General features: G+C 33.2%; 19 protein-coding genes across 33 annotated transcripts in view; 8 read left to right on the top strand and 11 right to left on the bottom strand.

Annotated features, from left to right (window-relative positions):
- Positions 1-479: 479 nt before the first annotated feature.
- Positions 480-7970, bottom strand: LOC133178344 (homeobox protein unc-4 homolog). The gene is made up of 3 exons (XM_061313077.1): positions 7490-7970; positions 6919-7094; positions 480-1544 (listed from the first exon to the last, which is right to left on the bottom strand). Exons 1-3 carry the CDS (start codon positions 7800-7802, stop codon positions 798-800), a joined length of 1236 nt encoding a protein of 411 aa, XP_061169061.1. The 5' UTR covers positions 7803-7970; the 3' UTR covers positions 480-797.
- A 32763-nt stretch (positions 7971-40733) lies between these two features.
- Positions 40734-54650, top strand: LOC133203526 (uncharacterized). The gene is made up of 11 exons (XM_061339302.1): positions 40734-40794; positions 40990-41096; positions 44083-44400; positions 44792-44884; positions 45982-46107; positions 46287-46324; positions 48901-48999; positions 49514-49973; positions 50707-50884; positions 53001-53198; positions 54255-54650. Exons 1-11 carry the CDS (start codon positions 40734-40736, stop codon positions 54545-54547), a joined length of 1971 nt encoding a protein of 656 aa, XP_061195286.1. The 3' UTR covers positions 54548-54650.
- A 1187-nt stretch (positions 54651-55837) lies between these two features.
- LOC133203515 (uncharacterized) lies at positions 55838-59397 on the bottom strand. The gene is made up of 4 exons (XM_061339291.1): positions 58688-59397; positions 57380-57622; positions 56183-56456; positions 55838-56038 (listed from the first exon to the last, which is right to left on the bottom strand). The coding sequence occupies exons 1-4, from the start codon at positions 59395-59397 to the stop codon at positions 55838-55840; spliced, it is 1428 nt and encodes a 475-aa protein (XP_061195275.1).
- A 4050-nt stretch (positions 59398-63447) lies between these two features.
- LOC133178343 (Golgi to ER traffic protein 4 homolog) lies at positions 63448-74853 on the bottom strand. Its single transcript, XM_061313076.1, has 9 exons — positions 74715-74853; positions 70734-70812; positions 69209-69290; positions 68969-69124; positions 68512-68650; positions 68089-68229; positions 66993-67068; positions 65206-65275; positions 63448-64450 (listed from the first exon to the last, which is right to left on the bottom strand). Exons 1-9 carry the CDS (start codon positions 74828-74830, stop codon positions 64323-64325), a joined length of 987 nt encoding a protein of 328 aa, XP_061169060.1. The 5' UTR covers positions 74831-74853; the 3' UTR covers positions 63448-64322.
- Positions 74854-77867: 3014 nt separating this feature from the next.
- LOC133178342 (cyclin-dependent kinase 2-associated protein 1-like) lies at positions 77868-78771 on the top strand. The gene has a single exon (XM_061313075.1). It carries the CDS (start codon positions 77877-77879, stop codon positions 78282-78284), a length of 408 nt encoding a protein of 135 aa, XP_061169059.1. The 5' UTR covers positions 77868-77876; the 3' UTR covers positions 78285-78771.
- Positions 78772-80029: 1258 nt separating this feature from the next.
- LOC133178341 (diphthine methyltransferase-like) lies at positions 80030-86272 on the top strand. Its single transcript, XM_061313074.1, has 8 exons — positions 80030-80184; positions 80355-80475; positions 81774-81999; positions 82395-82552; positions 82722-82794; positions 83046-83111; positions 85698-85870; positions 86084-86272. Exons 1-8 carry the CDS (start codon positions 80059-80061, stop codon positions 86248-86250), a joined length of 1110 nt encoding a protein of 369 aa, XP_061169058.1. The 5' UTR covers positions 80030-80058; the 3' UTR covers positions 86251-86272.
- Positions 86273-92143: 5871 nt separating this feature from the next.
- On the top strand, positions 92144-112570 carry LOC133205051 (SH2 domain-containing protein 4B-like). Of its 2 annotated transcripts, XM_061340796.1 has the most exons (12): positions 92144-92310; positions 95204-95319; positions 95491-95563; positions 100529-100685; positions 101068-101157; positions 101985-102108; positions 102521-102562; positions 104207-104369; positions 105235-105391; positions 108776-108933; positions 109150-109370; positions 109634-112570. In XM_061340796.1, exons 2-12 carry the CDS (start codon positions 95221-95223, stop codon positions 109751-109753), a joined length of 1404 nt encoding a protein of 467 aa, XP_061196780.1. In that variant the 5' UTR covers positions 92144-92310; positions 95204-95220; the 3' UTR covers positions 109754-112570. The 2 variants fall into 2 exon arrangements, with proteins under 2 accessions (XP_061196780.1, XP_061196788.1); XM_061340804.1 differs by lacking the exon at positions 102521-102562.
- Positions 112571-113716: 1146 nt separating this feature from the next.
- Positions 113717-158429, bottom strand: LOC133205070 (cyclin-dependent kinase-like 2). 8 transcript variants are annotated; one of them, XM_061340812.1, is made up of 15 exons: positions 158190-158429; positions 157995-158078; positions 157370-157419; positions 154606-154809; positions 150148-150342; positions 149516-149694; positions 146275-146387; positions 145913-146052; positions 145415-145633; positions 123134-123627; positions 122495-122536; positions 120564-120647; positions 118910-119118; positions 118643-118752; positions 113717-115747 (listed from the first exon to the last, which is right to left on the bottom strand). In XM_061340812.1, exons 3-15 carry the CDS (start codon positions 157376-157378, stop codon positions 115697-115699), a joined length of 2049 nt encoding a protein of 682 aa, XP_061196796.1. In that variant the 5' UTR covers positions 157379-157419; positions 157995-158078; positions 158190-158429; the 3' UTR covers positions 113717-115696. The 8 variants fall into 8 exon arrangements, with proteins under 8 accessions (XP_061196796.1, XP_061196807.1, XP_061196836.1 ...); XM_061340823.1 differs by having other exon boundaries at positions 157995-158075; XM_061340852.1 differs by lacking the exon at positions 120564-120647 and having other exon boundaries at positions 158190-158428.
- Positions 158430-160439: 2010 nt separating this feature from the next.
- On the bottom strand, positions 160440-173967 carry LOC133205024 (kelch-like protein 2). Of its 2 annotated transcripts, XM_061340768.1 has the most exons (12): positions 173889-173967; positions 169798-169971; positions 169108-169336; positions 168596-168771; positions 168298-168394; positions 167132-167398; positions 166524-166641; positions 166136-166333; positions 165729-165830; positions 165362-165490; positions 163206-163346; positions 160440-162723 (listed from the first exon to the last, which is right to left on the bottom strand). In XM_061340768.1, exons 2-12 carry the CDS (start codon positions 169914-169916, stop codon positions 162542-162544), a joined length of 1758 nt encoding a protein of 585 aa, XP_061196752.1. In that variant the 5' UTR covers positions 169917-169971; positions 173889-173967; the 3' UTR covers positions 160440-162541. The 2 variants fall into 2 exon arrangements, with proteins under 2 accessions (XP_061196752.1, XP_061196759.1); XM_061340775.1 differs by lacking the exon at positions 173889-173967 and having other exon boundaries at positions 169798-169986.
- Positions 173968-174032: 65 nt separating this feature from the next.
- On the top strand, positions 174033-193916 carry LOC133204988 (uncharacterized). 5 transcript variants are annotated; one of them, XM_061340730.1, is made up of 14 exons: positions 174033-174150; positions 174734-174763; positions 176076-176216; positions 176382-176472; positions 179521-179598; positions 181188-181296; positions 183835-183904; positions 184824-184903; positions 186154-186226; positions 186845-186895; positions 186997-189741; positions 189870-191344; positions 193158-193257; positions 193496-193916. In XM_061340730.1, the coding sequence occupies exons 2-14, from the start codon at positions 174749-174751 to the stop codon at positions 193550-193552; spliced, it is 5085 nt and encodes a 1694-aa protein (XP_061196714.1). In that variant the 5' UTR covers positions 174033-174150; positions 174734-174748; the 3' UTR covers positions 193553-193916. The 5 variants fall into 5 exon arrangements, with proteins under 5 accessions (XP_061196714.1, XP_061196722.1, XP_061196735.1 ...); XM_061340738.1 differs by having other exon boundaries at positions 174040-174150; positions 183835-183909; positions 184829-184903; XM_061340751.1 differs by lacking the exon at positions 193158-193257 and adding an exon at positions 192448-192579 and having other exon boundaries at positions 174040-174150; positions 193496-193591.
- A 1802-nt stretch (positions 193917-195718) lies between these two features.
- Positions 195719-196937, bottom strand: LOC133205040 (uncharacterized). Its single transcript, XM_061340786.1, has 4 exons — positions 196429-196937; positions 196208-196314; positions 195913-196007; positions 195719-195803 (listed from the first exon to the last, which is right to left on the bottom strand). The coding sequence occupies exons 1-4, from the start codon at positions 196860-196862 to the stop codon at positions 195777-195779; spliced, it is 663 nt and encodes a 220-aa protein (XP_061196770.1). The 5' UTR covers positions 196863-196937; the 3' UTR covers positions 195719-195776.
- Positions 196938-197866: 929 nt separating this feature from the next.
- On the bottom strand, positions 197867-198831 carry LOC133178340 (uncharacterized). The gene is made up of 4 exons (XM_061313073.1): positions 198482-198831; positions 198258-198379; positions 198029-198123; positions 197867-197935 (listed from the first exon to the last, which is right to left on the bottom strand). The coding sequence occupies exons 1-4, from the start codon at positions 198826-198828 to the stop codon at positions 197909-197911; spliced, it is 591 nt and encodes a 196-aa protein (XP_061169057.1). The 5' UTR covers positions 198829-198831; the 3' UTR covers positions 197867-197908.
- Positions 198832-201722: 2891 nt separating this feature from the next.
- LOC133178339 (uncharacterized) lies at positions 201723-203185 on the bottom strand. The gene is made up of 3 exons (XM_061313071.1): positions 202440-203185; positions 202105-202288; positions 201723-201983 (listed from the first exon to the last, which is right to left on the bottom strand). Exons 1-3 carry the CDS (start codon positions 203183-203185, stop codon positions 201741-201743), a joined length of 1173 nt encoding a protein of 390 aa, XP_061169055.1. The 3' UTR covers positions 201723-201740.
- Positions 203186-208939: 5754 nt separating this feature from the next.
- LOC133178338 (mucin-2-like) lies at positions 208940-213582 on the bottom strand. The gene is made up of 5 exons (XM_061313070.1): positions 211895-213582; positions 211378-211858; positions 210341-211323; positions 210049-210232; positions 208940-209898 (listed from the first exon to the last, which is right to left on the bottom strand). The coding sequence occupies exons 1-5, from the start codon at positions 213580-213582 to the stop codon at positions 209002-209004; spliced, it is 4233 nt and encodes a 1410-aa protein (XP_061169054.1). The 3' UTR covers positions 208940-209001.
- A 3051-nt stretch (positions 213583-216633) lies between these two features.
- On the top strand, positions 216634-218779 carry LOC133178337 (collagen alpha-1(VIII) chain-like). The gene is made up of 4 exons (XM_061313069.1): positions 216634-217814; positions 217923-218029; positions 218162-218259; positions 218672-218779. Exons 1-4 carry the CDS (start codon positions 216850-216852, stop codon positions 218717-218719), a joined length of 1218 nt encoding a protein of 405 aa, XP_061169053.1. The 5' UTR covers positions 216634-216849; the 3' UTR covers positions 218720-218779.
- Positions 218780-220550: 1771 nt separating this feature from the next.
- On the top strand, positions 220551-249015 carry LOC133203504 (mucin-17-like). Its single transcript, XM_061339282.1, has 13 exons — positions 220551-224350; positions 224450-224541; positions 226390-226484; positions 237340-237448; positions 237643-238373; positions 239619-239739; positions 239950-240058; positions 240517-240595; positions 240807-240854; positions 242995-243056; positions 244191-244323; positions 244496-244541; positions 248838-249015. The coding sequence occupies exons 1-12, from the start codon at positions 220551-220553 to the stop codon at positions 244514-244516; spliced, it is 5400 nt and encodes a 1799-aa protein (XP_061195266.1). The 3' UTR covers positions 244517-244541; positions 248838-249015.
- Positions 246379-248622, top strand: LOC133204896 (blastula protease 10-like). Its single transcript, XM_061340642.1, has one exon. The coding sequence runs from the start codon at positions 246379-246381 to the stop codon at positions 248602-248604; it is 2226 nt and encodes a 741-aa protein (XP_061196626.1). The 3' UTR covers positions 248605-248622.
- Positions 249016-250059: 1044 nt separating the features above from the next.
- LOC133203494 (uncharacterized) lies at positions 250060-251134 on the bottom strand. The gene is made up of 2 exons (XM_061339272.1): positions 251042-251134; positions 250060-250957 (listed from the first exon to the last, which is right to left on the bottom strand). The coding sequence occupies exons 1-2, from the start codon at positions 251119-251121 to the stop codon at positions 250195-250197; spliced, it is 843 nt and encodes a 280-aa protein (XP_061195256.1). The 5' UTR covers positions 251122-251134; the 3' UTR covers positions 250060-250194.
- Positions 251135-265138: 14004 nt separating this feature from the next.
- The window catches only part of LOC133204869 (E3 ubiquitin-protein ligase MARCHF1-like), a 30258-nt gene continuing 7038 nt past the window's right edge, over positions 265139-288358 (bottom strand). Inside the window, exons 1-4 of one of the 2 annotated variants that reach the window (XM_061340621.1) lie at positions 286085-286151; positions 283736-283877; positions 271625-271906; positions 265139-268310 (exon numbers count right to left, since the gene is read on the bottom strand). In XM_061340621.1, coding sequence (XP_061196605.1) covers positions 267897-268310; positions 271625-271906; positions 283736-283864 — 825 coding nt within the window. In that variant the 5' untranslated portion in view covers positions 283865-283877; positions 286085-286151 and the 3' untranslated portion in view covers positions 265139-267896. Of the gene's footprint in view, positions 268311-271624; positions 271907-283735; positions 283878-286084; positions 286152-288358 lie in introns of those variants that run through there. The other variant, XM_061340614.1, reaches the window with a different exon arrangement.

The following is a 288358-nucleotide window of genomic DNA, read 5'->3' as shown; positions in this document are numbered from 1 at the left end:
TCTACTATCTTCTTTCAACTGCCTACTCTCATTTTTAACAAATATCTCATTCCTTTACCCTAAAACTTTTATTTTGCATACATATTGCACTTCATCACTATAAACCCTAAGTCTATCAATACTTTATTTAAAAGGGAATTTTGTTTTGTTGAAAAAATGGCTATATGATGACGTATTTCGACTATAACGCATTTCAACTGCTTTCATTTTCAACTAATTATCTTTACAAATTGTCATTTTGCTTACATATTGCACTCCTTCATTATGAATCCAAAGTCTACTAGTAGCGTTTGTAGCACTATAAATGCAGTGGCAGGCTATCCATGATCATTTCGACATCATGGAATATGCTACATATGTAGCAGATCTATAGTAATTGCTATTTATAACGCTATTTTTAAAACTATTAACAAGAATTATTCTTGCTTTCTCTAAACTGTTTAAGGAATGGGATACTACAACATGAAAGAAACAAATGATAAATGCACTTAATTGTTTTAATGTTAACATTCATATGAACATAAATAATGTTTCCTCATCTATTTCAAGGAAATTAAATAAGTTCTGGGTTACACGATGCGTAACATTATCGCAATATTCTATACAAAAGCCACTTACAATCAAAGCATTGCACTAGCCCTCCAGAAGCAAGAGGCTGGAAATGTAGTCAAATGTTATGATAATTGATACAATTGATATTTTATCATGAGAGTGAATCGGTAACTCGTTTCCTCTATTGTAGTCAGATAAATGGAAAGAAATTACAAGTTAATACACATTGTATTGAGTAGCTGATGCTATGAGCAGGGGTCAGAATTGCTACAATGTCGTGGTGATTTTTCCACTTCTTCCTCAGCATCACTAAATTGTTCCACGTTGATATGACTGTCTTCATTTGAGGAGTTATTTTCATGTACTGATTCGTCGTCAGAATTAATTGACATTTCATCATCAGATAAAGAGCCATGCGATCTTTGTTCCACGATAAATCCAACCGGCTGTGTAATTGGAAACAAAGGCATCATGCCCAAACCAAGAGCATTAACTGATTTGCTTGCCTGAACACGGGGATATTTTGAGTTGGGTCTTCTGCCACGAGGAACTTTTGAAGCTTCTAAAAGACTGTCTATGCTAAATGAACATTTTCTGTTTTCCTGGTCTGAAATTTGGTCTTCCTCATCGTCGTCGTCGTCGTCATGTACGATGTTTTCGCGGTTAGAAACTTCTGAATTGTCATTGCAACTTGAAATGGACGTATTAGACACTTCGGTTTTTGACTGAGGAGTTTCCGATTCTGAGAGTCTGTTGAAAGGACCTTGTTTTTGATCTTGCATTTGTTTTCTTCTTTCTTCAAGCTTTCGGAGTCTCTCTTCTTGTTTCCTTTTCTTGCGCTCTAATTTTTCTTGCTCTCTGCGGTTTATTTCATCGGGGTCCATTGGTTCGCCGCTGCAGGTTTGGGGATGAGCATTGTGTGCAGGGCGTCCGGGTCCTTTCTTTGTGTTCTCCTTCTTTCTCCATTTGGCTCTTCTGTTTTGAAACCAAACCTACCGAAAAAAGAAAGAAAACTAAATTACACTCACTCTGTATATATATTAAATTAATCAAACTTAGACTTAAATGACACAAATGTCAAAAAAGAATGAACTATATAATACATAATTCCTTTTCTTTGTGCGAAATTAGCTTCTTGTACACAAAGGTGTCAAAAAATTGATAATTCAATTTTCATATTTTTTTAGAGAATACACAAAACATTTAATTAAATTGTCAAGCAGGCATTTTATCAAAATGTAAAGTTCGTAGACAAGTATTTTCAAGTTGATCCCTTTTTATCTTTATGGCATAGGATAATCATGGTCGATTGAATGGGTAGTGGTTTAGATGTTTTATCAGTCCTAGTAAATTCTTTCTCTCGCAATTCAACAACAGAGTATGCTTTGAAACACTTAAATTTCCTATGTAGCTTTGGGTCGGCACTTTGTGTTAAAAGTAATTAGCAGTAATTTCACTGAAATATTCTTTCAATTTGCCTCATTTTTTCAGTGTAAATGTCTCTCCGAGGAAATAAAATTTAAATGAAGCATAATGATAGCACTAATGATACTGTAGATCATATATTGATAGAAAGTTCGCAGCCAACACGTATTGAGTGGATATGCGCGCAGCCTTCCATGTCACCGTGCTGGTGAGTGCTTGCGTGTGTGGGGGAGCTTAACCATGCTCATGACAAAGTGACTACAATCATTCGTTTCCAATCGTCGACAAATTTGATTTTCCTAAAGGTGACAGGAATTTCACTTTTCAATTTAACAATTTTCAACTATTATTTTTTTCCTCTGTCATTTTTAATAATTTATAAGGTTTGTAATCGAATTTCATCAAAATGGAGACCTAAATTTTTAAAAGGAAAAGCCAACCATATTTATCCACTATAAAGTGATATTTAAAAACATTCCATCATTACTTTCATATAAGTATAAATGCAAATAATACTAAGAGATCATGTTTTATGAACCTTTAAACTGTGAATTATGTTTGGGGTAATATTAGAGATTTTTAAAAGAAAAAAGCTATATACTGTGTTGCGATTGTGATAGTGTTGTTGTCATAAACGCTGTTTAATTTAGTAAGAATATACAGCTTTAAATGCAGCCCTTAATCGTTTTCATCAACATAAGACGCAGTGCTGCGATGTGTAACCTAAAATCTTTTAGAGGTATATTCATTCTGTTCATGCCGAAATTTAATTGAATTAAGTCCACATCTGGGCAGATGTTGTGTCGGGAAATTATGGGTTTAAACCAAAAACTTAAACAGCATGCAGCCTATGCCTTGTCAAGCTTATCCGGAAAACTACAGACTACCCGTCCTAGTACCACATGGTCTGGGGAGATGGCCAATTATTGTGTGATTTATGGGACGTCCAAGACGTATTATTTACTTTATCAAGTAATTTGTATGTTGTTAACGAGGTAAAGGTATTTATTTGTCAGATTATATGGTAATTCATGAAGTTTAAGACGCTTTTATTACATATTTGGTTATCTTATTAAGACGTTAACGTTTATTCCATCTGAAATTCATACGCACCCGATTGACTGTGGACAAATTTTAAAGTTTTATTTATTTTGAATAGGCGTGTCGTCCTAAGTATTATTTTTAGATTCTTTATTTTGATTTAGTCATCAAGTTCCGCTTTCTTTCAAATTTTTGACTTCATGTCAAACAGTGTATTCTTTTAATAAAAAAAGAGGTTATGCATATCAATAGCCCAAAAATTCTTTGTTGTTAAAAAAAATGTCGGAAGTTTTAAATTTTGCTATTCATTAACATACGACTTATCACCCACTATATGTTGCATTTTAATTTAAAATTGTATCTTATCAATATTCTAAAAACGTTCTCTATGTTTGTGCATTGCTGCTTATTTTTATTAGGTGATTTAATATTAATTGGGAAAGTTTCAGAAATAAACCGGAAATTTATACAATTTCTCCCAAAGACCTCTGTAATAGAGAGGATGTGGCAATTTTATCAATAAAGAATGGATAGAATTACATTTTCACAAGTTTTTGTAGATTCTTATTAAGAAAAAACATTTGCTCATCTATCTCTTGCTCATTAGAGACTGGATTTGGTTAAATATTAAACGTCTAGTCTTCGTATTTCCTTTTCCATTGAATAGACAGAAATTTTCCAAAATTTGATTATCGAATTAAACTTTTAATGATAAAATTACAAATGAATCTCAAAAATAAATTTATATACATTTAAAATGCGAAGAAAATCTCACAAGCAAATAGTTCAATTTTTTTAATAAATAAACATTCAATTTTTCCCAATTAAAACGATTTGTATCAATTATTTTAGCTTATTTTTGTCGCGTGGTGTTTTATTGTTCAAAGAAAAGAAAATCAAACAGAGGCAGGCGTCAGTAAAAGGTAAATAGAATAAATTCAAACATAATTTATAAATCTTCATTATCCCATAAAAGCCATTACGATGCTAAGCTCTTTGACCATCGTTGATACGGCAGAACAAATAGCAGGTAATGTGACAAGACCGCACCGGTGCGGGCACTGTTCAAAGAACCACCGAGGCTTCTGGTGTGAACGCGAACAAACAGATTAACCCCAACATTGCTCCTTAAAATCATGTGCGCAAATACTATAGAGGAAAGGAGGAAAGAATGCTTTATTTTCAAGGAGGTTTAGCTTATTGTGTGCTTAATGAAAAAGAAACGCCGAAAATTACAATTGGACTAAAAATATGAATTGAAAAACAAATAAATAAAATTGGGTTTGGATAGTTATATTACGATTTTCGGGTGACAGTGGTCGGTTGTTAAATCTCAATAGAAAAAAAGGATAAAAAGTCTTCATTTTATAAAACATAATGTCGAAATAATAGAGATATGTTCATTGCATAAAAAAATATTTCAAAATTAATTTAGAGCTTTCAGGGGCAATGACCGAATCGAACTGACGAACTTAAAAAAACAAAGACCCACTGACAAGTTATTTTCCATTTGGGTGAGAAAAGTAGAAAAAATTTGGCGAATAGTACCAAGTTCTTCAATATTTGACATAATCTTAATGAGCGTTAATTGTCAAACACCCGTTTTAACACTTTTAGTTAACGCAGCGATTAGTCACCCATATCTAAACCAAGACTATGGAAACAAAAGAAAGAGATTGGAGATAAAGGAGTGCTATGTAGCGATTGGTCTTCGCCAACAATCTCGACAGCTTCATTTGTGGTTCAATTATTTTACAAGAATTTGATGCCCTTTTTCGGCGTCGCCTCGTTTTCGATACTCTTCCTGTCGAGAATTGTTTCAATCAACCTCCAAAATTTGTTTCCGGAGAGAAGCAAAGTACCGAGGAAATTCGAGGGGGATTTTTCGGAAAATTGCATCTCTACAGACATAACAATTTCCTTTCCACAAAAAGATGATAAAATAGAGGAAACGATCAGAAAACAAATAGATTATTATCGTCGGAATTAGACGTAGCGAAGAAAAAAGGGAAAAGACAACCTTATATAAATGAATTGTTTGTAATATTTATTGACACAAATAGATCGGTATGAGATCCGATACATTTCTTTTTATTGTGGTTTTGGTCCTGTCAATAAGACTTAATTAAGCGTATCAATTAAATAATTTACATAAATTAGAATATATTTAGAAACAACGAAACATGTCAATGGCAAATTATGTTTTGTTTTTGTTTTTTTGGCCACATTAATTTTAACTGTTTTTCTATCTCTTTGTTTCATTTTTTCATTCCTTCATAGATTTCTTATTCCATTCTACTTAAATTCTGAAAATAAATTTTTATTAATCATAACAATGTACATCCTTTTCTCTAAATCACTCAATCAAAATATATTGTATCAATTATTGGAACAATACTTGTACATTGCTTTCTTTGAGATATATTATGTAACATTACAAAAAAATATTTATCATTTTTAAGCCGGAGGTGCATGTAGAGAAACCTGTATGGATACCGTCTTAATTTCACACCAGTCTGTGTCAATAAATCGCACAGAGTGTGAATTTTTACATGTACCGTGTCGCGTTCGCCGCGCACCGCTCAACACTTCAAGAAGAACCGCGAAGACATACATGATTTTCTATCATTGAACACATTATCTATGACTATCCCCTGGTCATAATATGATCAATAAAAAATATGTATCAATTATTGGTTAGGACATTGATGAAATGGATAGATCAATTGAAAACCTTTCTTTATTGCAGTAATCTGTCATAGCGGCGATAAAAAGGATATATTTTTGCATTCCAAGCGCCCTTATGTATGTGTTATTCCATGAAGATGATATTGTTCCCTGATTGATCCTTTACTATCCTAATTAATTTGCCTGTGACTGATTAAATACTTTCCTCGTTTTATTGGTCATTGTTTTACGAGTCTGGACCGTCCCGTGTCACTTACAAAAAGTACATGGTGACATTGATACCAAAAAACGAATTATTATTTTTTCTATGATACTTTGAATAATTTTCGTAAGTCCACATAAATGCAGTTTTTGGAACGCTGATTATTAGCTGTTTAGCGACAAAAGCATGTTTTAAAAAAAGAAAAAAAAACTATATCGACATCTTGATAAATTCACCGATTTTTTTATACCTCAGATAGAAAAAAATAAATCTAAATGAAAATTAAAGCTGAAAAATATACATTTTGATATATCTGCTGATTTTGTTTTGAAAACTGAAATTTAATATTAAAAGAAACTGAAGAAATAACCTTTTAGAGTAAAATTCCAAATTATAGCTTTTAGTTGATTTTTGAAGAAAATTGGTTGCTATAACCAGCTTTGATCTACGAGGCCAGGCCCTATTATCCACGCCAGTTTTCCAAACCTTACGCCTCCATCAGAGGTATAGCTATCAGGGTGTAAATATTTTAAAATTCTCAAGAAGATTTGAAAATGAGTATAAATAATGATAACTGATTGGGTAAAACTTTTCCTTTGTGTTGCACATTCGTGTTTATCAAAATATTTATTATTTTTAGAACAATTAATTTTTTTTAAAGATAATTTTATTTTAATACGAGACTTATAAACTTATTAAATTTCTTAATTAAAACTAACCAACTGAAAGAAACATGCTTGAAAGCAGATTCCACGAGGCAAACGAAATATTCCAATATATTTTTATTTTGCAGATAAGAGAATTGTTTCGTCTTAAGTATATGGCTCCATTTCAAGTAATTTTCAAATCAAAATCTAGTACTTCGAATATCTTCAAAACATTATGTTATTATGTAACTATTATTATTTATTTATTTTATAAATCAGCAGGATACATACTAATTTTAAAAATTTGAACAGATGCTTTTATGTTACTCTATTTTTACAGTGAGTGCAAATCAAAACACGCACCTGCACTCGGGACTCGACCAGGTCCAGTCTCAGAGCCAGTGCCTCCCTCATGAACACGTCGGGGTAGTGGCTGTCCTGGAAGGCTCGTTCTAGCTCCTCCAGTTGCCAGCCTGTGAAATTTGTCCTTGTTCGACGACGTTTTGCTGCAGCACTTTCTCGGTCATCATCACTTGAGTCTAAAGTAATAAAAAATAATTTACTTTATAAAAATTATTCTCCTTTCATTAGTTTTGACATGAAAAATTATGAAAACATTTAAGAAATAATGTGTTGTATTTTTTAGTTCTGCAGCACTTTAATTTTGCTTGTATCATGCTTGAAAATTTATTTCAATTTGAAAGGTTAAAAATTAACGTGATGATTTACAAGTGACATGCTGAAGATAGAATGTTTCAGAACATAAATGTCAATCATTGTTTCTGCATAATTATAATGTAATTTTTTAATACCACCGTTATTTTGAGATTTGGGGAAATGCCACATTTTATCTGTAGGAAATACAAACACGTAAAAGTAATTTTTTTTTTTTGGATATTATTTTATAATTTTATCATGCTTTTGATAAACTTACCTGGGGATTTCACTGAACTTTTTGTGGAGGGACTTCCTAATGGAAGAGAGGAATTAGAATTTCTAGAGGTGGGGGAGGATGCTGACATCAGCCCCTCTATGTAGGCTCCGTGTCCCCCAGAATGAGAACCAAAGTCAATTCCATACGGATTTCCGAATCCCAGGGATGCAAACGGACCCCCAAAATGCGCTGCATACCCGGAGAGAGTAGATAGTAGCCCGTACCCGTGGGCATATCGAGCATCCAGCATACCCAGAGGTCCAGCACTCATGTTTCTTTGACCGTTTCCACTTCGTTCACAACAATATAACATATCCTAACACCTCAACACTATATTGATAGTTAACTGGTGTTGGTGACATTATACAGTCGGCCCGTAATGAATAATGAGATTTGCCGACAGCCAATCAGATTGCAGCTCCTTGATTTCTAAGTGAAGTGGGAGGGAAAGTTGATCAGTATATTACATATGCACATCGTCTCGGCATGTCCTCTAGCCGTCCTTTTACATTGTAGTAAAATCAAAGTCGATCGAGTGGATTGATTGATTGACAGCGAATTAAACATAAAGCTAATAGTATAGCACACGATATATATAAAGGTTTCATTAAATGACCGTATAAATAGATTAAAAATATTGTTTTTCATAGTTTTAAAATATTTATACATTTTTCAACCTGTGCAACTATGACCGCAAAATGATATATTTTTCATAGTGCAGTTTAAATAAAAAATTATTTTTAATATTGTTTTCTTTTTTATTTCAAGTTTTTTTAAAAGTATTTTATCTCTGAAAACATCCAAAATATTTAGTAAATTCGATTAGTGTGTATTCCTGCTGAAAGCAAAGTAAGACTATCTAAATAGAAATCAGTTATAATTTTCTAAGGGCGATATAATTAAATATTTGTAGAAGGCAATGGAAACCTACGTCGGTTTTATGGTAAAATCTCACAGATAAGGGGAAAAGGCCAACGCTTGTTAAACACCGTGGTGTGTTTTTTCCCAGTGGGCAAAAGTTGATAGAAAGCACATCCCAGGTGATAGGATTAATTCTACATCTCATCTGATCTTTACATTGTCTGGAATTTATTTTCCCTTATAACGGTTCATAGGTGTACTGCTTTGACGCGTGTAGATAAAATTATATTAAAAAAAATGCCCAAAGTGAATTTGATACACCTTTGAAATTAGAAAAAATTCAGAAACAATAGAAAAGTTTCTTTTTAAAAGCATTGGGCGAGAGGCTTGTCAGTCTCAAGCATTGTAAGTGGGTAGCTAGTGGTTCAATTAGAGGACATTGAAGTGTAGCTCAATTATTGGGTCCTTTTGATCACACAAATTTAAGTAAACATGGTCATACGTCGGTCCTGGTCCTCGTGGTGATGTCTTTCCGGCGCTGAATTTGCTCACATACTGGTTGTAAGAAACGATTATTCGGAATCTTGCTCTTTAGATAATGGCATGAAGTAATATATATTTACCATGATATTAGAATTATTTGATGACGGATGAAAATAAATGAGTGTGAAATGCATAGCTATTGCCACATTAAATGATTGGTATTGACACGGTTCCTACCTTTCACTGTGAAAAGATTTCTCTAATTGTTGTCAGTGTTTTAAAGATTCCTAATCAAATAAAAATCCATTAAAATTTCATCTTCATTTGAAAACATTCATAGGAAAATGATTTGATATAGATAGCATATAAATATTTAATCAAATTACTTTTGTTTTTAAGTAGATCGATTGATATTTGGCGTTTATTGCTATAGAAATCATAATTAATAAAATTGATTAAGTATTGTGTAAATTTCTCTCTCTGTATATTGCAAAATTATAGAACATTCGTTTAGTCAAATAAAACACAAGTTAAAAGGATTGTAAAATGGCTAAAAATGCGGACCAAAATATGAGTCCACGTTTCAACACATTCTATCGGGTGATTTGCGCAATATTTCATCAATAATGTAATCTTTTAGATAAATTAAGAAAGTGGACAATCAAATCAAATGAAGTGTGAAACAATATGACACTTGAACAGGTCGTTGTTGGCTTTAGGGTATTGAATGGCTAATCGCATACGGGCCTGTGAAATTACATGTTTCATTAACTTTCTCTACATACGTTAATATTCTGCAGACCCTTTTGATCTGCTACAAAACAAATTAGGAACCATGTCGAAAAGATCCCTGTTCATCCTTTTCTTTTGATATACAATTTATGCTTTCCATTTCATAACCCATATTATCTGAAATTAATTGCGATATCAATAAAAATACTATCATAACGCAAACGATAATGTCTCAATCCTACTTGAATTTAAAACAAATAATTAGCTCTCGAAATCAAAGTCAGAAAAACCGAAATATTGCTTCCCTACAAACTTTTGAAATTTGCTGGAGAAATAATTGTTAACCAGGATATTAGATTTTTTTGGACTAGGGCTTTTTTAAATAGTCAAGCAAATGCGAGAGATAATGCTAAATTCAAACAATAGAAGTTCTATTTCCTGGGGAAGCTATAGACATTAAATTTCGATATCTATTTTCAAGAAATCATTGCATCTTTTATTGTTAACACTACAAATTATCTTCTTTTTTTTTTTTTTTAATGTTTTTCTTATTATATCCTTTCCGCGATTTTATTATGGAAGTTGCTCTGAATGTATAATTATTATCTACATTTCATTGTTTTAGTGTTAGATAATAATTAAGAAAAAAAAAAAGATTTACGAAAGGTTGATATTTACAAAGTTATTGTAAATAACTATTTTCTCTAGGGACATTTTTTTTCTGTTTGATCATATTTACGGGGAACTCCTCAATAATCCTTCAGCTAACAACTGCTCTTAGAATACATAACTGATGAATAAAATTGTAATTAAAATTTTTGAAATGATAGTTAGATTCATTATCAATATCCTACTTCGTTTGGAATAGGGAAGGGTAAGCTATGGTATTTTTGGTACATGTAATATGAGTCAACAATTCTAAGAATATCTTGAGAATTCTCATACTTCACATTTAACCCAATCAATTTTTAGGAATAAATGGTATTAAAAACCATTTTTTTTTCTATTTTTATCAGCAAATTTACTTACCTCCACAAATCTGAATGATTAAAAAAAAAAATTAAAAATGTAAGTACATATTTCTTATTTAAGCTTACATAGTACATACCCTATCAAACAACAAACCACAATAAGTCGTAAATCTAGATTTGCCTCTTTTAGTCAAATCTATTTTTGTGTGAGTGTGTGTATGTGGTAACCCTATGCCAAAAATTGTTTTTACAATCTTACTTAACCCTTCCAAAATATACATTAAGAGATGATAGCTGTTTACCATATATAATGAATTTCACCTGTCTTTTTTTTTTAACTTTAAGACAGTTGTACAATTTATGGCAATTGTAACGGAGAAATGAAACTAAAAAGTTGTGAGAACTTTTAAAATACTAATCATTTTCAATTGTAGCCATAATAAAGTGCAAGAAACAAAATTTCATAGATTCGAAGTGATAAAATATCCAAGAAATTGTTTATCAAAGTTTTTGAAAACATAATACGTAATACGCTTGACTCAGAGAAATACATCATCGCATCATTAAAGCAAATGATCTTATTTGTAATTATTGATGGGCAAAATAACGGATAGCAAAAATTACAATTGAATTGCTAAAGTATCAAATCACCTTTATTTTCTCACATATCAAATCCAACATTGTTTAACACTCTCTTATGCAGATTGTAATTTTCTCAAGAATATTTAACAGAATAAATCTTTCTAATCAGCATTATTATTATTATTATTATTATTATTATTATTATTTACCTTTTTGGACAGATGCATGCATATATTTTTTAACTTATTTTTATTGTAAATGATGCATATATCAAATCTCTAAAATATTAAGGAATTGTAAACTTTCTACAAAGTTCAAATTTATCCTCTTTTGTCATAATCCATATCATTCTATATAATAATAATAATATTTTTTTTTTTTTTTGGGGGGGGGGTGTCTTTTTATGTCATTGTTGAGAATTTTGAATGAAAAATGAAACTATATACTGCTAAACTTATTGAATTTATTTAAATAAACATAGATTTAGTTGTTAGTTTCATGACTTTTAAAAAAGTTTGTATCATCTGTCCTTTATTAAAAGCTATGTAAAGTAACACAATCGTACTTATATTATAAGTTCATGTCACTTGGAATACAAGTTGATACTGCAACAAAAAAAAAAGAAAGTATTAGAATTTTTTATCCCAAAAAACCATTTTAATAAAGGATCGATTGATTTGTATTTTCAAGATCTTTGTTTTAAGAAGACTTTATAATTGTAGAAGAATAAATTTATTGTCTCTTTGGACAACTTTTCGTCAGAAAAACAGTCCATAACTAGCGACGAAATACATTTCAGCAGGCTTTCCGTGTGCTTTAGTCCCAACAGAAATGCGGCTTCAATGGTGTTGACCATATATCTGTCAATGGCACAATTTATGACTGATATAACTGCGACCAGACGATCGTTTGATATTAATTGTGCACAATCTGCACCGCTAGGTGTTGGCATGGAGACGGGACAGATCATCACTGACCCAATTTTACCGCTCTTACATGCTATTCTGAACATTAGGCATATTTTATTAACCATTTACCACAATTTTCTCAATCATTTATGATAACTGAATAGATTATGACCAGGATACATTCAATTATATTTTTGATGACACAATTATTGTTGGAGGAATGTCTAAGATATGCAATGACTATGACTCTTGACCACCAAGAGAGAGAGAGAGAGAGAGAGAGAGAGAGATCTTGCAAAGCATTAAGGCAGATAACAAAAACTTCTGGATAAAATATATAATTACCAGAAAACCTTGCAAATAAAAGTCAAATGTAATAGTAAAAGTATGTCAAAGTAATACAATATTGAAGTTGGATTTCAATATCTCGAACACGGATATCTCGAATACTAGGTTGAAGTCCCAACCACTTATTATTTAAATATTTTACCTTTGATATGTCGGATCCTTGGATATTTCAAAGTTTTTTCTTGGTCTCGTCGAGTTCGAAATAACGAGGTTTGACTGTATGTTTTCATTGTATTACAGTACTACAATTGATACATTCTGTAAATAGCACCAATATTCCCAAACGCCAAAATCTCTCTAATAAAATTTATTATATAGTTAATCCGTCCCCAGTGTAGAATTTATAATATTTTTGAACGGTGGAGAAATGTGATTCTGTTTGCATTGTACGCTTTAGCGCATAAATCAAACTTCAAACATTTTTTTAATATCTACCTAATTTCAGGCGTGAAAAATCACTTTATCTATCATTTTATATGATTGATTTTATGGCTTAAAAAGAAAATTTTAACACGAAAATACCTTTTTCCCAAATAATTATATAACCACAATATCAGTAAATCGTTTCACTTTCTTTCCTAGAAACAAATTTAGGTTATGTTCTTATTTAAAAGTACAAGTGGGAAAAAAATGAACAATTAATATCTAAAATTTTCAAGAATTTATAGAGAGTAAAAAGTTCTTTCTTTTTTTTTTATTTTGATCATTGATGATGAAATGATTGACATAATAATTTTAAATCCCCATTCTTTTTTTAAATACTTACTTTGTAAAAGCTGAGGACTTTTTTACTGTACTAATCAACACCAAGTGATTTTTCAACCAAATGGATCTAACAATACATTATAATGTACATGTATTGCCAAAAAAAATTAAAACTAATTCTCAATGGAATAGATATGACAATAAATTGACTTAACCTCGTGTTTGCATTCTTAAAATCTTTCGAAATAAATAATTCGAAAAGAACTGTGATTTCATCAAAATACTTAAGTAAAAAATACCAAAGACTTGAATAATAAATGAATTAATCCAAAGATCAAAATAAAAGCTTTTAATCATACATGAAAAAATTGTTTCATATCATTTTGATACCTTCTAAAAATAGCTTTTAATCGATAGCTGAAACGTCATGAAACGCAATTAATTCACAGGTACAATTTCTACAAGCACCGAGTAATCTTTAAGTATTATTCCTTCATAAATTTCCACCCATACCCATCTAGCTATTATTATAGGATATGAATGAACTACTACAGAAGACTGTCCTACCTGGGTCAAAAATCAAATATACATAGTCCAGACTCCTTGAAGTAAATTCCAGAACTTTCTACTGCATGCATGCATTTATAATAGGTAAATTTTATATTGAGACGCAGGAAAAATAATAATGAGATGAAATATTTGAAAGGGAATTCTTAAGATAAATGCAGAACGAGACATTAATTTCCATAATCAAGGTCATGCAAGGAATATTTTTATGCTTGTAGACTTGTCATTGTTTGTTCCATATTGAGAGATTGTACGCTTACAGCGTCAAAGGCTTTCATTGATTTAAATAATATTTATTATAGTCTTGGTCAACCTTAATTCTGATCATTTAAAATAAGTATAAACTGAATCGATCGCCATTACTTAAGCATATGGAAATAGTATTTCGGATCTAAATTTTAGAATAATGATTTCTTGCCGACACTCTTTGGTTTTGCGATTTTTTTATAGATATACCCCGGTATAACAACTTCGTATAAAATCAGCATTTGAAAATTCTACGCTTGGTGGTTACAATGACCATATTTGCAAATATCACATGTCATTTTGACGCGCATGTTTCATACCCATTGAGGCCATTGTAATTTTTATACTGAATTTGATTACGGAATACCGGTATTCCGTTTACCTGATCAATACATAGAGCTCACTACGGGTGTGACCGGTTAACAGGTTATGCTTACTCCTATTAGGCACCTGATCCAATCTCTGAAGTTTTAAAAGATTCTTGAGACCGATCACAGTTTGTTATCTTCACTTTTTTCGTTAGATAATGATTGTGTCTATGGACTTCAATCTTATGTTCCATAGTTTTGAAAATGTGTTAAAGTACACTGAAACAATTCATGTATAATAGTAATTTAATTATTTATGTCTGTTCCGACCGGTCACACCTGCCGTGTGCTCCTTGTCATGATCGGGAAATAGCGGGAAAATCCGTCGACAATTCAGTGTGTAAATAATGGCCTAACAATTAGTATGAAAAATGTCTGTCAGTATTTGACTTAATGATAAAATTAATTTAGTGTACTTGTTTACCAAGTTTTATAGAATTCCGACCAAAAAAAAAAAACAGTCACGGTAATTTGAAAGGAAATCCATTGTCATTCTATTTTTATTAATAATTGCAACACTGTTCATCAAAAACAAACCCAGTAAAAAGAATTATGTATCTTGGTTATTGAAGTCTAATTGTGCAAAATTTTATTGAAATCAAATCGAAGTGGTTGGAGAATAGGCCTAGCATTTTGAAAGAATTTTACTGAATTTTAAAGAAATTTCTATTTTTGGTAACAATCGCAACACCTTTCGTTGAAATAAAAAAAAGTGATAAACAATATTATATGTTTTAATGTTGTTTATTTATGCAGCAGGTTTAATTGAAAACGGACAAAGCCCATAAAGAAGTATCATTTTGAAAGTACAGAGTATGTTATAGAAATTTTTATTTTAATAGTAAACTTGGCGACATTGTTTGTTGAAATCGAAAACCAAAACTCAAAATTATGTATTTGTGCACCTAGTCCTACTGAAATTTGACAAAAAATAGTGGAAGAATAGTATTTTGTAGGATTTTCACAGAATTTTCTATTTTTAGAACCAGTACCATGGCAACACTTTCATCAAAATCTATAAAACCAATATACAGAATTTTGTATCTTAGTCTATATTTTCGGTTTTCTTGTGTACCAATTTTTATTGATATAAGACCAAAACTGTAGGAGAATTAGTGTTTTGAAAAATTGTTTAATAACAGACAGACACCTTTCCAACAATCTAGTCAACGAAAGTAAATTCGATTAACTATACCTAAACTGGAATGATTACCGTAAACTTCACCCACCATTAGAAGTGAGAGTCGCAAGTCTTTCGGATGAGACCTTAAAATCCGACGTCCCGTTTTACGGTAGGCGTTCGTACGATAAAGAACCCTCACTGCTTAATGGCCCTGAGTGCCAAATATAGGATAAAATTTGAAGTCCTTCACCGGTATATGGTGACGTCACCATATGAGTGAAAAATTCTGGACGTCACCATATGAGTGAAAAATTCATAAATCGATCGATCATTCAATCATCAATAACAATGGAACTCGGAAATTTTCATATTTTTTTATTGGTCATCTACAAAAGTAGACTTTTAAAGATCACTGATTCTACGCACAAGTACTCTAAGGTTGATATTTAAAAGATGCGGGGGTTCCTGATTGACAATATACATGTATTCTTGGGAACCAGGTTTTTTAACAATCTGTTTGAATTTCGATGGGCAGTAGTAGTGTTCTTTTTATTAACCGACCCGATTTTATATATTGAAGCAGAATTTAATCAAAAACTTCTTTATGAGAAGAAAACTTGCTTTGGCATTCAATTCGACATTTAGATATATCGACGACGTTTTATCAATTAACAATAGTTATGTAGTGAACATAGAGTGAAATATGGAGATAACGAACAGTATTCAAGCTCAAAGTGCATTAAATCAATACAAATCGGGAGCAGAGCAAACACGAACCTCCAAAAACATGAGAGGTGGGATCAGGTGCCATGGAGGAGTGGGCATCCCCTGCCGACAGGTCACACCCGCCGTGTGCTCCTTGTCATAATCGGTAAATAACGGAAAAATCCGTCGACAATTCAGAATGTAAATGATGACCTAACAATTAGTATGAAAAACGTCAGTCAGCATTTGATTTAATGATAGATTGTATTTGCTGACAAGGTCATTGTATTGACCATAGAACTTACGAAATGATGACTTTAAACGAGACTGTTGATATTCTTGTTTCATCAACTTGTTTGTCAATAACTTACCTCCTTTTTTTGAAATTGTTTATACGTAGAGCATGCTCTTGCGTATCGAATCAACTGAGAGATATACACCACATATGCAGGTGATAAGGGTATATTGCTGCATAAGTAAGGGAAGATGACGATTGAAAAGTTAATGTCATCACGTTTATCATAAAGCTTTGTTGTTAGATTACCATTAACGTCTTTTTCAAGTAAAATATCCAAATATGAAAGAGGTTTGTCAAACTCTGTATCTTTTATTTCAAGTTCACTGGGATATATCGTGTCGACATATGAATGGAAATAACTATTGTTAATTGATAATACGTCGTCGATATATCTAAATGTCGAGTTGAAGGCCACAGCAAGGGATTTAATTTTCTCATGTATAAGATTTTGAATAAATTCTGCTTCATATGAATACAAAAATAGGATATATCCCAGTGAATTTGAAATAAAAAAATACCTTAGAGTCTTCCATATCTGTTTCATATAATGGATGTTTTACTGACTATAGACTATAATGGCCAACCAACAACTAAAATGTATGACAAACGAGGTACATGTAATTGGAACTGTCCCATTGTTTATGTAGAATTATTCTAGAATCACTTGCACATGATGTTTATGTCTCCCAACTTATTTGATACACCAGAGCATGCTCTGAGAACGATAAATATTTAAACCGAGGCAGGGTACTGACAAATAAATTGATGTTACAGGGATTTCAACAACCTCGTTTAAAGTCAGCATTTCAAAAAAAATCATGGTCTTTAAAATGCCCCTGTTTGCAAATACATCCTATCATTGGGTCGTTTTATGACTGATATGTTCATACCTATTGTAAGGTCATTATTTTTCGTACTAAATTTGATTTCAGATTACTCCATCTATCTGATACATAGGGATCTCGGCGGTTTTGACAGGGGATGCTTGCTCTTCCAAGGTACCTGATCCCACCTCTATAGTTTCCAGGGGTCGGTGTTCACAAATTTTTGTTTTTTAAGGAGATCAATCACTGCCCGTTATCTTCTTTTTCATTATAAGCTAAAATAAATTACTGTAATTATATTAAAAGCTTTGATTTGAGGGAAAGGGGCAAATATTAACTCTAGACTTTGACATTCTATAAAGCTGCTTTCCATAATGGTTTAAATTATATCTGGTGAGTCCATGTGAAACACAATCCCTGGCAAAGTAAAACTTTGAAACTAGCCATTGACAATTCATTAATTAATCCAAGAAATCCGACAAAGACTTTTAGATTGTTTATTTAAACAATGATGGTCGAACTATTGGACACCACACACGATAAGGTCCAGGCCTGTGGAGGGAATAAAAAAAAATAAACAAGAAAAGAGAACCATATTCAATTTAAAGAAAAGAGAACCAACACAAAAACAATTGTTATTTTACAGGTCAGACACGATATTAACAATGAAATTGTAACTGAGTTTTTGTGAGATACAAACATGTTCTTCAATGTGCACGTGATATTATGTCTCTTTAAATTCCTATTATATTCACTGAAAAGGTGTATTGTGCAGCGATATAAACTGGGTATTGAACAAACACCAGCCCGATGCTTTCACAATTCCTATTGCATAAGAAGGCAAAATCACAAACACCAGATAAAATTTATACGACTAACACAAAACACTGGCAAAAACTTAAATAGGACAATAACATTTACAGAAATTGTACAAGGTACTCCTGAATCCCATACAAACCCAATGTTGCCGTTAAAGGTTATTATGTGATGATACGAGTATCTTATAGTTTATCATGACTGGGTGCGATTTCGCACACTAATGTACATGTGACTCCTAAACATTTGATTATTAAGATCGCTCGTCGCCGCGTGGCACAGTGGTGAGAGAATTTCTCAGGAGACCGTATAAACTGACGTTCCGTGTACCAGTACCTGCATGAAAAGGATCCGTCACTAGTGCCGAGTACTGGGCTAAATTTGCCGCCTCCCATCGGCAATGAGTGGCGTCCCAATATGTGTTTAACAATTTTGAAGGGGCGTAAAGCCAACAAATGTAAATGTAAATTTAAAGACATTTCTTGATGTATCAAAATGTAATGAGAGAAGACCGATAATTTGGATGAACATCCTCTGAAAAATAAACACACATTATATATTATATAAACGGGTTTCTTACGGTCGACTTGCTGCCTGCTCACTTACGGACATTCCATTGTGATTTAATGAAATAAATATGTTATGCGTTGTCTTAAATTTTATTTTCCCCATTCATTAAAGAAAATAAAATTATTTTTCAACGCAATCGTTCCGGCAAATTAAGATAGATTGTATTGTTAGCAAGTAAAAATACTACATCACAATAAAGCAGCGGTGTCGGGAGGCATCGGGCGGAACAGGGATGGATCATTGCAAGTGACTGATAATTAATTCAGAATTTGAGGAAATAAATTGGGAGTCCACATTTAAACAAAGAATTCAAAGTTGTTATAAATGTTGATGGATCGCGTTTATACACGTCTTGTTGTCTTTTATGGCGATGAGAACAGTTTTATTCACACAAGAAATGCCTTTGAATAATAAAAATCAAAAATAGCAATAATATTTAAAATGTGGGGAAACTATCAATGGATCTTGTTAAATAATTGATTGAAAATTGTGATAAATTGAACGTTATTTATCAGTATTTGCTAGTTTTATGTTTTGTTTTTCTCTATGTTGTAGAGAACTACATCCCCATACTCTTTATTTTGTTAACCGTTCGTTAACAGAGGGTTATCCTGGCAGAGTACTTACGACTCAATCCTGTAATGAATAAAACATTCATCTTATATAATCAAATATTGCATAAACCAAACTCAATAAATTAATCAATCGATAAATCAATCAAAAAGAATAAATGAAATATTTTCTTTTCAATTTGTAATCATGGTCAAATATACTATAAAAATACTCACTAATAGTTTTAAATTCAAAATGTGCAGATATCTGTCATGCACGAAAAAATAAATAAAAAGATATTTACCAGTGGTAGATTTTCCTACTTATAGATTCATGTATGTTACGTTTCTGCAATATTGCATGATTTCGTATACGAAGGATGTGCTTAAAGAAGCTGAATTTTATGTGACGTGTACATGATTAGTACGCTGTATAATTTAACCCAAAACTCAGAAGAAAACGTCCAGGCTTACCTCTCTTATAAGACAAGCAAATGGAACGCAACATTCAGAAAATAATGGTTTCAGCTGTAGCAGCCTACATCTTTCTTAAAGTGAGATGTGATTGGTTGCTATATATTTAAATGTGACTAACTAGGATAAATGCTTGTTCTATAGAAAATTGCAAGTTGTGCATGTACTGTGTACCTGAAACCTTACAAATCGATCCAGTAAACCTGTAAAATTATATTTGTAGAATATGAAAAATAATGAAATCTCGGCCCCGAAAGCCGTGAGGGTAATCAACTGACGACGGATGTCGCGGTAATAAAATTTACCTTTTTTTCATTGATCTTGTTTACTTTAAGCATTCTTCACAAGTAAGCTTAACAATTTATCTAAATCTTTGATCTGACGAGGGTATCAATTAATTATGTCAATAACAGTTTCTACAAATTGAATATCTGGGAGCAGTTTATGCAAATTAGCTGTGACAAAGATGGAGGACGGAAGACTAGAATCCCCTCTATCATCTCTAGCTATCGGTTGTCCTCGGCGTCATTCTGTGAACCCCGGGGCATCACGAAGCATTAACTTTAACAGATTAGGCAATATACTATGTGACCTTTTATTTCATTAGCGCAAAAAACGATTTTTCTCTGAGCAACGATTCATTCGGTCAGTTTTTATAATACTTTGAATAAATGATTGAAACCTTTGCGAAATTCAGTATGTGTTTAAAGTGATTTCTACAACAAAGACATGTATTCAGACTTTCAATCAATCTAAGATAAATTTTTGCCCTTTTGATGCTTTTAAATGGCATTGTAAATAAAATGATTTTCATACCAACTCTTTTAAATTTCTCTTCACACTAAATAAATTATCTATGGAGAAATACTATATGTTCATAGTTTATTCCATTTGATAAAGTGATTTAATTAACTGACGATTTAAGAAAATTACCCGAAATTAGATCAAGCGCAGATGTATGCAGAGCTATAAAAATTAAATATTCAATTTAGTTCACGTATTTTTTCTACAATTATTGCTAATAATTTTATTACAGGGATGTAAGTAAATAGCATTAAAGCAACATAAATCTTAATGGAAAACAAATTAAATTCTAACTTTCATTAAATCATTAGAACTTTTATCATTTCACGTTGAATTTTACTGTTTTACATTTAGTAAATATTATATACATACTGACATTTTTATTAGCATCAAATTAAACTTTGCGGGAGATGATTGCTGTCAAAGATTATTATAAAAGACCCCTGTACTTGTGTTGCCATGTCTACGTTCCTATCATTGCCACAGCAACCAATGCAATTAAACTCATCTAAATTAATTCCTTTGTGCAACCGCATTTATTTATAAGACGTCCTAAATTTTGGATGTAAAAACCGGAATCTAATTATTTTTTTCTAATATCTTTGATATCTTTTAAGGGTTCGGACGGTTGCCTTTCCCAATTAATGATGATACTGAGAAAATTCAGTCGACGATTTGATCTACTACAGGATGTTCTTTTATTAAGTCATGAATAATAATTGAACAAATTTTTATTGATATTGACGAGTTGTTGATAAAACGAGAAGTCTATGTTCATATGATTGATATTGACTGTATCTGATGAGGTCACGTGATTCGACACGTGATCTTTCGGCTTCAGATGTTAAATCGTCTGATAATGAACGATGTGACAGGTTTTGAGATCTTAATTAGACCAGAAGGAGAAAGCACATGCCTGCCATGAAAGAACTTCTCAGTTCTCTAGAATTAGAATGATACTAATAATAATGCTGTGACCTTTAATATTTGATAGTCGTACTTTTTTTCTTGTTTACTTTGAAAACCTTACCAAAATTACTCAATTAAGTAAGTATAAACAATTTCATTAATGAAAATTTTGATTAAGATAATTGCTGATTGGTTATATAATTTTTCTGATTAATATCTAAACAGAGTTGGTTTGTACATATTTTATTGTATAATACGTATATACAATGTATATCATTGAATATCATTATATTGTAGAATGTAATGCTTTAAACCAACCGAGGAAAAATTTTTTGAACCAAAAATTTTGTTCTAAGCCAAACACTATGAAGTTTTGTGAAGTTATGTGCCAAAATGATGTTGATTCTTTGAAAAAATTACGTACATTTATTACTAAGATTAATAGTATGGTCTGTTCTCCCTAGCTAGCTGAATTAATCTCACCTTTTGCTTGACCCACTGTATTATATGTATATATGTTTTATATGTTTATGTACCTCATGTACCATTTACATGGTTTTTGAGTGAATAAAATTGAATTGTTTAAATTGAATTGAATGTACAAAAGGATTGGATACAATTTCTTTCAACTTAATAGATCACTTCCTTGTTATACAAACACAATGAATATGATACTATATGATTGTCATAACAAATAAATTGAAATAATTTACAATTATGTTATAAATAAATATATATCATGTGCATGACATTAAAGTAAGGGGAAAAAACTTCAAAAGAAAAAGATATTACGGGAACGAATGATTCGTTTGTCTGAAAAAATACAAATATTGGCTTTGTGCTGACTGATTATATAATATGCTTTCTAATTAAATTTCTTGTATTGATTCATTGTAAAAGCATTCTTGAAAGAATCTACAATGCACCAAGCACCAACACATAATGATAAATATAAACGAAGCACTATTTTTTTTAAACTATGTTTTATATGTAATGAAATTTATTGAATTTGAAATTTACATGTACATGTATTTTCATATGCAGTGAAATAGAAACGGAAATCAAACCTACATTTTACTAGTACTCTTTTTAATAATATTTATTTGAAAAAAAAAAAATAGTGAAGTAATAAAGAAAATATTGTGTATGCTGATTTCTCACTTCCTCATTCGTGAATTAAAAATGAAGCACGAGACCTTTTTAAGGTTTCTCAGTCAATCCTAGTGTGACGTCACTACAACTGAAAAACCTTAAATGGATTTACTAGTGATTCCATTACACTGTGAGATGGAAAACTATTTTATGTTCAATACATGTGTCATGTTGTAAATTTTGAATTTACCGGGTGGCAATAAATACAAAATTTACTGTAAATTTTGTATTTACTACCACCCTGTAAATTCAAAATTTACAACATGACACATATATACCATGTGATTAGCTAGTTAAAATGTAAACCCCGCTCAATAACTAGTTCACTTTTTGTTCTTACCATTTTCAACCCTAATCCTAAGCAACTTTAAGAAGGCTTACCACATAAAAGGCAAGAGATGAGTTATCTTAAATACATAAACCGTTCTTCCATGGATAATTTGTATTTACGGGGATCAAGTCGTTATGAGTAAAAAGTACCCCAAAGAAAGACAAGATTAACAAAGGGAAAATGTTTACACGTATTAAAAAATGTATATGTAAAATTGAGTGATTTTATTCCTAAAAAAGATCGGTAATGAATCATTCATACATTCATTAGTTCAATTATGTCGATATAAATATTAATGTATCCATATTCTGCTATTTATAGGCACCAGGAGGAACAGCTGACGAATTAAAAAAAAAATACAAAAAAAAAAAAAATACTGAAACTATATGGATTTTTACGTCTAGAAAACAAGGGGAAATTTAATATTCGAAAAGATAATTATTCAGACAACATGAATACTATGTACTGTTCAAACATACATGTAAATTATTAATATTAATAACCAAAAAAAAGAAACAAAAGGTCGTCTTATCTATAAATTTTCGTTTATTTCAGCAATTTTTGAAAACTCTTCGTGCTGCAAAGCAGTTCAAGGACTAAGACAACAATGAAGCATTCTTACTGTCCATCCCCAGATGGCGAGAACAAGTTAAATGTCCTCCTCACGTAAAACCCAAGTCAGGTGTTTGAAGTGCTGCACAAAATTTCTAACTTGGAGAACTCTGAATTAAGAGGTGTAACACATTAACCTCTGTCGACCGTCACTGAACAGAGAAATTGCTGCTATTACATGACTAGTAACATCAAAGGTAATAAGTGCTAGGATCTCTTCAGTACATGGATATAGTCTATTTTATCGCAGGACAAATTGATTTCAGGATACCAATAACGCTATACAAATCATCGAAAACGAACATCCAATTATTCTCATACAGGATGTCGCTTCTTCTGTTTTATTAATGATCAGAGAAACTTTTAGAATTTATTAAATATATTGCTAAGATTTAAGAATGGATTTTACTAAGTACTTTATACTATATTGGCTTTGAGGACGTGGAACTTAACAGTGATTCTTCATATTTATTTTGTATTCATGTCCAAAAGAAATTTGTTGAAGAGCTCCTATATACAACAGCAAATGAACAACACGCACTAAGCTAGTTGGAAAGAAATATTTTCGTGACATAGTTAATTATTTATAAAAATTATGAATTATGAATGTAAATAATTCTTTTGAAGGCCTTTTCATATTGATATATTTAAACTGGGTATATATACTAGGAGTTATAATTTGGAAAAAAAATCCCATTTGTTCATCGATGCATTCGAAGGAATCTCAACTGCATGTGAATTTATTACTTCAAAATACTGAGAAAAAAAATGTTCTGCAATACACACTCATTTTCATTACAGCTTGTTGGTGACAGAGTTTGACATTCACATCTACGTAATTAATCAAGATCTGTTGACTAATCCCTTTTCTACCAGGCTTCTTGACCACAGGACAGTAACGGTCTGATTTCCTTCTTTGGGCAATAATTTTGTAACACAAATCATTCATTTGTCAAAAAATCATAAGGTCCTCTGTACGACCCTGGTGCTGAACAGGCAGTATATGGTATGCTAATATAATCCCCCGTCACTTCGGCGTGGCACTGCAATGATGGAAACATCAACTTCATAATCGTTGCGTGCAATAATATAGTTTGTTTGCATGTCAAAATTAAGTGCAGCAAATTAATAATAAGCCGGCTGTCCACACGAACTAATTACCGTCCGTCGGTTTTTACATATTTATGATGGTTAATGAGGGGCTAGGACAGCAGGCTGACATCTTTGGAGAGGTTGCAGCGTGAATCTTAGACACTGTGGTTGATTCTAAGAAGTGTGTCATTACTGCGAACAGAATATCGTAATTGTTACATTGTTATCCGAATTTGTTTGTCAATATAATTAATCTAATTTGACAAATGATGCACTTAATATCATTAAGACCCTCTTTCGTTTACACGAATGGGATAACCTTTACACCCTTTTTAATTCAAACATAATGTTGTCATATTGTTTGTTTGTTTATTTTCACAGATCATACAATGGTATAAGGTACATGAACACATTCACAAATATACAAAATGCAAAGTCAAGCAAGGAAGAGCAGTATAAAATAATAGGATAACACTGAAAAAAAGGCAAATATTTTCTTAACATGTACAGGTCAAAATTTGTGGTAGACATAAGAATCTGAAATTTATAAGACAATTTACATGAGTACAATATTTCTTATATGTTTCCTACGTAATGAAGATTACGATGAACATTCCATTACAAAATGAAATTCATCACCCAAAGAGTTTTTATTACATAAAGGATATATTCTTAAATGTCTATCTATATTAATCCATCTACCAGTTTCGATTGGGAGTCTGTGGTTACAAGTTCGTCTTTCATTAACATAACTCTTAAATCTTTTGGGAGTTTATTGAGGTACATTTCTTGCCTGAAACTGTTCTTAAAAATCATGTAATTTAAGCATTAAGGAGAGTTTTCTACGCTTCTAACACAGTCTTGTATGAATTGATTTAACAAAGCTTCAATAGATTTTGACCATGTGCATGTAGTACTACAAAAGCTTTGATTCATCCACACATATGACAAACCACATGGGTCCAAAACATCTCTTACATTTCAGTCATGGGTACATAGATGAACCTTTAGTAGAGCATTAACATGTATAGAAAAAGCGATGCATTATGTGTGTTAGCTTACGTTCATGGACTATCAAAAGTTTAGCCTAATATGTAACCATTCGTACCCTAACATCCTTTGACATATTGCTTGAAAGATACCTAGGGTTAAACCCTATCTATTGTGAATATTATGATTTTTCATAGAGAAATATATTTCTTAATCTAAAGACCAATTCTCATCCGGGCGGTTATTTTTTATTTTATTTTTTATTTTTGTTTTGAACATTCATGTATTTTATTGACAATCAAAAGGATCAGAAACAAGTTCTATCAACTTACTAGTTCATCTCCTTAATATAACACGTAATAATTGCCATGCAAAAAATATCAAAAACTTAAACCAAATAAAAAAAAAGTTACATATATTAATATGTAATAATAATGTTAATTTTTTAATCTATAAGCAAACAAATCTTAAAACAAACTTTTCAAAATCAAAATTCTTGTGTATTCATGGATTGATTGGTATATTTTAGGTTTTTCAAGTTTACATAAAAAATTAAATATGGCGAACAAAAAAGGCAGCAAAAAGACGCTTTAGTATATTCCTGTTTTGCAACGCTTTTCGAAAGTAAAAGGGATGCACTTAGGTAAATAATAATTTTGTTGTCTAGACAGATATAAATTATATTAACGTATTTAAAATTAAATTGAGACAGAATATCATGCAACAAAAAAGAACAAAATTCCGATAAAAGATCGTTCTGAAGCAGAACATTGAGACAGTCTACAGTTACAATAGGATGTATCATTGACTACGACGGAACCTCTACTCTAACTGACGACACGAGGCTATCAGAATGTAGGTTAACAATTAATCTCAAATCAAAATTTTATATTAGAGGTGTCTTTCTAAAGTCATAAAATCTTTAATATGCGTAAACTAATCCCTCGCGTTTTAAGAAACAGGTTGTAAAATGTTGATTTTTGTTCCCAAATTACTCGGGGGGATTTGCGATCTTGTTATCATGTTCATGAAGACATTAACATTAAATATGCACATTAGGTAACCTTAAATGTCAAAAATATCGGTACCATGGGTAATTGAATTCTGTAATAGTGGATATATAAACATCATATAAAATTATATTAAAGCTGAGTTTTGATATCAAATAAAAATAAAAAATTACGCCAGATTGTTCGTTGTTTTTTTATATGGGTGTGGATTTTGGACTTGGCGCCAGATAAGAAAAAGAGATCCAACTTTAGTGGTTTTATAATAATCAGTCTTTGTGATAGTTATGTCAAGTTTTAAGTGGTACATAATTGATTAATAATCAATTTAAGATATTCTAGAATAAAGAGCAAACTGGAAAGTTAAAAGGAAGTTCTCTGGTTTTATTTCAATGACGAATGATGAAGTGGTTACTGATTCATCTTCATCGAGCCACAATGGATTTACTCTCGAAAGTCTGTGTGCATTTTTACTAAAGACATTGTATAAATATGCAGCATACAGGTATATAACTGGAAAGCGACACCTCGCATCATAATTCATACAATAGGCATCGTGACAAAGCAGAGGAATCAATCACCGTGATCGATCTCGTATAAGCATTCCTTGATGGATTCGTCTGAGTGGTACAAAATCCACATTATATACCTTAAATTAATCAACTACGTTCTAATTTCAAATCAGTGTCGTTTAAACAGTTTATTATCAGTTAAAATAGTTTAACATGGATACACCCTATTGATCGTTATCGATTGCCAATCAATAATCTTCTCCTTAACAAGAGATAAATTGATTTATTCAATCAAATATGAAAATTGATGGTAGTGTGGTGTGTATTTATTTCCTTTGATGTCTTTTCCGGGACTTACCGACCGAATTCTTGCCAATTTAAACAGTTCGACTTTTTAGAAATCGCCAGAATCCTCGCCCATTCTGGTTAAACAAGATTAATTATTTACCTGTAATATAAAAGTAGTTTGTTATAAATCAATTGATGTATACATATTTTTTATATTCTACATGGATAAAAACATTTATTTCATGAAGTTGTTTATGATCTTGTATACAGAAATGAAAAATACAGAGACATGAACCAGGAGAGACAGCTTTTATAAGCATTGTCAAAATTCAGAGAAGCATTACCATTCTTTATATTGCGTGCGCATCCGATGTTGAACAGTAGGAGTTCACAACAACTGTAAACTCTGACAATTTTATTATGATTATCCCCCCCTTTTTTTTCTTTTTGCAAATTAAGTTCACTGTTATATTGTGTTTCTTTGAAATTGTATTGGAAGATAGAGTACTTTCAATCGGTTAAATATGATTTATACGACAAATGTAAATACATGAAAATACAGAAATTTAGTGGGGGACATTTTTACCCACTGTATATAACGAGGTCTTTCATTTTCAATGATTCCCCGCTGCTCTTTACTTTTACTAAGAAAAGATCCTCCTTCCCCTTTCTATCTTCAATGGTAAATTAGTAAATCTTCATATCAGTTGTAAATTTTAAATATACTGGGTGGGGGTTAAATAGGGATTGCAAAATATTATTCATTGATTACTCGGCATGTAATCTATACCATATATGGAAATAATCCATTGATACGTATGTACCAATATTTTCACTATGCAATATAAAATTATCGGTTAATTTACAAAATGTCTTTTACATTGAATGTGGAATTTTCAATTTTATTCATATACATGTATAGATGCATATATTTCGGCAAAAACAAGTTCAACATCACCAAACAACTCAATATTACTGGGGAATAATATAATGGAACAATCGAATTTTTTTAAAAAAAATTTATGCATGCGTGTAAAGAAGTATTTGATAGAAGACTTTATTAACATTGGTATTTTTAATATATCAAATAACCTTTACTAGTTATTTTTAATTGAACTTAGTGTACTATATCTGTGGTCATAGAACAAGAAATAATGTTAGTAATACTAAAACGAAAACGTTAAAAATTGCTAACTCCTACATTTCCTTGATTTAATATGTTTCTGAAATTTGTAGAACATATTATTTGTTGGGGTTCAGTAAATAACCCTTGATATACTTTGGTAAGTACCATTAAGTAGGCTGTTTAAAGATATATCAATGTTCCCAGAATATTAAATCCATATTGTATGTAATAATTATATCAATAAAGGAAGTTCCTATGGCAACATACCAATTAATGACTGGGGGAACAAATAAGACTTATTGCATATCCGGTGTAGCAACAAACACTAATTCTGGAGCACTATTAAAAAATAATTTCTATTTAGGTACCTTTTTCAGATAAATTGATAGATAGAATTGTTATCAAATTTTAGTTTCAGTACACGGAAAAAGATTGTTTATTTTCATATAGAATTCTAAATTGTATTGATACAGGTAACCTAAATTAAGAAAACATCAAAATAGATCAGAATTGTTCAGATTAAAGATAATTGAAATTTTGCCAGAATGTACATTACATTTTTGAATCCAAAGCTATTTATGAGTGGAATTCAGGCACGCATTTCAAGATTTTTTTCTTTTGATTTTCTACTTGTACAGTGGTCTATTTTACAAAAGAATAAGTAGCAGAACGATAATCTGTTTACAATTTATTTTTCTCTGAAAATTAATTTTGAATTGATTTTAGTGCGATTTTAGAACCAGCTAATAAATTTTACAACGTTCTTCAACGGGCAAGTAAGAGGGCTGACTAGGAATTTTGGTCTTATGTCTGCAAGTTCTAGTGTAAAGCATGTCTCTGGTCAGGAACTTAGATTTTTAGTATATCTTTGTAAAAAATATATATATATATATATATCAGCTTTATGGGTTTTCCCTTTTTTAAAAACATTATTGGTATTGCTGATTTGGACGAGTTTTTAATTATCATTATATTTTTATAGTATTATTATTTTTTATTATTATTATTATTATTATTTTTATCGAAAATTCCAAATTGCAATGAATAAACCCCAACAAGCTTTATCAATGAAGTTGAAAATTCCAAAATAAAAAAATATATATGTTTTTTTTAGTTTTTCTGCAATATCAATAAAAAATAAAATAAATCACAGAGGAATTTTAAGGGGGAAACTGAAATCTAAATTTACATTAAATAATGTTTCCATTCTTTCATGTTAATCTTGGGTTTACGAGTTACTTAAATTCACACTTTTGCTATGATTTAGTGCTCCTAAATTATAAAAGGATTAACGAGTCAAAAGACAATTGGGTTCTATTTTCTGGGCTAAGGGATAGAAAATACTCAGAGAAAAGCAGTAAAGGGTCCACATAGAGTAAAAATTTACCGACACATAATCAGAGCTGAACATTTATATTTTATCTTAGATCCATCTCTATCACTGACACAATTTTAACACTCTTTTGCAACATTTTGTTGCTCAGAATTACAAAGAGATTACAAGATCAAATGGCTATCTTAAAATGTCTAGATGTTTATCCGGGTATATGTATCTCCACTTTAAATTGAAGTGCATTATCCCAAAAATTGTATCTGAAATTATATCTTAACTTAAATAAGATGTGAGAAACATCTTAATATTAAGTATTATTGCTAACATTATTGCTTTTATTTCAATCAGATAAAATTTATAAATTGTGTAAAATTACCTTTAAATATTCATTTCCATATCCGACTTGTTTTGATGACTTATTATGTGTGTATGGCGACTGTTCCATCTAAGATAAGATTAACTGATAGCTATCTTTAATGATGCCCACAAAATAAAGAAATGACACTGTATTTTGTAGATTTCTCTATTGCTCTGCCCCCATCAATTAAAGAAACATCTGAAAGTGAAAAAAAAATCGTTGCATTTTATAATTTTTGGAGGTGTAAAAGTGTTCTTGCTAATAGATGCAAATATTCATAATTATTGCCGAAATGCATTTACAGATTCTGCTAAAAGTCAATTATAATGCATTTAATGTTATAATTCAAAATTGCGATGCAGAAGGGAGAATGGTTTCTTTTACAACCTTCGTTCATCAACTGTATCTACTTACATGGTCCAATGCTTCGTAACTTTACAAAATGTCGGATTCTTTAGATCAATTGAAAAACACTTTCCCTCTACATCTGATAAATGGAACAATAAATTTCTCTTTGCTTAATTGACAAATTATAAACTGATAAAAAATGAAACGAATAAATTTTATGCAACCGTCCTCTTACTGATAAGATCAATGTTGCAAGTGTTCGAAACCAAAATTAATCAAATGCAAATTTAAGAAATTGATGTCATAATTAAGGAGATGATAGCTGAGTTTGGTTTATTTCACGTGCCAGCCGCGCAGGTGGGGATGTGAATTGGCGCAATCAAAAGAAAAAATCAACCCGGCATTGAAATAAATATTCAAATACTTAAGTGAAATGTGAAAAGTAAATTATCAATGTTTTCAAAAAGGTTTAAATTTATTATCACTAAATGAGGCAATAAACAGTAATCAATCCGGGTAATTTTTGGTAAATATAGAGGCAGTAAAAAAAGAAGAATGAAAGTATATAAACGGAACTCCTCGCCATTTTTGTAAATTGTTCGGTAAACTGTGAATTTATTAACGTCTCAATTTAACCCGACTAACTAAAGGTGTGAAGATGTCTAAATATACTAAATAAATCATTTGTATGTGGTTTTATTGAAAACAAAAATGAATAACTTTCACACATATTGTTATTTACCAGTCTGTTTACATCATAATAAAGGTTGTATACACTTGTATTTGTTTTGAGAATTAGTTTTGTTATTGTTCATTTCATTTCAAGAAAATAAAAAAAAAACACACACACAAACAAACAAAATGAAAAATAAATAAATAAAACAAAACATCAAACTTGAAAAAAAGTTTGTAAGGCAAAGAAAATATACTTTTTATTGAAGTTCTCAACTGAGCAAAATTTAACTCCGTAAGACTAATTCTAAAACTTCTGTCAATTGATATGTTATTTCCTAAATTCAACATGTATGTTGATTTTAAACTCCATTTTTGTTTCAACCGTATTATTCTGTACTACCCAATAAGGATCTGTTACTTCAGCAAATTATAAGGGCGAGGAGACAGATAAACATAAGTTTTAAACTTGTTTCCGAATCCTGTTTGATCTTTACTTAATGTCTGTACTGTATGTTTGTAATTTTCAAATAAAACATGGTTTAAACTAATTTTTGACAACGTCATCAGTGCGCACTTGCAGATAGAACAAACTGAATTAAGGTCCCATGTAATCTCTGCTCTGTTAGGATTTTATATAAAGATGCATGAAGATAATGAACCGTTTCGGTGTACGTTCTATTGCTTTATTTGTTCAAGTTTTGTTATGAAGTTTTCAAACAGAGTTTTACCCTGTATCATGTTTGGAACACCTAGATCTACCTAGGAATCACCTGGATGCTTCCTCAAGTCAGACAAACGTTTGTCGCAACAGCCGTTTAGTATGAAGGGCAAAACTTCTTTATACAGAATACCAGTATAAGAGGATTGGGCCACAATATAGAAAAGTGTTTTAATTTCTTTTTTTTTCTTTTTTCTTTTTTTTTTTTTTTTGCGTTAATCTCCAACTAGAAATTATTTATTAATTTAATTGAAACAATATTTATTTTACCAAAAGGAAAAGAATTTGACAGCAGGCATGAATGCCTATTTATGTAAGGTCTTTCCCTTGGGATGCATTATAATATTTTTTTTTTTTTATCAATCAATATAAGTAAAATACTAAGGTGGAAAAATATTAAAATTAACCCCCCCCCCCCCCAAAAAAAAAAAAACAATAAAAAGGTTATTACCTCCTACAGTGGTATATGTTCTGTGCTTGACAGTCAAAAAGTAAAATTAAACATATACGAATATATTTCTCTCTCTCCCCAAGTCTTTTGTGTTCTTAACGCACAGTAGATCATTTTATATCATGCAAAAAATAATTACAGTGGATTCCTGTGCAATAAGCTGACACAGATGTTAAAATAATAAATCTGCTTAAGAACATCGTATGACTGAAAATTTTGAGGGTGTTCGATTCTTAGGGGAAAAAATGATCTTGAAAAGAAAGTAAATTTTTTGTTGAAATTGGGACGCTTATGGTCATAAAACTGTTACTACAACATTAAAGTTTTAACATATCTACAATAAACGGCTCTGCAATAAAAATGGAATCAGAAAATCATATCTTCAGTTAATTGAATCATCATTTAAGCCGTTTTCTCATAATATACAAAAAGGTTACCGACCCTTCCAAAAACCAATATCGAACAGAGATATCATTTAGTTTTCCTTCAAGTTTAAGTAATTAACCAAATGTCATTGTTCTCGTTTAGACACGAGGGAATTGTGGTACAGAAAACGGGGGAGAAAAAAAACTTCAAAAATCATTTTCAAAGGAGCAATACATTACAATCGGCTTGAGATCAAACAGCATTGGTCGTATAAATGTCTGCGAATGGACCTGTAGATATTTATGTATTTTATTTGATAATATGTTTATTAATAGAAAATGAAGCTAGTCATCGTTGTCTGCTATCTTAAAATTATTTTGATGAGAAAAAATTTTTTAAAAAGCTTTTAACGTAATTTGCGCCTTTGACAATTCTATCATTAGGAAAGTAAGAAATTATCGTTATCTTCAAAAATCAACAGTAGATTTTATCGACGTCTGGAAATGCATTCAAATATTTGGGATGGGTGTAAATAATTTTGTGCATTTTTTGTAAGTGTTCAGGCGTCTGCATGAAGACGGAGAGATACAGTAACATTTTAAAGTGGATGTTTTATTACAACTTACTTACTGATAGGCTTGAAGTTTATAGTGAACTTAGACATAGATTTTTAGCAGATTTTGAGGTCAAAACTCCATATGAAATCTTTTGTTTACTTACTGGCTTGTTTTTATTAAAAAATCCATAGATCCCTTAAATATGTAAATCACACACGGAGAATAAATTACAAATCAGTTGCTTTTATTCTAACTTTGTTTCATTTGTTAAATTTTAAACTTGAAAAAAAACACATCAAAATGTCCACATTTCTTTAATATTTTGCGACAAAGGAACAATCCATCTTTTAGGATGATTTATCTTATTTGAAATATGAATCAGCGAATTTGCTTTGAATAAACACTCCTACTGCATAACAAAGAATTCTGGCGCAAAACAGAATTAGGAAACAAATTGCTGAAAATCCTTTATGATCGGGTATGAAATTGTTCTAGTTAGAAGTACGCCAAGTGAACTTGCGTACACTAATGTACTTATAACTATGTCGTAGCAATGTACACTACTGTATCTATAACTATGTCATGACAATGTTTACTACTGTATATAAAAATATGTCGTAGCAATGTACACTACTGTATCTATAACTATGTTGTGACAATGTACACTACTGTATTTATAACTATGTCGTGACAAACTTCTTAATTCCGAAGAAATAAACTTTTCCATCTTTCAAAAGAAATTTTTAGCTTTCTTTAACTTCAGAGTGAGATTACTACAGTACTTGTAAGTCTGTTTGTAAAACGCTGTACAAGAAATACATGTGTATACCTTTATTAATTTGATTTTGTTTGTTTATTGTTTAACGTCCCTCTCGAGAATTTTTCACTCATATGGAGACGCCACCACTTGCCGGTGAAGAGCTGCAGATTTTGACCTATGCTCGGCACTGAGGGCCATTGAACAGTGAGGGATCTTAATTTTCGTAACAGCACTTACACAGGACCTCGGTTTATACGGTCTCATCCGAAGGACCGGTTTATTAATTTGATATTAGAGTATCTAACTCAGCACTCTTCGTAAGCCAAGTTTCGGTGTTTACACTATCCTCAGTGAAATTCATGAAATGCACTCCACAACCCTATAGTTGGTACTGGGTAAAATATGCTACCCGCACGTTATTTGAACATTTCCAGGACAAAACTATATTAAAAAAAATTAAACATCTTTTCCTAATTAATTGGGATGCCGAGAACATTTGGCTATATTTTTGGATGGAAAGGTGGGAAATTTCCATCTATTGCATACAAATCAACACAGACAGACCCATATTAACCGTGGGGAGCACTGTGGGGTGCTCCCCAATAATTTCGCCAGTATACCTTACTATAAAAAAAAAACAAGGCTAACTTACATTTGTGTCCCTCAGTAAATTTTGGCAGAATATACGTTAGAAAACAAAGCTTATATAATCAGCTTACGATTGTGATCCTCAAATACGTCTGTTGCGTCTGTTGTAGTTTTTCTAAGTTGCCCCCCCCCCACACACACACACTGAAATTGCTTCCAAAGGGCCTGACAGATAATGTAGGGTAACAATAACTGACCCGAGCAAAATACAAACATATGTGTTGGAGATGCGTCCAGTTTTGCGTTCATCACTAAATACGTTAAGTATACCATAAGAGAACTGTTTTAGGATAAACTACTACGGGAAAAATGTATTCCTTTCCACGATCAAACTCATGGCATTTACAATGTATACTGTGGGATTGAACATAGAAAGTATTATTTAAACAGTTTCAAAGATATCACTTTTATCAAAATGTGTAACACGTTTTAATTATCTCATTAATCTTTGACCTGAACCTTTACGATTTGAGCTTGGTGAATAATTGTGACATCCTGGATATTAAAAAAATATAATACAGCGAAGCTGCATTGACAGACATCAATAACCTGAACGTTTCACCTTTCAGACAAAATTTGTGGGGAACAGAACTTACATCCCGAGTATAGAGGGTGCTCGGGAACACACACGTCCGGATAAACTAGGTTTGACTGTAAATATGATAATAACATTGATGCATGGTTTTCAAAAGTTTGTTCATTTTAAGACTTTAAATCTAGAAAACATACATGTTCAGGTCTCAGAATAGAAAAGATTGAAAAACAGAATTTATATTCAACCTTATATCTCTACTGGGCTCACCTTTAAAAAACAATTATAAGAAATCACCTTGATAAAAAAAATCACCAGTATTCAATTATAACTTCGTAATTATCAACATTTGACAGAGACTATAAATTGTTTTATTAGAATGTTAAGGATTGTCATATTAATAAGCAAAAAACTTCAAAGCTTGACAAGTGATTTCTGTGTGTCTATAACATATCAAAGAACCTTTCAGAAGAAAAACCGCGGTAGTTTATTAATTAAATCAGGTCCTGCCCTATAAAAACAGCAATAATGATGATCTTACACCTCTGTCATGTTTTGCGGGGTTTTGTGGTATATTGAAATGTGAGATTTCAATCATTATGAATTACAATCAGAGACGCAAAAGCTGTCGCCTTTATCACACAGCTTGCGTTATACCGAGTGTTTACAAGATCTGCGTATCAGACTGTTTAATAGGCAAAAAACTTCTTGGATTACTCACTATGCAGCATGTTAGTATCAATAAAAGTATGTATAACCAAATTAATCTACTGAATTATTATGTATGACTGGTTAAATAAATTTACCGTCATTTCATTCAAAGAATGTGACACTAGTCTGAGACTCGTTTTAATTTACCGAGTTATTGTTTCTCTAAAAGAAGAGTCCCTCTATTTAGTTTTTGCAAATATTGATATATGGTAATTGGAAAAATTGATTACTTTGATTTTTTTTGATTATTTTTTTTTATTGTTAAAGAAAGAAGAATCTTTCTAGTTTGTTCTCACACTCTAAGAAAAACCATAAGTCTCTGATGAGACTTCAGCTCTACTCGTTTGTACTTGAAACAAAGGAAGAGAAAGGTAGCACTAAGTGGACTTGAAACTACGCAACAACAATAAATAGAATAATGCTTCTTGGATTAGTTTCTTTTTGTGGTAAGATGCATTGCGATCAGACTAAAACTGTAAGAGGTGTAGCATTTTGCAAGTATTTCACAGAAGTTTTTATATCTAGTAACCAAGGCAACACCGTGCATCTAAATCAAAAACCGATAAACAGAATTATGTATCTTAGTGTAGTCTACTTGTGTGCCAAAAGTAATATTGAAATCAGACCATAAGTGTAGGAGAAGCAGCGTTTTGAAAGTATTTCACAGAAATTCATATTTTTAGTAACCAAGGCAACGCCGTTCATCGAAATCAAAATCGATACACAGAGTTATGTATCTTAGCATAGTCTACTTGTTTGCAAAGTTACACTGAAATCAGACCAAAACTGTAGGAGGAGTAGCGTTTCGAAAAATTGTTTATAAACGAACAGACGGAGGACGGGCACCTTACTTTCGCATAAGCTCCAAGTAGAGCTGAAAAGGTCTCAGGCAGAACTCACTTTTGTCAGTGTCAGTACAGCAGTATAACAATTTCATTAAGTTTATCATGGAGTTAGGAACCTAATTTTGTTTCCAGTAATTTATTTGCATTCTCATTCTGCATCTTTATTCCAGTTACGCATTCATCACCTTGAACCAGAAAACCTCCTAGACAATAGATTTTGAGCACTAAAAAATTGCACTTTATGAATAATTTACTACACAATGTTTTTCAAATTTCAATTTTCATTGCTGAGAGTGCACGCTAAATTTTCATTTGTTATTAGAAATAGGTTTGCACGCCATATTTTCTATAATGCAATAGAAGATAAAAGTTACAGTCCCCTATCTCAAACAATAAACTAACAAAATGTGTGAATAATTGAAAATAATGCGTTGAAGCAATTTGTTTATTAGTTTTTATGCCACATAAGGTAATCTTGGTCAGAGTGAACGTAAGAATGTAAAGAAGGGGGTGTCGTTATGCAGAATCAGTCTGTTTTCGTGCTGTAAATTGGGTGGAGTAACTACAAATTTACAATATTGTAAGTGCGTCAAACAAAAAGATATATCCGTATCTTATGAGAATCATGACACAATATTTACATTTGCTGTGATTTTCTACTAAGCCAACTGTTAAATTGATTTGAAAGTCATTTTTGTGTATACTCACGTGTAGAAATATACTCGGTGAAACTCGCGCTAGTGACGTCACAATGAGACTATAGAGACGCAAATAAAAATGTAACGATATAGGGCAGCAAGAAATTCAAATATTGAGTACATTATTGGTGCTTTTAAACTTGTAAAATGTAAATAAACATTCCTTAAATATATAACATACATAAGTTTGATGTTACTCGATTTGATTTTAATTTGTTTACACTATCTCATTAAGCAATATATTTCGACTGACAATTCTAGGTAAGCCTTTCTACTTTCTACAGTCAAATGTTAATCCTATTTATTTGGATACTGAACACTGATTTCATGTTTAATTTGAATTTTGAGATGGTATCGTAAGGGGAAAAAAGTATCATGATGCTTCACGATATTTCAGAAAAAGAACGCAATCTATCATGATACATGTACATCAAGTTTTCAAATTTACAGGTTTCTCCATAATTATTTCTTGGTTTTAAGAAAGGAAAATGTAGATCTCAGCATTCCTTTTGAAAAAAAAAAAAAAAAAAAAAATTATTCTAAGTCTTTAGCATTTTCTGTAACCAATGTTAATGTAAGTTAGTTTTTAAAACTTTTTTCCCTTTTAATTTCTAAACATAGACATTTAACTTTTCTTCTGGTTGTTTTAAGTTCTACCACATTCGGCAAACCTCGGCTGATTCCTTCATCTTCATCAAACATGAGGTACGAATCGGCCGAGGTGTGCCGAGTGAGTTCTACCATTGCTATTTACGCAAATATCACATACTTTCTGAAAGTGTCGAAAAAAAAAATCGATTCTTCATTTTATGTATCGATGCATAGTATTGACACCCTCTGTACCACCATGCATAGATAGACAGATGCATTGTTACAGATTAAAACTGTAGAAGAGATAGCCTTTTGAAAGAATTTCACAGATTTTTTTATATTTGAAATCATCATTCATCAAAATTAGAAACTGATATAAAGAATTATGTATCTTAATGTAGTTACTTGTGTATAAAGTTCTGTGGAAATCAGACAAAAACTGAAGGAATATCTATGGAAAGCCAAAGGGTTCAATATTCTATCTATGTAATTATGTATTTGTTGTTACTAAATGCGCTATTCGTTTTACGTAAATGTAAAAATGTAAATCATTATTTTGACATTTGTGGTACAATACCGTATACTCGTTATTTGAAAGGCGTAACGTGTTAACGGGATATAATGTCTGTGTAGATGCGTAAAAAGTAAATGCATTATTTTATGCAATGTAAATATGAGACTTAATATTCGTTATCCGTATTTAATCATTTGTACATTGTTGTTTGTTTATAAAGCCCCATTTGAGTTAAGGAAATTATTGTTTGGTAATCCGTTCGATGTTAGTTCGACATTCGTATTTTATCATTCGTTCAATGTAATATTCAGCAATACCATTATGACGACAGAGGGCGCGCGTCCCATACAACCTTTTGGGAAGCAGACTATAGAATCAAAAGGGGGACCAGATAACGCACCCAACCTTCGGAACTGATTATTTTCCCGCTCTCAGAAAGTCCTGGGACGGTAAAATTGCAGGTAAGTGTTAACCTTTTTTAAGATGTAGTAATAGTACAGACGGGAAAGAATGTCAATCAGACTGTAAACCAGGACCTATCTGCATCGCTTAGGAGTATATAAATCTAATGACCATATCATATGTCATCACTAGCTGCATAACTCGTCGTGACTCAGGCACTTGTTTCGTATACGGGACACCCCATAGTTATTTTTACCAAAGCAAAAATAAGTAGGGTGCCCCGAAACAAGTGCCTGTGCGCATAGGCACTCACCAGCTTATTTTATCTACTGTACTATAAACATAACACCCCAGCTTATTAATTTGTTAAAAAATCTATATCGCTGTTATTTATAGATCCAGGATATAGTAGATACATGTATATATTTTATAACAAATTAAGCTGGGGAGTGATGGCCTATGCCTGTGCGTCGTGAAATAACATTTCACCTGTCTCGACTACTGTTAATTAATAACTTGTTTATATTCAATTGAAATTTTATTCAGAAATTGATTTTCTGTCAGTGTGTTGGTTGTATACCCTGTCGTATAAAGACTCAGGGGTTTGATATATCAGCTGGGAGGGGGGGGTGTAAAAGCTTCTATTCATCTCAAACCCTTGGAGTCCGCCACATAAAAAAACCTCTACTAATATTACTTTATTTGAAATAGTTTTCATAAAACTTCTTCCCTGAGAAGACACTACTTCCTCCGTCTGAGTACTACTCTTTGTAAAATCGGAGCTACTGCCTGAGACTACTCCCTCATTACATGTAACAGGTTGGAGAGAATACTCAAAATCTTGTATATTTCCCGATATTGGGTATCACTGTATCTGCGAAATCGAGTATCAGGTGCAACTTTCTGTAAAAACAGCAACAAAAAAATTAACGGCACATGATGTCAGTTATAGTGTTACCTCAGTGTCTTGGGAGGTTATTTTTATTGAACCCCATTTACAGGTTTGTCTAAAGAATTAAAAATGACACGAGTAACACAGTTGGGGTAGCAAGGAAGACATCTTTTTTTTTTCAATGCCATTACCAAAAACAATTCACTACATGTTATTTGAATTGATTTTCCACTAGTATATACCCCAAGCTTAATTTCTTAGACTAATCTTGTGAATTATTCACAAAGAGTAGCACTTTTAAGAAAATTAACAACTAACTGTAAGTTATTTATTGAATACCTTAAAATGTAAGGCGTCTCTTTCATTTTTCATTAATGCACAACAAAATTTCTATTTTTCTTAAGTATTAAGGATAAAGTTTGCTTTATGAAAGTGCTAGGATGTATCAATCAAAAGCGTCCCGAAATTTGTAGTTTCAATAATTTCCAGATAAAATAAGTTTTCTTTAATTTTATTTCCATTTGAAATGCTATAGCAACATATAAGTCATGATATTATACCGAAAACTTGAGAAAATATTAACTTCAAATCTGTGTCCAAGCACCTTTAAAAAATCTTAGATTGTTTTGGTACAATAAAACAGTACTCGGGAAATTGCTTCACCGCCTAGGGAAATAAATTCCTCCCTCGGGGAACTATAAATTTGTATTTCCCTCATACCCATTCCATAACTGTATACTGTAACAATTAATTTTTGAATTACAATAGACAGAAAGTAAAACCTACCCATATATATATATATTAATTCAGGAACATTTATGAGTGAAGTGACTTATATTATAAAGCTTGTATATTATGCTGTAGATTTAAACATTGTTTCTTCAGCTGTTATGGAAGACAAAAAAGAAGAAATTATCAAATGTTTGGAAAAAGCGGCAGAGCTATTGAAAGGTAAATACGGGAACTTCATAATGATTCATTATTGAATAGTATTCCTGTTTAAAATTAAAAAATGTGATAGGAATTGATATTAAAATCATTAAATGATTTTTTTCTGTTTCTAAGAACGTAGTAAATCTATTGCCTAACACAAGAGGTATTTATGGGAATTTAAAAAATAAAATTGTATGATGAATTAAATTACAGGCCCAGGAAGGATGGGAAGTTCTCAACCTGAAGCTGCTGTGGCACCAATGCCTCCAAGTTTCCGTTATTCACAACTACCAGTTAACAATCACAGAAATCAGCAGAGCGTTAGGAACCTGTTCAGGCCTTATAATGGCAGAAATTTTACAAGCTATTGGACACATAAATTTCTGTGTTTTTGGAGCAAAGATAGTGTATGTATATTATGAACAGTTATTACTTGGTTGCTATAAAGCATTCATTCATACTCAAAAGAGTTCATGACTATTATCCAGTACATTTTGTTAATATAACTTTAAAAAAAATGATACTTAAGCAGTTTAAAATTTGTACATGTTAGGCCTAGAAAAAAGTTTGTTGAGGCTGGAAAAAAATTAGAACAGGGTAGGTATCATAAATTGGATTAGTTGGGAAAGCGGAACCTTTTTTTTTTTTTAGCTCACCTGAGATGGAAGCTCAAGTGAGCTTTTCTGATCACCTGTTGTCCATCGTCCATCTATCTTTTCACATTTTTAACTTCTTCTCAAGAACAACTATGCCAATTTTAACCAAAATTGGTACAAAGCATCCTTGGGTAAAAGGAAGTTTAAATTGTTAAAATGAAGGGCCAAGCTTCTTCACAAGGGGAGATAAAAGAAAAAAACAGAGTGGGGTCATTAACAAATCTTCTCAAGAACCACTTGGTCAGAAAAGCTGAGAATTATATGGAGAATTATATGGAAACATCCTTGGGTAGTGTAGATTCTAAAATTGTTCAAATCATGACCCCCCGGGGGTAGGATGGGGCCACAGTAGAAAATTTAAGTTTTACATTGAAATATAATGAAAAAATCTTTAAAAATCTTCTTCTCAAGAACCACTTAGCCAGAAAAGCTGAAACTTATGTGGAACTAACCTGGGCTAGTGTAGATTCGAAATTGTCCAAATCAAGCCCCCCGGCATAGGGTGGGGCCACAATAGGGAATCAAAGTTTTACATTGATATATAAGGCCTAAAAAATTTTGTTTGTTTCCCGTAAAATTCCCAAAAAATCAAGAGTCAGTAGGTCAGGATTTCTTTATTTTTGCTAATGCATAAGGGGGTCAAACATCCCCGGACTGAATTAACCAGGTGTGATATTTACAGTGGACACCCAATATGGCTGTCTAGCGGCAGAACTTCAAAAAGTTGTGGGGGAATGCTAGATGTTACAATGATTACTCTTTATATATAAGGTAAATGTTGACTAGGATGACATAATTTATGTCTCATATAAAGCTTCAATTAACATTTTTTGTATAATAAATTGAATCAGCTGATTGTATGATCAAACAAAGATTTGGCCCAAAAAAATTCACCTAGGGGTAAATTGAATGGGTCGGTCGGGTGATAGGAAATAAACATAATTTTTTTTTAGGCCGAAATGTAGAAATCTTTAAAAATCTTCTTCTCAAGAACCCCTGAGCGAGAAAAAACTGAAATTTATGTGGAAGCTTCCTGAGGTAGTGTAGATTTAAGTTGTTCAAATCATGACCCCCGGGGGTTTGGGGTGGGAAGATACACAGATCTTGGGATGCGATACGTATCTCAATATTATAACACGATACGATACATATCTCGATATTATGATAAATTATAAAACTATTTAAAAAAAAATTAGTATTTCATTTCATTTTTATCAAGACAATAAATCAACAAATTAATCTATACCAAATTATGTGTACTTTTAAATTAATACTAGTCTTGAAGTTCATCAGTTTCATTGACTAAAATTTACAAAACCAATATTATGTGTATGTATTGCCAAATGTCTATAAAAAAAATTGTTTATAAATAGTTGTGTAGTTCATCAAGAACACTGACTAAAAATTCATTTAAAAAAAAAAATATCACAAGTACATTATTATTAATGCTAAAAGCCTGTAACCAAGTTGATCGAGTTTACAAAAAAATTAATCCACAATTTGTTTCAAATTTCAAATTCTTGAAATTGGAGAACCCATGCTTTATGAGCTGTTGGTGCCAGACGGACTAATAATTAATAATATCAACTGTTGTGGAAACGATACTTTCTGTGTAGAACACACTTTACATACTGAACTTTTCTTGTCCCATCTTCTGAGGATGCTTAAAAGTGAAAATGTTTTACCCCTTATCTACGACTTATTAGTTCTAAAGCATGTTTTCAATATCATTATCATCTCTTCGCTTCATACAAGCCACCATTTTCCAAAGACAACTACTTTCATTTTCAATTTTTTGATAGATCGTTCGTGTATCGTTTCATACCAATATTTTAATGCTTGTATCGTAAACCATATCTTAGCAGAAAATGTCTGTATGTACCGGTGTATCGGTATATCGTCCCAGTCCGGGCAATAAGTATGACAAGGGGAAAATCTGGTGAAGAACAGCAGGGCTTAAGTTACTCAGGTGAGGCCAAATAAAAAAATATGCGTGGTTCCGGTTACCCGACCTTCCCTATTTTATACCCCCGACCCTAAACTTTTTTTTGGCAATTTTCATATTTTTTCCGGAATTTCCCCCGATTTCCATCAATGGCTCCAGTTTAGGTTTTAGTTTCAGCAATGACGGCCTCCTTGCAAAACATAGTGCAAGTGGTCAATAGTGTTAAATCCAAAGCAAGCTAGCATGTAAGTGTCCCCTACCAAAATTGACTAGTATATTATCACACCACATCTAAATGCCATTTGCAAAGCAGTGATAGGTATTATTTAGAAAAAATTGAGAAAATCAAAAAAAAAAAAATAAAAAAAAAAATCCCTAACTACCTACCCTAATTTTTTTGGAAGTGTAAAAGGAACCACACATATTTTTTTGTTTGGCCTGAGCATTGTGGCCCATGGGCCTCTTGTTTCTAGGCCATATAATTCTCTATAGTACAGTAAACACGCTTAATATAGTGAACACGCCTATAATGAAATGATGCTTACAGCGAATTGTTTTTCATCCCCTGTGATTTTAAAAGCACATTGTAAACTGAAGGGATATAATGAATTACGCTTGTAATGAAGCAAAATCATGTGTGACACTGTCCCTTGCACTTCGCTATAACTGTATAACTGTTTACTGTATCAATCCATTTTGTTCTAGGATTCTGTTCCTAACAAAGAAGAAAAAAAACTCTTGTTTGAGGCTGGATTAGGAGAGAAAAAGATTACATTTGTCAAGAACAACAACCCAGAAGAATTCACAAATAAATTAGAGCAGAGTTATCCTAAGTTGAAAGGATGTGGAGGATATGAGCTTCTTAGAACTGTGACAAATTCAAGAACTGAACTTGAACTTATTAAGCCAGGGTCAAATGGTTACACTTCAGAGTATTTGTCCAACAGTTATCTTGGTCAAGCAACATGTTTTATAAGACCCATACAGGTTGACCTTGACATTTCTCCTGTTGGAGAGGAGCATGTAAGTAAATGATATTCAAAACACATATATAACTGTTAGAAGAGTTAATATTATTAACATTACATGTAGTATATACTATTTCATTTATTTCATAACTTTCAGAATGCAAATTTTATAAAAAGTTGATAGTTTTGTTTCATCATCAGATAGACTGTCAAATCTGATGTTTTTCGAAAGTTTGAATTTGTTATAGTAAAGGAAAATTGTTTTGATAAAGAACAAGGGTGGTAAAGGACAAAGTGTGGATTTTGTAGTTTCAGAAGAATATGCATTTAAAATATATAATAAAAAGCCACAACAGTTACATGTACCTAAGATGGTCATTATATTGAGTTACCAAAATCTGTGTAATGAAAACAGAATATTCAGTGTATATCTATGACAATTCCAGGTTGGTAAAAAAGAAAGGTGTCTAGAATGTGGAGAGGCTGTTCCACTCATTCATCTCCGAAATCATATCCTTAAATGTAAAAGTACAGAAGAGGTAGGTTTTAAATTCACTTCAGTAAATTCGTAGACAATTCCATACTCTAAGTTATCACATAAAAGATATGGGTGTAGTTAGTCAGGATTTTTTTTAGGATACATGTATATGCAAAGTTTTTTTATGCCCCAGATCGAAAGATCCCGTGGGTATATTGTTTTTGTCCCGTCTGTCTGTTTGTCTGTTTATCTGTTTGTCTGTTGTCAACATTAACCTTGCCCATAACTTTTGATTGGTTGGAGCTATGACTTTCATATTTCACATGTGTATTCCTTGTGACAAGACCTTTCTTTGGGTACCATCATATTTGACCTTTTGACCTTGACCTTGGAGTTTGACCCACTTTAACAAAATTTTATTAGACTTTAACCTTGGCCATAACTTCTAAACAGTTGGTGCTAGGGCTTTCATACTTCACATATGGAATCCTTGTGGCAAGACCTTCCTTTGGATACCAACAACTTTGACCTTGACCTTGACGTTTTACTTACTTTTAAAATCTTTAACCTTCGCCATAACTTTTGAACAGTTGAGCTTGGGCTTTCAAATTTCACAGGTATATTCCTTGAGACAAGACCTTTCTTTGGGTGCCAACATTTTTCATCTTTTGGCCTGGATTTTGACTTGCATTTGAAAAACTTTACTTTAACCTTCGCCATAAGCTGCCATACCGGGGCATCAGTGTTTCACAAACACATCTTGTTTATATTATTATTATTTTTAATTTTATTTTATATTTATTTATTTAATTTATTAATGAATTAACCTGGGTGTATTTAGTATGCATTTGGCAGTAATCCGAGTGCTGTGAAATACATGTACATGCATGGCTAAATATGTCATTTGACACAAAAAGTTGCAATTGAAACAAAATCATTTTGGTCAACACATATATAGCAAATTTGGAAATTTAAATGTCAGTCAAAGAGATAGTGAAGAGTTGAAAGATAAATTGGGTGACCAAAATATACTTTTGTTTGCCTTTATTAACAAATGATGTAAATAAAAGTAATATATTTAATACATTTACTATTCAGATATGTTAATTATTTTCAAATGTCAGTTAATACAATCTTATGCATAATCATGTGCTTCAGAATGATGCTTATCATAATGATGATGATGATGATGACAGTCTGCCAACTATGCAGAAAAGAAAACGTCCAAAGAAATCACATGTACCAAGTACAAATAGACCGATTTGTGAATATGCATGTGCTTCAGTAAGTATACCTAATCTTATTAACTTTTTTGATCACCATAAACAATGTACATGTGATACTGCTTGCACAGAAATACAAGTGATAAACACAAATACAGTGTACCATGTATCGTATTAAGAAAAAAGTTGGAATCTGTGATGTCTTATACAGTATCTATAAACCATGCTTATTCATTGCAGACCAGTAATAACTCACATAGCAGCAGAAAAGATTCTGAGTAATATATATATATTATGCTCCTTATTTTCTTGTTCTTTTGTTTAGTTACAGTAAAACATCCTTATAATAAAGTGCCAGGGACTTCATTATTAATGTAATTTGTCCAATTCACAATATATTTTTAAGCCATGGAGAATGAAAATCACTTCTCTGTAAGAGTCAATTTATTTTAAGCACATTTGCTTTAAGCATGTTTTACTGTATCTATTTAACCTCTTTAAGAATAAGACGCATGTAGTGTAGATGTCCGGAACAAAGGACAAGATAGGCTAAAACCCATTTTTGGCCCTTTGTTTGGGGTGCCTTTTAGAATGATGCAACAGTTTATCAATAAAAACCTGTTGTCACCCCTGCCACAAAATGAGTATTGGTTCTAAGTGATGGGATACACAAATGTCAGAGGAAGGTCAAAAAATATATCTGATTCATCTCATTTTTATGCAAATTTCCATTGATTTAACAGCATATTTTGTTTCATAAAACATGGAGCACAAGCTTGCCTATCTACCAAATTTATATATTTCATAAACTAGTATCAGATGCATCTGGTGTATAAAAATCTCAGATAGACGAGCTTGTGCTCCATGTTTCTCGAAGTGAAAAGTATCTCAAATTTGACGAAATCCCACCACAATTGAGGAAATTCTGGAAGGTGTCCTACTTCTGCACCCTCTTGTGGCCTCCCTGTAAGCTTTGAATCAAAATTAATGCTGGTTGTCAAACAAGCATCATTTTAAGTTCTTAACTACAAAGTATCCCAATTTTATCTGTTCTGATTTTTACATCAAATAAGGGGCCAGATTCGGCCGTTATCATACCTTTTCCTTTCATTTTGCTTGCATATGTACCCATGTGTGTTGAGTATAGTGACTAATTAAACTGAAATAGCTTAAATTGTTATTTTTTATAATAAAACCCAAGTTGAGAGATCTAGAAAACATTCATGCATTGCACTGAAATCTGTCTGGCCAAAGCACTCTTCGAAATTACTTGTCAGTCCAATGCCAGGCCTGGTAAAGTTGTTTGCGGTTTTGTAATAAATGACAAATCACATGCTCACTCGGCATTGTAGACTGGCTGTTACGTAAAACTCAATTTTACTTTAACTGAAACAGGACAGAATTTACAGTGTAGGTAAATATTATGAGTCCTTGCATTATGGAATTCACATTATCGTACATATGCAGAATTCTGATTAGTTAACATTTCAACTGCTATAACATAACTTCTAAGTTTTCAATGAAATTCTTAGAAAAGTAAAATGCAGCACTAATTAAAGAGGTACTATCAGATAATATACATGTATATGCCAGGTCTTATATCAAGTATATTGGTCATTTCACCTATTGCACATATCATCTTGTCAACATTACTAATATATCTTTATATTTTGAGTATCAAAGCCTTTCATAAAAAAATTTAAAAGTTACAGCTATATCAAGTAAATTATTCAATTTAAGCCTTGCATGTGCACACTCATGCATGCATGTGCATGATGACCATGTGATCTTGTCTACACTTGATATATCTTTATATCCTGAGTATCAAAGTATTTAATAAAAAAATCAAAAGTTGCGTTATATCAAGCATGTTTTATACATTTCACAAGCGCTTGCATGCATGTGCATGCATGATGACCATGTCATCTTGGCTACACTAATAAATAATAATATATCTTTATGTTCTGAGTATCAAAAACATTTCATCAAAAACTATAGACGTTATGGCTATATCAACTATATAGTTCATTTTACCCATCGCAATCGCATGCACGTGCATGATGGTCATGTCATCTTGTCTAAAACTGTTAATTTATCTTAATATTCTGCGTATCAATAAAAGCATTTCATCAAAAAATTTTAAAGTTATGGCTATATCAATTATATTGGTCATTTTACATATTGCATCCGCATGCACATGCGCATAAAATGACCTTCGTTCCATAGATCTACATAACATGCCTATTAACCCTAAAAGGTTTCACCTCAAGAGGATTTATAAGTAGTTAACAAGATCAGTCACAGACAAAAAAGTACCCAGAAAGAAGAAGAAAATAATAATAAGAAGAAACAGAGTAAATACAATATGTTCCCCAACTTTGTTTGGGGAACATAATCATGCATCCCTATTATATAGCATCATCATGGACAACACAATACTTAAAAAAAGTCCTGCATGGGTTTTTGTCCCTCTAAGACAGTTCCTACATAATCTTTAGGGGGGAAAAATGCAATCTTAACAATTAGCATTTAATTTTCTAGGTGATGATCAGTTTAAGTTCATATTTGAAATTCATTCAGTATATTCTGTTGCAGTTATTCTAAGATTATTTAAATTCATTTAATGTTACAGAACTAGTACTGTTAAGATTATGAGCTGTTCTTTTCTACAGCAATAAATTCTTTACTAAAAAAAATAGTGCAAACAGAACACAGTGACAATTTTTAATAAAATTGAATGTATAAAACTATTTAGCTGAAAATACAAATATATCTGTCATTCTGTATGTAATATTTGTATGTAAGTATTAATATTCCTTGAACATGAATACATCATCTCATTTTTTTTTTAAAGAAACCAAGACAAAGGAACATGTCCAATCTGCAAAGAATTGTTTCCAGTAGACAGTCTACAACAGCATGCTGCTACATGTGGTGATGAAGAGATGCCAGGGTAAGTGGAAGTACATGTATAAAAGCAGTTGAATAATTGAATACCGTAATTTACGAAATCAATAATTGTATACCGTAATTTACAACTATAAGTCGAGGTTTAAATTTATCAAAAGGCCCATTTTTAGCCTAATTTTTTAAATAAAAAATCCTTAAATGGGGCAATTTTTGAAGATAGTATGAAGCCTTGTTACCAATTTTCTAGAAATTCCTAAGTAAGATGCTATGTATTGGAACATGCAAACATTATGGTATTCTCTATGGTACTCCCCATGAAAATGGCACATCCTGCTTTAAAATTGACATAATTATTTATAACTTGGGGTGCACTTTAAGTTAACTTTAGTCTTTGTCAATTCCTTTAAATTGGGGACTCTAATGGTTCCGAGGAAAAAGTATCAACCTGTAGTCCGTAAATTATGGTAATTACAAGATCATACTATAAATATCTTGATATAATTTGTTTTATTTTACTGATACATTGTGAATATAATACTGAATTATGCTTAACTCAGGAGTCTCAAGGTTGCTCTGACCCAGAAAAGATCTGTGTTTGAAAACGAGGATAAAGAAGTGTGGAATATCAAAGTCCTGAGACGAAATTTCATGAAAACAGCAATTGAGCAATTGGAGGATGCTGATCCAGATGACTGGATAAAGAAACCAAAGGTTGAGTTCATTGGAGAGGAAGGAATTGACTGTGGTGGACTTTTCCGGGAATTCTTTTCGTTACTGTTCAAGGATGGGGAAGAATTCGAAGGAAATAATTTCAGTGTCAACTCAAAACTTCTTGACCAAAAGAGATACATGCTGGCTGGAAAGGCTGTAGCCACATCAATTTTACATGGTCATCCAGGTCCAAGGAGATTAAATAAGTATGTGGTGGATTACATTTTGACAGGAAAAATACCAAATATGGACAATGTTTCTACTGAGGAGTTAAACAGGGAGGATTTCAAACATGCTATAAAACAGGTAGCTTTTATTGTTCTCAGAGGGCCCTTAGTCTCAGTCTAATGGAAACACTGTACATGTATTTATATATATAGTGTACATAGCAGAATGTTAGTTAAATGTCATTTTTTGATTCCCTGCTGTAAGTGGGATGTTCAAAAAACTTTTGTTTACATTTAAATATTAACCAAAATGTTTGTGTACGTCATTAATTCAAATATCCCAGTAACTATAGATATTTCAACATGTTATTTGAGTCAATGATGAATTTTTATACATTTAGATGCATGTATCTAAAACAGAAATATGTCCATAGGACATGATCATGAATGCCCCGCCAAGGGTATATTAGTGATGCAACATGAAAATTTGTATCAGTGTATGGGTGGGATTATTTCAACAAATTGAATATGTCAGTGTTCTAAGAAATGCATTATAAGTTTATCAGTGTGAAGGTAAAGCAGGCATATTTCCACATTTACAGTAATTCATAATTTTAAAATGAAAATTGGCCTCATAAAAACATGAAGAAAATTATTGGTGTTTGAGAAAAAAAATGTTTCAACAATGAGAAGTGCTGCCTCATTCTTCAAATCAAATCTAATAATATGATGTAGAATCAGTGTGTCAGTGTCCTAGTACCTCAGTTGCCTGGGACGAGTTGCATGAATTAATGAACAAGTTGCTTAAGTAGTTTTTTTTTTTAATTGTGCCTTGAACATATGACTATTTTAGACTTTATTTTACATTTAAGATGGAGGAGGCTTTGCCAGACAAAATAGAAAGGGTTTACGAGGACTGCATAACATTACTGGAAAATGCAGGGTACCAGCAACGACTTGTGTATCAAAACAAACATGATGCTGTTAGGGCACTGAAAGCACATTGTCTTCTGTATGGCAAGATGGCTGCCATTCAGCAGTTCATAGAAGGTAATTTTTTGAGGCACATAGCCCTTCATTTTTGTCAAAGTGAGGACAAAGGACTGTATTTTTATGTAAGCTTAGGCCAAGAAAAATAAATACCATGTTTCCTATTCCAACCCGAGAAAAAATAGGGTAGGTAGGTAGGGAAAATATTTTATTTTATTTTAAAATTTTATTAGTTAAAATTCAACTTTGACAATAAACAAAATGAGATTGATTGATTGATTGTATGTTGTTTTACATCCCATTCGAGAATTTTTCACTCATATATAGACGTCACCATATACCGGTGAAGGGCTTCAAATTTTGACCTTTACTCGGCATTCAGGGCCATTGAGCAGTAAGGGATCTTTATCGTGCCAACGCCTGCCGTGACACGGGGCCTCGGTTTTTAAGGTCTCATCCGAAGGACCCGCAACTTTCACTTCAAAGTGCCGAGCGCATGGCTAAGGAACAGTTCCTACCCATTTTTTAGCTCACCTCAACGAAGTTGGAGGAGCTTATGTAATACCCTCGGCGTCGGCGTCCCAGGTTAAGGTTTTTGGAGCAGTTTTCTTTTCAAGTACAGGTGACTCTTGATCTCTCGAAGTTCAAGGGACCACAAGATTATAAGCCCTATATTGACCAAACTTGCATGGATGATACATCTAAGGATGCACACTACTGAACTTGCTTTGGATGCTGGATCTGACCTACATTTTCCAGATGAGTGACTAGGTTAAGGTTTTTGGAGTAGATCTCATTTCCAAGTAACTATAGGCCCTATATTGACCAAACTTGCATGGATGATACATCAAAGGGTGCACACTACTAGACTTGCTTCGGATGCTGGATCTGACCTATATTTTCCGGATGAGTGACCAGGTTAAAGTTTTTGAAGCAGATTTCATATCCAAGTAACTATAAACCCTATATTGACCAAACTTGCATGGATGATACATCCAAGGATTCACACTACTGGACTTGCTTCGGATGCTGGATCTGACCTACATTTTCCGGATGAGTGACCAGATTAAAGTTTTTGGAGCAGATCTCATTTCCAAGTAACTATAAGGCCTATCTGAATCAAACTTGCATGGATGATGCATCAAGGCACGAACAATCTCAAAACTTGCTTCGGATGCTGGATTTGACTTACATTTTCTGAATGAGTGACTAGTTTTAAGTTTTCAGATAAGTCCATTCCCAAGTAACTGCAAGCCCTATCAGACCAAAATTGCATAAATGTTGCATCTAGGGATGCACACTCCTAGATTATTAGTTTAGTGTGGGACTTTGCCTTACTTAAAGACAACATGCGTTGAGGTGAGCTCTGTAATCTCTGATTACCTATGTTTATCGACTTAGGTCAGTCATGGCTGAGATTCGAACTCACGACCTCCCGATCACGGAGCGAGCGCTTTACCGACTGAGCTACCGTGAACGGTAACAAAATGAGAAAAACAAAGAGTTCATTTCTTTTTCCCGAAAGGGTGGCATTTTAATGGCATTTCTGTTTAATGTGTATAGGATATGCATTTTCTCAAACGCGGAAGTGATCGAGATTAGGATTTCTAATAGTGAAAATGGATTTGTTTACTTCCGGAAAGATATCGGCAGATAAATTTTTCAGGGTTGACTCGTATATTTTAGGGTTGGTTGGGGAACCGGAAACACAATTTATTTATCTAGGCCTTATTCACATACATAATTTGGTGAGAATTTATCATCTATATCCACACATACATATTTTCTTGTTGCATTACTAATATACCCTTGGCAGGGCATTCATGTTCTATGGATAGTGTATAAAGTACATGTTTAAAAATCCATTATTTGTACCTCTCCAGCTTTCTGGCCTTTGAGTTTTGGAATATGTACCTTCATGTGTCAGTTTTATCTTCTAGCAAGTAATTGCATATATTGTATTTAAACATATGATATGCAGGGTTGTCCCTAAGAATTAAAATAGCAGGGGACATTAAAAGGGTAGAAGGGGATCTGGGGTTCCTCTGCTAATAGGGGGTTGAGGAGGAATACCAAAGTAACCGGGGGATTATGTCATTATTGGCAGGGAAATTCCCTGGTCCCTGGGTCTTAGGGACAACTCTTATATGTATCTACTTTTTTATGAATTTTACAGGATTGAAGCTACATGGAATTTTAGAAATTCTCAAGAAGTTTCCAGAAGATGGAGCCAAAGTACTCTCTGTGGACAACTTTCCTACTGCAGAAGAAATACATTCATTTCTGAAACCTACTTTCTCAGACAAGGACGAGGAAAAAAAGAAAGAGGAGGCCATAATATATAACTTCAGCAGGTTTCTTCAGAGAGTAGAACGTAAGTAGAATAGTAATGCCTTGTTTACTGACAATTTGATCTTGAGATTAACTAAATGATTGTCTCTTATTTCTGGCTGTTTGGGGGTATGTTTTAGCTCAGACACTAAAATGAAGAAATGAAGAACAAGATGTAGACTTGAAGGGGGGGGGGGGGGATGGGATGGGGGATGTTACTTGGCTTCTTTTAATAGCTTTACTCTTGTTAAGATGCGAATTGAAATAGTTGAGAATTGAAATAGTGAATCTCTTGTCATTTTCTGTTAACAAGTAATGTATTTCAATACCAATACCATATTTATACTTATATTTCATAAATTAATACTTTGCTTGAAAGAACAATTTGTCTCTTGCTTTCACTGAAGTGGGAGATATTAATTTTCAGTCCACTCAGTCTATCTGTCCGCCTGTCATTCTGTGTAATAAGTTTGTTTCCAATCAATATCTAAAAAAAAGCCTCTGAGGTATTGAAATTTAGTTCGATATCACAACTACTGTTGGCCTAATAAAGACCCCTATTGCTTCTAGGATCAAAGGTCAAGGTCAGAAATTCATAATTCAGTCTGTATGCAACACTCGTTTCCGGAAGATTTCTAAAAAAAAAAAAAAAAAAAAAAAAAAAAAAAAAAAATCAAATTCATTTCCAGATGATTAATTTGAGCTTTACTCCTAGTGCCTTAAAAGAAGACCCCTTTTGATTTTTAAGTCAAAAGGTCATGGTAGAAATTCAAACATTGCAACAGATGTCTTCCATAATGAGTTTTCCTAGACACTATTCATTGTTAATCTTATAACTCCCAATGACTTAACAACCTAAGTTTTCTTTAATATTTTGCAATGAAATTGTATACTTTTTTGTCAATATGACTTTAAAAGGACTTATATTGACTTATGAGGCCAAAAACTCAGTGGTCAAGATAGACCTTCTTTTTTTCCAATCTATATCTGCATTTTTCTTTATTCCCTTATGTGGGGGATACAAATTTCCTGAATAAGCTTGTTACATGTATATTAATTCTATGTATTTTTACTACGTGTATTTAAACATATTCTGCAGGCAAGAAAATCACAACTACATGCATTGACCCCTTTGCTGAAGTTCCAAAAGAGGAAGAGTTGTGTTTAAACATCAGTCACATTCTCACCTGTCTCTTGGGCTGTGAACGAATACCAGAAAATATTCCCTATATAGTGATAGAGTTCGACCACGAGAAGTGCAGCTTGCCAAAGGTCAACACATGTCTACCTTCTGTTGTCTTTGCCGACACCGAAAAGCTCCAAAATTATGCATACTTTGAGGAAATTATCATAAGCACAGTTGTCGGCTCATATGGTTTTGGGTGTGCTTAGGGTATTCAGGCTGTGGTATATAATATGTTTAAACACATGAACTTCTCTTTCAAACTCATTTCTTTCTCTGATGTATTATAGATGTTGATTATGTTCTTACAAACTAGAGGATATTAATTTTTTTTTATCTACCAATGAATTGAAGGTAAAGTTTAAACTTACTATGTTAAATTTTTCTTGTTAGATTGCTGTCCATCTCGGACAAAGATGTTTAGACTTGTTGAAAGATTCTTTGTTGGATTTTTTGCTGCAACTTGTACATTTAGTTTGTTTAATCATCAGATTTACTTTGGTACTTTGTGAACATCCATTTAAAACTGTGAGCAACAATTGCGCTCATATTTTAAGCAAACTCATCAAAATAAACTGAATTGGAGCCTTGTTGGTCTGCCAAGAATTTTATAAAAGTTGTTTTTTAAATAGATTTCAGATAATACTGGAGTCAATCCTGAATGTGGGCCTTTGTCAGTAAAAATAGAGGCCTCTAGACTGCAATACTCACCTGAGTGTATGTTAATTTTTGTATCCCCTTCTATATTTTCTTCATAAAACCCTGGACTCCTTTTATGGCCATATCCTGACTTTTGGAGAAGGTGTGATTTAAACAAATTACAACCTTTATAAGAAAGCATTCCTATGTATTTAATTTCATGAATTTTAAGCTCAATGCTTTTTGAGATAATGATTTTTCTCTAAATATTTTTATGTCCTACTTGGCCTACCTCTTGGGACACCATTGATAGTATGAGGGTCATAAGGTGAATTAACTTCACTCTACACTATATCAGTCTCAAGATATTATTTATGTAAAATCAAAGTACTATTACTCAGATGTTCTTGGAACAAAAAAAACAACAACACACATTATCAGGGGATTTGAAAAGATATTGAAAGAGGAAAACCCTTTTGTCAAAGAAAAATGCAAAAAAATTATCCGTCATACAGTTTTGCTACTACATGTATTTCCTTGAAATTGTTTAGAAAAAGTGTATAGCATTATAAGCATTATAAAAGTTGTAAACAGGTTCTTGGGTTATTGAAAGGGAATAAGAAAAAGTTCAAAACTATGTTGCATGACCTAACTTTTGATCAGAAAAGTTCACCTGAGTGTACAGCTCGGATGAGCTTGACAGGTTCTTGTAAGTTGCCCTCAGATTTTTACCTTCAGGTTGAAAAGAAATTTAATACATTTCAAGTTTTCAAATATTTTATTCATTTTCTTTCATCAAATGACATCTCAGGAAAAGACTATGATGTACTTCTATTAATCAACATTACCATTCATTCTGATTAATTCTGATTATTTAATATTCTTAATACTTCCATGTATAGTTTTATGAAACTGTCTATGTCATTTGCTTGATGATCTGCTATTAATTCAATGCAGTGCTCTGGTACATTTGTTTCTACTTCAGGCACAGTGACAGTTTCAAATTCATTATCACTTGAAACAGGCCCATCAAAATCTATTCCATAGTTGTTCAATTCGATCTGTAATAAGAAAATAAGCTTACAGTATTATGTCAATTAAGTGACAAGATGATTGATTTCTGACCTGGGATTGCATGTCACATAATTGCACAAGACAGTCAAGTTAACTAAATATACATGTATATAAAATCTCAAATACTTTACATCATTAGGTATTTCTAAATAAGGGTCCAGTGCTTGGCCTCTAATCCAAAGTTGCATTGGTGTCTGAGAATTCTCTGAGCGCAAAGGTCTCCTTATCAATGCCTTAACAAAGCTGTCTAAATGCTGCTGGATTTTTGGCTTAAATACCAGGTGTAAAGCCTGAATGTTTAGTTCATTTGTTACATCTAGCAAAGCATTATCCTCCATATAAGTGAACAGTTGGTAATAATAAGATGTGCATCCAGTCCACACCTCACGCCACAGTCTCTCTATTCTGAAGAAGTAAGAAACCTCTGTATATGTGGGTATAAATTGAGACAAAAAAAAATCAGGTAGTGTTGATTCAGGTTTGTTCAAATCATGACTCCAGCTGGGGGAAGGAAGGGGCCACAATGGGTGATGAAAGTTTTACAGCAGAATAGATAATTATTTTTGAAAACTTAAAATACATAAGCCATGCTTACTCGGAGAAATATGGAAGCATCCTTTGACAGTGTAGATTGAAGTTTGTTCAAATCATGACCCCCCCCCTTCCACGGACCATTTTTATATTTAAATGTAGTAGTATATTAACATCAAAATATCAAACTTTCAGATATATCACAAAGTTGTTTCTTTGTCCCATAGAGTCGAGACAAAGAGGTTTAACTGTAGTTACAGTGAAACCTCTTTATCTCAAACTTGGTTCAAGTAGTATTCAATATATCTGGGGTAAAATAGTTAAAGAATAAGTAGTTGGGACTTCCAAATCACTTTGACCTATCATGGTATTTGAGATGTCATTGTTTGAGATACTATGCATATAAATGTTTTCAGATTTAATCAATAACTTGAGACATTGAGACCTGGTCCCAAGACCATAAACTGAGAACAGACTTGAGTCAAAATTTCAAATCAATATAACTTTTGAATTAATTTTAATAAGGAAACAAAATTTTCATCATATGTTAACATTGGAATATTATAAAAACCTGCATATTTTTAAGCACACATGTTAAATAAAACTCAAGATATTCAAAATCAAGATTTTGACTTAAGTCTGTTCTCAGTTTATGGTCTCGAGGCCTGGAATGATATTGGCAGGACAATGAGAGGTGATGATCGCAACATTGAGCTTTTAAAAGATGGCATATAAAATAATGGTCAATGTTATGACATATAGCTCATTTAAACTTAAATGCCCAAATATGAACAAACCTTTGATTATGTACACTCCTTCCTGCTATGAAACTCCTACTCCCTCTATTGCATAACATAAACTCTGCCACTTTCACATTTTCACCCCCCTTATCAGACCTAACTCTCTCGGGTAAACCCCATCTTTGTACAGCTTCAACAAAATTTTGAAGGACTGTGTCAGCTTTATTGTTTGTGTTCACAGCTAAGAAGACTGGCACACGGGAATAACCATCAATTCCTCCATGAACCACGAAGCGCCACCTGAAATATATTGAAATTTTTATCAAACTTTTAGATCAATTGTGCATTTTAAAATTTTGGGAATTGTTAAAAGTAATTACCATCTTATTTTAACAAAATACATAGTACTTCACACAACTTTTGGCGGGTTGGGGTAGCGGCAGTTGGTACAAACCCATGAATTCATTGATTCGTACTTTTTTAGCTCACCTGAGCCGAAGGCTCAAGTGAGCTTTTCTGATCACATTTTGTCTGTAGTCCGTCTGTCTGTCCGTCTGTAAACTTTTCACATTTTCGACTTCTTCTCAAGAACTTCTGGGCAAATTTCAACCAAACTTACCACAAAATATCCTTGGGTGAAGGGGATTCAAGTTTGTTCAAATGAAGGGCCACACCCTCTTTCAAGGGGAGATAATAAAGAATTAGTGAAAAATTAATAGCATCTTTTAAAAATCTTCTTCTCAAGAACCACAGAGCCAGGGAAGATGAAACTCATGTGGAAGCATCCTCAGTTAGTGTAGATTCAAGTTTGTTCAAATCATGACCCCCGGAGGTAGGACGGGGCCACAATGGAGGATCAAGTTTTACATAGAAATATTTAGGAAAACCTTTAAAAATCTTCTTCTCAAGAACAGCAAAGCCATGATGAGTCATATTTATTGAAACATCCTCAGGTAGTGTGGAATGGTAATTAAAGTCTTCATTTTAATCTAGTTTTGAATTTAAACCAGTGAGTCAGTATTTGAAATTTGGAATGATTTACCTCAATCAAAAGAAAATATGTCAGCCAAAACTTGTGTGCATTTAGTCAAAGTTTTTGTGAGTCCTTCTGTGTTCATGTCAGTGCTGGGTTGACACAATGAAGTCAATTTTAACACTTAAGTCATTAATAATTGATTTAAAGTGTAGGCAAGCTTGAGTAAATGTCTAGATAAATTGCTGAAACTTCTTTGTTGGCATAATTTCTGACAAAGTTTGAACAAATTACATCAATCACTGCAACAAGTATTAATGAGTAACAAGAAAATATAGGTCAAAGAGTTGACCTTTCAACTCAGATGTTTAAAAATGTAAGGCAATACTAACCGTATTAACTTGTGATTGCCATCTATATGCCATAAGGCCCGGGGAGCTCTAACATTGTATGCCCTTCTTTGTATTCGGTGAACACTTAGAAATAGTCTCCTGAACAAAATGCCTTCTGGATCCACTTTTCTAACAGCATCGCGTACTCTTTGCCTTTGTATTCTATGTCCTTTACTGACAAGAATTGATTGAATTGATTTTGTTCCTGCCTCAGGAAATTCTTTTACAACATTTTCAACCAATTTGTGCAGATCGGGCTCGGAAATAGTGCTGAAAGTGTTGTGAACACTTAAGTTGAAGTCCTTTAACCGACGCTTCACTGTAGATGGACTTACACAAAGCATATCTGCCATTTCAGATATTTTGAAACTGTTGTCCAAGAAAAATTCCAAAATCTCTTCCGAGATTTCAAAAGATGGTCTCCCTCTTTCTGTCCTTTGACAGAGATGTGCTTTGAAGTGAGACACTTTATTTTCATGAAAATAATATTCTTTTTCTTCCTGAAAAAGTTTTACACATCGGGTGAAAAGTTCTATGATCTCATCAATATCAACAAATGCTGCTAACTGGCTTAACATGTCCATGGTATTTTCAATATCACGTTCAATGTTCAATGTTCCATTATTTTTCAGGCAGTTAATAAGGTTAAGTATTTTTTGTCTCAAGAGTCTTTTCATTTCATTTAACATCCCATCATCCTCCATGTCCATTGTATCAGTACACCTAATTATAAGAAACAAACTGTATGTGGCAGATGCATCAACCTGGTCCAGTACAATCAGTGCATGTAGTGCCTAGTTTGAATTACCTACATCAATGTATATTAAGCAACTTAAAGTAGCTTTATTTTGACATTACTTCATACTTATTTCTTAAATGATCATTTTTTTTATTTTTTAGCATGTGCACAAATTTGCATGTTGATGCAGTGATAGTTTGCAACTTTGAACAGATCCGAAAAAAATTCATGAAAAAAAAAAAAAAAACACTTTTCAAGATGCAACTGCAGTCAACTTTCTACAGTTTATTTTTGACCAAACAGTATGTTACTTCTTCATGTTCTTGAATGAAATAACAAAGAAGACCAGTTCTGGTTAACATAATACTTGGTTGGTAATCATGGTAAATATTCATCATTATGTGAATTTATCATACTTATCCATGCCTCGCCGCACAAATGTGTGTCACAGGTGGTGAAAAATCACTCAGGGCCTCTGGCGTACCGTGTCAGCACTCTAACCACTGAGCTATTGAGACCTGATATATTGACTCACAGGGACTTGAGACAAATCTTAGCAAAATCGGGTATATAGTACATGTATAATATACTATATACCCGATTTTGCTAAGATTGCCTCAAGTCCCTGTGTATTGACTAATTCTCACACACCTGTGAACCCAGTGACATGTGGAATACAGTTACTGAAAAATTACTCATCTTTTGCTTAATAGTTTTCAAAACATTGCAACTTGCTCAGAAAAGGCCAAGTGAAGTAACTTTAAGTAGCTAAATATATCTACGGTTGGTAATTCAAGTTATAGCTAAATGCACTCTACTTGGACCTAGCTGAACAGGTCTGGCACAATCTCTTGATTTAGCTATATAGCTTGATTTAGCTATATAGCTTTATTAAGCAATTCAAATAGCTTGATTCATCTATTTTATCACACTTTTCTCAATGTAAAAATCACTCATCAAATTGCGTCTCCTTAAGCATTAAGAGACTTTGTACTCAAAGTTCTTAAAGTTTTGGGGCTATATAAAGTAATTGATACGGTTACTTCTTCATTGAAATTATAAAAGAGGCCAATTTTGGTCAACAAGATAATTGATTGGTAATAATTCAATACAATGAGAAGCAATCATACTTATCCATGCCTCAACGCACACAAGGTAGTGTACAGTTATTTAAACAATGGAAATTCATCTTTTGCTTAAAAGTATTCAAATGCTGCAATGATAGAACTATCTTTGATTTCTGTTGTTGTTTTAATAGCCCATAGTACATATATGAATAATCAAACCCTTGCAACTTTTTTGTCTATTTCTTAAAAGAAAACATTTTTATGAAAAACTGCACATAAATAACTTTATCAAGCTATTTTAAATAGCTTAATAAAACTATATAGCTTTTTCAAGCTATATAGCTAAATCAACAGATTAAGCTGGACCTGCTAAACACATGTACATGTATGTCATGTGACCGAATTTTCTCTACATTCAATTATAAACACAGAGAAGAAACTCTGATTATGATAATCAAACGGTTTGAAACTGATAATATGAATTTCCATACGTTTATGTCTTCCTTGCAAAAAAATAAAATAATTTACCTCAATCTTTAAAAAGGCTGGATAAATAATTGTTCCGAAGGTGTATGACATAAACTGGTCCTCCTATATGATTCTATAGTCTGTTTCCAAAAAGATTCGATGTGGCGCGCGCCCTCTGTCGTCATAATGATAAAATATCTTACGAAATACGAATGTCGAACTAACATCGGACGCATTACCTAATGATAATTGCCGTAACTCAAACAACAAAGTACAAATGATTAAATACGGAAAACGAATATCAAGTCTCATATTTACATTGCATAAATAATGCATTCACTTTTTACGCATCTACGCAGACATTATATCCCGTTAACATGTTACGCCTTTCAAATAACGAATATACGGTAATATACCACAAATGTCAAAATAATAATTTACATTTTTACATTTACGTAAAACAAATTGCGCATTTAGTAACAACAAATACATAATTACATAGATAGAATATTGAACCCTTTGGCTTTCCATAAATATCCTTCTGAAAGAATTACACAGAATTTCTAATTTTTTTGGTTACCATGTCAACACTTCATTCAAATCAATGAGGCCCGTGGGCCACAATGCTCACCTGAGTTACTTTAATCTTGATGTTCTTCATCAGATTTTTAAATTTCCTTGAAAAAAAGGTATATTATGGCCCAACCCAACTTGCACTTATGGAGAAGAAAATTCTTTTCCTGTGTACATGGATTTTGTAAAATTTGATCCTAATTTTCACCAACTCTAACCCAGAGTTGATAATTTGAAATCAGAAAGAAAAAAATTAAATTCACACAACATGAAAATGTTCGCAAATTAACAGTTCTATTGCGTTTCCATAAAAGATTTAAAAACAAATTTCTTATATTATTCCATACAAAACTTTGATCCCTATTGTGGCCCCATGCTACATGTACCTCTTGGGCCATGAGTTGAACACTTTAGAATCTACACTACCTCAGGAAGCTTTCATTCAAGTTTCATCTTTTCTGGTTCAGTGGTTCTTGAGAAGAATTTTAAAGATTTTTCTCATATATTTCGATGTAAAACTTGGATTCTTTATTGCAGACCCACCCTTCTCCCATGGTTCATGATTTTAACAATCTACATTATGCCTGAAATTACATTTTCACATAAGTTTCATTTTCAGTCAAGTGGTTCATGAGAAGATTTTTAAAGACTTTACTTGTATATTTAAATGTAAAACTTTGATCCCTTATTATGGCCCCACCTTACCCCCAGGGGTCATGATTTTAATAATTTAGAATCTACACTTCCTCAGGAAGCCTTCTCATAAGTTTCATCTTTTCTAGTCCAGTGGTTCTTGAGATGAAAATTTTTATTTAAAGATTTTTCTTATATTTCAATGTAAAATTTGGCCCTTTATTGTGGTCCCACCCTAACTCAGGGTCCATGATTTGAACAACTTACAATGTACATTATGTCTGGAAGCTTTCACATATTTTTCATCTTTTCTAGTCCAGTGGTTCTTGAGAAGATTTTTAAGTTTTTTTTAAATTATATATTTCAATGTAAAATTTTGATCCCTTATTGTGGCCCAACCCTACCCCTGGGGGTCATTATTTGAATAATTTAGAATCGAATCTACACTTCTCCAGTAAGCATTCACATATATTTCACCTGTTCTCAAGAAGATATTTTAAAGATTTTTCTTGTATATTTTATGTAAAACTTTTGTTCCTATTGTGGTACCACCCTAATCCTGGGGGTCATGATTTGAATAATTTAGAATCTACACTTCATCAGGAAGCTTCCACATAAGTTTCACTTTTTCTGGCACAGTGGTTCTTGAGAGGATTTTTTAACGACCCCATCCTATTTTTGCCTCTTTTTTTTTTAATTATCTCCAACTTGGTGACGGGCATGGTCCTTCATCTGAATAATTTAAAACCTGTTACCCAAGGATGCTTTGTGCCAACTTTGGTTAAAACTGGACAATGGGTGATCAGAAAAGCTCACTTGAGCAAAACACCGATACAGAGAATCAAGTATCTTAGTGTATTCTTCTTGTGAACCAAGCTATATTAAAAATCTGGCCAAAAACTGTAGGAGGAATAGTACTAGTATTTTGAAAAATTGTTTACAGACAGACAGATGGATGGACACCTTACTATTGCATATGCTCTTCTGGTCTCTGACTAGTAGATTTAAAAGTTCAGTTTATTTATTTTTTTCAGATATTTCTCCAGTCATCCAATTATATTATCAACAATAGTGTGCAATTTCAATTCAGATTTGATAAGATAGACACCAGTAATGCAGTCTGGCTTTTCTAAATGCAGTCTACTGCAATTAATCACATTGCATATTGCATTTAAAGGCAACATATATTTTTGGTAAAACCAGGCAACCATTTTCCAGGCTGCTCTCTGATGTCCTGCCTCAAATGATATGCACAATAATCAAAGAAAGATAACTCTAAACAGATTGGGGTTCCTTTATCTAGCTGAAGAACACATACAATACACAGTCATATTGACTATGAAATTTATGTGTAAAAATATTGCAAAAAACTATTTTAACTCATCAAAATTACATTGTATAAGCTGTGCAGTTTGAATCTTTGTTAAAGAACTATATACAGTAAAGGCACCCCCCCCCAAGTCATTTTTTTAAAAATCTCTTGAAATGTGGACAATTATATATATTTGTATAAAATAAGTTTGAATTAACAAAATGCACTGTTGATTTGGGGAAAATATTGGTATTTTCATCTCTGTGACATCACAAACTACTGAGATTTCCTGTTGGTTTTTAAAAAGAGTGAAAATAATAAATGAATTTTGTTTAGATCTGACTTTTGTTTTTATAGAGCACAATCTTGCTCGAGAACTATTTTTAAACTGAAATTATCATTCTACACAATACATCGAAAAATGGAATCTGAGCATACCTGCACTCAATATTTTCCAATCAAATTATCGCTGTAAGATATACTATTTTCTTTTTATTAAAATTCATTGAAATGCTGAATTTACGTCATTTTTTTTGACATTATACTTTTATTTAAATCACAGTGGATAAAAAATGTTTAATGCTTTGAAGTCTGCATATATTCTAATGGTTTGGATCATAATTTAAGATTTCCCCATGAAAGTTTCATTTGGGGGGGGGGGGGGGGGCAGATATTGGTGATTACCAAATATAGTCCTTTGAATCCATTCTAATTACTTTATCCAGAGACTGTTGATAATGAAAGCTATTTCTTTTCAAATAACCATTTTTTAAAAATAAATATTCAAACATAATACATATCCCCTCTAAATTACAGAGGATCTGGTAGAAAATAACAGTTTCTTTAATCTAGCTCCACCGGGGATAAAGAAACACTTTGGCTGGTGGACTGATGGGCGGAATCCGCAGACGTTGATTGCTGCATAGAGTCGTCATCCCCATCATCCCCCATAATGCTTTGTAGTATATTTCCTGTTGAGGAAATAAAAGAATATTTTTAGTTTAACTTGGTGAAACTGAATTCCATAATGCTTTGTAGTATATTTCCTGTTCAGAAAATAAAAGGATATTTTTAGTTTAACTTGGTGAAACTGAATTCCATAATGCTTTGTAGTATATTTCCTGTTCAGAAAATAAAAGGATATTTTTAGTTTAACTTGGTGAAACTGAATTATCATTACAAAATACTGATGCATTGATGCTTAGTAAATGTTAACAACCATAAAATACTTTTGTTAACTGAACAGTGGGACTTACTGGTCACTTTACTGGCAAGTTTGTTTAAGCAACATTGTTGTGTTTATGAGATTGCTTATTTAGGCCATCCACAATACTAGTGCTTTTGTCAATGTAATTATCTTGTCAATGTCACAATAATCATCATAAAAAATCATCTCAGGTTTCAGACAATACTGACAATATTATTATTACATGTATACATTTCTATTAAAAAAAATGGGAGTCCTTTTATGCCTCCTCCCTGCATGGGGCCATGACTAGAACAAATCTGAATTTACATTTCAGGAGAAAGCTTGCATACCGGTATAGATTTCAGGTTTTGAAAACTTGTATATATGTAGTTCTTGAGAAGAATATTCCTATTTATTTCTACATGAAAAATTTTGACCCCTTTTGATCCCCATCTTAGATTAAAGGGCCAAGGTCTGAACAACTCTGAATGTTCACCACACGAGTGAAGCAGGTGACTTAAAAGGAGTATTTCTTACCAAAGAGGCCCTGAGACTGTTTAGGTGGAGGTGGTAATCCAAAAAATAGCTGTCCTATTTGGTCTAGATACTAAAAAAAAAAAATAAAACATTAAACAGAAGCAGACATCTCATTTTTTCTACTGGATTATAATTATGTATCCTTTGTTTAAGTACTGTTTATTACATTTTCAGCAGTGAAATACTGTATTTCACTGTTGAAATTGTAATTAACAGTCCTTAAACATTTTACTATAATTTATTTATTCAATAAAAGTGATATTTTGTTACATGTGTGAAAGAATATCAGAAGTGTGGCAAAACTCGAGATTTTCCTTCCCTTCACAAAGAATGTTTTAAAAATACTCCCTTTCCTGTTATAAGATAGAGTAAATAAACCATCCTGATAGAAGCTAAAACTGCAAAATCCCCAAATATGTTATCAAAGTCAATGTTTACAATGTTTTCAATTTCAAAATCTCTAAGCTATGACATCTCAACCACTCAAGTATGACTTCACAGCCTATGACACTGATTTACCAAAAGACGGTGGCAAAGGGAAAATCAAAGATAATGTAATAAACAGAAAATTCAAGGTTTTGTAATTGAATATTCTTTGTTTAAGTAATGTATATTCAATCTTTTGCAGCTGTTACACATAAAACTGGTTTTACCTGGACTTGGAGACAAGGTCATAAGGTGATAGCCAGTGACATGGCTTGACCTTGACCTCAAGAGACATGCATTTTACACTATAGGTTACTGGTAACAGCATTCTAGTATTGTTTCATTTCACTCCATTAAATGGTCCAAAATTTATAGCATAGACACACACTGAGATATCATTTCAAACATTTCATAACCCTGTGACCATGCATATGACTTTTGTCAGATATACCCTTGATTCTAATTCATTGTATACTTTTTAAGTTATGATCAATGACCTAATAGGATGAAACAATTAAAGTCAGACCAAGATAAAAGCCCAGACATGATTTTTGGACAGACAGAATACACAGCCACCTTTAAAGGGCCTAGACAAAGTTGCATTGTTTACTATTTTGAATGTCTATTTTTATTCAAAAATGACTTCAGTTTAAAGATTAGAACTTACATGAATATTCTAAAAATTCAATGACAATGACATTCTTTATAACATCACACCAAACATCTGTGTTTGTAAACAGGGCACAAGCTCTGTTATTGTTAATGTTTACATTTTACCGGGTGTGTTCAATTTGTTTAGTCTGCCATTACTGAGCACGGACTGACAATACTGGTGAGTTCATTTTTCGCTCGCATTTCTACTCTGAATTTTCTGGATTAGAGTTTTCATATTTTTCATTAATACACAACAAAATTTCTACTATTCTTAAGTATTATGGTAAAAGTTTACTTTCTGAAGGTGCAGGATATGTGTCAATCAAATGCATCACTAAATTCATAGTTTTCACAAATTCCAGATAAAAGAAATTTCTAAGCATGCTTTTAAAATATTTCGGTGTGAAATGCTCTAGCTATGAATAAGTAGCTAAATAAATAATGACATATGATAAATGAGCAAATGACTATCTCGAGAAAATAAGGTGTCACTAAAATTATGTGATCTACAGTACTTTCCAGGAATTTTTCCTGGTGTGTCAAATACCTTGATCTCTTATTTAATTTAAACAATTTATCAACAAAATTAAATGAAAGTGGGTATCAGGCTGATATAACCCTTACCTGTGTCTGTTACCCACCCTAATTCCTTGTTTGTACTCTTATATTTACTCCTGATCACCTAGAAAAATGAGGATCATACAAACCTCTCTGTATGAGGGATCTCTGTTTATTGATACTTGGTATTTTTCACATAAAATAGAGAACACAGCTACCCTTCCCCTGTAAATAAATTTTAAAAATAATAAATAAAATATTTCGTGATGACACAATAATGCATTGACTGCCTACAAGTACTTTTATGAAATTGTTACATGGGTAACAATGTTTTCTGAACAGTACATTAAGTGTTTCCCTTAAGAATATTATACGCAGGTAGGTTAAGGCTTCCCAAAGAATATCACATTACATCATGTGCAGTCACTTCTCTGAACTACCAAGATACATGTATGACGTCATAATTGAATATGACGTCAAGTCACTGCACACTTGAGCTGTCATGAAGGGAGAGTGTCATAAAGTTCACGCCTTATTACAAACAACATGTAAATGTTAGAACACTATTGTAAAATTTATGTGTCTTGACTATAATTCTAAGCCTAAGTGTGTGTAATTATTATTGAATATTAAAATGTTACTTCATTTAATTTCTCTAGAATAACATTACATGTATTTAATACGATATTGCAAACACTTGACTTCGAAATGCTCCCTTTTACAGGACCTTGATTAGAGATAAAATTTATATGTGTGTAAATAACAGGCTAAAGCAAGTGATTAATAAGGATTAACTTTTAATATTTTGTGAAAATTTATAACAGGACAATGTTCTCTAGATGAATCTTGCTGGGATACCGATGGAAGTGTAATCGCTTTGCTTTGATATAAATTACTATGAAGATTGCAATATACCCTCAAATGTATGGGTAAGTTGAAATTCTCATGCAGTATTTCGTACACTAATAATGCTATGGCCTGTCCCAAGCACTTTTCATGTACAATAGAATACAATAATTTTATCTATGTATCAAAATGTAAATAAAAATTACGTTATATGCACTTTCGCCAAGGCAATTTATATGCAACACTTGAAAAAATTATAGTTGACAGTCACTTGATCAACCCAGTCATGTGATGTAGCAATAAATGTGTTGATCCTTAGTGGGTTAAAAATTTCTGGGGAGCTTATAGAGGGAGAGGCACTCAATAGGATGATTATGGTAACTTTTAGTGAGTACTTACCCTTCTACAGCTAATAGTAAGAACCATAGAAAGTTAAGGAGAGGGTGAACATAAGGGGGACCACTCCGTACATCAGGGTGATCTTCTGTGTATTTAACAAAGGCAACCTGTGCTGTGTCTTTGTTTTTCAAACATAAATATCTAAAGAAAAAAAAATACAGAATAACCCATTTGACTACAGTGTTGTCTAAAATTTTATATGAAATACAGGAGAAAAACTTTATAGTCATCATAGAAGAAAAAGACTGTAGGTTTTGCAGGTTTTCATATTTTTTAAGGAAAATACAGGTAATTGGTACCCTTTTTAAAACCATTTCAGTTGTAAAAGTTTTCAGACAGTTGTTAGAAAATATGTCTTTATATATTATATTTTCATTTATTAACAAAAAGTTTCCAAAGAGAAATTTGAAAAGTAAATCTTACTGCAGAACTGCCTGTGCTATGAACAGGTCTACTTCACTTGGGTAACCACCTTTTATATGGCACTCTATTAACATAAGGGCACAATTCTTTCCATCATGTGAATGTATGAGATGATATCTTGCTTGCACATAATTCTTTTCTGCAAAAATAGAAAATGTACTATATACATATTAGTCTCTTTTTTCAGGGGGGGGGGGGGGGTCAGAAATATTGGAAAATCATATAAAATTTTACTGCAAAGAAAATGGTGCAAACATAAATTTTGTTTTCATCTAATTCTAATACAGATCACGGTAGAGAGAAGAGATTTCGACACATTACCAACTTCACTTAGTAAAAATGTTTAAAGTCTTTAGTTAGCGCTTAACTCTGAGTCTCTTATACATGTTTAAAAATGTGTTGAGTTACACGACTGTGTTGGGATATTGTATTACTAATGTATATGGTACAGACTGACCATCCCAGAAGGACAGTCCCAGCTTCTGATGGAGATCAGGATGGCCACGCTTGTGTTGTGAGTTGACCTTCATTGTCCATCGAACAGCGGCCACCACAAAATTCTGCCTTTCTTCACTTTGGGGTTCCATTCCTTTAAATAAGGTTATTATTTTTTCTGGAAAACAAAAGTTTAGGTAATTATGAATATTTTCAACATTTTACTACTCATACAACAAATCTTTGTGAGAAATGTGAATACCTATCATGTCCTCTGATACAGGAGTTTCTGACTGATTGAGGAGATCTATCAGTAAAAATGACAAATCTGTGAAACTGGATGTCTAAAATGAGAAAGCACAATAATTAAAAAATAGACATTTCAAATCTCTCACATAAGTAACGTTATAATGCAGTAGTTTGGGATATAATATGTACCGTGGATATTGGCTTGGCTAGCTCTGTGGTTAGAACACCTGACTAGTGATACAGGGGTCCCAGGTTTGATTTCCGGTCCAGTCATATATTTTTCTTTATTTATTCCCCCTTTCTTACTACATTTTTTTGGGCCAGTGTGGTAAGTCTTGTTCAGGTGATATAAAAATCAGTAATTTCTGAAAAGGTGAACTTGTGTTGTTGTGTATCTTTCAGGTCAGACTGTTTAAGGAGTAAGTGGTACTTTGAGGATACTTCCAAATTTATATGCCTAATCATGGCTTTGCTAAACTTGGGAAGATTTGTAGAGATTTTTTCCTGTATCTTCCTATGTAAAACTTTGATCGCCCTGTTGTTGCCCCACTCTACTACCAGGGGGTCACAAATTGAACAAATTTAAATCTACATTATAAAATGAAGCTTTCACTAAGATTCATCTTTTCTGGCCCAGTGGTTTTGAGAAGGAGATTTTTAAATGATGCCATTAAATTTTCACTAATTCTTAATTATCTCCTCTTGAAAGAAGGTGTGGCCCTTCATTTGCCTTGCACCCAAAGATGTCCAGTGCTAAGTCTGGTTGAAATTTGCCAAGTGGTTCTGGAGAAAAAGGATGAAATTGATGACAATAACAGAGTATGGACAAATTCTGATCACTTGAGCCTTTGGCTCAGGTGAGCAAAAAAAGTACACTTGAAACCCTGCATATAAGAATTGTACAACTTAAATTTGAATGATTCTAAAATGATCTAAAATTGACCTTTGCTAAATATTTTGAAAAGACCTAGACTTGAAAATATTTTTTTTTTAAATTTCTTTGACCTTGATTATTATCAATGAACAACTTGGCTCAGCTCTGTATGTGATGGTGAAACTCCCATTAAAGACCCACTTTTTTAACGTACAGTTTCCTGAGGAGAGGGAGTTTCCTGTAATTTATCGCCTCATTAAAAAATTATGGCCTGTCATATATTATACAGAAACTGTATTATACCCTTACAACTATATTATACCCTGTCAAATATAAGTTTCAACTTTACTGACCCAGTGGTTCTTAAGATTTTTTAAAAGATGCCATGAAATTTTCACTTAATTCTTAATTATCTTTTGAAATAGGGCATGGTCCTTCATTTGAACAAACTTAAATCTCTTCACCCAAGGATGCTTTGTGGCAATTTTGGTTGAAAGTGACCCATTGGTTCTTGAGAAGAAGATGAAAATGTGAAAAAAGCTGACAGGCAAGGAACAATGATCAGAAAAGCTCACTTGAGCCTTTGGCTCAGTTGAGCTTACGAGACAAACAAAAAATAACATTAAACAAACCGATATATAAACATTTAGAAAAATAAACATACCTGGTCATGTTTCATCAATGTTAAAGCCCCATGATAGAGTAGGCTTGCAGCTTCTTTGTACTTTTTCTGTCCTTTATATCTAAAATATTAAATGCCAAATAAATAATAAGTATGAAAAGTTTACTTATGTGTCATTTTAAAATGTAGAATTAAACAAGAGGCTCATGGGCCACATAAAGATATTTCCTACATATTACTAATATGTAAACATTTGATCCACTGTTGTGGTCTCTCCCTACCCCCAGGGTCTTGATATGAACAAGCTTGAATCTACACTACCTGACAGAGGATACTTCTGTATTAATATGACTAATAATGGCCTAGCTGTTCTTGAGAAGAAGATTTTTAAATATAGTTCCTATATTTTCCTATGGTAAACTTTGACCCCTGTTGTGGCCCTGCCCTACCCCCAGGGGTCATGATTGGAAGTCCAAACCAACTTGAATCTACACTACATGTACCTGAGGATACTTCTATAATAATATGACTAATCATGGCTTTGCTGTTCTCAAGAAGAAGATTTTTAAAGACATTTCCTATAAATTCCTGTGTAAAACTTCAACCCCCTCTTGTGACCCCACCCTACCCTCGGGGGTTATGATATGAACAAACTTGAATCTAGAGTATGTGATGAAGCTTTCATCTTTTCTTGCCCAGTGGTTCTTGAAAAGAAGATTTTTAAAAGATGCCACCAAATTTTCATGAATCCTTAATTATCTCCCCTTGAAAGAGTGTGTGGCACTTCCTGTGAACATACTTAAATCCCCTTCACCCAAGGATGCTTTATGGCAAGTTTTTTTTTTAAATTGACCCTGTGGTTCTTGAGAAGAAGTCGAAAATTGTGAAAAGTTTACAATGATGATGACAACAGACAATGGGCAAATTTTGATCAGAAAAGCTCACCTGAGCCAAAGCCTTTGGCTCAGAAGAACTAAAAATATCTTGTATGCTTCTTATACACAGAAATAATTTAATCAAAATAATTTAATCAAATAAATACAAGCCTAGGTTCGATAATGATAATCATAAACTATTTACTAGCTTATATAATTCTTCAATGCTGGAATCGTAATTTATCATGTTATGATCTCTATGATTAAACTACAAATATAAAACCATCTACAAAAAAAATCATCTTTCGACTCCATCTTCAATAGATAATGTAACAGGTAACGAGTGGGTTCGCCCCGATTACATGTTCACTCTGAGTGGTTTTGCCCCCATTAAATCTGTAACCTGTAAGGCCAAAAAAATAATAGTCTTGTTTCCTGCTACCAGCCTGAAAAAAATAGGGTAGGTAGGTAGGAAAATTATTTTATTTTATATTTTTATTTTATTTTTTTCCGACGACATTTTTTAGGATATGAACTAATACAAGATCAAAATAAAAATGTCACAGGTCAATATTGTCTTTTAAAATAAAACTTTCATGTCTTTTTATGCACAACTCAAGTGGTACAGTGAACTCGCCAATTACGGGTCACGTCAGGCTGTTTTGTTGATATTTTGCAAAGTTGTTTGATTTATATTTTATGCAACATATGTATTGAAAGTACAAATGGTGAGTCATACAAGAGTCTTTTTATTATTAAAATAGGTAAACGGGAACAATATTTACAGTCGTATTTCAACAAGGCCTAGTTTCCCCACTTACGAATCATTTTCTCCATTTCCTGGTCATGTGACTTCGTGGTCTTATAATATGAAGGGATCGTTTTGTAACATGATTTTTATGATGTGGAAGCATAAAATAATTCATGCAGCTCAGAAAAAACATAAACAACCACAGAAAAAAACAGTTTTAATTATTAACAAAAACAAAAAAAACAAACAAACAAATAAAAACAAACAAACTATTGCAATATGTAGTAAAAAAAAAAATCAATAATAAAAATATGACTATATGTCATATATATATCTGTTAGAATTAATATGAAAAAAAGTACTGAGAATATCATTTAATCTCAGTGTCCTCTGGAATGTTCATTTATTTTTTTTATTTCAAGAGAGTTCAGAATTAAAAATCTATTATTTTGTAAAAAGTGTAATTACTGTCCCATCCACCAACTCTTCACAAACTCATTTTGAGTGACAGGCGTGGCGGGAGGGTGTGTATTGGAGGGACTTGGAACCGGTTGTCAAGTGGTATCAGCTGTAATCTCTCACATGTTACAAAAAATTACGAAAAAATGATTTTTCTGGACCTTAAATACAGCCTATGATAACAATGAGGATTCGCAATAAAAAAAAGATATTTTAAGATTAAAATTATACAATTAAAGTTTAAAAAAATGTATTTGCAAGGTAAACTCTATTTTATTTTTTAAGACATATTTCCCTGGTAGAATACTTTCAAAACTCAGGGTAAATACATGGTTGCCCGAAGGGTTTGTAGATTGAGTTTTGACATGTTCCATGTCATGAGATTACGTGAACCGCAATAGGATAAACTACTACAGTTTGATTTATTAAGCAGTGTAAATTTATTTGAGCAGTGATCATTATGATTGATTTCTGAGTTATAACTGAATGCATATGCCATACTTTCGAGCTACTATTGTTTATCTAGAACTTTTAAATCAGCCATGCTGCAGCGAACAAAAACAGGGTTCGAAATTCACTATATACAACTCGCAAAACGCGAGTTAGAATTCCTAAATTGCGAGTTAAAAATTAGGTAACTCACAAAAACTTGCGAGTTGATTTTTTTTTCTTTTTTCTTTTTTGCATTGAAACTGTAGCAAAATTATTTAATATGACAGAACACAATGCTTTTGATTTAAATCAGTAATTTAACTAAAAGTCACACTGTAGTTGTATTTTGTGTATTGTACAGAAGTTACTTCTTCCTTAAGTTACATGTATTTAATTAATTTATATAAATTTAACTTTATATGAAAATTGCGAGTAGTCTTATAAAATTGCGAGTTCACTTTCTTGGTACTCGCAATTATTTGCGAGTTGTAATTTTAGGGAGTTTCTAACCCTGAAAAACAAAAGTAGCCTGTCAATGAAGCACAAACATCCCTGTCTTCAATGCACGCATTTCATAATTTCGTTTGTCGGATGCTCTTTTAAAGTTGATTTTCAAAATTTTGCTATTGATTACAGAAAGAAAGACCAATTCTTCATGACCAGTGTATTTATTAGGTTTTTTGGGCTTTAATTTTAACAATATGGCATAAAATACACACGAGTGACCCGGAATTGGAGACGACCCGGAATGGGCGACTCCACTGTATTTTATGAAAGTCCATATTTAAAACAAGAATTTCATGAAATGCTTGTTTTGTGTCAACACAGAAACTGATTACGGTGACAGATCCATGAAATTCCAAAAATTCCCGATTTTTATTCTTCCAAAACTTAAAAAAAAACTTTAGGGTAGGGTGCAAAAAAATAGGGTAGGTTGGGTAGCAGGAAACAAGACTATTATTTTTTTGGGCCTAATTCAAGGTGTCAAATTTTTCTATGTGTGTATTTTGACCATTTGCTGACAATTAAATCTTCAACGTTTTATGGGTTTTTTTCGTGTGTGCTGTGGGAAAGGTTTTTATTGTATCTTAAGCGATCTACACGATACACATATTTGATTGCGATTTTAATAAAGTAAATCTGCTTCGATCAGAACAGAACGTTAAAATCGGAAATAATTATTTAGTATTGATCGACAACTCATAATTGAATTTAATTAAAGTGCTCAATAATTATGTTAATCTAAACACTCAGTGCTAGCTAAAACGACTGAACATCAAGTACACTGTATGATTGAAGAAAACCACTTGGGGCGAATCCACTCAGAGCGAACAAGGAAACGGCGCGAAACCACTCAGTGCGAACAGTTTACAGGGGGCGAAACCACCCGAATTCATGTAACACGACAATAATTTCCGAGCAAGCTGTTCTTTACTGAGCTGCCGAGAAGTCAACACTTTTGAAGGATCTTCTCGTAATTAAATATCAAACATTAAATAAACATGCCTGAAATACAATGTTCTATACATCTGATGTGCTTCATAATAGTTTCCAGCTTCTACACAAGACTGACACTTGGACAAAACACGTTCAATTCCTCCAGTACGGCGATCAGTCGCCATCTTTGTTGTGTACTGTCAGTTTTCAGATTTTTCTAGATAGATCGAATAGGCAAAACTAATCATTCAACGAAAAAAAGATTATTCTTATAATCAAATAATTTTTATGAAATTTTAAAGAAAATATTCGATGGATTACATGTTCGGAAATTATCAAAGAAATGGTAAAAAAAATTTTCGTTTTGCTAAATAATTTCTTAGAAAGAGAAGGCTAACTGCTTGAAAAGGATGAGAATGGGTTTTTTTTTTTTTGAATACATCATATAGCTTACTTGATTTCTGTCATTATCACCTTTGAAAAATAATAATATTTTTTGTATGTATATCTTTTACTGAAGGTTGTGTTTTATACTCATTTATACTCACTGACTTCTGACCCAACTCTTTTTTATATATAAAATTATAAGTAAAAATAAATAGGCATAAATAAATAAATAAAATTATATGCTACACCAACAAAATTCAATAATTACAGGTATATCTATATTTATATATAAATAAAAATGCATATTTATTTCATGGTAATATATATATTTTTGAAATGATTCTGAATGAATGGATTTTATCTTCCCTATGCTGATATTAGACTTACCAAACAACAAAGGTGGCTGAGGTGAATGTAACGTAAGTAGATTTGCTAATCTGGCATCTAATTGACATCATCACTGTATTTTTTCAGCTTAATTGTACGTAAAAATACATACTGAAACTATATCACTAGTTTGATATTAATCGTAAGATAAATCAGGTCGGTACAGTCATTTAATTTAGCTAGCTATGAAGCATAATGAAGCTTTAACTAGCTATTCAAAATAGCTTGATTTAACTATTTATTAAAACGCATTTTTTCTCTCACGAATATGCTTTTTATGAAACAGGCGAAAAGTTGCAAGTATGTGACAACTCGATATTTTACTGGATTTAAACAATACTGTTTTTGAACACTTTTAAGCAAAAGATGTAATTCCATTGTTTGAGTATAACTAATCTATACGTCAGTAACTCCACCTTGTATTTGGTGAGGCATGAATAAGTGTGAATAATTTAATTCTGATTTTAACATGCCACTTGATTGGATAAGAAATTTACTTTATATCGTATAAATTGGGTTGCCTATGTCACAATGACTTGCGTCAAAAACTTATCGATCCGCCTGATGTTACATTTAAATTTTGTACAATTTGAAAAGTCATTTTTAAGGGCAATCATCTTTTTTCTTACACTAAATGAATGAAAATTAAATTATAAGGAATGAAATTAAGGACATTGGCAAGTCAAGGTTTTCCGGAGAAAGAAGGTTTAATACATGGGTTTTTTCACTTATAAAATAGTGATTGAGAGTGATCTCCCGTGTAGAATTCTCTAAGCGGTGGAAACCAATAAAGCGTATGTTACAGCGGTAAACAAAAGCACGTGTACTTCCTTCAACGGGTAGAATCATCTATTCTATACAGCAAAAAAGAAAAGTAGAAATGGCTTTGTTGTACATTTTATTCAGGGACAAAGAGCCAATAGGTCGTCATTTACGATAGTTGTGCTCAGTATGCTGGGAAGGGCAAAGATGTGACATATGCTGAAAGGTAGGCCGACTGAGAACAGTTCTTAGCTAGGTCGTGTGAAGGAAGCAGCATTTAGTAACTACGAATAAAAAATAAAAATAAAACAATGCCAATATTTTTGTTACAATGTGTTTCAATCAATTAAGTCAACTACATGATTAAAACAATCAACCAGTCTCTTGATCAATTTTAGCTGTTAAGGGAAGCAACTCAGAAATAATGATCGGTGCCGGTATATCCATGTTTTGTTCCGATATATAATTTTTTAGCCAAAATTTCTAGAAGTCATAGGAAATGAAGATACAATAATGTATATAATACAAAAACTGTATGAAATAAGTGGGTTTTGGAAAAATATTGTGGTGAAAAATTATGTAGGTCCTTTTTATCAACATTTTACATAGGAAATGCATTGAGAAGTGTAAAAACATTGATTTCACAAAATCTAAAAAAGAAGGTTGGATTGGTAGGTTAAACGGTCCAGAATATAGCCTGTTTAGTACATTTAAACCTACTCAAGAGTTCTTGAAAAATTCTATACGATAACTAGGAACCTTGCCAATGTCCTTAACAGCTACCCAATTTATACGGTATAAAGTGGGTTGGAACAGTTTACCCTTTTTTATAAACCGCTTCGTGGTTTATAAAGCTTAAACTGCCCCAACCCACTTTATACCATATAAATTGGGTAGCTATTAAATTCATTCCTTAATTACTGCACATTAGTGGAGTGATAAGTTGTTAACAAGAATTGCACAGCATCCTTTTTAGTTCACTAAAGAATAACTGTTATGTCACAAGAAGGTCACAATTCAACTAATTTTTATTGCCCCAAAACTTTTAGAACTTTGCTTGCAAATGCCATATATGGCAAGAAATTGGTACTGCATTTTTATGTGATACTTTTGTAACCAGGGTACATTCCCTATTTATCTTTTTATCCAGAGCATAAATCTTCTTCTGTTCAGAATATGGTATTATTGATCAGCAACATCAATGAATAGTTGACACAAGAATTTATTCATTTTATTAATAATTTTTTTCAGTTAAATGATTACTTTCAAAATGCAGACATAAAAAAAACTAAAAGCAATATAATGTTATCTTCCAATATGACTTTCTACTCTCTCAGGCCAACAGGAGCACAATTCTAAACCCTTTGAATATTTTTATAATTATTCATCTTTTATTCATGAACAAAAAACAATTACATAAATGAGATAGTTGAAATTTTCCTCATTTAATCTTATTTTTGAAAATTATTTTTTTAATAAAAAAAACTGTCTGATGGAAAAAATTCTGTGCAACCAATTTTTAAAGTTTTGTTAATTTGACATAAAATAGCAGTCTGGTATATCATTCTATATTATCATTTAATATCATGACTATTGTATATAGTAAATGACCAAATGTGCATTTTACACCTGTATACATAATTATCAATAAATTATTGAAACATTTTTGGTTTGTTATTCTTATAGTTTAAAGTGATGGAAGACAGTATATCAACCCCAAAGGATCGCAGTAGAGTGAATTCTCCTGCAATTATGAGTAATCCAGGAACTCCCCGATCAGAAGATGTAAGAGCTACACCCTCCCCAAATCAAATGAGAAGGGGACACAATCCTGCACAAGCCATGCAACTCAGTCAGCAGCAACTGATGCAGCTACAGCAGCAACATCTTCAGCAACTCCAGAACCAGCAACTAGCACAGCAACAGCAATCTCAAAGTAAATACACCCAGCTGCTTGCTGTTATTGAGGACATGGGGAGAGATATTCGACCAACCTATGCTGGGAGTAAAACCTCAGTAGAGAGACTGAAGCGTGGGATTGTTCATGCACGCATTCTTGTTCGAGAGTGTTTGATGGAATGTGAAAGAAGTGCCAGGACCTGACAAATTGTGTTAACGCTAAAGGAACATTTTTGGCATCTCTACGTATTTATGTTTTGTTTACTGGAGTAAGGATTGAAATGGTGGATTTTGTCAAGTCATTCTTGAAATCATTTTTAAACTTCTCATTTTTAAGAGAAAATCATCATTTTGAAATTTACTGTTATAATTTGACATCTACTTTCTAATATACAATTTTTTTAGAACACAAGAAAATTATGTTTATTTTCTGACATCATGCTGGGTCATGATGATTTTCTTAAATCTTCATATATCTTCATTCATTTTGAATTGTTATTATAGCTTCTAGTCTATTTATCAGGTTGCATCATATATTGTAACATTTGTACATTTGATGCTGGATCCTTATCAAGTCAATTGTCAATCATGGAAAATATTTTAATTAGCACACTATATTAATTTTTGCAATGTTGAAGAAATAAATACCTGTGAATTGAAAAATAATTTTGAATAAAACTTTTGTCAAGTGTGTGAATTTTATGTTATAATTTTATGCTTGTTCAACCCCAGTTTTCTACTGGAGAATTCCATTAATTAACATTTTATCTGTTATTGTTCACATCATTATTTATCCCACATTCACAAACCGTGGTTCAATTTAGAAAAGGGAATTAATGTCAATTCTTAAGACAGGTGATCAAAATACATTTATTTCATACATTAGAACTTTTTTATAAGTACTTGAGAAAAATAGTTCATTGGTTAAACTGATGCTTCTGTGAAATCTGAATTGAAAAGTACATGTAATCTTGGTATATTTTGTCTGTTCTTTATTTAAATTTAATCTTGGTCACCACTTTTGAATTGTCTCAGGTAACTTGTAAAGGTCCTCTTTATATCAGGTTAGGGATAAATACCACTCTAGATATTTGATGATGTTTGGAATATGTTTTCTACAAGAATATCTGAATTAGTGCCAGATATCAAAATGCAGGTAACTTTTAAATATTAATGAGAGTGTTCCACTGCCTGTCTGTCTATCAGCACTTAATGTGACATGATGATGAATATTTTCCAACAGTCAACCGATATACCTGCTCATGTACTTTATATTTACTACAGTAAAACATGCTTATACATGTAACGAAGTGCCAGGGACGGATGATTATGCTTTGTTATAAATGTAATTCGGGATATCCGTTAAGTTCACAGTATAGTTTCAAGCCACAAGGAAAGAAAAGCGTCAATTCGTTATAAGCATGTTTGCTATAAGCGTGTTTTACTGTATGTATATATATACATGTACCTGAGATTCAATGGGTCAAGGTCACAACTTGATTCAAGTAAGCATAAAACTAAGCCTTATAAAGCATTCTTATGGAATGTGAAGCATGGAATATTAACTGTCATTGATTAATCTCATCACGTACCATTAGTAAATACAATGTAGCTGGTACCTAAAAAGTTAAAATAAATGTGAATATATCTGCTATTAGTATTAAAAAGATGTATTTAGAATGTAAGGAGAGAAATGGCAAAGATCTGCATTAGATACATTTACTGTCAAGATGACAACCATAGATGTCACGACCAAGTCCTCTTCAGTGTCAAAGCAAATTAAGTTAACAATCATATCTGTGGTCTTACTGAATAAACTTGTAATAAATTAACAGTTTAGAGAATAAGTTATGGGGAGAAAGTCAGCATCACAGTTAAATACATGTTTGGTATTGATCTTGAGATGATGTTTGTTTAAATTTGAATACAAGATGGTGTAATTTTCAGTTTTAATTTTGGGTCTTGTATACAGGGAAGAATGTCCAAGATTTGTCAGGTTTTAGACACTGGATTCTACGCTGACTCTGTGGAATGGTGTCCATGTGACGGTAATCATGACATCCTGCTCTGTGGAACCTATCAGCTGGACGAGAGTCAAGAAATGGTAATCGTAATAGTTGATGTGTTGCAAATATAACAGATATTGTTTTCCTCCATTCTTCTCTGATTCTACCTTACTTTAAAATTTGTCTTTGAATTATAGTCGTATGTCATTAATAATAATGTACCTGGTACTTTGTAGCCTTAAACTGTACAATTGTGTATTCATTTCAGAAACAAAGCAATTCTGATGAAGCAAAGAAAATGAACAATCAAACTAGACATGGAAATGTGCAGGTCTACAAACTAAACACAACTGATGAATCCAATTCATTAACAAAGACTTCTGCTATTGGTTTGTAGATGACTTCTATTTTATGGGGTGGGTGGATGGGGGGTCATGTGATGGTATAGTATTTCTCATTTGTTGATCAGTTTCAGATATAGCAATTTTGTCATTCTCAAAATTACCCAGGAAAGTACATGCACAAATCAAATTTCTCTGATATTGATTATAACTGCTTAATCTTTTACTTTTTTGGTAACTTAATGATTGGATGATCATTCAACTACAGTCAACCTCGTTATCTCGAACCCGGTGGGACTGAGAAAGAACTTCAAGATATCCGAGGGTTTGAGATATCGAGGGTAAATACTATGTGGTTAGGACTTCCCAATCACTTCGACATATCCATGGTATTAGAGATATCCGTGTTTTAGATACTGAAGTTCAACTGTATTACAGGCTAGTATATATATTCGCCTGTAAGTCAGATTTTGGAGAGTTAAGTTTTGGTCCAAAACTCTAATGTCCGATTTATATTTGAGTCCTAGAAAATTTGGTATCTTTCTGGAAGAGGAAATATATTATAAAGATTGACAAACAAGGCAAGCAAAATACCTATTGTGGAAGAAATATGAAAGTTAAAAATTAAATCTCAATTATGAAAAATATATCTTAAAAATTTAGATTTATGTCCCAACATTGGTATCTTTCTGAGAAATATTTGACATCTATTTAGTCAAGGGTCATATCACAAACATGATTTAAATGCCAGTGTTTGTTATGAACAGTGTATATAGCATAGTGATTAGCTTGTTAGTCTTGAAGAAAAAATTGATACCCAGGATTTTTATTTCTTGGGTTGGAATCCCTAGCATATCACATTTCTTTTAAGTTATAGAATTATTTTTGCTGAAAGAATTTTCTGCAGAAAAGTTTTGTTATAAGCATATAAAATAAAGTCAAAACTTAGTCTAATGCAGGAAAAGAAGAACTAAGGTTACCATTATGCATAATAAACAAGACAAGTGCTTCCAGATTTCAGTGGTCTTATTTTTGTTTAAATTGTAAATAAAAGATCAAATATCAATGTCATATCCCAAAACATTCTCTGAAACACAGGTAAATACAATAAATATTAATTTCATAATGGCAACATATTCTGGCAGAAAACTGTACCCACTTATATGCGGTCAATAGTAGATTCATCAAAAATAATCTGAAAAATACAACCAACTTATAAGCAAACTGACTTATAAATGAGCATATATGGCATATAAATAATAAAAAAGAGATAGAAATCGTTCAGCGTCTTGAGAATGAATCAAAAACTTTTCTCTTTTTTCTCAAAATATTGATGAATATTTCAGAAATGCCAGGTGTTCTTGACATTAAATGGAGCCCAGATCTGGATGGAGAAAACCCTGTCTTTGGATTGGTCAATTCTGTTGGTACAGCTGAACTGTATGTGATGAACCACAGAGATGAAATGGGTGGTGGATCCACAGCTACTGAGATAACAAAGCTTGCAGGGGTGACCCTCGGAGAAAATGTATTGGGTTTGTCCCTAGACTGGGCAAACAGAATTACTAAGAGGTAAATGAGAAATATTTACTCATCTTTTTTAAAGACAGAGAACTTGATACTTGTCTATTAGCTGTGTAAAATTCATAGTTCTTTAAATAGTCTGAGCTTACTTCAAGAAAATGTTTTTTAATAATTAACTCTCTGAATCATTTTGAATCCAATGGCCAGATTTTTAAATGACTTGATCAAATATTAATGCATCAAGTTAATGTTCTCAAAAAAAAAAAAAATAGCATGTAACATACAGCATGTTTATTGAAATCTTATAATGCATAGAACATTTTAACAATTTAAACCATTAATCAATGAGTATTTTGAATTTTTTTCATTGTTATACATATGGAAAGACCATTTCATAGGTTGAATTACTTCATGCAGAAATGATCTTTATAATTTTGACCTAGTGACCCTCCACAACTGACTACCTCCTCATCAGATGGTCATATTCATGTTCACCAGCTGATTTCAGGGGACCTCACTCTTCTTTCCTCATGGAAAGCCCATGACTATGAAGCTTGGATTACAGCCTTTAATTACTGGGACACCAATGTTTTATTTTCAGGTGTTTATAAATACAAAGCTTTATGATATGGCAAAACATTTGTACATTGTAAATTAAGTAAATCTAAGCATTTGCGAAATGTTAAGACGCTTTCATATTTGTGCATTCTGTACTTTGCAAGTAACTTTTTATCACTAGTATTTTTATCGTTGTAATGTTTTACTGTAAGGGGGAGATGATTGCCGACTGAAAGGCTGGGATCTGAGACAGAAATCTACCACACCCATCTTCTCCAGTAAAAGGTAGTAAATAAAGTTAAAACATGCATTAATTTTACAATATTTACTGTGTATTTAAAATGGAGAATATTACCCCCATTCTGTTCTAGCACAATATTGTACATTAAAATTAGTAAGCCAAAAAGTAATTGTATTGTCTGTATGTCCTGAACACTTTTATAATGTGAAGTGATAATATTTTTCAGAATTTCATGTTATGAGATGAATGTTCATGTCTTACCGGTAATTACAAATACTGTTTGTCTTGTATGTAGACATGAGATGGGTGTGTGCAGTATTCAGTCTAATCCAGTCAGAGATCATCTTCTCTGCACAGGCAGGTGAGGGAAACTTAGTTAAAATGTGAGTGAAAAATAGATTTTAAAAATAACTAATGTATGTAAAGCAATGTGTGTTTTCTACAAACTCCCTAAGATATATGTTTCATACTGTGAAGAATAAGGAATATTGGGTCTTTTTTCAAAACAAATTATGTACTGACTTCATTTATATATTTTCTTTTTTCATTTTCTGTCATGACTATGACCGGGACATATAGTGTTTGTCATGTCTGTCTTCCATCCTTCCTTCTCTCTGTCTGTCACAGTTTGCATTTAGCTCAGTTTCAAAGAGACTATTCAAGATATTTTTATCAAACATCATATATTTCTTTGCATATTGGTGAGAGATTTTCAACTGCATCAAATATTTTTTAGACCTTGACCTTCCCTTTGATCTTGACCTCACTTTTCTTTAAAATTTATGTTTAGATAAGTTTCAAAAAAAATATTGACAGACCAGAGAGCTGTAGTGTCACCCATAGATAAAATTATATGTATATTTTTCTTAACACAAAAAGTTGCACTTGGTTCTGGATTTATTTCTCCAAATTCTAACCTCTACTACACAAAAGCTCGATTTCAAAATAAACAAGCATTCTAAGAGTATTGCATTAGCAATACTAGTCCCCTACCAGCAAGTGTAATCTGGTTCCCATTAAGAATTGAAAATGCCATAATTCCGTCAAAAATCAATGAATCTGAACGAAATGCAAATTAACTTGATCTGTAACTCATCAAGGTTAAGTCACATACCAAAAATCAGCTCAATATCTGCAAGCATTTAGAACAAAATTGTGGAAAATCCTGAAAAATTGAAAAGGTCGTAATTCCATCAAAAATCAATGAAGTTGAACGAAATGCAAACTTGATCTGTAACTCATCAAGATACACTCACATACCAAAAATCAGCTCAATATCTGCAAGCGTTTAGAAAAAAAGTGCGGAAAACCAAGTGGGACAGACAGACGGACAGACAGCTAGACAGACGGACGGACAGACTCAAAGGAAACCTATAGTCCCCTCCGGTTTCACTGGTAGGGGACTAATTACATAGATCTCTATCAATTACACTTGTAGCTGAAATCTGCAAGAAGTGAATTGGACTAAATTGTGTTAAATACCATCCAAAATGGCAGTATAAATGGGAAAAAATTTTATGATCTCAACTTTAGACCCAGGAGGGTTATAAACAGTGGTTATGGGGAATGTTTTATTGTGGAAAAAGTAAAAAAAAAATATTATTGGAATACACGATTTGAGGTGCAGTTTAAATGTGCAGAAAAATATATCTAGAAACAGTGCACATTTTTGTGTAAAATAAATATACACTTTTTTCAGTGGGTGGCACTGTAGCTCTTTGGTCGTCCATCCCAATTTTTTCAGACCGATGAGCTAGGATCTGCAGCTAATTTTTATCAAACTTCCTAGTATGCTGATACTTAATAGTGAGAGCAAGTCAACTACATCAAAAATGTTTGACCTAGAACCTCCCTTTGACTTTGGCCTCACTTTTGTTAAATTTGACCTTAGCTCATTTTCAAAGAAATTATTAAAGATTTTTTTTTATATAACTTCATTTGCTAATACATATTGATGAGAGCTATTCAACTGTGTAAATTATTTAGACCTTGACCTTCTCTATGACCATGGCTTTACTTTCTGAAATTTGTGTTAGCTTATTTTCAAAGAAACTATTCAAAATATTTTTTTATACACACATTTACTGAAACATACTGGTGAGAACTATTCAACTACCTCAAAAAATTGACCTTGACCTTACTATTTTATTTTGCATTTAGCTCACTTTCAAATAAACTACATGTATTTATTCAGATATTTTTTTTTATCTTAAGACACAGTGATACATATTGGCAAGACCTATTCAACTGTATTTTTTTTTTCACTTTGACCTGTACTATGACCTTGACCATATTGTCTTATTTTGCATTTGGCTCAGTTTCAAAAAATGTATTCAAGGTATTTTTATATAAACACATATTCTGATACATAATGGTGAGAACTGTTCAACTTTGTTCAGAATATATGCCCTTAAGCTTATTTTTCTTTATTTTGCATTTAGCTCACTTTCAAAGAAACTATTAAAGATATTTTTATCTAAACACATGCAGTGATATATATTGGTAAGAAATTATCAACTGTGTCCATTTTTTTTTACTTTGACCTTCCCAATGTCCTTTGACTTTACTATTTTTTGTGTTTAAAAATCAGTTTTAAAGAAACTGTTCAATATATTTTCATCAATGTTCACACCCCAGTACAAATTGGTGAGAGCTATTCAACTGAATCATAATTTTCTGACCTTAACCTTCCCTGTGATCTTGACCTCACTATTTCTCATTTACCTTTGTCTTAAAGAAGCAAGGTACATTTCTTTTCATGTTGTTTTACCAATGAGCCTTGGGTGGGGCATTCATGCCCTATGGACATATTTCTGGTTTCTAATGAAAGTAAAATTAATACTAGATGTTTATATACTAGTAGCTTTGATACATGCACTTGTGTCTCAGTATTCCCACGTCTGAGATAAATGCTCCCCTGTTAAAGTAGATATTTTTATTAATATAGCTATGATGAACACCTCTTAGTGTGGGATAACAGGCAGATGAAGCAGCCCCTGGGTGACACCCAGTTAGGAGGGGGGATATGGAGGGTGAAGTGGCACCCAGAGCATGGTCACTTGATCCTCACAGCCACTATGTATAATGGCTATCATATAGTGGATGCTCATTGTGTATCAGGTAACCACATAGCATGTAAATTATAAGCTTAATAGAAATGAAATTTATCGAAAATTCACAGTAGTTTTACTAGAACAAGTACTTGTGACCCATGTAGATGCATTGTTGAAATGAAATGGCACATACAAATTACATAGTCTAGCATACATGTATGAATGCAAAGAACAGGTTATCACAATAACAATACACTGTATTTCTGCCTTCTCTTAACAGATGGGAAAATGTCTGTGTTACATCGCTATGAGAAAGATGTCTCTCTCGGATACGGTGCAGACTGGTGTCATATTGTCTCACTCAAAAATCTTATAGCAACTTGTTCATTTTATAACCATTCTCTTCAGTTATGGCAGTTTGAAGTGCAAAACCAAGATGTTGGATAAAAAATTATTAAAATAAATAATTAATGTAAGAAAAGAGTTCTTTTATTTTTGTCTCTTATTAGGAGGCGCATTAGATATTGTGAGCTTATTTTTCAGTTATTATCAGGGACTTGTGTAATAAGAAAGGAGGAAAATGCAGCAGTCCAGATGAGGATTCAAACCTGAGGCTTTGAATCACTAGCCAGGTGCTCTACCAACTGAGCTATCTGGCCACCAGTGATCAAACATGCCAGACCACCACTCATGTATGAGTGATTGCCCTTTTGCATCAGCACTGAAACTTTCATTATTAGCTCACCTGAGCTGAAAGCTCAAGTGAGCTTTTCTGATCACATTTTGTCTGTAGTCTGCCAGTCTGTCCATTTGTTTGTCCATCTGTCTGTCTGTAAACTTTTCACATTTTCGATTTCTTCTCCAGAACCATTGGGCCAATTTTAACCAAACTTGCCACAAAGCATCCTTTGTTGAAGGGGATTTAAATTTGTTCAAATGAAGGGCCATGCCCTCATTAAAGGGGAGATAATTCAGAAATGGTGAAAATTTTGTGGCATGTTCTCAAGAACCACAGGGCCAAAAATGTTTAAACTTACAGGAAACCTTCTTTGCATAGTGTAAATTCAATTTTGTTCAAATAATGACACCTGGGGGTAGGTTAGGGTTACAATGGGGGATCAAAGTTTTACATAGGAGTATATAGGAAAAAATCCTTAAAAATCTTCTTCTCAAGAACAGCAAAGCCATGTTTAGCCATAGTGATATGGAAGCATTCTCAGGTAGAGTAGATTCATATTTGTTCAAATGATGACTCCTGGGGTAGGGTGGGGCCTTAATGGTTGATCAAAAGTTTTACATAGGAATATGTAGGAAAAAAATCCTTAAAATCTTCTTCTAAAGAACAGCAAAGCCATGTTTAGTCATATTGAAATGGAATCATTCTCAGGTAGTTTAGATTCAGTTTTCTTCAAATCATGGCCCCTAGGGGTAGGGTGGGGCCACAATGGGGGATAAATTTTTTTACAGGAATATGTAGGGAAAAAATTGAAAAATCTTCTCTAGAACAGCAAAGCCATGTTAAGTCATATTGATTTGGAAGAATTCTTAAGTAGTGTAGATTCAAGTTTGATCAAATGGTTACACCCAGGGGTAGGGTGGGGCCACAATGGGATATATGGGGGGGGGGGGGGGGCATGCAAATCAATCATATTGGATAACATATTTACATTCCACATGTATTTTGCTTATAAAGTGTAAGGAAAGCTATGGCATTCAACACACCATAACAAAGACAGGGAGACAAAAGTTAAAGTATGCGTTTTATGCACAAACGTTGAGCGCCTTGGAAATGCAACGTCATAAGCGAAAATCAAAATTCACACTTACATTGAACAGAAGGCTGTTGCAAGGCTCTTCCATTAACTGTAACTTACCCGAAGGATACAGGGATTTTAAAATATAAATCACATTTGCAATCAAGACAAGTAGTTAAAAAATGTAAATATAAGCATTGAATCATTATTTTTTGAAAGATGTAGTCTCATAACTGCAACGGTGTGTGCAAACAAATTTTTCATAACGCGCTAAAGCGCATTACTCAATTTGTTTGCACACACCATTGCAGTTATGAGACTAAATCTTTCAAAAAATAATGATTCAGTGCTTAAATATAGCATTTCAAATAAAAGAAATCTAAAAATTGCATTTCAAAAATGATATTACTGGATATAATATTTTTTTAGGGATTAAGCAAAATTGTATGTTGTGTCATAAGAATAAATGCATTTTGCATAATTTTATGATTTTATTGCTTGTTAAATTTTGAATACCAGAAAAATGGCATTTTTTTGAGTGCAGAAAGGTCAAATAATTTGAATGTGAAGAAATTTGAAACTTTTGTTGTCACAAAGTTTAATGTGACTATTCAAGATGAAAAAAAGACTGTGTTTGTTCTAGGGATGTCAAATCGGTCAATTTTTGATAATCGGTTACTCGGACGTTTTTCTGATGGAGTACCCGGGTACTTGGTAAAAATATAAATACAAGTGTGTTAATTTTCTTGAGCCCCGTTAAGCTATATTAAACTCCAAAGCTGTTTTTATCATGTTTATAAATGTATATAAACATTGAGTCCAACGGGGATGATTTTTTGGTACTACATTTATTTATCAAATAAACACAAAAGACACAATTAATACATCAAAAATTAGAAAAAAAAATTGTTACAGTTCTTCTTTAGGATCTATTTCATCAACGCAAAAGGAGGACAATCTGTTATGCAGGTTTGTGGTGATTAGACTAGTGAAAGAGAAGGAATGGACGTTGTTGGGATCGCAAATCTAATATTATTTCATATGTTGGTTGTTTCCCCCGTATACACTAAACTTATTACGCAAACTGACTTTCAATATTTTTTGAATCTTTAATTATTTCTAAATATTTCTCAACTTTTGAAGTGGGTACCAGCATGTCCGATTTCGGTGCCGTATATTAACTTAATAATTTTAAAATGATTTGAAGATAATGGAACATATTTAAATGATGTTCACTGAAAACAATCATTGAAGCCATCCAAAAATTAAGGACCACAATAGGTGAGAACAGCTGTGTACCAGGTGATTGGTCACTAATTACTGTATACACACTGCCACAGGCGATAAGGGGTGTTTTACAGGTGTAAATGATGACACGCTAATTACCGTATGCATATTAAAGTTATTTTTTGGATAAGTTTTTGATAAAAATATGTACTTTGAAATAAGAAAAAATACACATCCGAGTAACTGAGTACCATTTTTAGTATTCGATACTCGGACGTTCGATCGAGTACCCAGTTAACTGGGTACTCGTTGACATCCCTAGTTTGTTCCCAATTTATTTGGATAAAAAATATTAAAAACTTTGAAAAATTGATTTATATGTTAGACGTAATTACAGTGCAAAAAGGTCATATTAAATGCTCCATAGCGCCAAAATAAGCACAATGACCCCCATTTGGTGTTTTGATTTTTAATTAAGCTATATGTATAGAATCTAAAAATATACTTGATAAAAAATTCTCAATACTTTTGAGAACAGGATCCAACCTCCTTAAGTCAATAATTAGCTAACCTGAGTTAACAGTAATATATAGAAAAAAAAATCTTGAAAAATCTTCTCAGGAACAACAAAGCCATGATAAGTCATATTGATATGGAAGCATCTTCAGGTAGTGTAGATTCAAGTTTTTTTTTTTCAAATCATGACCCTTGGGGGTAGGGCTGGGCCACAATGGGGGATCAAAGTTTTACATAGAAATATGTAGAAAAAAAAACTTGAAAAATCATCTTCTTCACAAGAACAGCAAAGCCATGATCAGTCATATTTATAGGGAAGCATCCCCTGATAGTGTAGATTCAGGTTTGTTCAAACTATAAACCCCAGGGATAGGATGGGGCCACAATGGGGGATCAAGTATTACATAGGAATATATAGGAAAAAATCTCAAGAACACAAAGCCATGATTGGTCTGATTGATATGGAAGCATCCTCAGGTAGTGAAGATTCAAGTTTGTTTGAATCATGACCCCTGGGGAGAGGGTGGGGCCACAATGGGGGATCAAAATTTTACATAAGAATATGTAGGAAAAAAAACTTGAAAAATGTTCTTCTTAGTGATGTTGATTTGTAAGCCACCTCAGGTAATGTAGATTTAAATTTGTTCAAATCATGACTCCTAGGGGTAGGATGGAGCCACCTCTTTATAAATCTTTCCAAGAACAGCAAAGCCATGATTAGTCATATGAATCTGGAAGCATCCTCAGATAGTTTAGATTTAAGTTTGTTCAAATCATGACACTTGGGGGTAGGATAGGGCTACATCAGGGGATTTTTACGTAAGAAAATGTAGGAAGAAAATCTGCTAATGAAAAATGACGGGCCATATTGACTCAGGTGAGCTTTGTGGCCCATGGGCCTCTTGTTGCATAATATGACCAGGGAGTGAAAAATTCATGATTTGGGGGCTTGGATGGATTCTCAATAGGAGTTTAAAGTTTGACAAAGGAATAACATTTGGGATGGTATTAGGCCAGAAAATGCATAATATTCTGCAAAGGCAATGGGTCTGGAAGGCATCTAGCTTGTTTGAAATGGCTTTTGTTACTTTCCATGATTCAGCACCAAACAGTAGGACCCCATAAATACATTACTCTTGAAAATCTTAATTTTGGTATTTACATGCTGATCTTTTCTGACCTCCAGATGTTTCACAGTGCAATATACACTCCTGTGGCTTTAGAAAGCTGAGCTAGTACATCTACCTCAGAATTCCCATCCGTGGTGATTTTGCTTCCTAGATAGACAAAGTCTGTGACCTCTTCTATTTTTACATTATTTAGGGTGATGGGTTCATCTAATTTAGTGTTGACCTTCATGATCTTAGTCTTGTTGTTGTTAATTTTCAGGCCAATCTTTCCTGCTGTTTTTGGTAGTTTTTTTTTGCATATGATGATATCTGGGAGCTAGCAGTACCATATCATCTGCAAAATCTAGGTCTTCAAGCATTTCTGGCATAGCCCAACTGATTCCTGGCTGCTTATCTTGGTGGTTTGTTGCATGATCCAGTCAATGCAGAATGTGAAGAGAAGAGGGGAGAGCAGACATCCTTGTTTTACTCCAGTCTTCAATTTAAACTCCTCTGATAGGTTTGATCCACAGATAACTCTGGCATAATGACTGAGAATTTTTTCTAAGGCTAGGCAATTAACACTGTCAAAAGCTTTTGTAAATGAAGAGCTGTACAAAAGGACTAACACCACTCCTCTATCAAAAGTTATAAAGAAAAGAAAATAGCTGTGTATAGGACACATATGTAGAATGCACCCAACCTCCATCCCAAGGGTTGCATTGAGATGGACACCAACCGGTAAAAGAGAGGAAGACCAAAAGAGACCTGTAGAAGATTGACCGAGAAAGAAATAAAAGAGACAACTGGTCAAAGCAGGTCCAGAGATGGACACAAGATAGCCCAACATGGAAGTCTCTGGTGATGGCCATATGTGGTGACAAGCATGAAGAGGACTAAGTAAGTAAGTAAAGGAATAACATAATATATAGTAAAAAAATATTTACAGATCTAAATGAAAAACTGCAGGGTCTCAGTCATGTTGACATGCCAGCATCCCCACATTGTGTAAATTTATAAAATTTTGGTCAAGTCTTTGTCGTTAAGACTTTTAAATTAGTAAGTCCTGGTTGGGGTCACAGTTACAACTGATGTGACATTTTTACACAGGGAATGCATAGATACTCCTGAGATAAGGGTGTGGCCACATAAGGGGATCAAAGTTTTAATTACAGGAATATAGATAGGAAATATCTACGTAGAGGTCAACTATACATCTACACTGGGTTAGTAAAGTAGCGAATAATGCTATTGGTACTCCCCATCTAATTTATTAAGTGACCATAGCTGCAGATCTGTAACTTGTCATTTACTAAATTAGGTGGGGAGTGCCTAAAACGTTATTCGCTACTTTACTAACCCTGTTATATGTATAGTAGCAAGTAACATATTATATGCACTCCCTTCTAATTTAGTGAGTGACTAGCTGCAGATCTGTAGCTCACTGGTCTGAAAATACTGGGATGCACAAGCACAGCAGGGTCAATGTTACTCAAGTGAGCAGGTGGACCTTCCAAGTCTCAAATGGACAAGCACAGCAGGGTCAGTATTACTCAAGTGAGCATTGTGACTCTTGATTAGTAAAGCAGTGAATGACCGCTGGTGTTTATACTTATTTACGATATCAAATCACTGCTAAGTTTGCTCCATGTCTATGGTTTACGGGATTTATCCCCCTTTTGAAATATTGAATTTCCCGCCATAGAAATATTCTTCCGGGTGTGCAGCGCCACCAACAGGAAGTTTTGGTAAAGACTAAAGTGGAAGTAGAAAACGAATGTGCCGTTCGCATGAGTCTGAAGGCAGAATGAATATGTGAAGTTATGTCATACTGCAGACGACTTTGTTTGAAAATGGTGCATTAGTCTTATTTGCAGGGCATTTGTCGCTTAGTTCAGAGCGTAAGTAAAACATCGAGATTTTTTTTTAACTCGACCTCGAACACAGCTGTTTTAACATTTGTGTTTTCTGTTTTACAAAACTTTTGGAATATTTGGTAAGTTTCAAGTCTGCTAAGAATTCATTTAAGGTTGTGGGGAAGTCACTCATTTGCTCCTTTTGTATTAATAGGTCGTAAAACAGTCAGATATACAGAACGACATTGAAGTGGGCAGGGCTATGTAAAATGCAAGTACTAGCCTAATTAGCATGATTAGAATGTGAAAAGAAAACCTCAGCTATCAGTTGTGAAGTGTCAGAAATTCAAATGAGGTAGAATTATTTAGCAGTGCAGAAGTTGAAGTGTTTATAAAGTTACTTATAAAAGACTGGCTACAAATAAGTGACACTGAGAGCTTTACTTTGCAAATGATGGCTATAAATAAGTGACAGAGGGCTTCCCTTGCAAATGACAATCTCACTATTACCATGATTAGGGCCTACAAGTATTACATATTATCAGTGATTTTGGGTAGTATGTCAGATTTTCTTATGCATCTTTGACTCTGCAGTTAGTAGTTTCTATATCTTCCTCTGATCAGGGACTCAATTCACTCAAATATATTTTTATATAATAAGAAAAAAAAATATGGCAAGTCTTGATATTGTATTGCAAAGAAATTGGTCATTAATCATTCAGAAATTAAAGACTGTGGACTACAAAGATTTTTATTCAGAAAACGAAAAGGTTGAATTTTTTTCACCAACTGGACAGAAATACATGGGCCCAAAGTATCAATGTGGTTGGTAAATCTTGTAAAGTTGGGGGCCCACTTGACCCCTGAGTTTTAAATGTTATTTGCAACCCCATAGATTTAAAAACCATCATAGGATTTATTAGAGAAAAAAAAATTTCTTTTTCTTGATTTTTTTTATTTGAAAAAAAAAAAGGTACATCTCAGGTACATTTCATCAGTTTTTTCACTGTGCTCAAGGTTTGCATTACAGGGAGGGTTTTTGATTGTTATTGGAATATCCCTGGAAAAAATTGTATTACACTGTATATCATGAGTTTACAATACATTACACATACTGCTGTAACTGCATAAATTCTACTACACAGGCAGCCTATTGTTCTAAAATTACAAAATTTTAGCAAGATAATTTTTATTTGAATTGAAGTTAAGGTCTCTCTAAATCTCTTTAAATGTAACGTTACATTTCTTTTTCAGTTTTAGGATATTTATGAAAATTGGAAAAGTTTACCGAGTTGTAACCATCAGATCTACATTTAAAAAAATGTTTAGTTTACTGTTTTAAAAATTGTTATGTTTATAACATAACTGCTGTCACAAACAAAATTTTACACCACACATGTTGCACAAATCATGCAACTAGTCCAGGATTACACAATGTCACACAATTCTGAAATGATTCAGTTTTACAGTAACAGGTACAATCGTTTTGGTGTTTGGTAATAAACCAGTAACATGAGAATAAAAGTTCTATAAGCATCTTGTTAAATCAAATAAAAACATTTCTTCCACTTAGTATGTTTCATTCATCCCTATACTCAGCTGAGTATATTTTGGTGAGAATTCAGTTAATGGGGGAAAAAGTGCAAATGTGTGTATTTTTCATTTCTTATCAATCCCTCAGATCAAAACATATCCTCTGCTCTCAAGATAAAAAGAAAACAATCCAGAAATTCCAAAGACACTTTATAGATTCTCTGCTTCCATTATAACATTGTAGAAATTATGAAAACTGCATTCACTGAGTTCTACTCCTGGTCCCAGATTACCTTGTGCTAATTAATAATTAGTGGGTAAAGATTGAGAATTCTTGGGGTACCAGGTGCGTAGGTGTACACATGGAGGGATATTGACTGTGAATCATCTGATGGGATTGTTTGGAGCCCCAGTAAGATAAGAAACTGACAGAAGGTGGATAGACACATCACACATAAGTCATCACAGGAGAACAGTAGTGGGATCAAGATCTCATTTCTGGTAGACTATCAGCTTCCCTGTCGATCTCTTCACACAGTTTTTTTTTTTCTTTCCATTTTTTCTCGTTTATAGCTTTGTTTTGTTTTTGATAATTTTTTTCGAGAGATGACAAAAAAATGAATTTTTTTTCATATATAGACATTCAAATTTCACCAATTTAATTTGAATAAACATCCTATTTAAAATCAATTATTCTGATTATATCTGATCTGCAAACAATAAACAGGAAGTTTCCTGCTCATTTGAGTAGACTAATTACCTGAAATGGAAAACATTCTTGATTCGAGGGTTAAAAGTACATATCCATGAAAAATTGATTAAGCATGGTTTGATAATTTAGATTCACTAATTCAGCATACTTTGTAGCATCATTGTTATTTGAAACCCAGCGTTCTATTGTAATATGAAACCTCTATCATCTTTGTCGACTCTTGTCAGTTTAACTGATGTTAGTAAAAAGAATATTTGTTTAATTTTGATTTTTCTACAATTCTAATCATTTTCCAGTTATTAAATACACTTGTTCAGCTTGTGATGCCCTTAGATAGCACTTTATACTTCAAGTATGTAAGATAAATTGGACACTGCGACACAAGGAAGATATGAAGTTAAATGGGGAGAAATAATTAGGAAGTTTTTTACCACAAGTATAAACTGACAATATCTTTCCTTGTTTGTGATTGTGTTGCTGTATATATGAGATGTACTGATAAAGCATCCATATGTTTTAACCAGTAGTAATACTTATAAATTTTCAGAGAGAGAGTGCAGAGTCCATAGGTTTAAACCTGATAGTACCATAGTACATATCAATGAAGTGTTGAAAGAAGAAGAAAAATTAAGGGATAATTTGGAATGATTTTAGAGTATGCTTACTGAGCAAGAACTGGTCTTTGGTTGACAGGTCAGAAAGCTGCCAACATGCTGAGGCAGATCCTTCAAACAATGACGGTTGATCCTGACCTCCTGGCCGAGTTGTCGGATGAACAGAAGGCTGTACTGTTTGTCAAAATCAGGGAGGTAAGCCATGATAAGCCAGCTTCTAATATGGTACTTAAACTAGCAAAAGTATCCAAATAATTATACTGATAATAATACATTTATACATTATGTATTAGACTTATTGTCAAGGTGAGAAAGTTGACCATATAAACATTTGCTTTGAAGTTTTATGGATTGGGTCATTTTCAGGAGCAGGTCAGGAGATATGATGAACATGAAAAGAATAATCAAATTGAGAAGATTCCTCGAAAACCGAAGAAAGGTACAATAGAACATTATAAAAATCGTAGGATGTTTCAGTTTGACTGTTGTGTGTATATTTGAAAATTTATGAAATTAAATTTAATCAGGGATAGATGTAAACTTTCAGGTCCAGTTGCCCAAAGGGCAAGTGAATGCAAACTTTGACTTGGTTACTTGAAATCTAAAAGAAAAAAAAACTTGATTCATTATTATGTCCTGCCCTAAATATGGGCATATGGTGTTTGTTATGTCCATCTCCTGTTCTTCTGTCTTTCCATTTTTCATCTGTCACATTTTACATTTAGCTCAGTTTCAAAGAAACTTTTCAAGATATGTTAACCAAAATTCATACACTGATACATATTAGAAAGAGCTATTCAACTGTGGCATTATTTTCTGACCTTAACATTTCTGTTATCCTTGATCTCACCATTCCCAATTTTGTGTTTAGTTCATTTTCAATGTAAAAGATATTTTTATAAAAACACATAAATGGATATATATTAGTGACAAATTTTCAACTGTCTCATTGTTTTCTGACCTTGACCTTCCCTATAACCATGACTTACTATTCCCTGTTTTGTGTTTAGCTTTTTTTAGGTCACCTGAGTCACTCAGGTGACCTAATGCTATATATTTTTGTCCATCGTCATGCGTTAACATTTGAATGAACATTTTTAGCTTCTTCTCAGGAACTCCTAAACCAATTTCAACCATTTTTATGCCTAGCCATGAATATGGCCGGGGCATATAGTGTTTGTCATGTCCGTCCTTCTGTCCTTCCATCACACTTTGCGTTTAGTGTTCAAAGCTCAGTTTCAAAGAAACTATCCAAGATATTTTTATCAAACTTCATATGCTGATAGATATTGATGAGGGCTATGCAACTGCATCAACATTTTTTGACCTTGATGTTTCCTTTGACCTTGATCTCACTTTTCTTAAATTAGTGTTTAGCTCTGTTTTAAAAATACCATTCAAGATAGTGTAATCAAACTTCATATGTTGATACATGCTGATGTAAGCTATTCAACTGCATCAACATTTTTTGATCTTGAACTTTCCTTTGACCTTGACCTTTGACCTCACTTTTCTTAAATTAGTATTTAGCTCAGTTTTAAAGATACCATTCAAGATATTGTAATCAAACTTCACATGTTGACACATACTGATGTAAGCTTCTCAACTGCATCAACATTTTTTGACCTTGACCTTTATTTTGACCTTGACCTCACTTTTCTTAAATTAGTGTTTTGCTCAGTTTTAATGAAATCATTCAAGATATTTTTATCAAACTTCATATGGTGCTACATACTGATGAGAGCTATTCAACTGCATCAACATTTTTTGACCTTGACCTTTCTTTTGACCTTTCTTGACCTCACTTTTCTTAAATTAGTGTCAAACTTCATATGCTGAAACATACTGGTGTAAGCTATTCAACTGCATCAATATTTTCGGACCTTGACCTTTCCTTTTACCTTGACCTCACTTTTCTCAATTTGTGTTTAACTCAGTTTTAAAGATACCATTTCATAATATTTTTTTATCAAACTTCATATGGTAATACATACTGATGTAACCTTTTCAACTGCATCAACATTTTTTGACCTTGACCTTTCCTTTGACCTTAACTTCATTTATTTTAAATTAGTGTTTAGCTCAGTTTTTTAATAAACCATTCAAAATATTTTTATCAAACTGAATATGCTGATACGTATTTGTGAGAACTATTCAACTACATCAAAAACGGTTGACCTTGAACTTTCCTGTGACCTTGACCTCACGTTTCTCAAATTTGCATTTTGCTTAATTTTAAAGAAACCATTTAAGATATATTTATGTAAGCTTATGCACTAATACAATATTTGGTAAAAATTTAGCATCTATATGCAACTTTTTAGATTTCAATTTCAATTTTAAAGAAACTATTGAAGATATTCTCATCAAATTTCATACACTAATACAAATTTTCATTTTGCATTACTAATATACCCTTGGCAGGGCATTCATGTCCTATGGACATATTTCTAGTTGATATATACCAGCTATGGGTGGGGGGGGGGGACAAAAATTGCCAATTTTATGGTCCCTTTCTCCTGTTACCTAAGGGTTGGGGCTAAATCTATCAAAATTTATGCAATCTTTAAAAATCTTCTTCTTTACTTTTGGACATCAAGCAGTCAAACTGTTGGCATGATTGTAATAAGCATTAAACCCTATTCAGATTGAGAAATTCATGGCCCTGGGTCAGGGGTACTGGTGCTAGGCCTGGGTTCTATTGATTATGTAGTGAAAGTGCATTTTTTTTTCTTTTAACAACTTCTCTGCTCCTTAGTATTAAGCAAACAAACTTAGTGCATAGTTATGAGGGTTTACAGGGTTTACTGGATTCAAAGCATTTATAAATAAACTATTGTAAGATAAAAAGTATAGAAATTTTTATCAGAAATATTCACTTGTCTGATTGGATAAGTATGTTGACACTTTCACTTGCCCAAACAGAGATTTTACTAGCCTCAGGCAAATGGACAACTGTCAATCCCTTGTTAGTTCAATTTTGATGTAAAATTGTATGAATCTCTTGGTTTCATCATTCCAGGCAAATAAACTGTTAGAGTTTATACATTTACAATAAGGTAATTCACAACAAGTATTTCACTCAAGCACTTGTCTTTGTTCAATTTCATTTAATTGCCAACATGAAGTTAAAATTACTTGTACTGGGATTAAATCAATTGTCCATCAGAGATATGATTGATATAATAAATTTTCATCAATATGTGCTGTGATTTGAATGACAGCTAGACTTCAAATGCAGGAAATTTTATAAGTGATATTTTAATATTTTGAAAAACACTAGATATCTTTGGATTTGAACAAGTATTTTAATAACAAGTGGTTTCAATTTGATGAAAATTCATGCAAAATGGAATCTTTTTGAAAGATTGTGTGTTCTGCTTACATAGATTGCAAAACTTAAAGACTTTTCAGTACTTTAAAGTTTGTTGATGTAGACAAGATAGAAGGTGAAAGTTGATGAGTTTTCATTATATCCTGGGTTATATGTGTGCTAGCTTTTATAAAAGCTGCTACTTGCAGTGGTTACCATTTTAAGTACAATCATTATTTTTGATGAATGGCCAAGTCCCTTGACTCTTGACTTAAACAAAAGAAATCTCTATGATTGGCACCAATGAATGGCAAGATACTTTCCTTGCAGAATCAAAAGTTGTGAGAGTTTTTCACTATTATCATGTCTCCACTGAAGGGGGAGGAAGATCTGCTCCATATTTATTGACCAAATACTCTGTTTTTAGCTCGCCTGAGCTGAAAGCTCAAGTGAGTTTTTCTGGTCACCCGTTGTCCGTCCGTCCATCTGTCTGTAAACTTTTCACATTTTCAACTTCTTCTCAAGAACCACTGGGCCAATTTTAACCAAAGTTGGTACAAAGCATCCTTGGGTGAATGGGAAGCTATATTGTTAAAATGAAGGGCCAAGCCCCCTATACAAGGGGAGATAATCAAGAAAAAGCAAAAACAGGGTGGGGTCATTATAAAATCTTCTTCTCAAGAACCACTGGGCCAGAAAAGCTGAAACTTGTATGGAAGCATCCTTGGTTAGTGTAGATTCTATATTGTCAAAATCATGACCCCCGGGGGTATAGTGGGGCCACAATAGGAAATCCAAGTTTTTCATTGAAATATATAGAAAAAATCTTTAGTTAATTTATAAATTGGTCAATTGCAATATTTCAGTTTAAAAAAATTACTTGAGAGTTTTAATCTGAGCAAAGAAAAGTAAACATACTGCAAAATATCTACCAACTGGTTTTGAAAATTGTATGACTGGTTACAATCTTTGACCAGTTAGTCAGTTACAGTAAAAATCGTTTATAGCAAAGTCTTGGGGACCTGCGAAATAACTTGGCTATATATCTGTAATTGGTTATATCCGTATAAGAATTTGTTAAAGTACATATAACAAACTTATAGCAATATAATTTTTTTTCCTTAAGTATAACTACCAAATGCATTTTGCGAAGAATTAAATACAAAAGTTACCTTGGAGTTCAAAAATTTTTGGATGAATTGAATTTGAAATTTAAAATTATTACAAAAATAGTGTCGTTTCAATATTTCAAAAATTGATATCTTTGAAAATTCCCTATAAAAGAGGTAAATCTCGTTATTTTTAAACTGTAGGGGACACACAATTAGTTTGCTATATCCGTAAATTCGCCATATCCAAGTTCGTTATATCTGTAAAAATTTGCAAGAAATTGTTTAGAATTTTGCCGGGGATTCCAAAAAACTTTGCTATATCCATAAATTTGCTATATCCGTGTTCGTACTAAATGAATTTTACTGTAACTGGTTAATTGTTGCCATCCCTAATATATGTATTTATAAATATATGATTCATGCTTCAATGCATTATGATCTTTTCAATTCAGATCATCTCTTACATTAACATTGATTGATAGAATTTGGTCTATATCCACAAATTAAAAAGAAAGGTGGTTTTTTGCACTGTAGGCAGCAAGAAGGAGACAACTGCATGTTTTATATAGAGACCAAACACCACACATCTAGAACTCTAGAATTCTGTGCAATGAACTGTCACCTGAACTATGTGTGCATCAGAAACAACACAAACACTCTAAAACTGCAGATAGATTATTAACTTGACACTGCTTGTCTAAATTTGTTTTGTCTCCTTGCTTATTTAGCTTTTAAGGGGAATGTCCCTCTAATAAAAGAGATAACTTCCAAAGAAAATATTCCAAAAATATCCAAAAGGTCATTTTATCAGGTTCTAGTTATTATTTTTTTTACATCATAATTATACCTGTTGGTCATTATACTTTGATTTCATGTAAAGACATAGAAAGAAAAGGAAGACTGTTTAAAATTGCAAATGAGAGTATTGTAATTTTATTAACTAAATATTTGAAATATTAATTATTTGTCTTTGGAGTAGGAAAGAAGATGGTGGAATTTCTGCAGGGTAAGGATGGAAAGGAGTGGGTATGGGTCATGGGGGAACACAAGAATGACAAGTCTATTGAGGAGTTGATTGAACTGGAATGGCAGGAGAAGGCCCTCAAAGAAGCAGAGCGAGAGATTGAGGAAATCAGGTAAGATTTACAGGTGTGAAGAATCAGAGAGGGAGGAGAGGGGAGCAGCAGAAGGAATCAGAGAAAGGGGGAGGGGCAGAGAAAGAGAGAAAAAGAGGGAATAACATGTAAATGTATGTATAATTCTGGAAGTACGTATATGAGACAGTCTTGATAGTTCAGGCCCTGACAAATTAGATTCAAAAGTATTCAATGGTAAATTCAACAATTCAAATGTAATGTATAAATTGAAAGAATTTCTCATATTCTGGTATAATTTGGACCAGAATATCAACTTAAATTTGAAATCATGGAAATGTTAAATAATACATGTACATGTATATTGATTGAAATGTTTTTCAGTCACTGAATTTGAATGTTAATGTTTTTTTGATGTATACAGGAGGAGAGAAGAAGCAGAAATAGCTAAAAGATTGGAAGAAGAAAAAGAAAAACTGGAAATGGAACAAAAACATAAAGAAGAAGAACTTAGGTTTACTGTCTAGGAAATATTTATTATTCTTTATAATGTGCCCTGCATTAAAATACAAGTGTCCTATAGTAATCACCATCTCCTGTTAGTTGGTTTGTCCATTTGTTGTGCCATGGAATAACTTGAGTATCTTTCAATCATTAGATTTCTTTTTTATGACATAGGTGGAAGATGGTTAGAAAAAGATTTTGATAAGCTTTGACTTCACTTGGTCAAAGATCAAGGTCAAAAATCAAGATAATTGCATTGATTATTTCACATAACTCAACAATAATTATAAAATACAAACTTTACATGTACTTGTAACATAAAAACATTATTGATCAGGAAAAACTTCTTTCAAAGCTACTATAAATCAAGTTTTTTTTGTCTATAAAACTGAAATATTTTCTCTGAATGCTGTCTTTGTTGAGAACAGATATTTAAGATCAGTTTAATATTCTATGTGGCTCAAGAACTTGAGTTTACTTGTTCACTTTATGAGAAGCTTACAAAGTCTGAGACATCTTGCTCAAAGGTCAAATTCAAAAAATTATGATAATTGACATAAAACACATATGACTGTGTCCATTGTTTTTGTTAAGGGTTGCAAACATACATTGAATTTGTTAACAAGAAAAAAAATGGACATTGAAAGTTTTTGTAGGTAAAGCTAGCTCTGAAATTTGGTATTTGATCAATATTAGGATAAAAACCATCATGTCTGTGTTGATAGTTAGTCTTTGCAAATTATTTATTACATAATGAATCACTTTGATCCCTGAAATGAAGCAAATTGTTTGAAACAAAATAAATATCACATTATATATAGTGTACTACTCCAACAGAAAACAGAGGGAAGAAGCAGAATTATATGCATCATTGAAGCAGGCAAGAGAAGTGGCCAGAAAGTTAGAGGAAGAAAAACAGAAGGCCGAGGAAGAGGAAAAGATTAGAGTGGAACAACTACGGGTAAAGATCATCATTATTATGATATTATCATTATTATACTTCATCTGAAAATCAGTTCCTTATTGAATCGCTGATTCTGTCAAGGACATTAAAATAAAAAATTGCAACAAACTGTCAATATATATATATACATGTACCAATCTTTGCTTATTGCATACAATGTATATTTCTTATTGTCTAGTTTTGTGTGAAGTTAAAACCATTGTTTACTCAGTGCATCATTTCTTACAAACTACAAAAAATTTAGTAAGAAATCACATTTATCCTTTCCATGGGAGTCCATTAAACAAATCTTTCAAAGATGAACATCTTATCTGACAGTGACTTTCACTGTATACATATAACTTTTCTATCTGCTTTTGTATCTTTGAGAATGTATAAGAATGCTTACATTTTATCCCTTGTAATGCAGCAGAAAGCGTGCCGGAGTTGTCAAGATTTAGATGATATGGAGGTATTGTGAATTTGGTGCATGAGGATTGAGATTTTGTAGGATATTATTGACTTTGTCTTGTGTCAGATTAGTCATCTAAAGCTTGCTGTGAGAGTTCTCTCCCTTTAGCTTTGCAATAAATATTCATTAACATTCTTCCCAATAACAAGTCATTTCTATAGAAATATATTTTTTTTACTTAGATGACTAAGACTGTTTTCATGTATCCCCATGCATGCACTGTACTCTGATTTTTTAAAAATTTAAATCAATACCTTTTATGGTGTATTTGTGAAATAATGTACATGTTACATGTAGTTTTATTAGTAGACAATGTGAATTAATGTGTGTAGTTTTTGTCTACTAAGTGTATACAAGTTAATTCCAGTAACTGTTGTGGTTTTGCCAAATAATGTACTTAAATAAACTGGTGGATTTAGAGCCCCCCATCCCCCCTTTGTGACCAAAAATATACATATTAATATTAAGAAATCAATTTTTTGTTGTGAGATATTGTATTTGTTATATGTCCCCTTGACCCTTAACCTGTTGCCCCCCTCCCCTTTTCAAGAATCCTGGATTTGCCACTGAATATTAATTTCCCAGGAAAATAAAAATGCTTCAGCTTACTATGAAGTCATAGATGTAAATGGCATTTATTTTATGGATATTTTAAATTTAATTTTAGTTGCAGATTTTATTTTTAAATAATAACAATCATGTGTGGTTTGTTTTTATTACCCTTTCTTATTTTTGCCTTCACTTTGATTTACAATGGCTGATACATGTAGATTTAAAATGGTTTTGTGGCTTGGAAATGTTTGTCCTGCATCATAATAGCTTACATGTATAAACTATTTTACATTTTAAGTTAGTATCTGTGAAACTTTTATGCAGAATACTTATTCAAAAAGTGTACTTTAACTATTAGTTATAAACACCAGAGGCAATAAATAACAGATTCACAACTCCGTAATAAACATGTTCGCTTACTAAAGTATGTGACAGTCCCAGCAATTACTCTTTATTAGTTTTGTGTTTGGATCTAAAGAGAGATTAATATTAGGTAATTTTATTAAATAAGGTTGTATGAATTTTAAAGTTTTAAAGTTTGGTTGTTAAAAACAAGTAGGCAAATTAAAGTGGTTTATGGTCAGAAGTTGGTGAAATCTTGTAGGCATTGCCAACCATGGGTCACCTGTTGGTATTTCAGATTTCTCCTTTGTTTCTGTATGAAATGAACAAAACTTACAAAATAATAAAATTCTGAATAGTTTGTTGATTTGAATTTAGATGTTTTACTTCATTATATTTGAAAATTTAAAAAAAATTTTGAGATTTAAACAATGCAAGATTTGAAAAAGTAAACAATAAGGACCTATAAGTCTCATGAGATCATGACTAGTAGTGAATTTCTGTTATTTATTTCTCTGTAAACACCAAGTTTAAAATTGATACATATACTATATTTTAATATTTATTTATATGTGTTTTGATAATTTAAAAAATACACTATACAGTTTATAAACCCCCAGGAGATCCGAATTCATGACATTTTATCCCTTTCCAATTAAGATCAGCTTATATATAAATATAAACTACATTGTTACAAAGACATGTATATAGATGACTTTCTTATTGTTTTTTTTTTTTGTATATTTTTAGCATAGGATTGCAGAGGATAAGAGACAATCTTTGGAGAGGTTAGTGAAGAAGAAAAATCGTCGTAGTTCTGAAATCTTCACAGAGTACATGAGTAAGAGGGAAGAGATGGAGAAAATAGCAGAACAGAATTTAAAAGAAGTGGAATCAAACTGGCAGGAACAGGGTATGTCATAGAAATAGCAGATAAAATGGGGTATACTGCTTTATATATAAGACAGGATATTGGTTAGTGGGTACAATGCCTAGAAACTCAATTTGATATACAGGTGTATTAAAGTTTTACAGTCATTAATTCTAGAGTGCAATATGCCGATAGACTCAGTTTTCTTTTTGATAAGAGAGTTATAACAGGGATGTGCAATTAGCATCGCCCGACGCCCAGTGCTACCATTTTTTGGGGTCGGGCTAGTAGTTTTCTGAACGGAGGTAGCCCCTTGGGCTAGTAAAAATTAAAACTATTAACGTAAAACATGAAAATCACTATCGGTATTTCCACTCATTTTTTGCTATTAAATTCCCAACCAATGAAATATTTCCAGGCAGCATGCTCCTCTAGTTCATAAATCTCCATAATCTTATCCATTTTGCAATACTACCTGCCTTATATACTTCCAAAAAACGATCGTTTTTTTTCTAATCCGAATTTCCTCCATTCCTCTGTTTATAGTAAATACATGCAGATATCTCATTAAATTATTTGCGATCACTCAATCAAATGAAAGATAAATGTTATGTGCTTTACACGTAATATATTTGTGAGAATTTAACTTTGATTTTAAAAAGAATGACATTAAAGCCCTGACTTTTTCAACAATAAACTATTTTTTTCAATATTAGTTGTTATTCCCCCTACGTTTGGGCAAGTAACTTTTTACTTGGGGCTAGTAACTTTATTGCTGCCACTAGCCCGTGGGCTAGTGCTTAATTTCTGTAATTGCACACCCCTGTATAAACTGATTAGGAATAATTTTGATCTTTAAAAAGTGTAAGTTTTTGAATATTATAAGAAAATGGTTCCTTTTTTCCAGAAAAGAAAGCCAAAAAGGCAGAGGAGGAAGTAAAAGAGCTGGCCAGGCGAGCAAGGATCGAGTACCAGAACTCACTAAAACTCGGCATGAATGTTCTAAATGCTGTATCAGCATTCTCAGGGAATGGAACCAATACTAAGCCTCCTGTACCTCCCAAGTATGTTGTATACACAAAACCCTTAAATGTCACAAGTGTGTCCTATAAACCAAATCCCCCAAACCTCTTATCGTAAGTGTTTCCTATACACAAAGTATCCCTAAACCTTCCCAGTATGTCCTTTGCATAAAGGCCCCCAAACTTCTCAAAGTTTCTTTACACAGTGCTCTCCAAAACCTTTCCAGTAAGTTGTATGCACAAAGGTCCCCAAAATTCTCTTAAGGTGTCCTATACATAGAGCTCCCCAAAACCTCCCAATGTTCAATGCACAACCTCCTCCCCCACAACCTAATAAATGTGTCCTGCTCACTAAGCTCCCTAAAACCTTCCAAAAATGTCCTTCACAAAAACTCCCTAAAACCTCTGGAGCAGACACATTTTTAAGCCCACCTGAGTTGTAAGCTCAAGTGAATTTTTCTGATCACCTGTTGTTCAGCGTCCATCTGTCTGTAAATAATACCCATTTTAGACTTCTTAAGAACCACGGGGCCAATTTTAATCGAAGGCACAAATCATCCTTAGGTAAAAGGGATTCAAAATTTTTCAAAAGAAAGGCCAAGATAATCAAGGAAAGGCAAAAATAGGGTGGGGTTATTTAAATAAATTTTCTCAAGAACCACAGGGCCAGAAAACCTGGCGCGGGGGGGGAGGGGGGCATAAGTTTCTCAAGAACCACTGTGCCAGAAAGTTGAAACTTAATGAATGCTCCATTACAAAGTATAAATTCAAGTGATGTAGATTCTAGTTTGTTCAGTTCATGACCCCAGGGGTAGGGTAGGGCCACAATAGGCAATCAAAGTTTTTCTTTAGAATATATAGGAAAAATAAAAATCTTCTCCTTAAGAATTGGCCTTGATTAGTTATATTTATATTGAAGCATCTTCAGGTAGTGTAGATTCAAGTTTGTTCCAGTCACAACCCCAGGGCAAGTGTAGGACCACAATGGGGGCACAATCAAAATTTTTCATAGGAATATATAGGAAGAATCTAAAAATCTTCTCAAGAACAGTAAAGCCATGATTACATATTAGGGATATATAGGAATATTCTTTCAAAATCTTCTTCTCAAGAATAGCATAGTCATGAAGTCAGGATTATTCATATTTATATTGACACATGCTGAGGTAGTGTACATTCAAACCTTGTTCAAATCATGATGCCCAAGGGTTAGGTAGGGCCACAACAGGCAATCAAAATTTTACATAGGAATATATAGGAAGAATCTTTAAAATTCTTCTCAAGAACAGCAAAGCCATGATTAGTGATATATATATATATATATATATATATATATATATATATATATATATATATATATATGGAAGCATCCTCAGGTAGTGTAGATTCAAATTTGTTAAAATCATGACCCCGGGATGTAGGATGGGACCACAGTGGGTGATCAATGTTTTACAAAGAAATATGTAGGAAAAATCTTGTCCTCAAGAACAAAAGCCATGATTGGTCATTTGATATGGAGGCATCCTCAGGTAATGTAGATTCAAGCTAGTTCTAATCATGGCCCCCTGGGTAGGGCGGGGCCACAATAAAAGATCAAACTTTAACATAGAAATAGATAGGGAAAATCTGTAAAAAAAAAAAAATTAAAGCCATGATTAGTCATATAAATATGGAAGCATCTTCAGTTAGAATAGATTCAAGTTTGTTCAAATCATGACCCTTTCCCCAGCCCCTCCTGGGGTAGATAGGGACACTTACATTTTAAACATTTTTCAATACTGAACTGATTTCTGCTTATCTCTAGCCAAAATGTTCAAGTGAGCAATGTGACTCATGGGCCTCTTTTTATATTGTGCAAACTATCAGCATTTCCAGGCAAAATTACAGTAAACTGATATCTGTACACATGGAATTGTTGCCCTTGTTTTTCCTTTTCTCTCTCTCTATTTTTAGCTCTTCTGAGCCAAAGGCTCAAAGAGCTAATGCTATGGTCAATTTGTGCAGTGTGCATAAACTTTTTAGAATATGGGCCATAACTCAAGAACTCCTTGGCTAATTATTGTCAAATTTGTCACAGGGTGTCCTTGGTCCAAGGGCTTTCGTTTGTACTAAAAGTAGGGTTATGACCCTTAAACAAGGGGAGATAATTAGGAAAATAGAAACAAAAGTACTGGTTGCTAAAAAAATCTTCTTCTCAAGAACCACTGGGCAGATTATCACCAAACTTACACAAAAGGATGAGGATGTGTTGTAGATTAAAATTTCACGGGTATTTACCTTGGAGCAAAGGGCATGGTCTCAAGGTCACTTCAAAGTTGACCAAAAATTAAAATTTTATCAAAATGTTGATGTTTTGCTTACTATAAGGACTAAGATCATCAAATCTTTTTCAGTTGATGCATCTAAGGACCTCATATCATGTTGACTCAAAAGTAGTTCACAACGTATTTTTAAAATTTTGCAGCCATTCTTTTTCAAAATGATTTAGAGGCATATTTTAAACAATTTAAGGCCTATGAACATCAAACTTTGTCAGTTGATGTATCTTGGGTCCTCGGAGTACGTCGACTAAAAAGTAGGTCACCTTGACCTACTTTTTGAATTTTATGCCTAATCTTTTTCAAAACAATTAAGGTCATTAATTCGAATACTAAGAGGTTTAGTATCGTTAAATCTTGTAAGATGATGCATCTTGGGGCCATAAAACATATTTATTAAAAAGTAGGTCACCGTGACCTACTTTTTGAACTTTGCAGGCATTGGATTTCAAAGCGTTTTAGAGGCATAATTGGACATTTTAAGGCCTATGATCATAAAACTTTGTACTTAGTTGATGCATCTTGGGTCCTTGGAGTACGACAACTGAAAAGTAGGTCACCGTGACCTACTTTTGAAATTTTATGGCTGTATTTAATATTTCCAGGTACTATTTGGCTTAGAATCATCAAAATTTGTCAGTTAATATATCTTGGGTCTTCGGAGTAGGTAGACTGAAAAGTAGGTCACCTTGACCTTTTCAATTTATATGACTATAATTATTTCGGGTACTAATTGGCTTAGAATCATCAAACTTTGTCAGTTGATGCTTCTTGGGTCTTCTGAGAAGGTTGACTGAAAAGCAGGTCACCATGACCTACTTTTAAAATTTATGGCTTTAATTAGATATTTCATGTACTAATTGGCTTAGAATCATCAAACTTTGTCAGTTGATGCATCTTGGGTCCGCAGAGTTAGTTGAATGTAAAGGAGGTCACTGTGACCTATTTTTGAAAATTTTCGGCTTTATTTAAATATATCAGGTACTTAATGGCTTAGAATCATCAAACTTTGTCAGTTGATGCATCTTGGGTCCTCAAAGTATGTCATCTGAAAAGTAGGTCACTGTGAGAATACATATATTCATATATTCTTTCTATCATAAAACAGAAGCGAGGAGTTGAGGAAAAGTATGGCAAAAGTTATCAATAAGAGGCCACCACGACCTCCTAACAAACAGGCTGTGATTGAATGGTTCCTAGAGGAGGAGAGGCCCAAAGGAGTGGGAACAGATCTGAACACAGGAAAAGTGGCCGCATGGTTTCACGGTAAATTACCATAGGATATTTCTTAGAATATCACGATGAAGTAATGTTGAAAATACTACTTCAGCATAGATTTCCAAGGAATCTTAGCTACATTAATACATCCTACCTTGCATCTCCTCCAGAATTTTGTGAAACACAGAACATTTTTTTTTCTTATTGATTGTGGGTTAAGTTTGAAAAAAAAAATGTGTAAAATCCTTATTTTATAATTTTTAGGGGTGATATCTAGGCTAGAGGCAGAAAACTATTTACTCAATATGACCCTTGGTAGTTTTCTGGTGCGAGTGAGTGAGAGAGTGTGGGGCTACACAATTTCCTACCGAGCAGAAGATCGCTGTAAACACTTCCTTATTGATACCTCAGACCAAGGATATCAGTTCTTTGGAGCCAATCAACTAGTTCATAGAAGTCTAGCAGAATTAATCAACTTCCACAAGGTATGTTTGGCTTGACAACCAGTCTGTTGAATTTCTTCTCAAGATGTATGGTTTCATTGTGGTAATAATCTCACAGATTTTGATAAACATGCAGAATAATGCTCTCTGGTTGTGATAGATATAGTGGTAAGATGAATCTTAGCAAATGAAAGTCTTAATTTACATACCATTATCAGCATCATAACCGTAATGCTTGGAAGAAAAAAAAATGCTGTTCGTAATTGCTGCTTTATTTTAAATGCCCGTTGTTTGACACATTTCAGAGTAACCCTATCACAGTGACAGGAGGTGAACTATTACGGACCCCTGTGGGACAAATTAAAGAGCCGCCTGATTATCAGGAGCTAATGAGGCCACGTATAACAGAAAGTACTGCATTATAACAAAAAAAACCAACATAACTCTAGATAAATCAGAAGAAATTTACCTTACCAACTGAATAGAAACCACAGAATTGTAGATAAAGAAAACAGCATGGCATTATCAACAAAACCAGTTGCCTACTTGTTAAGAGCAAAGCTTTAGGTAGACCACCATAACTTGTGACTCTATACAGTTACTTCAGGGTACTGAAAGATATTAAAACAATTGTTCAAGTTCACAATGTTGTTCACATAATCAAATTTGCTGCAATACTTGCTCACATTTTTATTGCCTGGACAAAGAGATGATACTGTAGAAGTACTTTTTTCCATGTGGTATTAATTTATGTATGTACATGTACGTGGTCACATATTTTCTACGGAAATTTGCCCCAGCATACTAAAGTATTTTGAAGGCATGTAGAGGCAATCTATCTGAGAAATACACACAGTATCCTGCCCGTGGATTGAACAGAAATTGTGATTCCATGAAATTATACCGGTATGTATGACCCCATGGAAAAAAGTATGTTTACTTCGAGTAATTTTCCCTTTTTTTATTTTTCTACATTTTGTGACCTGGATCAGTTTAGACATTTATAGGTTGTAGTTTTTACAGCAGAGCTGTATTAGAATAGTTTACTGCTATCATGCACAGTATTTTGATTATAATTTTATCCAATTTTTAATTTGACATGGATTTCTAGTATGCTTGTGCAGTCCCATTATTTTATGTCACATATATATTGCAGATTTTTGTAGAAAAGATCTGTCAAATCTGCATAATGAATTTAAACTACTGGAAAATATGATTTGTTTGATACAATTTTTTGCTCATTTGCCTCATTGGGGTCTTGGATCCACAAGGAGATTTTGAGATTCAAGTAAGGATATAAGCTGTTAGGATTTTACATGTGTTTGTACAATCATGGCAATAATAACAAATCAAGTTTGAATGTATTTATGCTTTTTTTTATACAAATCCATATGTTATTACCGAGTCGTATAGAAGTAAATAATACATTTGATAACATTTGATACATGTAGTGTTTATTAAGTATTTACATGCACATTTTTACATTTTAAAAAATCAAAAATTGAAAATTTGATCAGAATTTTAGGCTGGTAATTTGGACATCAAATCACACATAAATGCAATATCATTTCTTGCATTTTAATATCAGGAGACTTAAGTTCTGCTCACTTTATATTTGTAAACAATTCCTAAATATTCTGTGGTGTGAAAAACACCATAAACAATGATTTGTTGTAAAACATGCTTTTTTCCCCTTAAGTCTTTGTGACTATATGTGTAATATATTGACAAAAAAGTCAAAAATGGTTGTTTTTCCAGATATTATACATATAACTCCATAAAAAAATGTATGAAGTTGTTGGCTGGTAACCCAGATTGATCAAATTTGAGAAATATTTTTATAATTGTCTTCAGGCGAATCCGAGATGAAGTGCCCACCATGTTTTTTCTCATATTGTTGGTGTTCCATATTGTGTACAGGTTATAAGTGCTGTTATTCTATTTTAAGTGTATATACTTTATATAAGGTTGTATCTAATTATATCTCCATATCATTTTATATACATATTAATATGATCATTATTTTAACAGAACTTGGTCACATTCTCTTTGTGCAGTGCATTGTTTTTCATTTATTAGTACTGTATGAAATACTATAAATAATTTCAAGAGGATTAATGATTCGTCATTTAAATGTGTTTTTATGCTAATTAACATCCTCGCAAGCCAGGGGTCCTGAGTCAACACGTTGCCGTTGGACCCCTGGCATATTTCATTCAATATTCGTGGGCTTGCTTCTCTCATTGAGAAGCACCAATCAAATTAAAGTTTTCATAGGTAGTTAGATAAGGATTCAGTTGACACCTCAAATGCACGTGTTACAAGTTGTTTATCATAGAATGGCTTAATGTGATTGGTTGAGAGATATGAAAAACAATCAAGATTTGTAATTTTTCCGAAAGATGTCGCTACAGTCAGCTCACAAATATTGAATGAAATATGCCAGGGGTCCAACGGCAACGTGTTGACTCAAGACCCCTGGCTAATTAAATGCTATTCTTGAATTTTTATGCCAATTAAAAACTTTATTCTCAATTTTCCAAACTTATAAACAAATATGCCAAGTTAACAATTGAACTTTTGTTATAATTGTTTTTAATAATCAAGTTTTATGAGCCAGTACTCGTTTCCAAATTTTCTGTTGGTGAACTAAGTGAAGTAAAAAGTGTGCATAAAAGTGTTTAAAGGTTGTGAACTTTTTTGTTCATAATTGTTGAAGTTCATTGCAATTTATTTTGGTGAGGCAACTCCATTTGTTCATGTTTTACTGTCAATAATTGCTGAAGATGGTAAAACAGCAAGAGTTAATTCCCTTCTTTATGATTCTTTGTGTTTTATATTTTAGAGTGGCATCTATTGAAATGTTTTTATTTAATTCTGAAGGATTACATCTAGTCATTAATTTTTTTCCTTACATTTTATATTTAACACTTTTTCTTCTGTAATAATTGTACATATTAAATGGAGCTTAATTCACACCCTAGTCCATCATATTCAGCGTATGGTTCAGTCTTGGAAAGTTTCATTTTTTTTTTCTTTTTTTGAATTGCATTAGGAGTAACTGGAGTATTTTCTTTGAATGAAAGAGAATTTTTATGCTGCTGGGCATGTGAATTGGAACTAGGTATTCTCATATTTTTGATTATTCATGTTATTTTTGCTTAAAATCTTTTGTAAAGTGAATTTATTTGCCCTTTACAAACAATAAATATGTACTGATAATAAAAATTGACTCGAGTTTTAAAACACAATATTTACTGTAAAGAATGTTCAACAAATATGGATATTCTGTAATACATGTATTGAATTGATAAATGAAGAGAGGGTATATAGATTATAAGTTTTCAACTTTTACCGAGTGTGTCTCTTTCTGACGAGAATTTATTCTTAGCCTTAACCTTTAAACGAAAAAGTTCATATTTGGCCAAATGGAAGTTACGCTTTGTATGTCCATATGTCAAGGTCAAATAGGAATCTTGGTTAAAATCCACTGCTTAACGAAGCTCTAAACACAAGTGAAAAAGGATTATTGGACTCAAGAGAAAATTAGGTCATATAAAAGTGTAAATATTGAGTTCTATAACTAATTCTTTTGGATGTGGTACCTGCCATATTTTTCCAGGAAAAAATGTTCGAAGACAGTGAGGTATTAGTGATGTTTACTTACATTGGGAAAATACATGCAATGAATGTGTTTAATACTTTATCTTAGTCTAAATAAATGTAATGTTAAGAATACTTTAATCTATTTCAAATTATGCCATTACTGTAAATTTCCATTTATTTCATTTTACATTAAAGGGCAGATCACTCAACTTAAATAACCATGACATAAGAACCCCTTAGTGAGGGGTGTTTACAGCTTCCATAAGAAAGCAATGGCTTAACATCAATTTAAGAGAATTGAACCATGGATTTTTTATCTCAACAAATTAAAACTTCATAACTCTCAGACTAAATTTGAGCTTAACAATTATTTAAATTAAAAAACAAATGCCTAGTTCCTGAATACACATCTCTAGGATACACAAAAATTGATCATGGAAAGCAAGAGGTAGATTCTTTGTATACAATGTGTCATTTGAGGATTTCTTTCTTAACAAAGCACCATGGCTTTACATTTCTTTTCTCCATTGCAGCAGATGTTGACAGGTTGTTTTACTAGAGGCAATATTTGCAATATGAATGATTATTTCTGGCCCTTCACCTATGGTGATTCTGGTTCCCAAAACCACAAAATGTAGCACCAAAGATAAGGTTCATTCATTTCAAGACTCACAGAGTATAGAATATTTAGCAATTTCAAATGATTTATATTTTGATTTACTGATCACATGAGTTTACCTGAGAGCCCAACTTTAATTTTCTTTACAGTAAGTGGAGAGAAGTTAGTTTTCCTTCTTTATTTCTTATTGAAGTATGATACAAGCACCCGAAGAGTGAAAATACACAAAATGTAACAAAACAACATTCTTTAACAATATGTAAGTTTCAAGTGTAAAAAAATACTCAAGTATCCAATACTGAATAATGAATCATTATGCAAACAATACTGAATACATGTATATAAATGCTTATACTGTTTTATATGATACTCAATTACATGACAGAAATTTGAGCATTTGTGTGAAAATGATGTCACACAGCAACACATTGTGCATTTGATTTTTTTTTATTTGCATAGAAAATTTTGTTCATTAAATTAACATCACCAAGAATATTTCTTGTCTGACTTCTACCCAGTTCATCAATGAAAGAAATTTGGAAAAAACCACTGACTATGATAAATGCCATCTTTTCTGTATCTTGAAATTAATTATAGACAAGCTTTGAATAATTTTCCCATTCAAATGGGCAAAAAATCATGGTGAAAGATTCTTGGTACAATTTATTCTTCATGGAAAAAAAAAATCTAAGTAACTGCATTCTTTAAACAAAGTAGAAAATGCAGAAAAATTAAGGATGACAAAAAAATTCTTCACTAATATGAATATTTTGTTTGGAACACATTGAACACTGCAAGTTCTGAAGCTCTGATAGATAGACAATCTGCTATCTGTGTGCCCTACTGGAATACACACAATAAATAGATACAACATCAACTCTCTCTCACACAACCACACTAAAGCACTGGAGTATATGGACTATACGGAATTCTGCATGTGCATATGAACTCTTGGAAAAGTGTTTAGATTCAAACTTACATAACAAGGTTCTATCCTTTAATATATACCATTGTAATACAAACTGGCAATTAATAGTTTCAATATACAATGTGTGCTAAGAAATAAACTTCTCAAAAAACTACTTATTTCATCAGCCATGGTACTCAAAAAAAATTATACAGATGGCTCTATTGATATTCATACTTTGTAAAACCCTTTACATTCAACAGCACAGTAATCAAGTAAATTAAATTTTCAGTGATTGTATTCTTTACATAATGAAATCATTGGCACACATTTTGTGTTCATGACTAGATTTCATTGAAGAACTAAACCTATAAAGAAGACAAGCTTTCAGACTAGTAGCTAAACTACCTGCTATATAATACTTAAAAAAAAATCTGTGCAATGTCCATTTAGTTATTGCGTAGTATGAATTTTCCACTATCAATAATTATTTTACAACCATATTTGTACAAATTCATTTAGTCCAGAAGGCCCAATTCTAATTTTTTCCAACAGTATTTAGCTAAATTTCTTTAATAGTATCATTAAGACTAAAAAAGTGAATATTACTTCAAAAACATCAATGCAGTAAGTATCAATATGTGAGTATTATTCATTGGACAAGAGTGCATTTGGTGCAATTAATCTACTAATATAGTTACTTGGTAAGACAACTAGATTTTATCTCAGCACCAATAGAGGTCATGACTATTTCAAATTAAAAAATACTGACTGAAGTTTACATTTTACCATTTCATTTACAAATTAACAACTGAATGTTTGTAACTATACATTAGAGAAAACGTCTACAATGTTTATTAAGAAATGTTTCTTAAAATGTTTCCCAGTTGTTAACACTAGAAATTCCCCCTTTTTTTTTTAAAATTAAAAATCGATATTACAATATGTGATGCATCATTCTGAGTTGAACAAAAGGAATTATAGCACTACAACTCTGCAACTTTCAATCATCCTGAAAAATTTGCATTCAAAATGGTTTTAAACTCTCTCTCTATATTTGGCATTCTACAGTAGGGTATATTTTACATTATAAAACAGTTTACACATGAAAACACATGTAGTTTACACAAATGAGCCCCACTGTCCCTTCAATTTCATTATTCACAATCTCTAACAATCACACTATGCATAAGCAGAGGTAAGGCAAGGGTGTTTGAAGTGGAGACCCACATCATGTCAGACATTAGGAAGATTGCCCTCTCTTCCATCCGAACTTTGGGTGTCACTCTGCAAAAAAAAATAATCATGAATGAAAAAAACCCAAACAAAACAACAAGAAATATGTCCATAGGAAATGAATGCCAGGATTCATTAGTAATGCAGCATGAAAATTTGTATTAGTTTATGAACTTTGATGAAAATCTTTAAAACTGACTTTGATACACAATAAATAGTAATGTCAAAGGTCACTGGGAAGGTCAAGGTAAAAAAATTGGACACAGTTGATAAATTCTCATCAAATAATTATCAATGCATAAGCTAACGTAGAAAATGTCTTTAATAGTTTCTTTGAAATTGAGATAATCAATAATTTGATTAAAGCAAGGTCAATGTCAAAGGAAAATCAAGGTCAAAAACTGTTGATGCAGTTGAATAGCTCTTATTAGTATGTATCAGCATATGAAGTTTGATAAAAATATCTTGGAATAGTTTCTTTGAAACTTAGCTTAACACAAATTCAAGAAAAGTGAAATCAAGGTCAAAGGAAAGTTCAAGGTCAAAATATGTTGATGAATAGTTCCAAAAAAAAATATGCATCAGCATGCAAGGTTTGATAAAAATATCTTAAATAATTTCTTTGAACCTGAGCTCAACACTAATTTAAGAAAAGTAAAGTCAAGGTTAAAAGAAAGGTCAAGGTCAAAATTGTTGATGCAGTTGAAGAGCTTTCATCAATATGTATCAGCATATGAAGTTTGATAAAAGTATCTTTAATAGTTTCTTTAAAACTAACCTAAATGCAAAGTGGGATGGAAGGATGGAAGACAGACATGACAAACACTATATGCCCCAGCCATATTCATGGTGAGGGATAAAACAATAAAATATTCCAAAGGATGTATTCAGAATTTTAAAAGAATTGACCTATAGGACAGAACGGTTTCATGGAAAAAGTCTAATTTAAAAAATCAATGTTCATTATGTCAGTTATTTTCTACTGTATATATATGTCTAATTTTTCAAATTTGCGATTTGAACCTAAAATGTATTTATTAAATAATAAATAATTTTTAACTTTAAAATTAATTTTCAAAGTTGGCTAAAACAGCATCTTCTTAGTTAAAGCACTGATTTTTTGCATGTATTTTGGCCTAGAAATCCTTCCAGGCAGGCCTACCTCTAATAAAACTGTGATATTTGATAGTTTTGATCTAAGAAATAATAAAGATGGGAGTTTTTTTAGGGGCATCCCTGCCCTAGGGTTGAAATTCAAAAAAAAAAAAAAAAAAAAAAAAAAAAAATGAAACCTGCTTCTGACAACCTGGTTCATATACCACTTATTTTCATAGCCAGGATAACTCCTATGGTATAACCCCTGACTATTAACACTTTTATTTCTAATTTTTCCCTTTTCAAACACCATTTAAATTCTTTTTTTGGTTTTGGGTGTGTGTGTTTATTTTCCTTCAATTTTCTACCTTTTATGCAAGCTCAATTCTTAATCCAAAAGACAGTAAAGGAAAGATATTCTCGTCTTTTACGAGATGCAATGGATTTCTTATATATATATATATATATATATATATATATATATATATATTAAGGATGGCAACGAATATTCGAACATTCGAATATTCATTCGATGAGTTGATATTCGAATATAAATTTAAGATTCGAATATTCGGTGTTTTTTCAGATTTCATAAAAAGAAGTACTGTGATTAATAAATTTTGATTAGAACAGCGCTAGAATTATCCCTATTTAATTTACTAGCGATCAATTTTTTCACTACTTTCTTATCTTATAAATCTACTAAATTACATGTATTTTGTTTTGAGTAAGGTGTTAAGGAATTGTACAAAAATGCTTTATGTATAATACAAAACGTACTTTCATAGTTTTTATTAGTTAGATACGATCAGATCTAGAATCGAGGACAAAAATGAAATCTATAAATGTCTAAAAGGCGTAAAGAGCATACTTATCAAAATAAAATTAATTGATCATTGAATGAATGTCCGATAGAGTTAATCTGTAATTAATATAGTAAAGGGCTTAATTTCAGAATAAATCTGTAAATTACTTAATTATCTCGGGTTGTACATAATCCTGAATTTTAAATTCATTATGGGGAAATTAGTTAATTACCTAGGAAAATTGTCTATGGAAATATTTGCTTACATTGTATCAAAGATTATAATCTCTTATCAGGCAGATATAATTGTAATTCATTACAAGTATTGAAATCTGAACAGTATACCGTTACGACTATCTTGCCTTTTGTAAGATGACTGGTTCCTCAGATGGAGCTACTATAAATACACGTTTCATTTGTTAAAATTATACTTTTCTACATTTAAATCAATTATTTATTTCAAACATTGACAAATATTTAATGGAATTTCTTATTGTACACCCACAAAAGTCTTCATACAATTTTACTTCCAATATAAGTATAGCTACGCTAAACCTTTCATGAGAGTAGGATGATGCATATTTAAAATAAAACAGATTTATTTATTTTATCGAATATTCGAATATATTCGAATACTTTCATTGAATATTCGAATATGAATTATTGACAAAATTGACATTCCTAATATATATATATATATATATATATATATATATATATATATATATATATATATATATATATATATATATATATATATATATTTGAATTTAATCATTTCATTGCATCATGCTACATAGTTTATTTCTATGAAAAGTTTTCCCCTATATCTACATACTACACCCTCTAACTAGAAATAAAATGATGCATGAGAAACAAATTAGTACATATATATAGCCTGAAGTTGTTGGCTTCAAAGGAAATTGACAAGCTATTTGTATAGACTAAAACCAATCCTGCCCTATAGGTCGGCACTTCATTTACAATGAGGTGATCCTTTTAAGATATAACATTTGAGAAAGGGAAATATATATATGCATGTTTACCAGTGTCCCTGAAAATGGATCTATGTTGGTTATATGAGGTATTGTTGCCACAGAAGACCTCTGCATTGCCATACTCAGACTTTGCTTCATTTTGGGTTTAGAGGGATGAGCTGAAACAATGTTCTTCAATGAATTATTCATCTCATTTGAAACAAACAATTTAGCAAAGTTGGATGCATGCATTACCCAACATATCTTCTTTCATTACATGTAATAAGCTTTACGTTGAATATAAAACATTAAAATCCATCTAACTTTATGACCAACCTTCAGCACCTTTGACCTCTGGCAAGGTTATAAATTCCTTGTCTCTTTTATCAGGACTCTTGGCTTTCATCTTTTCTTGCACTTTATCATGCAGAAAACTTCTCTCTGATTGCAGGGGTTGAGGGCTTAGTGTAGTGCTGTGGTGGCTTGTGACTTGGCTCTTTTTCGTGAAGTTGGGGGGAGGTTTCTTAACCATTTTATCGCTAACCCTAAAATGGAGTTATAAAAAAGAAATCAATGAGCAATACAAGCAATTCTTATACAAAAATCACTTTTGATGTTGAAATCACAGTTAACTTTTACAATATATTTAAAACATGTTCTTGGGTGTTAATTCTTTATTACAAAGGACCACAAATGCTATCTTCAAAGCTTTTAATTCTATTATTTCTGGTCCATTATGCTTAACCCTGGGTTTGATGAAAAGTGCATTGTTCAATCTGGCTAGACTGCTTAATTATTTGAATTACCCTATTTCCATCAAGCTTCGGTAATTCTTAAAAAAATATTTTGCTTTTTATGGGATGTAACAAAAAACACATTGCAATTTTACAATAACTTTATGGCCTCTGCAAGAAAACTATCCATTATAAGAATTGTTCAGCAACGTGACCGAGATCAATTCCTAACATATAGTAGCACTAAAGGGTATACAGCAGATTACATTTCAAATTCATATTAAGTGGCTAGTATAAAACTAACGCTTGGCATAATTCAACATACATATCTGATTTGTCAATAGATTTTAATATTCTGAACAAGTGAAGAACGAACAGACATACAATGCTTTTGTATTAAATTAAATCCATAACGGTGATTCAGATCTTGATGACTGTGAATATTAAAATTAAACATTCATAAGAATTTATAGTGACTGACATAGTTAAATCCTCAAAATGCAAATTGTTATCCACATAAAATCAGGAATGGCATAACTGAGGGGTTTTCTTTCGTTACTTACCATGCTTGTGACCAGATATCCCTACATTACAGATTTATAATGATTAACATTTAAACAAAATCTGCCAGATTTTTATTGGTTTGCTTAACTATACTCCCACCTTACCAATGCTTAGAAAGAAAATAAAATGCATTCTTTGATTAGTGTTATTGCATGGGCAGTAGTGAAGAAATAATTCAAATGAGAGTGAACGTTGTTAAATAATGATTTATAGAATTAAAAGCAATTACTATAAATCTAATAATTTTGCTATAAATGAGATGGTCTTCAGAGATTTTATGTACAGATTGAAAATTTCTAATCTTCAGGTGATTTTTGAGACTCTACTAGAATTGTGCTTTTAAAAAAAAATTGAAGTCAAATTAAATGACAACAGACATATAAACTGTTGTAGAAATAGGAGATCATGAAATAAAGAGGGGAAAGAATAAAAATGTAGACATGTGACTATACTAATTAACAATGTAGCAAAATGTACAATTAACTTTATCAAATAAATCAATGTCAGAAGTATATCATATAAAAATAATATGAACACCCAAAAGGGATTTATTTTATACAATGCAGAAATAAAAAGTGAACTAGTGGAGAATTAGTGATTTTAGTAGAATTAGCCGGTTAGGAGCATGCAAGATACAAATAACTTGATTAAGCAGCCTAGTATTCTGTAGTCTCCATTGCTACACCTCTTACCTCAGTGGAGGTGGACCAGATAATGGAGAACTCATTATATTGGACAAACTTATATTGTTTGCGGTATTGAGACCCATGGTTGGACTGGAAGTATATAATTTTGTCATTTTACTCACTAATCAATTGGTGTCTTGTCATCAGGTGCTTTTCTTGAAATGGAGACAAGCATTTCAAGTATATGTAATAAAACTAAATGAAGATGTTGTTTAAAAAATAACAAATTTAAACACCAAATAAACATAAACCTATAAAACTTTTCACATGTATTATATTACAAAGATGTGACCAATTACTGTTTTACTGTTTAACAATCAAAATTGTACCTCCTCAAGAAAGTGGAATGGAAAGTTAAAATGTGACATATGACAACTTATATATATATATATATATATATATATATATATATATATATATATATATATATATATATATATATATATATATATATATATAAAACTATGATTGTGAATATCAGAAGGTATGCATTCTAAAATTAACTGACTTACAGGTTTAACCATGCATGTTGAGAACTGTACATAAAAACAGGCTTTAAGTTTTTCATCTAAGTTAAATATTACAGATACCATGAGTAAGCTAAGAAAAAATACCTCAGTAAACTGGTATTATTACTTTCACCAAGTGACCTTGATCATTTTTAATAACCTTGGATTAGGTTTATGACATAACCTTAGCTATGGCAAACTTTTTCTATAGTTGACCTTGAATTTGACCGGTAAGCAAGATAAGGAGTAAAAATACACTTTCATGTTTTATGCATTCTGTGAATCAAATATGAGCATCTAATGATTCACCAAAGTTTTGACAGATACCTATACATGTTATATTTTTATTCAAGTGACCTTGAAGTGGTGGCCAAAAACCTTAAGTGAAGGTCATCACACACTTATGTAATCTCTGTATCAAGTACCAGTCTCCAATGCTTCCCTATTACAATGTTGTGACAAAAATTTGACACTTTATTGCCACTGACCTTGAATGCATAACTAAAAGATCTTGTTTCAAGGTCACAACATATCTAGCATTAGTAATTGCTGAGGTCATTACAAGCCTTAAATTCTTCTTTGTTACAAAGTTATAGTTTAGAAGGGAATAAAAAACATAGAAATGCTGGTAAATCCAACTTACCCCCTCAAGAAAAAAAACTTCCTTGTGAGGGAGTAGCAATGATGAATTATAAGGAAAAGGTACTAAAAAAAAATAGCTTCTACAGATAAGATAAAGAGAACAAAAATTATTTCTATCTAGCAATGTCTGCTGTTAGTTAATACAGGTATATATACAAATAAATAGGTATGAAGGTAGTACTTTTATGACATACATCCACTAGTGTCTGGAAGCATAACCTGTACATGTAGGTATTTATAAAATATTACTTTATAAAATCCTACTGCATTTACTACTTTGATGTCTGGGCTCTGCATACCATACATTTTACCCTTTACCTCAATCTGTCCATGCCCACAGAAAAACACATGTACAATTATTACCCCATAGCTAGAGTTTGGCCATTACATATATCTATAACTAACCTCTCTTACTAGCTAGACTGCTGATATGCCTTGGCATATCATATATATTATATATAAGTGTTAATTTTGTTACCTTACAATAGGGTCTGGGGACAAAAAAAGGAAATTCATAATTGACATCTCAATAATATGATAATAAGCCTCATTTGTCAGCAAAATAAAAATAAGTAAATAAATAGCCAAGCTATACTTTGCTCCACAGTCAACAGAATCAGTAAGTCATAAATGTTGAAAATATTTTGTATGATGTAAAATACATGTATTAGAGAATAACATGGAACAAAAAACTCAGGTATACTGGTTAACATGCTATTCTACAGTTATTTGTATGATCTACTGTTATGTTCTAGTTTCTATGGTAGGGAAATTTGTGTACAATACCTGGCAAGACTTAAGTACTGGGATCTAATGACTAGAGGCTGTCTGTCAATATAAGGGCAAACAGTGACTGATTCATTCAGATAGAATTTCAAATCTTATTCACAAGAAAAGGTTTAGAGAAACATTTATATTAATGTGTGAGTCGGTTACTAAAAAACTCGGTGAACATAATTTTTGCCATTAACAATAGATATTCCAAATTTGAAGTCATGTGCTATATGTTACAGTAACAAAGTAATATAAAGGTATATCATACAAACTGTTGTTTATCATGTACATTTTTAATTTTTGAAAGGGAATTTATATCAAATTTAAATTGTCTATATATAAGTTTTAATAATTTTTTTCTCATTTAGAAAGGAGTACTTGATTATAGAAATCATAAGATGTTATCAAATGAAAACCATGAAAGCATATACATGGAATCAAAGAATGTGCATGTATGTCAGTCATGATTTCATTACTTTCAAATTGTTTGTTTTGCTCTGACTATAGGCAACTGAAAAATTGTGTAATGTCTATGACTTCCTTTCTAAAAAAAAAAAGTCTGATAGCTAAACTAATTACCAATCTGTACCCTGAGAAAACAATCTCACAAAATGGAACAAACACCTTAAATCTCTGTAATGTCGATTTTACCTGCTTATTGAAGGCATGGAGGGAGGTGTGGAAACATGAACTGTGGGTCCTGAATTATTAATGGGAGGAATACTGGATGATGACATAGCCGACACTGTGCTCTCCTTACTGTTCTCCTTATCTCTCTCATTCTCCTTTGATTCTGACGGTTTAACATCAGATTTCTTGTCCTCTATCTTATCTACTTTATCATCAGGCTTCTTATCTTCTTGTCTTTTACTGTCTTTTTTCTCACTTATATCCTCTGCTTTTCCTTTGCTATCACCTGATTTTTTCTCGGTCTTTTCTTCCACTTTTCTTTCATTTTTTTCTGACTTTTTGTCTTTAATGTCCACCTTGACTTCTTTTAATGAGGTGTCAGATTTGTTTTTGTTTTGATTACTTGGAGTAGATATAGATACATTACTAGTTCCATTAACAGTGTTTGGATTTGCTGCTTTTTTCACTGTCTTATCATTGTCTTGCACTTTTTTCTTCTCTGTAGCCTTTGAATCCTGTAAAAAAAAAATGTTGGAAATAAATAAATTTGCAGTTCTTTTCTTAAAATCCAGTTTCCATTCTAGATCAATCAAGCATGTCTGAAATAACTTAAGCTTTACGTATCATCTGTAACATTTCAAAATTATGAACTGTGCTCTGTAATTCTATAAAATTTCTAGAAATTATGATGTGATAGAAAGACTGATTGTATGTGCATTGTTTAATAATTTTTCATTCATGTAGAAACGTCACCTACTTTAGGTGAGGTGCCACAATTTTTGACCTAGATGCACTTATAGTCATAGTAGCGAGGGTTCATCATGCCAATGCCTACAGTGACAAATGACCTTGGGGTTTTTATGGTCTAATTTGAAAGACTTGTGACTTTCACTTCTAATGCACTGGGTGTTTGGCAAAGGAAAAGTCACTACGTATGTTAAACATCTCAAGTCTGACAGGACACCAGGAACAAGAATCAAACATGGACCTCCTGAATCCCGATCACGAAGTGAACGCCCAACCACTAGGCTTAACAGCAAACAGTGAAAAAACTAGAGCCGAGCTCGTTGCAATGCAACGAATAGGTCTTCCGTCGGAGCTCCGGACAGGACAGAGCGACCTTGAGTCAAGGTCATGCAACATTTTAAGGTTATAAACAATCCTGTAAGGGGCATCAACTTTCAATGTTTCAACAGTAGAAAGACAGTAAAGGAATGTAAAATTCCCCTGTCAGTGAACTTGAACTTGTCCAAATAACCTTGCGTCAAGCCATAACACATTCTGCAGCTTGTTAAGAGCAAACACCATCTTTATGTCACCGACATTAAAAAAAATTCACAGTCACGTATTCTTTCACACTATTCATCCAAAACATCATATTCTAAGTAACCTCGAATTTAAGCCAAGGCCATTACACACTCTGGATGATATATTTATCATCTTTTCAGTGAAATGCAAATGCATTCAATTTTTTCTATTACAAAATTATAGACCTTTTTGTTTATTTGTTTGTATGTTGTTTAACGTCCCCTTCGAGAATTTTTCAATCATATGGAGACGCCACCATTTGCCGATGGAGATCTGCAAATTTTGACCTATACTTGGCACACATGGCCATTGAGCAGTGAGGGATCTTTTTCGTGCCAGCACCTACTGCCAGACGGGACCTCAGTTTGTACGGTCTCATCCGAAGGATCAGTCTCTGCGTCCCTCAGTGGGATTCGAACCTGCGACGTAAGGATCAACTCCTTAATCCACGACTCTAGAGCAGACACTCTTACCACTGCGCCACTTGGGCGACTAGACCTTTTTGAATTTTACACTTATTATATCAGTGACCTTGAACTTGCCTAAATGACCTATGTTAAGGTCAAAAACAACCTTTGAACAAATTATAAGCTTCCAGTGATACTCAATGACAAAGATATACCTGAAAAAGAATATTGCACTTTTCTGTCAGTGACCTTGAACTTGCCAGAAAGACCTTGGATCAAGGTCAAAACACATTCTTGGATCATAAGCAATCTCTGTATCAAGTAAAAGCTTCCAGTGATTTTATATTACAAAGTTATAGCATGGAAAAAAATTAATATTTATCTGCCAGTGACCTTGAACTTGCCGGAAAAACCTTTGTTCAAGATCAGGACAAACCCATCTCAAGCAATCTGAGAAAAAGTTTCCTCTGTTCCTCCCACCCCTTATAAATTTATAATCCAGGCACGAATTTTGCCACTTCTTCTGCCAGTCTAGTACTATGTTATCTCAAACCGGTGGATCATAAGCAATCTTTGTTCCAAGTATGAGCTTCCAAAATTATAGCACATACAGTAATCTTACACTTTTCTGTCAGTGACCTTGAACTTACAGGAATGACCTTGGATGAAGGTCGTGTCGAACCCTTTAATTTTGTCATAAGTAATTCCTGTATCAAGTATGATACTTGCTAATTTTTTCCAGTGACCTTGAACTTGCCGAAATGATGTTGGATCAAAACTATGACACACCTTCGGATCATTAGTAATCTTTGTACCAAGTATGACCTTTCAGTTTCTTCATAACAAAGTTATAATATCCTTGGCAAACTATCACGTACAAACGGACAGCTAGGCAAACGGACAGTGTGATTCCAAAAGACTCAAAACACCCCACCCCAAACCCACACTCTTCGTTTGGGGGGATATATAAATTCCTATGTAAAATTATGAACACTCTTTCCGGCCCAAACTTTCTCCCTGGAATCAATATTTGAAAAAAAAAATGAATGTATGCTATGTTGGAAATTTTCTCATTCTAGTCCAGGGATTCTTGAGAATACTATTTTCAAATGACCCCATGTGCGGATCTAGAGGGGGTTGGGGGCAGTTAAATGTATATACTAAACAAGTAAAAGTGACCATGCCCCCCCCCCCTTGAAAACGCGGACCCTTCCTCGAAAACGCGGATCTGTGTTAAAATGGTATGAAAAGTCTTAGGTATGAAGCTTTAAAAGTCAACGACCCCCCCCCCCCATACACACACACAAACACACACACGAAATAGGTTTTTCACGCTTTGGAAAAGAGTTTCTTTTTCTTTTTTGGCTCGTCAAGAAATTTCTGGGTTGAAATATTTTTTTATTGGCATCCCCCCCCCCCTCCGTGGGAAAAAATTCCTTGATCTGCGCCTGGACCCCATCTAATTTTTACTACATGTATCCGTTAATAGAGGATGTGACCCTTCATTTGAACAAAACTTTACCAAAAATATTCTGTGTTAATTTTCGTTGTTATGGTCCAGTGGTTCTTGATAAGATAAAAATGAGAAAAATTTACGAGTAGCTTTAGAACAACAACGACGATAATGCTTATATACAACAAGATTAGCAAACAAAGATGAAAAATTATGAACAGCAAAAGCTTATTTGTGTCTTTGGCTTGGGAGATGAGATACTTATTAAAAATTGAAATTATTTTGTTATTTTTTTTTTTACAATCGACGGGCCTGCATTTCAGAGAGAGAGAGAGAGAGAGAGAGAATTTCTAACTAGATCTTTGAATAACTGTGAGATCGGTTCAGAAAACCAGGTCCCTAGGAATGTACATGTATATAAAATAGGCAGTGCCTTTCTCTCGGAATTCATCACCTGCTTCTGTAAAGCTCCATCCTCACCTGTACTTACATGTACCTGGTAAAACCAACCGACTGCGAAGGAAAACATTCTATTTATTTCGAGGATGGGGGTTTACGTATAGTGATGAGAGGAAATTTATTCACCTATACGTTCATTAAATATGAAAGATTGCTTCTGAGTATTTGTATACGATCGCACGACTTTCGTGTTAATTTATAAAAGTTAGATTATGAAAGCAAAGAACTAAACTAACATTTGCAGTAAATGAATTAAATACATGTAATTATTTAGCCGTTTATAAGGTTTTTTATAACATCCGTAAGAACCACTTTATTTTAAACAAGAGGCCCATGGGCCACATCGCTCACCTGAGCACATTAGCTAGACACAAATCAGTTCAGTATTAAAAAGATTACTGGGGGTTGGGGGGGGGGGGTGAATTTTAAACTACCTGATGATGCTTCCATGTCAATATAACAAATGGCTTTGTTGTACTTGAGAAGATTTAAAAAAAAATGTTCCCATATATTCATTTGTAAAATTTTGATCCCCCATTGTGGCTCCTCCCTATCCCAGAGGTCATCATTTGAACAAACTTGAATCTACACTACCCGAGGATACTTCCATATCAATATGACTAAACATAGCTTTTCTGTTCTTGAGAAGAAATATTTTTTCTATGTGTACTTATGTAAAACTTTCAATCCCCATTGGGCCCCAAACTACCCCTGGGGGTTATCATTTGAAAAAAAAATTGAATTTACACTACCTGAGGATGCTTCCATATCAAAATGACTAAACATGATTTTCATTTCTTGAGAAGAAGATATTTTCCAATATGTTTCTATGTAAGAAATTTTTGATCCCCCATTGTGGCCCATCCCTATCCCCGGGGGTCAAACTTGAATCTACACTACCTGAAGAGGCTTCCATATCAAAATCACTAATCATGGCTTTGCAGTTCTTCATCAGAAGATACTTCCTATAATATATCTATTTCAGACATTGAACCTCCATTGTGGCCCCGCCCTACCCCAGGGGGTCATGATTTGAACAAACTTAAATCTATACTACCTGAGGATACTTCCACATAAATATGATCAATCAGGGCTTTGTTGTTCCTGAGAAGAAGATTTTTAAAGATTTTTTTCTATATATTTCTATGTAAAACTTTGATCCTCCATTGTGGACCCGCCCTATCCCCCGGGGTCGTGATTTGAACAAATTTGAATCTCCACTACCTGAGGATGCTTCCACATAAATATGACTCATCATGGCTTTGCTGTTCTTGAGAAGAAGATTTTTAAAGGTTTTTCCTATATATTTCTATGTTAAACTTAGATCCTCCATTGTGGCCCCGCCCTACCCCCGAGGGTCATGATTTGAACAAACTTGGGTCTACACTACCTGAGGATGCTTCCATATAAATATGACCAATTGGGGCTTTGCTGTTCCTGAGAAGAAGATTTTTAAAAGTTTTTCCTATATATTTCTATGCAAAAGTTTGATCCTCCATTGTGGCCCCGCCCTACCCCCGGGGGTCATGATTTGAACAAACTTGAATCTACACTACCTGAGGATGCTTCCATATAAATATGACTTATCATGACTTTGCTGTTGTTGAAAAGAAGATTTTTGAAGGTTTTTCCTACATGTATATATTTCTATGCAAAAGTTTGATCCTCCATTGTGGCCCAGACCTACCCCCTAGGGTCATGATTTGGACAAATTTGAATCTCCACTACCTGAGGATGCTTTCATATAAATATGACCAATAAGGGGTTTCCTGTTCTTGAGAAGAAGATATTTAAAGGTTTCTCCTATATATTTCTATGTAAAACTTTGATCCTCCATTGTGGCCCCGCCCTACCCCCGGGGGTCATGATTTGAACAAATTTGAATCTACACTACCTGAGGATGCTTCCACATGAGTTTCAATTTCCCTGGCTTTGTGGTTCTTGAGGAGAAGATTTTTAAAAGATGCTATTAATTTTTCACTAATTCTTAATTATCTCCCCTTGAAAGAGGGCGTGGCCCTTCATTTGAACAAACTTCAATCCCCTTTACCCAAGGATACTCTGTGCCAAGTTTGGTTGAAATTGGCCCAGTAGTTCTGGAGAAGAAGTTGAAATTGTGAAAAGTTTACGCCAACGACGACGACAACGACGACAACGCCAACGACGACAGACAACGGATAAATTTTGATCAGAAAAGCTCACTTGAGCCTTTGGCTCAGGTGAGCTAAAAACAAATAATCGTCCTATTATGGGCGCCCATGATATATTAGACTAGGTGTTTAAATAAAACATAATTCAGATATCGACATCCAAGAGAACAACACATTCTTTTTCAGTGGCGGATACAGGAATCTTGAAAAGGGGGCCCGATCAGTTTTGTGTCGGGGTAGGGGCCCAAAGCCACATAATAAATTGATTTATTAAATCTTGTGTATATTTTGGATACAAAAGGGCGCCCTGGGCGGATACAGGATTTATGATTGGGGGGGGGGGGGGGCGTGGATAACTTCGTTCAGGCAGGGAGTCTGGGGACCGCCTTAAGGCCCCCAGTGGGTCCAGGGCGAAGCCCTGGTGGTGGCCCAGGGCGCGAAGCCCCCGGAAGCTCCTGGGTTTTCGTGAATTTTCAGAGTCAGTAAAACCAGACACAAAAATAGTGGTATTGATTACTTCCTTTACACGAAAGCCTATAAGATATGAATTTAGTTTGTAACTTACAATACTCTAAAGTCTTTGTAGGAATTTCACGTCTGCTTAAGAATAATGTACAAATTTATTAATCATTCGATAATTTTTATTTCAAATTTACTCTTGAGAAAGCAGAAACTTTGTGTATCTCCGAACTTCGTGAATCTCCGAACTTCGTGTATCTTAGAAGTCGTTCTGAATCATTGTTATTTCAGCAAGGATGCTAGTCAACCTGATATTTGTATGTTACTCTAATGTTATTCCAAAAAGTGGTTTTTTTTTAAATTCCATTCAATGACCTACACATGTATCTCCACCGCAGCCAACGAAACAAAATAAACATGCAGTTCCCTTTTATAGCAGTATGAAATAAACGAAGCACAATGATACACAAAGAATATCTGAATATTGAAAAATTGAATATTGAAACGTTTGTTTTTATAAGTATCATACATATATGACAGATACACTGTAGGGTAGGGTGGTGTGATTTCGACCGATTATTTTTTTATATTTAGATTTGTTCAAGTATGTCACTGCCTATTACATGTATTACGCTCAACTTTTACTGGATCCTTTTTCCTTCGGAATACCTTTTACTGTTCAGATTAAATTGTATTATATGTATTATTCGTCATGATATAAAATAAATGTGTTCGATTTACAAGATATGTGTGTTGGGTAACTTCGACCGCACACGGGGTATTTTCGATCGATGTGCAAATATAAATGAAATTATTCGCGTCGTCTCTAATTTAAAAATATATATATATTAATTTAAATTATTCTGTTGTAAAACATAAAAGTTTGTGAAAAAAATGCTGACAAAAAGAAAAAAAAGTAATTTTCAAAATGTACCTAATTTGAAGACATTAAGTGCACCAGGTGCCTAGAGACTGATTTACCGATTTGTCAAGGCATGCTACAAATGTACATGTATATATATGCGCAGGCATCTAAACCGCATGTTAACAAAACAGATGATTTTTTCACGGTTATAGAACTAGTTTCTACGGAGTATTCTTGTACATAATACTTATCCTAATACTTTTTTATACGGACGGTGGTCATGATTTTTTTCTGTTAACAAATAGCATTGCGTCATTTTCATTGGTCGAACTGAGTTACCTGCTGACGCCGTATTCATGCAAAGGGTAACTTCGGCCGATTTCTGTTCAGCTGATTTGCATTTTATTTGTAAAAACTAAATACTATAAATTTAAAAGGTATGAATTTAAGTGCAAATTTAAATATAGTTGATAAATTTCACGCCAGGAATATCCACTGTGTCTTTCTGTATATACAAGATATTTTCAGAGGTGATAAACTGATAATTCCCCGCAATGGTTTAAAAATACTCGTCCGTAATTTTTCGGGCGATAAAGTTTCTTCTTGGATGTAATTTTCCAGTGAAGAAATAAATTTCGCCTATTATTATCGACATTGATTTGTATATGAAAAATGCATTTTCTTTCTGCATAAAATAGATGTGTGTACACTATAATGGGTTATAAACAGATTATTTTAAGGTATTTATGAACGGTCGAAATTAACCAGGTAGTCGAAGTTACACTGTGACCATCCTAACCTATATCCTGACGTTAAAAAAAAAGTCTTGTATCTATGCAAGTAAATTACTGCATAGTTACACCATTTGATAAATAAATACATCAATCAGTGGATAGGTTTGTAACGTAGACCGTCTGATTTTAAATTTATTTATTTACCTCACTTGGCACATCTCGACCGATTCGTACCTCATCTGGATGAAGGTGACGGAATCAGCCGAGGTTTGCCGAATGTTATTTACCTTCGACTAGCCTTTAAGGTATCCGACCCTTATTAGGACCTAATTTTCTAACCTTAAATATCCATCCTGTATTAAATACTTTATTAATTCAAAGCATTTTAGAGTAGTAAAGGATTTACCAAGAGAAATTTTCAAAAATATAATTACCTAAGCAGTAATTGATTAATGAAGATTGCATTGATGTCTATGGGGACACGCAAATTTTTGAAAATAAAAATTTAAATACTAAGCATATCAAAAAATGCTGTGGTGGAAAGATGTATTCAATTACAAGGAATAGAAAAGCTATTGAAAACTAAAGTTTTACCAGATAGATTTCTTTAGAATTGATTTTTATTAATTAAAAGCAAAGAGTGATAACTCTTCAAGGACAGGACAAGGTCAAAAATTAGGACACATTCCGCTCTTACATATTGATACTAAAACATGAAGATAATGTCTACTTATACTGAGTATTCAGCCAATATATATCTGTTATACATTCAAATTCACTGAATCTGAGGCTATTATGGGTCGGATACCTTAAATATTGCAGTATTTTTCCTTGCATCATGATAGGAAATTGACAAGTGCTGTTTACCCTTCAAACGAAATCGGGAGACGTTTTCCGGTTTGAATAATTATGAGATAATATTCATAGCCTAGGGAATGCAAGGTTTTCAGACTTGATTTTTAAGAAAACCGATACTTGGTCATAAAATAAAATTACCATTTTTTAATTGACCATTAATTATAAAACCAAAGTATGGCATTATAAATATTAGTCATGTCATATTTTGAAAATTTTAAGGGGGGGGGGGGGCGTGCGCCCCCACGCCCCCCTTAAATCCGCCAGTAGGGGCAGGCCCCCTGAACCTCCTCTAAATCTGCCAGTGTTTTCTTTCATTATAAGGACTTGTAGAATAAGCGAAATACTCCAGACTTTAATAAAAATCTCAAACCCGATCTAAAACGCGTTGACAAAGTCAAACCAGACGGTTTTAGTTTTTACGGCATTTTTACAGTGATATGAGAAAAGTCGGATAATTGCTGTTAATTTTAAGAAATAAAGTTCGGCATTTTTCAACCTCGTTCGGTATAATATAATTTACTGATAATTTTTTCCGTTAAGGAGGAACACATGGACGAAGGATAAAAAAAGCGGTATTCTGCATGTCCATGTACACATCATTGCTATAATTGCGTACTCGGGATTAAACCCAAAATCCTTCGTTACATTGTATTTGTGTATAATTTTCACATGTTCTCAGGCGGATAATCATTTATTTTTATCTGTCTAAAGACAATAATTTCAGTAAATAGAGAAATGTTTTTATTTCGTCGTTTATTTCTCATCCTTTTGGTTTACACGTTTGCTTTGTACACAAAAGCGTGTGTTCATATACCGCTGTTTCTACACGCTATCGATGTGATCAGGGAGAACATGATATCCTCCAGCAATTTATTTCTTATGAAAACACTTAATGAAAACATATTAGGTGAAAATATATATACCCGTTAGTATCTTAGTACCGACCTGTTTAATTGCAATGTCACCAACCGTAACGATCGCTGGCCGGGACTTGAATATAATTTATTACCGTTATTAAAACAACTCGTCAGCTGAGCGGACCTATGATTGAAACAGTAAAATAGGGAAATTCCAGAGATCGAAGTGTATTTATTCTGGGCGCTCTTCCACATGAACAAATTAAACCGCATTTACGCGTACTTACATGCATGTAAAAGTAATTCGTGTCATGGGTAAATTCATTTTATTAGATGAAATAAAACAAATGCATAAGATTAATCTTCCTAAACAACACGTTTTTAAAACACAATCTATCTGATATAACTGACGGTATAAAATAACAAAGAAAATAACGGGTTTGTGTTTGTATTTAATTTGGAATGAGAACAAATCTTAACCTGTCAAATCACTTATAAAACATACTTCGTTTTCCAGACACTAATTGCCATGCGTAATCTTCACATGCACTGACCAAGAGGTCGCAAGTTTGAAATGTATGGCTTCTCATTGCGTGAGTTTTGTCAACACATGTCGGAGTAGACTATCTAAGCCAATTGATTCCCAAAGAAAACTGCATAGGAAGGGTTTTTTGGTACACTTTTGAAAGGGTAAAATTCATTCGACGCTCGATAGAATTTTCAAATACAAGTGAAAGATTTAGGTTACTTGCGTCCGACCTAGTATTTTGTGTGCATTAATATTGTAAGTTAGGAAGAAAATAACACAAACTCAAAAGTACTTAATTTTATTTTCGATTTTCCTGACAATTAAAAATGTGACCTCAACATACAATTATCGTGATAATTATATATATCCTGTTTAATGTTCATGAAAGAAATAGCAACTCGTTAAATAATAACAGAGATAAATAAACTGTTTCTTTAATACGCAAACAAAGTGGTCTTTTCGGCATTCAAAATGCATTGAATTTGAAGTGAATAAGTGAAAGGGAGTTAAGACTAGCTGATTAAAACGAGCGAGTGGTAATTAAACAGTAAGACGAAATCATATGAAAGATTCGAAATTATTTTAAAGTAATTTTCCACAAAGCGCAATTATCTCAACAATGCAATGTTTATAAGAATAAATATGCAACTTTCTTGTAATTCAGCGAAAAAAATATAAATTGAAATGTACTAGCGACTTAATCAAAGATATGAAATAATCTGAAAGATTCAACATATTTATCCACTCATCACTTAGTTAAAATGTATTTGGAATGGCCATTCTATGGTTTGTTTTGTGTATGACCTTAGGTCGCTGGTTCACACGCCGATTGATCGTCGGTGACCTCCTTTGCCACGCGCTATCGAGGGAGGGGTTACATAATTGTAAGCACACAAGGTGAATGTAAAAGGCGTGTACTTACTGGCTGTGAATAGTCTATGTTTGAAGTTTTGATTTATTTTCTAACTTTATTGTTTGTTTTTATATGATAAGAGGAAAAGGTTATCTCTTTCTTTCCTGTTTAGTAGATTGGTTTATCCAAATTTGAAAACAAACGAAATAAAAGGGAAAGTTGTCAGTAAATAATTTGGAAATAAAGCACAAAATACTTCAAGAACTTGATTCCAAAGAATATTAGCATCTAATGTAGCAAGGTTTATTATTTATAGTAAGTTTATCTTAATTACACGCATAAAGAGCTCTTGTTTACTTGCTGAATGAAAACACTTACCTGTATATGTGTTATGCTTCTAGCTCATTTAGAACAAAAGACTCAAACAAAATAACCTTTTCATGAGATTAATAAGATGTTAAAGAACAACTTTATTTGCGGCAGCTATTTCGAAATATTTACCGTTTTTGAGTTATAAAGCAAAAACTTTAAAGGGCCCCAGATCCCTAATTCTAGGGGCCAGACCCTTTTTAGTGGTGTCAAATGAAAGGCCTTAAAATTGTGCACAACTTTTATTCTACATTATTTATCAAAATATTTTTAGTTTAGACGATAAAAAAGAAAATATGTGTAAATTTTCGGTCTTTTAGGCGTTCTAATTTTTGACCCCTCTCTAGCGCCATTTTGAATACAGAAATTGAAAAACAAAAACCGATGTGCACAACTTCAATGCTTCTATTATTTAAATTCGGTAAAATTTCTACTTCAGCTCTTGTAGTCTCTGAGCCTTTGTCTGGAAATGAAGCCCCCTAAATTTTCATTTAAAGGGAAATAACCCAAAAGCGGAAGTGGATTTTTGAAATGTTTGACAACATTCTGATAGAGTTTTGTAACGTCTATAAACCCTGCAAATTTGAGCGAAATCCGTTGAGAAATGAGCGAGATATGAGGTCTCAAAGTTGGCGTCTAGGGAAAAAAAAAAAAGAATAATAAGAACTAGAGCCGAGCTCGTTGCAATGCAACGAATAGGTCTTCCGTCGGAGCTCTGGACAGGACAGAGCGACCTTGAGTCAAGGTCATGCAACATTTTAAGGTTATAAACAATCCTGTAAGGGGCATCAACTTTCAATGTTTCAACAGTAGAAAGACAGCAAAGGAATGTAAAATTCTCCTGTCAGTGAACTTGAACTTGTCCAAATAACTTTGCGTCAAGTCATGACACATTCTGCAGCTTGTTAAGAGCAAACACCATCTTTATGTCACCGACATAAAAAAAAAATCACAGTCACGTATTCTTTCAGACTATTCATCCAAAACATCATATTCTAAGTGACCTCGTATTTAAGTCAAGGCCATTACACACTCTGGATGATATATTTATCATCTTTTCAGTGAAATGCAAATGCATGCAATTTTTTCTATTACAAAAGTATAGACCTTTTTGTTTATTTGTTTGTATGTTGTTTAACGCCCCTTTCGAGAATTTTTCAATCATATGGAGACGCCACCATTTGCCGATGGAGATCTGCAAATTTTGACCTATACTCGGCACACATGGCCGTTTAGCAGTGAGGGATCTTTTTCGTGCCAGCACCTACTGCCAGACGGGACCTCAGTTTGTACGGTCTCATCCGAAGGATCAGTCTCTGCGTCCCACAGTGGGATTCGAACCTGCGACGTAAGGATCAACTCCATAATCCACGACTCTAGAGCAGACACTCTTACCACTGCGCCACGTGGGCGACTAGACCTTTTTGAATTTTACACTTATTATATCAGTGACCTTGAACTTGCCTAAATGACCTATGTTAAGGTCAAAAACAACCTTTGAACAAATTATGAGCTTCCAGTGATACCCAATGACAAAGATATACCTGAAAAAGAATATTGCACTTTTCTGTCAGTGACCTTGAACTTGCCAGAAAGACCTTGGATCAAGGTCAAAACACATTCTTGGATCATAAGCAATCTCTGTATCAAGTAAAAGCTTCCAGTGATTTTATATAACAAAGTTATAGCATGTGGAAAAAAAAATATTTATCTGCCAGTGACCTTGAACTTGCCGAAAAAACCTTTGTTCAAGGTCAGGAAAACCCATCTCAAGCAATCTGAGAAAAAGTTTCCTGTGTTCCTCCCACCCCTTATAAATTTATAATCCAGGCACGAATTTTGCCACTTCTTCTGCCAGTCTAGTACTATGTTATCTCAAACCAGTGGATCATAAGCAATCTTTGTTCCAAGTATGAGCTTCAAAAGTTATAACACATACAGTAATCTTACAGTTTTCTGTCAGTGACCTTGAACTTACAGGAATGACCTTGGATGAAAGTCGTGTCAAACCCTTTAATTTTGTCATGAGCAATTTCTGTATCAAGTATGATACTTGCTATTTTTTTCCAATGACCTTGAACTTGCTGGAATGATGTTGGATCAAAACCATGACACACCTTCGGATCATTAGTAATCTTTGTACCAAGTATGACCTTCCAGTTTCTTCATAACAAAGTTATAATATCCTTGGCGAACTATCACGTACAGACGGACAGCTAGGCAGACGGACAGTGTGATTCCGAAAGACTCAAAACACCCCCACCCCAAACCCACACACTTCGTTTGGGGGGATATATAAATTCCTTTGTTAAATTATGAACACTCTTTCCGGCCCAAACCTTCTCCCTGGAATCAATATTTGAAAAAAGAAAAAAATGAATGTATGCTATGTTGGAAATTTTCTCATTCTAGTCCAGGGATTCTTGAGAATACTATTTTCAAATGACCCCATGCGCGGATCTAGAGGGGGTTGGGGGCAGTTAAATGTATATACTAAACAAGAGGCCCATGGGCCACATCGCTCACCTGAGTAACTTTGGCCATGCTGTTCATTACCAGACTTCCCCCCTTGTAATACCTATTGTGGCCCCACCCTACCCCCAGGGGCCATGATTTGAACAATTTAGAATCTACACTACCCCAGGATGCTTCCACATAAGTTTCAGTTTTTCTGATCCAGTGGTTCTTGAGAAGATTTTTAAAGATTTTTCCTATATATTTCAATGTAAAACTTGTATTTCCTATTGTGGCCTCGCCCTACCCCCGGGGGTCATGATTTGAACAATTTAGAGTCTACACTACCCCAGGATGCTTCCAAAAAAAGTTTCAGCTTTTCTGGCTCAGTGGTTCTTGAGAAGGAGATTTTTAAAGTTTTTTCCTATATATTTCAATGTAAAACTTGTATTCCCTATTGTGGCCTCGCCCTACCCCCAGTGGTCATGATTTGAACAATTTAAAATCTACACTACCCCAGGATGCTTCCACATAAGTTTCAGCTTTTCTAGCCCAGTGGTTCTTGAGAAGAAGATTTTAAAAGATTTTTCCTATATATTTCAATGTAAAACTTGGATTCCCTATTGTGGCCCCGCCCTACCCCCGGGGGTCATGACTTCAGCTTTTCTGACCCAGTGGTTCTTGAGAAGAAGATTTTTTAATGACCCCACCCTATTTTTGTCTTTTCTTGATTATCTCCCCTTGTAAGGGAACTTGGTCCTTTATTTTAAAAAAAATTAACTCCCCTTCCCCCAAGAATACTTCATACCAAGTTTGGTTAAAATTGGCCCAGTGGTTCTTGAGAAGAAGTTGAAAATGTGAAAAGTTTACAGACAGACGGACGGACAGACAGACGGACGGACAGACAGACGGACGATCAGAAAAGCTCACTTGAGCTTTCAGCTCAGGTGAGCTAACAAGTAAAACTGACCATGCCCCCCCCCCTTTAGAAAACACGGACCCTTCCTCGAAAACGCGGATCTGTGTTAAAATGGTATGAAAAGTCTTAGGTATGAAGCTTTAAAAGTCAATGACCCCCCCCCCCCTCCCCCATACACACACACAAACACACACACGAAATAGGATTTCACGTTTGGGAAAAGAGTTTCTTTTTTTTTTTTTGGCTGGTCAAGAAATTTCTGGGTTGAAATATTTTTTTTTTTATTGGGATCCCCTCCTCTCCCCCCCCCCCCCTCCGTGGAAAAAAATTCCTTGATCTGCGCCTGGACCCCATCTAACTTTTTCTACATGTATCCGTTAAAAGAGGATGTGACCCTTCATTTGAACAAAACTTTACCAAAAATATTCTGTGTTAATTTTCGTTGTTATGGTCCAGTGGTTCTTGATAAGATAAAAATGAGAAAAATTTACGAGTAGCTTTAGAACAACAACGACGATAATGCTTATATACACCAATATAGCAAACAAAGATGAAGAATTATGAACAGCAAAAGCTTACTTGGGTCTTTGGCTTGGGAGATGAGATACTTATTAAAAATTGAAATTATTTTGTCATTTTTTTCTTTTTACAATCGACGGGCCTGCATTTCAAAGAGAGAGAGAGAGAATTTCTAGCTAGGTCTTTGAATAACAGTGAGATCGCTTCAGAAAACCAGGTCCCTAAGAATGTACATGTATATAAAATAGGCAGTGCCTTTCTCTCGGAATTCATCACCTGCTTCTATAAAGCTCCATCCTCACTTGTACTGACATGTACCTGGTAAAACCAGTAAGAACCACTTTATTTTAAAAAACAAATAATCGTCCTATTATTGGCGCCCATGATATATAAGACTAGGTGTTTAAATAAAACGTAATTCAGATATCGACATCCAAGAGAACAACACATTCTTTTTCAGTGGCGGAAACAGGAATCTTGAAAAGGGGGCCCGACCAGTTTTGTGTCGGGGTAGGGGCCCAAAGCCACATTATAAATTGATTTATTAAATCTTGTGTATATTTTGGATACAAAAGGGGGCCATGGGCGGATAAAGGATTTGTGAGGGGGGGGGGGGGGCGTGGATAACTTCGTTCAGGCATGGGGTCTGGGGACCGCCTTAAGGCCCCCAGTGGGTCCAGGGCGAAGCCCTGGTGGTGGCCCAGGGCGCGAAGCCCCCGGAAGCTCCTGGGTTTTCGTGAATTTTAAGAGTCAGTAAAACCAGACACAAAAATAGTGGTATTGATTACTTCCTTTACACAAAAGCCTATATGATATGAATTAAGTTTGTAACTTACAATACTCTAAAGTCTTTGTAGGAATTTCACGTCTGCTTAAGAATAATGTACAAATTTATTAATCATTTGATAATTTTTATTTCAAATTTACTCTTGAGAAAGCAGAAACTTTGTGTATCTCCGAACTTCGTGAATCTCCGAACTTCATGTATGTCAGAAGTCGTTCTGAATCATTATTATTTCAGCAAGGATGCTAGTCAACCTGATATTTGTATGTAACTCTAATGTTATTCCAAAAAGTGTTGTTGTTTTTTTTTTAAATTCCATTCACTGACCTACACATGTATCTCCACCGCAGCCAACGAAACAATATAAACAAACACGCTGTAACGTGCAGTTCCCTTTATAGTAGTATGAAATAAACGAAGCACAATGATACACAAAGAATATCTGAATATTGAAAAATTAAATATTGCAACGTTTGTTTTTATAAGTATTATACATATATGACAGATACACTGTAGGGTAGGGTGGTGTAATTCCGTCCGATTATTTTTTTATATTTAGATTTGTTCAAGTATGTCACTGCCTATTACATGCATTATGTTCAACATTTATGGATTATTTTTCCTTCGGAATACCTTTTATTGTTCAGATTACATTGTGTTATATTTATTATTCGTCATGATATAAAATAAATGTGTTCGATTTATAAGATATGTGTGTTGGGTAACTTCAACTGCACACGGGGTATTTTCGATCGATGTGCAAATATAAATGAAATTATTCGCGTCATCTCTAATTAAAAAAAATACATATATATTAATCTAAATTATTCTGTTGTAAAATATAAAAGATTGTGAAAAAATGCTGACAAAAAGAAAAAAAAGCAATTTTCAAAATGTACCTAATTTGAAGACATTAAGTGCACCAGGTGCCTAGAGACTATATATAATTTACCGATTTGTCAAGGCATGCTACAAATATATATATGCGCAGGCATCTAAACCGCATGTAAACAAAACATGATTTTTTCCACGGTTATAGAACTAGTTTCTACGGAGTATTCTTGTACATAATACTTATCCTAATACTTTTTTTATACGGATGGTAGTCATGATTTTTTTCTGGTAACAAATAGCATTGCGTCATTTTCATTGGTCGAACTGAGTTACCTGCTGACGCCGTATTCATGCAAAGGGTAACTTCGGCCGATTTCTGTTCAGCTGATTTGCATTTTATTTGTAAAAACTAAATACTATAAATTTAAAAGGTATGAATTTAAGTTGCAAATTTAAACATAGTTGATAAATTTCACGCCAGGAATATCCACTGTGTCTTTCTGTATATACAAGATATTTTTAGAGGTGATAAACTGATAATTTTAAGGTATTTATGAACAGTCGAAATTAACCAGGTGGTCGAAGTTACACTCGTCTGTGACCATCCTAACCTATATCCTGACATTAAAAAAAAGTCTTGTATCTATGTAAGTAAATTACTGCATAGTTACACCATTTGATAAATAAATACATCAATCAGTGGATAGGTTTGTAACGTAGACCTTCTGATTTTAAATTCATTTATTTACCTCATTCGGCACACCTCGGCCGATTCGTACCTCATCTGGATGAAGGTGACGGAATCAGCCGAGGTTTGCCGAATGTTATTTACCTTCGACCAGCCTTTAAATATTGCAGTATTTTTCTTTGCATCATCATAGGAAATTGACAAGTGCTGTCTACCCTTCAAACGAAATCGGGAGACGTTTTCCGCTTTGAATAATTATGAGATAATATTCATAGCCTAGGGAATGCAAGGTTTTCAGACTTGATTTTTAAGAAAACCGATACTTGATCATAAAATAAAATTACCATTTTTTAATTGACCATTAATTATAAAACCAAAGTATGGCATTATTAATATTAGTCATGTCATATTTTGAAAATTTTAGGGGGGGGGGGGGGGCGTGCGCCTCCAAGCCCCACTTAAATCCGCCAGTGTGGACAGACACCCTGAAACACCTCTAAATCTGTCAGTGTTTTCTTTCATTATACGGACTTGCAGAATAAGCGAAATACTCCAGACATTTAATAAAAATCTCAAACCCGATCTAAAACTCGTTGACAAAGTCAAACCAGACGGTTTTAGTTTTTACGGCATTTTTACAGTGGTATGAGAAAAGTCGGATAATTGCTGTTAATTTTGAGAAATAAAGTTCGGCATTTTTCAACCTCGTTCGGTATAATATAATTTACTGATAATTTTTTCCGTTAAGGAGGAACACATGGACGAAGGATAAAAAAAGAGGTATTCTGCATGTACATGTACACATCATTGCTATAAATGTGTACTCGGGATTAAACCCGAAATCCTTCGTTACATTGTATTTGGGTATGATTTTCACATGTTCTCAGGCGGATAATCATTTATTTTTATCTGTCTAAAGACAATAATTTCAGTTAATAGAGAAATGTTTTTATTTCGTCGTTTTTTTCCCATCCTTTTGGTTTACACGTTTGCTTTGTACACAAAAGCGCGTGTTCATATACCGCTGTTTCTACACGCTATCGATGTGATCAGGGAGAACATGATATCCTCCAGCAATTTACTTCTTATGAAAACACTCAATGAAAACATATTAGGTGAAAATATATACACCCATTAGTATCTTAGTACCTTAGTATCGACCTGTTTAATTGCAATGTCACCAACCGTAACGATCGCTGGCCAGGACTTGAATATAATTTATTACCGTTATTAAAACAACTCGTCAGCTGAGTGGACCTATGATTTAAACAGTAAAATAGGGAAATTCCAGAGTTTGAAGTGTATTTATTTTGGGCGCTCTTCCGCATCAACAAATTAAATCGCATTTACGCGTACTTACATGCATGTACCAATAATTTGTGTCATGGGTAAATTCAATTTATTAGATGAAATAAAACAAATGCATAAGATTAATCTTCGTAAACAACACGTTTTTAAAACAATCTATCTGATATAACTGACGGTATAAAATAACAAAGAAAATAAAGGGTTTGTGTTTGTATTTAATTTGGAATGAGAACAAATCTTAACCTGTCAAATCACTTATAAAACATACTTCGTTTTCCAGACACTAATTGCCATGCGTAATCTTCACATGCACTGACCAAGAGGTCACAAGTTTGAAATGTATGGCTTCTCATTGCGTGAGTTTTGTCAACACATGTCGGAGTAGACTATCTAAGCCAATTGATTCCCAAAGAAAACTGCATAGGAAGGGTTTTTTTTTTTTGGTACACTTTTTAACGGGTAAAATTCATTCGACGCTCGATAGAATTTTCAAATACAAGTGAAATATTGAGGCGGTTAAGTTACATGCGTCCGACCTAGTATTTTGTATGCAATAATATTGTAAGTTAGGAAGAAAATAATACAAACTCAAAAGTACTTAATTTTACTTTCGATTTTCCTGACAATTAAAAATGTGACCTCTACATACAATTATCGTTTTTAATTACATACATCCTGTTTAATGTTCATGAAAGAAATAGCAACTCGTTAAATAATAACATAAGAGAGATAAATAAACTGTTTCTGATCTTTTCGGCATTCAAAATGCATTGAATTTGAAGTGAATAAGTGAAAGGCAGTTAAGACTAGCTGATTAAAACGAGCGAGTGATAATTAAACAGTAAGACGGAATCATATGAAAGATTCGAAATGATTTTAAAGTAATTTTCCACAAAGCGCAATTATCTCAACAATGCAATGTTTATAAGACTAAATATGCAACTTTCTTGTAATTGAGCGAATAAAATATAAATCGAAATGTATTTGCGACTTAATCAAAGATATGAAATAATCTGAAAGATTCAACATATTTATCCACTCATCACTTAGTTAAAATGTATTTGGAATGGCCATTCTATTTGTTTTGTGTATGACCTTAGGTCGCTGGTTCACACGCCGATTGATCCTCGGTGACCTCCTTTGCCACGCGCTATCGAGGGAGGGGTTACATAATTGTAAACACACGAGGTGAATGTAAAAGGCGTGTACTTAATGGCTGTGAATAGTCTATGTTTAAAGTTTTGTTTTATTTTCTAACTTTATTGTTTGTTTTTATATGAAAAGAAGAAAAGGTTATCTTTTTTTCCCTGTTTAGTAGACTGGTTTATCCAAATTTGAAAACAAACGAAATAAAAGGGAAAGTTGTCAGTAAATAATTTGGAAATAAAGCACAAAATACTTCAAAAACCTGATTCTAAAGAATATTAGCATCTAATATAGCAAGGTTTATTATTTATAGTAAGTTTATTTTAATTACACGCATGAAGGGCTCTTGTTTACTTGCTGAATGAAAACACTTACCTGTATATTTGTTATGCTTCTAGCTCATTTAGAACACAAGACTCAAACAAAATAACATTTTCTTGAGATCAATAAGATGTTAAATAACAACTTTAATTACGGCAGCTATTTCGAAATATTTACCGTTTTTGAGTTATAAAGCAAAAACTTTAAAGGGCCCCAGATCCCTAATTTTAGGGGCCAGACCCTTTTTAGTGGTCTCAAATGAAAGGCCTTAAAATTGTGCACAACTTTTATTCTACATGTTTTATCAAAATATTTTTAGTTTAGAAGATAAAAAGGAAAATATGTGTAAATTTTCGCTCTTTTTGGCGTTCTAATTTTTGACCCCTCTCTAGCGCCATTTTGAATACAGAAATTGAAAAACAAAAACCGATGTGCACAACTTCAGTGCTTCTATTATTTAAATTCGGTAGAATTTCTACTCCAGCTTCAGTAGTCTCTGAGCCTTTGTCTGGAAATGAAGCCACCTAAATTTTCATGTAAAGGGAGATAACCCAAAAGCGGAAGTGGGTTTTTGAAATGTTTGACAGCATTCTGATAGAATTTTGTAACGTCTTTAAACCCTGCAAATTTGAGCAAAATCCCTTGAGAAATGAGCAAGATATGAGGTCTGAAAGTTGGCGTCTAGGAAAAAAAAAAAAGAATAATAAGAATAATCTTAACCATCAGAATCAGTAGAAGGTCTTCCGCCTGGAGCGGAAGACCTTAATAATCTTAACCATCAGAATCAGTAGAAGGTCTTCCGCCTGGAGCGGAAGACCTTAATAAATAATTTAATAGTGAACCATAAACCACGTTTTAAACCTTATTAAGAAGAAAATTAACATTAAATACCGCAGGGTATATTATTGATAGCAAGTCTGTTTAAGTTATACACATGAAGAGGTCTGATTTCCTTGCCGAATGAAAAACGTTACCTGTTTACCTGGCCTGCTTTGTAATACGTATTACGCAATACCCATGGTATACTCGAACAAAACAACATTTTCATTAGATCAAAAAGGTGTAAAAGAACAATTTTGTTCCCAAGATCCAGATCGAAATATTTACCGTTTTTGAGTTATAAAGCAAAAACTTTTAAGGGCCCAAGATCCCTAATCATAGGGACCAGCCCCTTTTAAATAGTATGATATGAAAGCCCTTGCAATTATGCACAACTTTTGTTCTACATGTCTTAACAAAATATTTCTAGTTTTCAAGATATAAAGGAAAATATGTCAAATTTTTTGCTGTTTTCCGCGTTCTAACTTTTGACCCCTCTCTAGCGCCATTTTTAATGCAAAAATCAAAAAACAAAAACCGATGTGCACAACTTCAATGCTTCCTCTTTTCAATTTCAAAGGGTTTTGTGCTCCAATTATAACCATTTCTGAGCCTTTGTCTGGAAATCGGAGGCATGCAAAATTCAATCAAAGGGGAATAACTCGTGAACAGAAGGTAATTTCCGAATTGTATTACGGTATTCTGACAGTGTTTTGTAAAGTCTAAAAGCTCTGAAAATTTGAACAAAATCTGTTTAAAAATGAGGAAGATATGAAGCCTCAAAGTTGGCGTCTAGGAAAAAAAAAAAAAAGAATAATCTTAATCATCACAATCAGTAGAAGGTCTTCCGTTGGAAACGGAAGACCTTAATAAAGGTTTCATAACTTGTGCGAGTTAGTAACCTGTTTTTCTACAACTCAAGTTCCTTTATCTTTTTAATTGACAATAGACACAAGGCTTGTTCAGTGTCATTTTACAATTAAAAAGTCAAAGAATAGGACTTGGTCTCAGAAAAAACTGCTAACTACTGGCACACATTATAGTACCTTCTCCTTCCTTCACACTTCTAAAATTCTTAATAAAAATATCTATATAATTATGGAACTGCACAAATCCCTTACAAACCAAGTAGCACAACATCACAAAATAAGAAGTGTGTCATTACCACTGTGATGTCACAATCAAATGCTCACTAGGCAAACCACTTACCTTGTCTTTATTGTTGTCTCCTTTCTTTTTCTTTTTATTACTCTTGCTATCATCATCGTCTTTATCACCAGTTTTAAGAGGGTTGCCCTGATTCTCTTTTTCAATCCTCTGTTTTAGATCATTTTGAAACCTTGTGACAAAGCCATCTTTAGAGAAGAAGTCATGTTTTATAAGCTGAGTACATGTGGGTCGTTCGTCGGGATCAAGTCGCAAACATTGCTGGAATGCAAAAGTATGAAATCTAATATCTCAGTGATAACATGCACTTTTTCATTAGGTATCAATACTCTTTTGTCCAATTCCTTTTTATATAGTTCATATAGTTTAATTGTATTGAAGGTTTGATTCAATGTCTAAATCAGTTGTTCAATATAAGTGTTTAGTATCCTTTTCCTACTTAACATGAATGGACCAACAAATTACTTTTTTATTACCACCATTTGCTTTCCAAGATCAAAATCATCATAATTTCTGTTTGCAAGCATGAATCATAATTACCTTCATTAATTCTAATGATTGTGAAGATATCCTGTTGAATTTCTTTTCTAAAGGTGAAATCTCTCTAACTTCTGGTAATCGCATTCCAACAAAAAGTGGATTCCTGAGAAAGACCTCCTTATGCCTAGGAGTTAGGTTACCTAAAGTATTGATAGATATTTTATCAATTACATGTTGTTCATAGTATCTTTGTGAACTGCTATAATGCTTTATAATCTTTATTTCAAAAAACGAAAGTATAAATTCAGCATAATTAAATCCACTTGCTTATATATTCTTTCTCTTGTACAGAGTATCTTATCACAACCAGTATAGTCTTAATTAAGATGTGAACATTTTTACTATAGTTTTGTGGCACTTACCAAAACATTTGACAATATGGTATAGCTGATCTATATCAGAATCCCCTGGAAAGAGAGGTTCCCCTGTCAACATCTCTGCCAGTAAACATCCTATTGCCCAGATATCCACTGCCCTACATATGAATTGTCATTATTGACTTCAGTTATCAAAATAACTACATGTATATAGACATATGAATTCTCCATCTCTTATTAACAGAGACAATACTATCAATAGTACAATGGTTATTTTGTTTTCCTTATGGCAAACTGCTAGAACTGTTGTTATTGCTGAAAACACCTTGAATTAAAATTTGATATATTAATTGGCAAATTATATAAACTAGGAAAGTGTCCATATGGTATGAATGCTACAGACAATAAAATACATATTTAAAACAAGATGTGTTTGTGAAACACTGATGCCCCCCATATGGCAACTTATAGCAAAGGTTAAACTTTCTCCAAAGCAAATCAAATATTTTGCTATCCAAAGTAAGGTCTCGTCTCAAGAAATATACCTGTGAAATATGAAAGCCCTAGCAGCAACCATTGAATAGATATGGAAAAGGTTAAAGTTTTTCAAAAAGTAAGTCAAACATCAAGGTCAAGGTCAAATGGTCAAAATTAATGGTGCCCAAGGAAAGGCCTTCTCATAAGAAATACACATGTGAAATATGAAAGCCAAAGCACAAATCATTCAAAAGTTATGGCCAAGATTAAAGTTTTTCAAAAGTAGGTCAAACTCCAAGGTCAAGGTCAATGGATTACAATTGTTGGTATCCAAAGAAAGGTCTTGTCACAAGGATTACATATGTGAAGTATGAATGCCCTAGCACCAACTGTTCAAAAGTAATGGCCAAGGTTAAAGTTTTTCAAAAGAAGGTCAAACTCCAAGGTCAAGGTCAAAGTTGTTGGTATCCAAGGGAAGGTCTTGTCACAAAAATTACATATGTGAAGTATGAAAACCCTAGCACCAACCATTCAAAAGTTATGGCCAAGGTTAAAGTTTTCCAAAAGTAGATCAAACTCCTAGTTTAAGGTCAAAGGGTCAAAGTTGTTGCTATCCAAAGGAAGGTCTTGTCACAATGATTACATTTGTGAAGTATGAAAGCCCTAGCACCAACCGTTCAAATGTTATGGCCAAGGGTTAAAGTTTTCCAAAAGTAGGTCAAAATCCAAGGTCAGGGTCAAAAGGTCAAAGTTGTTGGTATCCAAAGTAAGGATTTGTCACAAGAATTGCATAGGTGAAGTATGAAAACCCTAGCATCAACTGTTCAAAAGTTATGGCCAAAGTTGAAGTTGGTTAATATTTTGTAAAAGTGGGTCAAACTCCAAGGTCAAGGTCAAAAGGTCAAATATGATGGTACCCAAAGAAAGGTCTTGTCACAAGGAATACACATGTGAAATATGAAAGCCATAGCTCCAACCAATCAAAAGTAATGGGCAATGTTAAAGTTTTTGCGGACAAACAAACAGACGGATGGATAGGACAAAAACTATATACCCCTAAATCTTCAATACGAGGGCATAAAAATGCTTCATAATATTCAAGGAAATATCAAAAATCTAGATAAGTGAAAAAAAATTTGTTGGAAGTGTCTGGGTCATAACATTGTGACTTGAATCTCTCTTTCCAATATGCAGATTGAAAACCATTAAAACAAATGATTCAATTATTGATATTTTGTTAGAATGGCAGTAAACCAGGTGACCTCTGACATATTTCTAATATATTTAAAAAGTTACATTTGACCTTGAAAATTAAGTTTCTTTGAAACTATAAAGGTAAATCAAAATGATGTATTCGGGAGGCAAGGTCATGGGTTTTTTTTTGTTTGTGTGTTGTTTAGCGTCCCTCTCGAGAATTTTTGTTTCATATGGAGATGCCACCACTTGCCGGTGGAGAGCTGCAAATTTTTAACCTATGCTCGACACTTAGAGTCATTGAGCAATGAGGGATCTTTTTCGTGCCAGCACCTACTGCGACAAGGGACTTTGGTTTATATGGTCTCATCCCAAGGATCAGTCTCCGTGTCCACAGTGGGATTCAGACCCGCGACGTAAGGATCAACTCCTTACTCCGTGACTCTAGAGCAGACGTTCTAACCACTGTGCAACGTGGGCAACTTGTCAGTTGTCATGGGGTAGATCAAGGTCAGAAAATTGAATATATGCCACAGTCATTTTCATGACAGAACAAACCTAAAGGCCCATGGGCCACAATGCTCACCTGAGTAACAATAGCCCTTCTGGTCTTCATCAGCAGATTCTTTCCCCTGTATATTCTTAAGTACAATTTTGATCATTTTTTGTGGCCCCACTCTACCTTAGAGGGTCATGATTTGAACAAACTTGAATTGAATTTACATGAACCTTCAATCTACACTACCTGTGAATGCCTTCAAATAAATATGACTGATCATAGCTTTGCTGTTCTTGAGAAGAAGATTTTTCCTATATATTCCCACATAAAACTTTGATCACCCACACTCCCATAGTGGCCCCATCCTACCTCGATGTCATGATATGAAAAATATAAATCAACAATTTGTCAGGAAGTTTTCACATAAGTTTCATCTTTTCTGGCCCAATTGTTCTAATAACGCCACCCAATTTTCACTATTTCTTAATTAACCCCCCTTGGAAGAGTGTGTGGCCTTTAATTCATTTGAACAAATTTGAATCTTCTCACAAGGATACTCTGTGTCAAGTTTGGTTGAAATTGACACAGTGGTTCTGAAGATGGAATTTTGAAAAGTTTACAATGACAACAACAAAAACAGACAATGAATAAATTTTGCTTTCAGAGATTCAGAAAGCTCACTTGAGCCTTTGGCTCAGGTGAATTAAAAACAGACACCTTGATCTAGAATTTTGGTTAATTTGAGGGATCTCATAACTATAGCTCTTAAATGTTGTACTGAAGTTTGTAATTGGAAAGAGGCAAAGAATATATACCCAAAGTACTTTAAATTAACCTATATTTGACATGCCAAAATTTAGCCAATAAATTATCATCAACTGATTTATTTTTAAATATCCAAACCCATTGAAATTTATAGGCAATGTAATGTCTGAATTAGTGAAGTCAAACCAAAGATTTATGCTAGAATTAATTTTTTCTATCAACTTTACACTGACTATGGTCTGTACATTCAATGTCCAATGATAATGAAACGGTTTATCAGATAACTTCCTGTGAAATGATCAATCAAGATATGGAGAGATTTTAATGGGCACCTGGTTACTGGGTACTTACCTTCCATACTTGGTGTCCCCCACCAGAAGTTCTGGAGCACGGTACCACCTGGTTGCTACATAGTCTGTGTAGGTTTCACCTGGTTGTGCAAGAGTCCTAGCAAATCCAAAATCACATAACTTCACTATCCCTGACTTACTAACAAGTATGTTTTCTGGCTTTATATCCCTATGAATAATCTGGAAGAGAAAGTTTAAATTCAAGTTACTCAGATGATCTGTATCAGTAATATTTAGTCTTTCAGAGCTGCCAACATCATGAAAAAAAATTGTAAAGAGGGAGTCCATGGGCTGCCTAAAGACCCCCAGCCACTGTAAATTTTTTTCTATTTTGCTTACTTTAATATGATTTAGATCACAAGTTAGCATATAAATGGACAATGACAATACAAGCAAATGCTGTAAAGATCGACTATATGACTCTTTTATCATATAGTGAAAAATGAAGGTGGACAGCAATGAAAATTTTGGTATTTCAAACTCTGGATGGAGAAAAATAGAAATTGGAAGAAGAGAGAAATCAAAAGGCATATTTTAGATGCTCAAACAGTAGCTTTACATCTAAATCATAAGGGTTGGCAGCTCTAACCTTTTTTCTTAACTGACTGACAGAGAAAACCAAAACAAACTTACATTGTGTAAATGGCAGAATTCTGTGCCCTTCAGAACTTGCCACAAGATTCTTCTGACTGTGTTTTCATCCAAACCATTAGGACACTTTTCGAGTTCATCAAGCACAGTGTGATCCACAAATTCAAACACTAAATATAGTCTTTTCTTTCTTCTGAACACTTCTATCAAATTCACTAGGTGGTCATGCCGTAGTTGCTAAATAAATGTAAAGAAATTAAACCTTATGTATAAATTTCACAAAAATTTCTACTAGAAATTGTTACATAAAAACACAGGTATTTTACCCTTAAGTACAACAGTTGTACATGCATGTATACTGTAAAATCACATATTTTCATGAGATCAAATTTCTGTGGTTTGTGGAAAAACTATGAGTTTGTGGGGATTTGATTTTGTGGATTAAGAATTGTTGAGTAGTTATGTATATGAAATTTTACATTTCATAGTGGACATGAATTTGTGGATTTCTTTAAAAACAACAAAAATTAAACCCCCATGAAAATTAGTGATTTCATGGTATAAAAAGCCATTGATGTGCTTCCTGTGGAGATTGTAATGATTTACCAAACTATATATTATTGTATATTCTTGCCTTTTTGTGTGAATTAGGGAGAATGCATGCAGCTTAACCAATGGACTAACAACTTGTAAATATATAGACTGGCTATAAAAAGTGCAAAGCTGAACATAGCCATATTATGGTCTCCGAGAGAATCTATCAGTCACGGCACAAAATAATCAGGTTACATGTACATGTAAGGGAAAACTAATTGCTTGATAAATTTTTAATACCTGTACTACAGCAAACCAAAAGTACATGGTAAAGAGATCAATACTTCAAGATGTTATGCAACCAAGATATATTTCTATGGTGTGGTTTAGAATATTTAGAGAGAAGTACATCCCTAACCCATAATACAAAGGCAAAAAAGACAAAGCTTGCCTTTACCTCAATTCTTAAAATCTCTACTTGAATGCACTTACATATATATCCTCAATTTGAATGTCATTGAATAGAAATTTCATAATTAAGCTTAAATATCCTTTGTTGAGTACGTATTTATCCTCCGAATACTTCTGACCCTGTCCTCGCCAGTAGGATTGTTATGCAATAAAACTTCTTCCTGTAGGTACATATATTTTTTGGTGTTGAAAATTTCTTCCCCATAATTTTTGTTTGACTTTTAAACACTATTTAATATCTCATGTATTGGAATGATAGGTGTATTAAGAACTCAATAGTGTGTTTATAGATACACTGGAGTTCGTCAATTCATCTCAAAGGATCTCTATTTTAACAAGCTTTTCTGCTAAACTACACAGATATGATGAATTAAAAGAGTGTATTATGTAAGATTAAAATATAAAACCAGACTAAGTAACAGGCACCAGAAACAAATACCTAGCAGTAGTTTAGTGCTGGAACCTAGTGCCTTACATAAACCTCTGTCTTATTTCTCCCAAGATTCCCGTACGTTTGTTAAATTGGTGTTCTAGCCAGGTAGAGAGCGTTAGGATATATGCAATGAAAAATACGAGAGAAAAAAAATCTTCTAAAAATGTTCATAAATTTTATAATTCTAACAGCAATAAATATTAAAGACTATACTCCTTAATATATATATGCACATCATAAAGCATCTCTGTAAGTTTGGAAATGATAAAATATATATGTCAATGAATGTCTGGATTATAAGTCAGGGTATAATATGGCTTTCATCAAATGAGAAATCCTGTTGTCAAGGTCTGCAGTGAAGTCAGGAATAATCTCTTCTCTTGTTGGTGTATATACACCAAATCTGTCCCTTAGTCCACAGGATAAGTAAGGATATATATACCAAGTTAAAGGCCAGTTGTGCATGAATGCTGCTTTATTTGAATTTGAATGAACAATTGAATTAAAGCAAACCCTTTTAATGCCCTCATCCTTATGTGCAGACAAATAAATGAGCGGCTCATTTTGCCCGTGCTTGGTTGGATTTGAATGTGCCATAATGCATATTTAACCAACAACAATCCAAAATATTTATAGATATCAGTGATTATATTATAAATGGTTAAACAAATATCTATGAGTATGCCCCATCGAAGATATTGTTCAGACTCCAAGTGTAAACCTGTCTGGTCTAACATCCAATAAAAGGATTATAGAAACATAAAACCCCAACAACAGACCTTGTAGGTGACTTAAGTAATTTATAACAAAAATCGAATTGGCACAGCCAGGTTTAAATTCAATATACCCTGAATGGCAAAAAATGAACCAAACAAAAACATCCGCTAAACTCTTCATAGTAAAAAATTAATTGATGGCAAGAATTTTTTATCTACTCCCATTATGCAAATTTGTTATGATAAAACAAAATTTGCTAAATTGTTTGTGTTGTTTTGCATGTAATATGCTCGAGATAGTCCAGTTGACACTGTTTATCAGTCTCATATTTCAAAGTGTTATGATCAATATATTTAATGACCATGTGCAGACTTCTTGATTTTATGTTTAACTTAACTGCTGATGACCTTTCAAAGCAAGATGAGACCAGCATACATATTGTTCCTTAACCAAAGTAAATGTTACCATGCAAATATAATTTGTTCACATGACAAACTAACATCATTTTAAAGGAAAAGATCTTAACCTTCCTTCAGAAAAGGAAAAGATATCCTGTTTATCTAGTCTAATCTTATATGCAATCCTAAATAAAAAAACCCAGTAGATATGTTCAACCATATTAAAAGTATAAGAAACAAAATTAAAGATGGGTGCATCAACCCAAAGATTGGTGTTTTGATTCTAGATTAGACCTCTCCCTGAAAAAGTCATTGATGATTCACAGATGAAGTCGGTCTCTCAAAAGTAACTTCTGATTAGGGTACACCTATTGTAAAACTATAGGGTGATTCAATCTATGAATCTAGAGCATAGGTATAATATATATATATATATATATATATATATATATATATATATATATATATATATATATATATATATATATATATATATATATATACACATACATACCCCCCCCCCCCCCAAGCAACAAACAAGATAATGTTTAAAAAATTAAATCAAATTAACATACATTTCTATCTTTCTACATTTAGTGTCATACAATATAGTGTACAAAAGCTTAATGGATTGTCAGACTGATACAACCACTCCCTTATTTACCCTGAACACCATAGCTACGAGTATATGGTTATCAGAAACAAAGATTAAAGGCACATTCTTTGCATCATTATTAAAAATAAATGACATCAAGTTACTTTGTAATGTAAGGGTATTTCATGAAAAGAAAGTTTTCATGAAACCCCGCTGAGCCATTTAATAACATTAATCAACTTAACAAAGGTTGGAGAATTTAATGCATTAAAAAATTCTTTGTAAATCTAGGGTAAACCCTGTCAATAGTTAGTGAGGCTATGTATACATTTGCTTTTTTTTTACAAAATACCCCATTAAAATAATCATGTGAAGATTGAGACTTACAACTCCACATAACAAAGTAATAAACATTCTTAATTTTTGTTCATGTCTTGAACATTTGGGGGGGGGGGGGGGGGGCTCATTTTTTATAATGTGGACCAGAAAAAAATTGATTTATTGATATATTTAAACTGTCAAAATTTCACTACTTAATCATTATCTGAAACTGTCTGGCATCCACTTTGAAATCCAATAAAAGATATACAATTTATAACCAAATACATATAAAATCAAATCAGATCATAAAATATGAAGAACTGGCTGATTATCCAATGTAAATTGAACTATGCTTAACAATGATCACCAATCCAAAGCTGATATATTTACCTTAAATGCACATTCGGATAATACTACAGTAATAGCATTAAATTTCAATACTTAATCCTAAGCTAATATATCAATATTGACATATATTTGCACAACCATTTTCATAGATATGAAAATTTGTTTTTCTTTGCCATGCAGAAAAGATACAGGAACAATAGATTACAATGTATATACATTACTTTTTCATATCAAAAGAAAGACTTATTTATAGTGGAAGATGTTTATGCTCAAAAAAAAAAAATTACATCACACTTGCATGCACTGTCATAACTTAAGACATATATTTCTATTCATGCATTTAAAAAATGTATTATCTTAGTTAGATATTTATTATTACATTATTTCTTATTTGTGGACAACATACAAAAAACCTTATCTGAAATAGTTGTCATTTTAATCTCATTAGGTTTCATTGGTTTAACGGATTTTTTTTTTTTAATTTTCCTGATTTCATTATCATGTGAACAAAATTAATACAATGGTATCACAAGAATAACAGATTCTGTTGATAGACTACTGATATGACTGAGAGTTAAATTGATGACTTAAACTACATTTTTGTATAAAATAGGAATTATTCAAAACCTCAATTTAGAAAAGTAGTAAAGGAACCCCTGTACCACGTGAACTTTTTTCTTTACCTTAAGCATCCTGACTTCTCTGAGAGCAATTTTCTTGACCATTTTGTCATCCTCACTCTCCAGGAATTTCTTGATAGCTACCAGCTGTCCTGTCTCTTTGTGGCGACATTTGAGAACCATCCCATAGCTCCCCTCCCCCACCAGTCCTAGATTCTCATACTTCTCCATTGCTCGTAATAGGGATGCTCCTCTCACTTGAAGAGTCTGAAAAACATGGATGACAGACTCATGCTATAGCGTTCAGTTATAGAGAAGCCTTATCTTACAGCACCAGAATAGGACTTGTCATCTACGCTTTACCTTGTATTGAATGATATCTCTTTATGGCATTGGAGTGTGCTGTACTTAATTAATGAAAAACTGTCAGTTTCATTGTACACAATTTCTATACATCTTTACAGGTACATGTATGCTATTAAAGTAATAAATATGCTCATATCTGCAAGTACTATTATGCTTTTGAAGTGACACTGCAAGTGAATGTGAATACATCTTAAAGGTTTATTCTCAAATTTCAATACTTCTCAAAATATACAAAAATTAAATCTGTTCAGAATAAAAATATGATTATTGCTTTTACAATGGAACCAATATATTTATCAAAATATATAAACAATAAACATTTTGCTCAGTTAACTAATTAATTTTAACAGTCTATTTCATTTTGACAAGACAACAAAGTAAAAATCACAATCACTGTCTCACTTGCAGTTGAATGCATGTACATTTATTTTTCAGGGTCAAAATCAAAGAGACATATTTTCTATTATTTGATCCCAATCTTCAAGTTTGAAGCACTTACACTATGTTAATTATGAGCACAAAATAATCTTACACATGTTTTAAAGGAACTTTTGTCAAACAACTTTATGAGGCTGTTGTGCTTTGTGCACATGAATTGTGGGTTTGACGTACATTTTGTATTGCTAATTCCTGGACAATACCCAAAATATTATTACAGCATTATAGCTGTATAAATTATTTCACAGATTAAAACCCATATTAATAGGGATAATGAACACTGGACATGAATGACCAAGCCATGTTTCTAGTTTTAATTCATTGTGCAGAGAAATGAGATGAAAACACTTGATGAAGTTAAATTTACAAATGTATTATGAATAACAAGTAAACAACTTAAATAAATTGTCAACAAACTAGGTATTAACAAATGACCCTTGGATTAAAAAAAGAAAATTTCTGGAGCACAAAATTCTGTTTTCCTTGGAATGCAGATTAATAACTTTGCATTAGCAATTTAAATTTCATGTGTGTTCATAATTTTGAGGTTAATGTCTCCCAGAATTTTAATATTTAATTATCATTCATTTGTTTACGACATGCAAAAATAATATCAAAAAATACAAATCACATCTACTGTTTAATTATCCACTGATGTAACCAACTCATGGAGTGTTGTCTATTTCCTTCACCTAAAGTCATGGAAAAAAAATAATAAACTGCATCTAGTGTTAAACTGTAAGTATAAGAGAATGATTTTTTTTTTTTTTTTTTTTTTGGTTTTAATTTTTGAAAAGATATATATAATTAGCAAAAACTATATTCATACCCCTGTGATTCCTGTGCTTTTTAATACCAGGACTAGAGAAATACAAAAGATAAACCTTTAACAATAGAATTCTGATTTTTTGGGTACAGTCGAACTTCTGTATCTCGCACATTGATATCTTGAATACCATGGATATCTTCAAGTCATTTAGAAGTTACAACCACTCTTCTTTGCTGTACTTTAATCTTCAGTATCTGGAACTCTCATATATCTTAAAGTTTTTTCTTGTTCCCACTGAGTTCAAAATAATGTGGTCTGGCTGTATGTGGTAATACATATCAGGGGTGTGCAATTACAAAAATTAGTTACTAGCCCGTCGGGCTAGTGGCAGTAACAAAGTTACTAGCCCGAGGTTGCTAGTCACTAGCCCATTAACTACCGAAAACAATACATGTACAAGTATAACAAAGAGGTAAAAAAAATCCAATAAACTTGAAATAAATAAAACAAATAATGGTTTGCGCTTTGTTATTGTCAGGTACTTCTCCCTATTTTTATCAACTATAATTGTCACTGAAACGACTGGCGATAGCAACACACAATACATATAGGTTAAAACAAATAAAAGATTATGATTTTACAACAAATTTAATTTGTACATTAATTCAGTCGACGAAAATATAAGTATACTTTCCTTTTAGATATACTAGCCCAACGGGCTAACGCAGTATAGATTTATCATAGCCCAACGTCTAAAATTGATAGCCCCGGGCGTCGGGCGATGGTAATTGCACACCCCTGCATATACTATTCTTAAGTTGGTAAAGACAATACATAGACATGGATACTGAATAAGTTTACCAAAGAGAAATGACACCTCCCACGATATATACACAGAAATAGAAACTTTATATTCACAACATATAATACAATCTGCACCAGAAACTGACATATCCCTCATATTAACACCAACCCTTGTCTGAAGAAAATGTCTTATTCCCCTGACCATTTTAAATTTAAAATGTTTTCAAATAATTACATATCAAAGAGCACATTAAAAAATATTCTCTGATCATCATGAGGCTCGTCTTTAAAAAGTTTTGGGCACAGATTGATTAAAATCAACACATAATTAGCAAAGTTACTTGTATATTGGTAAGCTAAATGTTTCCATGCCATGAAAGTTCCATGCATTACATATGACAAAAACTTTATATATATGGTACATGTACCTTTAAAGTCACCTTCACTTACTTTGGACATTTTTCTTCATATGTATCAACAATCATGGACTTCCTACAGCACTTTGAAAAAGTTTTGATGAGTTAATGAATTAAAAGTTGTGGTCATAAAAGTTAAATGCAATTAAATTCTGTTCAAATGAGTACATGAAAATACATGAACAAAAATATAATTAAAATAAGTAGCACACTAAATATAAATGTTAGCTTCATAACTGAAAAATGTGTATCAGTAAACAGAATAGATTACACAGATTGTTAGTTCTTCAGTATTTTTTAACTCGGTGTAGAAATTGATAAGAAAAAAATACAATGTAGGGTTACTGCACTAAGACCTGCAGTCTTCATGCTAATTAACGCACACAGATTTGTTTTGTTCAGCCTACGTTTGGGGCTTGCATAAAATGGAAGATGCATTGTCTGAATTACATTTAGTAGTAAATTTGGAATAAAAATCTAAAAAAAAAAAAAAAAAAAAGAAGAGATATTTAAATTTTAAAGACTTGATTCAAATGACTGATTTTCATTGTTTTAACTGAATAAAATAATATTTTTCTTCAAGTCATATTCATAGAAACAATTCAAGAAATCTATATGGACAAATTTTTTGAGTTGCAATCTTTCATCACCAAACTTACCTTACAGCAATAAAGTAGTCCAATTATCAGGCCATACTGGAGATAACTTTTGTTGTAATTTACGTATCACTAACAGGTCGTCTGCTGCAACCAAAAAATCAAATGCAATTACTTTGAATACTTTCTTCAACTTCTATTCTCTCTCCTTGAACACCAAAAGTAAACAACTAAAAATAAGACTGCAATTGCAATTACAATTTAAATCACAGGTGTCACCATTTGATCAGTCATCACATCGGTTGAAAATCCGACGAACAGAAACACGTACGAACGGATGTTGAACAAACTCGAACTGACAAGCGTAAAAACGAATCCAACAAAAAACTGGATAGAAGACTTCTGGTAAAGATCGGAGTTGATAATTTCACAAAACAGCAGCCTATTGATGCATAATCGTAAAATGGATGCAAAAAATTAATGGTAATTAGTCTTCATCATTAAATTCATATCCGAGCGCATGTATCTACTGACAACAAATACTGAACCTGCTGTTCCATGATGCGAGTGCGCAGAAAGTAAAACCTACATAAAAAATATAATTGACGGCATCAGAAGGCTAAAAAAAAAGTCAAAATATACAATGTTAAAAAAAAACATCATTTCACGAACGATCATTTACTAGTACTTTGTCCCATGTCCTAAAATGTTTTCAATTATTATTCAAAACAGGACTTTAGTCCAATAGATGGAACAGCGCTATTAGGAATATCTCGAAATTACATTTCCGGTTAAATTGGCGCGGATTTTGAAATGAAAATAATTTCATTTCTTTCATTTATTTTTTTTTTCGATACCAAATCAACCAAAGATCACAGGTTATAATCTTAAACAGTCTTCATATTTGATTGTTTTTTCTTTTAGTTAAGTAATAGGCTGTAACAAAGACTTACCACCTGAAATATTATATCATAATTGTGTTCGATACCTCCTATATTTAATATTGATCAATTAATTCAACGACTGGAATTGTGTAATGAATGAATTAATTGCCTTTAAAAAATTGCCCTTCAATATAAGTCCCTGATTCAATATACCTAATAAAAATAATCCAAATAATCATAATATATCAATTTGTGTTACACCCACTGCATAAAGGGAAGAAACTCTTAATATAACATTGTAAAAGGTATAGGCCTAGAATATTGGCCATTATGTATAGTCAGAAAAATCTCACAAAAAAAAACAAAAACATATAGGCCCATGGGCTACAATGCTCATGTGTTCCATTATACTTAAAAGTCAATATCACCATTTCAATGTCGTATCACTTTATGCATTATATATCTTTTTAAAAATTGACTTGCAAACTGGGCTGTCAATGGAGCATCCCCCCACAACTTTTTGCTTTGAAAGGAACTCTCTAGTTTAACTATTAATAAGAAAGCAACTTAAAAATAACAAGATTTCAAGATTATGAAAATGGCTGCTTCTTAAGAAAGACTATATATATTCATCATTAAAATAATTTTCCCTAGGTAGCTTGCCATCAGTGACAACATAATGTGGTGCACATTTGGAATTGATTAATATGCCACACTTGAAATAATCTATGGAAATAACACAACTCCTCTGTGGGCTTAAGAGCAATGGCAAAAATTAATATTGCAAATTTCTGTAGACTTTGAAAAATTATTTCAAGCTTCATATACTCAATCTGACTAAAAATAGTATGGAAATGATGAAACTTAAATGGTAATCAAGTATATTTTCAAAATTTATTTATCATCATTTAAGGTGTGGTAAAAGTGCTCATGTTAGACAGACTATAAGCACAATGAAGCTTAATATGTCAATTTTCGTACCAAACCAGTTTTACAGTATAGGGTTAAGTAGTTTTCATAAAAATGCAGTTTGTCTGTAAGACAGAGTAGTTTTTTTAAAGGTGTGACAGCTTGTGCACTGTATTTTCAGTTTATGGCTATGCCTATAGTCCCAAACTGTGGCTGATTCCTGGACCAAGGGGCTAACAGTTTGGCTGCCTGATGTCAGAAGATAAATGAAGAAAATTGATGATTGCATAAAATTTTTGTCCCCTCTCCCCCTCCTGCCTTTGCTTCCAAACACTATGAAATTCAAAACTACCTTCTCCATTTACTTTATAACACAAGCGCTCAAAATGAAATAACTGAAATTGGTTTAGGCATTTCAGAACAAATGCTGAAAATGTTTGTAAGTTTAAGCATCATTGCATGGCAAAGAACAGGAATGCAATTTGTAACCTAATGAAACGTACCTTTTCAACTTGAACTAAATATTGTATAGTCTCTTCAGCAAAAGGCACACTTAAACCCATAAATGATTGAGGTATTCAAGCGTACGTTTATTGTGGAATTTGTTATCATTTATCATTTTTCTTTAATAAGCTATGCACCTTGACAAATTCAAAACCTTAAAATCTGAAAACTGTACTGAATCTATCACTAGTGATAAATCTTCACTCAATCCAACAAAAGGTTAACACAGTGCTTTATTTTACATAATTTAGTTTCAATATCTAAGTATATGCACATAATTGAACATGAACATTAAGTTTGGTTTCTCTGCAATATACATGAAATAGGCATTGTCAAATAATCTAAGGAAGAGATTAAATGCACTATAAACATGCAGCGATCATTTAGGAGTTTACGAGATCTAGGATTTCCTTCACTGGATCCTCTTAATATCTTGAATATTTCATACACAAGTTATTTGTAATGATTCACAATCTTTGAATTAAATCCTTAAAAACTCTTTTTTCTGGAAAGTAATGCATTTAAGTAAATAGTACAGTGTACCATGATGGATAAAAATAGTAAAAACAAAAGTCACAGTCTTTTGATCCCACAGATAAACTTTATTATATCACTGGTTCCTGTCAAAATAAAAATCTACAACCTATTTATCAAAAAAAAACAAAAAACAAAAACAACAAAAAAACGAGAAAAAAAAAACATCCAATGGCTGATCAAGGATAGAGAAAGTCCTGTGGATATTATATTTCTAGGTTATAACAGTAAAATCTATGTCTGAAAAGTGACCATTGACATTGATATTTTAATATTTATACAAATACACACTACTCCATAAAAATCCACCCACATAACCCTTCCTTATTTACTTGCACTAATTATTGATTCAGAAATATAAATATGCCTATTTCATATCACTTATTGGTAATCTTTGGGTTCCATGTCCATTTACACTGATGAAAGAGCTGTCAATGGAGAAAAACCCATATAATATTACTACTGGCATCAAATGCACATCAGCAAGTTTATTTGAAAAGTTTAAACTTCATTAAAGTCTGAGAATATTTTAGTATTGATTTACATTCACACTTGTCTTCTACGGTATTTTATTGACATATACCTTTCAATTAAAATTTCCAAAAAACAAAAAATGACATCTAGAACAACTATTACATTTTCGCTACTTGTAGAAAATGATACATTATGGCCCCATTGTCCACCCACTTCAGTGCAAGTTGTTTGGTCCCTTATATTAAAACTTACTCATGATACTTCACAGTACATGATTATGCCATGATTGTTAAAAGTAAAAGAATACATGAAGTTTTCTGAGGCTTGATTTTATATTTTGTAATTTGTTCCCACAAATGCAGTATTATTTTTATTGTGCTTTAATTTTTGTGATCCTTGTTCAAAAATTACTTCATATTTTGTGATTCTGACAGAAGCAGAAAATATTACAGAGCTTAAAAAATTGAAGAAATTACCCATTACATTGTACACACTTGTACATGTAGTTAATCATTTGTTAAGAAAAAATATTTTAAATTCTTACTGAACAAAAAGTTTACGCTTAAAACTCTAATATTTCTCAACTCCATTTCAAGCTAAACAAAATTATAGATTAAAACTAGATAAATATATGTTATCAATATTTCGATATAATCTAATTAAACTCATCTAAATTTCAGTTCCCTACCAATATTTGATACAGAAAGTAATGAAGTATGGGAAAGTCTGGATCAAGTAACAGTCATTAATACTGCACCTATCCTGAAATAGATTGTTCATTATCCATAAGACATGCATTCTGTTATCTAATCGACCTTATAATCATTAACAAACCTGGAAATCATACAATAAAATAACTTATGACAAAGTACATGTAATTTTTGCCTACTGTGTGTAAAAAAGGAAAACTTCCTTAAGTACCTGTAGTATCTTTGAATCTCTCAGTCAGTAGTAAGGGTACTACTGACTTGATTTTGTCACCAAACTACACACTAATCATTATTTATACACACAACAATCTACATGTAAACTTCAATGAGTAACATTTAACACTTAAAAATACTGAAATACATATACCTTAGAGGTCATACATCACAAAACAGAACAAATGTCATGCCATTAAATATTGCACATCAATTACACAATTGTTATCACAGATATGTAACTCTTCCGCAATGCTTTTCAGAACTATAATGTAGGACCAACAGAGTTTTCTCCCTTGAGTTTCACTCTAGAAGACATACATGTACTACATGTACAAATAACCGAAATAAAAGTAGAAGCACAATTTTCTATTGCGTCCTGCTAGAGTTCTAGTAGTGGTTTGTCTATTACTGTAACCCCAGCATAACTCCGCCCAGTCATCATACTGGCAGATAACAATGTCCACTGGTTGGTTTTATAATCGAAACACTCAACAGAGCCTAGGTTTGATGATCCATCATCCCCTCCAACCACATACAGAAAACCACCATTTGCTACAACACCTGTAAAGAAATGATACAATAAACTGCAAACAGACAGAGCTTGACATTTCTCATAATTTGGACTTGCCACTAGGACCAACTAGTGAAGAACATCTGATTGCTAGGTACACAATAACAAAGTCCTACACATCAAGTTCAATAAAATTACTAGTATGTTGGAGTCCTTTTAAAAATTCAACTCTTTCTCAAAAATCAACAAAGAACCTATACAAATATTTAAATACATGTACATGAATTACATGGTAAAAAATTTCTTTGTGTCTTATATAGGATATGACAATTTTATTAAAAAAAAGATTGGTGCAATGATACATGTATCAACTACTTGAAAAGTGTGCTATTTATTTAGCTCAGATTTTTTTTCACTTGCATAGGCAATTACAAAGGTTCTTTCATTAGATTTATGTTATTAAACAACACCTCAATCAAGATATCTACAAATCACAAATTTACATGTTAACCTCATTCCCTAGACCTTTTACCTGCATTTCTTCGACACAGATGCATGTCGTTGACTTGTGACCAGCTGTCCGTTTCAGGATTGTAAACTTCTACACTTTTTCTAACAAGAGGTCCATCATGGCCACCAACAGCATACAACAACCCATCTACAACTCCAACACCTGTAAGACAGATAAGTAAATTACAACCAACCAATATATTAATATATTGATTTTTTAAGCTATGACCACTTTGGGTCCATCTGGAACTGGCTTAGACTTATACCACATATACATTTTACAGCTTGATGAGAACACTTTAATCATTATCAAATTTCTGCTTCTTTCCCCTATAAATTCATTAGTAAATGACATAATTAGGAACACTGTATAATAAATTTCAATATATGATCCTCCCCCTCCCACCCACCCAAACAATTTCAAAGATTTTTTTCCTCTTCCAACATAAAACTCTTGATCCCCAATTGTGGCCCCACCCTCTCCCATGACCATGATTGGAACAAACTTGAATCTACATTACCTGAGGATCTATTCTGGCATTTCATTACCCTGCTGTTCTTTTTGAATTTTGAAGATCTTTCCTTAAATTCCCATTTTGTTCCTTATTGTGGCACTTACCCATCCTTGAGGGCTATGATTTGAGCAAACTTAAATCTTTTTAAAGTCTATCTTAAATTTACACTACCCAAAAATGCTTCCATATTAATATGTTTAATATAGCTCTGGTGTTCTTGAGTAGAAGATTTTTTTCCTATACATTCCTACATAAAATTTTGATCCCTAATTGTGGCCCCACTCTTCCTAGGTAATTGGAACAAGTTTGAATCTCATTACCGGTACTTGAGGATGCTTCCATATTAATTATGACCAATCATAGCTTTGCTGTTTTTGAGAAGATCTTTAAAGATTTTTCCAACATATTCCCTATAAAACTTTGATCCCTTATTATGGGCCCACCCTATCCCATGGGGTCATGATTTGAACAAACATGAATCTGCATTACCTGAGGATGCTTCCATATCAATATGACCAATCATGGCTTTGCTGTTTTCGAGAAAAAGATTTTTAGAGATTTTTCCTATATATTCCTATGTAAAACTTTGATTGCCCAAACTTTGATTGCTTCATCCTAGCTGCCCTGGAGGTCATGATTTGATCGAACATGAATCTACACTACCTGAGATGTTTCCAAATTTATATGACTTATTGTGGCTTTTCTGTTCTTGAAAAGAAAATTTTTAAAGATTTTTCCTGTATAAAACTTTGATCACCCATTGTGACCAACCCTGCTCCTGGGGGTCATGAGTTGAACAAACTTAAAACTATACTTCCTGGTGATGCTTCCATATTAAAAATACTTTTCTCTTCTTGAGAAGATTTTTAAAATTTTTTCCTATGTAAAACTTTTCTCACCTACTGTGGCTCCACCCTGACCCTAGGGGATATGATTTGAACAAACTTGAATCTACACTACCTTAGGATGCTTCCATATTAATATGAATATTCATGGCCTCTTCTTGAGAAGAAGATTTTTCTTATCTATTCCTATATAAAATTTTGATCATCATTGTGTCCCCACCCTACATGTACTCCTGAGGGTCATGATTTAAATAAACTTAAATCTGCACTACCTGAGGATTCTTCCATATTAGTATGACCAATCATGGCTTTGCTGTTCTCGAGAAGATTTTAAAAGATTTCTTCTATATATTTCCATGTAAACTTCCTCTTCTGTGGCTCCACCCTACCCTTGGGGGCCATGATTTGAACAAATTTGAGTCTACACTACATTTTATGTCAGGAAGCTTTCATACAAGTTTCATCTCTTCTGGCCCAGTGGTTCTTGAAAAGAAGGTTTTTAAATGATCTCATTTTTGATTGTCTCACCTTAGAAGGGGGTACTGCCCTTCATTTGAACAAACTTAAATCCCTTTTACCCAAGTATACTTTGTGGCAAGTTTGAATGAAATTGGGCCAGTGGTTCTTGAGAAATAATTGAAAATGTGAAAAGTTTATGCACAATGCACACCTGCACAATAACGGACAAAAACAGATCGCAGTAGGTCCCCCCGTGTACCATGTTTAGATAAATTTTAGCTCCCACACTTAAGAAACCTTCATCTTAAGAAAGAAATCTCAGCATCTGGTGATGTTATTCATAAAAATCCAAAGTTAACCTGCTCCACTTCTCCTACATGACATTTCTGCAACTGGTGTCCACATGTCTGTCATTGGGTTGTAGCACTCTACAGAACTCAGGCACTGTCTGGAAGCTCCGTCATAACCTCCCACTGCAAACAGCATACCTACAACAATAAATATTTCAGAATTTTATTTAAAACATTTCCACTAGCTATCCATAATTTTTTTTTTTATAACAGCATGGGTGCCTTTAGCTACCAATTTTGACATAATTGTAGAGTGCACTAGCAGAAATTTAGCATCTACATGTTCATCAATAGATTGATTATCAGCATATCGATTTTAGATTGTTTTAGAATTTAAATTAATTTCAAATTTCAGACAGAGTTCGAAGTTCAATACCATTAACAACACCAACTCCTACACTGCTCCTCCTTGTACTCATAGGGGCTATCATCCTCCATTCTCCACAGCGAACATCATAGCACTCAGCCGTGTCCAGTCCTATAACAATTAATGTAGAACTTAATGAAGTGGTGGTAATTGAGACATGAAATAACAAGTGCAGATAGATGGGTACAGTTTTTCCTATGTACTCTTGAACTCGACAAACATACAACAAACTGATCCTTAACATACAAGTCAATCAGTGACATTGATTTAATTAAAAAAAAACATAAAACCTAACTCAATCATTTGACTTAATGTTCTACTATGTATAAAAGTAAACAAGCTAAAAACTCTGCAACTAATAACCCATGATAGAGAAATAAGAGCCCAAAGAATGATATCTATCAAAGACAAATTACCTGATGATCCATCAAATCCTCCAACAGCATATATATTCCCATGTAATACAGCAACCCCCAATGTACTTCTCCTAGCCTCCATACTGGGGCATGATGTCCACATGTCTTTGACAGGGTCATAAACATCAACAGTCCTGACCCTCAGAGATCCATTAAATCCTCCCACTGCATATACAAGTCCGTTTATCACAGCCACACCTAAACATGAAATTGAAAATTCCTTTAACTTTTTTGTATACCCTGTACTTTGTTCCATACCCTGTCACATAAATAGTCACAGAAGGATTTCAAACAAACAAATTGCAAATGAAAAGTCACAAATATTAGATGATATAGTATCATTGTTCGAAAGCAAATAACAATGCACAATGTAAAATGTTATTTTTACCACATCTACACCTCCTTGATGGCATCTCAGCCAGCTGGTGCCATTTCTCTTCCTTGAAATCATAACTTTCTACACTCCTAATAGCTTTTGGTGCTTGCCCTCCAATTACCAACAAAACCTGGAAATGCAAAACAAATTAAAATAAAATGAGAAAAAATTTAAATGTTTTTTGACCATAACCTCAAATGCAATCCTAGGTAATCCTTTCTTCAGACCAACTAATGATGAAAACTTGAAATTCCAAACCTAACCCTTCTCAGATTATTGTGCTGCAGAGAATCCAAGATGGACATGGGTAACCCTATATGTTCTCCATTTTAAATTATTTTTAAATAACATATATATTTAATATGAATCCTTGTTTGGGAAACTAAGCTTACAAAATCCTTATTAGAACTCCATATGATAATTTGATGGAAATGGTATTCAGAGTTACCTCTCTCAACAGTATGGTCTAATTGACTTCAGTCACAATTCCTCATGTGATCTAAATCTGTCTATATAGTGACCTAATATAAAGCCTCAACTTTACATTACATAGACGAAACATAAAAAGAAATGTAAAGACCCTCTTAAAGTTTGATCTCTGTTTATAAAAACGTTTGTACCTTGGGAAGTCCTAGTGGTGTTCTTGGCAGTGTTCTGGGAGTTTTGTATCCAGCTTTCTGGTCTGATTTCAGAAGGTGATACTTTAGAGCCTCTATAAGGAAATCCTTACATCGACTACTGGTCTTCACTAATGGTTCCTCCTCTATTTTTTGAACCAGATATTCCTGGGTTATTAATGGCAGTCTGACATGTTCTAATAATAGTGCAATTTCTTGTTGTCTATTGGTCAAATCATGTTGCACCCAGGACAACACAGCCTCATAAACCTGAAAAGGAGACATTATACAGTTAAAGTATATCATTGAGGGAGTCAGCAAGATTCCAGTTCCCCAAGAGCAAGTCTATTTCCCGATGCACAGCCAAGGGAAATATGCTTACTCAAGGGGAACTGGAATCTTGCCAACTCCCTCAATGATATACTTTAACTGTTTTACTATACCGATACTAAAATTAGACTATTTTTAAAATCCATAACTGCAATTCTATTTTATATGCAGGGCAATTGTATATATAAGGTGCAATGGAAACTCAGAATGTAGATAAAATAAATAAATTCAATAGAAGGTCTTTAATTGTATTTGAATCAATGGTCTATAAAATACATGCAACTGCAAGCAATGTTCTTTTTAAATGTATTTTATAAACAATTTCATTTACACCATGACAAAGTTGAGAGTGCACATATGTAACCATGCATGTCCACGTCACAATAAGTTATGCATACTCATTTCCCGTATAAATTAGGCCCCACCTCCCTATATGTATCATTAACAGAGCTGCTTTATGAATATTCATGATTTTATTTGGAACATATCGGTACTTTTCGTATGATTAAAAGAAATTGCTAGGTGTTCCGAATAGGTGTGTATCAGTTCATCAAACTGATGCACCTTTTTGCAAGGAATCAGTCTTTTTACGGTGATTTTCAGGGAATCAGCAAAATATATCGATTTACTCTTATATAACGAAAAATCTGTAGAGGTATAATAAAAACATATGAAGTTTAAAAATCTTTTAATTCTTGTTTTATTTTATTGTTTTTCTTTTTTAAAAAATCATGTTACACTGAAGTCCAGTAAGTATATGCAAAAAAAAAGAAAAAAAAAGAAAGAAAACATTATAGAGCACTGAAGTGATTGTAAGAGTTACATCCCCTCTGTCTTACCTGTTCTTCTGTGACAACAGTTAACCTGTCACTGGAAATCAGCTTACAAATTTGATCCACATTTAATGAAAGGAATTCATCAAAATGAACAACATCCCTGAAAATATTCCATCATATCAGTAAACTATTCCATCACATCAGTAAACTTCTTGTTAAGAAAGGATTTTATCTTAAATTTCTGATAAATGCATTAAGTATGAAAATATCTAGAAACTTTCTTACATTTTCATTCAACCTTTTTGTCTTTCTTACAAACTTCAAGTGTTATTCTTATTAAATATGTAATGTTTAATCTTACACAAAATGTTGTTCTGTGTAAGTCTGTGCATAATTCTGAAGCTCTGTACAGGCGTGCAGGTCAGCAAAGGCTCGGATTCCTATACAGTTAGAAGGATGGAGTTGGGACTGGAGGAAATCACAGCAGGCATCTCTAACCTCTGTTATCTGCAGAATGTTGGCAACAGGGAGCAGAGTCTGAAATATCATTACAACCACACACACATTAATCACTTAACTATTACTTATTACGCTACAAATATTAATTCTTTGTTTCAAGAAGATGCTTAGGGTTAATGCAAGTCTCCTTAGTTGAGAATTTACATTCTTTAGAAAAAACATTTTACTTCCATTTTCTTTCTTGAGAACAGAATGAAAATAGCATATTTCAGCAGAGTTATTGTACAGACTTGATTCAGCATTTGGAAGCACTTAAACACTTTAAACTACACAGCAATAGATCACTTAACACATTCCTTTTATCTCCATTATGCATGCCATTCTCATAAGAGTATCAAGGTGTTAAGTGTTTACCTGTACATTTTCCTCTGTAACATGGATTTCTGAAGTGTAGACAAAGTCTATCAACTGAACAAGTGCCTTGGGGTCAATTTCCTGCAGTGTGATTCTGTCAGATTTAGCTTCTGCCAGGTCTCCGGTAAACATGGCATAGAAATACTGGCTACAAGAGGAGAGCACTACTTTGTGGGCGGGGATTTCTGTTGTGTCTACCACAATTGTTACATCACACAGAAGATGCTGCCTACAATTCAAAGAACATGGAAAAAATTTTTGTAATACGATTCACGTTAAATTGTCTCTTTAAAACTTATACTTCACCCTTTCCAAACAAAACAATACCAAAAAAAAAAAAATTTGATCAATAGATTTTGTCAGCCTCTCATTTGTTCCTCTGAAAAATTCATTTAGCAAGTCAATCAATCAATTCTGTGAATGATTTTACATAGCTGCTAAACAAATGAAAGAAATTCTATTACTTTATGTTTGGTTTCATTTTCATCATGCATTATTCATTTAAATACATGTAGTATCATATCAAGGGTAAACTTAAACACCATTTACTGGTAGATCTCACAGAGAGTTTTCAATGCATCTTAAAATTGCTTATAATTTAGAAATAAAATAATAAGTATCTATTTATAAATTGTGTAAATAATTAAAGTAATAAGCATTCAGTATCAATATATCGCATTAAAAACCTACCTTCTCATATGGTTGAGAACCTCAAATGCCTTTTGTGTATGTTGAGGATGTTTGTATGCAGGTCGGTCCCTGATGTTGTGCATCTTTGGCCGAGCATCCATGTTTGTCAAGGTAGACATGTCTCTGGCTGTTCGCTTACTCCATTATAATGAAATCTGATCTTTCCTTTTGATACTGTAGGATCAAATTCTAAACAGAGTAAAAACAAAAAATTGTCTATAATCAATGATATACATATTAATTTCCATGCTATCATATTATACCACTGCTGACAATATTGTGAATTAAATCTAATATTGGTCAATTACACTTTTTCCTCATTTTGCTTCCAAAGATACTAAACTTGATCTATTAACACAATCCTAATCAAGTTCGAAAATTTCATTCTTGTCAAATTTCACTTACAGAAACTAACAGAAAGTTGGCAAAATACTATGGATTGTGGTGAACGAATTAGAATTATATTAACAGACTTTAGTAAAGAATTTGATTCAATTAGTGAATCATACGATGGCCGACAGCGGCCGCCACTTTCTGATTAAGAATATTGTCATATTGTACAGCGTTTTTGTCAACTTTGGTTGACATATTTCAACTAAACTGGTAATGTTATATGTACATGTACACTTTTTACACTGACAATTTACACCAGCGAAAAACATTAAAATTCTTTCGTGTGATATGAAATTAAGATACATAAAACAGGTGGCTTGAAAGAGATAAGGAGCATTTTAATGATTTTCACCCTCAATTAGTCTGAGATATCGTAACCCAGTTGATCCTAGATTAGACATAAATCGTCATTCTATCACCTTGTTGTATCGTTAAAAAGATATTTAAAAGTAATACGTTTGTTGTAATGGATATACATGAATATAATGGATATATCTCGATCCTAAAAGTGTATGAGACAACTCGATTCTACCTATTATGTAGAGGTAGAAAAACAAGATTTAGTATAGCTCTTCATGTGAACATCCAATCAAAAGTTTATGGAATGTATCAATAACAAAACTTTAGATACGGAAATATACCCGTTTTTAAGCAAGAATAAAATGACAACCTTAAATGTGGGAGTCTGTATTTGCTCTCTAAATACATAAAATTAATAACTAAATGCTTGAAACACATTTAAAGACCAACGCAACCTCTCAAGACTTCCACCTGGTCGGCCAATTATTTTTCAATGTGGCACGGGAATGAAAATGAAGGTACATGTAACTAATGTGATCATTTCCTCGTGCGCATTGTTTAAAAAACACAAAATTCATACATCAAAGACACGTCCGATTATGAACAAAATCAAATTTCTGATAGACCTGGAAAATTTCATCCTGGTTACCTATGATGTGACCAACAGGTACACCAACATGGAATTTTATGAATTATAACTACTACAATCAGTCGAGAAAGCATATCTAGAAGACAATACTAATCTGTAATCACCCCGACCTTGCTGTTCTGCTAGAACCTTAAGCTTATCACCTTCAAGTAACATGTTTTATGTATCTTCATTTCATATCACAAGAAAGAATTTTAATGATTTTCTTCAGTGTAAATTGTCAGTGTAAAAACTGTATATGGACATATAGCATTACCAGTTTAGTTGTAATTTGTCAACGAAAATTGACAAAAAAGCTGTACAAAATGACAATATTCAGAATCAAAAGTGGCGGCCGCTGTCGGCCATCGTAGAATCAGGATCTTCTTTTAGCGAGGTTTAATTGTCCCTTTTGGCACAGGGTCTGGTAATCCTTTCAGTGGGGAATTTTATATCTAAAAATAAGTTTTAAAATTTGGAAATATTGATGAAATATATGTTTTACTGTAAAATAATGACAATTATATTGTAGGATTATCCTCAATGCACATTTTAATATAATCTCAAAATTCAATATTGTTGATAAAAAGCTCTGAAAATTCCATCTGCTTGTCATTTGGGAGTTTTTACTTTAACTTTGGGAAGAAAAAGAGTCAATTATCAACTGGGACAGGGTCCTTCTACAGGATCCGCATGCAAGGTATATTAATCCCTGATTAGAAAAATTAACTCCTTACAAATAAGACCATATAGCTATAAAGTGGTTTAAAGCATCAGGGATGTATATACTAATGGGATAGGCCACTCTAGTCCTTCAACGCTATGTTTATTTTCCTAAAACATCACAAAAGACACTACAAGTTTTTCAAACTATGTTTATCCCCAGTAAACAGTTTGTTTTCTATAAATGTAATCTGTTCTTTTTATTTATTGGAATGGATTTTTATCAAATTTTAGAGCATACATTGTAAAATAATTTAAATATAAAGAAAACAACCACTAAATTCAATGAATTCTTGGAAATACGGCTAATCAGGTGCATGTGTTGATTTTTAATAACAATAAAATTATGCTATACTGTCTAAGATAAGGAGTATAAACATTGCTAACAACAAGTCTTGAATAATTTTTTGATAGATAAATTAATGTTTTGTTCTGAAATATTTGATAGCATTAGAAATATATTATATTTAAAACCCACAACTTATGAGATATCGCGAGACTTAATCGTGAGAGTTGCCTTTCCCATTAGTATAGATCTACATTACGAGATATTGCAAGACTTGTGAGAGTTGCCTATCCCATTAGAATCAACATCCCAGATCATATCTTCTCAGCAGTAAAAACTAGGAAAATAAAATGTTGTTTCAATTATCCTACTTGATCGTCAATATTAAACCAAGTTACATTAGGCACATGAAGGAGCAATCAAACTAATTTTTCATGTACATAAGTACATTGTTCCTAAATAGGAACACAAGTCTGCTTTTTAAGTAAAGTCCCTTCAGTTGGTGAAATTCTGTATTTGTACTATGTCAGTGCACATGTTCTACATAGTTCCTCATTGGTTGTTAGTATATATGGCATGTGTATGTATTACCTAGTCTGCACTGAATCAAAGGATAAATTGTTATTCATAATCCATTCCTAGTGAATTCAACATGGTATCCACTGCAGATGGTCTAATTAAGTTTTGTAAATGATTATACAATTGGGTATACATAGACATACATGACTGTATACATGTATATACATTAATTTGCAAAGCTTAATTTTTTACATAGGAAATCAACCCACTATAAAGGAAACCACTTTTTATAATGAGCACCACTTGTGCTGAGTTCTTAAAGCAAAAAGAAAAAAATGGATGAAGAGAAAATTTGGACTGTGCACATTGATCCAAATGATTTCTTTTTTTTCAGCATTAAATTAGGGACCCACAATCCTTAGCAAATTATAGCTGTCACAATCCTTTGCCCAAGCAAATTCTCAAAATAACCAAAGAAAAGTTCACAAATGAAAAAGAAACTCATCTTGCTTTAATAGAGATTGCAGTTAATTGTTAAAAAATTTGCAGTTCAGATATTGTTATAAAACTTACATATAATGTCATGAGAAGGGACCAACCTAGACCCAAAATTTAGGGTGACTTCACTTCTCCCTGAAAGCAAATAAGAGAGTTTTGAAAATCAGGCAGACTTGTTGCTCCTATGATTAATGACTTTAACATTTTCAGAAGGTTCTGATGACGACCGTTTCTGGTCGAAACGGTCAACTAAATACATTTACAGCTGCATTCCTAAGAAGTGTTGGTGATCTGTTTTATGTCTTTAAGTTTATAACTTTAGATACAGACCCTATTGAATACCGTTCGGTGTCCACACATGGAAATCTTCCACAAATTTAACTTCAAGGGGTTGGTTTCCAGTTTTTCTTAGTTTTGTATTTATATATTTAGTTCCAATAATGCCATTAGTGATTTTTTTAAAGTTCTTCAGTTCTGTATAGCTATATCCATCTAAACACTAGAAGTCAATGATGTTTTCTACTGTCTTTAACTTTTTTCAATTGAATACCTGATGCTAAATGTCTACATCTGAGTAACAAAAATGACTGCATAAAAAATAATGAGATCAATAAAAACAGTACATTGAGCCATGTAAACAAAAAAAAACCCCACTTCGGTTGATTCTACATACTTGCAACACATATGGTCATTTTTATATTGAACAGATATGATAACGAATGTACAATATTCATTTCTATATACCCTTATTGCCACTGGAAAACCTGTCAATAAACTATTATGAGGTTTTTGAATCTGCATCTCATCTTCTTGCAGCTCATGTTTAACCGGAACAGGAAAAGCAGACGAGCACCTGTTGCGCATGCCCAGACCATATGCCCGACGTTTGTTTACACATGGCGACTAAGTGCACTTTCGCTGCTAGTCACTTTCGCTGATATTTAAATGTGATGTTGGGATAGATAGCAGAGCAAAAATTTTTAAAATATGTCAGTTCTACAGGTAAGTTAAATTTGCATTGATTGATTTGGAATTTAAACCCTGAAATTTATACTGAGAAATGATTTAGAAAATTTTATTTTCACTGCATTTAATTATTTGATCGACATAAAACTGTTTAGCAGGTTTAAACGTGTTGTTAGTTTTGTGCACACTTAGGCATTTAAAAAAAGTAAGAATATTTATTTTATTTAATCAGATAAGGGTTACACCAAATTATCATAAGATATTTACGTTTAAAAAAAAAACGGTAAAACTATGCATTATATTAATTTTTTTCTTATTTTCCCTGAGTTTATCTAATTTAACTAAAATATGTAATTACTAGAATTTCAAAACCTAAAAGTGGTATCTGAAAACAATTCATTTTGAATAATGAACTCCTGGATTGCCTTGGTGTCTTATACATATTCAGTTTTCTATTTTGTAAAAAATCTTTAATTTACTTTACAAAGATATTTATAGCAGGAAGAATTTGGTAATATATTTTACCAAGATTTGTATCATCAGTAGTATCTTTTTTCATTTTTAAGGATGTATAAAAAACAAAAATTATTTGTTATTGATTATACATGTATGATCAGGTTTAGAAAACATTGTGAAAGATGAGCAAGAGAAAGGTAAATATTGGGTAAAGTTCAATAAACTGTATATTGTCTTGCCTAGAATCCAGCCTGCATGCCTATAATTTTTAATTTACATTACAACAATATTAAAATTTCCTTTTCCTCAAGAAAAAAGTAAAAAAAAATAATAATAATAATAACAGAGTTATTATTAAAATGTGTTTTTCATTATTAATTTCCTTTAGTTATATATTATATATGCTATTCGTAGAAGTATCTAGCGAATACATGTAGTTACATGTACAATTTTGCATGCTAATTAATTTTAATTATAACATTTAATCTGTAGAGAAACTCTAAATATAATTGTTCTAAGGACAAAGTTTTAAGTTTAAATGTCACTCATTTTAATGAGTTGGAAGCAATCAATATATTTTTTTTAAAAAAATGGATGAGTCAGAACAAGCTGCATGAAGCAATGATAGGACAAAAGTTTTATACACAAACTCTCTTTACTCATACAGCACTGTGGATTACAGCTAGTTTTCTTGTTTTTGGAATGTCCAGCATTGTTTGGGGTATTCATAAGCTTTCTATAGAATTGTTCAGAATTCATTAAGAATAGAGCCATTTTAAATGGAAAGAGCACTTGCTATACAGGCAGAATTCACAAGTGCAATTGAGTACAGCTTTGAAATATGTTTTCATTATCCTGACTATCACAGTAGCATAAGCTTGAGCTTTTCATCATCTTCATTCAAATCATCATGAATTTTAATATATATACATCCATTTGTGTGGGTATTATGGAGATTTGATAAATATACATATGAAATTGATTTGTAATTTTTTGGCAACTTTGTTTGAACTATGGTTGCACAAAATTATACGTTGTATCATACTGCAGTGCATGAATGCATCACTGGGGATCAGGGCCAAGGTCTAAACCTGTTTGAAACATCATTTGTATCACCTTTGATTGTTCAAGAAAGGAGAATCAATTCTATCCCAGAAAATAGCTATGATCTATACTAACATCTCTGTTTTTAAATTTCAAACTCACCTCTACAAGTACATGAACTTCCATGTCACTATTCTTTAGATGACTCCTTATCTATCAAAGAATGTTTTTAAAGATATTATTTGTGCTATATTTTGTATTGTAAATATGCTTATTATAGTGAATAGGACCATTTTCTTTGACTAAAATAGACCAGCTATATATAATGTACAAACTATATTATAATGCATATTCTTCTTTATATGTTCTGGTCTTGTTGCATACATAATCTTAAAAATCTTTTTATTTCTTAAAAAAAAAAATTATTTTTGTTTAAAGCAAGCAAGTTTTGCCCTGTTTTGTCAGGTGTACCTGTCTTGGATGAACTCCATCCTGAGTGAAATAGGACAAGAAATAGAAGGAATTCCCAACATCCAGGAGGGGAAACCCCTATGTCAAGTCATTGATGTCCTGTGTGGGGATTCCAGACTCCTCCAGACAGCTCAGGTATGGCTTAAATCTCATATAGAAAAGAAAGTGCAATAAATGGAAAGGAAAATAATGTTTTTACACCAAAGGATTAAAACAAAAATGAAACAAGTCACTTTAATAAACTTTGTCAATAAAGCTAATTTGAATGATCTACAAAACATTTTTTATTGCTTGTCTTAGGAGGCTGACCCCTGTGATGCATTGCACTATCTCCAGGCAGTGGTTGACCATATGACGAAAAGCAAGGTCAAGTTTACCTTCAAAGTACAAGGTAGGTATTTTGATACTTAACATTATATGAAGAAGAAATTACTCTGGAAAAGTTTCAAAGAATATCTGCCATTAGTGCTTAAAATAAGATGCAGACAGATTTGTTCAAAGTGGCAGAGAGATTATCAAAAGTCCTTGATATGAGTGCTGAGAAGGCACTTTCTTGGTAATAGTAAGTAAATGGAACTTCTTGATTATGCATTTATACATTTTTCATATCACCACTTGACTCTACCTGTAATCGGAAATTATCTGGTTTCTATACATTACAAATTAAGTCTATCAATGTCTTTGTGACCTGTAGATATCAAAGTGGACTGACTTTGCAATACACATATTGCTAGCTCTTTATGGAAGAAACATTATATTGGAAATGAAACATGTTTTCTGAAACAAAAATTACAGTTTAATTCTTAACATCTTATGATACCATTTTCAAAAATCATTTTTTGAATCGAATTTATCAATTACACACTTTCAAGCTTTCATTTGTTGGAATTTGATAGCATAATGATATGATATGTTATAGGGTTGTTATTCATAGATAAAATCACATTGGCAACTAAAGAGGATATTGAATGTTGTCACACATTATGTACCATACCCAAAACTTGAACTATCATTTCAACTGAAGTGCATTTATCTGAGGCCACCTCTACAGTCTTTTCTTATCTTGGAGGACCAAGTATTAGTATTTATGAAGATTGATTAGTGATTAACAAGGTGTAAATTATGTCAAGTAGATAAGAATTCTACCATTCAGCCATTTCACAGTGAAAAGCATCCTCTCCCCCAAAAAAGGGAAAATCAATTTTTTGATTTTTCTTTTCTTTTACATAAACCAGAAATTTATTTGAATAGTTGGATATATATCAGACAGTTTAGAAGCAATCAAAGCCATTCCAACTGAGAATTCTGTGTTGGTGTGGTGATTTATCATTGTTAATGTGTTTAAAGCAACTTCTTAATTAAAGCTTCTAAAGTCAATTTGTAGACAAAGTGACCTATACTGATTTTCAGGTTAAAGGGCACCTGGTTTTCAGCTACCCTTATACACACATTCATATCAATTTCCAAAATTTCTGAAGAGCCATTTTCTTTTACATGTACTTGTCATCAAACTTCATAGACATGTCCTGTATTGCTTTTTTCAAGTCAAAAGGTCAAAGGTTACATGGTTTTCTTCTATACCGAAGTTTCCTCAAAAGTTATTAGGGGCTTATCAGATAAAAATTTCACTGCATGTCCCTATTACAGAACCAAATAAATTTTTATTCATATTTTCTGTAAAAAAAAAAAAAGAAGAAGAAGAAAGTATGCTGGTACTTAAAATGTGGCAGATGTTGAACATAATTTGGGGGGGGGGGGCAAGATAAGAACTTATGCTTATGTATAATGAAGAATATACAACATTTTCACTTTTACGCCCACTTTGTTTACCTTTTGAATATAACTTTGGTGTTTACAAGAATTATTGTAAAATCTGGTAAGATCTTCACTTTCATAATGATGATTTGAAAAAAAATCTTTGTAGCCATGTATAAGCTACCGGGGTACTAGTATTTTTCCTTTAATTGCAAATTAAATTCTGAAATTGTTCATGCCATTGCATATATATTGGTTGATCTAAGTTAATAATTACTTAACATGCTAAAATAAACATGACTGGAGTTAAAGATAATTATTGGTGGAATTCTACCCTGTTTCTAAAAGCAGGTATTCATTAATTAGGCTTTTAACTGAATTAAAAAGATCTGTAGTCTTGTAACAGCCAAGCTTGTTGATATCTTTATCAGAGACTTGGATACATAATAATTTGAATGGTGGAAATTTTATATCCTATGTCTTGAGCACGCTGTTCCACTCAGTTAGAACGGTAGATAATGATAGAATTCACAGTTACCTGTACCTGTATATATTGACTTAAAGACACAGATGTCAATTGCTTTATGGGACGGTCTTTAAATTTAATATAAACCTGGTTAATATGTTAGTGTCATCTTTGTTGGACACTCAAGCGTAAGAGCTTACCCGCGCTCGATGACAAAGGTACGTGCCAATCTAACACAGTGGGAATACATGCATGTACTTGCTGCAGATGAGATATAATTCTTACTTTTACTTCTATTAATTGGATGTGGTATACGGTGCATTCAGTGAAAAGGCTTCTTATGGATTAACTGCATTAGTTTTTGTAAGTCTCTACCTTTTAAAGAAAACAGCATTATACTGTTGTAATTCTAAGACCACTAAGGTTTGCATCATGGTCAAAAATTTCATGTGTGTACCACGGGTCCCTTCTTTTAAATTGATGAGAGTTATGAACATTCCATATTAGGTTTTTGTTCATTCTTTATGCTGTTAAATGATTTCCAGGTAAAATTTAAAATAAGCTATATGAAAAAAAAATTTGCAGTCTTAGTACCTTATGAAAAAGAATTGTATAGATTGCAACTTTATATAGTTTAAATATTTGGAGAAAAGAATTTTTGATATAGGAGGCAGAATTGCCAAAAAAAAAATCATAGACCCTTTGAATAGTTGATGAACATCAAAAAGTATCTAATGACCACTTTTTATGTACCTGGTACCGGTAACTTGTTTTATATTGACCATGTTTTCCAAACATATTGTTAATCAGATCTGAGTGACAGGCATAATTTATTAATATTGTCCATTGATGAATGTTAAGACAAATCAATGGATTAAATGCCTATAAATGATTGAAAACTTGTATTGGAGGTCTAAAGATCATAAAAGACAATAGAATGGCAATTTCTTGAAATGTTTAACTCGAATTTCAAGTACCAGAGAAAACTGAATGATGTCCCCAAAATTGAAGATGGTCACTGAAGGTTATCAGATGAGTACTTTTTCAAGGCTGTTTAGTAGTTCATGCAGATATAAAAAAAATCAACATGATAGGTAAAGATTTAGCTCACACAAACAAGCCTGACCATTTTTAAAAAAATAAAAATGCGAAAGTTTGTCACTTTCTGTTTGTTCAGTAGGAATGTTTCCTCCATTGTTTATTTTCCTTATTTTACAGATATACTTGATGGAGACGTTAAGTCCATGTTGGATGTTTTATGGTTGACCATTCTCAATTACGGAATACACAATATAGGTAAGCACCCTCCTATCTGAAAGCAAACAGTCCTCAATAGGCCTCAAGTGTCTGAGGACTTTATAATGCTAGTCTGATTGTACACTGGTTATACAGCGAATTTAGGAATAGATGAGGGAACGGCCATATCTAAGGTATATAAGTCAAAAAGAGGTGGGTTATTCAGATTCAGATATATAATAACTAGATGTCATTGAGAGAGTGATTTCAATTTAATGTGAAATTAATGGATGGTAAAATACCTTTTATTTATAAGAAAGTGAATGGCATATGAACCAAGATATTGGTAATGGTAGGTTTGTGGTAATATTTATATTTAAAATAGATTTTTGAAAATAGACTTTAATTAATTTTGAATAGTACATTATCAGTGCTTTTTGTAGCTTCTTGAATATTAAGTACAACTTTCCTCCAATTTTGCTGTCCTTTAAAACTTTTTTTTTGGTCAGTTCTGAGGCATTAATCTTTACATACCTCCTAAGCTTTTATCACAATATTGTTCTAATTTTAAAACATCATGCACATCAGTCAAGATAAATAACTTCAATATTTTTTTTAATTTTAGCATAAAGACTTTAATACAAATCCTATTTCAAAGAATTTTCTATTTTTACTTGTAGCATAGCGCATTATTATTTTTACGGGTAAAATAAATATGTATTTATGTGATTCTGTTCCTCCGGAGATTAAAAGTCAGAGATCGTGTTTGTAGCTTTAATCAGGATTTTAAGTCCTGGACTATACTGTCAACATACCTTTGAAAATAGAATACTTCAAAGCAATCACAACCATAAGAACCTGTCAGTGAAGAAGAACAAAATTTAATAAGAGATTGACCAAACTGTGGACTCTCTGTTATTGAAAAATATTGACACTATCTAACTGAAAATGACTTCCTTTGTTTGTCAGTTTAAAAGTTATAACTTTTTTGTTTTTCTTCATTCAAATGTGTCAGAAAAACTCTGATAGATTGTGCCACCTTTTTACATTAATGGGATAGGTTTGAAATCAAAAGTGTACATATAATTCACATGTGTTTACCCTAGTCTAATTAAGCTTATTATGAATGGAAATTGCTGGTGCCAAAATGCAATGTACATCAGATTTTAAAAACTCACCTGAACAAGCATTTTCCCTAGAAAGGTCAGTAAAACTAACAATAATTCATTGTTAGCAAAATAGTTTTCCTTCTAGATTGTCAGATCTCTGTAAAGTCTGGAAAAGCTTTCTCTAAAATTTTAAATTAAATTTTTGTACACGTAAGTCTTAACTAAATTGACCTTCAAGGGATATTTGTTTACTAATATAAGAAGGTAAATGTTACTATGATCTTGAACTGATTACATTCTTTTGAGCGTAATATAAAAGAGGATAAGATTGATAGATAAGACTCAGATTGTGTGTGGGACAATGGTGTGATCCGCGGACTTAATTCCACACCGGGAGACTTGTGCCATGGATGCATTCAATGTCAACAATAAATCATGTCTGGGAACACAATCATTCTGAGGAGGTCTTGCATGGGCCTTTCATTGTGGCACTGTTGATGGAGACTTTGACCTAATGGACCAATTTTTTGTCTTTTTTAGAGCAACCGCCACAGGAAAGAAGCGTGGGAGTTGGAAAGAAACACCTGTTAGAGTGGTGCCAAAAGGAATTGTCCACGGAATTTGATTCCCGCAACACACTTACATATAAGTAAGTATAAAAAGTGGAAGAGAGGGTGGGAATGGAAATATATTTTTGAAAAAAGATATAACCCATCCAAGCTGATATGGGTAAGCTGGGTAACTGCTGTTGTTACGTTAATGAAGAATATTTGTCGCACGTTGTGTTTGTAATTTCCATGCTAATTTGCTATTGTTTCTTATTCTTTATACTAACAAGCAGTAATTATCAAGGTGACTTAACAATAGAAGAAAAAATTGGTTTGTTTCCTTGGCAATCTGAAGCTAAGGTGTCCCAAAATCATGATCCTTTCATTTACAAATATTTTCAGCTAGCAGTTTTCAAAGTTTGTATGCTACTATAACTGGAAACACATTCTCTGTAATTCAAATCTCCATGTTTTTTGGCATTCATGTCCCTTTGTTCAATTTTCCATGCTTAATAGCAGAGTGGTTTATCGACTTCTCATATATTGCTTCAGCAGAAGAATGAATCTTTTGTGTACAAGGAAATTGATTGCATAAATACCTACTTTGTGTAAAATGAATAGATATTAAAATCAAAAATGGTTTTATTGGTATATCATTAGATGAGTTCTAACTTGTTCATGTAGGAAGCTAGGTCAATCAGATTAAGGTTAAATTTTTGTTGTAAGTTATTTATACTTGTGCATCTTATAGACAAGATTTTCCAGTGTTCTTGATATTACTACATTGGGAATTTCTTGGACATGTAAAATGTGGCCATTTAGCTTTTGATTATACCTGTCCATTTCAGACAGCAGGTTTATTTAAATGTTTAACAGTTTGTATTATAGTACAGGGGATTTTTCAATTTAAAGGTATTAGATGTAAATATTTTCTTGAGAGCTCTAGCTTTCCCATTATGTTTGCTTATTATTCACACTCCACTGGTACTTCAGAACTTTTAGCCTTTAAAAGAGACCCTCTTTTTTCTTAAATGTGAGCATTTAATGGGAGTTATAAGTGAAATTATGGTCTCCACATTTCTGTGTATTCTTTGTACAAGTGACAGTTTCTTTATATGAGAATGAGAATTGTTAGATTTGGTTGAATAGATTCCTCTGAGTTATAGCTGCTTTACAAATATCCAAACACTTACTATTTATCAAACTATAAATGGCAGAAGAATGTGATAAAAGTAGGTAATCTGCATTTTGGTGTTTTTCCAAAACCTATAAAATTGTTTCTATAATCATAAAAATGAAATATTTTTGCTTAGAAACTTTATTTGAAGGTATTCTAATCATATTTTTATTAGATCCATTTGAGTTTGACCTTCAAAAAAAAAACTTGATAAGAAGACAAAAATGCTACTTTACAAATTTTCAAGCAGCACTCCTAATGTAAGCAATTGTGAGAGTGATTTTCAATTGACAAATTTTAACCTCAAAACTTAGTAATATTCAAAATGCTGACATGAAGTAAATCTTATCTTTAAAAACTGCAATGTTTAAATTACCCCCTTTGGAAATTGAGAACATAATAACTATTTTTGAAAAGATTGTAATTATAGCCCTTATGGGAAACTCCTTAGACATTCCTTTAGTGTACATATTCTGAAATTACAACTCGAATCAATTAAAGTTTCAAACATTAACCTCAGTGTACTATGGGTAGAAAAAGGTGCAATCTTATATTCAATTTCTAAGACACCCCTGTTAACACGAGATATATTACTGTCACAAACAGCAGTATACAATATTTGTTGGCTCAAAATCTTTTTAGAAACATTTAACCTCACAGCATTCTACTCTGTAATTTAAATCTTACGAAAATTTGAAGAATTAGATCAGGATTATAAATGGTGTTAAAACCAGCCAACTATCATAATCTTCAGAACCTGGCAGACTTCTTATTAAGCTGAAAACATTTTTTTAATTATAGCATGAGATTTGTTTTATATTTTTTCCCAATAAGATACAGGATATGATTTCAGTTTTCCAAACTGATTTAATTTGGATCATATCAATTGTCTAAATGACACAAATACAGTCAAACCTCATTATCTTGAAGGGAAGGAGAAATAAAAAACCTTTAAGATATCAGAGAATTTGAGGTATCGATAGTTGCAACCTCCAACTCACTTTGACATATCCATAGGCTGGCATTCAAGATAATGAAGTTTGAGATATTAAACATGTACTGTAGTTGAAAATAATTTGCAATGTTAGCAGAAAAGTAGATGTTTGATGATGTGACAGATAGAGAAAAAAAGTGAGGAAAATCAAAACAAAAATGGCCATACTTATTTCTAATTTTGCAAAAAATAATTTTCATTAAAGATCTTCTGAAAAGCATTTCTAGCTAAAGTAAATGTGCATGTCACAAAAAATCAATACACTTATGTTGGCATCCACCACTGCCTGAATAAATTGTTCCTGATCAAAGCTATCTTATTTTTAAGTTAAGAGTTAGATTAGCAGGTATGGACTGTATTGCAATCTGTGTTTGCCTTTTCCTTCCAGCATAGGTTAATTTACTTAAAGTTTCATGTTCATACTTGGCCATTTTCTTCCTTCTTAATTTTTATCTCTTGAAATTACAGTTTGTGTACTACAGGGGATTGGTTTATTCAACTTCTGAGAAAATTTGTCAGTGAAGGTGACCAACCAGAGGTAAGGTATTTTGAATCAATTTTTTAAAATTTTAAATCTCAATTATATTACCCTGCATGCATTTACTTTTATCTACCCAGCTATAAATATCATATTTATTTCTAGACATTTTTAGACTGCTTCAACTTAAAAATTCAAACTAAATATAAGATGGCCATAGTTTTTATATTTGTTTGAGAAATGTAGATTTAATTTATTAATTTATTGGGTAAGATATAATATGTACCTGAACCTATCCCTGTAAAGCTGGGGACTTTTATTTATCTTGCCTTAAAGCCCTTATGATAAGTGTTGACACATTATCTACATATTTGCACTTCTGATTAATATTTCAATGTTAAATATTTTGTTTGCTGTTCAAAGGAGGAATATTGATGAGGGATATTTGAATTCAGCAGGATTAGGAGTGGATCATTCTCTTTGGTCCTAAATTCAAATGGAAAGGACATGTACTTTGACATTTATATTTATTTGGGATCAGAATGTATATACTAGCTATAAATTATTTTTGGACTTTAAGGAAGTAGTGATATGTATCAGAACATTGTACCAATCCAAATCCATTTTACAGAAGAAAAATCATTCATTCTGGACAGCTTGACAGTTTTAAGTTTCAAATATAAATTCTATAATACCTGGATATATAATTCTCACTCGGTATTTGAGCAAGGTTGTGTAATTCTAGTGCAAGGTGTGCAATTGTATACCCAGGTATTACAGAAGCTAAAAGTTCGTCTAAACCATTATTTCTGAAGAAATTGATATCAATTTATGGTATGATTAAAAAATTCCAAGCCAGTATTTCTCCTACACTATATACCCTGCACTTCCAGACACCTGACCCAAGCAGACAGATAATGGGCAGTATTGATTTACATACAGTTAAGGTAATTGATCAACATCTTTATTTACCTGACAGGTGAGGAACAAGGAGAAGGAGTTAGAGGCTCTTTTGGAAGTGTTGGAGAAACAACTGGGCATTCGCCAGGACATCGTCAAGTAAGTGGTTCTATAAGCCTTATAGTATTACCCTTATCCTTGTGTAAATAGGCAGAAATAACATCTCTCTTTTAATACTGTTGGCCACTCTTTGTCCAGGTAGTGATTATTGCCAGGTAAAGTTTTGATACATAGGTACATACCTTATGTAGGAATACCAATGGCATAAATGTTAAAACAGAGAAATTCTAGGTATATATATATACATGTATATATACTGTGATTTAATCCTTTTTTGCCTTAATTTATATTTGTCTAATTATGGTGTTGAAATAGGGGATTAGCAATTGATGTGTGTGTATTAATAAGCTGGAAATGTGAAAATGATGCTGTATAATCAAGTATCCATGCTGCACAGGAATGCATGCGAATACATGTACCAACATTCAAGTATATGTACAACCATACATGAGTACATCTGTTAGGCATTTTTGTTAACACAGTGTTGATGCTTGTTGTGTGGAAAAATCAGATACTTGATGTTAAATTTATCAAAGAATAATCCAAATTGTTTAAATTAAAGGGATATCTAAGAAAGGGTACCAACATAAGAATTAAAATCTAAACTTCGTGAATTAATGGACAAAATGTTTACCTGAAAATGCCGATGTTCTTAAAGTGCAACATAGCGTGGAAAGAATGCATGTTCTTCATGCGACTTTGTTAACCTGTCGTCTGAAGATTTTTATTTCACCTGGCACAATTGGCAAATCATTGGGTTTTAATGTACAATTTGTAAAAAGAGAGATTATATCATCAACATGTTTTTATAGATGAATGAATATTGATCTTTGGACAAAACACACTCTGGTCTGGTTGTACAGTTTAAACTGTCTTGCTGAATAGTCAATATCTCTATACAAGATGGCTGGGCACTTTTTATCATCCCGTCTTATTTATTCTTAAATCTATCTTTTTGTGCTGCTTAAATAGTGCCTTTACTTACTTTGTATGAGGGAACCCCTCAATATTCAGATCCAATCATTACCTGTGAGACCTTCTCTATACAATTTATAGACCATTATGTGTTTAACCTAACAACGGCATAAAAAAGTACTCCACCAGTAAGCAAAATGTGCAAAGTAGTGCCGAAGAACTTAAAAGTCAACTGAAAAGTATTGGATTTTTGAGCTTTTGTAATTTATGTCATGACTTGATATTGATTCTGTAGAGTGCTATTTTTTTTTTTTTTTTTTTTTTTACTAACTAGACTGTGTATTGAGATTAGTGGTTCTTTCTTTTTTTTCCAGCCCAACAGATGTCATTGAAAGCACCATAGATGAGCACACTTTGATGATCTATATCTCTCTGCTGAAAAGAAAGGTAGGAGGCATTAATCAAAATGATTTTAAAACCTCACTTTATAGATGGCAGTTATTAAGTGTGTGAAATCTGCTATAGTTTACCAAGTATAGACAGCATATAGAAATCATGGCGACAAAGTTTATATAACACTTTCTTTTATTGTAAAACAGTGAATTATCATCCGCAGTGTAAGTAAATCAATGTTTCTGAGAATATACATCGTATAACCAAACTTCATATATATACATAGAAATAATATATGCATGAGCTTTCAATCATGTTATATATAACTCCTACAGTAATATCATTGAGGCATATATAACTTGGTGAACATGTCGTGTTAATTTAATCTTAATTTTCTCTTGTGTTTCTATCTTATACATGTACATGTATATACAGTCATTATGTTCATTAAAAATAATACTTAAAAGCATGTGCTTTTGATTTTGTTTCATTTTCATCAATTTTTTTTCTACAAATGCCTTTTATAACTCTATCTAATGCCCTAAAGTTTAGGTGTGTATCATCGTTTATTTCCTTTCAACTTCAAATTCTCTTCTGCTAACATTTTACAAAATAAGTTGTAATACCTATTAGTTGATTGAAATTTAATCTTTCAAAATTTTCTTTTTTTAGGTTTCATTAGGCCAATTAGAGTATACTGAAGATAGAGTAGAGAGTGAAAAAGTAAATGTCTATACTTTTTTAACCACAAACTTTTTTTAACTGGTCGCAAAAACCTTGATATTGAGAATGAATAGATAAAATTTTAATTAATTTTTTTGCAGCAGTCATCTCAGGAAATCTCAAGTTCTGGTTCACCTGAGAGGAGGAAAAAAGCCTCACCTCTGGTCAAACATTCATCAGTGGATGATTTAGCAGACGATAATTCTGATTGGTTCTCCTCGTCCAATGGTTCTGTGAAGTCTGTTGATCCAGATGTAACTCCTGAGGGTGAGAGTCTGATCATAAAAACAATTTCTGAACAAGTGTCAGAACATTTACCTCTGGAAGGAGATGAAGATGAGGAAAGTGTAAGTGTGTTGTCTGGATCCATTTCCCTAACAACTGATAAAAAAGAAAAACTTCCCATACAAAAATCTGAAACAAAGGAAAATACCCTAAAGAAAAACACTGAGCAGAAAGAGGAAGAGGAGATACATCCCAAGGAAAGTGCTGAACAAGACGAAGTATTACAAATAAATGTGGATGAAACTTTTTTGAAGGAAGGACTTGAGAAAATAACACCCAAAAGTGAGACAAATGTAAAAGAACCCCTTCCCATTGTGTCTAGGACTGTGAAACGGCCAAGGACAACTGAGTCTATTATGGCAGATGCCAGACAGAAGTTTGAAAACAGAAAACAAGAATGGCAGAAAATGGAAGAAGCTCGTAAAACTCTTGAACAGCAACAAGAAGGTGATAATTTTTCAATTACATCAAGTGATTTAGACAAGTCAAGTATGAAAGAAGGTGACTCAAAATCTCAGGAGGAAATAGAAATAGGTGCAGAGGCAGGCTATCAAGGAACATTTGGAATGACTCCACCTTACTATTATCCAGGTATAGGTAGAGGTATGCCTATTTTCATTGTGCCTGGACAGGGAAGTAGTGCAAGTCCGGAAATGCAGTTCTTTCTTCAGGCTCTTCGACAAGCCAGGCATGAGGCTAATTTCCATGATCAGGAAACAAACAGACCAAGAGACCAGAGTCCTCAAGGTCTTCATAATTTACTAGATTTAAATGCTGTGGATGATGTTGCACCAAATGTGGTACCAGAGGGTGAGCATAGCAAACAAAGAGAAGCAGATAATGAGGGTAGGGGAGTGACCTTTGCACCTAATGCAACATCTGCTTCTCAACTAGATGGTAGTGTTGACCTTTCAAACTTGCCAACAAATAAACGTGGAATTCTGGAAGTTGTGGGTGACGGGTTTGAAACAAGTCACAATATTTTAGAAATATCAAAACCATTGAGAGATAGGAAAGCAAATACTGGTGAAAGTGATGGAGAGCAGAGAACATTTCCGAGAGTTGATATTGTGGAACCTCTGAAAGAGAAGATACAAAAGGATTTGCAAGTTGGAAGGAACAGAAAAAGGGAAAGAAAATCACCAGAAAGGCCAGCAGTATATAGGCCACGTTCATTGACTCCTGGGTCAGGCTTAGAGGAGGAGACATACCCAAAATCCATTTTGAAGGATAGGTCATCAAGCAGATCTAAATCTCCAAGTCTAGAAAGAAGTAGTCCTGATAGAGCATTCAGCAGGGAGAGGCTTACCAGATCTGTAGACTTTAGTCAGGAAAGATCCCCTAGGAGTAGTTTAGAAAGGTCGCCTAGAGCAAGTATAGAAAGGTCACCTCGAACAAGTTTAGAAAGGTCTCCAAGATCTAGTCTTGAGAGAGGATCTGTGAAAGGAGATAAATCTCCAAGGTCTCCTAGAGCAAAATCCCCTGCTGAAGAAACTCAAGTGGCAGATGTGACTTCACCAGGCAGACACAGTAGGGAAACTGACCCAAATAGAAGATTAGTGAGAGTCCTCAACCGAGAATTGGAACTCTTAAAATTAAAAATGGACGTTTTAGAAAAGTCAAATCTATCAGATGATACGGAATTGGAAGATATTGACAAACTCACCAAACAACTTTCTGAACAGGTCCATGAGAAGATTGCAAAGAGTCCAGAAGCAAGATCACCACGGATTTCTCCTACGAGATCTCCAAGATCACCTATTTCACCAAGAAGATCATCCAGATCTCCAGATTACACAAGAGGAAGAATGTTCAGACAGCGAAAGGATGAAGAAACTAGTCCTGTGAGGTCAAAGTCTGAAACAAGATTACACTCTAGTGCTTCACCAGAGCAGTATACACCTGATTCTTACACATCACGAAGTTTGCAGGACTTATCAATCACTGAAGCACCTGATGGCAATTTAACATTTGCTCCAACTCGAAGAGGACAGCCTATAAGTTTAGGATATTCTAGTCCAATACGGAAAGTCTCTGAAGAAATCTGGGGGATTGATTCTTCAGATAATCTTGGATATGATCCTAAGAAAGTAGAAAAATGGAAAAAGCTAGCAAACAAATCACGTATATCTGATCAAGATCTTATAGAACTGAAACAAGCTCTTGCCACTGCCATTACAGAAAATGACATTTTACAAGCAAAGTTGAAAAATTCAAATGTTGAAATGACAGAAAAAATGGAGAAAACTAATGATGTACTAAATGATTGTAGAGCTCATCTTTCAAGGTCCCAGGCAGAAAACATGGAATTGAGAACACAATTAGAGAAAGAAAAAACAAGAAATGAAAGTACAGAGGAAAGACTTCGAGAAACTGAGAAACAGTTACAGGCAGCTAAATCCAGCATTGATGACCTGGAGGCTGAACTGGAGCAAACAAGAAACTTGCTAGCTGGCAGCTCCAAAAAAGACATTCCTACACTTCAGTCCCTGACTGAGGAAAGGGATAATTTCAAAAACATTTTAGCAAATACACAGAGAGAAAATACAGAACTCAAAGAGGTATGATACCAGTAATAACTTTTGTTTTCTGATGAGAATGAATTTTTATTTTAGTCTAGCCTTTTTCAATTTTTCAAATGCACTGTATAAATAATACCTGTACACGTATTCATATTTGTTTTTTGTAGGATTTGGCAAGGGAAAAGAAACTTACTGGAAAGCAACAGAGCATCATCAACGATCTCAAAAACATCCTCGATGATGCCAGGAAAGAAAGAAAGCAATTATTCTGGGAATTATCAAAATTTCAGAAACAAGGTCAACTATCCAAAGTTAGTGGGATTATTGGAAAATATATAGAAAACGGCCTTTATGATGATGATGATGAAGAAGAGGAAGAGGACTTTGAAGAGCCAGTAAATGGATACACCATCAAAGGCCAACCAAATGGATTTACAAAAGATTCTTTTCTGACTCCTAGAAGAAGAGAAATCCCTACAGATGTCAAAATGACATCAACTCCTACCTACAGATCCCGCTCCGAATCAGCTGGCAGTTCTCGGCGCTTTTATGATGATACCTTCCAATCATCACCTCAGAAACCTAGTTCTTATACTTCAGGAAGATCCACTCCCATCTCTGTTGGAAGAGAAAGTGGATACGATGAAATGTCTCCCCCTAATTCAGCTCGCCATGAAATTTACCCTCACAGAAGGTCACAGTCTTATAAATCAAACTTCAATTCATCTGTTGGAGAAGCAGACGATGACTCAGTAGATGATCTGGAAGTTCAAAGATATTTCATTAAACGACCAATCGGTAGATTTGACGAAGATAAAGATGAACAGGATGACTATATTCAGCGAACTCCAAAAAAAGATTTGAGAAAGAGTCCAACAATAAGATCAAACAGTCCCAGTCGCAGCAGGAGTCCAAAAGGAAGAAATTTTAGCGAGGAGAAGCCAGCAAAGAGACATTTAGTTTATAGTCCATATTTAATGAACTCTAATGATGCCATCAGACCTCAGAGGTCTTATGTTATATCCCCTAGAAACACTCGATACGACAATACAAAGGAAACAATTGAATGTATTGTAGAATCTCCTATTGACAATCGCTATAAAGAGGAGTACCAAAGACCAAGTCGGTATGATTTACAGAGTCCAAACGGCGACAAAACGTTTATGAAGGCTCTGGAGTATGCCGTCCAACAAGAGAGCTGTAATCGTTACTACAATACTGATGACTATGGACCTCCATATCGGTCTTCCAGCTACGGACCCACGCGGTCTTCCTATGGCTCATCCGTTTCACCACAACGAAATAATGCTAACATCAGAAGCATCCTCAAAAACGCTAAAAGCGAAACCAACTTAAGTATTAAAGAAGGAATTAATAGCGCTCATCGGCGCTCATACGGCTCACAGTCAGTCTCTCCAACTCGAAGTCCCGTTAGAACTCCCACGAAAGAAATCGGTTCTCACGGGTCCTCATACACATACAAACCTTATGACGGCAGCAAGACGTGTTCATCTCCCACAAAACCCATTTACTCTTCAGGACTGAAGCGGAGCGGCTCTCTCCGCACCGCCAGGGAAATTTTCGACGACGAGTTATCACCAGTTAGACCAGTAACTCCAATAAGATATCAACATCAGCCATTGTAAGTACTGAATTCACATCTGTTCATCTTTGGCGAAGAGAATGGGAGGGGGACTTATGTCGTATTGATGGTGCTGGATATTTAACGGTTAAAGGGGTTGATATTAGTTAGAAAATGTTTTTAATGCTGTAAATTAGTAAACATATGTGTTTGGCGGGGGTATATTCTGTAGAAATTTGATATCTTAAGGGATCTGGATTCATTGACTGTTTTATATATGTACAGTGTATGTACTAGCTTATATTTTCTGAATCAATCATCTACAATTTAATCGTTCAGTAATACCTCGAGTAATACATAAAGTTACCTGAAGTAATAAAATTTAGATTTGGCATGTTGCTAATTTCAGATGATACTAGTTATTAAAAGGTGAAAATGATTACTATAGATCACCGTTATTTAGTTAATATATTTGGAACATCTATCTATTCACTTCCTTTTAGTGTATCCCATATTACGTATCCTAAACGAGGCTTTCTTGACCATTTTTAAAAAAGGCATACAGGTGCGATTTGCAAAAACTGGTACTTAATTTTGAATCTTTGGTGTCAAGAAAGGTTCGTTTTCACATCCATATAAACTTCTTCATAGATGATTTACCTGTACATATTTCTACTAATTTTGCATGTGCTTGCGCTGCTGTGCTGTTCTATGTTTGATCGCATTTACACAGAACTTTGCATGTGTTGACTAATCACGCAGTATATTTTGTTACTTTAACCAACATTTCATTTGATTATATTTTTCTTCACGTAAATTATGCACTCATTAAAAATGTTTTGTTCAAGTGGTAATTAATTGATCGTACAGGGTCTAGATTCAGGTACATACATGTATACATTGAAAGGTTTTTTTGAAGGCCGACAGGTGCAATTCTGTGTTAGATGCGCGAACCTGGAACTGCATATCCATTTCGAAAACATAATCCAAAATTCTGTAGCTATCTTCATTAATTTATTTGATAACTTATCAAGCAAAAATGGAAGTGTTGAATTGCTATGTTGATGGATTATGGTTTCTAACTTCTCCCCATGTGTATTCAAGAAAACCCCCTTTGCTTTAATTCCTATGTATCCGGGTTGACCAATATTCTCTTCCAATAGTGGAAGTCCACCATTGTTAACGGAAGAGGAGAGGAGATATGCAGATATTCTTGTAGCAAAATACACCAAACAACATGGCTTTGGACGAACCGTGGCCATATAGTAAACTCAATGTAACCATGCTCCCTATAGGTTTGTAGATGGTAGGGAAACACTATGATTCGGCTGCAGCAATGCTTTATTAGCAAGAAAATGAACTGTTGAATTGTTAAACAGCTTCTTTCAAAGATTTTTTTCCTTTTTCTTGTGAAAAGGAAGGAACGCATTGAATCTGTTGTGGAATAATGGATGCAAAAGGGGAAAAGTAAGGATGCATTCAAACATTGATTGTGCGGCCGGGGCATACAATACTAAAATGATTATTATAACATATATATATTATAACATACATATTAATGTTAAAAGGTGGCGGAATTTTGTTTTGAATTAAAGATTAATGTTGTGATTGAAAGTCTGCAAAGTAACAGCTGCAAGGTGAAAGGGTTGTCAAACAAAGCTTCGTGCGTACTTAATCAGACGGGGATACACTGGGCCATGTCTTTATTTCATTGAAAATCATGTTTGGTCATGTATACAGTCAAAAAATTCATAACTGAGTAGAAAGCTATGTTACAACATGGCATTTTCATTGAAAAACGGATTGGTTCAATGTTGACTGTGTGATTGATTTTGGAAAGAGAGAAAAAAATGAGAAATGTTCTTGTTGGCAGAAAAACTATTCGCTTTGACATGGAAGATTGCGTTGAGTGTGACGTATGTCGGGCTCGGTATAACAAACTTCGTAGGAAGCATCAGGGAACAAGACTGAAGGTACAAGAGTTATCGAACCTAATTCCGCGTGAAACATCAAAATGATTATATAGTTTTGTTTGACAGTCTCTTTCACTCTTAAAAGTTTTTTGGGGATAATTTTAAATTTTTATTTTTGTTTATATTGCATGTAAATGTTTAATAACAAATGCATGATAAAAGTTATTTTAAAATTGAATTAAAGAAGTAAGAAAATTTGTAAATTAACGAATGTATTAATATTTTCCATTCTAAATAGGTCTCCCAGTTTCAAGCTGATGTGTGCCGCAGCTGCGAAAAGAAATGCCAGATCTGATCAAAGACTGTCGTTTACTTCCAAGTTAGGATGATTCCCTTTTTAACTCTTAGAATATTGTATTTTTCATCCTCCTCAATGCAATCATAAATGTATCAAAACAAATTGACCTACTAGCAATTCTACAACGTATAGGTTTTGAAGTTCTAAATGCTAGTGATTCTATAAAAAGTTTTAAAATATCTTAGAATTTACTAGTATAATTGTCTTTTATGATTTATAGCAAATGTAGCACATTCCATTTTATTTCACTATTGAAATTTGATAAAACTGTGATATTAGCAATTTATTTATATATTTGTACATAGATTCCGTCCTTTCTCCATTCACATGTATTTATTTTGCACTGTGATATTTTAATATGTAACTTGCCAGAATAGAATTTTAATTTTATTCTTAACTTGAATTCATATAAGATTTATTTTTATTTACTTTTTATTTAGCCTGTTATTCAAAAGATTTGTTTCTTTTAAATTTCCGTTGTATTTAATGATTGATGGCTAAATTATTGACTTTTTCTTTCCTTACAAATACATGTTTATAATTTTAAATTGCGATTCTGTAATTGTTCAAGTTTTTGTGATAAAGAGGCATAATTTCATTTTACGATGTAAACATTTTATGTTGTGTTTCCATTTTTCTAGGAAGTAAACATTACTTCTTTATTTATTTAATGTTGTAAAATGTGATATTGGTTCTGACCACGTGGTTGCTGATTCATATGGTTAATTTGAGGATGCTATAGGAATAATATTTATTTTACATTTATGCTCAGTGTCGTATTGTTATATTTTTTTCATAATCATATCCATTTTACATTTTATAATGACGTAGTAAAGAAACACTACACTATCGCTACAGTATTGAAATTCATCATGTTAGAATTTTTTTGAATTTTATGAAAAAAGTGTTATCGTTCATGTAGGACCGGTTATTGGACTGTTTATGGGCTAGAAAGAGTTTTTGCTAATGTTACATGTATGGCTTGTAGAAAAAAATGTTGGTAAAGTATCGACAAATTTCTCATATAATGATGTTTCTAAATGAAATAGGTAAATATATTGATAACAGTATTATCATACGCTAGATATAGAACCGAATCTGGTGCATATATGCATGACTCCAACGAATGCCTACTTGCCTGTGAAGTTTGCAAAACTTTAAAGGTTGTACCAGTGTATACGGGATGTCGTAGAAAAATGAGGGGAAGTCATTTTTACTTAAAATATGCATGTTGTTTGTTGAAGTTTTGAGCGTAGACAGAAAAATGAGAGTAGTTAAATGTTATTTAAAAATTAAAATATTGAGAAAAGTTGTTTGATGTTGGTTTTTCCTTCGAAAATTCAGAAAGTGTTTAATAAGAAAGTAAAGTATGCACTTAAGAACACTTCATACACTTCACACAAAAGATATTTAATTGTATTTTATGATGTTAGAGTGATCTGTCCTTAGATCTAAAATAAATTGAAATTTACTTATGTTACTCAATTTGTAATTAACCATTTTCAATACAATGTATTTCATTAGGCCTAGTTGAATTTTAAATTGACACATTATTTACATGTACTTTTCCCAAATGTAAGCAATAGTGAATTCTGTTCATGGATTCTTCATTTGAACATTTTTGGTTAATGTTGAAATATAATAGATTATTTTAATTCAAGGAGGGTCAATGTTCGTGGGCAACTAAAATTTTAATGGTTCGTGGGGACATAATTTCGCGGGGAGCTTACTGTCTACAGAAGATTCAATGAAACGATATGCTGACAAAGATTGTTCAAGAGGATGTAATTCGTGTGTTGAACAACGAACATTGATCCCCCACAAACAATGATTCAACAGTAGAAAACGTTAATACTTAATTTTAGTGTCTTTTGTCCCCTTTTTTGGATCCTGTAATCAGTTGCGTAAGCGTTAGATCTGATTTGTCCACTTCCGTAAGGTGTATTATCATTTTATGTACCATTTATTTGATAATTTCGGAGACTAAAAGTATTTTTGGTTAATCAAACTAATAATTATTATGATAATACATGCATTAAAAGTATCATCAAATTTTATCGTTTATAAATTACTTCATTTTTTTTTTCAACCATCAATAACAAGTTGTATTATATTACATATAATTTATTAAATATGTTTAACATGATTACAGTTTCAAAAACGGTTTACATAAATCTTTGGCTTTCTCTTGATCCATAGAGTAAAAATTAGAATGATTGGACTAACAAGCTTTTTTGTCACAGCTGACCTGTAAATAAAATAGAGAGATTGTAAATAAACACCACAATTTAGAAATATTAACTTTGGGAATCGGGAAAGCGATTATGCACAGAACAATGACTAGATGATTAACTTACTGTTCCATACAACGACATACAAGAACATTTGCTTCCGCACTGATCCACCAACACCGTATTACCGAGTGAAATAAATAGGTCCCCATGCCGACACCCTGTATAACGCCACGAAGTGATCGTTATTAATGTATCTACTTACGTGCAAATTTAGAGGAGTTAATTGTTAGAGGTTAAGAATTTAAGACAGAGTGCTCGGAATTAGGCTAATCTGTTAGAATAGGAATTTTTTTTGTGTGGGAGGAATGGGACAAGTGTTAAGCAGAGAATGGAGACAGTGTATCAGTTAGAATTTTACCTGGTTGGCAAGTACATGACACTGCAGTCGCCGAGGGACAAACAAAGCTATTTCCTACTGACTGGTCAATATACATACAAACTTCTCCCATGGCACAATTATTACTCCTGAACAAAAGAAATCAAAAAAAAAACCTATTTATAAATCATTCTTCCTGGTATAATGGAGAACTGTTGTAAAACACACCAAAGAGTAAACCTAAAATACTTCCTATTACTCACATGGCATTGCAAGGTTTACCATTCAGTGCAGGTGGTACAATATCACGAGCAGGAGCAAGATCTCCACGAAGGGGTCCGGAATCTTCTATAATCGGATTCACCGGATTTACGATCACGGGTCCGGAGTTATCCGGGATGACAGGTTTGACGTCAATTGGCGGCTGGGGCTGGGGAAACAAAGGTAGGATCTGGTCAGTGTTTGGTGGCGCAGGTTGTCCTCCAACCTCAAAAAACTTCATGGCCACAGGAGTTGGAGCGGGCACGTTCCACTGGGGCCATCTTGGGAATGGCATTGGAGGAAACCTTGGTCTGTAGTAATGATAAGTCGGAGGATATGGCAAAGGTCGTTTCACACAATTTTTTCTCCTTTTGTAAGAGTAAGCATGTGTTAAAGATAATAAACACAAAAGGCAAACAATTATTTCTAACTTCATTGTCCTAGCTGATTGGACTATCAAAATACAATATGCATTTGTTGACAGTTTTTTGAGTATATATAAGGAAGAAATGACGTTTAAAGTGTGGGTATGAGAACTATAAGACGTCAACACATGTTCCGATTTCTATTAAATTATGTCCATCAATCAGAATTGACGGACTACGTAACGCCACACACGCTTATATCTTGAAAAAAGAGAGGACATGTACCATTGGCTGCTCGTTTATGACCATCCAATCATAAAGATGGTTACAAGGATTTTTTCTGTGACAAGCGGCCTGCGGAATGTTCAGCAATACATAGATGTTTTCCCATAGCCTAGAGGTAAAGATTTACCCCAGGAAATGACTTAACTGTTAGTAAGGTTGGTTTATTCTAGGTATGGCCATTTGACCACTTACGTGTGATGTGTAAAGAGGCGGCCTGTTGACGGGGTTGGGAAGTTCATCCTATTCAGCATTTTTTTCTGCTTTGAACTCCTTTATTGTGCTTAAATGTAAACATGTCTGGGTTTAAAAAAATACCACCCCAACCCATCCCACCCCACCTACCCCGAAAGATCAAAATTAAAATAAAAATTGCAACTTTGAACCAAGTAAAATTCTAAGCTTTAAAACATATATATTCACAATGAACATATGAAATGTTTCAAGAATTATTACAAAAAATTGAAAAGACGAAACTTTGATAGACCTGTCTAGAAGGTTTTTTTAAAAGTAAGTCTGCAAAGTCAGGATATACACAGCACTGTCTTTGCATTACATTGCATTTCTTTTGTCGTTAGAATTTTTCAGCGTATAAATTTGCACTCCACCATCTTGATTAAGATTAATATTTAAAAAAGTGTTCTAACTGCAAAAACATTTTATTAAACTCTTTGGAATACAAAAACATTTTAAAGTTCTTTATAAAAGATACACAGAAAACCAGTCAGATTTCACAACTTGAACTTGTCAAAAAATCTAGTGTTAGCACTATTATTTCAGTTCAGATATGTAATTTCCGACTAGCATTTACGGAAGCACAGCAAAGAAGTGTCCCTTAACAACTGTCGAATTCGCATTCCACCTGCAAGACGTAAAAGAACAATTAACACATATATATAATCTCTTTGATTTTCAGTTGATTTATGATAAATATTGGGGCCTAATGAAAGCCTACCTCTCCATTTAAGCTATTACAGTAGCATTTGTTTCCACATTTATCAACCATTATTGACGTGCCATAGGGGATAAAGAAGTTTTTATGTCGACACCCTGCAAGGAGAAGACAAATTGATGCAAAGAATTTGTAAAAGAATATTTATAAAATCGGAAGAGATAAATTGATTGGTAAATATTGATGAACTTTAAGTTTCCAATCATAAATAAATATCTATAAAATCTCGCACCTGTTTGGCATCTACATAAGGGATGCACAGGATTGTTCAGGGGACAGATCGACGCTACAGCATCACCATCCAGAGTGGGCGGCAAATAAACGTACTGTTGTCCAACAGGACAATAAGGTGTACTGAAAAAGTGATGTACCAAATGTTTCATCAATTTACGAAAAACACAAAGCAAAAAGAATTAAGGACTATCTAACCATATCTGTTACTGAAATCATTATTACCTAGGGTATGGAGAGATGTACTTGACAGTATTTACGGGTGTAACCGCTTCCCGTCTGGGAATGTTCATATTGTTTGGAGCCATCCTTTGCAGAGGTCTCAAGTTGCCCATGGGAATCGGGGGTCTCAAGTTGCCTACAGGAGGTGGGGGTCTCCTCCTCCTGTTGTTCACTGGCCCCAAGGGTCGATTTTCCATGAACGGCGTGTAATAGTTCCCAGATGCATCGTTTTCGATGTCATCGAAAATTATTACAGTCCAAGGAACAGAAGCATAGAGAAATGAATCGACATACACAAAACATAACAAACAACACAGCAAAAGAATGCTCATTGTCGTAAGTACTGCCATTGAAAACTTTATGAGCGAAAAACAGAAAAATAATATGTATCTTTAATTATTCCTCATGAATACATCCCTGTTGTTTTTGTCTAATACACAGATCTGCAAAATCCAGAATTGTTTACAAACATCCACTTACTAATTATGATCGTGATTTAATTGACATGTATGTTTTGGTGTTTGTTTATGTCAGGAGAATATGAATCTGTGTATTGGTGGGTATATTTATCTATATATCGTGTTATAACCCCAATCCCTGAATGATAGAGGTGTGGGTATATTAGAAATACATCACACGGCCCACGTTAAAGGGAAGTACGCATGCTGTAAAAACAAACGTATGACTATTTGGAATTTCGTAAGATCTGTCAAAAATCACCAGGAAAGCAGACGATCACATACCAAAACTAGATACATGTACATGGCGACATTTCGTCATCGCCAATTAAGGCAATAAAAGTTCTCATTCATAAAATGTTTGTTAATTTGATTGTTGATTGCCAATTATGAAAAAAATATCGGAAAAAGAAAAAAAAAGATAATATAAAAGGAGGGGGAAACCTTGAAACGTGATATACAGTAGTATAAAAGATACTTGTGCAATGTAATAGTTTTATAGTAATGAAACTGTTCCTAGGTAACACAGACATGGAGCAATGCAAGGAGATCCATTGTGTCCTTTCTTATTAGTGTATGTACCCGTTTTATCGTTTATTTGTACGTTAAGAATTTATTGAAAAAGATGCTGTCGTAGGGGTTGTAGAAGATTAGTACATGTCTAATTAAGAAATTTGTTACCATACTTTAATAAGTTAATTTTCAAGCTTTCCTTTGAATTCAAAATTGATATACGTTGTTTTGTTTAATAGAATATTTAGTCTTGCGTAAAAGAATCTAAGACTAAGATCAAAAATATGTATTTGTTTTTTCAATAATTTTCTTCTTTTAATTAATTTGAAAAGGTATATTGTTAAGACTACGGGAAAATATTTGGGGGGGGGGGATATTTTTATTTAAAAAACAAAAGGAAGGCAAGATGTTTGAAAACACTGAAATTATTGATTCTAGGCGTGTTTTTTGTTCAAAAACGGGCCCCTGTTCTATGCAAGTTTACGTTTACTTTTATACAAGGTAAAAGGAAAATGAACAGATAAGTTATCATTTTGGTAATTATTCATCCTCCCCTTTGATGCTAGTGTCATGTTCTAAATTTTGAATGTGCTGGATTGGAGTAAATACACAATTTTGAACAAGTTGTCACAGGACTGTATCATAAAGCGAAAACATAACTCAAGAAGTTATAATAACATACAATGTAAGAATTACTGCTCCCACGAAAATGTTTTTGTCTAAGTATATACAAGCTCTCCTTCATGTCAGGATACTAGTGAAGAAGCCACAATAGTTATATGATTTACATATATAAAATATAAAGGTATCAAATTGAACACAAATACTTAGGTGAGCATGTGGCCCTTTGGTCTCTTAAATTTATATTTCATATGATGAATTCATTATCAGTCTGAAATTCAAAAAAATGAAAATGCACATCTACAGGACACCAGTAATTATACTAGTATACATGTATATTGTACTGCTATACATACATATTCTAAAAGAAGAGTTTGCTACTGTGTAAAATAATAAAGGAGTTCTGGGAACAAGGTTGTTGTAGAAAAAAATAGGGTTTTTTGCCCCCAAATGGCCTCCCCTAGTAAAATGAAACTCCTGAAACCTTGTTGCACATCTGCAGGACACCACAAATCGTATTCCAAGAGATGCTTTAGTTATCGTATAAAATGCCAGAGGAATTCTTAAAACCAGAATTTTATTTTAGAGAAGCATTGTTTTTGATTCCCCAAATCGTGAATTTGAATACTCATAGCTACCGGACTTCACTATATCATATTCCAGAAAATACTTCAATAATAACAAAAACGTTGTTTTTCGACCCCCCCCCCCCCCCCATGGTTTCAGTGGTGAATCGGAAAATTCTGAAACCTTATGGAACAGCTACAGGACTTCACCAATCATATTGTAAAATATGACCTGGCTACTGCTAAAAATATAGGAGGAGTTCTGGGAACCAGGATTTCGTAGAAAAAAAAACTTTGTTTGATTTTAACCACAATTAGTCCCCTAGGTTATTGAAGTTCCATAGGACATCCCCAGTCAAATTCAAAAAATGAATAGGCTATTGCTTTAAATGTAATAGAAAATTGAGGAAGAAGATAGCCTGACAGGGTCGGAGGAACAGACCAGGATAACAACAATATACTCAAACTTTCTTTAGAAACTACAAGTATAATTACCACACTACACCAACTTCTGGCAACTGTCGTGTATTGCTTTTCGTATAATATTAGTGTTACTGACTTTTACATGACCTTTGATCTATTTTTTCTTCAAAAATCAATTTTGCTCCAATTTATTGAACGTCAAATGACTGAGTTCTTGTTATTTAGCATATATATTGCCGTTTTGTATAATTCAGTGATTACATGGGATTTGGTACTAGTTTTATTTCTAAGTTTAGATCATATTTTGATCAACCATTATCAGATGACTATCCAACAAGCTTTTAATAAATATGCCATCTACGATACATCTGCTCCTCAGAACACTTACTACACTCATGAATCTAAACATTTCTCATGTGTAAGACTTTGCTGTGCTCTTGGTGCAGAATTTGGTTCAGACAAATCTTGATAATTTAATTAAATATCTTCTTTTTTGAAATTGCATTCTATTTGATTTCTGTTATACTCCATAAAACACCAGGGAGATATAAAACATTAAGTTTAGCAAAATTTATTTGTTACAATGGATTTCATACGAAAGCACAATAAAAATTAAAATATAAAAGTAGGATTTCTCAAATCATTTAGGCAAAAAATCTCTTTGAAGCATGAACACGATTTTTAACTTTTCTGAGTATCTCTGACAATCGGAATCACTGGGAAATTCATTAGGATGCTGTCCTTTCTTTTGCTATTTTCCAGCTTAGCTTTCGTGGTGACGTCCAAGTTGACCGGAGTCGGTAACGGATTCTGTGGTGTTGAAATGTTGGCTGGTAAAATGTCGTTTTCTTTTGGTGTGATAGTTGGACCAGAAGGTAATAATTTCTGGGAGTTAGCTTTGCAAGATATATTTGAACAGGTTGGCTGTGAAATAAAGAGAAATAAATGTAGTTATTTTCACGATAATGTAACAAAATGATACTGTATGATGTACAATATATTGAGGATACTTCTTTGAGCCCAGAGAAACAAATAATATACTTACTGCTCCATACATATTAAAACAAGAGCATGTGTTTCCACATGAATCCATGGTGACGGTTGTGCCGTATGGTATAAATGTATAGTCAACTCTGCAACCTGCTCTGCACTTGCAGTCGACTTCCGGTATGTATATGGGACAAATGTGGGAACCAGAAAAGACACATTCGTGACCTGTCATGCAACCCCTATAAAGAAAGAAAGTTGTGGTAAAAGGTGATCAATTATGCTGTAAAATTTCAAGTTAATATGTGAAATTAAGTGATACTAAGTTTATACTTAATTGAAAAATTTGAAATCATTATAAAAATAGTCATGACACTTTTCTTATCTACTTACGTTTTATGACAGGATGGTTCATTGGTCTTTGTACTCTCATGTCCCTTCGTTTCAGTTGTTGTATTGGAACCTTGGACCAGGTCTGTGTTGGTATTATTTTCTATATTCCCTTGAGTTCTGTTCGTGTCAGTCGAATTAATATTATCTCTATTCACAAAAATACCTGGTAGTGAGGAACCATCAATTTTATCTGTTATAGGAGTTAATGGTCTTGTAACCACGGGTTCTTCTCGTTTGTCGGAAGTTGGTAGAAATTCTGATGTAACCATTGGGACCTCAACATCAGATGGTATGATGTTATCAGGAAATAGTGGGACGCTGGGACCAGCGAAGTCTGGTGTACTGATCGGAAGGTCATTATTGCGTACAAGAACAGAATCTGGATTGACCTTATCAAACATTGACCAGGTGTTGGCATCTCTCCATTCATCTGGCACATTCCATCCGACTCCGTTTTCAGGGTAGACCCCCGAAGGAAACCCTGTGTCATGTGAATGACCAACATCACTGAAGCCATGAGAGTGTTCGAATTGTCTTCCATTGAGTGGTATGTGAATATGTGAGTTTGGCATTAGTCGTCTGCTCCTGAAAACTCTGCCGACTAGTGGAATAAATCTCATTGGAAATCGTAGAAACCGGGGCCTTCTCATCGTTATATCACCTCTGACCCGAACAGGGCGACGAATAGGAAATATAACTCCGCTGGCAATTTGTAGAAAGAAGAGAAATAGGATTAGAAATTGCATGGTTCTTTTTAGTAATAAATAGCTTATCCTAAAGGTTATAAGGTTAAATGATACGATGAATGTAGTTGTTATTCTTACTCAATTATGCCTGCTTTTAAGTATTGTCTTCTTTTATATCCAAGACAAACTACACATGTTTACGGTATGTTTACGCATTTGACACCTCCAGGAAGCACACGTCATTGAACCACTATCTTTCATGAATGGAAACATTTCCTCATGAATGAAACTCACAAGTTTTGTCATTCACAGGATACTAATACAATCATTTAATGGATTTTTAATACTAGAACTGACCCTAAAGACCCATGACGTATTTGCATCGTTTAGTGGACAGTCAGGACAACGCACGTTGACCAGTGGACCGTGGATCAATTAAGCAAGAACGGTTGCATTACTCGTGCACAGCAATAAAAGGTGACAATATATTATAGAATGTGACCATTATCAATGACAAAATGAAATAATGAGTCATGATGACCATTAACTTAGAATGCTAGGTATGCGATAAATGATAAAAAAAGGATTAGGATTATTATCTTTTATCAGAAGATATTGTAAGAGTTCAATGTATTGAACCAATACAATTCATTTTTACTTTTCGAAATCTAACGTTTAATAGACACTTTTTTTTCTTCATCGGTAATATAATTTTGATACGCAAGTATTTGGCAAGGAATAGTCTTATCTCTCAGTGACAGGTATTTGCGTATTCTCGTGAATGAGGACCATCACTTGGTTATAAACTACTTACTATTTTATCAATGATTATGTTCCAAATTCCTCAATTGTTAGGAGCTATAAATCACGTGATACATTTTAAAACTTAATTCAAGATGTAATAAGTTTGAAAATCTTTAATTTGAATCAAAATCACTGTAAAAAGTATGCATTAAGCACAGGACTGGTGCAGTCATTACTAACAAACCTGCGAATGTTATTTTAATCAAAATGTAAAATCTTTCAGAATGGAAACATAAAACTGCTGTTTGGTCAAAAGAGATTTGGATTTTAAAAAAAAAATTAAAAACATACCTACGTCTTTCCAGCGTCTGTGTCTGCAGATCATATCTCAAGGTTCAAGGTCGATACGTAAATAATTGATTTTCGAACTAAATAACGATTGAAAATCTTTGAAATAAAACAAATCTAAGTTTTGTACATTTTGCAATATTTATAGAATTGGCACATGTTAAATTTTGTTTTTCTGTAGAATTCTCTATATATATTGTACACCAAAGAACTCTATAATATTGTGGTATTTTAATGCAGTTAGAGTGGACTACTCTTAATTCTCATATAATATTAATTGAAACATACAGTGTATTATATAGTAAATTTGTAATCATTATAAGAATTCAAAGGATTTTGTTAGGTCAAGATAAATTAATTGAAGACTTTTTATGCCCCCGTATCGAAGATTCGGGAGTTTATAGTTTTTGCCCTGTCCGTCCGTCTGTCTGTCTGTCCGCAAAAACTTTAACATTGCCCATAACTTTTGATTGGTTGGAGCTATGGCTTTCATATTTCACATGTGTATTCTTTGTGACAAGACCTTTCTTCGGGTACCACCATATTTGACCTTTTTACCTTGACCTTGGAGTTTGACCCAGCTTTGCAAAATTTTTCCACTTTAACCTTGGCCATAACATTTGAACGATTGGTACTAGGGCTGTTTATTCCTTGTGACAAGACCTTTCTTTGGGTACCACCATATTTGACCTTGACCTTGACCTTGGAGTTTGACCTACTTTTGAAAAACTTTAACATTGGCCATAACTTTTGAACGGTTGGTGCTAAGGCTTTCATACTTAGCATATGTAATCCTTGTGACAAGACCTTGCTTTGGATACCAACAACTTTGACCCCTTGACCTTGGAGTTTGACGTACTTTTGTAAAACTTTAACATTGGCCATAACTTTTGAACGGCTGGTGCTAGGGCTTTCATACTTCACATGTGTAATCCTTGTGACAAGACCTTTCTTTGGATACCAACAACTTTGACCCTTTAACCTTTACCTACGAGTTTGACCAACTTTTGAAAAACTTTAACATTAGCCATATATTTTGAACGGTAGGTGCTAGGGCTTTCATTTTTCACATATGTAATCCTTGTGACAAGACCTTAATTTGGATAACAACAACTTTGACCCTTTGACCTACCTTTGGAAAACTTTAATCTTAGCCATAACTTTTGAACAGTTGGTGCTAGGGCTTTCATTCTTCATATATGTAATCCTTGTAACAAGACCTTCCTTTGGATACCAACACTTTTGACCCTTTGACCTTCACCTTGGAGTTTGACCTACTTTTGGAAAACTTTAACCTTGGCCACAACTTTTGAACAGTTGGTGCAAGGGCTTTCATTTTTCACATGTGTAATTCTTGTGACAAGTTCTTCCTTTAGATACCAACAATTATAGCCCATTGACCTTGGAGTTTGACCTACTTTTGAAAAACTTTAACCTTGGCCATATCTTTTAAACGGTCATTGCTAGGGCTTTCATATTTCACATGTATATTTATTTTGAGAAGGCCTTTCCTTGGGCACCATTAATTTTGACCATTTGACCTTGACCTTGATGTTTGACTTACTTTTGAAAAACTTTAACCTTTTCCATATCTTTTCAATGGTTGCTGCTAGGGCTTTCACATTTCACAGGTATATTCCTCGGTACAAGACCTTTACTTTGGGTACCAGCATATTTGATTTGCATTTGAGAAAGTTAAACCTTCGCTATAAGTTGCCATAAGGGGGCATCAGTGTTTCACAAACATATCTTGTTTTGCATGTCATTTTCCCCATTGCAACATAGATTTCTGTTCATCAGTAATTTCTTGACTTTAAAGATCTTTCCCGGAATGAGGTAATTAACTGATTTCTCTTTGCTGAAAATGAATTGTATATGCTCAATATTTAAACTTTTACTCGATGTAATTGTCTCAATGTTCGAAAAACGTTTTAAAAGGTGTATAGAAGGTCCATAAGGAAGAAGCAGTGAGAGCTTCAGTGCATTTGTTTGTCAAGCATCTCTTCACTTGGACGAAAACAAAATTCTATAGCTTGCTAGATGACTAGTAGTATGTGTTTTGTTACCAGATTCACCCCTCCAAATATTATCAAAAACATATTTTTCGGTGTTCAGCAAATTGTAATATCCGAAGAGTTTTCAGTAACCCTGGCAAGACTATATAGCGAGATTACATAGAGACTTTAAGTTTATCCACGGAAGTATAGCTTGGAAATAGCGTTGTATTGACTTGTAAGGTGGAAACATGATAAACAAAAAAGGTATTTCAACTTTTTCACCGCTATAAACAAAATCGGCGGATTAAATATACTGCAATTCTTAGTTGGAACTCATTCTAATCTACAACCTTTGAATTTGGTCAAGACTGACAAGAGAGACCACATATTTTGAATTTAAATCACATTTAGCATTCGAAGCCCAGAAATAATATCGTTTATAGGAAGAATTTTCTCACGACAGGAATAGGAATCACGTTTGATGAATTAATATCGTCTAATTAAAATTGCGCACGCTTAGTCAACCCTAAAAACATTTTATTTTTGTTCAGCAACTACTCAGAAACTCTGGCGTAACTACCCCCAAAACAACCAAGGCCATCTTAAAAAAAAAATGTTTGGTTGCCCTCTCCCGACCGACTGGCTAAAAACGGCCCGACTTAAACTTTTTTAACCTCCAGGAAGCAATTTTTTTATGCATTCCGGAAAATAGATTTTGAAAATTCAGCATTGATGTTGAAATTTTCTGGGGGGAAAAAATTTGTCACCTACCTACCGACCCAATTTTTTCATCCTGAGTCGGGAGAGGGCAAACAAACATTATTTTAAAGTTGGCCCAATGGAAAGTATATCTAGGAGATAGCGCAGTATTGACATACGAGGAGACAAGATAATCAAGAAAGTGATATACATGTAACGGTTCACATTTCTCCATCTGTGGATTATATATTCATGTATCCCAATCTCTCTTTTTTCATTCATTTGAAGTGTATAATTTACTTTTGGTGTAATTCACCCTAGCATTTCAATATTTTGATATAAAAAATAAAATTTTCATTTAAGAAAAACATTTTAGTGATCGACCTACAATCTTTTCGTAACAAAAAATATTTTTCATTATTTTGTAAAATTATTTTAAGCAATATTCCTAATAAAAATGGCAGCGATAAAACCAAAACATACCGGGGTATTCTTTTCCTTTTCAGATATTGTAAAGCAATTCTTTTGGAATATATTTCAGTACCAAAATCTCATAGGCATCTAGCTGCAGAACGTAGCTCTGGGAAGGAAAATGCGGACAGACCCGATATATCTGTCCGAATTTTCTTTCCCATAAACCTAGTTATGCAACTATAATAAGCATCCAAAAAGGCGCGTATTTATTTCGGTCGAAGTAGAGCAAGTGCTTAAAAATCAAGTTCCGGGTCAAATCACCCCCCTCCCCTCCCTCAAATACACTAAAATGAGCAAGTCCATAATTTTCATAAAACTAGTTAATTTCTAAAGTTTACGCGTATTTTTTTTTCAACTCAAAAAAACTAGCTACTGTCTGGTAAAGAAATACTCGAATTTGGAGGGAAAATTCAGAAACTAATTTGTCTCGGAAATACAACGTTACATGTAAGACCTATAGACATTCATGACTAATGATGGAAAAGACAGAAGTGTTTACAGCAGAAATTAGAAAAATCATCAACATTTACGAAAAAAATGCTCTTTTACTCAAATTAGATTTGTATTAAAAGTTGGACCCCTGCTGAAAAACTTGACCTCGGAGTTAACTCGTGTCGAACAATGTGACTGTGAAGACAAGTGACAGAAAATGTATTCCTACGTCCACCGGTTGGTACATAAATGATCGGTGATGCCATAACGAAAATTAAGTTGACAGTGCAATGATTGAAATATATATATAAAAATAATGAAAGTTATGAATAATATTATAAAACATGGTCGTATAACAGACAATACTGGTATTTAAAAAATACTGATAGATGTTTAGGCCTATAGATAAAAAGAAAATCAGATATATTGGTGTAGGCGTCCAGGCACGTGACAGAATAGGCAAAGCAATGGAGATGGAACCTATGTCAAAATATTGATTACATATATCCGTTAGAACATGCAGAACATTTAAAGTCATATATGGCGTAATTTTTATGTTCAGACTAACTAAAATTAAAAAGATTTCTATTTGTTTTATTACTTTATATAAAGATAGGACTTTCCTGTAAATTACACAATTTAAATCAATCACGTTTCAAAGATATTAGAAATTTTAAACAATATCCAAATTATTTACTGACTCCGCATTTAAATAACAGACACTGTTTAAAGTCAATTTAACTATGGAAACATGAGGTTATTCAAGTTCAAATCGGTGAAAATTTTAATTTGAACGTAAATAACATACATGTATTTCATGTTTATCTACACTCAATCTCCTGTTGTTATTTTTTTAGCTCAGATACACCATATATAGCTTTAATATGCTCTTTTTGTATAAAGAAGTGATAAGGTCTTCATCCTGCTTTACGTTAGGGGACTTCAAGATGGCCAAGCAATTCCTCCTGGAAACCTCTGAGTTAGTCATTAAATGAACAGATTTTTAAAAATTTGAATTTTAAAACGTTTTATTATAAAAGGATTTCAAAAAGCATGACAAAAACAGAACACGACAAAATAATAAAACATCAAAATAAATAACATACAAATGGGACTGTGTGCCTCGTCACGGTGAAGTTTGTAGCATAGAGAAGAATGGAGTACGTAAGTTTTTGTTATAATTTATCCAAAAGCCGGGTTCATCTTTTTTATTTTTATAGATTTTATAGACGATCTTTTCGCAATCGGAACATTAATTATACCTCCAATATGAATTCCAGCCGTTTTGGTCAAATAAGGAAAGTCATTTTTAGTGTAGTTTTTGGTTTGAATGTCTGGTATTTGATAAGTAGGGTTGTGTACAACCTTCTTGCGTTGTCGGACGGGCACGTAAATGATTCCCCCGATTGATATGCCATTTGTCCAGCCCACCGGATATTCCACTTCTATGGGCGAGGTCTGGTTTTTCTCCTCTTTACGTTGTATTTCGCTTTCACCAAGAAAATGGACAGGCTCGTTATTGTTTTTGTTCGGTATGTAAATAACACCTCCAATAGTTATTCCCCTTGTGGTTCCATATGGTGTTTTAACAGGTATAACATCGGCATCAGCAAAATTTGTCTTGTCATATATCTTTTCAAATTCTCGATTCTTTTCTTGAAAGGTCTTTTTTCTTTTGTGCACTGGAACATATATAATGCCCCCAATAGTTATTCCTTTTGTCCAAGAGGAATTGCCTTCAACCACATTTTCATAATCAGTTTTGCCATTTTGTTCATTTGTGTATTCGCGGGAGGGTACATAGATGACCCCACCTAGTGATATTCCCGACGTCCAGTCGTTATTTTTATCGAGTTCAGAGTTCGTATGATTTCTTTTTGGTATGTAAATCACGCCACCAATCGAAATCCCATACGTATATTCGTCATCACCAGGAGTGTTCGACTTATTTTTCGGGATTTGGACCCGTTGTACAGGAATGTATATCACACCGCCTATAGATATGCCGGTGTAGTTTGTCTGCTTCTTTACAGGATCTGCTACAGTTCTGTTAGTGCATCGGAGTCTGTGGCACTCAGCCTTGAGGTAGAGAGCAAAAAAAAAAACATTCAAATATTTAATCAATGATAAAAACACAAAATACAGCTAATGCTCCACAATAAAATGACTAGCCTACCTTCAATCTTTTTAAAATGTAATTCGAAAGATAAAAACAATACATTCATATACCTTTCCATAAAGGTTGAAGCAAGAACACACACTTCCACATTCGTCTAAGTGATAGGATTCGCCAAGCGGAATAAACATGTTTCCTACTCTACAGCCCTGGGTACAGTGGCAGTTAGTTCCGGCTACATCAGTGGGACACAGCCATGTATTGTTTTCGGTACATTCCTGACCGATTTTACAATATCTGCAAAATATATATTTTTTAAATGTTTAAAAAGGAACATAATAGAATGTTTAAATTTTAAAAAAAAATGTCTATGAATACATGATGATTTATTATAATCTTTATTACGTTTCTTGGCAGATTTTTAGTCCCTCGGTTGTAGTTGAAGCTGGAGTTGCCGTAGTGACAGGAGGTTTCTGGGTGCTTGTCACTGTTGGGGAGGTTGTTGTTACTACTACTGGAGTTGTTGTTTTATCTTCTCTTAATGATGTCTGTTCAGGTGGCTGTGTAGTTGTAGTTGTTGCCTGTTCGGTAGAAATTAGTGTCGAGGTGTACACCGGCTCTGTTGTTTGGGTTGATGGTTTAAGTGTTGTCTGCTTTGTGCTTCTAAAATCCATCATTGCTGTGGTAGGTTTGTTACTTGATAAAAATCCGGAAGAAACCAATATTGGTGTCGTTTGTGTTGTTTTCATTGTTGGAGTTACTGGTCTTTCAGTTGTTGGTGATGTTGTGCTTTCCAGGACTACTTCAGTTGTTTGGTGTGTTGTCATGTTCATAAACTCATCATAATATAAATACGTGGTATTATCTGTCTCGTTGAAAAACCAGTCGTAAGGGCCTGTAACATAGTCATACACCGGGGTCTCTGTGTGTGAATAGTAATTATCTGTAGTTGTCGGTATGCCTGTTGTTTCAGGTGTATTTAGTATTGTTGTTGTTGTTTTTGCTGTTGTTAGTGGCTGTGCTGTTGAAGATGCCATAATAACCTCCGCTAGTTCTGGAGTCTCAGTTGTCTCAGTTTTTGTGCTTGGTTTCAGACTTGTTAGGATTCGTGTTGTTGTATTAGGTAATGCATTAGTTGTTGTTGTTGTTGTCGGTGTTGTTTCTTTCATCGTTGTGGGCCATATGATTGTAGATTCGCCTATTTTTGATGTACTACTTACTTGCGTTGTTGTTTCTTTATCTGGAGTTGAGTCATCAATCGCAACGTCGGATCTTGACGATATAAGCTGTTTATTTGTCATAAAATCCAAAATTATTTCCTCATTTATCTGGTCAACAGCCACAGGTGCAGGTATTGTTGTCGTTAATGTTGGCACACGTGGTGTATCCTTATACAGGTTTGTTGTTGATTGAGGCATGCTAGCATTCGTCTTTAAAGTTACTATTTCCGTATCCATAGTAGTTGTTTTTGTAATTAGTGTTGTTGCCACTGTTGTTGTGGTCACTGTACTAGTTCTTGTTACAGTGTCAGATTTTGGAGTCTTTGATGCTGATGTAGTAGTCGTTGGATTATCAAATATTAGGTAGGGAAATGATATGTTTATTTCCTGAGGTCTATACTTAAAGAAGGCTGATTCATTCTTCTGTTCTTTTCCTATTTTTTGATCTACCATATCCATATTATTCTGACCGTCGCCAGTTGTTCTATTCACAATGATTGCAGGGTCTGTTGACGGAATACTGTTAGTTGTCATTGTTGTCGATGTTGTTTCTAATTCTGTTGTTGTTGTCTGTGTTGTGACATCCGTAGCAGAAGTTGGGTGTTCAAAATCTCTTAACTCCATAATTGATAAAGGAGGTAGGGTCATTGTTGTTGTTTGGTAAGTTACTGATGGTTTTTGTGTTGTGAAGACTGCTGTTGCACTAGGATCACCTTTAATTCTATGTAAAGGAATCGACGGCATTGTTGTTTTTGTTGTTTGTGTTGAAGGTTCCACTGGACCCTCAGTAAATACACTGTAAGGCGATTCATTGACCTGTTCTGTTTCGTTATATTTTGGATCAGATATTGGTTTAGGTACAAATATAGTGTCGTTTTTACGTTTTATGCTATCTCGGCCAATTATCTTAACAATAGGTTCCAGTGGTCTCATAACATATGGCTCCTTTTCCTTATTTGATATACGAGGAATTACTTCCGGTGGGAAGGGTATCTGAGAGGGGTCCCATGGAAAAGGTTGTATGTCCAGCGGCAGGGGAGACTGACTATCAGGTGGCATTGGACCAAAAGGTTCAATTATCAATGGCTCATTACTGAGGTCTAAATTTGGAAATTCAGACAAATCAGCTACATCCGTCAACATTTCGTTAATGTTTCCGGGAAGCGGAACAATGCTATTCACATTCTGTTCAGTTGGGAGGCCATCCACTATAATACTGGGTGGTGTGACAGAATCTGACCCAAATGGTCCTGGAGTCAAACCTATAGGAAGCCCTACATCGACTTTATTGACACCGCCGGTACTACCAGGGATTGGTTCATGAATAATTTCAATAGGTGGGGGTAGGCCACCCGTAGGAAGATCATTAACTTCAGTAATATCAAATGGTGGGCCTATATTATCCAGGCTAATAGGAATGCCCATAACTGGGGCTTTAGGGCGCAACTTAACGGTTTCTGGCTTTGGAGTAATCCTTTTTTTGTTAGTTGTTGAAGGCTTAGGCTTTTCAGAAACGGGGATCCCCTGACCTACTGGATCCTCACTCTTACTGATAAAAGGTGGTTTCACAAACACAAAATTAGCAATAATACCATCATCTTTTTTACGTGGCCGAGGTTCAGGAATGTTTAGTCGTTGAGGTGGATTAGGAATATTCGTATGTATTTTATTAAAAATCCGTTTGCGCTTTATTTTTACAGGAATTCCCTTCGCGGTATTCTGTTTTCTTATCATCCAATCATTAATTTTCCTCAGCCATAGTTCATATTTACTTATTCTTGGCTTCTTTGAGGGCCTGGTGGTAGGTGGATGTAGAATTCCTGTGGGAAGAAACATATTGGTTTGTATCTGCATACCCGATTCCGGAAATCGTGGAACTTTTCCTCTAGTTCCGTATGTCAAAATGTTTTTCACAGGATATTGTCCATATTTGTGTGGAAATTGTTTCGGTCGATATATTTTCTTCATTTTACTTTGGTGCATCATCAACGTAGGATTTTTCGGATAATGGGTGTGTGGTTTAAAAGGTCCATGAGAGTGTCCGTATATTTTCTTATTCAACGAAATATGCACATGAAAATCTGGTGGCAAGCTGTATTTCCGAATAAGGAAAGTCTTGTACATCACTGGCTTTGGAAGTGGACGAATTCTGTGATGGATGAATTTTGGCTTGTGAAATTTATGGAAAAATCCGTGGTCCTCCATTCCGTGAGGGTGATGATGATTGTGAGGAAAGTGGGAATGAGGAGGATGCTTAGGAGGGTGAGGATGAGGAGGGTGAGGATGGGGATGAATATGATGATGATGATGGTGATGATGATGTTTTTCAATCGGAGGCAAAAATATTTTCTTGGGTTTGAAGAAATAAGTTCCGTCACAAACACAAGATAACATTACAGTCACAAAAAGAATTTTTAAAATATCCATTGTTTTCAGCACAGTCAGAAACTTTTTGATAAGAATCAAAACTATCTGTGTATTTCACGTGCGCATTCTAAACATCCCATTGTTTTAATACATCGAGAAGACAAATGGCAATATACTAATAGTTGATCCGTATGTGTCATCGCTTTTAGAAATCTGATTGGTCAGGTACTGGACATCTTTATGCTTTTATACCGATGGTCATGGTATTTGTAATGACTCTATGCTATACACACAACATTTGATGGCCAAGCTTGTTCTCTTGACGACTGGAGAGACAACCGTCAAATGTGTCACCTTACCAAGTGAGGAAACGATGCATAGAACAAAGAAAAAATGGCTGTATAATTTATTTTGTGTGAGCAGATCTTGATATGAAGATATGAAATCCCCATAAAGCACATCTAAGCGTGATCCCGGTAAATAGAACATATTTGGTAAAATTAGAGATTGGTGTCTGTACCTGTCCAAAAATATCAACATTGTCAGGAAACGTGTTAATTTAAACAATATTATATTCAGGAAACGTGTTAATGATCACAGTCATTTGCATGAGCAAAATGTTGCAATAAATTGCTTGAAAGGCTTAGGAAATCATAAGATATTCCTTTTAAGTATTTATTACACAAATATAAAATGACAAAGCGAAATGTTACAACTTCGAAATATAATGAATTGATAAAACTCAAATCAAACAATAAAAATTAAATCAATATTAAAAATTTTTATTTACTAATGTCTGTTATCTAGAATTAATATTTTTTGAAATTATTAAATACCCAAGTATTCTGTAAGGAGTGCTATGGAAAAGTTATACATTTAATAATATTATATGTTCGCATGCAAAATCTGTCCATATTTAAGCAAAGATATTTTATACTTTATCATGATATTGTGTTATCATCATCATCATTTTGTTTCATATTTTATGTCTGTAAAAACCATTTGATTTATTTCATATGCAGTTTTCCCTACCCACTACAGTCATATCTTACTACTGCCACCACACATTCCATAAAAATAGTTTGGCCTATGGTTGAATTAATAATGTGGGCTTAGCCATTATTACATCTTTATGGATAACACGCGAACTCAAGAATAAAAATGAGTTCTGCATGTCACCCACGCAATATACTGGGTCATAAATGATCATCCACTTCTAACTGTGGCAACCACAGAAAGTCTCCGTGGTATACTAGAAATTCCTTCTATGAGAGACCAATATCAGTTTAACCTAGTTCTGAGGGAGACTTCAATTCCTGCACACATACATGTATAATGATTTGAAGTGAAAAACCAAAGTGGGATAGGGGATACGCATTATTTTTGACGAAAAGTTTCCCGGTTTTACTTGGATTTCAAAATACATCAATCAAATACATGTCGTGTTTATAAATATATTTTACCTAGCATCATGAGCTAGGTTCACTTCTCTAATACAATGGCCCTGTCCATATACCAATTAATTAACTGCACTGATGTCACATTTCAACATAAATATAGAGACATAGTGCTGTGTAACAGTTTCCCCAGAGTCCGAGACTTTGTGAAATTGTAATGTTCTTGAATATTGATGAAAACAGATGTATTTGAATATCTTCAACAGAGAATTAGAATATGAGAACACCCCTCGATCCAAAAAATAGTTTTATAGTTTTCAGAAACAGTTCCATTACTATAAAATAACACATTTTAGATCAGAGGTTGTATATACATGAAAATATTGAACGTTTTGCCCTTTTTGAAGAAATTTTCAGGATATGGGAATAATTGACGAAATAATGCATTGACTAGCAAGAAAATTACGTCATTTTAAATACATATGCAGTCATTAAGGGTGCAATTGACATTTTTAAATGAATTGTCATCTAAAATGAGCAGTTTTAATTTTTCAGAAATTCACAGCACCAAAAAGACCGTAAGTGAAGCATGCTCTTTCTACACGTTTATGAAGTGGCATACCTTTTACCTACATTCCACACGTCATTTAATTACTAATTAATATGCGATGAGTCCGGTTATTAACAATATTTAATTTGTAGAAGTAATAAGTGTGTATATGAAAAAAGAGAAAGAGAAAAACATTCCCTTTCTAAAAATAAATCTCAGTATAATCACCTGGAAAAAAGATAAAACCCTTTCATAAAGTTCTACTTTGATACCTATATTCCGTGTAATAACAATATAAATACGTTCTATATAAAGAAGCATATATATGATGAAAGATATGTTATTGTGCATGTATCGACATATATGTAGTATTTTTTGAAAAACAATTGTTAATCTATTTGTATGACCCTGTTTGTTTTTATAGATATACAATTAGTCTAGAGGCAGTTCGGCCTGAGGGTGTGTTCAGGTGAGAAATCGTGTAACATTACGGTCAACAGATTAATCATTATGATGACTTTCCAGTGAAGATGGCTAGCAGAACGGGAAAAAATAAGTGCATTAAAACGTGTCCCCACAGATCTGTCATATTGAGCACTTACGGTAGTATCCCAAATGTTTCAGTATAAAATATCGAAGTGACATTATTTCTCATTAAAATATTCCTAGGAATAAATCTGAAGCTGAATTTTAATTAAGTTTATTTATCTCCTCTTTGTAAACTTTTGTCCATGTTTTCATTTAGATGCCAAAAGATATATTCGAAAATTGCTGGCCAAAAAAAGATTTTTTCCTTTTTACAAAATTTCAAAAATGTGCTATGTAAAACAAACCGCTTCCAACTTTATTAAATTTATTTCATTATCAGATATCTTGTTTATATTTATTAGTATTAGTAGTATAGTAGTATTAGTAGTATAGTATATAGCTAAAAGTCATTACATTTCCGCACTGAAGAGTGAATTTACTTTTCAAATTGATTGAGCTGGAGCGTTACCCTTCTCTTTTTGAATATTTTTGCAAATGTTATATAAAAAAAAAAACCACAAAATTTTCTTTGATTATTTTTTTTTTTCAAATACCGGTATAACACTCTTTCACAACTTTTTTTTAACATATTGAATTAACGCGTAACATTGTACAAGAGAGTGTAAGATGGCATGGACTTCCTTGCCATTAATGTAAATGTTTGGTAGATTATAGAACTTCTGTACGGTCTTTGGTGTAACTCGGACATAATGATGTCGTCAGTCGATTGATCACCCTGTAGATTAAATAACACTGTGACGACTCACTACGATATTGCTATTTGATTGGTTGTCAATGTTTTCTGTCGCACGTATAAATTCAATTTAATGAATTAGAAGTTTATTTGATAAAATGATGAAGTTACGAATTGGGTGGATTTTGTGTTGTTTTGTTGGTGTAGTGTTCGGCCAAGGGAACACGCTTAATCTTACCCCGAACACAGGCACTGGTTTGGACTTATTTTCGTTTCCCACACAGAATTTCGGAAGCAGCAATGCTCAAGGTACTGATTCGACTCTGAATCCTGGATTACAACCTGTGAATACAGGATTAACCGCCTCTACAACAAATACAGTGGGAACACAGACCGGAACTGTCCAAACAAATCCAGCTACCGGAACCGGAACGATTCAAGGAGGTTTTCCTACAATTGGCGGCACAACTTCTTTACAAAACACTGGTATCCCATCCCAAACTACCGGCTTAACTCAAGGTCAACCAGGGTTCCCCAGTGGAATGCAACTTGGAGTTAATGGGTTTCCACCTACTCAGGGTATCCCTGGTCCCATGAATCAGGGATTCCCGCCGCAGTTTGGACCACAAGGACGCGTTCCTGGACAAGCAGGTTTTATGGGACAGGGCGGCTTTAATGGACAACCTGCCTTCAATGGTCAACCAGGACCTAATGGACAACCAGGGATGGGATTTAATGGACAAGCAGGCTTTAATAATCTACCAGGATTCAACGGACAGCCTGGATTCAATGGACAGGCTGGATTTAATGGGCCTCCAAATTTTAACGGTCAACCTAATATGCCAACAGGATTCAATGGACAACAGGGATTTCCACGACCAGGATTTAATGGTGTACAGGGTGGATTCAATGGTGGTCCCCCAGGTTTCGGACAACCCCCGGCTTTCAATGCTGGACAACAGGGATTTAATGCCGGACAACCTCCACTAAACGGATTTCCAGGAGGACAACCAGGATTACCAAATCAACAAGGATTTCCGGGACAACCCGGGGGATTCCCTGGTCAATTACAACCCTCTCTGGTCCCTGGGGGCCAAGGAAATCAGGCACAATGTCACCAAACGTAAGTAAATGTTACATTCTAAGTCATATTTAGGTTTAATACATTTATATACCATGTTAATATTCCATTTACAAATACTAGTATTAATCATAAAAAACGTTTTATCAGGGATTGTCCAGCTGGTCAACAATGTGCCTTTACTCCAACTATTGCCACGCAGGCCCAGTACATGTGTCCAAAATGGATTCCTATGTTAAGATGTCAGTGTGTTGCAGGTAAGATTATATCCTATATGTTTGATAAAAATAATATTTTATTTGCTAAATACATGTTGTCTTCCTTTGCAATGTTTTATATTTTCTATTTTCAGTGTAAAAAAATTGTAAAATTAACTCTTTTACAAATAGGTTGCCGGGCACAGAACACTTTTATTCCATTCGGACAGTCTCGGCAGATTGACCAGTGTGGGAATGTTTGTACATGTAACAACAGTCAGTCAGGGGAGGTAGGTTATTAGATACATGTAATTTATTTCTGTTACGAATCTTTCGTCTCTTTTCTCCGAAGTTCGTTAGTTGGTCGGTACAGGTTAAACAGTATACAGTACATGTGAGTCTTTATTAAAGATGAAAGCCTCAGATGGTATCATTCATGATTTGTTGCGCAATGACACAGCGAATCTAGGGAAAGATGCCAATACAAACCTGGTTCCTGGTTTATTCTTGTTGTTACCAGCCACAAACTAGGTCCAGGATCTAGATATTTGGCTATAACTTAACAATTAACTCATAAAGGAATTACTGTTTAGTGCTCTGGACCTGGGAACTATAAGATTATGAGTGGTAGTGTCTCATGGCCCCGACAGATGACGGCGATTTATGTCCGATCTGTACATGACTTTTTTTTCCCTTTTTCAGGCTGCCTGTACGATGCGAGCATGTCCGGATCTTTCTGGAAAGAAATAAAGAAAACCTGTCGTCATACAAGATGTCCTTTACTAAATTATTACAACGTTACAAGGGCTATTCACGTCGCCCTATTTTGTTCTGTGATTTTTTTGTACTCATGTTTTTATAATAAATATACAATTTTTTTGTATGTCTGTGTCTTTCATTCCTTTTTCCAAATGTATATTATTCTTTTATTTTGGAAATGACATTAAAATATTCCTAAATAAGAAATTTTCATGAGACAAAGAAATTTTTAACTAATATTATACTTTTCTTTCTACTTAAATTAATTACTTAATTAAACTTACATCGTTTGAATTATTATATAGTTGTTTAAATTTAATATTTCTGACTTGAAGTAGCGTCACTCAAGTGATGTAAAATATAAAAGGATTTTAAAATCTAAAACTTTGAAATATGGAGCTTTAACACGTCAGTACAGATTCATTGCCGTCGGGCTAGCACTTTAATCTTTAAAGAAATGCATAGTATTTCATTTAACAAAAATTGACTATAGTTAACTATCCTTTGCTCCAGTACTACTTAAATAGTTTGATTTACCTTCAAATTATGATACTTTAACGTAAGGTAGGAATTTGACTTATGAATTACTATGTAATATATACAATCTGTATTACCTGTTAGTGTTAATAAATCGCAATTAAAAATAATAATTGAAATAAAACAATTTGAATTTCGTAGAAAAAATGCTTTGACTGTGGCAAAAACTATGAATCTTCAATTTTTTTTTTTTAGTTAAAATTTTGATACTTTGATTTAAATAGTAAAAACTTTGATATTCTGATTTAATATGAAAGAAAGCTTTGAAACCTTAATTTTACTGTATAGTTTACTACTTTTTACTACACTTTACTTAATATATTTTGTAGGATTGACACGTAAATTCTGGGGCATTTAATGCTATAAGAAAACTATATATCTCCACTTTTTATGCAAAAATTAAATAATTAAACTTATTATTAAAACCAGTAAAATGGAGAAATATGCAAAACTGCAATGTACCTTAAATATCAGATCATCTGTTGTAAAGTGAACATAGTATACACTATGTTATATAAAATGATATTTTGTGACAACGATGGGCATATTAATGGTAATGTAGTATACATTATCGGACTGGGCTGTCCATCAAAACAAAAAGCACTGACTTCTCCTTGACCTAGGTGTCAGTGCAATCGACTATTCTGTCTATATATTTATGCGTTATTTAAAAAATACGCAGACAAATCTCTTCTTCAAAGTTTTACACCGATTTTCCTTACTCTAATCCCCGCCCCCCTTTTACATGTAAAAAAAATCAAATAAACAAACAAACTTGTAAAAAAAAAAAATAAATAAATAAAAAAAAAAAATAAAAAAAAAAGAATAAACAACGGTAACATAAGCTTAAATTTTATAATAAAAAAACCCCGGAGAATCATGGTAAGAAAACGTACAATGCCCATCAGTGACAACAAGAAAGAGTTCATATGGGGCGTATTCAGTATAACGAGGAAGGATATTACATAATAATGATAACGTTTTCTTTTTTCATCCTTTACAATAAGATTGTGTATTGATCTGTCGCTGATCACCTGTGCAGATGAAAGAAACGTTATATTATACTAATAACACATACATTACATTAAAAACTTCTGTGTTCAATACACGTTTTGCAATAAAACTGTCCATAAAATCGCATATTGTGTCGTCACTGACCCTGGTTGTTTAGTAGATCATCATATCCTTTAACACATTCATCGATAAATACAGCGCCATAAAACATCCATAGGCAACATATCTACACATTCCAGAACTCTTTCACAATCATTTTGTCCTGGACACCATGGAATGTCTAAAAACTGGTTGGAATCTCCTTTTCGTACTTTCACTCTTGTTCATTAAATCCTCCGTTGAACAAGGATTTACTCCGTTTGGATTCCGTGGTTTTGGTAGACCTCCACCTTTGTTTCCAGGATTCGGACCACCTCCTCCAGGTGTGCGTACTCTTTTACCTGCCCCTCTCGGGTTTCCCGGCATTCCAGGACCGCCACCCCTCCCTATCATTTCTCCCCCTGTAACAACTTTAGCTGACGGGGGAACTGGAAGCATTACCCTGAGTGGTGAAACGGTGCCTACCACTTTTGATTTAAGCGGATTCTCAAATACCGTTCAAACATTACCCGCAACGACTGATACGGCAAGCATCGTGGGTCAATCAGGTTTCGATGGAGGATTAATTACTTTGGGTGAGTCCGCCAACACTTTAGAGGGTCAAAATTTAATTACGACATTGACTGGTCAGGATACATTACTAGGAGGCACCGCAACCTCGATAGCAAATGGCCTAGCAACAGGTTTAATAACCTCCGATGCAGGAGTACCGGAAGGAGTAAATCCAGCATCTGCTGCCGAGTCTTCATTCGTTTCACGCTTTAGTAATAGCAACTCCAATGATGGCGCATCATCACAAATGACTGTAAATGGACAACTTAATTCGTTTGATTCTGTAACAAGTGCAAATCCACAAACTTTTGATGCCAGTGCAATTCTAAATACAGTCTTTGGAAATTCGAACGCCGACCCGAGCTCCAGTAGGATCACTGGTACGGCTACAGACAATTCACCAAATCGAATAGTGCTTTCCAGTGGTGTTTCCAATGATGCATCTCCAAGTAACCTTATACAACGTCAGGCAGTGTCTGTCGAAAACACTGGAGAAAGGATTCCTTCTCTGAGTGAACTTCAGCAAATGTTTACACCAACCCAGTTCTCTAATACGGCACAAGACAATGCTATTGGCAATGGAGGGTCACCAACTGTTAACATTCAGACTCCTTCTGTTGGTTCTAGGACTGGGGTGTCTGTAAGCAATAGCAGACAAATATTTACTGATCCTTCTGGGAGAAACGATGAAACGAGGATAGTAAGAGTTAATACAGCAACAACTATTAATCGAATTGATGACACCAGAAAAACTTCACAGGTCACATCACCCTCAGATGAACTAAATATGGACTTTAGAAACTTCATAAGAGCTAATGAAGGCCAGATCGATCCAAATGATATTCTATATAGATTTCCCGGACCAAGTGACATAAGTACAGTATCTCGGACATCAAATGAAAGAATGACAATCCCTTCTAATTCAATATTCAGTCGAAGTACCAACGACCCAAACACAAGTTCTCGTACAACCATTACAGAAATTCAATCTAGTACAAACAGGGGTATCGATCCTTTAAGTCAACGATTCATACCGTCAGTGGTAACAGATCCAAACAGAAATCAGGCTGCCACTGCAATTTCACAAAATGGAAACAGCATAGACAACAGGCAAATAAGTCGTCCATCAACCTCGGTTTCAGAGGTTAAAAACAAGTCCAATATAGTAATAAATGGAAATAGCAATATAGTAGGATCTAAGGTAGATATGAATAAATTCATCCGAACTTCCGTAGACGTGCAGCCCCAGTCTGTTAATCTCCAACGTTCAGATTTTGAAAATACTCTATCTACAGTAAGATCAACAGCAACTCCAATTAATTCGATAAGCGAAAGATTTGATGTTAGAACAGACCCTGTAACAAACATTTCCAGAAGACAACCAAACAACAGAATTCAGAACCCTGTAGACAATTCTCAAAGAGGAAGCAAAATTATGTTTGTTGACGGTAACAATAATGAGGATGAAACAACTTTCCAAGAAGCCTCTGCAACAATGGGCACCAATAACCAACCAGGAGCTAATTTCAATTCAAACTTCGCAACAGCAAGTAATCAACCTGGAGTAAATGTCAATTTCAATTTTCCAAACAACCAGCCAGAGGTTGGTATTGATAACAATTCACCAACGGTCTCTTTTGATTCTACTAGAAGCGATAATTCTGTGATGAGCTCGCAGCAAACCCCTGGAATTCAAAGATTCCAGGGCGTCAACAGAGAGCTAAATGGAAATGTAAACGTTCTGGAACAAGGCACAACCGATACAAGGGACCCAAACAGAATTCGTGAAAGAACAACGGCACAAGTCACAGGATTTTCGCGGCAACCTACTATTTCACAAGGATTCCAAACCACCAACGAAGCAGCAACAGGTAGAAATGCTGATGTTTCGGATCCAATAAAAACAGGTATGACAGATCCGAATATAATCCGTGACGGCATGTCATCAGAGACCCAGGCAAATATGGAAAGATCTAGAACAGAAAACAGCGCACTCACATCTGGCAGTTCAAGCACTAGAAGATTCATAAAAAAGACCACAACCGTCAGGAGAGTTATCTCCAATTCTAATGAAGCCGACACAAATAATTTGTCACAAATTAACAATACCCGAGTACCAGATACTTCTAACTCTGGTGTTTTTGCCAATCTAAACAACGGAATAAATGGAATGAGCACCAATTTAAATGCAAATGTAAATCCTCTGCTTGGGGGCGAAGCTGCAATAAATAGAAATAGATTTGTTTCCTTTTCAAACTCTGCAGATTCCACAAGAGGACCACAAACCATGGATGTTCAAAACCCCAGAATGTTTTCAAGTGTTCTTTCCAGAAATTTGGGAACATCCAACCCATTTGTAAGACCTACAGGTACCTCTAATGTTAACAACCAGTTCATAAGGACAGGATTTGATCCTGCATCTAACACACAAACTGGGGGAGCTGTGTTTAGAGGTATCCAAAGTCAAAACATGCCCTCTGCAGGCAGTTTGTCCTTTAATAGTAATACTGTTGTGGATCCTAATTCAACAGAAAGGCGATTTTCCTCAAATGTTTTTACTGGGAATACTGGTAATTCAAACATATTTGAAAGAGGTGTGAGCTCTACTGATAACTTTAATAACCGGATTACAATGACAAGATCTGTTCCTGTTCCTATGTCACAATCTGAAAATGCTTCCAGACCTTTACAAAACCAAAACATACCATCTGGTAGCATTTTCAACCCCAACTCTAACGCTATAGTTAATCCAGGATCAATAGAAAGACGATTTTCCTCAAGTTTTCCTCCTGAAAATAATGGAGCCTTTAACAGCCAGCCGTCGATAACTGGATTTGATCCTGCCTCTTTTCCTCAAACTAGAGGAGGAGTGGTCAGAACTGCGCCAGCTCAAAACAATCTTTCTAGTAGTAGTTTTCCTTCCAATACTGACGCTGCCTCGGATTCTAGTTCAATACAAACACGATTTATGCCATCAAACTCTGGAAGTTCAATTCAGAGTGTGCAGGGGTCTAGATTTGAAAATAATGGACTTTCAAGGAATTCACGACAGAATACTAGAGTGGGTGGCTTTGTAAGTATGGATGTAGGAACCTCATCTGGAACACCACAGGACCCCCAGAGCTCGGTTTTCGAAACATTTGGCGAAGCGGCATCTAGAGGTTCTGGATTCCAAACAAGAGTAGCAACTACTAACAATGTCGGAGTAAGGTCACCCTCAGCTGGTTCTCTGATCAGAAATGGTGCTGTTTCAAGACGTGTCGATCCAAATGGTAATACAATTATTGAAACTTCAAGGGGAAATGTTGTCTTATCATCGGAACCTCAAAGTAACAGGAATGGAACTTTGAATTTTATGGTCCAAGGAACGACACTTCCTCCAGTAATTGTAGCAAATGAAACTCAGCCTTGCAAGACCAGGTAAATACTATGATAGTGACTATAAATGTGAATGTATATATGACAAGCGTACAAAACAAATACTGCATTGAATTTCAATTATATTTTTCTGTCTTGTAGTGATGACTGTCGGACTGGGAACCAGTGTACATACAACAGAAATTTCCTCTGTCCTGATTGGGCAGATTCAATCACGTGCCAGTGTCAACCAGGTACCGAACCTAACCAGTATTAACTTCTCACAATGTGTATAAGGCATATTATTCATCTACTATTCATCTACTAGTATTTTAAAGCGAGCTTCATGTTTATGTATCACGTTGTAAATTCTGAATTTACCGGGTGACTATTGTTATTATCTTTATTCAGGCAGAGCATGAAATAACTTGCTAAACATTAAATTAAATCAACAATATTAATAGTGGGATTGTACATGTATTTTTGGCACACCAGATAAAATCACAGTCTATAACTATCATTATTATTTAAACGGATGCATATCACAGAAACCAGGGCCCTGTTTTACAACTAAACTTACGACTTAGACCAAACAATAATTTTACAAATAACTTTCTTTTTTATGAAAATGGTTTAAATCTTTTCAAAAAGAATTTAGTAGATATATTTATGCAGGCAATTTGTAATATAATCATTAATTGTGCAAGATTTTACAATCATCTTAAGTTTTTGGTCTTAGTCGTAAGTTCTTTTGTAAAACGGGTTCCAGGCTCCGGGGCCATAAAACTTAGACGAGCCCAGTTTTGATCTCAGTCTCACTTTTCCACCATTAATTCCTTTCGTAGGAGTTAGACTGAAATCAAAAGTGAGCTTGTCTTAGTTTTATGGCCCCGGAGCCAGGCCTTTTAACATATAATGCAAATCATAATAATTTAATCTATCTTTGCCTATGATATCCCATTAAAGCAATATTTAAAACTTGCTTATTTTCAATGGGTTCTGGGTTGTAACATGTTGATTGATTACATGTAATTACATATGACTAAGCGGTCCAAAAAAAAAAATAAATAAATAAAAATGATTATCAGATATTTTTCCTAACCTGAAGTAATAGCCATTGTTTATTTTTTTTTTTTAATTAATACAAAAATCTGTATTATTACATCATAAAATGTTATACATCTATATACCGGTAAATACCTCCTTCCCTCCTTCGAGCTTCTTGAGCTACTTTGTGTAGCTGTGTTAGCTTTATTTTTAACTCCCAAAGGCAGAGTATTCCAGTGTAAAAGAACATGGCGATAAAATTTGAACTGTTGTTTGTAAAGCCCTGACTCTATTAACTTAAAATTAGATGCATCCTTATTAGTATTATCATTTCTGTCAAAGAGCTCCTGTTAGTAATTTGGTGTCAGGCTATGGGTAACTCGATCAGCTATACACAGAGTGTGTTTGTTGAATTTAAGATATCGCAATTAATACTGCATGTAGTTTTAGGGTTCAGATTTTTAAAGAAACTTACTCTTTTGTTTTGAAATACTTCCTAGAATTTTGATTGTGACATTTGACCTCAAGCTGACTTTCATTATTTAGCTTGCGGGTATGGCCGAATAGAACAGACTCTGTTTTTCCAAGATGAAGGTAGAGCTTGTGTATGAGCTACTCAGAACACCTCCGTAACACCTTACCAATTTTATCTTAGATCACATTTGGGTCTCTATTTGAGTACAAGATGGCACTGTCATTTGCATATAGGATAAGCGTCTTCATATACTAATTAACATATCATTTACATAACATTAAAACAATAAAGGACCCAACCTGCGCCCTTGGGGTACACCACAAGTAATTCCCTCTCCCTTTGAAAGAACATCCCCACATCCTGAGACCTTCCGGTTAAGTATGATTTAAACCATTGATAATCAATTCCCATAATACCTATTTTATTACCGTTATACAAAAAAAATTGATGGAATTCATAACATTTACATCATGACAATGTTTTGTATTCACTGCCACTTGGTTGATTAAAAATTTACAACATGGCATATACTGTAAGAAAAATAAATTGTATATTGTAATTTCTTTTTAATTTCTCATAGGATGCGATGCATTCAATCAGTTTATACCTCTGGGCTCCAAGATAACAATTGACAATTGTGGAAATGAATGTGTTTGTATCAGAAATAATGGAATTGTAAGTACTTATGGATAAAAGATTTGTTTTCCTCAGATAGAGTAACAATTTTAAGTCGAATATGCTGGTATTTGAATCTTAAATACTGTAAAAATGACATATTTTAAAACTACGTCAGCCATAATAGCAGTATGTATAATTTTATTAAACTTGTGTACAATTTTATTTTTAGGCAAGCTGTACTCAAAACGCGTGTCAGCAAGCATAGGTCTAAATCTGAGAAAAACGCAAAAAATACCTTTGTCAGAGGGCGTACATGGCCGATCTTGATTCGAATGAAAAATGACCGGATATGAAATGATGGATCGCCTTCATAATTCCTGATGAGGATTGGTCTTCCACAGACAAAGTGGTTATAGGACTACAAATGATATATACTGTGAACAAGTATTATTAAGAAATCTGATGTATGATATCAATTAACTTGTTGTGTCGTTAATTGTCAGAGGTAATTTTCATCCAATGTATATTGTGTGTGTTCGTGTAATGTGAAAAAGAATTATATATTTCCGAACTAATGTATTACTTCTGTTTGAATAAATTCTTAGTTGTTTAAGAAGTTTACAGATGTACATTGTAAAAAATAAAAAAAAATCTCAATGCTCTCTTTGTAGTGTGTTGTGTGATATGGCTTGATTTAGGGTTGAATCACTCTTGTGTCTGAACAATGTAACAAAACTTTCTTTATAAAAGCCATTTGTTGTTTGCATTTTATTTTTTTAAAAATGTTGTCATTATAATGAAATTATAGTTAAAAAAGATAAATAAATAAATAAAATAAATGGATAAATAAGACAAGTATTTAAACTATTTAAACTTTCAGACTTTGGATCATTGATTCATAAAATTATTAAATAATTTCAATTACATCGTCATTTACTATGTAGGCATTGGTGTATGATGGACACCGTATTACCTGCCTGCAAAGATTGCTTAAAATTCTACCAAAAGTAAAGAGCAGGCAAGCTTTAGAAGCTATCTTAAAACCAAGATATATCTGGAATTTTAGATCTTCAATCAGTGGGGTCATCAAAACTATCCTATCTTGGAAGATTTCCTAATCTTTGTCCTGAACTTCAGAGGTCGACGAGCTATACTAGTAATATGTGATTTAAGAAGCGTTGGTGCCAGTATGACAATTGGATTTATGGAATTTAAAGTGTTTATGTAATTCAATAATTTTTGTGAAATATTAATTTCTTTCCTGAATTAAATTCAATTTCGTAAATATTTTGCCGTTTCACTGTATATATATATATATATATATATATATATATATATATATATATATATATATATATATATATATATATATATATATATATATATATATATATATATATATATAGTACTTGTACATGTATCTGTACAAATGGAAATACTTGTACATATTATACAATTATTGCTGTTTTGAGGTCAATACGATGATTTAGACACCCGAGGAGTACAATACTCACCGAGCCGGAAGGGCGAGGTGAATATTTTACTTCGAAGGTGGCTAAATCATCGTATTGACTGAAAAAAAACAGCAATAATTGTTTAATTAAATGATACTATGATGAAATGATACAAACTCATTAGGCATTTCGAATTCATGCCATCTTACTTGTTTGCATTTGCTGAAGCCTAGTATAGCCAAATGCAGTGAAAAAACGGGGTTACATAAACATTACCAGTCGTATTTATTCAATTTTTTAAAAATCAACTTTAGTTGCTTTAAAAAAAAGAAATAATGTCAGGTTCCTTCAAAGGATATATTTTGAAAGGGAGAGGTGTATTATCAGGGAAAATGACAGCTGAAAAAATCTTTGACTAGCCCCAACGAAAAGAGAATTCTATCAAACTTCAAATTTTGTTTTGGGGTTGGGGTGGAGTTAGGGATGGGAGATTAAAGTCCATTGAGGGCAGCCTTTCAATGAATATTTAAGCCTAAATTAAAAGTAAAAATTTATGTTCTGAAGTTTTTTTTTTTTTTTGGGGGGGGGGGGTCCCTGCATCCTCCACCCCCACCCAAAATTATATATTCCCAAATGTTATTTTCACCTAAGTGGAAGTTGGTAACTGTGAAATAGGTTTCCAAAAAGCAATGTACATGCATGTACTAGGGAAAAACCTCTTAAGTTTGTTTGTTTGTTTGTTTGTTTAACGTCCCTCTCGAGAATTATCACTCATATGGAGACGCCACCATGCACTTCTCGGTGGAAGATTGCAACTTTTGACCTATACTCCGCACTTAGGGCCATTGAGCAGTGAGGGATCTTTTTCGTGCCAGCACCTACTACAACACGGGACCTCGGTTTATATGGTCTCATCCGAAGGACCGGTCTCCACGTCCCGCAGTTGATTCGAACCCGCTATACGTAAGGATCAACTCCCTACTTTGCGACTCTAGAGCAAACGCTCTAACCACTGCACCACGCGGGCGACAACGCTCTTAACATTTATTTTAAACCCATTGAAAAAGAAAATAAAAATACCGGTTATTAATTTTTTTTTAGAAAATTGTTCTTGTCCCCCGCTTTTTGGAAAGCGAGGGACATTATTAAATCTCATCCGTGTGCCAGTCTGTCCGTCCGTCACAAAAACTTTAACCTTGTTTATAACTTTTGATTGAGAAAAGACAGGGCATTCATATTTCACACGCACATTACCTGTGACAAGACCTTTCCAAATGTACTATGATTTTTTACCCCTTGTCCTTGAAATTTGACCTACTTTTAAAAAATGTTAATACCGGCGATAACTTTTGAATGAGAAAAGATATACATGTATTTCTCATATATTTCATATTTGACATGTTTATTACCTATGACAAGACTTCAAATTTACTGTTTTTTTTATTTCCTTTTGACCTTGAGATTTGACCTAATTTTTAAAAAATCATATCATTTCTGATAGATTTTGAATGAGAATGATAGGGAATTTATGTTTGACAAGTGCATTACCTGTTACAATATCTTTCTAAATATACTCTGTTTTTTGACCTCGTAACCTACAGTCTTTTTCAAAAATTTTAACATTAGTAATAACTTAAAATGAGGGAAGATAGGGATTTCATATTTTACATGTACATTACCCATGACAACACCTTTCAGAAATGTATATCATTTTTGACTTCATGACCTTGACCTAGAAGTTTGACCTACTAATTAAAAATTTAACTTTGGCCATAACTTTTGCAACAGAAGAGACAAGGCTGTCATATTTTTTTTCACATTACTTGTGACAACACCTTTCGGATTGTATTATGATATTTGTCCTCGTGACCTTGATCTTGAAGTTTGATGTAGTTTTCAGAAACTTTAATCTTTGTCATAACTTTTATTCATAAAAAATTATATCTTTTTTTGTATGATGAACAGACAAGGCAGGACATACAGACACACACGAAATAAGATGTTGGAGTTAGGACAAATTTCCTAGGGGTGGGGTTGAAGGGGGGGGGGGGCTTAACAATTTTTTTTCAAATAAGTTGTCAGTTTTATTTTCTAGCTGCCCTCCACCCCCTTTCAAAAACGATACTACCTGCCTGCATAAATAATTGCATCCCAACCACTAAGACACGAAAGAGGGGGGCCACAATTTGAATTTTCTTGTCCAGAAATGAGTTTTATGTCTGATTATGATCTGAAGAAAGTTTGACACAGAAAAAAGGAAGAGCAATAATTTATTATCACAATATGAAATAAAAATTATGAGGTACATGTATGGAACGCCATAGCTGCCTGAAGGTCATTTTCATATTATATGAGGTGGAATTACCTTTATGTGAAGTGGTGAAGTCATTATATATAGTGGTAAAATCATTATATTCAATGAAAACTTTATTATATGCAGTGGTTTTATCACTATATACAGTGATAAAATCATTATATTCATTGAAAACTTTATTATATGCAGTGGTTTTATCATTATATTCAGTGGCAATGTCATTATATGTAGTGGTTAAATAATGTAATGAAGTGATAATATCGATACATTATGTTGTAAAATCATTATATGCAGTGGTTTTTCCATTTTATACATTACTGATATCTTTCTGTGATGTGATGAATTCAATATATACAGTACAAACATAATTTGTGTGACAAAGCAATCATTACATTGTATGAAACCCGCTGCATGTGGAGTGCCAAGTTAACTTCATTCAGTGCGACACCTTTACATGAAGTGAAAAATCTATTATGTGCAGTACTAACATCATTATATTATATAGTAAAATTATTATATATATTCCTTAAATCATACTTTGCAGTAGTAACATCTTTATATGAGGTGGTTAATTAATAATATGATGTTGTTAATTTGTTATATGAATTGCTCAAATCTTTATATGCATTAGACGTTTCATGTTATGCAGTGGTAACTTCTTTATCATCATCATCTAAACTGGTCGTTTTATTTAAAAAAATGCGCGGAGTTCCAGTTTAAAGAGTGTTTGAAAATAGGAAACCCGGGCCGTGGCAAATTAAAAGCCGGGACTATTCGAGATTTTTCTAATTTCTGATTCTATTATACAGCTTCCTGATTTTATCAACTGTGCTGAAATTTTAAGACTCATTTTTATAGGTTAATGTGTATTCGCTGTAAAAATTGCATTTAATTTTAAAATACTTAGTAATTTAGATTTTCTTGGCGATTGTTGATTTCCAAGTTCAGTGGTGGATCCAGGAATCTTGAAAAGGGGGGCCCGACAAGTTTTTGGTCGGGGTAGGTAGCCCAGAGCCAAACCAAAAAACAATTGATTTATTAAATCTTATGTATATTCTGGACACAAGGGGGGGGGACCCATAGGCCCTCTCTGAATCCGCCCGTGAGGTTGGTAAATCGGGTAGGCAATCAAGTAGACATTTTACGTGTTTTGTTTGTTTGTTTGTTGTTTTTTGTTTGTTTGTTGTTGTTTTTTTTTTGCCATATTTGACAGAAAGCTTATAAACTTTTAAATTATTCTGATGTTAAAAATTATTCATTCTTTGAAAGGCATTTTTTGAGTGAAATGACACGTTTAAGAAAAACCGGTTCACATAGGCGTCGGAACCGGGGGGGGGGGGGGGGGTATTGCCCCCTCTTTTTTTTCTTTTTTTTTTTTACAAAGGTAGACATAATATAGGCATTGAAAATTCGGGCGTAGGTCTAGCCTCCCCCCCCCCCTCCCCACTTTCTACAGGCACGATTCATTGTAGTGAAAGAAGGGTAATTGGTAGTGTTTAAAAGAATTTGGTACTGAAAGATGTTCGACCAAACCCCCCCCCCCCCCATCCACCCACCCACCCACAACCCCGAAATAGGATTTTCGGGTTTGGAGAAAGAACAATTTTCCTTTTTTTTTTTTTTTTTGCTTGTCAAGTTTTTTTTTCAGGTTTGATTTTTTTTCTATTTCAATTAGCCACCCAACTATCAATTTCCTTCCGACGCCAATGGTTCATTAAAATCGGATTTGATCTCCCGGAAGTCAAACATAAAAAATCCGAAATACTTATTCATTATCTACATGCTATTTGATAAAATATAAATTAATTAAAGAATTATCACATATACATGTAATTATAGGACTATTAATGCAAAGCCTTGTGTCAAACTTTAATCACGCGTAAGTTGCTTGGTTTAAGGATATCCGATCCTCAGCCTTGAAGGATAACTCTTAATTTTATCATTTTATTCAAAAAGGCTAAAATGATTTTAATTTGGTTGTTTGTTTGCTGTTTAACGTCCCTCTCGAGAATTTTTCACTCATATGGAGACGCCACAATTTGCCAGTGGAGAGCTGCAAATTTTGTCCTATACTCGACACTTACGGCCATTGAGCAGTGAGGGATTTTTTTCGTGCCAACACCTACTGTGGAACGGGACCTCGGTTTATGGCTTTATGCGGTCTCTTACGAAGGACCGGTCTCAACGTCCCACTGTCGGATTCGAACCCGTGACGTAAGGATTGACTCTTTATTCCGCGTCTCTTAGAGCAGACACTCTAATCACCGTGCCACGTTGGCGACGGCAAAGATGAAACTTGAAAATGAAATGTTTTCATGCAGCAATTTTTATTTTAAGCATTTCAATGTGATTTAAGGTTTTCTGAAATCTTAGAAACAGTCTTATAAATAGTTGATATTAGTAATTTAACACCCCCCCCCCCCACCTCGAAAAAAGTATTAAATAAATTACATATTTAACGTAATCCAGTTTCTTTCCATCTACTAACAAATAGATACATGTACCAGTGCACATTTGCATATTATGAAATTAGAAATGATTTATGGTGTTTTGCACCAGGTTCTTCCCGGATGATCGGATCTGGTTTAATAATCCCTTTTTTAATGAAAATGTGTATTTTGCATAAAAATAGCATTTTCAAATAAAGAAATAACTATCAAAAAGAAAACGTTTTTTTTTTAGTTAAAATACAGTGTTTAACATCGGAATAATTTTTAAGTTTATTAGATTTTTATCAAATATGTCCAAAAAAAAAAAAAAAAAAAAAAAAACCACACACATAAAATATCGCCAACCCAGTCTACCCATTTTACCAACATGGAAATCAACAATCGTCAAAAAAAAAATCTAAAATACTAAGTACTTATAGCACAATGGATAAAATATTAAATCAGAAAAATGAAACTGCCTACCAATTTTACTTGAAACCAAAAATCGTAAAGAAAATCTATAATACCAAGTATTTAAATACAATTTTTACAGCGAAAACACATTAGCTTAAAAAAGAGTCTGAAAATTTTAAATCAGAAATTTGAAAAATCTCGAATAGTCCCGGCTTTTAATTTGCCACGGCCCGGGTTTCCTATTTTCAAACACTCTTTAAACTGGAACTCCGCGCATTTTTTAAAAATGTTTTTGCAAGAGGACCAGTTTAGAGGATGATAAAGAAGTTACCACTGCATAACATGAAACGACTAATGCATAAAAAGAATTGACAACATCATATAACAAATTAACAACATCATATAATTAATTAACCACCTCATATAAAGATGTTACCACTGCAAAGTATGATTTAAGGAATATATATAATAATTTTACTATATAATATAATGATGTTAGTACTGCACATAATAGATTTTTCACTTCATGTAAAGGTGTCGCACTGAATGAAGTTAACTTGGCACTCCACATGCAGCGGGTTTCATACATTGTAATGATTGCTTTATCACACAAATTATGTTTGTACTGTATATATTGAATTCATCACATCACAGAAAGATATCAGTAATGTATATAATGGAAAACCACTGCATATAATGATTTTACAGCATAATGTAACGGTACTATCACTTCATTACATTATTTAACCACTACATATAATGACATTGCCACTGAATATAATGATAAAACCACTGCATATAATAAAGTCATCAATGAATATAATGATTTTATCACTGTACATAATGATTTTATCACTGTATATAAAGATAAAACCACTGCATATAATAAGGTTTTCATTGAATATAATGATTTTACCACTATATATAATGACTTAACCACTTCACATAAAGGTTATACCACCTCATATAAAATGAAAATGACCTTCAGGCAGCTATGGCGTTCCATATACATGTATGTATGAAAATAATATATAAGGTGGCCGACTGGGGTCTTCATTGCGCAATACTTCGCGCAGCATAGTAAAATAAAGCGTATTTACTATTTCAAAGCAACTATTTTTACATAATTTATTCAAATCAACAAAATTAGGAAATCTCAGGTTAAAAAATCTAATTACGTTTTTAAAATAACTGATTTTTTAAAACGATTTTTTAAAATGATGGGTAGATAGACGTCGTAATAGTGTGTTTTTGACGTTATGAATTACCGAAGTTCTTTAAGAGGGATCATTAATTATGTCATAAAATAAAAAGTATAAAATAGATGCTCTTGAAATTTTAAACATAGGAAATTGAGAATCTCACAATCATTTTTATAATTTTTTTTATATAAATCTGTGGTATCTGTCATGTTTTGTAGTACTCCATAAAAACAGGAAAACATCGTGAATTTTGAGATGTCCCCTCTGGATACCAGACGGTAGAATTCATATGGTATTACTCATCAAATGATATAATTTGAGCAAAAAATCTACAGTAGCATTTGTATAATTTGCTCCGAAATGAGAGAAAATTGTAATTTCCTATATAATTCTATAGTAAATGTACCTGTATTTTGAGATGGTCCCCGAAAAATACTAAACTTGGCATGTGTACTGAAGTCAATGTAAGGTACAAATGGTATAAAATTAAAGAGTTTCTCTATAGTAGTTTTCACACAATAAAACCCCTGTCGGTTCCCTTAAGATCATACTTTTAAATTCGTATTAGAGAGTATTAAAAAAACACTATTTTTTTTTTTAGACAGGATATCTCATAGTTACATGTATCTCAGTATCTGTGCTTGTAAAAAAAAAATCAGCAAGAATTAATTATCTTTCTTTAACATAAATTTGGAAGGAAAAATGTTCTTATTGTAAAAAGATGGCACATTATACATTATTGCAGTTTTAAAGGAAAGAAAAACCATTCCATTATAAAGGTACTGAGGTTTTAGGATTATCATTATGGGATACAACAATACAACATTCATAAGCTTAATCCTAAAACCTCAGTGCCTTTATAATGGAGACCTTTAGATAGTCAGTCCCATACAAGACGCAAACATCGACAGAATGGTTTTTCTTTCTTTTAAAACTGCAATAATGTATAATGCAAGAGTCGGCAATTTTATCAATGAAAATAAATGAAGAACAGCCATAAATCCTACCAGTTATCTTCCTTATAGCCCTACAGTTTCGTGTATAAGCTGTTTTATCATAAAAAAAAAACGTTAAGTTCAAAAGGTTTCAACTGAAGGAAAATCTTGCGGCGCTACGTAACGACCAAAAAATGTACGAGTTAATTTTACCAGGGCTCTCTAGTATTTGAGGTAGAAAAACTTTATAGCGGGAAAGTTGACTTTCATAAACACAACAATATGTTAAGATTTTCAAGATTTTCGTAAGTACTGTTTTGTTAAATCTTGAACAATTGCACTGTCTGGTGGTAGGGAAAATATAACTTTTCAGACAGCTTCCAAACTTTTTCTGGCTCGCTAAATTAAGGACGTAATTCTAAATAAATATATTTAAATGTCCCTGCAGGGACGTATAGGTCTCTGACGAATGCGCCCCCAAAAGACATTTGAAAAATCCTTAAAGCCAACTTGTAACCTGAAACCAGGTACCAGATAGGTTACTATAGGTTTTTGCTTAAGGTACAAATTGAGTTCTTCCCACAAAAACATAGAGTCTTGGTTTAAGTTGGTTCACCAGTGTTCACAGGCACTGGTGTAAACAGAGACATAAATTTATGTCTCTGGGCTAAACATCTCCCTGAACTGCCTCTTGCATAAAGTTCATTGGTAATGCTGTGTTAATGTTGAAAATCTCCCTCGATGCGGGGCACCCTGTGTGTTTACAATATTCTGTTTCTCTATGTACTGTAAAGGGCAATCTCTAAAACATGACAAAAAAATGTAAAATTATATCAAATATTGAAATTTTGGTATGATAAAGTAGGAATTCATGTATATTTGCTAAATTATAAAAGTCTAAAAAAAATTCTCAGAAGGAAGGGGGTTGGGGGGGGGGGGTACACCAACCAAATTCGTCAGGTGCCTGTGGTTGGTTATGAGTGAACTGCCTCCTTTTGATTAAAAGTTGATGTATTTGGTTCAAGTTGACTTGGTTAAAGACAGTCGAGTTACAAGTTCAATAGAAAACTAAACAACAGTTTTTTTTACTTTCATTTATACCATTCGCTTGAATAGTGAGGTATATTTAGTGATGGGGTGTCCTGATCCCTACATCCTTCCTTCCATATGTCTGTTACCCTTGGGAGTAGCTATCTCTTATCTGCAACTCCTCTTCTTCCATTCAATGCAATTAAATGAAACTTTCTCAAAATCTTTATAACATAGTGGCATTGTGTATCATCTATTGTACGTTTCGATCAGACTCATATTTTGCTTTCCCATATCAATATGTGGACACTGCCATTCTTTCTGTCATATTGGGGGTACCCATCTCTCATCAGCAACTCCTCCTATACCACTGAATAAAATTTAATGAGACTGTCACAGAATATTTATTACATAGTGCCATTGTGACCTTTTATTTTACATTTTCATTGGACAAATGTTTGGTGTTTCCCATAGCAAAATATAAACTTTGCCATTATACTCATATGGGAGCGGGGTGGGGTGGGGTATCATTTTTTTCATAGTGCGTCTACTTAATCATGCATAAAGTTTTCTTCTTATGGATGAATTGCAACAAAAAACATGTAGTGTAATAATGGTATTTTCTGCAAATAGACAAAGGGAAGTACAAGCTAGAAAATGGACTTTTGTTAGAGATTGGGAAAATGAACCAACATCATCTGAAGATGACTTTAGAACTAAGGTAAGGTGTATCAATTCTATCTGTCACTCTCTTCTGAAAAGTATACTCTAATGGCAGTCCTTGAAAACAATAAATGTGCAAGAGGGCAAGAGTTAAAGATACAAAGAATTTTAAAATTTTTATTGGCATCCATCAAAAGAAAAATACAGTAGATGGTAGTTGACAAATCATTGTGAGGCAAATTTCTATATATAATTTTCATTTAAGTAAAGAAAAAGGTACCAAAAAATCCACATACAACCAGTGACCAATAGTGTGGATCTACTGTAAAGGCCATATGTCCTGAGTAGAAATATAAAAGTCATAAGTGAAGGAGTACACTTTGTCAGTTTGCCATGAATGTACAAATATGCAAGCATCATTATGTACATTCAAGTATAAAAGAAAAAAATCGTTTTTGTTTTCTCCCTCCAGATAAGTCCTCGTGCTGAGATTATAACATCACCAAAACCAGAGGTGATCCATCTTCCTGGAGGAAGACAAGTTATCAGGGGAAGCCCAGTACCAGTTCTCATGAACACAAGTAATTTGATTGGAGAATTCTTTAGTTGTTTAACATAAACTTTTAAGTTGCCCATCAGTTTTAATTTGGAGTATATCCATTACTAACTTATTAACTTGCAAGAATGGTGTGCTTGAAACTAAGAAAAGATGCTAGCCCAAACCCTGTTATGAATGTTTTATTATAACATGGTATAAACCTAGTTTATATTTCAGGTTCATCTCAACAGTACCCATCTCCCAGAAAATCTCAGCTCTATCGGGAGCAATTCACAGACAACACAATCCCTAGAGTGGATCTTCATAGTCCAGATGATCTTCTCCGGGATTCACAACACTACAATAGTTCATACCACCATAGCAAGAAAGACAACTCTGGTGAAGAGAGTGGAGAGTCACCTGCAGATGATGAAAGCACACAAAACAATCCAAGCTCTAATAGTGACATTCTGATTGAATCCACCGCTGAGGACTCAAGACTGTCTAGTTCTGTCTTTGCTAATCAGTCAGGCAAAGGTATAGAGAGAGACAAGTTAGTCAATCCAAGGGAACACAGTCAACTTCACCAGATAGAACAAGAGGTTGTTGATTGTCAGAGTACTGCTAATCGAAGTAAAAAACTCTTCATTTCTCCAAACAGAAGAAAAACCAGGAATAATAATGATAATAGTTCAGAAGTTCAAGGTAAATCAGAGCAAAGTAATCAAAAGAGGCTTGTATCAGTTGAGAGACAAAATGTAATAAGTACAGACATTTCGTGTCTACAGAGCAATGAAGTTTTGACAAGAAAAAGTCCTTCTCCAAAAAAGAGAAGGATACAGGACAAAAATTCTGAGACAAATAAAGGCCAAAGTTCAGCAAAGAAACAGTCAATCATGAATCCAGCTAAGAAAAAGAAACATGATGCGGAACAAATATCAGAGACACTAGAACAGTCTGCGATTCAGGTACGTCCAGTGATGATTCTGTTCCGATATTTAGCGGAATTCCGCTAATTTGAATCCAAGAATCTGATATTTATGAGTGTTTCCCGATATTTTGTTACTTTCTATTTTTGCAGCTATCTGTTTCTGTTTTTGTCCGGGTAAAAAAATTCAAATAGTTTAAACCATGTTTTGATCTAGTCTGCATCATCCAGACTTTTGCTTTTATCTCCAAGTAAGGTAAACCCAAACGTAGGGATGATTCAGACTTCCTTACAATGGCGTGGCGGTTCATTTCAACCAGGTCAGGATATAAAAGTTGTTGAATAAACTGTCACACTTCAATTTTCGTCACTCATTTAAACCTATTTTGTGCTTGGTAAAACCCATATTTCATCAGCCCCTCAACCTCCAACCTATTTAAGATATTTTTGCCAATTCACAGAATCACCACTGTATGTCACTCCTTGTTTGATACTGGATGATGAATGATGATAATTTTCTTATATTTATTCTGCATAACTTTATCCTTGTTGTATTGTTTTAACCTTACCTGAGCAAGAAGCTCAGATGAGCTTTTCTGATTGAAGTTTGTGTAGAATCAGAATATGTAATAGTATATTTGTCCATCTGCCAGTTATGTAAAGTTTTTCACACAAGGCCTTACTTTGTCAAAGTGAAATACAGTCATCAGATTCAAGTTGTTAAAACATACCACTAGGAAAGTTTTGACTAGAGCTCACATTGATTAATTTGGTATTGATATCTACTGATTTAAAATGCTTTGATATGGTGTAGCCTTTTAGGAGAACTGATACGCTAACTAAAACTGGATAATCAGCAACATGGTCATACTTGCACCTAGATTAAGTTAATGTTATATTTGCTCTTTTTTGAGATTAAGTAGATTTGTGGTAATAAATGTCAGTATAATAAGTCTGTATTTAGTTTAATGCAGGTAAAACAGCATGATGGACTGCATTTTTTTTTTTTAAAATGCTATACTTAAGTTGATTAAAAATGGACTAGTGAATAAATTACGACATCTCTCCTAGAAAACTCTGTTTAAAAATTGATGTTAAACACATTTGTGTACTTACGCTCTTTTATCAATTTAGATATTGAGACTGGTACATGTATTCTAACAAATAACAGCTGTAGTTTAGGTCAGAGTACTTCAAAGGATTTCTTTACATCTTAGTTACCTGTATATATCAGAGTATTGTATTTCGTGTCCTTTGAGCATCATGTACATCCTGTTTCATGTAGTTAACAGTGGAAACTCCTGTGGTACAATCCAAAGGGAAGCCGGTAAAGCCAAGAGTTATCATAACAGAAGTCACTAAAGCTGACAAAAAGAAGAAAAAGAAAATCAGAGACAAAAGCACAGGTAAAAGATACAACACTGTCTGATATGTTGTTGTTGTTGTTGGGGGGGGGGGGGGGGGAGGGGGGGGGGGGGTCAGCTTGTGAATTTAGATGTAGTCCAAAAATATTTCTATAGTTTGCCCTGCTTTGCACTATAATTCATGGCATTGCAAAGTTGCACTGTAACTATGTCTTGAATGTGTTTTGAATGACTGCACATTTTCTTTCATAGAACTGGTCATGCAAATGTGGACAGGCAGAGATGGAGTTCGTCTTAAGAAAGATGTGGTGGACCTTGATGTCATCATGCACTGTGTTACAGAAACATTAAACAAATGCAAGTAAGAAACTGATATCAAAGTTAGATTTGTGATATGGGTCTTTGATACAAGAACCAAGACATTTTTATTGGATTAAATCTAAGAATAAGTTCCACATGCAGTAAATAGAATAAAATTTTCAAGGAAATGCAAGCCTCAAAATGTCAAGGCTCCGTAAAAGCATCCTTATGTGAATGTGAAAATCCCATGGGCAGAGTTGAGCAAAAAGAAGATTCTCTGTTCAGCAATTCATAGGAAAATCTTAAATACATGATCAAGAAAAAAAACCCATAGAATATGTCTCAACCCCCCCCCCCCCCCCCCCCTTAAAAAAAATATTGCATGATATAAAAGAGACTATGAAAACTCAAGTGGATCATATTTAGCAAGTTTGCTATATACATGGGATTTTGAAAGATCAATTATATTTTGATAAACATAAGAGTAATATAAAGGTTACAAAACTTGTATATTTTTAGAGAACAATTTACAGAGAAACCACAGCAAAGGGCTCTGAGCAAATTCAGTTCTCAAATAAATGCTGACCTTGCATCACAGGTGAGATGTTCATTATTGCTCATGTTTTTCAGTTAATAGGAGCCCATAAATGAAAATTGTATTGGTAGTATATATCTAAGAATCTTTGGGTCCAACAAAAGAACTGTGAGATGTACAACCTCACATTGAGAGGACATGAAAGTCTGGAGACAATGAAGTATTTTGTCTATCATGTTTGAGTATCATGACTTACAACTAAATTTTTTTCCAGATTGAGAGTAAACAAAGCATGAAAAAAATTAATTCAAATGTGAAAAAGGTAAGCATTGTATGCACATGAATACATAAGCAAGGCAGAAAACTACTTAATTTTCTTAGAGGTGGATGACACAAAATAAACCCTGATGTGACTGATTTACAGAATACTATTTAAAGCAATTTCATAAATTTTGTGTGTTTTTTTGTTTTTTGTTTTTTATTTCGACAAGAACTTATTTTCCTCTAACAGTTTAGTTTCTAAAAATCTGAAGATTGCTTCAGTTTTGCAGTACTTCAATTACCCGTAAAGGGGCTGGGACACAGATGTGAAGCTCATATTTATGCCCCGCCATGAATATGGCCGGGGCAAATAGTGTTTGTCATGTCCGTCTTCCGTCCTTCTGTCCTTCCATCACACTTTGCATTTAGCTCTGTTCAAAGCTCAGTTTCAAAGAAACTATCCAAGATATTTTTATCAAACTTCATATGCTGATAGATATTGATGAGAGCTATGCAACTGCATCAACACTTTTTGACCTTGACCTTTCCTTTGACCTTGACCTCACTTTTCTTAAATTAGTGTCAAACTTCATATGCTGATACATACTGATGAGAGCTATTCAACTGCATCAATATTTTTTGACCTTGACCTTTCCTTTGACCACTTTTCTTAAATTAGTGTTTGGCTCAGTTTTAAAGAAACCATTCATATTTTTATCAAACTTCATATGCTAATACATACTGATGTATCCTTTTAAACTGCATCAACAATTTTTTGACCTTGACCTTTCCTTTGACCTTGACCTCACTTTTCTTAGTGTTAAATTTCATATGCTAATACATACTGATGTAAGCTATTCAACTCATCAATATTTTTTCACCTTGACGTTTCTTTTGACCTTGACCTCACTTTTCTCAATTTGTGTTAAAATGTTGCATTACTAATATACCCTCGGCGGGTATATGTCTTATGGACATATTTCTAGTTTCTAAAATTTTCTAAATAATATCATGACTTATATGTTGCTAGAGCATTTCACACCAAAATATATTAAAGGGAGAGACAATTCTTTCATCTGGAATTTTTTAAAACTATGATTTTCGGGACGTGTTTGATTAACACATATCCTTGCACTTTCACAAAGTAAACTTTATCCATGATACTTCAGAAAAGTAAAGATTTTGTTTTGTAGTAATGAAAAATATGAAAACTATAATCCAGAAAGTTCAGAGTAGATATGTGAGAAAGTAAAACCAACTCACCAGTATTGTCAGTCCATGCTCAGTGATGTACATTCAGAGTAAACAAATTGAACACACCCAGTAAAACGTAAACATTAACAATGACAGAGCTCGTGCCCTGTTAACAAACACATGCGTTTGACGTGATGTTATGAAGAATGTTGTTGTCATTGAATTCTTAGAATATCAATGTAAGTTCAAATCATTAAACTGAAGTTATTTTATTAATAAAAATAGATATTTAAAATTTTAAACAATGTCCAGGCCCATTTAAAGGAAATGTCACTGAAAACCTGTACTTATTATTGCTGTACTGAAAATACCTTTGTCTTAAATAAGGTGCTTTTAGTGTTTGTTATAATTAGCAGATTACAACATCAATCAATTTAAGCAGGCACAGGCAACACCTGCATTAACTCCCCAAATTTAAGACTTCCACTTTTGAATTGTGACATGTGCTTGACCCCTTTAAATGGAGTAAAGCCTTCTCTGTTAAATTGAACTAATTTCATGTGGTTCAAATTTATTATGCAATTTGTAAATCTCTTCATTTCAAAAAGTGTTTTTTTTTCTTTGGTCTTTGAATATGGTAGCTACATTTTACTGCCATGTTTCCAATTTCAGTCTTTTGACTATGATAATATAAATGAAGCAATTTTATAAAAGACAAATATTTGTGAAGAATACGTACAACTTAGCTGAATTACTTAATAAAGATTCTAAACATTCAAACATTTGCTCATACTACCTGTATTTGCAATAAAGCTTTATTCAGTCTAAGAAGTGTTGAAAATTGAGGGGTTTTTTATGAGAGAAAAGAAAGTTGAATTTATATTCTCATAGAATACATGTACATGCTTTCCTGACTCAATATGGAACAAAAAAGATTTATTTTTTTTTTACTAAACTTATGTCTATTCCAATCATTGCTAAATTTTTATCATTTATTTCCCTTACAGAGCAGAAAGAATATGCAAGCATTAAGGAAAGAGCTTCAGGATCTTCAAATCAAAAAAGACAAGTAAGAAAATTGAACTATAATATTTCAAAAAGTATGTAAAATAGAAATTAACCAATTCCACTGTCATCACCCTGTTCCATTGTGTTCCTTTGTTCAATGTTTTTTGTAAAATTTTTAAGTTTATAAAGCTGTAATTAAATGGTAAGTTGCTAATCTCTGATAGGATGGTGTCCTGTCCTGTTGGAATCTGTGACTCTCATTTGCTGAGATGTTTAATTATAAAGAAGAAAGGATTCATTCAAAGATTTAAGTCAACTGAAATTAGTCAGGCTTAAGAATAGATGAATAAAAAAAAATGGATGCCAAGATTGATATATTTTTGGACCTATTTTGGTTGTAAATGATGCAGATATCAAATGTTAAGAAAGAAAATAAAGGAGTTGTAATGGTACTATGGTTTTCGAAATTCTACATTTTTGCCATCACCCTTATAATTCTATACAAGTTTTTATTACTTTGTTGGACATTGTTGTGAAACTGAGAATGAAAAATTAAGATCTATATGGCTAAACTTATTCATTTATTTATATAAACATAGCTTTAGTTATTTTCCTGATTTAAAAAAAAAGTTAGTATCATCTGTCTTTAATATTGACATATACACGTGTGTATTGTAAGTTATTACTGCAGTCTGATGAGTGCCTGTCTTTATACCTGGCAACCAAATGTTGTATATAAATTTTTTTCTTCTATCACAGAAAGTATAATAAAGTTTGAAAACAAGATCACTTTATTTGGGTTTGGAAATATTAAAACTCAAACCCATAGAGAAAGAAAAATTAGTAAATGCTTTTCTAAGCACTTAGATAAAAAATGTTCCAAGATAAAAGCAGATTTCATTTGTGGAACATTAAGATTCCGTTTGATAGATCTAAAAAATAAGAGATGAAAAGTCCAGTCCAAATAAAGTTAAACTTAATCTTTAGAAGCAAAATGATAGGTAAATAACCCTTGTGGTAAGAAATTTTTATTAAAGAGTCTATTTTCTAGTCAAATTTCTAGGTTGGGGGAGTTAAATCCACACTTTAGCACTGATATTGTCATAGCCAGTTATTTGCAAAATTTGATTTTAAATGTTAAAGCACTGACAAAATAATCCATATACTTCATACAAATTCTTCTGTGTATTTGCAGTATACTGGAGAAAATCGAGAGAGCTGAGAATGAGTCCAGTGTTTATGACATCAGTAGTTGGATGTTCGGATTTCAGAAATTCATAAAAAATAACAAAACCCAGATGACAAAGCTGACTGCCATTAAGGAAGAGGTGCTGTAATCATTTGATTTGATATATTTTTTCTACCCAAACAAATGTTTATATGATACAGCTTAGTTCAATAACACTGTGTCTGTCTATATCCATCACTTTGTCAGATAATATTTTGTAATAATTCATTATGGTATCCATCACTTTGTCAGATAATATTTTTTTTTCGCAGGACTTGGTCAAAATTGTTTAGGAGGATACAATTTTTATTCCATCTGGTGGGTATATATTTTATTTTTATTACCGGTAGTCTGGATATTCTGAAGCATTTTTGAACTATCCTTAGTACTATAACCAACTTGTTAAATATTCATTCAATTTTTTATGAAGCAAAAAAAAAAAAAAAAAAAAAAAAGAAAAGAAAGGAGGTGGGAGGGGTTAAGATGGCATACTTTTCCCTCTTAATATTGATTCATTTTAAAATTACACTATATATTTTTAGCAGGGAGTAATGGTGTCCAAAACTTTGGTTAATTATTTTCAATTATTTTGAACTTATTTACCACAGAATCCTAAAACTTTAGCTTACCTAATCCACTTACCCACTTGTGGTATGTAGCAAAATTGGGCAAAAGGGCACAAAAAATGTGACTTTCATGTTCCAGGCCACCCTTAAGCTTTAGTAATGGGGCTATAATTTTCAAATTATAGAGCAGTTATTCCTTTTCTAAATTTTGAAAGAAATTGACCCTTAGGTCCAAAGTTCAGGCCTCTGAGTCGTATAACTTGCATACAACATGCACATGTCTTTAAAATTTTGTTTTATATAGTAGGTAAACAGTTAGTATAATTACAATGGACAGTTAATGCTACATGTACCAAAGAACTATATACAGTAAAGGCATATCCAATGCCCCCATAAAAGTGAAATTTTGAAAATCTCTTGAAATGTGGACAATTGAATGTAATTGTATAAAATAAGTTTGAATTAACAAAATGTATGATTGACTGAGGAAAAATATTGACATTTTTATCTCTGTGACATCACAATAGATTTAGATTTCCCGTTATTTAACAAAAAAAGGACAGAGAGGAAAAATGCACAAATTTTGTTCAATTTTGACTTTTAGTTCTAATAGAGCGAAAACTTCCTCAGGAACCATTTTCACATATTTCATTGAAATTATCATTCTACACTTTATATCAAATCAATCATTGTCATAAAATACACTACATGTATTTTCTTTAGAAATCATTGAAATGGCAAATGGTGAATTTGTTGTTTTTGACATCTTATTTAACTAACGACATCAGGGTGGATGAAAATTTTAACTTTGAAGTTTGCATATATCTTCCTGGCTTAGAGCATACTTTAAGATTTCCCTATCAAAGTTTGAATTTGGGGGCAGATTTCCGAATTAAAAGTCCTTTCTGTATAGGTGTGTATATTTCTTCATTCAGCATCCAAAATATCATAGCACACACTTATACACATGTGCCAATTACATGTACTATTATCCTTTTATTTGCAATACTCAGTATATAAAGAATGAGAGTTTATCAATGTAGGTAGAATTTGCGTTTTGCTATATAAAAAAATAATTCAAAATTACAAATGGTTTAATAGAGAAGTGGGTCTTGGATTGATATGTAATTTGTTCTGCCTCCTTGATTGTAAGGTTAACCTATTGATGATATCAAAAGATATTAGGTCATTGATCTATGGGAAGGCCAATCAAATGTACACAAAGCTGAATAGTTTCTTTGTAACCTAGAATTGGTGCCTTGCAAAACAAAAAGATGATTCATTGTGTTAGACTGTGTTTGAATCTTTTAAATATAAATATGCCTTTTTATTGTTTTTATGCTTTGAATGTAACTGTATTTACTTCCTTGATAACATTGATAAACATTTTAATGAATTCTATTTAATTAAAGATTGGGATATGTATTTTGAACAAAGATAAGATTCATGTAACATGCACACAATGGACTGACAGTTCTTATTTAGGTACACTGATGACGCTGCTATTCAAGCAGTGAATAATTGTGTTTTTTAAATCCACCACTGTAAGTTGTTCCTAATTTTGTCTTTATCTGAACTTGTGTCTGAAGATGCTCTTTGTAAAAGCCTTTGGAATTTTTACCTGTATAATTATTGCCTGTGAACTATCATATTCATTGGCAAGAAAAAGTGAAAATGGTAAAAATTTATTACACACATTGCTGGTCCACAGAGAGAAAAGAAGCTCTCAGAAGGAGGAATTCGAGGAATTTCTGGCAGATCTAAAGGGGTTGTTAATGCGACAGCCAGAAGAGAGAATTGTTGATTATCTTTCCAAAGTGAGTAAAGAACAGACAGAAAAAACTACACAGAAGACTACAATTGCCCAGTCAACAAAACCTCAGATAAATCTTGGAACAGTGAAGATCAATGAGGACCTTTTAATGAGAATGGTCGATCATCACGGTCAAAAGACATTTAAAGAAGCAGACACTAAAAACCCCAGGACCAGTAAAATGGCAGAAACCCTCTTAGAAGAAGACACACACGATTATCACCCCAAACCAATATGGCGGAAGACTGTGAAAGGCAACAAAAGAACTTTTCTGAAGGGAGATAACATCTTGTGGATTGATGGCATTATTCCATATAAAATCAATGAAAATGTCGGCAGTAAATGTCAACAGGAAATACAGTCAGCCATTGCAGTTTTCCATAATAAAACCTGTATCAGATGGGAACCTTATTTAGGCAGTGGTCAAGATCATGTGGAGTTTTTTATGGGTGGGATGAGCTCATCATATGTTGGAAATATAGAAGTGAGCAAATACAGTCATTTATATAACTTGACTAGTCAACCAATCAGCATTGAATCTAGCCACTGTTCCCTCCATGTGGTTCTTCATGAAATGGCCCACACAGTGGGAATGACCCACGAACAGAGTCGCAGTGACAGGGATAATTATGTTACTGTCCACTGGGAGCATGTTTTAGGTGGGAAGGATAACCTAAACTTGGTCAAAGAAGAAACTGATAATCATAATATTCCTTATGATTATTCTTCTTTGATGCATTATTCTGTCTTTGCATTTTCAAAGGATGGCAAAAAGACTCTTGAATACAAAAATACAGACTATGAATTTCTGGGTCTTAGAGAAAATTCTCTATCTTTCTATGATATTGAGGACATGACCAAAGCATACAAATGTTCACAGAAATGTCCAGACCTGAAGTGCCTGAATGCAGGATATATGGATCATACTTGCACTTGTAAGTGTCCAGAGTACCTTCGAGGTGAACATTGTGAAGATGTGATAACAAGTGATTGTGGTGGGATAGTAGAGCTATTTGCAGAAAATGATCAAAAGTCCATCTTATCACCTAACTACCCTCAGTCATATTCAGTTGGAGACACCTGTATTTGGTTAGTGAAGGCTCCAACTGGAATGAAAATTGAGATCACCAGCAGTGATTTTGATCTTCCAGATGGTAATTCAAATCAATGTTATCATTGGCTAGAAGTTAGGTCCAATCTGATTGGCCAACCAGGCCCATTATATTGCGGAGATTCGCTTCCAGTGATTGAAACATCTTTAGGGAGTGAATCTCACCTACTCTTGCTTAAGTTTGACTCTTCTTACCAATTCACCAAATCTGGTAAAGGTTTTAACTTGATTGTAACATCCAAACTTAGCCCAATCCAGACGGGTTTAACCCCTTTTTCAAGTATTTCGAACACTTTTTGTGAGTTACATCCTGATTGGTGTTATAATAGGGGATCATGTGTGATCAGCAATGATGAAGTCAGCTGTGTCTGCCCAGATCAGTTTTCTGGAAAATTTTGTGAACATGACGAAAATCTTAATCAAATTGCAAATCAATCTCCAGTTGAGTTAGGAACTTATATTTGCAAACCAGCAATAAAATGCAGTATTAAAAATTTAACGGGTAAATATGCATGGAAAGTTGTTGACAATTTTCTAACGGTCACCCCAAGACAAGGAACAAAAGGAGATGAGGCAGAAATGTTCATCCCATTCAAAATTGCTAATCGTGACATGAATTTGGAATTCACATTTAGGTGTTTCAGTGCTGGTAAATCTGCTGTTACGTTAGAGGTCACACGTTACATAGAGAGTACGTATTACCAGTATGATGAATCTGTATACATAGGACGATGTGATGAGTCGGGGGCTGCGAAAGACGTATCTATTCCTATTTATCCGTTTTTTGATGAGGAATCCACAATTTTCTTCAAAGCAAAGCTGCAAAATGATGGGGATTTCAATATAGCAATTGAACGCATCTCAATTGCTGAAATTCATAATATGAAATAGTGAATATTTACATGTGCATGTAAGCAACTTTGGTTTTTAGAATTCTGTTCAAGATTGTATATGTTTGCATTCTGTTGGTTTTTTTCTAGCCTGAAGTGCAAGATTTTTTAAGACAGATTTTAAAATAACCTTTTTATGGCAACTTTAATAATTTGATGTACACAAATTTCTCAAAAGTTCATAGTTTTTTATTCGATATTTTGCAGATTTGTTAAATTATTTACTTTTTTCAGGATTGAAGGGAAAAAAAGGCATTGAACATACAGCGGTGAAAGTGAAGTTACTGAACACGTTACACAAATCTGAAGTTATCATTATGTTAAAAACAAGACAATGTAATGACTTTGTATTACATGGAATATCATTAAAATGACATAAGCTGAAATTACATGTTAAGATTGACTTTTTAAATCGAAGCAACTTAGAAGATTAATTAAATTGATCATGACTTTGTTTTGTTTTTATTTCTTGGGCTGGTACAAGTTAGCAACACATAGTTTATCCTAAATAATTATCTACATGTTATTTAAAAGATTAGGATGTGCAAACGATCAGCTGGTATTGATATTGTGGGTAGCACTGAACGACACTGCAGTGCTTTTAACCTAGATGCAGTTTAACAAGCAAATTCAAAGAACTGTGGTCCCCCGCTTTTGTGTCTTGGTGCTTGGGATGCATTTATTTATGACGTACTTAGTATTGTAACTGTCTTGTTTGTGTTTCCTGTCTAGTCTGTCCATCATACAAAAAGATATAAATTATTGAATTAATAAAAGTTATGGTAAAGAGTAAAGCTTCCTAAAACTGCATCAAACTTCAAGATGAAGGTCTTGTGGTCAAATACCAAGTTAAAAATAATATTAAAATTTTTTGAAAAGTAGATTAAACTTTAAAAAAAATCAGGGTCAAACACCATAGTATATTTTGGAAAGGTCTTGTCACAAGTAATGTACATGTGAAATCTTTTCCGTTCAAAAGTTATAACCAAAGTTAAAATATTTTGTGACAGACAGACTGACAGACGAATATGAGTTTTAATGTCCGCTCGCTTTTTGGAAAGCGGATGACAATAAGAATGGTTGCGATTGTTGTCAGAGAGAATTGGTTTAACACTGTTAGTAATTCTGGATGATGTTTGTACCAATTTTAGATATACGTGATAGATTTACAATCAGATTAATTGTTTGTAACCCATCAAAGGGTAATCGAAACAATGTAAAGACAGCTGAGATCTTTCGAACCGTTAAGTCGACATTGTTCAGCCAAACTACACAATGATATTTTTAACGGGTTATTGAACAGTCGAAAAGACGTGCGATCTTTACAACTTGTTTGAAAATCTAATCTTTTTGATAAAAAATAATAGAATTAAATAAGGTGGAAGACATTTAATTGCGTTTTAAAATTGTTCCATCTTCCATTCTTTCGTGAACTTAAAACAAATGGAATGTCAGGCAAAGTAAAAAAGGCCCCAGTGCCAGACTACTGGGATATGTGGATATATCCGTCTTGTCTTTAATCTTGCATATATGCCAATTTATCCTCTTCCCCACCTCCTCCGTTCCCGTCATGGAAAAGCAGGGGAATTCTCTAAGACGAGTCGGTACTGCTGAGTAGAGTAAACTCGGTAAGAGCAGATACTGCAGTGTCTACCGACTCCAGTCTCTGTATAACCTTCTTTGTCTGGGCTATTTCTGACATTGTAGGCGGACGTTTCTTCGATTGAGATTGAAATTTACTGAGTAAAGGACCCTCTTCGTCCAAACCTTCGGGCGTTTCCTCTGAGTCTATTGAGTCAAAGTTTGATGAGGGTTTTTCTTGTTTGGCAAAAGTAGGAGGCAAGTTTGATATAGATTTCGGTAATATTTCATCCGTTGACTTCCCAATGGTAGTCTTTGGAAGAACGGATATATCACTTTTAACCTTTTCGAACCTAGTAAAACGTTTGAGTTGCGTTTTTTCTCCGTAATGACTAAGAAGTCCCTGTTCAAACATAAATATAAGAAAAGCTATTCCCACGCTTACACTTCCAACTATTGTCAGCTCTGACTTCTTTTCTCTGAACCAGTCTCCCAGATCTAGAAATTCCAAGTGACAAGCCAACAACAGAAAACTACCCGCGCAGAGAAGCAGTGTCATTGGAATTAAGAGAGTGCGTATTTTCCAAAATTGTCGTGCTCGATGCTGTCTTTCCTTTCTCCACTTTCGACGGCGTTTGATGTATTCTTCCTGTTTGAATTTGTCCACTTCTGCGAACCATATACTAAATTGTTTGATCCGTTCTTTTTCTTTTGCTACTTTAAGATTTTTCTGGATAAAACAGCTGCAAAGCCTATCTTCTTTAGTTCGTGACCTGTATTAAAATTGAACATAATGATGAGTAGTCGAATTTCAGAACCGTGTTAATTAAGCAGTGCTTTGACAGATATATACGAACCTGTTTGGAAAGTGGTCCACCTCTTCATATTGAAAAGAAAGATTAGAGCTGTGTAGTGGACTTCTGATAACATTAAGCATGCTGCTTGATCCGTACTGGTCTACCACTTGTTAACCACCCTTCACTGTCCACATCATGCATTTGATTTATTTTGTTGTGTCCTTCCTTGCTCTGTTTCCCTCCAAAAGCACTTTACATATAGAGATACAAGGATAGATTTCGTAAAGGAATCAGATATCACAACACTGTGACGTTAGATTAATGTTTAATAAGCTTTGCAGGACGGAGTCCAATCGTGATAAAAGTTTGACAGTTTGCATGCGGTTTTTCATAGTATATCTTGACAGACGGTTTGTCTCCTTATATGCCCTTGTAGATTTTTTTCTGAAATATTTTTATCCTATTGATTCTTATTTCTTATTTTGAGGACATTTTTAAAAATTCTTAACTCGTGTGTCAAATTTTACGCTGCATTGCTAACGGCGCCATAGATAGTTATGAACAAGTAACTTAATACAGAACTGGTGTCTCATTGCATATTTTTTTTGTGAAATTTAAATAGAACGTTTAATATTATCACAATCGTTAAGCACCTGATCGATCTATTTCTCTGAAGGTATTTTCCAATTTTCTGTAAAGTTTATTTCAGACATTGACTCTCTACACATTAAACCGATCCATTTCCCCCTTGATTTTGTAACTTAACAGAAACCCCGAAGTTCTTGTTCACTAGTCCCAAATACGTTGATATCCGAATTATTTTCTGGACTATGAATTAGGATTTTTATTTCCGCACATGATTGAATGTTTGAACTATCACCTGAGTTTTTATTGTGTAGAATTGATTGGGATGAGTAGACAAGTACTTCCTTTGATTTTTTACTCTCTGCTGGTTCTTTTTCACCACTTTTCATTGGGATTTTTGGTCTCTGTATTAATTTGTCCGTGTCCGGAGAACCTGTTTGGAGATCGGTTCCTATATTAGAAACACCACATTCACTTTGAACGTTTTCTTGGCTTAAAGGGATATGTTCTTGGTCCTTGTTAGAAGTGTCTTTTCTTACATTTACACCACTTTGAAATGTTCTAAAAACCCGCAGTTTATTCATTGCTCGTAGAGTTGCTTTATTTGTTTTGGAAGTGGTGTTATTATGATGCCGAGAGGACGGAATAAATTCTTGAAACAAAAAATTTGAATTTCCGGTTTGCTTTACATGAAGCTGACTTTTATATTTCGCTAAGGTTCTGTCCCTGTTCTTCATTACAGACTTTTGTGCTGTTATGACACCTTCAAGCAAACGGAATGATACACTTTCAGGTCTGTAGGGCAAAGCAGTGGATGTTGGTGATTTAACACATTTAGCCGATATGATTGGTGGTTTTTCTTTTTGCTGTCCTTGGTTTTCTATCATCAGCTGCATGTCTTTGATTTCATGAACACGGACCTCCTCAGAAAATGACACCTGCGAATTGCTTGAAGAAAGTTTCCGATTAGAGTGTTTTTCATTTGTAGAGAGTAAAGTGAAAGATTGCTCAAATTCTTCTAAATCTTCTATTGAATGGCACATATTGTCTGATGAGTTAATAGATGAATGTAAAGAAGCTGATGTATTTTTCTTAGAATCTGATTTTATTGACTTTCTTATAGCGACAAGTCGTGTGACTTTTTCCCTCCGGTTTGTGACTAAGGCGATAGAAACCAAAAGTAATCCAACTCCTACAATCAAAAGCACAGGTCCCAGGATATAGAATATTTCCCGATGTTTCCAGAGAAAGGTTTTCTCACTGAGGCCTCGCACATTGCTCCCGATGGAAAACACAAATCCAACTACTAGACACCCTAAAGTTGGGAGATACAGTTTATTGTAGAGCTGTAAACGCCTGTCCATGTTTATCTCCTGTTTTCTACGTCTTTTGCTATCGCGTCTTTTGGAGAACTCTTTATCCTGAACAGTTGTAAACATATCATTTTCCTCGTTAAACTTGTCCACAGCTTTGCGGAGGCTCTTGCTCTTCTTACCTTTTTTCTCCATTGTAACTGAACTAGCGTCTCCTACAACGAAAGGCGAATTATAAAATCTGTAGATAAAGTGATCTCATCGTGCACCCACGGTGCACGCGTTTTTACATGTGGGATAAAACTAATCCTTGAATTGCAGTTACTGTCGTCAAATCTTCACTGGCATTGTTTAATCATACAATTACTGTTGAAGTCATAATGTGATTCTAATACCTTAAGAAGATTTTCGGGACAGACTTCGAAAATTAAAAAACTTAAAAATGCATGTTTGCTTCGGAAACAGTGACGTTCACTTAAATTTAACCATTGCATACTGAAGAGAGCTATTGCTGCATTTTGTAAAGATTGGTTGCTGCAGTATTAATTATATTATCATTTTTTATGTGCACATTAGGCCGAACAAATAATTAGGTTCTTTAAAGCATTGAAAAATAAACAAACTTGCTATGACATTAAATTAATTTTCACCACTACTTTGTATATACTTATGTTTACTTCCATTTGTCCAAAAGCAAGTTGAAAGATGAAAAGTCAACATTGTGGAGTTGACGGCCAAATAAATGCTCACATATATTTTTTGCACCACTCAATTATTCATTTCTTACAAGAAAAAAATTCAATCGAAGCTTTTTTGTTATTATTGTCACGTACCTGCCATTACTTTTGCGACAGTCACCTTAGAACGTTAATTATAGGGTGAAAGTAATCGTATGGGCAATATAGGTTATTTATAGATTTACGGAGAATGCATTACAGTGTATAGCTTGAAGCTTTGTGCGTCTACATATGAATTTTGATAATTCTTTAATACGAAAAGCTTTTTCAACACGTTTAAGGCAGAATTGCGAGCTGTGTTATTGTTAAAGCCCCCGAAATCTGACGAGACTGAAATAGGGAAAGAAAATCTGATCAAAAATTTATATCAAGTCTAAATTCAAAGTACTAATTGGGATTAAGGTTCTCTTTGTTTTTGGAGGAAAAATATAAAATATTTGAACTCGAGGGGCTAAGTGTCACGTTATGTAATTGTAAATCGAATTTTGAACTGAAGTATAATCCGTAGATTTAGTGACGTCAAGAGAAGGACATCCACTTTAAAACTTAAAAATGATTAATGCATTATCCTTTATAAAATCCAGTGTTTAAAAATGCTTATGACTAATGTTCGACCATTTATATCAAAGGCCAAGAGAAGAAGAAAATTTAGACTTTTAACTAGATTTATAATTCTGTTTGATTACAATTAATCTGAACAATAGACTTGTTGATTGACAAACGTTTAAATAATTGGAAAAAAAAATAAAGAACAAAAAACGAAGTTTGCCATAACTGACGTATATGTTCAGGTTAGCAATGAAAAAGAGGAGTCCTATGGACAGTAACACTCACAAGAACCCGCCTCCTTCACAATCCCACATCGAAACAAAAAGTCTCATGAATTACGGGTTTAAAGAATTTTCTACAGGTGAAGAATGTTTATTTCTAAATATAGAGTCTTGTTAGACATGGTTTATAAAAAAGATTATAAATGAAATAAATATTGTTAGAGCTACCACGGAACGATGCTTAAGATACAGCTACTAAATTAAATTAAATGATGCATTATATGACTGCCGAGGTACACTTTTGAGTAAATTTGGCACACATAAGTCCAGCCATAGAACAATACAAAAATCTCTGCGCGGTTCGTGCGTGATAGCCAAAAGAGATTGAAAATGTCTTAAAATAGATTATCTCTTATCCCCTTCATTAATTTAAAATATGATACATTTATAAGTGAACTTTTTCACTGTAATTTTGTTAAAATAATGTGTGAATAATACTTAAATTGCTATCTGTTAACAAGAGTTAAATGTGGTAAGATCATAAAAATCAGCAATACAAGGGTAAGAATTCTGGTGCTGCAAGAATTTTTTTGGGAGGGGGGGGGTCAAAAAGAAGTGTTTTCCCAGTACTCTAATTGCAACATTTTTTGGTGAACAAAAGTCTCAGAAATGTAGCCCTTGTTATTCAACAAACTCAAATCATATATACCTGTTTAAGATTTTGCTCCTTTTAACATGGAGTTTAAATATCTTGAAATTACTGAAAATGAATAGGGTGTGATAACCCGATATCACGATATCAAAGACTTTCATATTCTGTGGCGAGCTGGGTAGGGTTGCCGCAAAAATACTCGTATTTTCCAGGACGGTGGGAAATACTGGGAATTACTGATATTTCTCGGAAAATACTGGAAAATAAGAAATAGCCACAAATTTCACAATTTTAATCATATTTGTTTGGGTATAGACATGTAGTACACCTTATTGGCTAAGATATCTACCTGCTATCACTGTCCCTTTTAAAATTTCTGGTTTTAAATTGGAATATACCAGTGAACCAGATACCATATGAACAAATATTCAGATACCAGTCATGAGTACATTTGTTTCATGCTTGAGTCTGCAAGATTTGCATACAGGCTGTAATAGTACATACATATGTTTCGTATTTCAATTTAAATATCTTTCTATATCTATCCTGTTTTTAACATAAACCATATATCAAATAAACCTATAGACCTCCTTTAAAAAATCAAATGATGACGAAATTGCACGACAAATGAAAGTAACAACTTCGATCAAAAATAATTCTATCTAATGATGTTTATTTTAAAAAAAATAGATAAATAAAAAGAGGGAGGGAGGGAGAGAGAGAGAAATGTATAAAAACTAGAAAATATTAAACTGAAAAAAAAATCCTGACACTGGTATTTTTAGGTCACCTGAGTCCCTCAGGTGACCTATTGCTATCCGTTTTTGTCTGGCGTCGTGCGATGTGAGTTAACATTTGAACATTTTCAGCTTCTTCTCTGAAACCGCTGAAGCATTTTAATTAATTGCAGTTCATGCACATGTATGTTCTGAGGAATACTTAGACATTCAAACGTTACTTAAAGTGGTAAAGGGGGTGGATGGGGGTGTCTGGCCATCCATTTCGACCAGAAGTAAACATTGCTTCAAACCTTGTAAATGTACCATAATTTGACCACATTCCATGTCCTTGGGATAAATAAACAATAAATGCGCAAAACTGCAAGCATTTTTTTACGTTAAATGTATCCAATTATGCAGAAAATTCGTTTAATGTGCTTTCTAGAACTGCGCAGCTACACACTTCAAAAGAAACTTAAAATCCAAACAAATTGTAAAGTGTGCATTTAAAATGTTCTCACTACAGCAGTTTGATGAAAAAGTCTAAATTTGGCTCTGAATGGCTCTTAATGTTTGTTTGTTGTTTAACGTCCTCTCGAGAATTTTTCGCTTATATGGAGACTTCACCATTTACCGGTGGAGAGCTGCAAATTTTGACCTATACTCGGCACGTAGGGCCATTAAGCAGTAAGGGATCTTTTTCGTGCCAGCACCTACTGCGACACGGGACCGCGGTTTATACGGTCTCATCCGAAGGACCGGTCTCTACGTCCCACAGTGGGATTCGAACTCGCAACGTAAGGATCAACTCCCTACTTCGCGACTCTAGAGTAAACTCTCTAACCACCGCGGGACTCTTACTGATTTCATACCTATTGAAAATGAAGAATGTGAAGGGATAAAAAAAAATGTAAATATGACAAAATATATGTTTTGAAAACAGCTGATTCCAATTTTAATTCTATTTTAGATTAAGAAATAAATTCAATATACATGTAGATGAGTATTATTTCTTTGCTTATTATTCGTTCATTTAAGAACATCGTGTGCCTCAAAAGAAAGAAGTTAGTCTTACTTTAAAATGAAAAAAAATATGTGCTAAAAATAGATCAGATAGGAACTACTTTCATTTTCATGGTCTTTTACACTTATTTTGAAAACAGCGATGCATCATTTTACAGAGCAAAATTTAGATATTTTCTCCACAAAATGGTTGTAGTGAGAAAAAGTAATTTTTACTGTGTAATTCAATAAATCTGCATGATTGGTTTGCTTGCTATCACGTGTAAAAATATATTTTACGATATTGACTTGAGTTACTAAAATTAACTTAGGGAAAATCCAAAGATGTGTTTAAAATGGGAAAAGTCTTTAAAACTTGCAAATTCCTAAATAATGAATTTGTTGATATCTCTTTTCCAAAGAAAATAATATAACAAATATATCCCTTTTATGAGGTCGATCCATAGATATATCGACTTCACAGAAAAGCATATCGACTGAGCTTATTTATAAACGTGATAAAAACAGCCTTGGGGTTTAACGGGTCTCAAGAAAATTAACAGTATTTACACTTTTACCGAATACCCGGGTACTCGATCGGAAAAACGTCCGAGTAACCCATTATCAAAAATTGACCGACTTGACATCCCTTATATATATATATATATATATATATATATATATATATATATATATATATATATATATATATATATATATATATATATATATATATATATATATGAAATGTGGTCAAATTATGGTACATTTAAGTCTTTTGAAACAATGATTACTTTTTGTTCTAAATGCGCCTAAGATGACCGGACATTCCACCGTGCTTCGCACGATTATTGCAGTTGGCGGAAAAAATACCCCAAGCGCCTTTCTTTCTACCAGTATGACACCCACCTAAGCCAATAAAAATGCCACACATGATTATATTTCTCTGCTTTGTCATTTCGGGATCTAGTAAGTTTTTTTTCCATTTTTAAAAAACAAGCAGTTTTTATGCACTCATTATCTCCTATTAGAGAGGCATTCCAGGACATTTTTACAAATCACAGTACGTATGTGACTTCAGGAATGAAAGACAAGGTGGGTTCAGTAAACTATTCACCCTTGTACTGACGTACATACTGAAAAGTCGACGTCATGCATTGTCCGACATTAATTAACGTGATCTCTGGGTGCTTTATTGATTTAATACCTGTTTAAATGTGATACGTTTTCGTAGCAATTCCATATACAACAGAACCTCACTTTTACCTTGAAAACCCCATTTACATCATCTGTTCACTTTGTCTTCATTACGAAATACAGAGTGGGTACAATTTATATCTAGTTTATGCATTCTGAAACCAAAAAAAAAAAACAAAAACAAAAACAAAACAAAACAACAACCTTATAACTATTGTGCAAACAAGTCAGTGAATACATTGTAACAACTACTTATTATTATTTATTTTATTCAGAGGATTTGATCTTTATGCCAATTAACACACACTGTAGGGTGTAAATCAGAAATAGTTTGTGTGATCTGTGTTACTGCAATATTTTTAATTCAGTAAAATATTCAAGAGAGGAGGTTGTATCAATTTAAAAGGGATTCAGGCTGTTTACTAGTATTTTGTATTTTTATTAAGTTAGGTAATCTACTGTTGTTCTCGTTATTATTATACACAGAACATTGGTTTATTTTGCTGAAATTTGTAACACAGTAACTTACAGGTAGACAGTGTGTGAGGGTGTGTGTGTGTGTCACAATTCAGCATAGTGATACTCAAGTGCTCTTCACTATGGCAATAAGCATGTGTCGTTCACTTTTATTTCAAGATAGAGTTTATCTTAAGAAATTGATGGAACCAATGAGCTGTGGTACCGTTTTGTCAAGATGTCCGTGTTTGCTCTGCTTCTGATATGTATTTAAGGAGGCTGGGGGGTTGTGACCATTTTTAGACTATATTGATCTCCTTTAGAAGAAGAGCTCCATATGAAGATATAGAAAATGATCAAATTTTAAAACTAAAATTTTTGAAATTTTTCTTTGCCAAATGATAGTTGACAGCTTAAGATATCATATCTAAAAAATTAAGTTAAATCTGGTGGTTAATTTGTTGACCCCCCAGCCTCCTTAAATGGACTTTTGAGCTTGAATACTGTTCGTTTTCTTCAAATATTTCATCTGAAAGATCCTGATACAGGTAGTGCACATGTGAAATATGAAAGTCCTTTCTTCTCTCATTCAAAATTTATTACAAATGTTATATTTTATCAAAGTATTCAAATCGCAAGGTCAAGGGTCAAAATTATAAGACATTCGGAAAGGCTTTGTCACAGGTAATACACATGTGAAAAATGAAAGCCGAAGTTATAACCAACATTTAAATTTCTAAAAAGTAGGTAAAACTTCACGGTCAAGGTCACGTGTTTAAAAAATCATATATTTGGAAAGGCCTTGTTACAGGTAATACACATGTGAAATATGAAAACCCTATCTTTGTTAATTCAATAGTTATTACCAAGGTTAAAGATAGATATGGTGTATCTGAGCTTGAAAAATAGTAATACGAGATTGAGTGTAAATTATACATATTTTATTTACGTTCAAATTAAAATTTTCACCGATTTTGAGCTTGAATAACTTCAAGTTGCTATAGTTAAATTGACTTTAAATTGGTCTGTTATTTAAATGTGGAGTCGGTAAATAAATCGGTTATTGTTTTAAATTTATTTTTGAAACGCGATTGATTTAAATTGTGTAATTTACAGAAAAGTCCTATCTTTATATAAAGTAATAAAACAAATAGAAAGATCTTTTCAATTTTATCAAAAAAATTATTAAAAAAAAAAAAAAAAAAAAAAAAAAACACGCCATATATGACTTTAAAGATATTGTGACAGTATATTCAAGAAGTGGTGTGAATCAGATGTGGGTACTTAAAAACTTCAAGGAACTTATAAAGAAATTGAAATCACAAAATTTTAACAAAATCAAAACTTAAAAACTTTTCTACAATTTATACAACCATTCCCCACGATAAATTAAAGCATAGAAGTCAAGGCTTTTTGACATCATAGACAACTGCTTTTTCAATAAAAATGGAACTCGTAAACATACTTACCTTGTCATTGGTCATTTGCAAAATTTATAGTTTGTTAAAAAACATTCATCCTCACAACGTCAGGGGTCCTGAGTCAACACGTTGCCGTTGGACCCCTGAAAAATTAAATTCGTTATCTTCGGGCTTGCTTCTCTCATTGAGAAACACCAATCAAATTGAAATAGACAGATAATGTAAAACAGAAAGGAATCAGTTGACACCTAAAATGCACGTGTTACACATTGTTTGTCACCGAAAGGCTTAATGTGATTGGTTGAGAGATTAGAAAAGCAATCAAAATTTGCAATTTTCGGGATAAGCTACTGCAGTCAGACCACAAGACATCGAATTAAATTTGCCAGGGGTCCAACGGCAACGTGTTGACTCAGGACCCCTGACGTTGTGAGGATGAAAAACATTCTGATTGAACACACAAGTACTCTGAAGTTGATATTAAAAACTATGCTCGAGTTTCTGATTGACAGTATCTATTTACTTTTTTGGTGATCAGGTCTTTCAACAATCTGTTGGAATTTCCATGGGTACCAATTGCACCCCTTATTAGCAGACATATTTTTGTATTCATTTGAAGCAGAATTTATTCAAAAACTTCTACATGAGAAGAAGAAAACACTTGCTGTGGCCTTCAACTCGACATTTAGATGTATCGATGACGTATTATCAATTAACAATAGTTACTTCCATTCATATGTCCATTCGATATATACCATATATCATTAATCCATTCATATGTCGATTCGATATATCCCAGAGAACTTGAAATAAAAGATACCACAGAGTCTAACACATCTGTTTCATATTTGGATATTTTACTGTAGAAAGACTTATGGTAACCTAACAACAAACCTTTATGATAAACGTGATGACTCCAATTTTTTATTCGTCAACTTCCCTTACTTATGTACATGTAGCAATATACCTTTATCACCTGCATATGGGATTTTTGTCTCCCAGTTAATTCGATACGGAAGAGATGCTCTACGTATAAACAATTTCTAAAACGAGACAAGCTATTGACAAACAAGTTGATGAAACAAGAATATCAACAGTCTCGTTTGAAGTCATCACTTCGCAAGTTTTATGGTCGATACAATGACCTTGTCAGCAAATACCATGAAATACAATCTATCATTAAGTCAAATGCTGACTGACGTTTTTTATAATAATTGTTAGGCCTTTATTTACAGACTGAATTGTCGACGGGTTTTTCCGTTTTTCCCGATCATAACAAAGAGCACACGGCGGGTGTGACCGGTCGGCAGGGAATGCTCACTCCTCCATGTCACCTGATTCCCCCTCTGATGTTTTTGGAGTTCCGTGTTTGCTCTGTCCCCGATTTGTATTGTTTAAATGGATTCTGAGCTTGAAAACTGTCCGTTATCTTTATTTTTCATTCTAAATTGGACTAAAAATAGATCGAGAGCTTCCAAATTGATACAATTAATTTTGACGAGTTATGTTCAACTCACCCGAACAGGTGAACAATAACATTTTTTGAACATAACATTATAGTGATGGGGATGTCCATCCTTAGGTCCGTTGCTCTTGGGGGATGGTTCCCATCTCTTAACCGCTATTCCTCCTATAAAACTGAATAAAATTTAATAAGACTTTCATAAAATCTTCATTACAAAGTGCCATTGTGCACCTCCTATTTTACTTTCCGATTCGACAAATATTTGACCTTTTCCATAACAAAATCTTTACACTGCCATTCTTTCTCTAACACTGGGGTAAACTCCTCGTATATCACTGAATAGAATTTAACGAGACTTTTACAGAATCCTTTTTACACAGTGCCATTGTGCACTCCCTATTTTACATTTCGATCGGACATATATTTGAGGTTTCCCATAGCAAAACAAGGACACTGCAATTCTATTTATAATATAAGGGGCACCCATCACTTATCAGCAACTCCTCCTATACTACTGAATTAAAATGAATGAGAGTTTACATTATCTTTATTATAGTGTCATTGTGCACTTTTATTTTACGTTTCGATATGAGAGATACTTAGGGTTTCCCATAGCAAAACATGGACACTGTCATTCTTTCTACAAGCTTATCTTTTAAAAAGATTGGTGAGCTAGCGCTGTAGCATAATAAAATACAGAAGAAGATATCTAAACCATTTGTTAAATTTGCTGAATCAATTAATTATTAATAGGAAGGCAGATTGGTGCACTCGCGGTTGAGTTGGGGGGGGGGGTCACAATTCAGAATGGTGAATCTAAGAGCGTGCTTCACGTCGGCAATGACATAACTCCTAACTGTGCTTTAAGCATTCTGCATTTTACTGTAATTTCAATTTCGAGGTGAAAAATAAAAGGTCAGTAGAACCAATGAGCACCTTTGGGCCTTTCCGGCAAGCTCGGAAAACATATCCGAGGTTACCGCGGTTTTCCGAGCTTGCCGGAAAGATCCATGAAGGTAGATTAGAAAAGTTATGTATTCATTACAGCTTTAGAATTAACAGTCTTGGTTTTATAAGACACGAGTTACTGTTACTTTTTGTTCATTTACGTGCAGGTTAGACAACAAAACACGAAACTTCAGATCATATGTATTTTCTACGAAAGCCTATTAGGATCAAACTACGGTAAAAAAAAAATTAAAAGGCGTTATAACGCCTTTTGAAAAGGCGTTATAACGCGGGAAAAGGCGTAATAACGCAAATAAAGGCGTAATTACGCCTTTCCAAAAGGCGTTATAACGCGAAAAAAGGCGTTATTACGCCTTTCTAAAAGGCGTTATTACGCCTTTCCAAAAGGCGTTATTACGCCTTTCCAAAAGGCGTTATAACGCCTTTCCAAAAGGCGTTATTACGCCTTTCTAAAAGGCGTTATTACGCCTTTCCAAAAGGTTTTATTACGCCTTTCCAAAAGGCGTTATTACGCCTTTTAAAAAGGCGTTATTACGCCTCTTTTTTTTCAATACATGACTTACTTAGCCCACCCTGGGGGCTGATTATAATTAGATTTCTAGGAAAAAAGATTTGTGATAAATGTGTAAAATATTTTTAGTGTTAAACCAACTTAGTCCTTCTCTGATGCCAGACGCTTCTACCAAGGTGTATGGATTTCAGAAATTTTGTTGAAGGCTAATTGCTCATTATACCTATGCAAATACTTTGTCTGTTTTTTACCAAGAGGAGAGAAAAATATTTCAAATTTGACATGAATTTTTAATACGTGTCTAGCAAAGCCCAAAGCTGGTTCTGCCTATATCCTGGATTTTCAAAAGTAGAGTGTTGACTTCTCTTAATATGCATGCAAAATACAAACAACTGTCCGCGAGATGTGCAGGAATATAGAAAATACTATAATTTATAATATAATTTATAATATTAAAACTATAATCTAAATATTGCATAAATAAAGATGGCTTTGGTTCAATCTTTCATATATTTACTATTTTAAAATAACGCCTTTCCATTTTTGGATACAACTCCTTTTCAAACAAGCCGGTAGTACAAATTTGATTGGGGGGGGGGGGGGTCCCCCACCCCACTTTTTGGGAGAATAGTCTTGCTATAGTTTAAATATAAAAAATCATTAATTGATTGATTGATTGGTTAACATTTTGTTGCAGTATGGTTAAACTCGGGCAAGTCATTGCATTTAAAAAAAAGTTTTACCGAAAAATTAGAAAAAGTTTCCCCTCAAGTTTAGACAGTTTATTTTTTTTCGGGGGGGGGGGGGTTCTTGTTTTTTTATTTGCTTGTCAATTTTATGGGACCCCCCCCCCCCCACTTTAAAAGCACGGGCCTGTCAAAGACATAATAATGGCCCTTCAAAAGGCATAATAACGCCTTTTTGAAAGGCGTATTAATGCCTTTTAAAAAGGCGTAATAACGCCTTTTAAAAGGCGTAATAACGCCTTTTGAAAAGGCGTTATAACGCCTTTTAGAAAGGCGTAATAACGCCTTTTGGAAAGGCGTAATAACCCCTTTTAGAAAGGCGTAATAACGCCTTTTGGAAAGGCGTAATAACGCCTTTTTTCGCGTTATAACGCCTTTTGGAAAGGCGTAATTACGCCTTTATTTGCGTTATTACGCCTTTTTCCGCGTTATAACGCCTTTTCAAAAGGCGTTATTACGCCTTTTCAAAAGGCGTTATAACGCCTTTTAAATTTTTTTTTACCGTAGTTTGATCCTAATAGGCTTTCGTAATTTTCAGATGATAAACACTAAATTGACATGTCTTTCCGACATACTCTGAAAAAGATTGTTGTGGTTGTTGTTGTTGTTTTTTCCGAGCTTGCCGGAATTATCCACTAAAGTTGTAAAACTGTAAGGAAAGCGAGATGTCTAGAATCTTGGCATTATATGGCCAAATTTTTTCTTGTACTTTTATGTGTAGGTTAGACAATAAATTAAAAAAAAAATCAGAATCCGGATCTAGACTGGTACTGACTCTCTCTAACCTACGAAATGTATTTCGCACATATCAGACAGGAAAGGCCAGTGTAAATTCGGATCATTTCTATTTTTGTATGACAAAACGAAATTCTTATCGTACAGTCTATCTACAGTAGTTTTCCCAGAATCCCCGACCGTGAAATCGAGCATGCGTATTTCAGACATATAGACTAACGTAGTTGCTAGCGCTCGAGAGCGCTAGCAATAATATTGGGGGTACCCATCTATCTCTAATCCTTCCTATACAACTGAATGAGACATTTTTATTACAAAGTGCCATATTTTACGTTTCTATCGGACAGATAATTAGAGTTTCCCAAAGCAAAACATGGACTTCGCCATTATACTCACATGGGAGTGTGAGATATCATTTTGCGAGCTCATTGCTCCCCAGTACCTTTAGATTTAATCTACATTGGACCAAAATAGATCAAAAACTCCTAAATTGATACAATTGGTTATAAAAAGTTGTATCACAGTACGCCCGTATACTTGGGAGTAACAAGCATTTCGGGTTTCTCTGAGCAAAAAATGAACGTTGTCATTATACTCATATGGGAGTTTTTTTTTTTTTTTTTTTTTTTTTTTTTTTTTTTTTTTTTTTTTTAGCTCAGCGCTCACATAGCCTCCATTTTTAATCCCATTTCTCTCACTGCATTCGGCTGGGACTTCAACAAATGTAAACAATTAAGAAAGATGGCAATATTTTTCTCACCCTTCAGACTTCTGAAAATTATTCTGCTCAGGTGGCCAAATCATCTTATTGACCTCAAAAACGGCAATTATTACTTAATATTTTTTCATCTGCAATTTTAATAACAGTCCAAGTTGTGATGAATTTCATGTATTTAATCATAACTTAATTACAAACAATATCAACAACCTTCTCTCATTTTTCACTACTTTTACATGCATTTGATGAAATCACACTGTAATCAGACCATTTAATATATCAAATGTCATTGATACATCTAACCATTTTATCCATTGTAGAAATACATAAGATTACAATTACTATACATAGTTTTCACAGCTGTCACAATGTAGTTTAATAGTCACACTCTGTAAACATATTTTTCATCTTTAAAAAATACAATATCCAATAAAGTTTTTGTTTTTCAGGGAACAGTGAAGGATATATCAATGTTGTAAATAAATAACAATCAGGATATGGCTAATTTGTTACTCTAACTCTACAAATACATTTCCTCATTGAAAAGGACATTTGCATGTGAAAAATAAAAATGCCATTCAAAATAAATTTGTGATAAACAAAAGATGCCAACATCTGTATATTAATCGTGCTTAGTAATAGTTAAGAAACCATCACTGAAAAAGCACATCTTAGTTTGGATTTCTAAAATGGGAAATATTTTTATTTCGAAGCAAATTATACACATTTTTTAACCTTGTGATGGGATGTCATACGCATAAAACATGTTTCAACTAATCCATATATAAACTGAAATAAGCATATTTTTTTACATATTAAAAAAGGGACAAAAAATCTATATTGTAAAGAACTCCGTTAGTCTGTAGACACAAAGACTACACCATGGATTTAATCACTCAGAATCAGACAGGATATACTATAGAAGTCTGTCCAGGACTAGCAGGTGGTTTAAATATAAAGAAAACAATATTATACACTGTACTTTATGAAGATCAAGTTGTACAAAATGGGACTTAGATGATAACAAAAATGTCATTACTATCCTTTATAATCATTAATGATGAAAGAAGGAAATACAAACAGATGCATGCTTTCTTGATTAAGAAAATGATCATGGTTTTTAGCACCAAATTCAACTTTAAAATTCATGAAATATTTGTACTGATAAATGAATTTAAAAAAAGTACATGCAAACTTTTCTTCATTATACTCATTCCCTACTCATTTATTAGTAAGTAAACTTTGCATAAATTCACTTACAATTATCCAGCAAATGTAGAGAACAAGTACATACACAAACATATTTTTAACATTTTACATCTAACAATAAAGAGAGAAATGGGCCACAAGGCCCACCCAAGTCAGGTTTATAGCCACTATCCTAGCCTTGACTTCAACAACATGGACATCCACAGAGCTTTCAAAAAGATTAAAAACAGGTGGTATGTTTACAGAAATAGGAGGTACATGTATCTTGTGGAAACAATTTTAAATAAATATGTTATCAAATTTTCTCCATCAAATATTTTGGTGGTACAATCATGATTTCAGCCAGATAAAAGTACCGGATACCAGCAGATTTTGAAAGGCCTGCATATACAATGTACCTGAACCTTACTTGTTCTTTATATTTTAAATGATTTTTTGCCATAATTTCTAATGTATAACTTTAAAACCTCTAATAATGACTAGACAATTTGTAGCCAGCTGTTCTTATGGTCTCACATTAGCCACAGGCACATTCATATGAAAAAAGTTAAATATACACAACATGAAGATGCCAAGGTATAAATCTGATATGACAAACTTGATTTATTTGTTGGTCCAGTTATTAAGATTTTTTCCTACAAATTACCATGTAAATCTTAATTCTTACTGTGGCCCCATTCAAAACATGATTTAATGAAATCTGAATCTATTTTAGACCTATATAGAAAACCTTTCAAATATTTTGTCTTTTCTGACAGAGTATTTCTTTAAAAGATTTCAAATTTCTCATTCTACTTAAATAATATTATATTTTAATAATCCACCATTGAAAAAAAAAGGTATGGTGTTTTACTTTGACAAATTAAATCCCTCATTCTGAGAGATTGCTTTGTAGCAAGTTGGGTTACTAGGCTGAAAAAGTGGTTCTTTAGAAAATGTGGAAAAATATCCAGACATTGGACAAATAATGATCAGAAAAACATAAGCTGAAAATAAGTTTAACAACAAATAATTTAGAGTTTACAATAAATTACTGTTTCTAGTATAACATAAAATTAAGACAATAACTAAATTACGTAAAACTTCACACAAAAACATCAAACAATGAGTATGACTTTTCTACATTCAAAACATTTGGCACAGAGTAAGCATGCAAAGAAAAACATTCTGATATGTTTTAAATGAAAAGCACAAATCACATGAGAAAAATCATCTCTGTATGATATGTAAACAAAAACACCTCGTCATGGCTAATCACTTAAATAGGAATTGTAAAGTATCTGATACTATTTCTTCTTCTTGTATTAAAAAAATTACAAGCACTAAATTATCACATTTGTTTTGTATATATAATTGTTACGTTTGACAAAAAGTTTGTAATTGATAAAATATACATAAAATACCAACGCATTACGTCCTAAAAATTAAACTTCATGAGTCAAGGTATACAGTGTATTTGCAGAAATTAAAAAGAATGTTTAGACGTCTATTAATATTTACTTATGTCCTGATTAACAAATAAACCAATCAAATTTCAAGGCATCAAACTACAGATGTATGGGGGGTGCAGTATCTACCTTTTGCATGAGATTACAGTACAGTGTATATATGCTTTTAAGTGGAATGTTTAACAAAAGTGGATAAGAGAGAAACTAAGAAACACAATCTAATTAAATCAGTTCATCAAATGTTATTGGATGACAAGGGACACTACAACAGTTCTGAATCTGTGGTCAGACTCTCGTTAATAATGCCACCCTCTCGTTCTTCCTCCGCTATCTTTGCCTTCTCTGGCGATGTGTAGGTAGCAATGGCTTTGATTCTTACTTCATCTGGGACATTTTCAACTGTGATCATTCGGTTGTATGCTTTCCATCTACGACAGAGTCTCACATACATTTTGCACTGAACATACATGAAAACCAGACCTCCAGTGAAACCAATGGCCACTACAATAAGTTTGGTCCAGAAGGGCCAATCTAAAGCACCCTGTTCTACTTCTTCTGTTGTTCTGTCTATCAGGACATACAATGACCAGATCACACAGGTTATGGCTATCACATGGAATGTCACAGAACAGGTGATCTTGCGTCTCTCTACAGCAGACATCTGTAGTCTTTCCCACTGAAAAAAAAAGACAAATATTTAGCTTTTTACGATGGACAATATGAATTGATGCATGCATTATGGTATCGCTTTTGTAAGTCTTTAGTCTTCTTGTTAGGGTGATTTAGAAAGGTTTTGTTAAAAACATTTTTTTAGTTAACATTTTTGACCCCAAGTTATCATATGTTTGAACAAACTTCAATCCAAATTACATTTGAAATTAACTTAAACAAGAGGCCCATGGGCCACAACGCTTACCTGAGTAATTTTGACCCTGATGTTCTTCACCAGATTTCCCCATTTGTAATACTAATTGTGGCCCAACCCTACCCCAGGGGGTTCATGATTTGAAAAATTTAGAATCTACACTACCTCAGTAAGCTTCCACATAATTTTTAGCTTTTCTAGCCCAGTGGTTCTTGAGAAGATTTTAAAAGATTTCTTATATTTCAATGTAAAACTTTGATTCTCTTTTGTGGCCCCAACCTAACCCCCACCCCTTCACCCTACCCCAGGGGTCATGCTTTGAACAATTTAGAATCTACTCTACCCCCAGAAACCTTCCACTTAAATTTCAGCTTTTTCTGGCCCAGTGGTTCTTGAGAAGAAGATTTTTTAAAAGATTTTCCCATATATTTCAATGTAAAATTTTGATTCACTATTGTGGCCCCACCCTACCCACAGGGGCCATGATTTGAACAATTTAGAATGTACCATACCTCAGAAAGCTTCCACTTAAGTTTCAGCTTTTTCTGGCCCATTGGAAGATTTTTTAATGACACCACCCTATTTTTGTCTTTCTTAATTATCTCCCTTTGTAAGGGGAGTTGGTCCTTCATTTTAATAATTTAAATGCCTTTTTTACCCAAGGATGCTTTGTACCAACTTTGGTTAAAATTGGCCCAGTGGTTCTTGAGAAGAAGTTTAAAATGTGAAAAATTTACAAATGGATGGGCTACAGACAACGGGTGATTAGAAAAGCTCAATTGAGCTTTCAGCTCAGGTGAGCTAAAAACTGATTAGACAAATTTCGTTTTCCTGTGTGTAAATTACAAAAATATTCTGTATATCTGGTGATAAATTAATACAAAATAAGGACCTTTTCCTTGAGAATGTATTGACCAATTTTCATGTCTATTTGTATTTCAAGTTCTATTAGACCAAAACTCGTATTGAATAAATTCCAGACATAATTCTATTTCTCACAATCATGCCATCTGACAGATACTTCATTGTGTAACCTTATTAATATATTTTTCACTATGGGTTAAATTTTGTAGAAAAATTATCAATCATGAATAGTGAAATTAAAACCATCAGATTAATTTTCCAATCTACAGTGAAATATTAAAATTACTATCCCCCGTCTGATATTCTCTAAAGTTCACTGATTCTAAGTGAAGACATAAGAAAATAATACAATTGTGAATATCATCTCAGAAATTACTGGAAGACAAGCAGATTTCTAAAGGTTATTACAGTTCTGTGAATGAGAAGATATTACCTTTTCTGTGCTATGTTTACTACGCATAAATGTGAAAAATGGTCCTTCTTTTTGATTATCACATCTTAATTTCTAGAATAGTGAAAAAATATTGCTTGAAATAATGACTTTTAACTTTTCATTCCTCATTACAATACTCATTGATTTTTTCAGAAACATTGGGGTTACTGACCATTTCTGATTAACTACAGCAGGACTTACTAAGGATTTCAAGCAATATATTATATCACCCAAAGTACCGGTATATATTTTCACAGAAGACCATTATATAATTTAGTTTTTGTTTTATATATAGCAATAAAATGTGTAATATTTTTTACAAGCTTTATATGTCATATGATCATACATGTACATTCAATATCCCTTTCAGTTAACACTGATAAGGCTTTTTTGGTAACCTATCTGAACTTATTAATTATTTACCACACATTGAGAGTTACTGACAGCTATGTAAAATACATTGCAAAATATATATTTTATTACCCAGTAATGTTGATGTGGCTTGCAATACTGTACAGTTGGTGACTAATTTTCAAAACTGTTGAATTCTTTTTAATATTTATCTCAAATTAAATAAATTAGAATCTATTTTTAAGTGTGAAGGAAAATTTGTATTTAAGGGATTTTTAAACTAGAAATGTAGTTTGAAAATACATTTAAAACAAGAAATATGTCCATAGAACATGAATGCCCCACCGAGTGTATATTAATAATGCAACATGAAAATTTGTAGTAGTGTATGAAGTTTGATGAGAATATCTTGGATAGTTTCTTTAAATTTGAGATCAAAGCTAGGTCAAGGTTATATGTGGGTCAAGTGAGCCTACTGCATACAGAGTTACCTTTTTTTAACTTTTAAATGCTATATTTCTTTCCAAACAATAACATGGTAATTAAGGTCTAAATTATCTCCCACTAGTCATAAGCAATCTTTGTGACAAATATATTTTCATTAAAAATATGATAGGAACTTGGAACTAAAGAGGGTCAGACAGATAAAGAGCCAACTTTTACCCCTCCCCCCCCCCCCCCCACCCCACCCCCATCCCTTTTCAAATAAACTGTTTTGGATGTTACATAATATTCACTTAAATTATAATTTTGAGATAGTACCATTTCAGAACTTTCTCAAATGCAAATCAAATATGTTGGTACCCAAAATAAGATCTTGTCTCAAGGAAAATACCTGTGAAATATGAAAGCCCTAGCAGCAACCATTGAAAAGATATGGAAAAGGTTAAAGTTTTTCAAAAGTAAGTCAAACATCAAGGTCAAATGGTCAAAATTAATGGTGCCCAAGGAAAGGCCTTCTCATAAGAAATACATATGTGAAATATGAAAGCCCTAGCACCAACCACTCAAAGATATGACCAAGTTTAAAGTTTTTTCAAAAGTAGGTCAAACTACTTAGGTCAAAGTCAAAGTTGTTGTCACAAGGATTGCACATGTAAAGTATGAAAGCCTTGCACCAACTGTTCGAAATTCCAAGGTTAAAGTTGGGTAAAATTTTGCAAAACTGGGTCAAACTCCAAGGTCAAGGTCAAAAGGTCAAATATGATGGTACCCAAACAAAGGTCTTGTCACAAGGAATACACATGTGAAATATGTAAGCCATAGCTCCAACCAATCAAAAGTTTTGGGCAAGGTTAAAGTTTTTGCGGAGAGACAGACAGACAAATGGACAGGGCAAAAACTATATTTAGAAGATTTTTTTATGCCCCTGTAATCTTCGATTACAGGGGCATAAAAAATCTAAATCTAAATCAGTTTCATCACTTGAAAGGAAACATAATCAGGTAGTTCACTATGCAGAACGAGGTTTGCTCACCTTTCTGAATGGTTTGACCTTTGAAGTCATCTTGTACTCATATTTGCAGAGTTCGCAGCACTCCTTATCAGAGCTTTTGATCCACTTCTGTAGACATTCCTGGTGAACAAACTTCATGCTGCCATCACAGAGGCAGGGTGCAATGAGTGGGGAGTCTTCATCTATCTCACACACCTCACACTGACAAATGCGGCAACAGTCCTGCCCCGACGACAGCATGGAAAGGCTTGTCTCACATCGATCTGAGATTTTGGGAGTGGGAGAATTCAGATGGTGGGTTTCCTACAAAAAAAAAGAAACAATCTATTTTCTTTCTAAAATATCTTTAAGATATGTGGTTGTTCTACCATGAAAAATTATACAAATTTCTCACAATTATATACATTATACTTTGAGATATGATTAGTTAACTTATAACAAATAAACCACATTAAAATCATCACTGATCAATCATACCATGTGAATTCTTACTAATAACTCTTCCTGTAAGAATTAGTTCACCACATTCTTAAAACAAGTACCAGTGTGTCACAGGATATTTTTATTTAAATCTTAGAAGATTATCACCAATTAAAAACAAACCCTCTAAGCAAGTCAGTACCTGCAGTGTGCTAAACAGAGCTTTAGCAAAACAAATCTCACATCCTTCAGTCACTTTTACACTTTTTTAAAGTCCAGCTCTCAAGCAAAAATACTAGAATCAAATACGAAGTATTTTTAAATACAAAAATTATAATGAGATCTAATACTTTTAACTTATATATGATGACGATAACACATCTCTCTAATTATAGTAGATTTATTTTTTATGGAAAAAGAACTTAAAAACTAAGATAATTTTTTGGCTAATTGATATTTCCTTACATTATGAGAATATGTCAATCTGTCCTCAAAATCAACGGGTACAGAAGAAAAAGAAATCACATAACAAATTGCCATCACTACTTCTTAATATCTCTTATTTCTGGCAAAGTGTGATCCATTGTAAAGAAAATAGGGGTTAAATGTTCCATAATAATTTCAAGAGCTGTAAGTAAGTTTTATACTCTCATAAATAAAGGACTTCAAAGAAGGAACTTGTGTACAAAACAGATTTCAATGAGGGCTTAAATGTCTTAATTTATGACAACTTAATCAGAAATAGATAATAAGCAGATAATGGAGAAACAATACATGTAAATCTTATTTCTTAAGAAATTTACAAATGCTACGTTTCTTCATGCATGTACTTTGTAAATACAACTGAAAAACATTTTTTGCTGAAAAAGAGGATATATATATAATTTAATTCTGGTTGTAATTAGCCATTTGATTGGCTGAAAAAAATTTAGTAATACTGTATAGTTAATCTCAACTGAGATTCAGCTTAGCTGGATATTTGGACTGAGTCAGATGCTTTCACCGAGTCATGAAATTATAGAGCTTAGCATGTCCATGATATTGAAATCAAAATCACCAGAATCGCAAATTTATTTGAGACAGACATACAGTATGCTTAAGCATATTGAATATTCATTAAGTTTGTAGACACAGTGTTATGGTGTGACCATATTAATAACTCCCACATAAAACAATGACCAAGTAAGACTAGAACATGTACCTACATGTAACATTGTCAAAATCAGCAATAGTCAGATCAATCAAAATCACAGTCCAAAAATAACATCAACCAACCATGACTGACACCAAAAAAAAAACAACAAACAAAACAAAAAAAAAAAAACAACAACAAAAAAAACAAACAAAAAAAACTGTCCATGTATACACAAATTCATTTGATAGTCCGAAGTATCTTAGAGGGTTTAATATCAGATTTTTTATATACATTTTCTGCAAAAATCACAATCCTTGATATTTCACCCAATTTTCATTTGTAAATTATTGAATGACTAATTGATTGTTTGTAAACTTTTGAACATCCTTAAGCAATAACATTTCATGCACATTAAGACATCACCAATTTCAGGCGATATGTCAATCCTATCAACTTTTGCCCTAGGCTCCAGCCCAGGTTCATTATCATGCCAAGAGTAGAGCTGGACCTGCAATTTTAAGATTCTACTTGAAACATCCTGACTTTCATTTTCTACTGCTGAGCACAAGCAGTTACTATCTGTTTTAATGTTTCAGGAATGAAGCTCACAAATTTGATCTACAGAGGGGGCCATATTCAAATTTCTATCACATAACACCACATAAATCTGTGATGAACTTAACTACAGAACTTAACTCTGTGATGAACTTAACTATACAGACTTTAACTCTGTAATGAATTTAACTACAGAACTAAACTCAGATGAACTTGAGCTTAACTCCGTGATGAACTTAAATACAAAAGTTAACTCTGTGATGAACTTAAATACATATATAACTCTGTGATGAACTTAACTATACAGATCTTCGCTCTGTGATGTCTAATCAAGTCATTGGTAAAAATTCAAAGTTGATTTCATTACTCACTCTCTGGTGCTAAAGGAATGCAGCAAAATTACAAACCGCTTGGTTTCTGAAAACCATATTTACTTTGAAATATAAAATGCAAAAATATTTTTCTGTTTCAACTTACAAGACAATTTTAAAAATATCAGAAAGCTTATAACATTTTCACAGTTCCAATAATTTATTTAAGAAATTCTTTTTTTTTTTCTTTTTTTTTTAACATTGCACAAAGTACAACTTGGTACAAACTCAGATGATTTAAAATGTTCTTGTCAACAAAACTTTAAAAAAAAGTAAGATGTTCATCAAAAAGAGTAAAGCTGAAATTCCTACCTTTGGGTTAATTAACTACCCTGTCAATTTAAGTTTCTAGCCAAACATTAAAGGTTTGTGCTATAACTTGGCCACAGCTGACAAGTAAAATGAATGCTTTGTTGATCACAGCAATTAATGTCATATTCTGTGTTGGTTTTTCATTTACATAGAAACACAGAAGTGTGAAAAATGATATGGAATATTTTCTCTGTGATAAATTTTAGCACCTTTACCATAAATTAGACATTTTGGCTTGTAAAGATTTATTGCAATATCCAACAATCAAGCAGTGCACTGTAATCCAAAGCTTTCTCTGATTAATTGCGAGGACAAAGCATGGATCGGTATACATATATCGGGACTTATTTTGGTTGTAAATGATGCATTTATCAACTCTCTAAAATATTACGAAATTGTAGACTTTCGACGATGTTTATATTTTTTTCCTTTTTTGTCATCACCCTTATAAATCTATGCAATTTTCTTTTATCACTTTATAAGACATTATTGAGAAACTCTGAATGAAAAATGAAACTTGATGCAGCAAAAAAAAAGGGGGGAGGATAGACTACAGGTTGAAATTTTAAAATAAGCACACATAAAGGAATGACAAACTTGATATTGTTGAAGTATGACTCCCCAATCTCCCCCATTTATAGTATATGTATAGAAAAACCAGAAGTCTCTGATGAAACTGTAACTGTACTGGTTTGAACTTACATTGGTGTAAGAAAAAAGTTGCTTTTTTACATATAATTTTTTTTTCTTTTCTTTTTTTTTTTTTAAATCATGTTTTTTAGGCTTGGGCCTTTAGGTTTTGCCATGAAAAAGAAACGCATCTAAACTACAAGCCAAAATTGTGTGGCACTAATCCAAAGGTTGCTCTGACATGACGACCCAGAATGGGAAGTTTTTAGATGTTTAAGAAGTGGTAGCAGATTCAGAACATCTAATTTTAATTAGATTGCTTTAAAGTTGATAAATTAGGAAAAGGGAGATCACTTCAAAAAATACGCTTTCAAATTAAGTTTTCTATGTAAACTTTATTAATCCAACATAAATTAGCTGAAACATCCTGAAAAATAAATATGTTTATATCCTTTTGACGACTTGAGATTGTTTAGAATGTTGATCCGAAAGGGGGCATTTGAGAAATAAAATCCTGAAATTTTTTTAAAAACTCTGTATTGATAAATTATCCACATCAAGAAAATGTAAGTATAATGTGAATGAAGATCAGGATCGATCCTATAAGTGCTTAAAGGTCACGGCTCTGAATTGAGTGAGTGGTCAGGCAAAGGAAAAGTATAGTATGCGCAAGAGACCTTTTTTTGCTTTTAGAGTGCTATTTTTCTCTCCTTTTCTCTTTCCTTTTTCTTTGTCACCTTCTACTAACTGTTTTCCCTTTCTTATGAAGCCTAGATTGTGTATCTGCCCATTAAGAGGAACCTATATCGGCCAAAGTTTGAAGGGTATGGAAATCTGGAAAAATACTTTCATGAAATTCCTAATTCCTGTTGTGTATCTGAGGACCTAGCTATAAAATTAGACAGAATAAAGACAGAGCTTTTTAATTTACTGGTAGAATACAACTTCTTCTTACAATCCATTCCAAATATGCACAGCACAGGGGGTAAGAATCTCAATTTTTGGCCGATACACATTTTTACGCTATGGCTGCATGTGGAAAGGATATATAATACTTTGGCCATTTAATTGTAACAAAGAAGCACTAATAACAATGTGGACAACAAAAATATATGTAATGAATGTTACCTGGGTATGGTGAAATAGAGCCATTTTAATTTTCCAAAACCGAGAGTGACACACACTGAAATTTTTAAGAACTTTCATAATACTTTATACTTCATAATTCAATTGTTTTCATCTCAGTTAATCCCCTGCATATTGTGATATAGCTCTCAGAATGTGCTAAAACCATCCCTTAAGAGCCTGATACAACATCTGATTACAAATGTCCACAATTCTCTGAACAGGTAGATTTTTGTCATCTGCAGGTGTGAACAACATGTCTGCAGCATTATCAGGTAAGTCCAACATCAGTCTTACTTTCAGGTGTACTCAGAAAGCCAATGAGATTTCTGCTTTATAAACAGTGTAAAAATCAAAGGGCTCAACACCACTAGTCAGAAAGTGAACACAAAGGTTTATAGCACTAAGCAGGGATAACAATCAAATACAGAATTGCCAATCAGTTTAACTGCACGATGTTCCAACAGATTAATTGTTAATCATATCAAAATTGTCAACAGATTTTTTTTCAAGTATGCACTGTTCACATTTATAACAAAACTAAAAAAAAGACGTTTGTAATACTCCGTTTATATTTGATCAGAATATACAATAAAAAAAAAAATTATGAAACATGTCTGAGATGCTCCATACATTAACAATTTTTCAAAGCAGATGATAAGGCCATAATAAAAAAATTCCTAAATTCTCATCCCTGCCCACCCCGATTTTTTACCCCCACCTCGATTTTTTTTATTTATGTTTTCCTTCGTCTTAATTCTGATCAGGATCGGTATTCAACTACCATTCAACTTTCGTTTTAAATTCCGCGAATGTCTGCATGATTTTGACAGCTGACAAGATGGAAACTGCTGTAATATGTATTAAACATTAGGATCATTGGTTGAGAAAGATTGGTGATGATGTGTACTTGTGTAGAGTAAGAGATATGCATATTTAAATTGACCTCTACTATGACTTTTATTTGGGCATTATAGAAAAATCTGCATCAATTGATCAGGTCAACAAAAAATCTGCACAATCATGACCAGGGAAAAAAATAAAAAATATATATAAAATCCGCCCGCCCACCTCGATTTTTCAAAAAATTCGGATGAGAATCTAGGAATTTTTTTATTATGGCCTAAACGTTTATTCCGTGCTTTCACCATCATCAGAACTAAGTAAAAACTATGAAATGATTTACAATGTTTTTTAATAAAATAATTTGAAAGATAACTGCAAAGGATAGACAGAGGTAATTCAGATACACATTGTAATCACTTCACAGTACTCACTTATTGTTCAGTTAAATCATATAGAAAACACAGGATGGGCTTGGTAACAACACATCCATGTTTAAACAGAACTGAACATTCCACAAAACCAATTATCCCTATCATCTCAATCTTAATTAACTTGACATCAGCTTATCTATTTTTGTGAAAATCTATCTTAACAAGATTAAATTTTTTTTTGTTTTAATTGAATTTACATGAAATTTGTTCAAATTTACTCATTTTTTTTGACTAACCATTTACAGATTTTCTAACTGATTACCATCCAGTTACAAATTGCCATCCCTAATCTATAGGCTATAAAAAAATTATAGCTATTATGAGTATACATGTATTACTAAAACATTTCCAATAAATCCTATTAATTTGGCCATAGCTTTTTTAGTAGATTGCTAAGTGAACAAAATTAAACTTTGGAGACTTGATTTTTTATGGCAAAAGTAAATTTGTTTTTTTCTTCAATGGAATAAAAAAAGATTATTTCACTTCCTTTACTTTTGAGCTCATTTGAATCGAAGATTCAAGTGAGATTTCCTGTTCACCTGTCCATCTGTTAACATTTCACTTTTTTCCCTGAGATAATCAAAACATTTAAAGGCAAAACTAGCCTGTCTCAAAAAATCCTCTTTTAAAAAAACCTCTGGGCCAAGAAAGATGAAACTTACTTAATTAAAGCTTTTTGACATAGTGTACATTCATGTTTAGTCAAATCATGGTCCCCAGGATATGGTGGAGCCACTATTGGAATTAAAGTTTTACTTTGGATCATATGCATATATAGTAATTAAAAAAAAATCTTTTTTAATGAACAGCAGTCAGGCCATGATTTCAAGCATCCACAGGTAGTGTAGATTCAAGTTTGTTCAAAACATGGCCCTCACAGTAGGGTGGGGCCACAACTGAGTATCAAAGTTTCACATGGGAATTTATGTATAAAAAAATCTTTCATATTCTTCTTCTTAAGAACAACTGGACCTAATTAGTCAATTTAATATGCAAACATCCTCAAGTAGTGCAGATTCAGGTTTGTTCAAATTTCTACCACAAGGTAGGTATTAACCACGACAAGGACAAAACTGAACATGGGAATATACAGGAAAACTTTTTTAAAATACTAGAGGTACTTTGAGCATTGAGCTCACAAAATGATACCCCCTCCATATGATTATAATGGCAAAGTGCATTTCTTGGCAGTATGTAAATGTGATTCTGTGAAATTCCACTGAATTTCATTTAGGAGGAGTTAACACAAGAGGCCCACGGGCCACAACGCTCACCTGAGTAACTTTGGCCCTGCTGTTCTTCCCCAGATTTTCCCCCTTGTAATACTCATTGTGGCCCCACCCTAGCCCTGGGGGTCATGATTTGAACAATTTAGAATCTACACTACCTCAGGAAGCTTCCATATAAATTTCAGCTTTTCTGGCCCAGTGGTTATTGGAAAGAAGATTTTTAAAGATTTTCCTTATATATTTCAATGTAAAACTTTGAATTACAATCAAATGTAAAAGGTCAAGTACCTAATATCCACGTCAGTCTCTCGCAGCATCAATGACAGCTGTAAACGTGGGATAATTTATGCATAACAGGCTTTGCCCGTTACGCAAATTATCCCAGGTTTCCAACTATCATTGATGCCCTGGCATAATCAACGAACTAGACACTGATTCCTTAAATATTTCTAGTAGGTTGCTTGGGTTGAAGTCTCCCCTCCCCCCAAAACTATGGACCCTTTGATTAGGTAAGGCTAAATTAGGAGGGGAAGAGGGGGCAGGTCACATATTGATTGTACAGAAGAAAAGAATCTTATAAAAATCTTCCTCCAGAACAGCAATACATTTAGTTAGATTGATGCATTCGTATGCTGGGTGGATTCAAATTTGTTAAATTATAACCCTTTTTGGCTAGGCTTGGGTCAGTATTTTACATGGGAGAAGAAAGTGAAAAAAAAATCTAAAATGTTACTAGAATAAAGGGCCAAAGTGACTCAGGTAAGCATTGTGGCCCATGAGCCTCTTGTTCATTATGCAGATGTCACTTGCCTCTTGACAATTTACAATGCATCTGAAAATCTTAATTCTAATGTATGTGCACATCTATAAAATATTAACATTATGTGCATATAAACATCCTGGAAAGTCATTCTTTTATGTAAATTTGGATCAAAATGCAATTTTTTGCTGATAGTTTCCATTAATCAAAGGAATAATCATTTAATTGCTTAATAATTCACAGTATCATTTAACATGCAGAAAAAAGTTAAAGGTTTGTACAACTAAGAGACACCCCTTGTTCAGGACCTTTTATGAATAATTTTGTGTCTGTTTCAGCCATCTTTCACAAGTAATCTTAGCACTGAATTAAAAAAGCACAATATTAGAATCTTTTAATAAGAATTTTCTTGAGTTTATAATTTTACAACTTTTATTTGGTTTGAATGCAGTGTATGAAAGTGTGCATTATACCTTTCCTTGTACATGTACTGTATGGTTCCATCATTGTGTTATTTACATATTTAATAATTATAAGTTGAGTACAGGTAACTCTTGATGGCTCGAACTTCGATCTCTCGAAGTTCTTGATCGCTCGAAGTGAGTTTCCGGTCCCGAATTTTTCCACTATATAACTAAGCAAATTTACTCTTGATTTCTCGAACTCTTGATCTCTCGAAACCCTTGATCCCTCGAAGTCAAAATGCAGTCCCGCTATGCATATTTTGTTAGAATTTACCCTCGATACCTCGAAGTGGCTATTTGTATACAAGGTTATATAATTACCACCTTTACCTGGACATTTAAATAGCCCCAGGCAGAAGACACGGGTCTCAGGGAACAGGATGTTTATTCGGGTGACACTTATGCTGCAAGGTGATAATTAATCATATTTTGCCTATATGCTATTAAAATAATTATCATCGACTGTCTTACGATAATTAATTTAGAGACGCAGTGTCATTGAAAAGTAGTAACTGTAATTGATAAAAAGACAAAACACTAATTTAATTTTTATTTCGAGTGCAGTGTCAAAGTTTAACAAAACATGAAAAAAGCAGAAACAGCCTCAATGTCAATATGACGACTATTTTAGGACAAACACTTACAAAACTGCGTTCAGTGATCATTTTTGGAAAAGTATGCACGACGCTGTAAAATGTTTTCATGTAACGAATGCATAGTATGATGTCCGTATTACGAAGAATAAATAAATATACATGAAATGACGATATACATTTTTTGCTTTACTCAGTTTGATGAAATATTTATCTGGATTACGAAAAAATATCGTTGTTTTATAAAAAACACGTGTAAAAGGTTAGCACTGCATGAAAATCATTACATCCGGTAAGACTAATTTAAAACCTGTCAACAAACCCGGAAAATTCCAGACTCTTGAAAACTCGAACTCTTGATCTCTCGAAGTTTTTCCTTGGTCCCGCGGACTTCGAGGTATCGAGAGTTACCTGTATATAAAGATTACATATTGATACAAAAAATATCTGGAATTTCAGGTACAGAAGCTAGATGATTTAAGAATTCTTATGCTATTTTCATTTGAAAGTGCAATCATGAAACATTGAAAATCTAAAATAATATTGATCCTCCTTTATTTCAGTACAATAGGAATTTAAATGTTTAAAATCAATAAATTGTTATCACAGTCTGTGAGACACAAGATTCTTATCAAATATGCAAGAGGCCCATTAGCCACAATCCTAACCTGAGTCATCTTTCTCTGATAAATAAAACTATATATATGATTAATTTAATTTTGGTTGTAATGCGTCATTTGATTGGATAAAAAAATAAGTCTAAATCGTATAACCTGCTTTGCCTACGTCACAATGACTTACGTCAAAAGCGTATCAATCTGCTTGACGTTACATTTAAAATATGCATTATTTGAAGGCTTTTTTGAAGAAGAAATTGTATTATTTTCTACACGTTATGATGGAAAATTAAATTATAAGGAAAGAATTTATTAGCTACCCAAGTTATACTAGTATAACCTGGGTTGGAACAGTTTACGCTTGTTTATAAACCGCTTTGCGGTTTATAAAGTGTAAACTGCCCCAACCCAGGTTATACTAGTATAACTTGGGTAGCTATTAAATTCATCCTTTTATATATATATATATATATATATATATATATATATATATATATATATATATATATATATATATATATATATATATATATATATATATATATATATATATATAGTGAAAATCTTTTGAGGTATGATAATAGAAAATTTATACCAAAAATGGGTAATTCTCTATAAAGATCTTTTTTTGTTTTGCTAATGTCAAAGTCAAGAAGACCAAGGTTGGCTCCGAAGTGTATCAAATATTTCAACTTGATCAATTTACCAGTCTAAAGCTTTAACATTATACTATAAGACACCCACAATGGAGTTAAATGAAAAAAAACAAATAAAACTATTATGCACACTAGTGGACAATCATCAACATATAGACTTGTGCCATGGGGAAAGTGGTTTACAATTTTTTTTTTTAAATCTCCATCTGTGTAAAGGATTCTTATCAACTAAAGCATTTGGAATAGGAAAGACTTCACGTACTCTTCAGTTATCGGGTCAACTAGGAAGAGTTTTTGGCAGACACTCTACACAAATCAATAAGGCTTATATTTGGGATTGGATTTATTATACCCTATCTAGGAAGAAGTTCAGGTGGTACAATTCAAAGTACAGAAAGCCAATATCCATTCTTCTTTAACATTCAAAACTGCATTGCAATTTCCTATATATGCTGAAATGCAAACAATTAGAATAACTTTTATTTTGCCCCAATATCAAGGCTAAGAAAGGATTATTCCTCAAACCTTGACCTTTATTCTAATGCTAAAACTCACCAGTATCACACCTAAATCTCAACTGAAACAATATTTTTTGAGTTAATAGAGAGGTTGAGATTTCATATGTGTACGTGTATGTCTAGAAGGGGAATTCCCTAAATTCCTTGCATATTACGTCATCGATTTTAGTGATGACAAGTTTTCTACACGTTCCTAGAGCTTGTAGAATGGCATCTACACATAAGTGTAAACTTGTAGCCTCTATAATAAAAGTTAATCAATTTATGTGTGAAAATGTGATTGTTGTAAATTATTTAGGATGTTGAGTTTCATGAGCACTTATTTTAACCATTGTTAACCATGTTTTGTTTACTGACTAAAATCAAATTGACGTCACAAAACTTCTAAAGAGTTGAAACAGAGACAATGATCGAGTGTACACCTACATGTTACACGTCATTAAAATCTCAACAAATTACAAAAACGTGTACGTCAAAGTATATGCACACGTACACATACACATACAAGTTTAAGATCTCAACCTCTGTAATGATGAATTTCTGCACAAAATATACATTTACTTAAATTCAAGCAATCTGTAGTGGCACAATTTTTTAATGTTCCTCCATTCAAGAAAAAAAAAAACAGTAAATGATCCATTTCTACATTTAATTCAACTTGTACAACCAACTACAAAGAAAAATGCATGTGACAAGGCATTTGCTTGCTGACATGACTATGATTTGACAGATCACATTTAAGAGACAATTTCAGAGCAAGCTAGATAATTAATCCCCAGAGAAGACAGCACTACCTTAAATGTTTATCTCTGTTCTTCTTTGAAGTTAATGATTTCTTGAGATACAAATTTATTCTGAATTCAGTGAATAAATTGTGCAATTAAGGAAAATTGTACATGCAAAATAAATTTCTTGAAACCGTGACATTTGTTATTGTTAAAAATAAAAGAAACATTATATTTTGTTAATTATAAAGCTTTACAGTAAATCATGAAAAAAAAAATGTATATTATTTTACCATTATTGAATAAGGTTACTGTAGGGATTATGTTTTTTTTTCAATATCACGAAATTAAAAGTCACAGTGCCCTTACTGTAAGATGTCACACACACCTTCTATCTAAGATGCATTAACTGACCAAGTTTGATGATTTTAGGTCCCATAGTTCTCCAGTTATAAGCCAGACAGGGTTTTGCCATATTTGACTACATCTAAATTAAAGTTCACAATGATCTAATTTTGTGTGTAATACACCTTCTACCAAAAATATATTAGCTGAAAAAGTTTGATTATTGTAAGCTTTGTAGTATTTAAGTTATAAGCCCAAAATGAAAAGACTAACAGATAGACAGATGGACAGACATGAATGCCATAAGATGGGCATATAAAAAAAAGACATGAACACTAAGTACTTGATATCTCCTGTAATTTCTAATTAGACTCTAACAAAATAGGGAAAAACTAACCTTGGTGGAATCTTTCTTTTTTGTTGGTGTAGGCTGAGGCTTTTTGGTCTGTTTCCCTGATGGGGGTACATTGTCTGAAGGGTGCACAGCAATCTGTGTCAAGGGCATGCTGTTTATTCCAGTGTGCATGTCATCTCAACATCTGTCCATTGAAAAATAAATGTTTAATAAAATAAATTTTTTTTAAAAAATCTTATTTCTTACAATATGTCTTATTCCTATAAAGTCAAGTATAGAAACACAGTGAATTGGGAATTAAATTAATTTTATAAAGGCAGCTGAAAAAATATGATTGCGTAAATGTGACGACTGTTTCATAGCAGACGTAGATTCTTCGTGAAAGCATCTTGTTCTCACTGAAACTAATTATAGAATAATGACACTGTTGTGACTGCTACTCACATATACACAAAACATTTACTTAATTAATGAATATCTGTGCGTCATGATGTTAAAGAACTCGACACAAGGATGTAGGAAGAATCTCTCATGTTAACATTCATTTTAGGAAGGCCTTTGCGTAATATTAATACAGATGTAACATTTTTCATTGCTAAGTATAAATAATTTACTCTTGACCAAAGCATATCCGAAAATTTGAAGAAAAAAATCTTTTGTAAATTTTAAACAAGTTGTGTTTTGAAACACTGATGCCCCCAAATGGCAGCTCAAGGCCAAGTTAAAGTTTGTTTTTTTTTCAAATATAGATCAAACTCCAAGTTCAAGGTCAAGAGTTAAAAAATGTGGGTACCCAAAGAAAGACCATTAAGAAAATATGGCCATGCAAGGTTAAAGTTTTTCAAGAGTAGGTCATACTCCAAGTTCAAGGTCAGGAGGTAAAAAACATTGGTACCAAGGAAAGGTCTTGTCACAAGGAATATATAAGAGAAATATGAAAGCCCTTAAGCACCAATTGTTTAAAAGTGAAAAGGCAAGGTTAAAGATTTTACAAATGTAGGTCAAAATCAAAGGTCAAGGTCAGAAGGTCAAAATTGTTTCTACTCAAAGAAAGGCCTTATTTAACTGTCACAAGGAATACATGTGTGATAAATGAAAGCCCTAGCACCAACCATTCAAATGGTTAAAGTACACTTCCTGAGGATGCTTCCAGATTAATACAACTATTAATCATGGCTTTGCTGCTCTTAAGAAGATTTTTGTGTCGCTTGCAGAGCAGAGGGTTACTTAAGATCACTTTACCTGATGTCTGTCTGTCTGTCCATCTGTCTGTCATACCTTATATCTTGGGAAATGTAAGAGGTATGGATGTGATATTTTGCACACTAATTGCTTGGCACAATGGCTTTTGTAAAATACCAAGACTACCAACCTTGTGACCCTTGAACTTGACCTTGGATCTACTTTTCAAGATTGTTCATATGCTGATATACAGCATTATTTGACATTTAACGAGGCCAAGATATTTTGATAAATTTTCTTGTATGAATTACTATTATATTTATTGTTTTAAGAAAAAATTATCCAATGTTTACCATCCCAATTTCTTAGGGAGGCATCTCAAAGGTTCTAAAGTTTTACTATTGGACCCTATGGGAATTTGTTGGAAAAGTACCAAATTATCCCATTTTCTGAATATTTTTGGTATTTCTGCCCTAGGGATTTCTTTTTCAGTCAAATATATGAAAGTTATTGTTAAAAGTCCAAATTGTGAAATTTCAAAAAAGTTGACCTACTGGGTTGGTCTAGGAATTATTATAAAGTTTAATTTTTTTTTAAAATGCCCAATACCTCTAAATTTGCCAATGCGATACACATGTGTATGTATCGGCGCAGGTGAATTATTTTGATAATAAAATAATAGTATTTGGATTGCTGATATGTTTCTTTTAATGTTCTGTCAACAGTTTTAAGTAAAATGTCCATTGACGTCTTAAATACTCAAGTAAGTCATGTGTCATTCTTCAGCATCGTGCATTGCTTACAAAACCGGAAAAGTGTGATGTCGTTAGAGCCATTTCAGTGTTTATTCCTAATCATTGTCTTGAAAACACATTTTCAGACCCCCAGACTTTATAAATACTGTTAATTTTGTATTAAAATCATAAAAATTAGGAAAGATGTAATGTCGTACTTAAGACTGCATGAAATTAATAAGCTGCGCAAAGCATGCACACTCGAATTAAGACTCGGTCTCGTTAATAGGTAAGTCTATGCCACTTAGCATGTGCACTGTTATTAAAAAATTATGAAAAAATGACAGTTACATCCCCTTGAAAGAGGGTGTGGCCCTTCATTTGAATCCCCTTTACCCAAGGATTCTCTGGGGTGAAAATTTTCAAATATATTACCCACAACTACATGAAGTATTAATATGATACATGTACTTACAAAATAAACCACATATCCTACTCCTCCAAGTAATACCTTTGACTGGCATTTTCTTACTTCCTTACAAAGGACTAAAAATTGATAAGTTTTGAATACGTGCTACCCCAAAACTTCAATTTGCAAAAGATAAAATAGGGTAAACATCGATCCATAAAAACACCAAAGCAATACTTAAACATTTAAAGTACACAACATAAAATTTCACCTCACAGTGTGGCTATAAAAAATCTACTCTAAACATTCTTCGTACATGTAATATATGTAATGAAATCTTGTACATTATACTCATATTTAGAATTTTACCTGTATTAACTCACATTAGAGTGGAGGTCCTGCTTTTAATATGATTGGTTATGGAGATCTCCATATATTGATTTTTAACTAATCTGTGGATCAATGTCATCAAGAAGCCCAGAATAGCCTTTTAAATGAAAAGTGCTTATCATGGACTGCACTTTACTTTAAGTTTAAAATTATAATTTGATTTGCTTCAAAGATCATTATTTCCCAGTATAAAATAGAATATATATATATATACAGATGTAAGCACATATGAAGTGTAGGAAAACCATTCATTTAATGAAGGCTACAGTTGAACAGTTTTTCCTATTCAATTATTTTTATTGTTATACACTGTCTTCTTCCATAAAAATCCACATCCAAAAGTACATTTCAGGACTGGATATGTATGTATATATAGTGCTGGCAACAGATGATTTTGTAAAACACAGCGCAAACCTGGATAATTTAGCTGAACAGTATAACAAAGCTACGGTTTATTAAACTGGCTGCATCATGCAAAATAAAGACATATCTTTTTGATCAATAGACTACATTCCCAGCAGAATTACATGGTGTAATATCTAGGCCTCTTTAGGCCATCAATCCAGTTTACAAATCAATAAAAGAAGCTATGTATGTTTTATATATACTATAATTGTTCAATAATGTATTCTTTCAACCCAGAAAGAAACTCAAAATAAATCGCATTTGTTAAAAAATACTTATTCAATGGAAGCAAGGGATGCCTTTTTTGTCTTATTAAAATAGTTTTGTTTTAAATTTGCACTGGGGTTTGATGGACTCTTTTTTTTGGTCATGCATATACATGTGAATATGTTATATCAAATAGAAATCAAGAATTAATTATATTAAGAATGAATGCCAGCCTGTATGTTTTTCAATTTATTTTTCTGTTTGTCTTTGCTTTTTTTGGTATTTTTTTTTAAATAATTATATAAAATAGCTACCTCATTTTACAGCATCTATCACTGCTTTATTAAGTATAAGGATTATATAGATGTCTGTTGAATTATTCATTATCTATTTTTTTCTTTGTATGAAATGATGGCAAAGTAAAATTTTCTTTGTAAATGGTGTCAAGAATGCAATGTGTGAAATTTATGAAACTAAAATCTTTGAACTTTGTATGTATTTGAATGAACTGAATAATATTTATATAAATAGACAAATAAATGAAAAAAATATCAACCAGCAATTCAAGTATTCCCGTATCAAAATCTTATATGAAAAATTAAACATATTTTGATATGGAGATTCTGCATTTATTTGTGCAACACTGTTTTCACAGATATGCGAGACAAGCATCTGCTACATTCATTAAATGTTAAAAATAATCTAAAACTAATTTTTCGCCTCTTAAGAAAGATGATAATCTCAGCGAGATTCATAGGGACTAAAAATTTTGGTCTGGTGTCCCTACATGTACGTAGGGACACCAGACCAAAATTTTTAGTCCCTACGAATCTCGCTGAGATTAGAAAGATGAATACTCTATAAGATTAAATTACATAGAGATTCACATATAATATGTCTCCTGATTTGTGGTTTTAATAAATTCTTTCAAGCTTCACTCTTGTGTTGACAGTTCTACTTTTTATGTGGTTTACCATATATGTGCTTGATACATTATATATCTATCACCAGTATACTTAGAATGACACATTCAGATTAGCTACAACCCAGAGGTAAACTATACTAACATGACATGCATGATAAGTTATTCATTGCTGGCTAAACTACATCAACAAACATCAATGTTTTGGGACATAATGAAGCCCAATTTAAAAAAAAAAAAAAAAAAAAGAGGCCCAAGGGCCTTAGATCGCCCTTCTGATAAACTGTACAACCTATCACTTATATATGCAGCCTCCAAGTATCCTGTATATTTAGATTAACCCTTGAAATTTCAAAGGTAGGTCATCATGACCTACATTTTAGATGAAACACTCTGAAAACCTGAGATGATTCTAA

This window comes from Saccostrea echinata, unplaced genomic scaffold, assembly GCF_033153115.1.
Source record: "Saccostrea echinata isolate AGI-Se365-2 ecotype Australia unplaced genomic scaffold, CSIRO_AGI_Sech_v1 ptg000002l, whole genome shotgun sequence".
Lineage (NCBI taxonomy): Eukaryota > Metazoa > Mollusca > Bivalvia > Ostreida > Ostreidae > Saccostrea > Saccostrea echinata.
Note: the sequence above shows the minus strand (reverse complement) of the source record. Positions and strands in the feature narration are given on the sequence as shown.

Excerpts from the sequence above, each read along its gene's own strand:
- LOC133204988 (XM_061340730.1), top strand. Across the intron at positions 186,227-186,844 it reads TCTCTCTGCTGAAAAGAAAG|GTTTCATTAGGCCAATTAGA; the intron begins GTAGGAGGCATT and ends TTCTTTTTTTAG. Across the intron at positions 191,345-193,157 it reads AGATATCAACATCAGCCATT|AAAAACTATTCGCTTTGACA; the intron begins GTAAGTACTGAA and ends TCTTGTTGGCAG.
- LOC133178339 (XM_061313071.1), bottom strand. The coding sequence starts at position 203,185 with ATGCAATTTCTAATCCTATTTCTCTTCTTTCTACAAATTGCCAGCGGA. Across the intron at positions 202,289-202,439 it reads GAACCATCCTGTCATAAAAC|GGGTTGCATGACAGGTCACG; the intron begins GTAAGTAGATAA and ends CTTTCTTTATAG. Across the intron at positions 201,984-202,104 it reads GTTTTAATATGTATGGAGCA|CCAACCTGTTCAAATATATC; the intron begins GTAAGTATATTA and ends TTTATTTCACAG.
- LOC133178343 (XM_061313076.1), bottom strand. The coding sequence starts at position 74,830 with ATGGCGACTGATCGCCGTACTGGAGGAATTGAACGTGTTTTGTCCAAG. Across the intron at positions 70,813-74,714 it reads TATAGAACATTGTATTTCAG|ATATAAAGGACAGAAAAAGT; the intron begins GCATGTTTATTT and ends TTAATATTTTAG. Across the intron at positions 67,069-68,088 it reads TTACTATTAGCTGTAGAAGG|GGGAAGGGTAGCTGTGTTCT; the intron begins GTAAGTACTCAC and ends ATTTATTTACAG.
- LOC133203494 (XM_061339272.1), bottom strand. The coding sequence starts at position 251,121 with ATGCTTAATGTTATCAGAAGTCCACTACACAGCTCTAATCTTTCTTTT. Across the intron at positions 250,958-251,041 it reads GTGGACCACTTTCCAAACAG|GTCACGAACTAAAGAAGATA; the intron begins GTTCGTATATAT and ends ATTTTAATACAG.
- LOC133205040 (XM_061340786.1), bottom strand. The coding sequence starts at position 196,862 with ATGAAGTTAGAAATAATTGTTTGCCTTTTGTGTTTATTATCTTTAACA. Across the intron at positions 196,008-196,207 it reads GTCATGTACTTGCCAACCAG|GGTGTCGGCATGGGGACCTA; the intron begins GTAAAATTCTAA and ends GGCGTTATACAG. Across the intron at positions 195,804-195,912 it reads GTATGTCGTTGTATGGAACA|GTCAGCTGTGACAAAAAAGC; the intron begins GTAAGTTAATCA and ends TTTTATTTACAG.
- LOC133178340 (XM_061313073.1), bottom strand. The coding sequence starts at position 198,828 with ATGGCAGTACTTACGACAATGAGCATTCTTTTGCTGTGTTGTTTGTTA. Across the intron at positions 198,380-198,481 it reads TACATCTCTCCATACCCTAG|TACACCTTATTGTCCTGTTG; the intron begins GTAATAATGATT and ends TCACTTTTTCAG. Across the intron at positions 197,936-198,028 it reads GTAATAGCTTAAATGGAGAG|GTGGAATGCGAATTCGACAG; the intron begins GTAGGCTTTCAT and ends TACGTCTTGCAG.
- LOC133205070 (XM_061340812.1), bottom strand. Across the intron at positions 145,634-145,912 it reads AATCATTAGAATTAATGAAG|CAATGTTTGCGACTTGATCC; the intron begins GTAATTATGATT and ends TTTGCATTCCAG. Across the intron at positions 122,537-123,133 it reads TCCATGCCTTCAATAAGCAG|ACAGCCTCTAGTCATTAGAT; the intron begins GTAAAATCGACA and ends TTATATTGACAG.
- LOC133205024 (XM_061340768.1), bottom strand. The coding sequence starts at position 169,916 with ATGTCTACCTTGACAAACATGGATGCTCGGCCAAAGATGCACAACATC. Across the intron at positions 165,491-165,728 it reads AGGAGTTGGTGTTGTTAATG|GTATGCTGTTTGCAGTGGGA; the intron begins GTATTGAACTTC and ends TTATTGTTGTAG. Across the intron at positions 163,347-165,361 it reads ATGTAGGAGAAGTGGAGCAG|GTGTTGGAGTTGTAGATGGG; the intron begins GTTAACTTTGGA and ends TCTGTCTTACAG.
- LOC133203504 (XM_061339282.1), top strand. The coding sequence starts at position 220,551 with ATGGAATGTCTAAAAACTGGTTGGAATCTCCTTTTCGTACTTTCACTC. Across the intron at positions 239,740-239,949 it reads AATCAGAGACAAAAGCACAG|AACTGGTCATGCAAATGTGG; the intron begins GTAAAAGATACA and ends TTTCTTTCATAG. Across the intron at positions 244,324-244,495 it reads TGACTGCCATTAAGGAAGAG|GACTTGGTCAAAATTGTTTA; the intron begins GTGCTGTAATCA and ends TTTTTTTCGCAG.
- LOC133178342 (XM_061313075.1), top strand. The coding sequence starts at position 77,877 with ATGGAAGACAGTATATCAACCCCAAAGGATCGCAGTAGAGTGAATTCT.
- LOC133205051 (XM_061340796.1), top strand. The coding sequence starts at position 95,221 with ATGCTGAGGCAGATCCTTCAAACAATGACGGTTGATCCTGACCTCCTG. Across the intron at positions 104,370-105,234 it reads ATCAAACTGGCAGGAACAGG|AAAAGAAAGCCAAAAAGGCA; the intron begins GTATGTCATAGA and ends CCTTTTTTCCAG. Across the intron at positions 105,392-108,775 it reads AAGCCTCCTGTACCTCCCAA|AAGCGAGGAGTTGAGGAAAA; the intron begins GTATGTTGTATA and ends ATCATAAAACAG.
- LOC133178341 (XM_061313074.1), top strand. The coding sequence starts at position 80,059 with ATGTCCAAGATTTGTCAGGTTTTAGACACTGGATTCTACGCTGACTCT. Across the intron at positions 80,476-81,773 it reads AACAAAGACTTCTGCTATTG|AAATGCCAGGTGTTCTTGAC; the intron begins GTTTGTAGATGA and ends TGAATATTTCAG. Across the intron at positions 82,000-82,394 it reads GCAAACAGAATTACTAAGAG|TGACCCTCCACAACTGACTA; the intron begins GTAAATGAGAAA and ends ATTTTGACCTAG.
- LOC133203515 (XM_061339291.1), bottom strand. The coding sequence starts at position 59,397 with ATGGACATGGAGGATGATGGGATGTTAAATGAAATGAAAAGACTCTTG. Across the intron at positions 57,623-58,687 it reads GGCAATCACAAGTTAATACG|GTGGCGCTTCGTGGTTCATG; the intron begins GTTAGTATTGCC and ends AATATATTTCAG. Across the intron at positions 56,039-56,182 it reads ATTTAGAAATACCTAATGAT|ATCGAATTGAACAACTATGG; the intron begins GTAAAGTATTTG and ends TTCTTATTACAG.
- LOC133178337 (XM_061313069.1), top strand. The coding sequence starts at position 216,850 with ATGATGAAGTTACGAATTGGGTGGATTTTGTGTTGTTTTGTTGGTGTA. Across the intron at positions 217,815-217,922 it reads CAGGCACAATGTCACCAAAC|GGATTGTCCAGCTGGTCAAC; the intron begins GTAAGTAAATGT and ends ACGTTTTATCAG. Across the intron at positions 218,030-218,161 it reads AAGATGTCAGTGTGTTGCAG|GTTGCCGGGCACAGAACACT; the intron begins GTAAGATTATAT and ends TTTTACAAATAG.
- LOC133178338 (XM_061313070.1), bottom strand. The coding sequence starts at position 213,582 with ATGGATATTTTAAAAATTCTTTTTGTGACTGTAATGTTATCTTGTGTT. Across the intron at positions 211,324-211,377 it reads CTACTATGGATACGGAAATA|GATACACCACGTGTGCCAAC; the intron begins GTAACTTTAAAG and ends AACCTGTATAAG. Across the intron at positions 209,899-210,048 it reads GCTTCAACCTTTATGGAAAG|GCTGAGTGCCACAGACTCCG; the intron begins GTATATGAATGT and ends CTCTACCTCAAG.
- LOC133204896 (XM_061340642.1), top strand. The coding sequence starts at position 246,379 with ATGCTCTTTGTAAAAGCCTTTGGAATTTTTACCTGTATAATTATTGCC.
- LOC133178344 (XM_061313077.1), bottom strand. The coding sequence starts at position 7,802 with ATGTTATATTGTTGTGAACGAAGTGGAAACGGTCAAAGAAACATGAGT. Across the intron at positions 7,095-7,489 it reads AAGTTCAGTGAAATCCCCAG|ACTCAAGTGATGATGACCGA; the intron begins GTAAGTTTATCA and ends TTATTACTTTAG. Across the intron at positions 1,545-6,918 it reads TGGTCGAGTCCCGAGTGCAG|GTTTGGTTTCAAAACAGAAG; the intron begins GTGCGTGTTTTG and ends TTTTTTCGGTAG.
- LOC133203526 (XM_061339302.1), top strand. The coding sequence starts at position 40,734 with ATGGAAGACAAAAAAGAAGAAATTATCAAATGTTTGGAAAAAGCGGCA. Across the intron at positions 44,401-44,791 it reads CTCCTGTTGGAGAGGAGCAT|GTTGGTAAAAAAGAAAGGTG; the intron begins GTAAGTAAATGA and ends TGACAATTCCAG. Across the intron at positions 49,974-50,706 it reads TCAAACATGCTATAAAACAG|ATGGAGGAGGCTTTGCCAGA; the intron begins GTAGCTTTTATT and ends TTTACATTTAAG.